Source organism: Phlebotomus papatasi, chromosome 1 (genome assembly GCF_024763615.1).
Source record: "Phlebotomus papatasi isolate M1 chromosome 1, Ppap_2.1, whole genome shotgun sequence".
NCBI lineage: Eukaryota > Metazoa > Arthropoda > Insecta > Diptera > Psychodidae > Phlebotomus > Phlebotomus papatasi.
In genome coordinates this window covers 70,258,514-70,498,336 of record NC_077222.1, presented here as the reverse complement: position 1 = coordinate 70,498,336, position 239,823 = coordinate 70,258,514, and the positions used below count along the sequence as shown (strand labels likewise).

The window sequence follows — 239,823 nt, the reverse complement described above, 5'->3', positions numbered from 1 at the left end:
CATTGTTAATTTGCATATTTATAGGCGTTTTAACCGTTTTAACAAATTTAAATTCGCTTTTCAGGATTTAACGGTGATGTAAGTTTAAATTTCTTAGACACCCCCTCGCTTCTTAGATATACCTTAATTTTATTCAATTAATTTGTCTTTTACTGCTCAAACTTTACAAGAGAAAGCAATTTATGTCATATCCATTGTTGTCCTTTATTTTAAATTTTTTTTATAAAGCCCAAATGGTACGAGATATTGGCTTTCCGTCTTCAATGACCCCCCCCCCCCCCCAAATCCCGCATTAAAATTATAATTATAATATTCTAGAGACGTGACCCTCCTACCCCCAAAACAACTCCTTTTTCATCAAATTATTTTTCTCTATTTATTTGAGAGAAAAAAATATATAAATAACTAGGGTGAAGTGGGGCAGCTTTGAGATTTGAATTTTTCTCTTATTTTTAAATGAAACTCAACCTTATTATTATATAATTTAGCTCTATAAACTAATTACGAAGATAAATTACATTATGATAAGGCCCAATTTCATTTAAAAACATTATCCAAAGATCAAAGCTGACCTAATTTAAAGTGGCCCCACTTCCTCGTTGGGCCGGAAATTTCCCCATTTTATGTAATATGCATCTGTAAAGTGTCGATAATTGATAAAAAATATTCGAAAATTGCTAGTATTATTTATGAGAAAACATTATTAGTAAGTAAAACTAATAAATTTGTTAAGTAAAAAAATCAATTTTGATTAGTAAAAAAATTTAAATGTTTCATAACGTTTAAAATTTCCCTTAACCAATGATATTTCACTACTTTTTAACGGCAAAAAATAAATCGCTCCTTGGAAATTACAAGGTGTCAACTCACTTTTTTGCGATTTTGAAATTTTAATGCACTTAGAAAGACAATTTAATAAATTTTCAGATGATATAAGTCATTAAATTTCTTTATTATGGCTCCGGCACATCTTTTAGATCAGGATAATTTCATGAAGTCGAAAATCGCATCCATTTCATTCTCACATGTTTTGTATATGTCTATCTCATTCTCTCGCACTCTTCTTCTTCTTTTAAACATCACACTAAATTCAATTTAGCTCAATCGAATTTGGAATGCGAAAGAATGAGATAGTCATATGCAAAAAATGTGAGAAAGAAAGGGTTTCTAATTTCGAGTTCATGAAATTTTCCTGATCTAAAAGGTGTGCCCAAGCCATTAGAAACATTTTTCAAAATTTTAATCTTTTTGATTACTTGCATAATTTTGTTTGAAGTAAAAATATATTCATCGTTCACATTTTTGTGAAACAGGGGACTAACTCAAGCAAGTTCATCCCTTGTCATTCTAATTTCAGCACAATTTGCACATCATTTAGAACGACAAGGAGCTAACTCATTAAAAAACATATTTTGAAAGGTAAAAATATAAAAGTTTCGATATTTTAGTGCTCATACAAATAGAAAAGAATTAAATTGTTTTTGTTCAGTCATTAAATTGAGATACTTAATTACACAAAGTTGAATCTTTCATGTCTCCTGAAAAATGGTCGAAAATTAGTTGGCCCCTTGTAATTTCCAAGGAGCAAAATGATCAGTAAAAAGTAAAATTTGGGTGCAAGAAAATCAAAAAATGAGCAGTGAAAAATTAGAAAAAATAATTTTATTAAAAACTGTCAGAAAAAGATTAAGAGTGCAGCAAAAAAATTAAAAATAAGCAATAAAATATTAAAAGGAAACAGTAAAAAATTAAAAATGAGCAAAATAAAATATTAAAAATGAGCTGTAAAAATATTCTAATTTGATCAGAGAAAAATTAAAAAAAGTGGTTAATATTTTCCCAAAACACAGAAAATGAGCAAGTGAAGCTAATAATTTACCAAAATTGAATTTCAATTATTTCATGAATTTTTCCAAAATGTTCAAAATTTCTTCAAATTTTATGAAACATTTAATAAAATTTAAAGTTGATTTTACGTTTACTGATTATTTTTTGGGTAAGATGATATGAAACAGTGAAACAGAAATGCAAAATTTTTATTTTGTTTGACCCACTTTTTAATTTTTTACTTACGAAAATAAATATTTTTAGTGCTCATTTTAATACACTTTTGGAACTACAGCTCTTATGATATTTTACTGCTCTTTTTGAAAATGTTACAGCTGATTTTTAATTGTTTGCTGACCAAATTATACTTTTCGTTGCTCACTTTTAATTTTTTTACTGCATTTGTTCGATGCCTTTTTCAATTTTCATTTTTATTACTATTTTTTTTTTCATTTTTACTGGTCATTTTTACTCAAATATTTATTAATCTGCTTCAGCCATTATTGAAGTAATGAGTGGAAGGTGATCGATTAGCTTTTTTCCTTTTTCCTTAAAGCAAAAATTTTATTCTGATAACTATTGAGGGCATCAGGATGTTTATTTTTGAACAAGGAATGATTAATATTTTAAAGTTTTTCTTATGAATCCAAAAAAACATTTTTCGAAGGCTAAGGCGTGTCTAACTTCATCTAAAAATTTCTGACCCAGAAGACAGACACTAAAAAAAAATATTAACTTCAGACTTTGGTAACACACCTCCCCCTCTTGAATTACGCATTTTTGTGGAGCGGAATGTTTGTAAAAAATATTAATATTGCTAATTTTATAAAAATCATTATTTTTTACATATTGTTATCAATTTATAAAAATTTACTTATTAAATTTATTATAAAAGAGCCCAAGAAGACAATAATCTCTCGAAATCATAAAAAACAAAAGACAATACATTTACAAAGTCTCAAAAAGATTGTAAAGAATGTGAGTTAATTCAAGGTTATCATAATTCACGACTCTGGATAATAAAAATTTTAAAATTTTAAACGTCTAATTTGTTTTAAGAAATTGTATTGAAATGATTTTTAATTCTTTAAATAAACACCTTAATTAAAGGTTAAAAATGTTTATCTTGTCTCAAATTCGTTTGATACTAATTATAGTAACTTTATTATCCTATTGACAATAAATTTTCACGTGTTCCAGAGTAAAGCATTCATAAAAAATTATCCGTTAATCAAAGTGTATTTTTATGGCTTAATAAAATTACTTTGAATTAAAGTAATAACAGTAATCTATAAATAGCACAAATAGCAATAAATTGTGGGAAAATCATTTAAACATTTAAAGAGTGTAATAAATATTAAGAATTGAATTAACAATCTTATTATTATTTTTTTTTTTCAAGAACCACCACTTTATACAAAATGTTAAAATGTCTTATTCAAAATTTATTAATTTCAAGTACTCTACAAAGAATATGCGATTCGCAAAATCAGAATTTGGATTTAGATGGCAGTTTAAAGCACCCATATAAATTTTTAGGACCAATTGAACATTTTTATATATAATAGAAACCAGTGAATAAACTGTGAGGTCACTAAGGAAAGTCCAAGAGTTGTTTGTACAACTTATTTCTTAGATGAGCATAAATCAAAGACTTTATTACAGTGATCAACTAATGGACGCTATCTGGTACTTTAAATGCACCAGAGCAACTCTTATTCTCTCTTGCTCAAAGTGATTAACATTTGAATTAAACTAGTAAAACGCTAATTACTTAATGTTTTTTTTTCTAACACTCAAATACACATTCAAACAATTTCCATGGAACGGGTTTCGATAAATATGTGCGTGTTTTTTTATTGCTCGCTCTCTTCGGCGGAAATTCAAACTATAAATGCAGTAAGGGTTTTTGAAATTCATTGTACTTACTGTTGAGCAGTTAGAACTTTTAATGCAAAATAAAGAGAGTTTTTTATTTTATTTTCCCTGCAACTATCTTTAGCCAATAATTTATTAATTAGATAATTTTTTGCCAAAATTTACTATTCTTCTGAGTAACGTTTTATATTTAACACATTAAATTTGACTTTTTAAGCAGTATTTACATGCGATAAAATATTTATATCCACAAAATATTTAGTCAAATAATATTCTCTGATTGGCTTGAGCTTGGAAGTTTTTGCAACCTTCAAAGCTCTAGCTAATCAGAGACATCTATCTGAGTTTTTTAAGGCTAAATCGCACTTCCGCGATTTAAGTGGCACTTTGAGGATTTTTCGAATATTACAGAATTCGGAATCTGGAAATCTTTGCAGCCTTTTCCAGGAGATTTTCTCCTTATCAGCTGCTAACTGCTGTTGTAACTATTTCTCCGGATACTTAAGGAGCTTTGTAGTTCTTGTTAACATGATTTCACTGCACAAAACCACCAAATTCATTCACAAAATCAACTTGTCCAACATTTTATAAAACTTGTTTTGAAAGCAACGCGAAATTAAATCACTTTTCCATCCTTTTTAAATGTAATATTTCACAAATATTTTTTATTCATCTTTTAAATAGATGTATGTCCTTCGATTTTCACTGCGGACTTAACAATATTTCACAAATTATGCCGAAAAATCAAACAAAACACTTTGATATTTTCCTAGAAACTTCCATAAAAAACAGAGAAAGTGACAACTACTGTGTCAAGGTTATGAATATCACGCATGCAATACATTTTTTAAATTCTTCTTGCAAGTCACTCTTTGATTGTTTTATAACGATTTTTTCATTTTTAACTTCTAAAATAATCATAAAATTAGGTTTAATAATCTTCTTATCGAAAATTGAAATATTTAATTGATTTATTATCAAGTTTTTAGGGAGGTGTCTCACATTCCACACTGCTTTGTCCAACTTTCCAAACTGTCTCGCTTTAGGCAAATGACCCTGAACGAAAGAAAAGAATAAAGAAAAAAAGAAAAAAAATATCCATTTTTTCTCAAAACTTTACAAATTCTTTTTAGTAATGTTTTATAAAGATGTATTGAATAAAATTATTTACATTTATACGATGAAATTTTCTCGTACAAATGTAAATAATTTTGTTAACAACATGGAAAAATCAAAAACAAAAAGTTCAATATATGACATTATTTCTATATCTGTGACTAAAATTAAGTGGTTATAATGTCATTGTAAAAACTGAAAAAATAAATATTTTAAAAGCGTGAGTAGGGGAGGCTGGGGCAAATTTGTCAAAACGAAAATTTCAATATTCACTATTTTCTAAAATAAAAGAGACTGAGGCTTGAAATATTTATTATAAATAGCCTTCATGAACCTTCTTCAACTTACAAAGTTTCAAGGGATTCGAGGAAGGATTATGTAAAATAAAAAACAATGAAAATTGAGCCCTATTTTTGGAATATTTGGCTTACAGAAAATATCAATACTGATTAGTTCAATTTAAGCACATTTATCGTTAAGATAGAGAAAAAATATCTTCGACAAAGTTGTAGAGGAATAAATTTCCTATAAAAATATGTCTATTTGATATTTTTAACGTTTGCGAGAGTAAAACGTCACAAATTATTCGAAGACTGACAAAATTTGCCCCAGCAATTTTGAGAATCTTCACAAAATCGATTTTTAGAAAATGATTTGAAAATCACATTTCTTTCGAGATAGAGGAAAATAGTCTTCTGCAATGTTGTAGAGCAGTAAATTTCCTATAAAAATATGCTCATTATAAAACGTTTAAGTTTTCTCAGAGCTCGTGAAAGAATTAAATATGCGTTTGGACAAGTTTGCCCCAGTCTCTCCTATTTCAAACTTGCTCCAATAGCATTCGTTACTTGTAAAACTTTAATTGAAATATTATTTTTATTAATATATGAAAAACAGTCAGGTGCTAAATGTGTCATTCAAATCGCGGAAGTGCGAATTATTTAATTCTATGTGGATTATATTTGACTGAATACTGTTTTTGTACTGACCAAATTTAAATTTTTATTGATCAAATTTAAGTTTTAATGCCTACTTTATACCTTTTAGATTTAGATCAACAAAATTGATGAAATTAAGAATTAATTCTTTTCTTTCCCAAACGTTTTATATATATCAATCCCACTCTTTGGCACTAAAATTAGATTGAACTAAATTGAATTTGTTGTGATATTCAGAAAAAAAAATAAGAGTGAAAATGGAAGGTGTAAATATACGTAAAAACTTTGTAAAAGAAAAAATATGTGAATTTTGATTTCATGATATTATCGATCTAAAAGACATATCGCAGCCCGCAGCCATTTCTGATCAAATAATTTTTGCTATTTTATTTAGAGTTACGGAACTGTTGAAGCATATGATGAACCAGTCAAAAAATCGTTTGGTTTGTAGATCAAACGGATAGGAATATCTACTTCAAGTTTCCGTAAATGCCATCATCTTCGTCTATTACTCGATATTGCAAGTGATCGAGCACTCAGTGAATTTCATTTTGTCATAATTTTTTTACCGATAGATATTTGGCTTCGTCATGTGGAAATCACTTTTGAAGAGTTTCAACGTTAGTGTTGTTAGTCGTGTTCAATCCATGAAGGTGTAAACTTCTCTTCCTCATCACCTTACTTAGAGACTTTCGTGAGATGATCTCGAGATCAGTGTTTGCTCTCTTTTGTGCTATTTGTATGGTCAGTGGACGAACTTCAGATGAACTGAAAGTAAAATTGAGCCATGAAGGTGTTGTTGTGGGACGTCATTTGGTATCCCACGATGGAAATGGAATTCGGGCTTTTATGGGGATTCCATATGCTGAACCACCTCTAGGAAACCTCAGATTTCGCGTGAGTTGGCAGATGAAAGTGAAGATAAGAATCAGCCCAAAACAGCCTTGGTTTAAACATAATTAAAATACTTTGTGATTAGCGTGATTTTTTGTGCTGTGAAATGCATTAAATGCAATTCGACACCATTTTAGAGACACTCCAAAGTCTCTAATTAATTTTATCGTTTGCATTATTAATGCAAAATCTTAAGTTTTGATTTTTAGCACGTGTAACATGAATGCGAATGAGTCAGAAATCTGTTGCTCTCTAAGTTTTCGAAAAGTAGATTTCTCTTATTTTGCTGAATGGTAGCAGTTTCAGGTTCTTGATGTAGCATTGAAAAGTTTTGGATTAAATTATGTGCTTCTTAATAACGTGACATGAGACTCAAAATTAAGGCTTAGTTCAAGGTAATCATTATCGAGTATAAAATGAATATTTTTTGTAGAAAATCAGATGAATTTATTTTAATATTTTAATTTTTGTCTTATTGATGTTCAGATTTAAAATCACACAAATATAGTTTAATTTTTTTTACTTTTCTTTGATAACAATACATTATGATTAATTTTGAGGTCATTTTAGTATAATTTTGCGAATTTTTATTTTTAAAAGAATTGCGTCTTGAATACTGAACGTAATTCTTCTCCTTGTAGTAGAGTTAAACCAATTTAGACGCAAAAACTGTTAAAAAATGTGTCAACATCATGGTTTTCAATGAATGACTTTATGTTTATTATTATTCTTGAAAATTTTGGGACTAGAAATCTAGATGAACTAAAAGTATTTAATAATTTATAACATAGATAAAATAGATAAATAAATATCCTCAAACGATCATAATGAATATATTAGCGATCTTTAAACTTACATTTTTTAAATTTAAAAGAGTTAGGAACACCGAAATGAACTACATAATGGAATGAAAAAGAGTTCAATAATTTCTAGTTATTTGAAAGATATGTAACTCTTGAAATTAAGTTAATATCAATCAATTGCTGAATTACACCCTCGAAGATATTATAAAAATTTTAAATTTCGGAGCTGATCAAGAATTAACTGAGCTTTTTTCTTGACTTCTCAATACTTCTGCTTATTTATTTGCCGTCGCGTCGTAACGTCTTAGCAATAAGATTAAGAAGAGTGCTAACTGAATTTACATACAATTAAGATCGTGTTTTCACTTTAATTACCGTTTTTAGTAAATAGTGAACCCTGAATGCGAAATTTTCTTTTACAAACTGCTGCTAAAATAACTAAATAAATACGTGCAAGAAGGTATCAGAAAGGTGGATTATTCAGGGGATAATAGGTCTGTCACTTAGGGTTATCTTCACTGAGAAAAAAGAGGGTGCGATTACCTTTTTTTCCTCATAACTTTAACACTTTTTAGGTGTAAAAAAATATCAAAATTTTTAATGTTAATTTTACACCTTTTTAAGGGTAAAATTAACATGAAAAAGGGTAACGTTAACCCCTAATACACCTAAAAAGCATAATATTTACACCGATTTCGGATCAATACTGCAGGGTAAAATAAACACTTCCGGAATTTTATTTTAACTTTCTCGTATTTCTCTCAGTGTTTGGGTGCCAATCAACCTATATTGGAGACTGATTGATCAACGCCGTCAATCCGATCATGGTAGCAGATCGGCCAGATCGATGCTAAATAGTTGATTGATTCACTAATCCCATCTAATCCTATTTTTTCCACACCCTGAGTTTGTTACCAAAACAACAATTATTTAAAAAATAAATAACGGCAAAAAAACAGAAGAGCAATTAAATTTGGTTAGTAATGGCTCCGGCACACCTCTTAGATCAGGAAAATTTCATGAAGTCGAAATTCGAAACCCTTTCTTTCTCAAATGTTTTGCATATGTCTATCTCATTCTTTCGCATACCAAATTCGATTGAGCTAAATTGAATTTGGAGTGATGTTTAAGAGAAGGCGAAGAATGCGAGAGAATGAGATAGACATATGCAAAACATGTGAGAAAGAAATAGATCCGAAATTCGACTTCATGAAATTTTCTTGATCAAAAAGGTGTGCCCGAGCCATAAAATATTCTATTCTGCCTCTACACACTGTGGAAATTTTTTTTAAAAAATGCCTTTTTAAAGAAAATTTCCCCTATCCTTGTAGGCAGAAATGTCAGAATTTTTTATAAAAGGCAATTTTTGACGAAAATTGCTTCTAGTGTGTAGACTGTAGACACCATAAGAATAAACCTAAATTTTACAACAATGAATCTAATTTACATTGTTATGACCCCGACACACCTTTAAGGTCAGGAAAATTTCATGAAAACAAAATTAACATTCTTTTCTTTCTCAAACGATTTGCGTTTGTCTATCCCAGTCCTTTGTGCTCAACCTCTAATTGAACAACAAAAAATTTGGAAGAAATTTGAATTTTGATTTCCTAAAATTTTCTTGATCAAAAAAGTCTACCGAATACATTAATATCTAAAATTGGTGCAGGTAAATTGGAAATAATTTTATTTTTCCTCTTGCACAAAAATTAAAACATTTTAATACCTTTGGCACACCATTTAGATCAGGTAAATTTCATATAATCAAAATTGACATCGCTTTCTTTCTCAAATATTTTATAAATGGCATTCTTTTGCACTCAAAATTCGATTGAATTAACTCTTTCGTCTCTTTTGGGACTCTGAGTACCCAAAGCAGCATATGAATATTCAGTGAAAAACAGTGTTTTTTAATTATTCAGAACTGAGAAAAATTCAATTCTTTTGGATGATTACAAACTATAAGGATGTCCAAATGTAAGATATTTTTTGTAGGACCTCAATTAATTCCTGAGCTTAGATATTTTTAATTAAAAAATTGTGAAATTGGCTTGCAGCATATGCTGCGGTTCGGAAAGAGTTAAATTTAATTTGTTGTGATGTTCAAAAAACAAGAAGATATGCGATAGAGTAGGAAAGACATATGTAAGACACTTCATGAAGAAAAGTTATGTGAATTTTGATTTCATTAAATTTTCTTGGTTTAAGTTGTGCCGGATCTCTTATTGCTTCAAAATCTAAATCTACATTTCTTTCTTTCTCAAACATTTTTCGTATGTCTATCTCACTCTTTTGCAGTCTTCTTCTTTTTATTTTGAATATCACAGCAAATTCAATTTAGTTCAATCTAATTTTGAGTGCCAAAGAATAGAATATTCGCATGCAAAACATTTTGAAAAAGAAAACTTGTTCTAATACTGTTCAAATTTGAATTTTTGCTGACCAAATTTAATTTTTTTACACCTCTTTTGTACAATGCCATAAATAATTTACCATTGAATTTTCACTATTACAGTAGATAATCAAAAGATAAAATAAATAGCATTAAAGAGTAGAAATGAATCGTTTTGTTATGGGTCCACGTCCACACGGTCACGCAATCGTTCATAAAAAGTTAATGGAAAAAGATACATTGTATGAATTTTATGCCATTTTTGCGGAAAATTTAGCTATTCTGACTAACAGTTAAGATAATCACGTTGTTAGAACATTCCGTGAATTTTTCTTCGTCATTATGAATTTTGATTTTCATTAGCAAAAATTGATCTTATCATTTTTGTTTACGAATAATTCATGTTTTAGCATATTTTAAAAAAGAGGCTGTGAGAATAGTACTTAAGTCTTGCCCTACAGGGCACGAAAAGATGTAGGGGAAAGCTCGCTACCTTCGGACGATTTATGCTTCGCACAAATCATTTTTTTTTTTCAATCTGTTATAAATTAATTTAACCCATTATAATATTATTATATTTTAATAGCTGGTCTAATGCCTCAAATTTTCAGAGAAAAGCTTAGGATGAAATCTTTAAGGAACATAGAGAAAAAAAATAATTATCCGAAGCTTGAGTCGTCCGAATGTAGCGTACTTTCCCCTATCATACGTTAGGTATTTTAATTAGGTAATGTCTTTTTAGGCTCCAGTACCTAAAACAGGATGGTCAGGAGAACGTCAGGTAGTGACAGATTCACCTCTGTGCACTCAAAGAGATCCTTATAGACGAGATATGGAAATGTCTGGAAGCGAAGATTGTCTCTATCTCAATGTCTATACTCCTGAAGGACCTCAGAATGAAGTCCTTCCCGTGATGGTGTTCTTCCACGGTGGTGGATGGCAATGTGGCAGTGGCGTGAGTTACTTCTATGGACCAGACTTCCTCATGGACCACAAAGTCATCTATGTCGCAGCCAATTTTCGTCTAGGTCCTTTGGGATTCCTCAGTACAGGAAATCTTGAGTGTCCAGGAAATTTTGGTCTGAAGGATCAGGTTCTGGTGCTTCGCTGGATCCGCGAAAATATCGCAGCTTTTGGCGGGAATCGGGATTCAGTAACAGTGTTCGGAGAGAGCGCTGGTGGAGCTTCTGGGACGTATATGATGATGTCTCCACAGACTAAAGGTCTCTTCCACCGTGTTATCAGTCAATCAGGCACAAATCTCTGTGCTTGGGCTCAGCCAGCTCACAAAGATGTGGCTGAGGAGAGGGCATACCGTCTCGGGAAAATGTTAGGATGCACTGATACTAATGGTCTGATTGAGTGCCTTAGGAAAAAATCTGCAGAGGAAATCACTGCCAAGTTCTATGAATTCTTTGTAAGTTACATCCAATTTACATTACAAAGATTATGAATATTTATCCCATTTACTCCTTCTTTTCCAGGAATGGGATACAGATCCAATGATTCCCTTTGTTCCTGTCGTCGAACCTGACCATCCAGAGGCTTTTATTACAAAACATCCCCGAGAGGAGTTCGATCCACATGGACTCTCCTTGCCATGGCTCTCAGGGGTAACCATGGATGAAGGGGCATTGAAAACTGCATCTCTTATCAATCTTCCAGAACTCACAGAGAGTCTCAATGCAAATTGGGAACGAGCTCTTCCCATTTCCCTCAATTATGACCATCATTCCGTGGATCGTCAGAAAGAAATTACTGCTGCAATCAGCGAGTTTTATTTCGCCAACAGGAAGCTTATTCCTGAAACTAATCAGAATCTCACAAATCTATATTCTGACGCATGGTTTGTGGCAGGATTCGATGAATACCTCCGGATCAGACTGACAAAGAGCAAAGGAAAGCGTGTTGGACCTACTTTTGTCTATCTGTTTGCTCACAAAGGATCAGCGAGTTTCACAGAGATTTTCAAGGGAGGCAGGGAGAATTATTATGGAGTTTGCCATGCTGAAGAACTCCAGTATCTTTTTCCCATCGGGAAAGAACTCTTTATAAGTGCCATTCCTACAGAGAATGACATCAAAATGAGGAAGCTTATGACCAGCCTTTGGGTGAACTTTGCTAGAACTGGGTGAGTTGAAATAGAAATGAATCAGTTTGTAATTCATACTGATCTTTAATTATTTAAAAAGAGCAAATATTTAAACTAAATATTTAAAATTTGTGGATTTTAAATGGGCCCACAAATCAAGCTTATTCAAATTTAAAACTTCTTTAAATTATTTGCAAAAATATGATGAAGTCTAGAAAACAAAATTAATAGAGTTGTTTTTTGGTTTTTAAATTAAATTAAATTTAATGATGAAGCTCAGTAGGGGAAACTGAGGCAAAAAGTCACAAATTGAAAATTTTAAAATTCAATATCTTCAAAGATAAAAGAGATAGCGGCTGAAAATTTTTTCCTTATAGCCTCCATTGACCTTTTTCAATGTCTTAAGTTTCCTAGAATTCGAACAAGGAATTAAGAAAGTAAAAAATATTCAAATTTCTAGCCCTGTTTTTGAAATATTTTCCTTAAAACAGATATCAATTTTTACCTATTTATTTTCCGAAATTTATGCACTGGTGAATAATTCCTAAATGATTTGGATTCTTTGAATACGAAGCCAGTGTTCGTTTTAACATTTTCTAAAGATAGGGTTAAGTACTCTCCCTTCAAACGTTCATGCCTTCGAATAATGTGAGTTTTCTTTTATTTTTCCTAAGAGACTTACACATTTCTATTAAATATTAGTTAGCCTACACAGTAAAAAAATGTGTAAAAGTTTACTACTATAATAGTGCAAAATCGACCATTTTAGTTGTTTAATTTAAAAATGTTTAAAAAATGCACAACATTTTGGTAATTTATTGTCACGTGATTGAAAATTACCACTATTATAGTTGAAAAATTTTCAACAATGTTGTTTAATTTATAAAAGGTGTAAATTTTAACACTATAATGGTGTGAAATTGGATAAATTAATTATTTAATTGCGATCTGTGTAAAATTTCTCACTGTTATAATCATAAAATATATTCAACAATGTTTCGTGATTTAAAACTGTTTGACAAATTCTAAAAATTACCACTATTATAGTATGATTACAGTTTTTCACATTATTATAGTGTGAAAAAATACACAACTTTATGGTATTTTTTGTCACATTCACATGATCAAAAATTAACACTATTATAGTTTGATCATGATTTTTAACACTAATATAGTGTGAAGCCTTGTGTATTGCAAACAAATTTGTTGAATTTTTAAACAAAAGTTGTTGATTTTTTAAACAAAAGTTGTTTAATTTTTAAACAAAAGTTGTTGAATTTTGAGACAAAAGTTGTTGAATTTTGGGACAAAAGTTGTTGAATTTTTAAGCAAAAGTTATGTAAAAAATGTTGAATTTCCAATTAAGACTTATATTTCAGTCGAGATGGCTTTTCATTGGGCAAAAGTCTTATAGAACATCAAATATTTATATGTATAATAAGTATATCGTAAAGATCCGAGTATCAGATGTAATCATTTCGCATTAGGGGGGACCCCAGGTACAGGAAAAAACCAACAAAAATGTCTAAAAAGGCAAAAAATCAAAATCTTCGAAATGAAAAGAAAATTCAACAATAAACAGAATTCAACAATTTTTGAATTTACACATAAAAATTCAACAATTTTTAAATTCAACAACTCCAAATTCAACATCTTGAAATTCAACAACTTAAAATTTTAAATTAAACACTTTTTCCAAATTTAACACTATAATAGTGGTGTGAAAGATTACACACTAAATAGTGTTAATTTTTTACTGTGTATCAACAATTATTGATAATTACAGGATAATTATGTGTAAGTCTCTTAGGAAAATAAGAAAAAATCTGTTTATGCGAAGAAACGAACGTTTGAAAGTAGAGTATTTTTCCCTATTTTTTCCAGAAATCTGTTTATTTAAAATGACCACTTTATTAAAAATGTCATCCCATAATAAAGCGAATCAAAATGTGATAATTTTACGGCATGCCTGATATAGTATTTGCCCCAGCATTTTTTGAGACTGGTCACAAAATTACCTTTTAAATTAAAAAATGGTTCGATGCATGTTTTCCCTTTCAAAATAGAAGAGAATGACTTTCACAAAGCTGTAGAGCGGCAAATTTCCTATAAAACTGCGCTAATTAGAAATTTCTGGAGCGAGCTTATACAAAAAAATAAAATATCCATGAATTGTGACTTTTTACCCCAGTCTCCCCTATATAAAACCCTCGGAAACTTAAATTGGACGCGCATCTCCGATACGTTTAAGTTTAAAAAGCTCTGAGCAAATGTAGGCTAAGAATCCCTACCTCTTTCACGGTAAGAGATCTAGAACTTAAGCTCAGAATTAACTGAAAAAGCCCAGATAAGCTTATGCCGCTTATGCTTGCTGAGATTCTTTACAAGCAACCTCGAAATGCCTCAGGCTCAGGGTGCTTGGAACCCGAAAAATGAATAATGTCTTGGAGATTTGAAATTGAATAATCATGAATGCAGTTTCAAAGAGCATTATTCGTATTCATGAGAGGAGATTTGTAAATTAAATTCCTGGGTTTTTCCGTTTAAGAATTTTCCATTTTCCTGTGTGAAGGAATTGTGATTTTTTGTATTTTAGGGTAAGAAAAAAAAACGAACAAAAAACCACCTCCAGTTACAAAATATCACTCACAATTTCAAAAATTTATTTTTATTAAAATTGCGATTATTTTTTAATAAACATCCGTATTCTTTGTTTAGTTCTCTATCTACTATAAATTTATATAACCCTAGCTAAAATCATTCAAGCAAAGAATAGATATATCATTAAGAACATAAACAATTTTTCGTGTGATATGCTTCAAATGGATTATTCATTGCATTTATTTTTTCTTTCTACAGCAATCCAACACCCAAGGATAGTGGCTTGCCTTTTGAGTGGAAAGAAACTAAAGGGTATCCTATTGATTATCTTCGAATTGGCCGAATGGATGATGAAGATAAGCCACTAGCAACAATGGAACGGGGTCTGTTTGAGGAAAGAATTAATTTCTGGCGCAAACTGGCTGCTCACCATGCTGCTGATTATGACAATTCAATTAGAGACGAATTGTAGGAAATAAAGATAGTTGTGTAATAAATTTTTTTGTTAAATTAATAGAAAAAAAAAAGAAAAAAAGATCCTCCCCGGCGGGGAATCGAACCCCGGTCTCCCGCGTGACAGGCGGGGATACTGACCACTATACTACCGAGGACACATTTATTGCTTTGTCAGAGTTCCCATTTAACAACTTGGATAGTCATTGGAATTTTTCGTCAAACTCGACGAAGTATGGTTCATGTATTCAAACTATTCTCAAACCATGCAACTGGTAAGACAGCAAATACTTGTGTTTTTGATGATAAAAATATTTTGCAATGATATAAAAATTCTTTTAAAATAGAGGGATTATATACGCTTATCAGTGGAAAAGAGATAAAACAAGTTTCTGTGAAAAATAAAATTAAAAAAAAGGAAAAATAAATCCTCCCCGGCGGGGAATCGAACCCCGGTCTCCCGCGTGACAGGCGGGGATACTGACCACTATACTACCGAGGACTTGATAAATCTTTCGCAAAGTTTCTACATTTCTTATCTACTCTATTCAAGACTGCGCAATACACTATTCAATAATTCATTTTATTCTAATTGAGTTCCGATCTATTTGATCAACAAGTTTTTTTTCCTGCATACCAGATCATCATTGGGAAAGAACGCAAAATTTGCCATGTTGATTCAGGAAAATAACCGCAATGAATGAATAAAAAACATGTTAGATGTCTTCAGTTAATTTAATATTTGCTTCAAGTGGTTCCTCTCTCGAAATTAGTTACATTTCTCATAATCATTCTTCATCACTATTTAAATAAAACATTTTCATAAGGGCTCACCCTGGACCACCGCTAAAATTCTCACACAAAATTTTCCTCATTTAATATTGATTCACTTACAGGAAAAAGGCATTTATTAAACTCTAAAATTGATAAAATTTAATAGTGGTAGCGACTTTATAAGAGTTTTCATCATCTTTTCATCATTTCTTATACTCATAGTAATATATTTTCATAATATACATAGTATGAATTTATTTAAGGTTCTTAGAATCAATATTAATAATAAGTATATTAACGGCTAATGATAGTGGTTTTTTCTTTTCATCTCAATCTATTTTTTTTCTTTAATTCAAAATGTTCCATTTTTTTATCTCGTAATTTGTTAAATCTTTTATAACTTCTGTGGCGGGGGAGGTGAATTGAACATTTTCAAAAATAATATTCTACCAATATTATTCTGCTGAATAAAATATTACAATTTTTTTTCATAATATTGCTTTCGTTTATTCTTTCTCTATACAATTCAAAGTGACACGATATAATAAATGGAAATTTAAATTGATAATTCATTGAAGCTTATCCAGAAAAAAAGTCATTTACAATTTCAGTTTAAAATTCCTCATTTTATATTCCCTATTAAATTATTATATTCATTTTTATTCTTTGAAGAGATAAAAAATAAAATTGGAAATAGCAACAACATTCATTTTCTTAACCATTCCTAGCATATTTCTAAAATTGTTGAAGATTTGGAAGACAGTTTGAGGGGGGGAGAGCAATGAGGTCAAAGAAAATACCATTTAAATAACACAACGTAAAAAAAATGAATCAAAATAAAAATACTTCAACAAGAACGAAAAAGGAAGGAAAGAGGTAGTGAAATGACTAAGCATTTTCTGTTCGTTTATACGGTGTTGAGAAAAGAAAACAAAATTGCGGTAAGTTGTGAAAATTTCCTAAATTGATAAGACATTAAACTGCAATGGTTTTGTTTCAAAAGAAAATACCTAGAAGAGAATTTTGACTGGAAATACCTCTTCCATTTCTTGTTCGAATATAAATTTTGTTGTAGGTCTTCATTGTAAAAGAAAATCAAAAAAACATTAAACCCCACTCAAAATATACCATTGTTATCATAAACAAAACCATATTTATTTGAAATTTAAACTTCTTATCTATTTAAGAAATTTTCTTCAGATTTGCTTCATTCTATTTGAGTGATAGATTAATTTAGAATGTGAGGTTATGTTGAATATAACCTAAAAATTATAAAAAGTAACTTTTGATAACAAATTTTACAATACACATTCTCTCAAATTTGGGCATTAGAAACCGAAAAGTAACCTGAATTACAGAGAAATTCGAGTGTCAAACTGTGTAAAATGCAACGATTTCTTGTTCATCCAAATACTCTTGTTATATTTACATAATCATAATTATTGTAAATTCCATGAAAAATTCTAAATAATAAAAATCCCAACATAACTAAGAAAAATCATGGCAAATATGAGCATATTTGTTTCACTCAATACCCAGCAAAAACCAAATGCTATCCTATTTCAATACAGCAGAAAATATTTATATTTTCAGATGAGTTCTGCTAACTTTCACTGAGTGAGAGAAATCCGAAAAAGTTAAAATAACATTACGGAAATGTTAATTTTACCCTGAAGTATTGATCCAAAATCAGTGTAAATATTACCCTTTTTAGGTGTATTGGGGGTTAAAGTTACCCTTTTTCATGTTAATATTACCCTTAAAAAGGTGTAAAATTAACATTAAAAAATGTCGATATATTTTTACACCTAAAAAGTGTTAAAGTTATGAGAAAAAAAAGTTAATCGCATCTTCTTTTTCTTCTCAGTGTTAGACGAAAATTCGTGAATCACATATTTGGTTAGCACTTTTTATTCGGCGACTGCTGATCGGTCAGCACATTTTTCTTGATCAATTCAGCAAAAAATACGCTGAAACCGGTAACTTTTTCAGCTAAGTGTGCTCGCTGGGTAATTACAATTGAACTTGAAAAATATCAACCAACTTTTTTCGAATTTAAACTGCCATCTGAGTTTAAAAATTACTAACCTTACAAGAACAGGATTAGTGAAAGTCTACCGTAATATAAAATTAAAATCCTTTGAGCAGTATATAGTTATTAAAAGTTGATGAATAGACAAATAAGACGATTTGAGATGTTTTTATAACATTGGGATTATTTTCTCACTTCGCTTAAATTTAGTAAGAAAATTTGAGGTTATACTGGACAAAACCTGCGAAAACCTTTCCAAACTTCGAAGAATTGAACAAACTTCATACAATAGCGTCTCTCAAATTCGAACAACGGTTGAATTCAAAATGTTAATTATAAATTATGAGCAAATAAAATCGAAAGGAAGTTCGTCATTACTCTGAAAAAATGTCTTGTTAAACGAACAAATGGATTTTGTTGAAATTTCATTCAAAAGGTTGTTATTTACCAATTTGACAAAACTTTTTCTTGTATTTTATATAGAAAAACACCCTTTTAAGAAACTTTTAACAAGATCCAGTTGGCCGCCGATTTGACAAATTTTTCCATATTCTGTATGAAAGAATATCATTTTTACAAACTTGTCTTGTTAATTTGACAAAACATTTTTTTCAGAGTACGAGCATTTGTGAGAAAGTACAGACATTTGATTCAAAGTACAATTTAATTTCACACAAATTCCGTTAGTTATGAAAATATCGTTCGAATTTGGAAGGTGAGAAATGTCAAAAATATCCTCCAAGGGTTCAAATTTGGAAGACTCTGTAACTCTCTAAATATGGACAATTATTTCAAGAAATTTGCCTATGAGACAAGTAAAATGATAGTAAAAATTACTTTTGGTTATTTTTAGAGGTTAATAACTCTAACCTAACATTAAAATAAATTTGATACGAGATAGATAACCTTAATACCATTAGATAACCATGACAAATCGCATACTTTTCGACGTAGAAACTCTATACAAAAAAATAAGAAAGGGCGCTAATCTAGAAATGATGTATTGCAATTTTGGAATTGAAAAATCATCAAAATATTCCCTTTTTAATTTTCTTCAGATTCTTCGCAATCATGCTGAATTTTAAACTTTCCAACATAACCTGTAAAAGGTGACAGCTTATGCATTTTCAAGCGAGAAAAAATAGTGAAATATCACCATTAAAACACATCCAAATGCCAGGTTTATTTCCAAAACAAGAATTCTAATTTAAATGCATAATGAGTAAATTAAATCTCATTCTTAACCCTTTTTTAACTAATAGGTTAGTTTGAAAAATTTTTGGTTAGTATAACCTAACCTCAAAAATTCAGGACGTCTTTAGTTCTGGGAATTTTGTTAATTTTGAATTAAATAAATTACATTTTACATTGAACTTGACAATTTCCTTTACGACGATCATCGTTTTCGAGTGTTAAATCATAACCACAATTTCTAGAAAAAAAAACTCTTTACTAAAAAGAAGAATAAGGATTGTTTGACAAATTCTTGACCAAAATAGAACAGAAATCCAGTTTCTAAGCAAGACAGAATAGAAGTTTTTAACATGAAATACAGTCTGTAAAGAACAATTTATAAGTAAAAAATAGGTTAAGTTGCAAAAAACAGTTTCTTGTGGAGTCAATGCGAATTAATTGTATTTATTTAGACGGGGAAGGGACCGGCTTATGAACAAAAAAAAAACTGGGGTGGGCTCCAGACTGTCCGCGAGGAGCTATCCCTAAACACGTCTGCAGTACACGACGGTCCGCCAAGAAGAGAAAGTTCTCCCTTTCTTTGCTTGACAGTTGTCTTTACCACCCTCAGAGGTTCTGTTCCTGGGAAGGAGACTATTGTCTAAAAAGAGCGGGAATTTTGTCAAAGTAGAGCCTTTGTTGCTCATATGGTTTTATTTCTTTTACATTTTGTTGTGTTCTTTTTTTAATTGTATAACCTAAAAAATTATCTTTCAAGGAGCACTCTTAAAGTTTTTGTCTGGTAGTTAATTTTAATTCGAATACTACCATTTGGTAAAATCACGTGATTAAAGAAAATTTGAACTCTACATCTACATCAAAACCGCATTTTCATGGTTATGTTATCATGCTCAAAACTTTATTCTCATAACCTCAAAATTGGTGTATTTTATAATATTTAACGGTTATCCTGTTTCAAAGTTCGAGGAGAATTCTGAGAAAAAACGACGAAACCCAGCAAGCACCAAATGCTAACCGTTATCAATTTAGATGAAAATGTATCTTCAGCCAAATTCTGCTAACCTCAAAACGACACCCGTGAGTGTCACTTCCATAAATTTGGTTAGCACTTTTTGTTCAAGAACTGCTGACGCGTCAACATATTTTTGCTGATCGACTTAGTAAAAATATGCTGAAAATGCTGCCTTTTGCAACTAATCGTGTTTACTGGGAAATTACAGTAGACTCTCACTCAATCGACTCTTTTTCAATCGGGCGACAAATTTTGTTGACAATTTTCACGTTTAATTATGAAGCTAATTCGCTCAAATTCGCTGTAGTTCTTCCTGTTTTATCGTGATTCTTTATAATTGAGTGCTTTTTATGGAATTTACAAAGGCTTTGATGATCTATCGAAATCTATCGATAAACCGGATGACATTTTGCCCCATATTCCCGATTGAAAGAGAGTCTACTGTACTTTTTTTTTAATTTAAAACCCACCGTTGAGATATCTTTTTTATTATTTCAATTTCAATGTCATTTTAGGGCTTTTTTTTTGTAAAACACCAAATACCATTTGTCCGAAAAAAATAAAAATTATAAATTTCAGTGAACTTTTTATAGGTTATGTTCAACATAACCTCACATTCTTAAATAACCTCTCACTCAAACGCAAGAATGAAGCTAATTTATGGCACTAAAATACCTCTAATGCCATATAAAAATGTTTCTTTGCATTTTCTTGAAGCAGCTCACATTTGGGATAAAATTTTAAACAAAAAAAATAATAACACATAATTTTAAATATTAAAGCATTTGGCACATTTTGAAGAAATAAAATATCGCGTTGTAAAAATGCCACAATAAAGCAGTTTAGAAAATGGTACGCGTTTTTTTTCTCATCACTACAGGGATTCTCACACAGAGCCTATTCCATTAATTTCTCTTTAACTTAAATGTGGGCAGGAGCTGAGGGAGGAAAAATGTGAAAAACACACACATAACCTCTCATTACTACATTATTGCTTAACAAGTGTGTGAGGAGTGTTTTGGGTATATAATTCCCTATTTTTTGCAGAAGGAAAAGAAATCAAAAAAGGAGAAAGAACTCTACAAATTCATTATCAGTTTTCTTCCATCTCACTCTCAAATCTCTCAATCATTTATCATTGTTTCTTGTGTAACAGGAAAGCGCTAATAGTTTCATTTAGAATTTGGTAACATTGTTTAAAATTTTTTCTCTACTCCACCATTGTTCATTTTCTTCAAAAAAGTGATTCCTCATTTTTTTTTCATCATATTGTATATAATTTCTTAAAAGTAAAAGCACTAGATAAGCAAATTACTTTGGCGTAAATATTTACTACCATTGTTTTCATCATTTAAAATGTGTTGTGTGTTTATTCTTTTTTTTTCTTTTATAATTTATTATCATCAAAAATATGTCGTCTTCAGTTAAATCATTCACGCACTTTTTCTCCATTACCGTTTGTTCTCTTACTAACTCTTTTTTATCCATCACACTAACTTTTAAAACGTTTCTTGTTTCATCTTTTTTTTTTCTACAAATACTTCTAATCTCTTTCACGTTTGTTTTTTTTCTAAGTGTTCTCTTCGTAATAAAATACATTTTCAATCTGTTTTTGTTTTGTTTTACTTTCTTTCCTAAGTGATTGATTGTTGATTCACATTTTGTTAAAAGAGAAGCGTGAATGTATTTTCATTATTTTTTTCTTTCATTCATTATTCAATATTCACCCTAATTTTTTATCAAGTGTAATAATTTTGCTAACATTTAACAAGTTGAATAAAATAATGTTGTGTTAAAATCAACTTAACAGAAACTTCACGTAACTTTCTATACGTATTTTTTTTGTCGCTAATTCTTAAATACTTTAACTTCTCTTTTGCATTCTTGTGTATTTATCCCCAACAATTGCATGTTATGTATAATTTTAAATTTAGGACAGAATCACATCGACCGGCAAATCCTCACCGTCATCGGAAAATACTCTACCCTTATCGTATTACTTTAATTAAGGTTTTTTTTTACAATTCTTATACAAATTTACAATTGCCTATCACATTGCCGGAGATATTTAAAAAATAAAAAAAGAATAGTTCTACCACACTCAGAGAAATCCGAAAAAGTTAAAATAACATTCCGGAAATGTTAATTTTACACTGCATTATTGATTTAAAATCGGTGTAAATATTACCCTTTTTAGGTGTATTGAGGGTAAAAGTTACCCTTTTCCATGATAATTTTATCCTTAAAAAGGTGTAAAATTAACATTAAAAAATGTTGATATATTTATACACCTAAAAAGTGTTAAAGTTATGAGGAAAAAAAGTTAATCGCTCCCTCTTTTTTTCTCAGTGCAGGATCGACCCTTTTCATTTCATAAAAGATTTAAAAATAAATAAAAAAGGGGTGGCAAAGCGTCCCAGACTTTGCAAAGTGCTCGAACTCGTCACTTAGATGCTATGCCTCAAAAATACTTTCGCATCATTTACCGTTTACCGTAATTGATTATCGGACGAAGATTATTTATCGTTTTTTAACAGCTTTATTACCGGTCCACAACCGATTTGAACCGATTTATAAATCATTCAAATATTGGCTAAAATACACCCTAGGCGTAATAAATCTGAATTTCAAATAAAAAGTAGTTATCCAGAGCTGGAATCGGTTCAGTCTTATCAGGATTTCCAAGACCTTTCCAACGAGCTCATATATGATACTATTCCAATGAGAAATACGCTTTCTAGAGCTTTTTTAACCTTTGACCTTGAAAAACCATCATTAGCAATGATTCAACGGTATTTTCGTATAAGGGCGAAATGTCCGCCTGGATAATCTCTAAAACATATCCAAAAGTGAATGAAATTCGACGACGTGTTTTCGAGCAAACCCAAAAATTAATTATTAGTTCGTAAGGGGTTCATTACATGTACCACATTCCTCTCGTTCAGTAATAACCTTCCCGATTTGAGAGCTCTCTCCGGTAGATGTTTTTCTTTTACCGATTCGAAGGTATATCAGAGAGAACTTACCTAAAAACCCGTTGGAAGTTCGAATGTTTAAACCGACGAATTACACAAAAATAAGCAAGTTCGTAAAAAGGACATTTCTTTGAGGGAAAGTCCAATTAAGACGTTCTACCATCTTTAAATTCCACAAAACTACACAAAAATCGCTTTTTGCAGCAAATTTTGCACACTGTTGTTGACATTGTTGACGATTGAAGTTTCAATAATATCGAAATTCGGAATGGCAGAACAATCAGCCCTAAAGCGGCGGGTATATGAACTTCCACTTTAGGCTTCCGGTAGATTTTCGAATAGGTTTGGCTTGGCTTTGGAGTGGCTTTGTCTCTTCGAAAGGTTATTACTGAACGGAGCCAATCAGGAATTGGTCGAAAACCCGAATAGTTAAAATCCTAAGTTAACCTAACTTTCGCATCATTTACCGTTTACCGTAATTCATTTTGAGAAGACGATTTTTCAGTGAGCCCACGAAGAGCTTACTTGAAACCCGTTAGATACCCGAGGAGAAATCCAGGGGAAACCCGAGGAATCCATATATTTTTTCAGGGAAATCATGAGGAATTCACGCGGAACCTGAGAAACCTATACATTTTTTCAAGAAACCCACAGGAAACTCATAAGATACTCATGAGGAACTCACTGCAAAGCCATAACAAACCGGAGGAATCAATATATTTTTTCAGGGAACTTACAATAAATTCGAGAAATAAATGGAGGACCCACAGGAAATCTATGAGAAATCCAAGAAATCCCTGGTGAATCCAAGGAATCCAAACATTTTTTCAGGGAACCACACTGAGAGAAATCCGAAAAAGTCAAAATAACATTCCGGAAATGTTAATTTTACCCTGCAGTATTGATCCGAAAACGGTGTAAATATTACCCTTTTTAGGTGTATTATGGGTTAAAGTTACACTTCTTTCATGTTGATTTTACCCTTAAAAGGTGTAAAATTAACATTAAAAATTGTTAATATATTTTTACACTCTAAAAGTGTTAAAGTTCGCATCCCCGTTTTTTCTCAGTGTACGGTAGGATTTCTCAAAGGCCCAAGGCTTCCATCTCTAACCGTTTGGCTTCTAGCCTTAGCCAAACGGTTAAAGACTTCAAGCTTTCAAAATTCGGGTCTTGGCTTTTTCGTGCTATTTATTCAAGTCCCTTAATCATTCCAATTTTTTTTTCGAGAACTGCGATTAAAAAACGTTAATTAATCGAAAGAAAAAAAACAGCAGAGCCTTTAACGAAAAGTCAGAATTTAACGGTTAATATGATTCAACCCTAATCTTTGTTCACTTTCCATTCACTATGTTTCTTTTTTAAATACCCCATTTGTACTTTCAGACCGAAAATAACACATTGATCGAAAGTTTCAGAATCAATTGTTACATGTTTGCCTAAATGATGAAAGAAAAAGTCCCACCTTTTGTATCTTCACACAACGTTTCGCAAAATAACACCAACTACATCGCTGATATTGCTTTAAAATGTTTATAATAGTTTATTTTCTTTTTTTTTGTTGGGCTCTTGTCTTGTAAACATGTTTATCAATAATTCTAAATATATATATATAGTGAATATATATGTATGGTAATTTAATGCAACTTCCATTTTCCTCTCTCACTCTCTATATTTATCAGTTTAACAAAGCCAACACGGAAAATTGCTTTAGAACACTTCTTTTTTTTTCAGTGAAAATGTCTTCTTGCATTGATCCATTTAAGTTTTCTTTTCTCTCTTTTTTTTATCATTTTGAGAATTTTTTCATCATCATCATCGTAGAGCTGTAAATGGTACACGTTTAGCAACTATGATAATTTATTATGCATCGTTTTTTTTTAGTGTCACTAGAGGTTAAAACAGAGATGATTGATAAAATTAAAAAAAAAACTATAAATCGTACTTCTTAAAAAATAAAAACGAAGATATTATAGAGGAGAAGTTGGAAGAAAAGAAATTAACACATTCTTCCTACTCGATACTACCTAGTAGCTGTTGATGCATCTGATATTACCGCAACCATGCAGCCTTCTTTTTGAGTTTGCTACGAATTGGTCGCTGTTTGGAGCGCTTTGAGGGTGATGGCGACGACAGAGGCGTTTCGGCGTCCGTCGATGATGTATGGTAGTGATATTGATTGTCCACCGAGGAACGTTTCAGCATAATCGGAGCTGTGGGTGGCAGTGAGACACCAGCTAAATTTAACAGAGCATCCACACCTTCAGCCTTACGACGCTGCTCCTCCAAGTCTTCCTGGGCACGTGATGTCATTTGACTAGGAACAAATTCCACCCATTATTTCCCACACAAATCTTTCCCGCGCCCGCCCGCACAAAAAAACACCGCCAAAGCCTCACCTTTCTTCACTACTCTCATAAGCAGCATCAGATGATGTGCCATTGCTGGTATTATCCAAACTGTTGCTATTGGATGAATTGACAGACAAATTGCCAATTCCCGTTGATGTGCCATTATTGTTCCCACCTGCCGAGTATGTGTGATCCTCACTGGGTGAAGATGTAATCACTGGACGCCTGAACAAATATGCAACCTCAATAAAATATTCTTCAACCCAAATATCCCTAAAGGTACTTTTTTGTGTTAAGTTTAAAATTGTTTTAAAACTAGGGTAAATTAAGCTAATTCAAAACCTACTCCAAATGGAAATTTTTCGCTACTCCAAATGGAAACGTCATTGTTTTCACGATAAATACAGTACTAAATTATAATATTTATATATTTTCTATACCACAGTTTCATTATTTAGTTAATTTTGCTCCAAATAAAGCGAAAATCCATTCATATTCACAAATTTTAATTTGTTAATTTCTCAGAAAAATTAAAAGTGTACCTTTTCACCATCGAATTTTTCATCGATCGACCAAGTTTTCCAATGAAAAACACAATGAGCTGACTGTTGTTTATTCGTTTTGTTTAACATTTTTGTCATATTTCTGGCTAGATTTAGTTAAATTAAGTTCTAATCTTTTTTGTTAACGGTATGTGAAGTTTTCAAATGAAATAATTACCTATTTCGTGAACAAAAAGGGTTTTTCTGAAGAGTCTGCAAATGCTTCAATAGGAAACCCCGGAAATATGATTTTTTGGAGAGATTTTCTTATTGTTTTATATGGGAAAGGAGAAAAAACCAGGAATAAGAACAAATCCTGCACTCAAGAGCAACTCAACAAGGTTTTGGAAGCCTTTCGTCGCGGTTTCACTTATACACTGTTTGTCTCCAATTAGAAACTTTCTCTTGTCTCCATTTGGATTAATATGTTTCCAATAGAAGCATTTTATGCTCGCGTATTTTTCTTGTATTTAAGAAGTTTTCAAATTACATCTAAAGAATTTTCACTAAACAGTAACATTCTAGAAGAGTCAAAGAGCAAATTTATGTAATTCTCTTCAGAAAAAAAAATGTGAACTTAATGTGTTGAATCTTCTGTCAAATTTAAAGCGTCTGGATATGGTTTTGAATTAGGACATTTACCCTAGGCCTGGACTTGTCAATCTCATATTTGTAAATTACAGGTCCGAATCCCAGACATATCCCTCATAGAACATGTACCTACTTTATCAATTAACCAATGGAATAAATCTAACGAGAATTTTGTAGATTGAACTGAGAAAAATCCATCTTATGCTTATTATGTCAAATGAGTCTTTTTCAGATTTTGTCCAAAGGATGTTATTTACCAATTTGACAATACTTTTCATGAGACAAACATCTTTTTGAGAAATTTTTCTTATTCATTTGACAAGATTTTTTCAGAGTATGAAAGATGTTTGTAATACTTTTCACTTTTATATGGTAAAATAGCTTAATTCAGAACCTGCTCTAAATGGGGACTTTCCACAGACTACACCATTTTTCCTCAATAAACACATTTACTAAATTTTTATTTATATTATCTACGTAGTGACCTTATTATTTGACTCTTTTTGCGCCAGGTAAATCGAAAATCAATTAATAAAGTTTTAATTTTAAAAAAAGTCCCGTTTGGAGCAGGTTCGGAATTAGGCTATTCTACCTTACTATAATTTCTATTCTCTCAATGAAAACTTTAAAAAAAATTTACGAGACCTTTACAAAATTGCAACTAAAATTATATACAACTTTTCTAACCGTTTGAAACTTGTAAAATTACTCCCGAAAACCGCCTTCAACTAGATTTTATAAAAGTTAAAATATTTTAAAGTTTTTGATGTTTTATGGTAAAACTGGTAAGAGCATTCGGCTCTTGCGCGAAGAGATCTATGTCTAACATTTTTAACGTTTACAACATTGTAAAAAATGAAATTTGTTAACTGTCAAAATGACCCGGTACATCAAAATAAATAAATACTTAATTTTTATTTATAAAAGAAAATTAATGAATGAGTTAGTTAGTTAGCTCTTTTTTTCAGTATTATGGCATACAAAGACCTCGAAAAACACTAGGGGAAAGTACTCTCCCTTCGAACGTTCCTGCCTTCGAATAATGTAAATTTCTTTTATCTTCCCTAAGACATTTATACATAATTATCATGTAATTATCAATAATAATTGACGATAAGCTAAGTAATAATTAAAAAAATGTGTGAGTTTCTTAGGAACAATAATAGAAAACTCACATTATTCGAAGGCATGGACGTTCGAAAGTAGACTACTTTCCCCTATTTTTAATAGACCAGGTAAATTTCCTAGATTTTAACATACTCGTACATTTAATTTTTCAAATTTTATGTTTTCTGGATGTCTTGAAAGTGATTTCATTTCCATTTTTTGAAAAATTTCGCTCGTAGAGGTAAAATATGCATTGAATCAGAATCTTTTGGATTTTCCATAGTCAAATATAAAACGTTTCATTGATTTTGTTTATCGGTTAATTTTTATTGTTGATTTTCGGTCCGTAAAAAGTCTCACGTCGTTAAAGGGTTAAATAAAAAAATGCGATTTTTTTATATACAATTATTGAATTTATATTGCTTTGAGAGCAACCTAGGGGAAAGTACTCTCCCTTCGAACGTTCATGCCTTCGAATAATGTGAATTTTCTTTCAGTTCTCCTAAGAGAATTACACATTTCTATTAAATATTAGTTGGCTTATCATCAATTGTTGATAATTCCATGATAATTTAGTGTAAATCTCTTATGAAAAACAAAAGAAATTCACATTATTCAAAGGCAAGAACGTTCGAAGGGAGAGCACTTTCCCCTACCTAAAACATTCAATTTGAAAATGTTTCCAAAAAAAACCGCCTACGATTAAATAAGCCACGCCCCCAATAATCCCAATAAAACTTTAAAACATTATTTGTGAAAAAATTCTCTTTGTTTCACATTTATAAACAATCTTTCGAGCCAACTATGTCGGTTAAAACATAAAACTTTCAGTGGGACCTAAAAAACGATAATGATTTCCAAGTGGGCGTGGCATAACAAAATTTTTCATATTGTCCCCAAAGTTCGAAAAATTTTAGCGATAAAGACACATTTCCAGATAAAGATATTGCAGAATATTCCTTTGTTAATAAAATTAACCCTCTAACATTTATCATATCACGTATCAGAACTTGTAACAAAAAAGCACATATATTAGGTACAATAGGTTAATTGTGCCCGTCTCCAAAAATCAGGTCACAATGGCTGAATTTTTAAAATTTAGAAATGAAAATTTTAGTATAGTTAAAATGCTGTACCTTTATTCGCTTTTAAGAAACCGAATTAAACTTTTTTTTTTATTGTCTTGAAAATAGATGTAAAGGAAATAGGCTGTTTTTTTTTAGTCTGTATGACCCACGTAACCCATTACACGTTACCTTCGTTACAAACAAGGCTTTACATTTTACAGGCACTCACAAAACATAACTTTCGTGGGTTTTTATGCAGATATTTCTACTGAAATGCACTAATACACCTTTGTAATACCTGATTCAGACCTAAGGCTTAGCTATATAGCTCAATTACTCTAATTTCTTATAAATCACATTTTTTTGAAAAAAAAAATAACTTAAGATTGGATTATTAAAGATAAATGACTTATTAGGCTCTCAAAAAGCAACACACGCGTAGGGAATTTGCTTCAATATGGACATAAATTTCTCTAGTGTGTAGAGGCCATTAGGAGGGACTGAGGAAATTCGTCAAAAGTGGAAATGTAATTTTTTCACGAACTCTAAGAAACTATACTAAGTTGGGATAACTGGATCGTTTTCCGAAAAGTGCTACTTAAACGCTTGTTTTTGGAGTGATGAAATTATTTTTTACTTCTTCTAAATCCATAGAATTAATCACTGTTTCATTCAGAAACATAATATAAAAAAAATATCAAAAATATTAAAGAAAATTTATAAAATAATGATAATACTGAAATACAACCAGCTGTCATTAACGAAAATAACACTGCTAGAAAATTTTTTGTGAAGAACCCAGCTGGCACAAGATTGAAATGAGTCGATTACACTCACTTATTTAATGGATAAAAATATTATTTTTGCTTTTTCTCAAACTTGAATAGTTATATTATGTTACTGTAGTGACTATATTACGGAAATAAAAATAAAAATATTATTTTAAGTGGATTAATCATAAACGTAAAGATAGCGAAGCGCCCGGATTAGCACACTTGACTGTGATTGATTAATGAAATTTATCGCTCTACAGCTCTTTCAAAAACAACTTTTTCTATCTCGAAAGAAAATCTATTTTTCATGCAATTTCCAAAAATCGAATTTGTAGACATTCTCAAAATGTATGGGCAAAATTTTGTCAGAAGTGGGATAATTTGTGACGTTTTTTTTGCTCTTGAAAGTGCAACAAATATTAAATTGACATATTTTTATAGGAAATTTATTCCTCTACAACTTTGTCGAAGATCATATTTCTCTATCTTAATGTGAAATGTGTTATATGGCCTCTACACATTGTATTCCTAATATATTTTGATCCCCAAGGAAGAAAGCGATTTATTGTTTACAAGATTTATTAGTAATTATATACACTTTACACATATCCCAACTTCTTCATTCTCTCTAATAGTTACCTTCCAACTCGAAAAATTCTGATATCATGAAAGAGACTAATGTCTCAAAGGGGTTAAGTTTTGCCAAAGTATTTTTCTTGTAGCAAGATTTAAATATCTCTTACAGAGTCAAAGTTAAAGTTTTCCAAGAATGAGTGAATGGATGTAGACGTTATAAAATACATATTTAAATTTTAAGTACTTAAGTCTGCTTTTTAATTAAAGATAACTTGAAGAAGTTTGATATTTTAATTTTGTAAAGGTTAATGAGAATTTTATTGCATTTCACGGTAAAGTTTAAAGAATTAGAGAATATTAATTCCGGAATATGAATGAACTTTTAAGATCAAAAGTTTAATTATTAGTCTCATAAGAGAGAAGTTAATTTGTGTAACAAATAAAAAATTTGCTCCCTTTTAGTTTCGTTGAGATATTTTAGTAAAGGCTTTTCATAAGAAATAAAAGTAAAATGTCTCAAAATGCACAAATTCACGTTAAATGTTAATAAAAAAAAATAGATAGGAAAAATAACACAAATATGTACATGGATATCGAACGCATAAAAAAGGTGTAATAAAACTTACCCATTTTGAAAGGTCTCGGCAAACACCTTGGGTCCATGTTTGAGAGCCAACATTGCTGTTGCAGCATTGACATCCTCAATACTACTGTCAGCTCCCCAATCTCTTGCAATTTTCTCCGGACTTGCACTATTGCTACTGGTGGCACTACCACCATTTTCACTGCTGTTGACTAGGACATTGAGCATGGCATTCGTCCCATTCTCATAATAACTGTACGACGTCAAGTGACGGTACTCATCCTCAATCGGTGGACTTGCTGGTGGCTCAGGTGGAGTATCGAGTTCAGCCATGAATTTGGACAAGCGAGGTGTGAGAGAGGCATTCAATGGACGTCCACTCGATGACTAGAATCGCACAAGAAAAATGATTTTTTTTTCATTTAAATCAGTAAAATCCTATGTACAAACTTAATGATTTTTTTAGCATTAAAAGCTCATGAAATTATAAATATAAAGCTTGATAATTTCGAAAATTGACCAAATTCTTGACAATCTAATAAGCATCATAAAATTTTCATCTGACAGATAAAAAATAGCCCCGGTAATAGTGCATTGTTAATGAACTTGTTGCTTAAAACTTAAAAGCATCTGCCAATGGCATTACAACTTCATCTGTAGCCCGCATCAGATAAGAAACAATTTCATTGGTGTCTTTGACAATGAACATAATAATGTAGCAAAAACTTAAGACTAGTCTCTCTAACGAAACGACATACCAAAATTATGTAATAGAAAATTACAATATAATTCTGCAAAAAAAACTTGTCGGAAATTCAGTGTCTAAACCTAAACAGGTTTTTATTGAGACATTGTGTTCATTAAAGGGGTTTTTTTGAGAATTTCAATGGCAAATTAAATTGATGATTAGTTTTTCTACATTATTATTTTCATTCAGTAAATTGATCTTAAATATTACCTACACAAAAAGGCAAAATTATTTCGAACTTGTAACCCTATTCGAATTTAAATAAAAGGGAAATCAATTTAGTTTTTGATTTCAATTCAATTAAAGAAATAGATAATATAGGGGAAGTGCTTGTAAAATTGGGACAGCTTGTAATTTTGGACACTTTGAAGGTAAATTTGGACACTACAAATAAATTGAATAAAATTATGGAATTTTCTTCGAATATGTAATAAATGGGGGAAAGTATTTTTCACTCAAACGTTCATCTCTTTGAATTATGCGAATTTCTTTTATTTTTTTTTTTAGAGACTTACACATAATTATCGATAATTGATAGTAAGCTAACTAACATTTAATAGAAATATGTGAGTCTCTAAGGAAAAATAAAAGAAAATTCACATTATTCAATGGCATGAACGTTCGAAGGGAGAGTACTTTCCCCTACTGTACTCTATCCAAATATTTATTCTTTTAGAAGATTTTAACACTGAATTTGTTCAATTTTTAATATTGAACATCGTAAGTTCGGTTCTTGAAATGGAGAACCATGGTCATTCTATTGAGGCGGGTTAGCTGTACAAAATTACCAGTAAAGTGTCCAAAAATACAAGCTGCAGTAGGAATAATAAGTTTCTTACTTATCATAATTTCTAGTGAAAGAGGTTTTAAAATGTTATTGTAAATATTTTTAAAAATTAATTTTTTGATTCCATTACATTCTATGGTTATTACTCTTTCTAATTCCGGGTTTAGAAAAATTAATTTTAATTTTTCGTTAGAATAAAAATTAATTTAACAAAAATAATGCAGCATTTCATCGATGAAAAGTTTCTTAAGGTCTGCACTAATATTTAATATTTGCAGCGTTCTTGCGATATAATTCAGCAATTCGTTCAGGCTTGGAAAGATAAAGCTTTTTAAACTCGACTTGTGTGAAAAGGAGCCAGATCTCAAAAATTATCTGTTTCAAATTCCTCAAACAATGAGGCATCTGGGCGGTGATTTTGAAATTTATCAAAGACCAAAGATTTTCGATGGTTGAAAGTTTTTAGCTTTGGGGTGGCTAGTTCCTAACGTTAACCCTCTAACGATGTTTTCTTTAATATGCGAAAAAAATTCTAAAACAATGTTTTCTGGGATAATTATGATCCAATAAAGTCGAAAAAACCATCCATTCTTCATTATCTCTTTTAGTTTAGGCGCTAGGTGAAAAAAAATAAAATTTTTTTGAAACTCTTTTTGCTTCTAAAATTCACATTTTTAGTGTTTTAAAATTTTTTAAATAAAATATACAAAGTAGAATGACATATCTTTCAGTAAAAAATAAATTTATTTTAGTCAGATAACTTTAAATCGGTATTTTTATGGAAATTGGAAATGAGTTTTTTTGCACAAATATTTTTTGTTGCTCTTTCTCTGATCTGTGACACAAAACTGGGAATAGCAACAAAACAAAGAGTCAAAATGAGTTCAAACTTTCAAGAGATGTTTATAAAACTATTACCGAGGAAAATATAGCACTTTTAAATAAATAAAACCTTTATTGTCGCTGTAAATGTGACTTTTGTGAAGACCGCCTGGAGGCGGTCTTACCCGTTAGAGGGTTAAGAATATACTTCAGTCAAGAAGATTTTCGTATGACAAAGTTCATATGGAATATCAACTAGAAATATGTCTAACAGTGTTTCATGAAGATATGTGCGTGCATCATACGTGATATTTCGCTCGGAATATAGGGGACTTGAGATCAAGAAAATATTAATAAAGAAAATGATAAAATGAAAAAAAAAACATAGAATTGCAAAATTTATCCATTTTTGGGATTTGAAAGAGTTATTTTAACTCTTAAAACGAGTTATTTTCAGTCTTAAAAAGAGTTATTTGTCATGTAAATTTTACGAAAAAAAGGTAAATCAACTCTTCCGAATATTACACCTAAATAGAAGTAAAATCAACTCTAAAATATGCTAAAAAATATTTATTTGATTATAAAATCACAACGAAGAAGAGTCAATTAAACATCGATTCGAGTAAGTTTTACTCGATTATTTTTTTGAGTGTAAACATTGTAAATAACTAAATGAAAAATATATTGAAATTAAATTGAATTAAATTGATGTTAGTCTTCAACATTCAATAAAAACTCTAAATTCCCATTGAAAGCCCCCCCCCCCTTTTACAAATGTTTACCTTCAAGGCATGTACATCGAAGTATTAAGCCCAGAGGTTTAACTTCGAACACTTTCTTTGCAATATCCAAACAATAAAACAACTACTAAATCGTCTTGGGGATTACAACTGAAAGTCCTTTACATAGTTTCAAGTCATTTTGCGAAACTTTCCTTTTAATGTATTCAGGAATACTTATCTCAGTTTGCAACAGTTGCACTCGACTTTTTGTATAATCAATTACTTCTATCGAATAAAAACAAATCCATTTGAAGTTACAAGCGTAACATTTAAATTTTCATTGGGCTAAATTGTAATTTTTTTGTTAATGTTCAAATTTTGTTATGATACAAAAAAAGACATACAGTGGTGGCAAAAATAATAGGACCACCTCTGATAAGCCAACTTTTTTAACTCTTGTAATTTTTTATTCCAATCCGTTGAAATAATTTTGATGTAGAAATGTTCAAATGATATCCATACGTAGAATAAGTGTTGTTTTGGCCATTAGAGATCTCTATTTTGACATGTGAATAGTGATAATCTGTTCGGACAATAAAATAGGACTACTGTAATAAACTTAAATTTATTTCAAGTATTTAAAAAATAACAAAATTTTAGTGTAATGTCAATAATTATTTAGTATCTTGACAATTAATTTTCCAAGTTTGGATAAAGAAAACTATCAGAAATTGGAGCAAATACAGAACTTTCTCGTTAGGGGCTCTATTAGGTTAGCCTCAAATAGCTTGGGCCAATTTTGAGAAAAATCGAAAAAAAGGTTTAGGAGGGGTTAGGGGACGGGGGGTAGGGAGAGGAAAACACATTTAGAGATATTGTTTTTTTATTGGGGGTTATGGAAGACTGGAAGTAGATATCTCTTACCGGTTAAGGTCCGGAACAGTGACAAGTTTAGAGATGGTAAAATTTCAGAAATTTCACAGCAGTCGCCACCTACTTTAGACGGAAATTCATGAAATTTCTTGAAATCTACCAACTCTAGACAAGTTGAAAAAATAGACTATTATAACTGTTCATCTTAAATTTTTCGAAAGTTTAAGTTTAACTGGTCTTGAAATCAGTAATTAATTGGTTGAATATCCGAGGATGACTTATCTTTCTCGTGTTTACATTTTTTGTTTATGCGTCTCATGCCAGAACATTCTAAAATGATCATTTCTTCATTGGATAACAAATTTACGGACAGAAAAGAAGAATTAAGAATATGTAATTGGATTGGAAATTTCAGGATCTTTCCAAAGCATCTAAATTTATCCAAATCGGTTGAAAAATAGACCCTCTAATTAGTAAAAACTTTTTCCTTCAAAAATTCAAGATGGCGATTTTTTTAGGTCATAGGTATGTATGGACGAAATGTGCGCTTGGATCACCTCCAAAACATGTCCAAAAATAAAAGAAATCGTAGGAGCCGTTCTCGATAAAAAAATTAAAAAAAAATTAGAGGCGTTGGAGGAGGGTGGTGGGGAAAGAATATAAAACGTCTGGAGATATCGTTCTTATATTAGGGGTTCGGAACGTGATATCTTTTATCGTTTAAACTCTAGGACGGTAACGGTCGAAATTTAGAATTTTTTGAATAAAATAAGGCATAGAATCGATACATATTGCAAGTGTACCGCAGAGTCCAAAGTGTACTCAGGCAGTAGAGCAACGCGGACCAAATCGTCCAAAAAGCCAGAAAACAGAAAAATTCATTCCTCACTGACTCCTTGAGGAACGAAGAAAATCAAGGTAAGAGACGAGATTGCGAGGTGAGTTGTGAGGATAATGCTCTCTCTCTCTAAAGCTAAAGAGTGAGTGAGCACGCACATATCCATATGATTTCAGGTATCGTTTTACCCCTCCATAAATCCTCATACGGAGCGACATACACTTTCGAAAAATTCGAAAATCTATTTGATGATCCAAAAAAGAGACTTTCTTGCTTCTTGATAATTCCGCAAGGTGGCTGAGGTACATTCTGATCGAATTTCGAAGTGCTCAAGTGTCAAAATGTGACGGTCTTCACATTGTTGTGAGGAAAAAAACAGAACAACGACGTTTACTGCTCTTTCCCCAGTATTTAATCACTCCATAGTCACTGAGTAACTCTTGCCAGTTTTTTAAAGTAATATTTGATAAATTTTCCCCACCTTGTTCGAAAATTTAGTATGAAAATTCGAAATTGAATTTCAATTCTTCGAACATCAACGACTTTTTCTGCAAATAAAGTTCCATTTACCTTTTATCCAAGACACTATTGGAGAATCAAAATCTACTTCTGTTTGGGCTCAGAGACGACCTTTTCCTTCAGCGGACGCCAGCCCACTGACACTTCATTTGCCGATGCAATTCACTTTAATTTGCATTCGGAAATAACGTAAAAAAAGAAGGAGTAAAAAAATGTGCCTGCAGAAAAAGCGATCGCAGCGCCAAAAAGGAAACAATAAAGAAAACTGAGTCTTTACGGGACTATTTAGATCCAAAGACAATGACGATATATAACCTTTGCCGAAAACCGCAAGTCGATATCTTTCTTAGTTTTGATGCTATTAAGCTCCAAAGAGCGGCCGGACGGCCGGGAACGTAACATAGCCACCCATATATTCGTGATCAGGAAGTGCTGAAACACATTTTGGCAAAGTTTGGGGCCGATCGGAGGACATGAAATTTTGTTAGGATAGTAGGTGAGATTATTAAGAATCTCATCTAATTATTTCAACGCACATTGGAGTAAAAAATTACAAAAGGTAAAAAAGTAGGCTAATCAAAGGTGGTCCTATTATTTTTGCCACCACTGTATTATATTTCACATAAAATGGAACTTACCTTAGAGACAGTGGAGGAGTCATTGGACCCTTGCTGAGTCTTGTACACAGTCTTGTCAAAAGTTGAAAATGGATGGAAAGGCGAACGAGTGAGTGCCTGAATTAGATTCTGCCGATATTGCTGCTCAACGCGCCACAGAGATCCCTTTCCCATATTCTGCATGGACAAAGAGGAGAGAAAGAATAGAAAATTACACTCAATTATTTTAAGAGGAAGGTAATTGGAGATAGACCGATGCTTACTGGAGCTTTTTCGACTTTCTGGAAGCATTTGTTGAGTGACAAATTGTGGCGTACACTGTTTTTCCATCCAGTTGGTGCTGTTTTGAAGTAGGGAAAGTGCTTTACTATCCACGCATAGATCTCCTTGACGGGCAGTGCCTTCTCCGATGCATCCTCAATGGCCATAAAGATGAGGGAACTGAAGCTGAATGGTGGCTTATTGGTGGTATGCACCTGAGGATCATATGGTTGATTTGTTGGATGTTTCAGTTTTGACGGGGTTGTATTGAGGGATGACGACTTTTGGCTATGATGACCACTTCCTCCTCCTCCACCGCCTCCACTTCCTCCACGATGCCTCAGGGGGGAAACGGGCTGTGGTGGTGTAACAGCCTGTTGCTGGCTAGCCTCATACTGCTGTCCCACAGTTGTTGGTGAGACAAATCCCGAGTCATTTTGATTTTGTCTCAGTGTCTTCACATGCTCCTCCCGCAGATATTTCTTGTGGAAATGTTGATGGGGTGTTGACGTTGTTGTAGTTGTAGTGGTGATTGTTGAAGTAGATGCACCCCCATTGCTGCTACTTGCCACATTTCCACCGCCTACTACACCATTTTGCTGCTGCTGCTGCTGCTTCCCACTCGAATGGTATTCAATGACAGTCGTCGTACCGCCTGGACTAACCTGAATTGTCGAAGTTCTCGTTGATGTTGACAAGTGATTGCGATTCTTGTTAATGGTATTATTGTTATTATTGGGACTTATATACAGTTTTGGTGATGTTTCCGTACTGTACATCCCAATACTCTGATCCGAATTGGATACAATGGACGATGTGTTATCCTCAGATATACACGAATCCTCCAGGAAATCACTTGTAGGCGATATCGCTCCTGTATTCTGTTTAATCAATGTATCACTACTTGATTGAACTTTTGCACACGATAGATTAATTCCCTTGAGTAAATCTTTATTATGCAACCATGTGAGTGGTGTTAACTCTTCATCAGCACCATTTGCCGACGTTACAATTCCATTGTGATCACCAGGATTCACATCCATTTGCTCTGTCGCCAGCAATACTATATTCCCAACACCATTATTCTCATTAGCTGCAAACGATAATGCACAATCTTATTTAAATTTTTTTTTTAAATTAAAATTTACCATCCCCAAAAAAATTTTTTTAATTAATTCCTTCTATACTCACTTGCAGCAATGTAATTTTCACTGGTCTGCTGTAGCACCAAAAGTTTGGAAGACCCCGTTTGCTCCACGGCAACTGGCCCCTGGCCATTAACATTGCGACTTCCACCGCCACTTCCTGTCGCCACACCATTCCCATTTATCACAATTCCACCACCGCCACCGCCGCCACCATCACCGCCGCCACCTCCTCCTCCTCCTCCTCCAATTCCCTGATTGCTATACTGAATGTGCTGCTGGAGGATCACATGGCTGGATTCAATTGGCATTGATGACATTATTAAACTCGGTGATTCCAACATTGGACCACCATCCTGTGATGGAGGTCGTTCAGGTGACATTCTGCAAGAGTTTCAACAAAATATCCTAATGTTAATGCACAAGTAGAGGCAATAGTTTCCCCGGACACAACACAACTCTATCACACTTTTTCTTTTTCACAACTGAATTGCGGCTGCCGCTGGCTTTATAATAATTTTCCTAAGTAAACAAAAACAATTCATATTTTGCAGTGATAAAAAGAAAGGTCACACCTTTCAGTGCACACTTTGTTTGTTCATCCATCTCTGTGTTAGCATTGATAGAGACCAAACAGTCGGGGATAGCGACTTAGTCTTTCGGGGTACCCCTCCTCGATAACCTGGCCTAAAGCTGTTACTAGCGCACTGCTTTAATTAAAGACATTGTCCATGATCTTTAAGTAAGGGCTTCGTCCAAGTGCGGTTACTCAATGGGTTAAGTGAATCACGGTAAAAAATTTCGGCACATATTTGTTCCAAAATGTAGCTCGTTCACGGACACCGAAAATTTTTGGAACAAATTTGTGCTTTCTAGGAGGAACAAAAAGATACCCAATGTTAGTAACGAATTTGTTCCAAAAAAAATAGTTCGTCTAGTATAAAATCGTATCCCTCCTCTCACACGCAGTCACCCGTCACCGAAGCGAGGATGACGCCAAATCTGTGGCAATTTTCGTGCTACACTGAGAGAAATCCGAAAAAGTTAAAATAACATTCCGGAAATGTTAATTTTACCCTGCATTATTGATCCGAAATCGGTGTAAATATTACCCTTTTTAGGTGTATTAGGGGTTGAATGAACCCATTTTCATGTTAATTTTACCCTTAAAAAGGTGTAAAATTAACATTAAAAAATGTTGATATATTTTTACACCTAAAAAGTGTTAAAGTTACGAGGAAAAAAAGTTAATCGCACCCTCTTTTTTTTCTCAGTGTACATAGTTTCTCATTTTTAATTCGAGATTCCCTTCCCCTCCTGCTGCCAGCACTGGCATATGATTTCGTCATGCACGCGTCTGTATTAAACACTCTTAAGTTGATTCTTATTTGATGTTCCTCATGAACTTTCGTCACCGAAATCCATCTCGACTGAAGTATAGGCCTTAACTCTTTCGTCTCCTTTGGGACTCTGGGTACCCATGGAAACAACAATTTTTTTAGACTATCTAGAATCGATAAAAATTCGTTTCTTCTGGATAATTACAAACTATAAGGATGTCCAAATCTAGGATATTTTTTGCAGGATCCTAATTAACTCCTGAGCTAAGATATTTTTGGTCAAAAATCGTGAATTTTTGATTTTCTGCTTCCTTGCAGATATTGTCACCTTTTTGATATTTCTAGACCAGAATAAGGAGAAACCTCTCGGGGCCAATAGGGGAAACTGGGGCACCACCAAACACGGGGTACCACCAAACACTAATTTTTATTTCTAAACTACTTGGACTATCTCGACCATTCCTTCAGTGGACAAGCATCCCTATAGTGCCTATAAATTCCTATAGGTCTTATACTCTGAAGTCGAATATCCGATTAAAAAATCGCAGTGTTTGGTGGTGCCCCAGTTTCCCCTAAGTATGATAACTAACAATTACAGATTACATAAATTCGAAAAACATTTTTTTCTTAAATTTCCAAAAAAAAACTAGTTCAAACATTATGGGTACTCTCGTCCCCAAAAATCTAGAGATCAAATGTAAAGTTATTCCGCCAATGCCCGCCATTTGCTTTTTGACACCAACCTTGTAAGAAAATTCCAAGCGGGAGCGACATTTTTGCCAATATGGCCGATAATTTTGACATTTGGCAGCGCAGGAGATTGTTTTCAGGGAAGTTTTTCCTATTCTTCCTAATTTTGGTAAATTCTGATTGTCCAGGAAGTGTCTTTTTGCTTTTGAGAAAGCTTAATGTGTCTACAATAACATCGTGTTGAGAGAAATGTGTTTTAAAGTGTTTTTGTGTGAAATATTTTGAGGAACCTGTTGTTAAGCAAGAATTTGGTGTCTTCTTGACCACTTCCTGGGCATCTCACAAGATACTGGTCAATAATTCTTCTTGTTTTAGTGATCAACATTGTAAAGGAGTCATTTGACAAGCAAAAATAATTCACAAAATTGATATTATTGGCTTTTGGAAAATTCAAGTTTGTCTCCTTTTCGTTCTTTTGGGGACGAGAGTATCCATGAGTTTTCCAATTTCCCAGAGGAGGAAAAAATTCTTTCTCTATAAAAGTATCATATTTGACCACTAAGACTTACAATAAAGTGAGTTTTACTGAAATTCGTTCGCTGGATATGTTGTGGTCCGGAAAGAGTTAAGAGAATGTGACTGTTTATAAATATCTATTTTTGTCACAGGAAGTCCTGCTATCGTTTAAATTTCTTAGAATCGACAGTCGATAGTATCGAAAATAAGTTATCATGTCACCCCTGGCTAACAAAAAGTAAACTGTTACTAGTGCAATGCTGTAATTAAAGGCATTGTTCATGATCTGAAGTAAGGGCTTTGTCCAAGTGCATAAAATAAGTTATTATTAAGTACTTAATAAAGGCATTTTTTGAGCCATAAATTAGAATAGAGAATGCGATGTCCACATGTTGATCATGAGATAGAAAAACATGAATAAACATATGTAATGTCAGAAAAATATAACCTCAAAAATCAAATCAACTTAATTTAACCTTCTAACAGTATTTTCTTTAATATGCGAAAAAATTAATTAAATAATTTTGTCTAGAGTATTTAATGGTCCTATAAACTCAAAAAACCCGACCATTCTTCATTATTTCTTTTCGTTTGAGCGCCAGGTAAGAAAAGGTAAAGACCGCCTGGCTGGAAACGATCAAATCTATTTAACGGCCTCTACACACTAAAGAAATTTATGTCCATATTGAAGAGTTTGCCCTACTCAAGCGTAAAGAAATTGCTTCAATGTGGGCATAAATTTTTCTAATGTGTAGAAGCCATAAAGGCATCAAAAGACTGAAATACTTTCATTGAAAAATAATGAACAAATTGTTAAATTAATTTAGAACATTTTTTATGGATGCATTTTCTATGATTATCTAAAAAATGATAATTTTTAGAAAAAAACGTTTAGAATTCTTAAAATTAGCCGTTAATTAAGCTGAAGGTGTATCAATAAGATTGATTTTTAACGAATAATTCTACACAGTTGAAAAGTTTATGTCCATATTGAAGCAAATTCCTTGTGGCCTTTACACACTATATAGAAGTTTATGTCCATATTGAAGAGTCTCTCCTACACACGTGTAGGGAATTTCCTTCAATATGGACCATTGTCTTTGGATCTAAGTAGTCTCGTCAAAAATCAGTTTTCTTTATTGTATCCTTTATGGTGCTGCGATCGCTTTTCTGCAAATTAAAGTGAATTGCTTTGGCAAACGGGAGTGTCAGTGGGCTGGCGTCCGCTGAAGGAAAAGGTTGTTCAATGCTTTGGACATAAATTTCTCTAGTGTGCAGAGGCCATAAGTCACAAGTCACCTATAAAAACGTCACTTTCTTGTATAACTTGAAGGTACTTTGAAATGTATTGCTCATCTTCTGGCCTTATTTCACAATCTGGAGCATTAAAGGTCGAACTATAGGGAATTCATCAAAATATGCTTCTTTATCAATTTCGCTTAATTCGCAGAAATCGACTATTTGACTCAATCTGGGTTCGTGTCATTTCAATTATTTTCTATTATTAATAATGTTGCAAAACAACGGTAACCAAACGAAAGGTCAAAATAAGTTCAACTTCAGAAGAAAGGGACAGATAATCCTAACCGGCTTATGTAGGTGAGATTCTTAACGTGAGCTAACTCGGAGTGCATGCAAATTCGATTTAGAGCTGAAATTGTGAGTCGCCATTCAGTTATCTTGAATCAAATTCGTGAAATTATACAAATTTTGTATTTAAACCAAAATATCAAGGATTTGGATGAACTGACAGAAAAGTGTTATATGGGTGAAATGTAGACCAGAATGTTCTCAATAATTTTGCCGTAGAACTTGAACTCATCGATTACTCAGAAGCCAAGATAAGCGAGGTTTTTTGTTTCTTAACTCGTTTTTTCATCCAGAGTGCCCCAAGTAGTCATTTGTTGAGCTTCAACTATTTCAAAGAATTGTTGTATTTTGTGAGACTCTTCATTTAAAACCCTATTTTAAGTGTCTTGGTGGAGTAGAGGCAGTCAAATTGGCATCTGAGTGATTTCAAAGCGTTATTATGGGAAAAATCAATTTTTTCACACTTAAACGGCAAAATCGGAGTGATAGCGTAGTCTGAGCGGAAAATGATGTATGGACGAAATGTAGAGACAAATGTGCTCTACAATTATGTTGAAGTAATCATCAAAATCGGTTCAGCGACAGTCGAGATAATTGAGGTTATGTGATATTGAAATTGGTTTTTCGACTGTGGCGCCCCTGGTGTTGGTCCCACGAAGTTCAAACATTCTACAAAGTTGTAGCATTTGGTGAGATCTTTCGTTTAAGCCCTCATTCATCAAAATCGGTCACATAGAACCGGAGATATGATTTTTTGAATTTCGTGAACTTTGACCCCTCATATCTCCGGTTCTGTTTTAACCACAGCGCGCATACGCACCATTTTGGAAACGTCCTAGACTGGACTACAACATACTAAAGTTTCATTAACTTGCACAATGCCGTTTTTGAGAAAAGTGACTTTGAATTTCGATGAATTTTGACGCTATCACAGCGCCACCTGTGGTGACTTTTTGAACTTCCATCTGAAAGTGCTCATCGATACGAAACCAAAAAGGTAAAATTTAGGTCGCTATGTTAATTAGAACCGGAGATAGAGGCCGGTCAATGTTCGAACTTTGACCCCTTATAGCTCGGGTCAGGGGTTATGGATCGACTTAAGGTTTTTTTTGTTTGATAGGTATAATCAACGGCTACAACATACTAAATTTTCAGCCCGATGCACAATGGAATTTTTGAGTTATTTAACTTTTAAGATTTAAAAATTTTCTTTTTAAAAAAAGCGCCCCTAGCGGTGGTTTTATGAACTTGCGATGTTAGAAGGAGAAATGGCATTTCACGAGAGCTTTCCAAAAAGCCTTCATTTTTTAAATTCTGACAATTAGAACCGGAGTTATGGCCATTTTAAGAAATTTTTTTTGGACCCTTATAGCTCGGGTCAGGGGGGTCGGGGGACCTTAAGTTTGGTATTGATGGAAAGCTCTAAGGCCCAGCTATAACATACTAAAATTTGAGTCCGCTGAATGCCATAGGGGCGGAGCTATTGAGAAAACAAAAAAAGGGGGGTCTTCAAAATGGCGGAAGGAGGGGTGGGGGGTGGGGGGTCTATGCACCAAGTTGCAATTTTCACCCGATATATAACCTTTGCCGAAAACCGCAAGTCGATATCTTTTTTAGTTTAGGAGCTATTAAGCTCCAAAGAGCGGCCGGCCGGCCGGCCGGCCGGCCGGGAACGTAACTTAGCCACATATATATTCGGAATCAGGAAGTGGCGAAACACATTTTGGCCAAATTTGAGGTCGATCGGACGACATGAAATTTTGTTAGGATTATAGTAGGTGAGATTGTTAAGAATCTCACCTAATATCATTAAGACTACGACTGAGGACATTGCAAGTATTTTAACTTCGAATAAGTAATATTATCGCAGTAAAAGCTATTTATACAATGACTGTCTTGAGACGGTCTTACCTACACAAAAAAATATTTTGTAAAAATGTTTGTAAATGTTGTATTCCTATGTGGGACTAACAAATGCTCGTAAATCGTATAACCCACAAACAAGTTCGTATCTTTTTCACAAAAAAATGTTCGTAATATGGTCACTTGACAAGCATTTTTTGTAGTTTTACAAACATTTATTCGTAAATGTTCGTAAACATACAAAAAAGTTCGTAAAATTTTGTCATTTTTTCGTAAAGTTTTGTTTGCCTGACGAACATTTTATAAACAAGTTTGCAAAAGTACAAAAAATTCTCGTCAAATAATCATGTTACGAACAATGTTTCTGAAAAAAGTATAAACTTTTACAAACTTGTTTGTGGGTTATACGATATACGAGCATTTCGTAAGTCCCCCATAGGAATTCACAAACATTTACGAACATTTTTACAAAATATTTTTTTCTGTGTAATATAGAGGAGTGAGAAACTCTACGGAGCCTATTTTGTTATGGTAAATTCAACTGAAGAGCTTTAACATCTTTAATTCCAGAAATGCATTTTTGACCACACATCCTATTTTTTTCGTGCTCTTATTTTGCTATACGTGAGAGTAAATTGCAAAAAAAGTGGCTAATAATCTGTCCAAACTTCCCTTTATATCGTGATCCGTGAGTGTAAGCTTTCCAAAAGGATTCAAAAGTCCGATAAATACTCTCTCTAGTCTCACAAAAGAATAATCCGAACACTGAGAGAAATCCGAAAAAGTTAAAATAACATTCCGGAAATGTTTATTTTACACTGCAGTATTGATCTGAAATCGGTGTAAATATTATGCTTTTTAGGTGTTAGGAGTTAAAGTTACCCTTTTTCATGTCAATTTTACCCTTGATAAGATGTAAAATTAACATTAAAAAATGTTGATATATTTTTACACCTAAAAAGTGTTAAAGTTATGAGGAAGAAAAGCTAATCGAACCCCGTTGTTTTTCTCAGTGGAAGTGTACAGTGCCCAAAGATTACCAAACTTTGACCGTTCTACTTTTTAGTCCCATAAGCTCACATTTCGGGCTTGTGAGAACAGGATGTTTTATGAGTTTCTAAGGATGTTTTACCTAAAGAAAGGAAATAAGCTGCGCCCCCTTCAAGATGTAAAGGCAAAGTCGGTACTTTTGGACGAACATTGCTAAGTTCTAACAACTTATTTTTTCAATGTTTTTAATTGATTTGACTATTTATAAAATTTTATTTCTATAGCTAGTCCAATGCCTTAAATTTTCTGAAAAGAACCATGGGTAAAAATCATTAAGATAGAAAAAAAACTGAATTGTCCGAAGCTCGTGTCGTCTGAAGGCACCGCTCTTGCCCCTACACCTTGATGGGGGCGTACACTCTTAGAAAAGTTTAGACGTGATTACTAATGAAAATTAGTTGTTCGGGCGATTATTATCAAATCTATTTAAAATGGTTCTTATATTCTTAAAACATTATACTCATAATAAATTCATTAGTAGTGAGATTATAAGACAATATTTACGTGGATAAGTTGCGGCAATTATTTCATAATGCTTTCATACAATTATATTTGCTTGTGTTAATTAAATGAAATCATTATCCCAACTAATATTGGTCACTAATTCCTTTTAGTTCTCACAACCAATGTAAATAGATGGGCCTATATTTTCATAAAGTTATGACTACTTTTCCAATAGTAAAGAGTGGTTTTTATTTTAGTAATGCGTTGAAGCTCTTTCGAATTTTAAGCAACTAATAAGAAATATGCATCACAATGAATGCTATATAGTAACCACAACTAATATGATATAGTTATTACAGCCAATAAGATGGGTATCAACCCCATTTATTTAGTAATTGGAACTAATATGTTATAGTACCCATTACTATTTTGATTTAGTTGTGATAACTAAATGAAAAGGATACTTTAACTAACTGTGGTCAACTATTTCATTTAGTTACCCAAACTAAATATATAGTTGGGTCTATATTTACTATATTTTATAGTTCTAATAACTGCATATGAGCTTGTACGAACTAATTTTTTCTAAGAGTGTAGCTTATTTCCTTTCTTTACGTAAAATATGCTCAGAACACTCAAAATATCCTGTGCTTACAAGATTTCAATAAAACTATAATTAATAATTTTTTTTAGCTTTTACCACCTAGTCTTCGACCCATCTGAAAAATTTTGATGCACCTTGTTATATGAATGAAGCAATTCATTCAATCCAATCTCCCGGACAATTTGTCATTTTTTTTTGCCTTCAATAGCATCGCGGATTAGTTAGAAATGGAAAATCCACTTTTGAATCTCTTCTTCTCCACGTGCCAGTTAATTACAACAGAAAATTGATCAAATGTCTCTCAGCTCACAAGGAAATTAATCGAAAATCACTTCCACTTTCTCTCTCCATACCAAAACCATATCATTCCATATAACATTGCCAATCATTCAAGTTTTGCCTTTTGGAAGTGTGAGAGGCAAAAAAAATCAGGTCACACCAATTTTAATGCATTCACATATACCAAACTCTTTTCCACTTGTTTTCTGGCATAATCTCCATTTCTTTTTGCCTCTCACCCATCCACATCTCTGCCCTTCCTGCCTCCATCACACCTCCTCTCTCTTTCTCCAATTTAATGATACAAGGGGGGAATCCACTGAATATAGAAACTTCCTACCACTTAATTTGAACTCCTATCCGCGTCGACAGTTTTACGGCTTCTACTGGTATCTCCGGTATCTCTCACTTTTTTCAACACACAACTTTTTTTTTCTTATTTATTTCTTTGTACGTTATTATTTTTCTTCAATATATTATTACAATATATCACACTTATACTCTTTCTTTTGGTAAAACTTTTAGTGGATTTTTTTTGTTCTTTTGTAGAAAGAAGAAAGAATTCGACCAGCCCGAGGACAAATTGTCCGGAACAGTGATAGTTTCCAAGTCAACTGTGAGCACCCAGGACGACGTCGATGACGACGACGGGGTGACAATGTGATGAAGAAAGGCGCGCGCTGCATGGAAAATGAGAAGGTCATAATTGATGGAAACAGCTGAAACCATGGTAACGATATTGTCGAGAGTGGTATTTCTCCGCACATCCATATACAACAAAACCACCGTCTTCTTTTGGAGTATGTGCGGGCTTTTTCCTTCCCCAACATCCTACCCCTTTTTCACCTACTCTCCCTTCAATCGACTCACCGACCAGAAATAGCGATTTGGCAGGGATGGCAAAAAAAAGTGCGACTTATAATAAACTTTTCCATATTGACTTCATTTTTTTTTTCAACCCCATTGAACCCCCATCTCACCAACAATTCACCAAATCAATGAAGAAAAATCAATTTCCTCCATCCGTCCTCTCTTCCTTACCCACACCCTCCACACACCCTTAAAAATTCCCTGACATTCTGAATATCTGAATGTCTGTGATGAAAAAATCCCCGGGATTTTATTACATTCTTAATGGGTATACCAACTGAGGAAAATTGCACAACTCACACACTCTCACGTGAAAAATTCACCGAGGGATGTTGTATGAAAAATAAAAATCCTAAAGAGCTTCACTTGTCTCTAGAGATAAGGCTCCCTTTTTTTCATGGTTACCAGTCGAAACCAAAGAAGAAAAAAAAGCTTCATCTGTCGCGTCAAATGAAGTGTTGATTGTATATGAATTTCATATCTTAGCTGTACCATTGAATCATCTTTCGCTTGGTTCAAACTCTTATACAGCCTCCGCAGCGTCCTCGATGACGTCAGAGCGGGGGATAATTCAGTGACGTCATCTAAGATTATGTACCATCTCTCTCTCTCTCTTTTGCTCCATCATACACAAATAGCAATAAGTTGAGAAATTTTCAACTCAACTCACATTTTAAATAGAATTTTCAGAGGCAGCAACTCACATGTGATTTTTCCTCCCATTCTGGGTGGGTGTTTTTCATCTTTCATCCACACAATAACCATTTTGCATCCTATCTATACACTCTGTCTCTATATAGGCCTCAAAATCATTTGATTTGCATATTTTATCCTTGAAAGGAATTATATTACAGTGGCAACCTCAAAAAGTAGTATTTTTGTGACTTTTTTTTTATTACTCTTAGGGTAAGTGTGCCAAACTCCGGCCGGCTTGCAATTCCGGCCACTTTTTTTGTTCCTCGAATTTCGATGAATTTTAGTTTTTGTGTACTCCAGAGATCATACAATGCAAAAACATAACAAAATGTCATTTCGACACACGATATAATGTGAAAAAGATACTGGAAAAATTCTGGGAAGGCAAGGAACTTTAAGAATGAAGGTGGCCGAAATAGGCCACCAAAGCTGTGTCTACATTTTTATTCAATTTAAAATGGAATAAGAATGATTTGAGTGAAAATGAAGATGATAAACTGCGTATAAAAGTCCCAAGCAACACTCCTTAAAAAGAAGGAATAAAAAATCAATTTTTATTAAAAATATTACATTTCAAACTTGAGACTGGCGTTTGCACGCCAATATTTGGCCGAAATTTGGCACAGTTACCCTATAAAAGCATTGGCAGTTCTATTTCATTCCATACTATTCTATTTCAATGACAACAATCCTGAAGGACTATTCTAATATGGGCTTTAGACATAAAGCTGAGCAATATGGATTAATTTCAATAAATTCCTATCAATGAAGATTTTTTTTTGTTGAAAATGTTGACTTAGAATTAGATTCGGATAAATGATCCGGCTAAAAGGAACACCTTTTGACACTTCAAGAACTTCTAATGATATACCTAGATGAATAGAGAATTTGAACATCTTTTCTTTATAGGAAAATGTAGACTATACACAAAAAATGTCATATTACTTACATTTTAGTAGTTAAATTAAATAAATTTCGAAATTTTGAAAGAATTGTCAATAGATCTTCCCTGTCGAACAGGTGTTCCTTCGACCCTATTTGTCATTAGGATTTTGAAACTTTCGGTAATTGGGCTAAGCTAAACCCTTTGTCTGAAGACCGCTTTAATCAAAATAATCGCTTGTGGACTTGTATTTTTTTTCGAAAAAAGCATATCTAATTACTCGGATGACCACGCAACTTACATTTCTTATAGAACTAGATAAGAATAATGAAATATTCTCGCCAATTAAAACAAAATTTCTTTTTTACCCATAAAAGATCAATGGGCCAAAGGTGACCCAAAAATAAAAATCCTTTTCTTGACACAGAAAGTTATTTTGCTCTGTAAATAGTCAGAAAAAATCATTCTTCGACACATTGGACCTTAAAGAGTCGAAAGAAAATTTACTTAGGGGAAAATCTCCATGCTTCGTACGATCTTAAGGGCGTCGACACACTTAAGGATTAGCTGAGAGATGGCTTAGCGTAATTATATTCGAAATAATGATTAAACCACATTTCCATAATTTTTCACTAAGTCATTTTTTGGCTTAAGTCGTAAGTGTGTCTAGGGCATAAGGCCGGCTTTCAGACCTAAGGTTTAGCCCAGTTCCCGATGGTTTAGAAATTCAAAAATAACAAGAAATTTTATTGTTTTTTTTTTAATTTAAAGGATCACTTGCCCATGTTGTCCAATTTTAAGTGATAATTTTCCAAAAAATCATGATTGATAAGAAATTACAGAAGTTAAGCCACATGGCTAAGCTTTATGCCCTAGACACACTTACGATTTAAGCCGAGAGACAACTTAATGGAAAATGATGGAAATGAAGTTTGACCGTCATGTCGAATAAAATTACGCTAAGCCGTCTCTCGGCTGATCCTCAGGTCTGTCAAGGCCCTTAGGTCTGAAGCTCGTATAAGCTTCGTAAAAACGAAGCTTATACGAGCTTATACGAAGCTTATAGCTTTTTTTTTTGACCCAGCTTTATGGTGATTAGCTATTTTAGTTAATAGTTATTGATATTTTTTGTTAATTTTTTTTGTAGTTTTTTTTTTAGTATAAAAAAACACCCACTTTTCCAAACAGCCTTTTGGCTCGGAAGTGGTTTTACTACTCTCTCTTATGTCTGGTCTATTCCCAATGTAATTGTAACAATGACTTTGTAACAAATAACATACAGTCTGTGAAAGGACGTTTCCATCGTTTAGTCCTGGAGACTGGAATCAACGCTAAGACGGCGATGGACGCATGGGAAGGGGGGTAAAAAGACGTAATGAGATGAAAATAAATTGAATTGAATTGAAAAATTGAAAAACGTAAATTTCTGAATAAATTTGACTCCGGAATATATTTTAAAAACCGGGCTCTTTCGTTTACTTTATAATAAAATATGGGTGCTATAAGTAATATTTATAGAGAAACATAGGAAAAATTTAGTTATTACGAAGCTTGGGATGGTACGAAGTATGGGCACTTTCCCTTAGAAAAAATCACTATTCTTTTATCTTTTATTGTTTATAATGATAATCAATACATGGACAACAATGCATGGACCAACTTATTCCTTGTTTTTTTCGGGATTTTTAAATAAATAAATAAATAACGTTATTAAAAAGCATTTTGAGCTTTAGTCTTTTAACCTTTTAAGAACGATTGAATCACCGATGACCCAAAAACGAGTTTTTTCCTATGGCCATCTAAAGTATTATTTTGCTCTGAAAAGTCAGAAAATGTGATTTATTTTCCCCCAATTTTTGACCCTCTCGTTCTTAAAGGGTTAAGGTAAGAAATAATAACCTCAAAATTTATCCCAGTTCAAGATCGTTTCAAAAATCTAAAAAAAACAACTAATTCTTAGTATATTTTGAACAATTGAAAATCTAATCACGTCTTATCTTGGTCATAAGTTTTCCAAAAACCTTCCCTGATAAGAAGTTAGAAAAGTTAAGTGGTCGTCAGACCTCAGGTTTAGCCATAGCCATATGCTTTAATTCCTTTAGTTTCTCCACCAGTGATATATTTGGAAATATTTTGGTATATTAACAGCAATTGATCTAACAAACTTATTTTTCAAATTGGTCATTTTTTAGAAATTTGAGACCTTCAAAAACTAGACTAAACCTCTGCCTCTCTGGTTTGAAGACCGCTTAAGGATTATCTCTAAACCTGGTTTAAATAAGCTTATCTTCTTTTATGATAATAAGTTTATATAGTAATGAAATTTCCCCAGTTCAAAACTATTTTTTTTTCATTGAAAACAATAGAGAAAGTATTTAACAAAATTTAAGGCTCTCTTTTTTAAAAAATACATCAGATAGTCCAATACAAAACATTATTTACAGAAGATCGTCTCGGAATTTATAATAAATTGTCATCAATCTTTCAATTCATTTGAAATGAAAATCACATAAACACACTTTTGGGAAAACGGTACAATAGTCTTAATACTGTGATCACCCTCTCTTACTTTAGGCTAATCCTCTAATCTCCAAATAACTCAAATATATAACCTCTTGAGATTTATATCAGACCACAGTCAAATATGTATAATAACATTTTCTTTAGCGCAAAATCTTCGAATCAGAGAAGTTCTTCTTCAGTCCAATTCAAATAACCGAATAATACTATTACTTCATATTATAATACCCAATATCATTCTCTATTTAAAATGTGTATCAACCAAAGAGAGAGAGACACAATTGAGAGTCTAATTTAGAACCCGGAAAGTGACGATTTTGCTTCACAAAATCCCTGGTGATCTCTTTCACGCAACCTACAAGATATTTGGGTAGTATATGTGTAATTTTTCCTACATCATCATTAGGCACTTGTGAAAAGATATGAACCACAGTGTATGGGATTGGAGATACAACAAAAAAGAAAGAAAAAAATACGTTGGAAATAAAGAAAATGAGGATGAGGTAAATTTTCTCAAAGATGAACACCAAAATGAATGTTGTACAAACAATTTTCTACATTTTCACCCACATTCATTCCTGAAAATACATCTCTTTCACGCAGAGATTGTGAAGATTGTCCTCCACCGTCTCCTCCCAGTCTTGGCTCAATATCATCTCATAGAGGTGTGTTTGTGACATTTTTCCTACAAAAGATGAAAATGCCTCTTGGACACAAAATAGCTCTTTCTCACTCAACGAAAATCTATTCACTTTGCCCATCCATATAGTACAAGTTTTTTTTTTTATTTAAAAACCCAAAGAAGAAGCAAGAAAGGCAGAAATGTATATAGAAGAACTCTCAAGTGCTACTCTCTCAGTATAGAGGCACACCACCACTGATAATGAGGCGTCCAAATGCCGTTACCATGCCAACGACGATGCTTTGGGAGTCTCTCTCGCGACGCTTTTGGAAAGCTCCAACCCAACGACGCCAATATAGCGTGAACTGATTGTTGGACGAAAGAACAACCCAGCTAACCATTGCAAACTTGTACTACCAACTCTGTCTCACCCGATGGAAAATCTTCTGGTTCTATTAGAGAGAAAAGTGTATGACGTGGAAAAAGCGGCGCAGGCGATCACATGATGAATACAATGGGGAAAAATAGCATTTTCACACATTCAGTCACTAAGATACACTTTTGTTCACATAACTAGTCAAGCCCACGAAACTTAGGGGCAAAAAGAAATATTCTCAAACAAATTGTATTAAGGAATTTGCACGAAAATTCTTTCATTCTAGCACTCACTTTCTCCAATCACTTAAGGCACCTTCTTAGCATTTTCTTCTTTTTTTTTTCTCTCTCTTCTTCAATTGCACATTTCATTATAACATCCCATTTTGTGACTGAACTCGTGATAATGAAAACCCATTTTGGTCGATAGATTTTCAAGGTGGAGTTGTATCGTGTCAGTTGAACACCTGACCCAATTCCCCTATACACACAACATATTCTCTTTCTCTCTTTCATACTCTCTCTCTTCCATCGACAGCTCTGTACATATACGCTTAAACCACACATAAACTTGGGAATTGAATAACATAGCAAAAGCTTAACATCAAAGTTTTATCCATGGAAATTTCAATATAATATCTTCTATGCCCACATCAACCCTTCATCATACACATAGTATCATTGATTGTGGTAGATTCACCACTTTACGCCACCCTCTGGAACCACTTTCCGCCACTAACTAAAAACTCAAAAACAAGCGTCTGTTATTATACAAATTCACATTCTCACTGACAAATTTGAGAATAATATTCGTTGATTCAATGATCTTTCGAAATTACAGCAGCACAGATCCGGCTACATCAGTACTTTTGGTTAAATAGTTTTTAGATTTAACGGTAGAGGAGGTTAGGTCAGTTTCACTCAATTGAACTTTTATTCGAAACTCATTTTCTAAACGAATATGAATACTCAGAAAATAAATACAACAATCAATCTGAAACTAACTCTTTTTGTCCTTTTTGTTGTAAAATCTGATTAACTCTTTTATAAAGATACTTCTATTTCAGTCTAGGTGAAACTACACTGAGAGAAATCTGAAAAAGTTAAAATAATATTCCTGAAATGTTAATTTTGCCCTGCAGTATTGATCCAAAATCGGTGTAAATATTACCCTTTTTAGGTGTATTGGGGGTTAGAGTTACCCTTTTTCATGTTAATTTTATCCTTAAGAAGGTGTAAAATTAACATTAAAAAATGTTGATATATTTTTACACCTAAAAAGTGTTAAATTTCTGAGGAAAAAATGTTAATCGCAGCCTCTTTTTTTCTCAGTGTAGGACACCACCGAATGGGGTAGCACCGAACACTGGTTTTTATTCCTAAATTACTTTTAGGATATGACGACCATTTTTTCAAAGAACAAACATTATTTATAAATTCATACAGGTCTCTTCCTCTGAAGTATAATATCTGAATAAAAAATCGCAGTGTTTGGTGCTACCCCATGTTCAGTGGTGTCTCAGTTTGTCCTAACATTAAGAAGAGTTGTTTCAACTCTATTCATTGTAACTCATACTCTCTTTGCTCTAAAATTTACATGAAACTGAGACTTATAATAACACTTTTTCATAAAAATAGGTACTTTTTCAAACTAATCGAAAAATGGATAAATTTTAATATTATTTTGTTTATCTTATACTGTTTCTTTTATTTATTTTTTTTTCCCTTTATCTGAAGAGATCCCCATATTGTGAGATAGTAGCATTGATGCACAATGCACACGTTTTCACGAAATTCTCCTAAGCATATTTTTATTCGATTTTGCTTTATGAAGTTTTCCAAACAAAAATCATCTCGACTGAAGTATATTCTTAAATCAAAAACTTTCAACATTAGGGCAGAATCACATTAACAATAAAATGCTCGCTGTAGCCTCGCCGTATTTCGTTAATTTACGCATTTTCATTGCAATTCTTACGCAAATTTTCCATTACCGTATTACCTTATCTCATACCCGGTGACACTAGGTGAAAATAATATAAGAAAATTGAAGAAATAAAACGAAAATTCGATAAACGGTGAGCAAAAAAGAACTGTAAGAGGAATTATTCGTACAGTTTTTTTTTTGCTCACGGTTTATCGCATTTTCGTTTTATTTCTTTAATTTTCTTATTAATTATTTTCATTTAGGGCCACCGAGTTTGAGATAAGGTAATACGGTAATCGATAATTTGCGTAAGAATTGCAATGAAAATGCGTAAATTATCGAAATACGATGAGCATTTTACTTTCAATGTGATTCTGCCCTTATACTCATAAAAATAAATAAATTCAAAGTTCAATTTTTTTCTGGTAAAAGTGATCGAAAGGTATAAATTCAACTTATCACCAGAGAGAACACTAATCAACCCTATACGACTGTAACCTAATTTTTCACCTAGGGGGAAGTGGGACATCTTTGAATTAGTGTACTTTTGAAATTGGACTTTTTTCTCCTATTTTTAAAAGGAATTTAGTCTTATGATAATATAATTTAACTTCACGGTTAAGTGCAGTTCCATTTAAAAATAGGTGAAAAACGCCCAATTTTAAAGCCGGCCCAATTGAAAGTAGCCCAACTTCCCCCTACATCGTCATCCTGATAGAGTTTCTTAGAGGTATTTAGCAAAAAGATTTCTTATTATTGCTTGACGCCAGAATTCCCACAGCAAAAAAAATGCAGGCACAGTGAAATTCTCTTCTTTCACCCTCACATTCATTCACTCCGGTCTTGTGCTTTTGATATCATGTGGCAAAATCTATGAGATAAAAATAAAACAAGGCTGTTAAGCATCGTGTAATCAGTGAGACTTTATAACGCGATTGAGACAAATTACTTTTAGCTCATTCCTCCCCCTCACACAAATATACATCTCTCACTAGAGCAATTTTCACCTATTGATTTTCAATATATATACACCATCCTGCACCCCTCTCACTCTCACATCTTATAACCAAATCAACTGTTCAAAATTCACAAGGCATTTTCCAAGTGGACACCATCAAATGCATCTACGATGCAAAAATAGCCACAAAACAGTTTAAAAGGATAATTCTGAGAAATTTTGCACTTCAATATTGTAAAAATTTAAGATACTCTGTTCTGCGTCGTCCAATGACCAACTGTTATGGCAACCCAGAGGTATAATCCACACTTTTTCAGCACTTCTCCACCATCCTCATCATATAGGCAACACTCTCTATGCTAGGATCAATAAAATTGAAAACTATGGCAACATACATGAGGAACATACAACATTTTCTTACCATTAATACTATGGAGTCTCACTGTCGTGGAGGAAAATTCTATACTATGACTCTATGTGCATTTAACTTGCTCCAACACCCACCCATGGTCATATTCTCCACCATCGTCCTCTAATCCTCCACCACTTAATGCTACGAGCACACTAAGTATATGTAATGTATACACAAGGGATGAAGGGCGGAAAGGGTTCGAGAGAGAGAGAAAATAGTTTTCAGTTTGTGGAAATTTTACCTTAATTTCGGTGCATAAGAAAATTTCTGAAATATACACTGCTCTCAAAGAAAATTCTGCAGTGTCACATTATTCCATTAATTATCAAAAGGTTAGTAAATTTCCAGATAAAGAACATTATAAATATGAAAAGATTGCTATCTTTAAACATGGCAGAAAAGTCTTATTTCCGCAGAAGACACAATAAAATATCCATGTTTCATTGTTAATTCATAAGAAAATGTTAATTTTAATACTTATCACCACCTTTATATTCATTTTAGCATATTAATATGTGTGAAGTTTATTTGTGGCAATACCCTAGTCACAATTTGACTTTGGTCATATACCAATTTATACAATTTCCTACATAATTCGATAAACATCATTTAAAAGAAAGTATGTAATTTGTTTTATGATTGCTTGATTTTGTAATTACATGGTTGGAGTTCAGGGGAACTAGGAAATTACGGGTAACTGGAGCAGTAGTAAACATGGGGTAGTTGCAAACACTATTTATTTTATATCCATTAACTGAACTTATGTCGATCATTTTTTCAGTAAACAATGATCCCTACACTCTTAGAAAAAATTAGTTCGTACAAGCTTATATGCAGTTATTAGAACTATAAAATATAGTAAATATAGACCCAACTATATATTTAGTTTGGGTAACTAAATGAAATAGTTGACCACAGTTAGTTAAAGTATCCTTTTCATTTAGTTATCACAACTAAATCAAAATAGTAATGGGTACTATAACATATTAGTTCCAATTACTAAATAAATGGGGTTGATACCCATCTTATTGGCTGTAATAACTATATCATATTAGTTGTGGTTACTATATAGCATTCATTGTGATGCATATTTCTTATTAGTTGCTTAAAATTCGAAAGAGCTTCAACGCATTACTAAAATAAAAACCACTCTTTACTATTGGAAAAGTAGTCATAACTTTATGAAAATATAGGCCCATCTATTTACATTGGTTGTGAGAACTAAAAGAAATTAGTGACCAATATTAGTTGGGATAATGATTTCATTTAATTAACATAAGCAAATATAATTGTATGAAAGCATTATGAAATAATTGCCGCAACTTATCCACGTAAATATTGTCTTATATTCTCACTACTAATAAATTTATTATGAGTATAATGTTTTAAGAATATAAGAACTATTTTAAATAGATTTGATAATAATCGCCCGAACAACTAACTTTCATTAGTAATCACGTCTAAACTTTTCTAAGAGTGTACAGTAGGTTAAATTAAGCTAATTCAAAACCTGCTCCAAATGGAAATATTTCACTACTCCAAATGGAAACGTCATTGTTTTCATGATAAATACAGTACTAAATTATTATATTTATATATTTTCTATACCACAGTTTCATTAATTAGTTAATTTTGCTCCAAATAAAGCGAAAATCCATTCATATTCACAAATTTTAATTTGTTAATTTCCCAGAAAAATTAACAGTGTAATTTTTCACCATCGAATTTTTATAATTTTAGATAATTTGTGGATAATTTTAGTTAAATTAAGTGATAATTTATATTGTTAACGGTACGTGAAGTTTTCAAATGAAATAATTACCCATTTCGTGAACAAAAAGGGTTTTTCTAAAGTATCTGCAAATGTTTCAATAAGAAACCCCGGAAATATGATTTTTTGGAGAGATTTTCTTATTGTTTTAGATGGGAAAGGAGAAAAGACCAGAAATAAGAACAAATCCTGCACTCAAGAGCAACTCAAGAAGGTTTTGGAAGCCTTTCGTCGCGGTTTCACTTACGCTGTTTGTCTCCAATTAGAAACTTTCCCTTGTCTCCATTTAGATTAATATGTTTCCAATAGAAGCATTTTACGCTCGCGTATTTTTCTTGTATTTATGAAGTTTTCAAATTATATCTAAAGAATTTTCACTAAACAGTAACATTCTAGAAGAGTCAAGAAGCAAATTTATGTAATTCGCTTCAGACAAATTGAACCTAAAGTGTTGAATCTTCTGTCAAAGTTATAACGTCTGGAAATGGTTTTGAATTAGAATATTTACCCTATCTATGAATTATAAAAATCACTGTGTTCCCAATTACTTCATGTTTACTATTGCCCAGTTTCCCCTACATAATTAATAATTTCACATTTCCTCCCTGAAATATTAGTGAAAAATTACTGAAAAATATTAATTTCTTTCAACCCTAATACATAACAATTTAAAACTTGATGGTGGTAAGAATTAAATTACAGTACAATGTGAAAATTAATTGCTGTGAACATTTCAATTTGTCTCCCATCAAACCAACAAATGTTGCGACAAAAATCTATTGGATAGAGAATAGGTATAAAAAAAATGAGAAGAAAATTGTGTTAAACACGATATTTTGCAGCTCGTTATCATATCACACCATCATATCACAAGTCCACCATTCTACTATACAATCTATCCTCATCTTTCTCACTTCTATTCATATTTAATCATGTGATTCAGTTTTTTCCTCTTTAAGTGTCATTTTCATCATCTTCCTCTTCACATTTCCCAAGTAATATATCTCTTCTGTGAAATTATCAACCTCTTCGCGGATTCCACAGACATCCATCACCATGAATATCTAGATACTTTTAACACCAAACGGTAAAGTGTCTCAATTTACTATTTAATTCATGACGCTAAAGTTATAATTCTTGTTTATCTATCCAACAATATTGTAGTAGAGATATGGGCTTTTTGCCTATGAATTTTAGTTAAATAATATACCACCCAGTTTTGGCTCTTGGTTCCTATCTTTTTCTGCGGTTGAATAACACTACCCAACGACACTCCTGGGGATTTTGTGCAACAGTGGCGTCTGACTTTTGGTGGAGAGTCGCATCATGTACACGAAAACCTCAATTCCACTGCCAAAAAACTCTAAAGGGGAATTGTGCCAAATTTCGGACAGCTTGCTATTTCAGCCACTTCTCTTATTCCTCAAATTTCCATAAATTTTTTGTCCTTTTCTTTTAGGATTGTACATCAATAGTAAGAAACTGAACAATTAAAAAAATCTATCGTTGAGTTGAATTAATTCGATGAATATCGATGTACAAATTACTCACATTTTCGACGTTAAACTTCATGTATACTGAAGAACATATATGCTTGATTAAATGTTTCCGATTTCAGAATATACTAAAATCAGTTCAAATCGGTTGAGAACAGGTACACTCAGTCCCGGGATTAAGCACATTTTTGGGACCAAAAAAAAAAACGCGCGAAATGGCAATACGCATCGAGAAAATTTGCATACCCACAGGGGCTTTCTTATGAATAAATCGACTGTAGAACGAATTTCGCGCGGAGTAAAAATAGTTCAAGCAAAAAGATTCAACTGTTTAATAAAATGCATTAACAAACAGTACTTTTTAGCCAGAATTCTTCAATAAATAGTTGGAATATTTAAAAAAATTACCTTAATAGAAGAAATTAAAGTTTTATTCTGAAAAAGTAGCAAAATGTTTTCAAATTTCCCGCGTCGCAACATAGTATACATTCAGGTGTATTTCAAAAATGATTTCATAAATTGACTCCCAAGGGTAGACAAATTTGCATAATTGTTTGTGCATAATTCCGTCAGGTGCATAATCCCGAAGGACTTAACGCCGGAACTGAGTGTAAACGGTAAGTGATGCGAAAATATATCAAGTTTTTTCTTAATGTGAATTTTACAACATTTTAGTAAGGGTAACTGTGACTAACTGTGAAAGAGTTGCTGTGGTAAAACTTTGGAACAGTCCCGGAATTACCAGAAACTTTGTGTCCGATATTACACACAAAGCAATGTCAATACTTTTGTTCAATACTAAATTTATTAAGAATTATTTTAGAGAAAACTAAAACGTTTAACTACTTTGCAAACAACACTTTGGAAAATATTTTTTGTATGATAAAAAATGAAACATTTTGTATTTAAAACATAATTCTTTAAACTAAGAACATTGGTGCTTGTATGCAACCTGTCCGATATTTGGCACAGTTCCCCTACAGCACTTTTCCTTCATTTCTCTCTACCATCTCACAAGGCGACAATTTGAAATTTACAATTCTTAATATCTCAAATATTCTAAAAAGACCAAGTACAATTCTCACACAATTTATGTAATAATAAACATTATTCCTTGCGCGTTTTCAACTTGACGTGGTGATGATAACATTTTTTTTTTTCATTCGCTTTTCATTATGGTGTATCATCCAAACCAACATTACCAACTTCACTTAACGTATAAACAAAAATTTTATTATATGTGTTTGATCAGCAACGAAATGGAGGCTAACAGCAGTACGTTATTAAATTGTACATTTTGTCGTCAGACAAAAAAAAACAACACCAAACGCAATACACTAAAAAAAATCGAGTTAAACAACATAATAGATTTTGGATTGAAATATGAGACGAGAAAATCCCTCAATTGATGTTGATGTATATAAATGTGTTAATGATGCTGCCGTTTTCAGAAGATTGTTTTTTTTTTTTTAATTCATTCGGAACAGCAAGAAAAAACAGACAATCCTGATGTAAGAGAATTTGAAATGATGGTATAACTACTTTTGAGGACACCCAGCCCAGCACGTCATCTTCACATAACCCGAATCCTGTATTCAAGACTCCATGGGAACCTTGCTCGCCATACACATATTGATGAAGTACATTCGCGCACACAATATATAGTGATGTAATAATCAAATACAACAAAATCGTTTGAGTTGCCAGTTGCCTTGAAGAAAATTATATCTGCCACATGTAAAACCTGGTCAACTTCTAATCATTACATAACGACAAAAATTACATTTGTACTCAAATTTTTCTATCTTTGCTCTTTTTTTTATTACTTGCCCTATATCTCTTTCTCACTCACACTGCACACAAATAGAACACATCATTTATCATACCCCCCTTTCTATATAGCAATACAATATCTCTTATGCTAAAAAGTTAAGCAAATTCACTTACAATCTCATAATTCACCGAAAGTGAAATTGTCTCCAAGAAGTGATTTCAACAAAATCAGTTGATGGAGTATTTTGCAAAGTGTTGAAAATGTTCTTTTCTTGAATTTTCTTTCAGAGAAAATTGTCTTTGAAACTTTCAGGCACTCACACTTAAAAAGTTCACATTATACATATATTTTTTAGTGAGATAGGAAAACCAAAAGTTAATAATGTTGTAAACAGGGGGCTTTTCAGAATTTGTCTGCAAAAACTTTCTCCTGTTTCCTCAATTCAATTTTCGCACTTGTCTCCTTTATAAATATTTTCCTCTTCTTCAGTGTACCGTCTTATTGTGAGTTAACTAAACGATTTATTAATGGTAATATCTCTTTGAGTGATTACACAATGGAAAATTATACACACGTTTTGTGTTAGATGGTAAAAGCATCTAAATCCAACAGTTTATAATGGGTGACCGACTTTTTTTCTCCTCGCTCGCGTCGCGAAATACAACACAATAATGAATATGACGAGTAGAACTTGCTCCCGGTTCTCTCGTAGTATTCTCTGACGATTCTATAAGCACTGCTGGTTGGTAGCTGAAAAAGAGGAAATGACATGGACATGGACGATTTTCATTTGAGTTCGGCGCGACATACACACTCCTCAAAAATTCTCAACTATCTCACTCACTCGCAACTCCCCTACCCAACGAGATAGCACTACGTCTCTACTACGTCTATTTCCCAAAAGTTCTTCGCACGTATTATTGGAATCTCACCCATATTTACACTCTTCTTTCTTTTAATCGGAAAATCGAGTTTCAAACTACCCCAAACCAAATTTTAATAACATCCATATTTCTATTTTTTTTTCTTTTAATTCATCCAAAATTTTTATACTTATTTTCACCAACATCGATTTCACTCACACTCTCGCCCCATCTCACTCGCTAACACTGCGAAAAATTGACTACCCAAAGAGACAACCTACAATCATCAACCAAAGTTACTTCTCTCAGCAAATTTTCTCTACACAATATACCCCTTCTCTCGTTCACTTTCAGTATCTCTTCTTACTCGATTCTGACTCGTGAGATGCCGGGCTAATGGAATTTTCTTTTTACCAGCTTTCTCTCTCTATCATTCACTTTATCAATATAGTCCCGGCCTCAGTCACATTGTATATATTGTGGCATATATAGCACCTTGGGGAATTGAGAAGTAAAAAGAAAAATCCCATACACTACCAAAATGTATGAAATTCAATACATATTCGCGATTGTATTAGGGAATCATCTCATCAACTCACTCTTCAACACTGCGAGATGTGCACATTTTCAGTAATCAAATAAAATACATTTTTATTTGTAACATATTCCGGACGTCTCGTTTACACAACACTGATCATTCAGAGATGTACACATATTGAAGAATTTAACCACATCACCATTCGCCACCAGTAGTACAACCCAAAAACTTGCTGTTCTGGCTGGTTGCCTATACAATACACCACTCTTTGCATCTCTATCTCACACTGAGATTGGCCTCCTCCAAGAAACAGAGCCAAAGCATTCGAGGCACGAGAAACTGAATCTCTTCGAGTAACCACTTCCAAAAGTGGAAGTACAGAAAGTATGGGGATTTTTTTTGCCCAAAAAAAAAACATTTATTTTCCCCTCTGTCACGCAGGCCACAAGTAAACGAATTGTATCTCTTGGCAAAGCACCTTAATTCGCTTCAGATTATTTTAATATTTATATATATATATATATATAAACATATATATATGATGCCCCGTATACCTTTCTGCACAATATGGAGCTATTACACCGAAAACTTAAAAAAAAAATGCCTTCGCCCTAAACCTTTTTTAGCACATGACTGATCTAAACCAACTATCGACAGAAATTTTGATTTTTCACATGAGATACAAAAGTAGAAAAAATTGAAAAACAAGCATAGGGTAGTGGAAACACTTTGTGCTATGGCTCATTTAATGCTACCTTGAAAAAATTGGTAATGTTTTATTTCAATATTGTGGTATATTTGAGAATTGCAAAATCAAAGTATTTGTTCATTTTATTACTGATCGAACGCAAAAAGAGAGCAGTTATATAATCCGTTTTTTTTCAACCTGTCATCGCTCTTCTGGAGCTTAAACGGTAAAAGATATCAACTTCCGGTCTTCAGTGACCCCCAATAAAACATTATCTCCAGACGTTTTTTTTTACTTTTTGCCCTACGATGTTTTTCATTTTTTTAATGATTTTCGGATATGTTTTAGAGGTAGGGTCAAAAAATATCTATGACCGGAAAATTCTTCATTTTGAATTATTAACCGTTTAACGACGAGACATTTTTTACGGACTGAAAATCAACAATAAAAATTAAACTGAGAAACATAATCAATGATAAGTTTTACATCTAACCTTAGAAAGTCCAACAGAGTCTGATTCGGTGTATTTTGTGCTTCTATGAACGATAGGGACAAAAATAGCCCAAAAATTTAAGTCATTTTTCTGACGATACCAATGAATAATATTTTTCGCTTTAATGAAAAATATTACGTATGAGAATTGTGGTTTTTATTGCCAAAAGGGTTTTGGTTAAAAAAAATTGGAAGTATAAAAAATAAATAAAATAAATTATGAATTTGAGAATTTAAAAATTCGCCATTTTTGAGGTTAAATATTTATTACAAAGCAAATAGCTAGAGATTTGCAAAAAATATTCTAGATTTCTTCAACCTTCTACTTTACAATTATGTACAGACGTTAGAAAAAAATAACTTTAGGTAGTCAGGAAAAAATATTTTCTTTATGGGACATCGGTGTTCCAATCGTCCTTGAAGGGTTAAAGAACAAAGGTAAATCCCCTTGGAGAACAAAATTTTGCAATCGATTTGGTTGAATTGGGTTTTTGTGGAAAGATATTGAAATTTCGGACCCGGCTGCATCGGTTATGAATCGGTTACGTACTAGTCCCCGGAGAGTGGCCTTCAAAGTTGAAGCCAATTTCTTACTTTCACATACAAATGCGCATGGGAATTTTTCTGCACTCGTGATCGTTATGCTACATATTTAAAAATTGAGAAGTTTTTCCGTATTATAAGATACTTTTCCGTATGGAGGGATAAATATACTAAATTTTTGTTTAAATATTTTATTTCCTTTGAACACTGTGAGCTGAGTCCGATATCAATTTAGGAATTGGCTCAAATAGCTCCATATAAAAAGGCCAGCTTGCCAGGTGCTTGGTTACGTACCGATAATTGAATCATAAGTTTGTTGCCGATCTAGAGGTCAAACGGTAAGAGATATCGACTTCCCGTCTTCAAAAACCACCCCATAAGTGGACATTATCTCGAACAGTCCAGACCAGACTGGGCTGCCATCTACACATCACTTGGGCAGGATCTACTTCGTTCAGTCTTTGAAAGTCAAAATTTTGGTACACATTTCCCGCAAGAGGATTTGGAGATAGACTCTTTTACTGTATCCACGATCGCGATGAATACAGTGATTTTTAATATACCACAGAGTACCAATGGCTTTTCATAGCCATTTGGACTGGAAAGTTTGGTAAACAGCCGGAGATATAAACGTCGTCTCTTGTATCAAATGCTGTCACAAAAAAATGCAGATACGACAATAGTCGATGCAATCGACAATGAGTTTTAGTACAAGTCAGACGATATGCCAGATATACAAAAAAAAGAAATGACAGACGTTAATTTTTCAAATGCTAGATTTTATTTTTAATGTGCCAGCTCCATAATTCGACTTCTTTGCGCAGAAAGAAAAATAGGTAAAGTCCGCAAGCTCTTGAAATCAACATGCTGTCATTACTTGAATTAAAATGTCATATTTTATCATATTGTGTGCCTCTCATTTTGGTACACACAGAGGAATGTCTGGTATCATTCCACGGGAGAAGAATCAACAAACACACATTACCCAACGACACAATATTTAAATACACAGAAGCATCATCACAAATAATAAAATTGTCGCGACACCAAACCACAATTACACACAGCAAATAAAAAAAAAAGTTAAATAGAGTATATTGTTAGTAGAAAGGTATATATATTATAATATGTATGATAGTGGTTTTGTGTCTCTCTTGGCATATCTTTTACACTTTAATACATATATCAATTATTATCATAAACGGTTGGTATGGTAACGTACTTTGTGCACATTGGCCAGATTATAATTCATTCGCTGTATATGTCTCTCTCTCTTTCACCCATTTTGTATTAAACCTCCTGGCATACCACCAACAACATGACGCAGTTGTAATAATAATGCTAGCTGTACTTTTAACCAAACACCCATACACTGTACTAACTTGGGAAATCCACAGTGTTCCCATATTCTGACAAAACCCATATATTTTTTTCTAAATTTTTATAGCACAATACTCAAGAAGAAAAAAAATTGAAAGTAACTTCTTCAACCAGTCAATAGAAAATAAATATGTACAATACTTAATGTACATAGTCACAGAAATTGGGTAAAAATTTACCAGAAAATTTACAAGGAAAAAAAACTCGCATGCAATGGCATAGAGAACACATTATGCCAATTTGCTAGTAAATTATCACAGTGTTAGCAAAACTAATTCAAGTGGTTTAGGTGAAGGAAGTAGAAACTCCTCAATACCCCCAACACTTGAGGCCATTTAATTTACTAAATATACATTGGAAAAATTTCTTTGTTGCTACCTTCAGAAATCGTGCATGAAAGAATTTTGTTTTAAAATTTTTATGGCGAAAGAAAATAAAAATGGTAGACACAATTTCTCATCTTCCTCGTGTTAAATCATAAACAACAGTCATTAACCAAAAAAAAAAGTGGAAACAAGATCCGATTCAATTTACTCATACGAAATAACCTTTGACACTATTTTGCTCTATTCCATATGATTTTCTATAGATGAGAATGAGAGTGATTATTTAGAAAGACAATTTTTCACACATTTGTAATACACATGCCATAGAATCAATAAACAGATCTGAATAGAGAATCTGACAAAAAAAAACAATCGCAGGAAAATACTAATCAGATTTTCTTAACCCTTCAATATTATTCGAATGATCAAATAGTACATTAAATGAAAACTATTTTACTTTATAATTTTATGGATGTACTATTTAATATTTTATTAGCACAAATGTCTTTTTTTTGTAAACAAAACTTTCGGTATCCCGCTTACGTGAGAAAATGAGATGACAAGAATTCTATTTGGATCTCCATATCATCTGTAACTAAATATGTTTACAATCTTACTCGTGTTTAGCTCATGAGCAAATTGCGGGTTTGTTTTAAAACACTGTTTTCATAACTTAGTAAGTAGTGAGCGAAATTCAAAATATTTCCGATATAAAATTAACCCTATGACATATATATATATATATATTTTTTTGAAAAATATTATATCGCTTGATATTTTGAAGATTAGCAAATGAACAGCAAAAAATTAAATACGATCAGCAAAGACTTGAGTGGTGCTTCTAAGTTCTGAAATTAGATTAAAATAAAAATGACATACAGCTGATTAGATAAGCTTCGCAATTCTGCTTTCTCTTTTTGACTGACCTAGCCCCAATGAAATGTAAAAGATATTGTAAAACTAAAACATACTATCAGAGAAAGGACATTTCCACCGTGAAATCAACGCTGAGAAGATGGTACACTGAGAGAAATCCGAAAAAGTTAAAATAACATTCCGGAAATGTTAATTTTACCCTGCAGTATTGATCCAAAATCAGTGTAAATATTACCCTTTTTAGGTGTATTAGGGGTTAAAGTTACCCTTTCTCAAGTTAATTTTACCCTTAATAAGGTGTAAAATTAACACTAAAAAATGTTGATATATTTTTCCACCTAAAAAGTGTTAAAATTCTGAGGAAAAAAGTTAATCGCACCCTCTTTATTCTCTCAGTGTAGACACATGAGTGGTGGGAAAGTTCAAGAATGAGATGAAATAAATTCAATCAAATTCAATTCAATTCAATTGTAAGGTTAATCAGTATTCAATTTAGTACTTTAAAAGTAGGGGAAAGCGCGTTACCTTTGGACGACTCAAAATTTGAACAATTCATTTTTTTTCAATATGTTTTTAATGAATTTGACTCGTTATTTTAATATATTTTAATGGCTAGGTAACATGCCACAAATTTTCCGAAAAGAACCATAGAATAAATCTATTAAGAACATAGAAAAAAAATGAGTTGTCCGAATCTTGAGTTGTTTAACCCTTTAAGGACGATTGGAACACCGGTGTCCCATAAAGAAAATAATTTTTCCTGACTAACTAATGTTATTTTTTTCTTATGTTTGTACGTAATTGCAAAGTAGAAGGTTGAAGGAATCTAGGATATTTTTTGCAAGTCTCCAGCTATTAACTATATTGTAAATATTTAAACTTAAAAATTACGAATTTTTAGATTCTCATATTGAAAAATTATTTTTTTATACTTCCAATTTTTTCTAAGCAAAACCGTGTTGGTAAAAGAAACTACAAAACTCGAACATAATATTTTTCATTAGAGTGAAAATTATTATTAATCATTGGAGTCGTCAGAAAAATGACTTGAATTTTTGGGCTATTTTTGTTCCTGTCGTTGATGGAGACAATCTGACTTTGTTGGATTTTCTAAGGTTAGATGTAAGACCTTTTACTGATTTTGTTTATCGGTTTCATTTATTGGTTTTCGGTCAGCAAAAACTGTCTCGTCGTTAAAGGGTTAAGGATTAACGCGTTTTCCTCTATTGGATTTTTTCTTGCAAAAGTTTTTCGATAAAACTTTTTGGCTAAGTGCATGAGTAAAAATTAACACCATTGGAATTTACTTTGAAAGATTCATGATTCAGAAGCACCCTTCTTTTCATTAAAATACTTGGTAGAAACTAATACTTCTTTAAAGTTTCGATTTTGAGGACCTGTCATCGGTGACGAAAAACAAAAATTTTTTTTTCTACAACTATTTAGAAGTAACAATAATTTTTTGTCAAAAAAAGTCTCGATGGGTTACCGGTGAGTCACTAGTTTTCAAAAAGTTAAAGTATCATTGTATTTGAAGAAAAGCATACAAAACGTGTAAAACCTTAATATTAACATTTGATGATTCGTCAATTCCATTCTTTTAAAGAGATGAACATTTAAAGCTATACTTCGGGAGACAAAACCATTTAAAATTGACTAAATATAACACTCTGTCAAGAGCGAAATTCAGTTGCGTTCCAGATCTTAACCGGCAAAAATACAACAAAGACCGGACTAGTTTTGGGGTGTAAGGGGAAGTGGGACACCTTTGAAATTGGAATTTTTCACCTATTTTTAATTAAAATTGAGCCTTATAGTGATATAATTTAGCTTCTCTATCTGTTTGTGCAGCTAAATTATATCACAATAAGGCTCAATTTTATTTAAAAATAAGTGAAAAATCCCGATTTCAAAGGTGTCCCACTTCCCCCTACTCTTTGCAACGTTGTAGTATTTTGTCTACCGTAGAGGAAACACCTCAAATTGAGACATTTTAATGGGAGTTCCTCTAAGTGAAGGAGAAGATCCATCTTTCCTATTGTTGTCAGTAGTCAACAAGAACGGATTTGAATCGAAGTTATGAAATTGGTTCTTTTAAAAATTCTAAATATAACAAAAGTATCAAAATTATCAATCAGATCAGAAAATGATCGAAATAAACTTGTCATTAGGAATTGTATTTCGTTCTCTGAAAGGGTTGAGAAAGATTAAAAATTAATCCTTATTTTTACTAGTGTATTTATAGGTTTGATATAGGCTTTTCCGAAAGATAAAATTCAGGAGTTTTCCCGTCTATCAGCTCCATTGATTAATTTGAATTTTTATATTGCATAATTCTGCGGTACCGTTGAAGGGTTAATTATTCGTTATCAGTCAGGGACACGATGATGTGGAAGTTTTCATTCTTTAAGTTACTTGACGAAGGTGCCTGATTATACGTATATTGACTTAGCCAACAAAGTTTTATTATATACACAAATATTTATTTCAAGCCATTTTTAGTCTATTTTTGTATAGTGAATTCTCAAATTGAATTATACTAGGGTAAAGTGATATAATTTGGAATTAGTGTTACAAGTTGGACAATTCGCCGGTACAAGTTGGACATGGCTTTTTTCTTGATAAATACAGTACAAAATTTGTTTTTAAGCACAAGGAACCAAATTATAAAACTAAAGCATTAAAAACATACAAATAAAAATGAAGTACTAAATTTATCAAGACAAAAAGCCCTGTCCAAATTGTACCATTGTCCAACTTGTACCACTGTCCAACTTGTACCACTTTACCCTACTTTGAATTACAATATAGTTGCACTATTTTAAATAATGAAATAATCAAATGTGTAAAAATTAGAAAATGATTTATTTTTGATTTATACATTAAACTGATACAACAAAAAGGTCTTTGCTTTTATTTGTGCTTTTGTTTTCCTCCATATTATTGCTTCATGAAAACTTATCTATAATCCATAAACAAATGAAAAGGGGCGACATAACACTCTGACTAGGTCCATTCTGTGCTTTTGTGTGAATTTGACTTAATTGGATTTCACGGTGGATGCCCTAACATCTACTTAATTCGGAAAATTACCCTCATACTCGATTATCTTCATATATGTACATATATATATCTGCATTCTTCTTTCTCCGCATTGCTCCACATTGAAGAAATTGGACAGTAAATTTATTCTGTCGCATTATCAATTATGCTAACACAGCCCAAAATTATTATTTACTGATTATTGGATAAAATTCCCTGGAATTTCAGAAATTCCATTACATTTTAAAAATCAATTAACATTATAGATCATAAGTTACACTTGCAAAATATCATTAAATATTATGGATAATATATAAATTCTGCATTGAGAAATGGAAAGAAAATGCAGTGATTAGAAGATGAGCAGAGCAGCTTGTGAAAAAAATTTCAGAGATAAATTACACTTTGTTGTGTATATAAATAAGAAAATTGAACCAAATAGCTTTCTTAGACATCGTCTTCTAATTCTAACACAAGAGTGTGATGTTGATTAGATAACATGACGCCTCATAGTTCAACAAAGCTAACATCTCACAGTACATATTTAAAAGATAAAAAGTACTGAGTGAGAGATTGCAAGCCGCAGTTGTATAACCTTTAGCACACATTACCTACATTATATACATATATCTATTCTATCACAATGTATTGCATTTAATTAATTACATCTCACTATATATGCTACAGATTCTGAGGCAATATAGCATATTCAACAAAATGATTTACACTGAAACTCTATTTTCCATTCATTTATATATACATATATATTATTATTAAGCTGTGTGAGGCAAATAATAAATTTTCGAAAGGAAAATCACTCTCAAGATTGAGCGAATGGTGTACAAAAATGGGACAGCAAGGTGTATTTGTGACACAGTTAAGCATCTCACATTAAAATTATTAAGTGAGACAGAAACTTTTGACCGGTTTTATATTCATATTTTATACAAATGCAATATATACTCAAAAAAAAAAATACTGGAAAATTATATGAGAAAGACCTGCACTTCCCCCACCCCATTTGGTTGACTCTAAAATTGATTTTATGCGTGAAAAATTCCATTCAATGACAACCTGCTGAGGTGCAAAATGCTATATAGGAGTTTATTAATTTCTCAAAATGTACAATAACATTTTGTCGTTGTTAATCAACCATCTGCTCTGCAGAAATATGAACACTCTAAATTCTCTTTTTTTTTCCTTCATTTAACACACTCCTCATGTATATACAATGAAACACTTAAATAAAGTAATCATCAGTTAGAGAAAAGTGGATTATAAATTCCACTGGAAGGTTTTGTTGTACCTCCAAAATTTGCTCCACCATCTTCTGCACCTCAGCAAGTACACGCGTTTTATCTTATCAATTATGAAGTCCCCCATATCTTTAGCACCATCTCCTCCTTCTTATTCCTGTCGCACATACAGTAAAGCACCAACATCTCATTAGCAACAGAAATAAGTTATATTTGAATAAAGTGAAGAAATTTTGAGTAGCAAATATTGCATTATATTTATAAAAATATAAATAAAACAATTTGTTTTTTAAAAAAATATAATAATAACTAAATAAAATTACCCCAAAATTGACATTTTCTCACTGAGAAAATTTACATAGGGAACGAAATCTTGACGATATAGCGTAAGAAATGATGATATGCACAATCATTTAAAATACTATTAATACACTCATACACCAAGAAGATGAAATGTGAGCGAGTATTCAGAGGTGGAGTTACTAACAAATAACTTCTTCACTATTTATTCACAATGTGTTATTATTAACATTTCGAAAACGACGAAAGAACCAATTTAGAGACAACACTCTCGAGTCGTGTCGCATTTTGATAAAATTAGCGATTCTCGACTTTCTTGCGTTTGTTTCGTCATCAAAAATTCCGCGTCTCGTGTCTCCCTCCACTCATACCCCCTTTTATATATATATATATACATATAAAACTCTCGTTTAGTGAAGAAAATCAAAAACCACAAAAACTAAATAACTGCCAATTTAATATAAATCCTCTTTTCTCTCATTGCTCTCTATAACCAAAAGCTCATACTATTTAAAAGAGGTTAAAATGTGAATTCCATGCTTCTTTGTCATCACGATCGAAAAGAGACTCTTTGGCACATCGCACGAAGTTGTTTGCAGGGGAAGAAGAAAAAAAGTTAATTATACTTTCACTAACTGAAACATAATAAAATACAACAAGTATTATGGAGCATCCGCATATCGTTGTCAATTTTCTACACAAGACACCAACTATACAAGCTTTTATCCGTACAAATTCCCATTTAAGTAACTATTAATGACATACCAACATCGTCACGATTAGTGTATAAAATTTCATCAGGTGTTGGTATTCTTGCACATGCCGCTTCGAACATTTTTAAATCTGATATTTCTTTTTATTCTTTTATCAATCTCCATTGCCAAATTTAACTGTTTTTATACTTATCCACTTCATGCCACAGAGCAAGAAAAATCATAATACATAAGAATTACAGTATACTTTTTCGCATTCTCTCATTATTACCCATTTTCTCTTTCACACTACCTTTCAGGGGTACTTCATCGCAATAAATACTTCAATATACGACTGATAAAAAAGCAAAGTAATCAGTAATAAAACAATTTTGGGAAGTAAAAAATTCCATTTTGATCCGTAAAAAACTAAAGAGCCATCGCATCGTATAAATTCCTTTAAACTAAATCGAAAAAGCCAAGGTCGTCCGTAAGTTCTCCATTTTCCCGTTTTCCTATTGCTAATGACATTTCACTACTTTTGGATATTTACAATTTATGTTTTCGTTTCGTATGTACTAACCAAATTTCATTTTTACTGACTACTTCTACCAAAATACTGTTCAATTTATTGTATTCCAAATTTAATACCCTTTTTGACAAGTAAGTGTATTAAATTTGACATATAAACAGCGTACTCTAAAAACAAGTCTTGTCAAATTAACAAGAAAAGTTTGTAAAAATGACGTTCCTCCTTTTAAAATATAACAGGATGTTTTTTTTCAAATTAGTAAATAACATTTTTTTTGACAATATTTTGACAAGATTCACTTGTCCGTTTAACAAAACCTTTTCTTAGAATAGTTTTATTCAGAAATTTTCCGCTGTGGCATCACCTTGGATTTAAATACAGTGGAACCTCGATAGAGTCAACTAATTATTTCCAGGCCTGTTGACTCCATTGGATTCGGTGACTCTATCGGAGTCCGAGAAAAAATCAATCAAAATGTGAAATTTTGGTATAAACGTCACAAAAAGAGCAATAAAACCAATTTTTTCTCATTTTCTTCTTGTTCTGAAGAATGGGCGCTAAATGGTTAGAGATATCTACTTGGAGTCTTCAGGTGACCCCATAATCACATCGAACAGACTGGGCTTTTTTACATGGTCATTGCTTTTGTACTTCTTTATTGCTTTTTTACACGTGGAAAAAATATTCAAAAAATTGAGGCATCAAACCAATTTTTGCATCAATTTGATCTTTTTCCGTTCTCTGAGACAATATTCTTTAAAAAGAAAATGATATTTTAGTAAAATTAGCCAAATTTAAATACCTTGAACAAAAATCAAAAAGCAATTGCCCGGTCAATTGCTTTTTCTTGACAGTTTCGTGTCACATAGTCCGTTAACATTCTCTATTTGAATTCACTGTTCGAAATTTCATCGACCACCATCGAAATCACCTGATGCCAGGAAAAATCAAAAGAAAGGAAATTTTACTCATAAAACTCTTGTGAAAACTTTTGAAATGTATTTAAAATGAGTCTAGGCTTAGTGAAATTAAAGTTTAGTATAAAATACATGTAAATAATGCGAATTACATTGTTTTGAACAACTGAAAATATTTCCCGCCTTGGACATTTTACTTACACTGGATGGCGCTGTTCTCAGTGAGTTATCTAATCGAAAACAATGAAGGTGTCATATTCACTTCTCCATTGCTTCTTTGAAAATCGATTAAAAGAACAATGGCCCAGTCTGTTCGATGCTAATAAGTCAACCTGGGGATTATTATCCTCCCTACCCCTCCCCTTTTCAGCGCCAAAATCGTTTTCTTTTTTTGTGATTACAGGAAAACACGTCAATCGGGATCCTAGGGCTTAATCAAAACATCTTAAGACAAGAGAGCAAAGATAAGAGAACTTTCAATCGACCAAAACAAAACGCTTAAAATCACGAAAAAAATTATTTTGTCGAAATTTGATTACACGGTTAATATACGAATTTTATAATAATATTGTTTTTCTTGTGTTATAAACGTTACATTGATACACCAAAACACTGATTTTAATTTTGAAAAAGTAATACAATCAATACAATCAATAATAATGGAAAAGTTGGCTCTATCGGAGTCAATTTGGGTCCAAGTTGACTCTATTGGAGTCCGTAGAGTAAAAAAATAGGTGTTGACTCTATTGGTGATTGACTCTATCGAGGTTCCACTGTATTTTAAAAACTGTATTTCTTATCTAAACTAAATCTTAATTGAAGAAAGGAGAGCATTATTGTTATCCATTGGAGTATTGCACCCCTGAACAATTCAATTACACTCAGCAAAAGGCTATGATACCTATAGTAGACTGCCTGATTAGACAAGGACGTGCGCACAGCTCTACTCAAGACGTCAAACTTCAAGTTAAGTTTATTTTAAGTCGAACCTTACCGTTTTTCATTTGCAGTTTAAAAAGTTTTTATTTTACAGGAGCATGTTATTTATTTTTAAGATAATCTACTTATTAGAAAATTCTTTTAAGTGCAATTAATCACAACAATAACATTAAATAAAAGAATAAGATTAACAATAAATATAAGAAAGTTGAGAGGCAAAAATAAAATAAATGAACAACCCCTTGCATGCCAATTTTATTTTTTTTGCTGTGTGCGCTAAAGAGTCTTTAAAAATTGCCGATGAGACTTTTATATAAAAGAAAGATATGAAAAGAAATTGAGATGATGTTGTAGAAATGTATAACATGGGAGAAGGCCAAGTAATTGATTATCATTTACTGTAAACAGTTAACTTGTTCCGAAGAACTTCTTCTGTGCGTCCATTTTAACACACACACAGCACCATTGAGGAAAACACGTCAAGAGAGAAAATGTTGATTTGTGGACCAAATTGAGTTCAATAATCGTTACTCAAATTGCTTATATTGAATTAAGTGAAACATCATGAAATGTGGTAGCCAGAGAACAGGTAAACCTATCAGGGATTCCACCTTTGTGGTTAGTCCAAAACCATAAATCACATACATTTTATGTCATACCATGTGCAATATATAGAACAATAAATATAGGTATATAATACTGTGAAATCTATACAAGGTGGATATTATGGCTGAGAAGGAGACACTGGCTGCAATGTAGACACTAATCTATCATTGAATAAATCATCATTAAATTGCGATTTTTCCCTTATTTGCTACGTCCAGTGTTAAATGTGTATTGGGGCGTCTTTAATAGTTTATATAGTTGACTTCTATCAAAATTTGCTATATAATATACCACGTAAATGGTGCAGTGAAAATAGCGACGTTGTCATTATTGTCAGCGTCGTCATGGACATTACAAATAAAGTCAATTATTGTTTGTCACTGTCTTTAGGATATTTCTGTGTAGAAGCAAACAAAATGTAACAATATTCCTTTGCAAAAGTCACCTTTTCTTTTGCTGCACAGACGGACACGCCAAAAAATCTTGACTAATTGTATTTTCGTGGAAATTTTAGGAAAAGGAGAAAAAAAAACTATGGTGAAATTTTCATCATCAGCAAATACCGAAAAAATGTGTATCATCTAGAAGACAGAGCAATTTGCCAAATAACAAATATGAGCAGAAGCAGAAAACTACGCAATTTGCTATACAATAGCACCATCATCTTTGTTATAGCTCGACATCCATAGAAAGAAAGCAATATATTGTATATAATCCCTCGATTTTTCGAAACATCGAAAATTCCACCCTCAATGTCTCGGTTAATCATATCTCGAAATATTTTTGCAATTTTCTAAGAAAATATGACAATCTTTGTTTATCCGTCTGTTTATTAACAGAAGCCAAACGGTTAGACATAACAACTTGGGGATTTCGAGGACCCCCACATTATATCTTTCTTCGTGTTATTAAAGTGATTTTAAGTTTTTTATATACACCTAAAATGCAAAAACATTGAATAATCCCCTTTAATAGTTTCTCAAGGTTAAAATTTAACTACCTGTGACAAGTTTGGGTTTGTTTTCGACTCATTTGCAAAATCTTTGTATCTAGAACGCCTTTTTTTAATATTTTTATCGAATATTTAATTGTGCCATTATTACACAACTGCGACCAGGTTTATATTATTAAAGAGGTTTAAATTGGTATTAAACTCATTAACCCTTTAAGGACGAATGGGACATCGGTGTCCCAAAAATAAAATCTAATTTTTCGGACTCTTTAGGGAACAAAATAATCTATAATAAAAAAACAAGTTTTCGTTTTTATCGCGAATTTTGATAATTATGCTAGCCTTAAGACCATGTCACATGTAAGATTAATATTAAGATTAATACTTTCTAAACTGCGAGAATGGCAAAAAAAAGATAGCAATTGTTTTATCTTGCTTCTCTCTGACATTTCCCCTCTGCGTACGAAGTTGGCAGCACTACATAGCTCGAAAACTGACCGAATCACAGTTGGCACGCATGGAAAATTGCTCGTGTGCCTGTAATACCATTCAGAAATCAATTAATACGAACAGTAATATCTTACTCATCGTATTAATCCACTAGAGTGTACTCTTTCTAACACACGTGATATTCCATTTGAAATTGTGCATATATATACCTCTCTCTCCGGCTTTTCTTAATATTAATATTAATCTTATATGTGACACCACGGTTATTATCCAAATTATTAATACACAATCAAATTTGACGGTAGATTCAATGCGTCAAGTGGGAGAGTACTCGCTCTACGATGCAAGTATACCGATACAAATCCCCTTTTGGTGACCAGGAATTTTTTCTAGATGTAAACTACACTTAATTCCCCTAGGACTGGGATTGACATCACCATTCCTGTACGAAAATTAACAATACATGTCCTGCAATCCCGTTTATGGAAAGGTCTGGTTCCTGTAGATGTTACGCCAGCATTATATAAATTTCTATAAGCGGTTTTCTACTTGAGACTTAGCTCAGTTTTCGAAGGTTTCAAAATTTTAGCAAGAAATGTTATTGGTTTTTCAGAATCTAATAGATCATATTTGCCTTTAATAAATCCTATGATAATTTTTTCCATGAAATTTTGATTGGTAAGAAACTAGAGCACTTAAATCATATGGCAAAGCCTTAAGTTTGAAGTCCGTATATTGCTCCATGCACAATAAATTTTATTTTTATAAACATGTTTTCGACATTTAAGTGAGAATGAATGAAATCTAGATCTAGTCATCTCGCTCACTCTCATAGAAATTTTCAAATCATGTTTACATAACAAAAGTTAATGTACGTTGGGCATATGACATCGACCTAATGAATTCGAGCGTTTCGCAAAGTCTTGATCACGTTGCTATTTCTGTTTTTTTTTCATCTACATTTCCTCCTCTTCAACAACTTTTGATCTTGACTCCCCGCATCAACAGCTTTCAATTGATTAGTTTCATGGATGCCAAATCAAAAAATCCCCCAACTCATCACCAATATCAGTGCCTCTGGACAATTCATTTTAGCTAAGATACTCACGTACTACAACTGCACACGAAAGAATTAAATATATTTTTTAAAAAAATTCCATAGCCCCTTGAAAATATATACACATCAATTCTAGGTCAGATTGATGGTGTATACAAAAATAGTGTTACACTGCTTGTTTTAATTCCAGTGTTAAATCCCTCCATTTAAAGTACATATATATGCAATATATACATATATGTATGTATGAAACAAATTCACATAAAATCGATTGCCCTTTCTCATTTGCATTACCTTTTCACTTTTTCCCAAATGAATCGATCTGCAATGCATTGTAAATATTTGGTACACACGGCGACAATCAGTTACAAAATACAACAAACAGTTCTAAATTCATTGATCAATTAATTATTTCACAATATAACTATTGCAATATAACAAGTTTACTATCTACAGTAGAGTCTCTCAAATCTGAATCTCTCAAATTCGAACGCCGTTTGGATTCAAAATGTCAATTGTGAGGTTACGTTACAAAGTTCGTATTCTTGATGAATGAAAATCATATTTATGTGCTTTTTACTGAATGTTTACATACATTATTATCGTATAAAATGAAAAGGAAGTATGTTACCACTAAGACTTGCGAGAAAGTACGAGAATTTGATTCAAAGTACAATTTAATCTCACACAAATTTCGTTAGTTTTGAAAAAAATCGTTCGAATTTGGGAGGTGAGAAATGTCAAAAATACCCCCCGAGCGTTCGAATTTAAGAGACTCTACTGTATAAGACAATTCCAGTCAAAATAATTATACAACACTTTAGTTAATTTCACTGAGCAAAACGCCAAGTTCATCGCTAAAAATGTGAACGTGAAGCTTTTAGTAACATTTGTTGCTATTTTATTGTCTGTGTGGTCAATTCTCATGATTAATCCAGGGACGAACTGTATAATTACTAATTTTATACATTTATATAAAATTTATATAAAAAACTAATAAATTCGAAATTAGGGAATAACTATTGTGATTTGTTGTGAAAATATCCCCACTCTGCAGATAAAATCAGCAACAAATTATATGATTAGTGTTTGTGGTAATGAATATGTCTAAATCTAAATTGTAATTAAATTATACACACCACACTCCCATACCGTCCATTTAGTGTGTAAAATCATCATGAAAGCTAAACCACGTCAAACGTGGTTGGACTCTACTTTAAATTTGCCGTTTTCATATATTCAACAATGGAAAATTATAAAGCTATCACATTCTAGATTATACATCAAGCTTATCACTTAGATTATTCAGTAAATACTTGAAGTTCCTAACCCTTAACTTACGGCTTTGAACATTAATAAAGAAGACAACCGAAATAGAAAAAAAACTGAAAAAGGCGTAGCAAAGCGTACTATGTTTTGCGAAATGCTCGAACTTGTAACTTCTATGCTATAATTTCAAAAGTACTTTCATGCCATTTATCGGATTACCGGTTAACTGGTTCACAACCGATTTTAACTAATTTGTCAATCATTCAAAAAATCGCCCAAAATAGCTTAGACAGAAGTAATGCAATTGATTTTCGATAAAAACTACTTATCGGTTCATAGTTAAATGGAACCGGCTGAGTATTGTTAAAAATTCAAAGACCAATTTTACAAACCCAACCCTGATCCCCTTTGGTCGAAAAATACACTCTCTAGAGCCATTTTTATATTTGACCTTGAAAAACTGTTTAGAAATGATTGAACGCTATTTTCGTATAAGTAAGGACGAAATGTCCGCTTAGGTAAGCTCTAACACATATCGATAAATTTTTAAAAAAAAATCCCACGACATATTTTCAAACAATCTTAAAAAACCTGGTTCTCTAGGAATGAAAAGGAACTACTATTTTCCATCGTTTTTATACCGGAGGTTGGTATCAACACTAAGATGGTGATAGCCGCATATTAAAGAGGTAAAAAGCCAAAATCAGATGAAAAAAAAGAACTAAAATGAGACATAGTGTAGACTTATAGGGGTGGGGGGGGGGGGGCACACTCGAAAGCCCTAAGTCCCTTTTTCTAACCGTTTGGCTTCTAGGTCTGATAACACCCTGACGGACAGTCAGACAAAACAGCGTGACATCATTTCTCAGAAATCGTTTGAACATGAAGATTTCTTGCGAAAAGTGATCTAAGCGTGAAACTTCGAAATTTTGGGAACTAAAAAATCAAGTGATTACATACTGTTCTATCCATGAAGTTCGAACGGTTTAAATTACAAAGAACAATTTTGTAATGATTTTGGAAAGACAACAGTCAAATCTGTCTTTAACTCTTTCCGGACCGCAGCATATACAGCAAGCCAATTTTACCATTTTTTAATCAAGAATATCTAAGCTCAGGAATTAATTGAGGTCCTACAAAAAATATCTTACATTTGGACATCCTTATAGTTTGTAATCATCCACAAGAATAGGATTTTTATCAGTTCTGAATAATTAAAAAACATTGTTTTTTACAGAACATTCATATGCTGCTTTGGGTACTCAGAGTCCCAAAAGAGACGAAAGAGTTAAAAGATCTTTGTGTTATATAGAGTAATTCACAAGGCACAGCACACAATAATTTTTATTTTGTAAACATATTTTCAAAATTATTGTGTGTTATGCGCAACGCACAATAACTTTTGCTTGTAAACATGTGTTCATAATTTCTCATGAGAATGAGCGAGATGACTAGATCTAGATCTCACTCACTCTCATTGAAATGTCAAAAACCTGTTTACAAAACAAAAGTTATTGTGCTTTGGGTATTATGCCCAACGCACAATAATTTTTGTTTTGTAAACATGTTTTTGATTTTTCTATGAGAGTGAATGAAACCTAGATCTAGTCATCTCTCTCAGTCCCACAGGAAATGTGAAAACATATTTACAAACAAAAGTTATTGTGCGCTGGTCATTACTCATACACAAAATAATTGGTATGTCAAATTTGAATAGGAATTGGTTTTGTTCCATTTTAAACGTTTTAAAACTGGGTCCCGGATATTACGCACATTTTCGGGACCGAAAAAAACCGCACAAAATGGTATTATGGTGCTATTCCAATAAAAAATGCACATGTTTTTTTTATCATTTTACTATATTCTCAAGTGCTTCTGCATTATTGATTTTTCTTTGTATTGGTTCATATCTCTACTGTTTCCCCCAGTCTTTGCCGTGTTCTAAACCCCCAAAACAGCCATGACAGAAACCAACACAAAGAAAAGCTAATCTGTAGAAGAACTTGAGAATATTAAAGTACTAAAAATGTTCATTTAGCCCCAATTTTAGGCAAAAATACATAATTGTGTTTGCATAATTCCGTGTCATGTTTTATAATCCCGAAGTGCATAGTCCCTGGACCCCTTGTATCAACCCAGAAATAATATTTTATTCATACTGGAACTATGTAAACTGGCATTGGATCCATTAGACACATTTCTATGCTATCTTACTAAATATTAAATATAAGATATTGGGAAAATCGATGAAGTGAAAAATACTTCACCTACACACACCAAAAAGACGTGATCGAGGAGCGGAAAAAAAGCTTTTAATATACACACCAAACAACATAAAGTCACACACGACAGTAAAGTGTGAGTTTTAATATAAATTTGAGGTTCTCATACATACAAAAATACTAACAATTTATTGCTAATAAAAGAGATCTTGCACTACACATTTTCAGTGAAATACTACCCCAGTTAAATATGTATAGAGAGTGTCCAAACGAAAAATCATTATTACACTGTGATTCGCCTCAATGTTGGACAATAAAGTAAATGTCGTTTTGAAAGAACAAACTGCATTGTCTGTTTAAATAAAAAAAAATGAAAGAAAGAATAGTCTCCTGGCTGGATAAATTAGAGAATAGCACGAATATGTCTTTCATTTCCTCTCTATATACCACTCCCTGGCCCCTTCTCATTTTACTGCAATTTACACTATTATTTACGAATGTTTTTTTTTTGACTTCCTAAAGTTAAAATAAAATAGAAGAAATTATTTAATAAGGTTTCCGAGTCATTCACTATCGCTTCTTATATTCATGTTCAACAAACTCTCTTTTGGTGTACCCAACCATTTAGTGCTATTGACTTATTAAATGACCGGCTTCAACAATGTGAATTGAAATCATTTTAGATGAAAAAATACGGTTAGTTTGGTCCTTTTTTTCGAATTAAAATGAACCTCTAAAGCTAAAGCTTTTTCACTGGATTTTCACTGAATCGTCAGAAGCCACAAATCCCATTACGCAACAAAATATACACTCTGTATGTGTCTCTCGCGCGTCTCTCTTTTTTTCACGAGGAAAATAAAGAGTGAAATAAAAAAGAAAACCAATACAGTAAGAGCCTAAACCGAATGGGTGTACGAGGAGACTTGAGCTATAATTGCATATTCTCGTCTACCTGCGCGACTTTGAATATTAATTTTGTGGTAAATTGCTGAACAGTTCAATGCTGTTTGTTTACACACAATTACAACCTTTCTCTTACACAATGTAGAATTTTTTTTTTCAGAACAAAATCGCAAAACTTATTAATTTTTTTTAAAATGGTTGAGGGTGATTTTCTATTTAAGCAAATCATCCGATTGGAATTTTGCGTTTTATCTTTTGCCATGTTTGCTGATTTAGCTGAATTTCAAGAAAAAGTCTTCTCGTTAACGCTCTTATTTATTACCCTGTTTTGTATCTAATGCACATGGTTTCAGAATAACTTTATCCGTAAACTCATTTAAAATTGATTTTTTTTTTGGATGAAGAAGCAATAAAGAGTGATAATATAATTAATAATTTAGTGAGAATATACCTTGAACAAACTTTTTATCAAATTTAATACACACGTTTGAGCAGAAAACGAAAAAGGTGTATCAAATTTGACACGACGTGAATACAATGACAATTTATATAATTTTATAATTTTTTGGATATATAAATGTTTTAATAGTGTAAAATTGTTGCTTCCTCGACAAAGTTTTCCAGGTGTTAACCCTCTAACAGTATTTTCTTGAATATGCGAAAAAAAGTTGTAAGAAAATGTATTCTAACAAGGGAAGTACTCGAATCATCAAATTCAGAAAAATCTGGGGCTTTGCTCAACTATGCAGAAAGGCATTAAATTAAACGTGGTAATATTCAAAAAGTGCGAAATCTGGTTAATTTTTTTTTTAAATTCCCCAAAGTTGAAAATGACACCAATTTACGCAGCATATAATAAAGAAAAAGAAAGGCTCAGCGGTATAGCGCAGGACATTCAACGGGAGTGCCGCGGGTTCGATTCGATCCCTGGCTCCGCGTCTGTTTTTTTTTTCCTTTTAATATCTTTTTTTCCAATAAGAAATTCTATTCTTTATTAAGTAGTATTATTGTAGTGTAAATTGCTTATAGTGCCGAATGAAAATCCTCAACAAATTTTTAAAAGCGATGAAAGTGCATCGCATAATTTATCGAATTATCAATTTGCTAGAAGAATTAAAAAAAAAAACTGTATGTACTTACAATCAGCTATCTGAGGATCGTTGTAAATATTATTTATAGTTTTATTGAAATTTTATAAAAGATTAGAAAGGTCGAAGACCCAAACCAATTTTTTTTAGAAAAATTCATTGGGAAACCTGCACTCAAACTGATTGTGAAAGTATATCTTTCATTCGACGTACGCATTGTGATTGCACTCTCTGTTTTAATCATTTCTTTACTGAAATCCATATTCACTAATTTAGTTTAAAAAAAAAACTAATTCGTGTATTATGGATTTCGATAATGATTAAAACAGAAAGTTCAATCACAACGAGAGTATATGGATTGAAAGTCCGACTTAAACATTTATTTGAGCACAGGTAGACTAAAACTTAAACTGTACCTATTCCTCTCAGGTGTCAACCGATGAATGCACGTTTTTGATTGAATAGTGAATCACTTATTATCGATGGGAATGAATTAAGTTATGTCTTGTCGGGTACTTACAATATCTTTCCAATCAGTTAAATGTTGGCCAATATTAGTTTAAAAAGCTTTTTTCGGAGAAAAATGATATATTTGACCTTGAAAAGCCGTTAAAAGAATTCGGGCTATTGGCATTTATCCATGATGTAATCTGGACGTGAGACAATTTTAAGTTAGCCTAAAAAGCATAATGCTAGACACACTTACGACTTAAGCCACCTTAAGTCACTTACGGCGTTATCACACTTGCACATTAAAATTTTAATGTGATTCACATTAATTGTCGCTTGTGGTAGAGCCCTGCATACCCGACCCGACCCGATCCGACCCGCGGGTACCCGCATGATTTTTTGCGGGTCGGGCGGGTTTTATTTTATTTTCTGCGGGTCGGGCGGGTCACGAATACAACCCTTCAAATTTTCGGGTATTACTTAAACATTTATCCGACCCGATTTCTAGGATTTTTTAAAAATATATATATTTTTTTAATTGATTAAGCTTTGGCGAAGTTTACAGAAACATAGAAAAATGATATGATAAATCAAAGAACAATTTATGTGATCGGAAGAGTATATGAATTTGAAGAAGTAATAAAGTGATCCCACAAAGACAAATAATATTTTTACTACATTTTGTGAAACCATTGTTGAATTACACATTAACATATACTGTTTTATGAAGCGCGAAATTGAAGAACACCATGCTTATTTAAAAAAAAAACTTAAATTTCCTTAATAGAGGTAAAATGTTTGAATATTCTGACAATTTCTTGAAGAACTCCGTGTAAAAACCAAAAAGTCCTTTTTTTTATAAATTTTAGACTTTTTAGACTTAATCAAACGCAATCACCTCTAGGTGCATAATGTCATTTCCCTAAATTTTTTCGGGCGCGAAAATACGCTTATTCTCGGGATAAAGATAGCAAGATAATTTTTCGAATTTCTTTTTAAGCACGATAAGATTTCTACCAAAACTATATTTTCTGAAATTAAATAAAGCGACAATATAATTTTGTATTATGAATTCTTAGACTTGTTCAGGAGTATAATTCATTAAATATATTCTTGAAACATTTTCTCATAAAAATAATCTTAAATTTACTCTTGTCTAAAAATATCTTCTAAATTATTAGAAACACTGATTTTTATTTAATTAAAAATTTTATTCACTGATAAATATATGAAAGTAGACCAGCTATTGTATAGTCCACTAATATCTGGCTATATAAATTGACCAATACTCATATTTTTGATCAAATTCAGCATGTTATGCCATTAAAATTAAATTAATTTCGTTAAAATTCTGGTCAAAATATGCACAGATGAAGTATAAAACGGTTAGGATTGCGCTGAAAACACGCACAGTTCAATCATAAAACGGTGAATGCGCTTAAAATCACGCACAGCTCCATCACAAAACGGTAAATGCGCTTAAAATAACGCACAGCTCAATTTTAAAATGGTTTCGGGACGTCATCTACGGCATTTCTTGTTTCGGGTTAGATTCTTTTCGATATCTTACTTTTTTTCCAAATAATATTAAATTCAAAAACACTTGGAAATATTAAGTTTAGGAGAAAGTACTTATGCTTTTTACGATCCCAAGCTTTATAATGAATATTTTTTTCTGTGATTCCGCATGAATCACTTTCATCCCGCTAAACAAAAATGTTTTTAAACTTGTTTTTTAAGTAAGTTGCTTAAAGTAAGCTATAATTATTCATCTATCTTACTGAATTTTGTTTAAGCTTGAAAAATAAAATATATTATTGAAAAAAATAATTTCGAGATGAAAAATTGCAAATTTACCGTTTTAAAATTACTGTATGTTTGCTACTGTGATTAAAAAACAAACTTGGCGAATCAACCGCCGAAAAAACGAAAGTTATGTTCAAGAAGTTATCACACTACGAAACTTGTAATTAAATTATTAATAGTTCTTGAATTACTTATATTGATCACTTTAATTCATTTATAGGGTGGAATCACCAGTTCTCGCCAGTGCCCCACTTCTCGCCACTTACATTGAAATCGCTATTTTTCGCAATTTATGAAATAAATGAGTCGCAATTTTTTTGTATTGTTTCTGCTTCTACGCATAGAATCGAAAAATAATAATTAATCCTTTTGGATTCACGATTTTGATCACTTTTTAGAGCAATATTTTAAGCAAGTGCATCGAATCCAACATCTCTTACCAAATGTACTAAGTGTCGTCAAATTTTCATCAGGCCAAAAATACCTATTTGGGTAAATAATTGGTCTATTGAATATATAATTGCACTTGTAGAATACATAAAATTTGTATTTAGTCACTTAATATTTCATTTTATATTATTTTTGTATAAAAATGAGGCATGGCGAGAAGTGGTAATATTCTGGAATTCGCCAATTCTGGAATTGAAGTTAGCGTCGCCATATCTTTTCAATAGGCGACGCTAACTTCACTTCGTACATTCTCAGTTGTCAAATCTGCATTGTTTACTTTCTGCAAAAGCCCCATAATTTGATTTCTCAAGTAAAAGTGAAGAAAAATCATTTAAAGAGAGTAATAATAAAGTGATCACAAGGAAAGAGAAATGGTGAATGTATTCTTTTCATAGCATTGCCTAAAATAACCGAGTGTGGTTCTTTTCAAGTGGGTGGCGAGAAGTGGTTACAAATTTTACAAAACTGGCGAAAAGTGGTAAAAAGTGGCGACGAAATGGTTATTTTTGCATTATTAATAAAAATCAGTTTTTTAAGTAGTCCAGCGTTATGTTCTAGGATTATTGTTTTCACGTATCTAGAGCCAATACATCTAAGTAACTTTGTGTCAAATTTGACTTATCTTGTAACAAGGATTCAAAAGTTAAATTCAATTCCTTGATTCAAATAGCGTGCGACGATTTTGATTGGGTTAAAAATTTTCGGGTTACTATTGTTCGAGACGGATAAATTTATACAGTTCTTGCAGGTCGGGTCGGGTCGGGTATTAATTTTTTTTGCGGGTCGGGCCGGGCAGCACCAAGATGTTTCAAGTATAAGGTGGGCCAGATCGAACCGCCAGTGACGTAGATACTTTTACCCGACTGGTATACAGTGTCGACAACTCAGATTTGTCAAACATTTGTAATAGAAAAATAAGAATCGAATAATGTTGCAAAGATTAATTAATTTTCTTTATAAGTGAAAATATATTTATTGTTCCTCGGCTAATGAACTTCAAATAAGTATAATATTATACATTTTGATTTAAAAAAAAATATCTTTTTACTAATATGACCACATTGGGTATGATATTAAAATTGCCTAGGATAAAATATCGTCCACATATGCCATTAAACTCAATCATTTCCTTAAATCGATTTTCCATTGTTAAATTTTAAAATTTAATCTTATTTTGCAGTTAATATGTTTAAAAATTGCATTCATTGTACACTTCTTAGTCAATTTTCAATTTTATTAAGTTTTTTGAAAAATTATAGACTACACAGAAAAAAAAACACAGCATTCTAGGCATGCTAGCCTTACCGGCCAATTCAATGTATGGGGTCGTGGAGCACCACATTTCTCTTTTTACATCGGATTTTATAGTTTCCATATCGATAAAATGGTTTTTCCAACAATTTTATTACCAAAGAAAAAGTAACACTTCAGAAAAATTAAATTTTTTTTTGATAGTTTGTTTCACTAAAATGATAGTTCCAATTAGTGTATTAGGCCCAGGCTTGTAAATAATACCTCGTTTAATGTTTCGACAGCAATATTTTCAGAAACTGTTCGAGATTCAGAGGCATGTACCTTCACATTCGAATGTAAAAATTGTACCATATGCCTTGGAACAAATCGATATTGCTTTTTTATTTGTCTTGTAACAAAAAATTAAGAACTTTAAATACTAAATGAGGTAAGCAATGGATCTTAATGAATTACAGATTCTTTTTGTGTAGCAAAAATTAAGATTAATTCTCGATTTTTGTGGAAAAAGATGGTAAAGTCTGAACTGCAGAGAGCATTTTCCCTAGCGTAACTTTCTCTTTGTGAAAAAATTATTTGATAATATTTTTATGATTTAAATTTTAAAAAATAGACCAAGAATCAGGATATTGGGAGATAATTCCAAAGTGCGGTAAAGTGCCAAATCTTTTATAAAGAGTACAACATCATACATGAATAAACAATTGAATGGGTTTTACCACAATGAAGACTACAATGATCAAAAAAGGTCACGTTTTAATCCAGAATAGAAATTATGCGAATAACGCAATTAATTCTTAAAAATTCCGAATATCGTAAATATTTATCTCTCAAGTATTTCAATATTCAAAAAGAAAAAACTCGCTAAAGGCGAGAAAATGCCAATTTTGCCTTAGTGAATTCCCTCGTTGGCAAAATTTCATCAGGTGATGACATTTTATAGGTTTCGGGGCATGAAAATTGATTAAAAAACACAAAATACTTGTAAATGTAAAAATAATGGATAAAAATTAAGTCATATAAGATCCAAAATAGTCGTAAAATTGTACTGAAAGAACCATAAGTTGAGAATTCAAATGCCACCTTAAATTTCTTTTCTGAATTGCTCTTGACAGTTCTGAAAAAAACTCATTCCTGATACATACGTAACGATGTCAATTTTAGAGGAAAATTTTAGAAAGTGTTGGAAAAAGAATAACTTAATAAAATAGCGTTTTGTTAATAAAATCAATGAAAACTAATTTTAAGATTTTTCTTGTTTTTTTTTCTTAGTTTAACACAAAAAATGGGGAAATGGATTTATGAGTCCTTAGAACCGTTGTAGAAGTCTTACGAAATTATAGAAAATTTAATTTGCTTTTTGTTTAGAATATCTGAACTCGACATTTTATATCAATTTGGTATTCTACGTGATTTATAGAATTCTGTATCATTTTGCTTATTCTAAGTTTTTTCCAAAGAAAATACATTAGTATTGAAAGTTCTGACACATTTGTGATTTGCTCATGCAATGTATGGTCTGCCGGGTTTCGTGGAAATAATTTTTGCCCAGTGGAATTTTGTGGCAAAAAAGTATGAGAAAAACAGAAACAACATCAAATATTAGTTTAATTGATAATAATAGTCATTTCTGTTAACAATTAAACTAATAATTTTGATATATTCCCAACATTTTATAGAAAAGTATTCGCATGAGATTTTGGCGCGAGTCACGAACAGATGATTTTTGACATAACCTCCAAAAAGTATCTACGTCATCACCAGCCCGATCTGGCCCACCTTATTACTTTGTTATTTGTTTTTATTCATCTTGGGGCAGCACTAAATTTCAACGGGTCGGGTCGGGTACGGGTCAAATCCACTGCGGATGCGGGTTGGAAAAAAAACCCATAAACCCGACTCGTGCAGGGCTCTATGTGCAACTATGCTGAAATTTGGCACACTTACCCTATGGTCTTTCAATTCTTCAGCGATGTACAAGAATCTATGATGTAACTTTGAGAGTCTCACCGAAAAAAATTTGCAAATATTGCTAGTGAGAAAGCTACCAAGGAGATGGAAGTAATATTGACTCTTGAAAGATGATGAATCATTTTTCACAGGGGGTTGCTTTCCATTATCTCTTGAGAGTTTTGTGTCTTCACCCGGAAATCTTGTTAATGATGCATTTAAACATGGTTTGAACTGATCGATAAGCCCCACAATCTCTGTCTTCTACCCCAAGATTTAGGCCAAAGTAAACAACCAAAAATGGAGTTTTTTTCCGGATAATTCCTGGATTAAAATGAGAGATTTCTCAAACTCCACCAAAAATCAAACATGTTTCTCTCACTCTCTCTATCTCTCCCTCTCCCATTAGTGAGCCACCAGCAGCACTACACCAAGAGACTTTTGGGCAGAGATCGGTGTGTGTATGGTAGCACAGAAATATACGACTATGTATTTCACGAGCTTCAAGTTTTTCGGCTGAAGCAGAAACTAAAGAAAAAGACGGACGGAATCGAACGCATCGGAATATTATTAGCAATTGACGTGGACAATTTATATGGAATCATGCACTTCGCCCAGATGACCCTTTCCCCCCTTTGAACAGCCCCTTCCGACGACCCAGATATCAGGAGGAAAAATCTTTATGTCACCAAAAGTGCGTCGTGGCCTATTTGACGCCGCAAACTCTTCCTGGCTGATTTACCAAGGGGGGACAATGAGCCTTTGTCCGGATGCCCCTCAAAGTTCCTGACCACCATTATGTGGCATTTGTCGAGTCTCCCCATTCGAGAGATCAAAGATTTGTGTGACGCAATATTCAGGACAGGGAATTTTTCATGACGGAAACCATTGATTGGGACAAAATATGAATGATTTTGTGCACAATAGTTTATAGTGGTAAAATTTACAAAAATTCTATGAATTGCCTTCAAAAACACAACAAAAATGGGTCAGGCTTTTTTTGCTGCTGGTGCTTCTGCAACTCACACAGACGCACATTTTCACCCAAGACGACTTTTACGCAACAATTTTCCACCCATTTCCCCATCAATCCACCCAATTTCCATGGAATCTTGAATGTATAAACCCTCAGGGACTTTTTGTGATAAAATTTAGCCACATACCTGGGATATTTCTCAAGATATTCACACTTTTTCACGGATCAGCGTCGCTCTTCCACTTTTTCGCTAGCAAAGAAAACTTTTTTCAATGTGTCAAAAACTCAAACAGATTGACAATGAAGTTGGCCGCTGAGCGATTTTACAAAATCACGACAATTTTCTAATTTTCACAGTTATCCTCTGGTTGGTGTCCTTTGAGGTGATCATTGAGGAATTTCCTTTGGTAAATTGGTCATTTATGCACATTTACAGCTGAAATTCAATGGTGAAAATTTTGATTTCACAGGAAATAAACAAATATATACGCAGCCAACTAAACAATTTTCCTTTCATGGAAAAATCTACTTTGTTAATTTTAAGATTTTTCCATTGAAAAGTATACCGAAGGGGAGGTATTTGGAGAAAATAGTTATTTTATATGGAATTTCTAATTTTATCATTGCATTTCAGCTGTTATTTGCATTTTTCATCAGCTGTTTACGTCGTTCAATATTTGTTACGCAGCCTAAAATTTTGACATTTTGACACGTGAATTTGACGTTAGCGCGATTCTGCGGATTTTTGCATTGATTTCTGCAACGGTCGATTTTCGAGGATTGATGGCATTCAGGACACTCCAGAAACATATCCGGGTTGGGGCAGGTTTTAATACACTGCTGAAGTCATCTAGTGTTGTGCCCTTTTCGCCACAGAATCAATCAAATAGATGTAGGTTAGGTGGAACATGGAGATTCAGCCGGTGTTTCAGTGATTCCTTGGACAATTTCCATGAGAATCTGGAGAAAATTCGTCAGGACGCAGTGACAAATCACAGGATTGGGATAAGTACCTTCCAGGATGTTGTCACTGGACTGTCGGACCACCAGACAAGCCGGGAGAATGTGCTGTTCCTCTTAAAATGCTGTGGACCGTTCTTTCCGGACTTGAATCACCAGGAACGTGCTGAGTTTGTCAACAAGATTTGGGAATTCATGAACCAGTCAACGACACCTTCCCCTGATGACTATATTACTCTCCTGCAAGTGATGAGAAGGAATAGACAGTGTATCCTGAATTATAAGGCTTTCCTCAAGGAACTGAGGATTCCAGCCACGGCAGAAATTTACGAGGAACTCCTCTACCTGGCAGCTGAATGCAATCTAATAGAACAAGTATTCCGGATACTGGCAGAGATGAAGGAAAAAGAATTTCCTGCCACAGAGAATGTGTTTAATGCCCTGATATTGGCTCATTCCCGGAACAGGGATCTGAAGAATGTTGAATTGGTTCTTGAAACAATGGCAGCTGCTAATGTGGAGCAGAGTCCATCTACAATCACTGAACTCATCAAGGCGTATGTGGAAAATGGGACCCTGGACAGAGCGGCAGGAGTTCTGGCGAAAGATGGGATATTCTTGAGCCCTGACCAGGTTATGGTCATTGTGAGAGCAGCCCTAAATAACAATGTGGATCAGTCGCTCGTGGCTGCAATTCTAAAATACCTCCCTGAGGATATTTTTCAGAAGAGAGGCATCCACTCAATCCTCCGGAATCTGCTCACGGAGCTCGTATTTGAGGGAAAGTGGAACAAAGCTCTGGAAGTTCTGAATTCCCTGCCGAAGCCTATCTTCCATTCGCATGAGGATCTCGATGGATATGCTACTTTCCTCATAAATGACATGATCAAGAAGGATTGCTCTGCTGAGGATATCATTGCTGTCTGCGCGGATCTGAAGGAATCCGAAAGGAATATCCGATCACTCCATGTGGCCATTGAAATTGCCCACAGAAGAGCATCTCCAGTGGCACTGCAGTTACTCGAGGAATTGTCTCACAGTGAAGAGCTCAAGCCTCATTTCTTCTGGCCACTGATCATCAGGGGCTTTGAGAATGGAGGAGAGCAGGGAATTCTCAATGTTCTCTCTCAAATGTCCAAATTGGGAGTGAATCCAGACTCTGACACTCTCAATTTGTACATTCTCCCTCGGCTGACAATCATCCTCAAAAGCCCCGGGAAAGCGGTAAAAATCCTCGAGGATTGTGGCGTAAAAATGTCCCAACTTCTCACTCCGCTTGCTTCCCATCTTCTGATCCAGAAGAGATTCGAAGAGACCTTTGACATTGTCAAAACATACCAGGCAAAGATCAATTGTGAAGCCCTCGTGTCCCCTCTTGTTACAACTCATGCCCATTGCACCAGAACTTCCTTATTAGGGAAGATTGTGGCTCTTTTCAGCTCCCGGAGTGATGCCCCTTTTGACATTGGAGGAAAATTCCTCATGGAACTCGTGACAAATCGCTCAAATCAATCATCGTACGAGAATCTAGGCAAACTCATCAAGGAGTTCTTCCTGTGTGGTGTAAAAATATCACAAATGGCCAGAGATGTCGTGGAACAGGCAGTGGAAAAGTGTCTGGACAAGGAACTTGCCGGAACAATCAAAAAAGACCTCCGGAGGATTGTGGATAGGGAAATGGATAGTTCCACGAGAGAAAATATTGGTCAGCATATCAGTCATCCTCGTGATATGACCCTGGAGGAATTGGAGTGTCATCTGGTGGAGCTGGAGGCGAAAAAACTCAATACACGCGGAGTTCTGCGACGTTTGCTGCAGCTCAATGTTCAGCGGAATAAATTGGATCGGGCAATTGAGGTTAAGAAGCTCTGTGATAAGAAGAAAGTTGATCTGAGCCCAGGAATGTTGGCCAGTATCTTTGATTTGCACGTGAAGACCAAGAATGTCAAAGAAGCAGAGTGGACGTGGCTGGAACTGAAGAAACGATACCCCGGATTTGCCGTGGATGAGCACAAAGTGATCGATTTTGCCAGTCTTCTCGTTGAAAAAGGACTCCTAAATGAGGCCAAGAAAGTCCTAACAATGCGTGCCACAACGAAAATCCGAGGAGGCAGCAATAGCCTAAAAAATGCCTGGAATCTCTTGAGCAAAGTTGCACAGCACTCAGCAGAAGCTGGAACCCCAGAAGGAGAGACAAGAGGATTCCTACGATTTCTGGTAGATCTAAAATACTGTGACTACCACAATACCCTCCTTGGACCCGTTGTCCGGGAATTTATCTGCCGGAAAGATCTCCCGAAAGCCATTGAAGAGTTCAAGGAGATTGCCAATCGATTCCGGAAGACGCCACTGAAATTAGAACTAATGACACTCATCCTGGAAGTCAGCAATGCCAAGCATGATCCCGCCGGATTTGGCACGACTCAAGATGATCTTCCGCGAATGATGGAGGACGTGATGGCAGCTGTAGCCAAAGTCCATGGTTCACCCAATGCCCAGATGACGCTAATCTTTGCCCTGGCTGAAGGGGGTACTGACAGTCAACTGCGAAAACTCCTAATTGACCCGCAAATTCGAATCAATCAGGAACTATTCCAGAAGCAATGTGACTACCTCAGCAATGCCCAGAAAGTTGAACCTCTTGTCCGGTTAGCCAGGTGCACCAGGGGCTTGGGATACCTAATTAAAGAGCAGGATATGTACATCATGCTACTAAACTCTTTTGTGCGAGACAACAACCACGAAGCCGCTCTTGTACTTTTTGACAGAATCTGCGAGGACGATGAACTGAAACTAGGCCGAGAATTTGTAGAGACACTCACGGATTTGCTGGCCAGAAACAACATTGAAATCCCCACGCGACTGGCTATCCACGCCAAAGTCCGCAACTAGTCACAGCCCAATCCTCCCTCTTAGAGTATTTCATGTAGAATAAACATTTATTAAAAAGTCAACGACACTTTTTATTTCATCTTGCGCAAATATCAATAAATTCATCTACAATCACTATAATCTTGGGAATACAAACATTTTTAAAACTAAATCATTAGAAAAAGGGAATTAAATATGGAATGCCGTAACTTTCGTATCTTAACATATTTTTTCTATCTAGATATTGCTGAGTAAGCTCCACCCAGAAAAAAATAGGCCACGCCCATGACTAAATAAAAATTAATTTTTCGTGAACAAATTATAAAGACAGGATAAAAAGGGCAGTATAGTAGCTTTCAGAGCTGGCATAAATAAAAAAATGTTTAAAAGTTTTAGATAAAAATATTTGATTTTATGTCACTTGTGGCCAAGGATGATTACAGAATATATTTTGCTAATTTCTCGAGTTAAATGAGAATCCCAGAAAAATATTTGTAAACCCCAAGATAGGAATCCCAAGAAAGTACTCATGAATCCCGAAATAAATTGCAAAAATATTCGACAATCCCAAAAATTCGTAAAATCAAGAATCCCAAGTATTCGTGAATCCCAATTATTCGCAAAATCCAAGAAAGTATTCGGTAAATCCGAGAATTCTCCAAGGGCATTCGTGAATCCCAGAATCGCAAAAATTCGCTAAATTCAAGAATTCCGAGTAAGTATTCGTTGAATTCGAGAATCCAAAAAGCATTTGCGAATTTGAGAATACTTCAAAGATATACGAGAATCCCAAAAACGAATCTAAGAATCCCAAAGATTCGCAAAATGCAAGAATCTTAAGTATCTGTGAAATCCAAGAATCCCAAGAAAGGTAATCGCAAATCCAAGAGAATATTCGCAAATTCGACAATAGTTCAAACGTATTTGCAAAATCCAGGAATCCTATGAAAGTATTCGTGAGATCCAAGAATCCCAAGAAAAGTATTCGCGAATACTAATTATTCACAAAATTCAAGAAAGTATTCGTTATATCCGAGAATACTCGAAGGGCATTCGTAAATCCGAGAATCCCAAAAATTCGCTAAATTCAAGAAAGGTATTCGCGAATATTAATTATTCGCAAAATCCAGGAATCCGAAGAAAGTATTCATAAAATTCGTTAAACCTAGAAAAGTATTTGCAAATTTGAAAATGCCTCAAAGGTGTTCACGAATCCGAGAATCCCAAAAATTCTCTAAGTCCAAGAATCCCAAGGACGTACTCGTGAAATCGAATTATCCAGGAATCCCAAGAAAGTATTCATAAAATCCAAGAATCCCAAAAACACTATTTGCAAATTCGAGAATACTCCAAAGGTGTTTCCGAATCCAAGAAACCTAAAATTCGCTGAATTCAAGATTCCCAAGAAAGTATTCGTAAAATCAAAGAATTCCAAGAAAGGTATGAGCGAATCCTAATTATTCGCAAAATCAAGAATCCCAAGAAAGTATTCGTTAAATCCAAGAATACTGCAGGTGCATTCGTGAATCCCAGAATCCCAAAAAAATCGCTAAATTCAAGAATCCGAAGAAAGTATTCGTAAAATTCAAGAATACCAAGAATAGAATTCGCGAATATTAATTATTCGCAAAATCCAAGAATCCCAAGAAAGTATTTATAAAATCCGAGAATCCCAAAAATAAAGTATTTGCAAATTCGAGAATACCCCAAAGGTGTTCACGAATCCGAAAATCCCAAAAATTTACTAAATCCAAGAATCCCAAGAAAGTATTCGTAAAATCGAAGAATTCCAAGAAAGGTATTAGCAAATCCTAATTATTATTGTATCAAAGGCGTTCGCGAATCTGAGAATCTTAAAGAAGTACACGTGAAATCGAAGAATCCCAAGAAAAGTATTCGCGAATTCTAATTATTCGTAGAATCCAAGAATCTCAAAAAAATATTCGTAGAATCCAAAAATCCCAAGTATTCGGGAATCATATTGATTCGCAAAATTCAAGAATTCCCAAGAAGTATTCGTAGAATACGACAATCCCAAAAGAAGTATTCGAAGGTATTCGTGAATCTGAGAATCGCAAAGATTCACAAAATCCAAGAATCCAAAAAATAGCGAATTCGAGAATACTCCAAAAGCGTTCGCCAATCCGAGAATCTCAAAAATTCGCTAAGTCCAAGAATCTCGAGGAAGTACACGTGAAATCGAAGAATCCCAAGAAAAGTATTCGGGAATCATATTGATTTGCAAAATTCTAGAATTCCCAAGAAGTATTCGTAGAATACGACAATCCCAAAAGAAATATTTACGAATTCGAGAATACTTCAAAGTTGTATTCGTGAATCTAAGAATCCCAAAGATTCGCGAAATGCAAGAATCCTTATCTGTGAAATCCAAGAATCCCAAGAAAAGTAGTCGCAAATCCGAGAATCCTATTTATTCGTAAAATCCAATAATTCCAAGAGAATATTCACAAATTCGAGAATAGTTGAAACGTATTTGCAAAATCCAGGAATCCCAAGAAAACATTCGTGAATTCAAGAACCATAAATATTCCCGAAATCCGAAAATCTAAAGAAAATTGTACAAATTATAAGGTATTCAAAAATAACGCGAATACTAAATACACCAAAAGTACTTGAGAAATAGACAAATATAAAAAAAAGTATTCTTGAGTCCGAGAATCCTGAATCCCTAATTAGTCAAATATATGAATGAATCAGCGTAATCTGCCATTACCGGTGACAACATCGATTTAATTGAAAAAATTGACCCAAAATCGGTGTAAATATTACCATTTTTAGGTGTATTGGGGGTTAAATTTACCCTTTTTCATGTTAATTTAACCCTTAAAAAGGTTTAAAATTAACATTAAAAAATGTTGATATATTTTTACACCTAAAATGTGTTAAAGTTATGAGGAAAAAAAGTTAATCGCACCCTCTTTTTTTCTCAGTGTTATAATGGAGTCGGAAAAAGGCCAGAAAAAATAGGCCACGCCCTCAATAAAAGATGCGTATAAAGGATGAAAATTTTAGCAATATTACACGATATATTTCAGGAATTATTCATTTGTTCAGCATTTTGAGCATTTTTATTCTGGTGGGAAAATTCGAAAGTGGGAGGGTAGAACTACAAGAGGGCGTGGCATAAATACTTTTCTTTTAAACGTAATTTCGAGTTTTTTTCAATTTAGTGAACTATTGCGACTACACTAAGCACGTGGCAATTTTTTCTTTGAGAAATTTTACAAGCGTGGATTCCTATGAGTGAGAATTTTGATAGGCGGGGCTACCTGGCCACTCCCAAAATCGTGAGGGGTTGGGGTTTATTTTTCTTTCATTACTTTTTTACCTTTTTGCTAAATTGTGAAAAGTTCGATATATCATTCTCATTTGTCAATCACTCCTAAAAAAAGGGCGTGTCCTAAATTTTTGATCAAGGTCCTAAAAAATAAAATAGATTAAAAACCGAAAAGATACGACATTCCATAAAAATTCCAAAAAAGTATATAAGATGTTCAACAATCGAAATAAAACCTTTCATATGCCTGGAATGAAAATAAAACGGTCACGAAAAAGCATATTGAGTCTCTCGAGAATCCCATAATCAGCATTCAATAGAACCATACGATTTCTATCACAAGCCACAGAGGAGTATAGATATACAGCAAATAGAGGCGGCATCTGCTTCAGTCTGGCAAATTGATGCACTTGTCGCATACTCTAACATCCGTTGTCCAGCCATGATTTGGCACCGGACGTCGTCCTCTGGAACAATTGTTGCACACTCCACGGCCACAATTGCGACAATGATGCCGCCGCCGATCACGATCGAGCGCAGCGGCTCCTCTTCCCGGACTCCCCGATGCTCTGGGACTACTGCCACCTGATCTACTGCCATTAGCTCCGGAAGGGGACGACAGTTTTTCCATGGAACCAAAGGGCATGTCACATATTGCACAATTCTTGGCTACGGCATCTGACTCCCAATAAGCCGGACGAACGGAATCCTTGATAAAATCTAGAACGTAGGAATAAATACATCTTCACCATTTTCCATCTGACCCACAAAATTCCCAAGAATTTCTCAATCAAACCTTTTGGATATTCCAGGACAGATGCAACGGAAGTCAGAGTACTGATAACAGCTTCACCCACTCTCCTGGCACGTATATTTGAATCGTCAACAGGTCCGCAAAATCCTCCGCCTACAATTGGTGAAGATTCTCTGTGGTTAGTTTCTACATCGGTCGAGAGAAAATTGTTGCCGAGAGATACCATGCAAGAAGTTAGTATACCAAAATCTACAATAGTCACACTTGTTTTACCTGCCACCTCCGCCTTCAGCAATTCATCCCGACAGGAGTTACAAACGCGAACTGGCTCAGTCCAGCCACGTTCAGGCACGGGCATCTCGTTGTTCGAGCATGAGCTGCAGAAGCCCCTTCCACAGCGACGACAGTGATGCTTTGGCAATTTCGACATCTCAAAGTTCTCACTGCAACTGTGGCAGTTCTGGAAATTAGCAGCATTGTCAGAACAAATTGTAAGTAGGTTCCACTTAATTTTGGGGCATATTCTCTTGGCGAGTAATTTTTAACAACAGTGATTGCGCATTTGTGAGAGAAATAGTCAGAAAAAATTTCAGTTTGTGTCAAACGGTGTGAGATTTCAACATTCGGTCTGCGGTGACCCCCCTACATAAATGTACATACATTATCTTCAGATCTTCTGTATCTGGATTCTGACAGAAATTTTGTGTTCATCTCAACTCTTTTGGTGCTCGTCAGAAAATTATTCCTCTTTCAAGATGAAAGATTTTCCAAAGGTCGAAAGCCTTGTTAGTAAAATTTGAATCTTTTCTTTTAAAAAAGGAATAATTTTCTGATCAACATCGGAAGAGTTGAGGAGAGCATTATCAGTCTCTTCTCTTTTCTCCTCCCCCTTTTGTACCACTTCTTCTCAAAACAATGCTTTTTTGATTTATTTATAAAATTCAAAATAAGAAAAGCAAATGGGCAAAAAAATATCAAAGGACATTGAGCAAAAATGTATGGGAGTTGGTCTATGTGGCGACCACAGATGGGACTTGGCGCATTTTATAGATAATAGTGTAGGATGGAAAACTACCGTGACCTAGGACGATATTAGCCGGGAGTCCTTGTAAAAACGCATTTATCCTTTCGATAAAATACTATTTTGACATCGAATTGCTCAACATCTGCTAAAGGGATCTTCATGAAATCCGGTATGGAGTCAATGTATGACTTCAGCTATTTATCCATGGATCCTACTCCCTCCCCCCACCCCTCCTTCCACTAGCCCCCATACAAAATGTGGACTTTTTTCATTTTAACTTTCCTCTGAGAAGAAGTAGCAAACTGAAACTTGGTATGAGATCAAGGGCTATGAAAGGTTCCTTAACCATGTATATAGGCTCCTCCCCCATCCACTCCTTCTTTTAGCCCCCATACAAAATAATGATTTTTTCCACTATAACTCCTCTGTGAAAAGAAGTAGAAATCAGTAACTTGGCATATGATCAAAGGTACTGGAAGGCTCTTTAACCGTGTATATATACGTTTCCCTCTGCCACTCCTTTCAGCAGTCCCCATACAAAATGATATAAGGTTTCAGATATAAGGTTTTAAAGTTTTGACTTTGAGCCCTTATGTTTCAATGTTACAACGCCAGTTTTGCATTGTAAAGAGATACGCGTTTATGCCCATTTCGAGAATATGCAATCATTTAATATATTTTATGTTACAATTTATTCTTTACCTTAAAAAAAGGCAGTATAAGTGCGTATAGGTACAATTCATGTAAGAAATTATTTTTCTTCTAAGAAAATAGTTTTTTTTTTTGCTCTAGAACTTTTCCCCCATGGTTTAAAACTTTGGTCCCGTTACAAAAGTTGTTACCTATACCATGGCCTATTCAATAATATAGGTCTTATTGGTGGTCACACCATAGACCACTTTTGCCCATTGTCCTTTGTTCAGTAATGGTTCCGGCGGTTCCGGCACATCTTTCAGATCAGGAGAATTTCATAAATGAAAATTTATATCCCTTTCTTTCCTTTTTAAAGTTTTGTATATGTCTATCCTACTCTTTCACACTCTTTTTCTTCTTTTGAACATCACACTAAGTTAAATTTAGTTCCGTCCAATTTTGAGTTCCAAAGAGTGGGATAGACTTAAGCAAATGTCTTGAAAAAGACGCAAATTTTGATTTCTTGAAATTTTACCGATTTAAAAGGTATGCCGGAGGTATTAGGTATTAAATTTTGGTCAGTAAAAACCTCAATATTAATTTTGAATGATAGAAATAAACGAAAATTTGCTTATTTAATCTTTAAAAGACAAATACATGAAAATATCACTGTTTTTAAAAATTTAAATTGACTAAATTTGATTTTTTGCTGATCAAATTAAATGTTTGTGCCTTCAGTACACCTTTTAGATCAGGAAAATTTCATGAAATCAAAATTCACATTCCATTATTGTCAAAATTTTTGTATATATTTCTATCTATCCCATATTTTCGCACTGAAAATTGTTTTGATCGAAATTTAATTTCTTCTGATGTTCAAAAGAAGAAGAAGAGTACGAAAGAGTAAAGTAACCATCCAAAATATATTAAAGAAATAGACGTGAATTTTCAATTTTGATTTCATGAAATTTTCCTGATTTAAAAGATAATCCGGAACCATTATTGCTCATTTGAACAGTGATTTTCGAAAATGGTTTTAGCCATTTCTTTAATTTTTTCAAATAATATTTTTTTGGGATAAATTTATCCTTAGATATTTATGGCCAGAAAATTCCTCATTTTGAATTATTCAAAGTCAAAGTTAAACACTGAGAGAAATCCGAAAAAGTTAAAATAACATTCTGGAAATGTTAATTTTACCTTGCATAATTGATCCGAAATATTAGTGTAAATATTATGCTTTTCATGTGTATTATGGGTTAAAGTTACCCTTTTTCATGTTAATTTTACACTTAAAAAGGTGTAAAATTAACATTAAAAAATGTTGATATATTTTTACACCTAAAATGTGTTAAAGTTACGAGGAAAAAAGGTTAATCGCACTCCCTTTTTTCTCTCAGTGAACCAATTTAGATAATGCATTTGTCGATCGATTTTATCAAGTTTGGATTCAATTGAAAGGTCTTGAAATTTCCATTTCAGCAGCATCGATCTCTAAGGATAATGAATCGATAAACCTTGGTAATTGATTTATGTTATTCGAATGTTTCTAATTTTCGTAGAGTAAGATGGGGAGATTTGGAATGATGCCTATTTTTGAACTGTGAGATTTCTTAACAGTTTTAGATGGCTAAAGGAAAAAAACAATGAAGAAGTACTCTGGACTGGAATGTAAAGTATTGTACTTCTTAGTGGTTTTCTTTTAAATTAATTAAAAAAAAAATCATTGGTAAGAAAAAAGTTTGCAGTGTTTTCGAACTCGTCAATTCGAGTATTCTGCAAAGCTGGCATGCTTTGTCATTAGTTCTTTTTTAATTAGGATTAGATTCTCTTTATTATCCAATTGCGAAATTTTTAGACTTTTATGATTTAATTAATTGCACGTCTTTATTTGTGGGAGGAGCCTTAATATCGCTGTCATTAAAAATAAATCACGCCCTTTTAGTAATTTATAATTGGTTATACTTTATCATAGAAACAGGATTAAAAAAGACCGTTAAACCTCTGGGGAATTGAAATGAAACTTTTTTTTTAGTTAAAAATTTGATAATTAGAGGTAATAGAGATAATTTGTTTAGAGGAACTGTGACAAATTTCGGACAGCTTTCAATATCGGACATTTTTTATATTTTTTAGTCTTTTATTTTCCAGATTTTGTAATTGTCAAAAACATCAAAAATAATAAAAGGCGTCGCTTCTAAGAACGAGATTCTGTAGAAAAAAAATAATCTCGGGAAGGCGTGCAACTGCAAGAGACTTGGTGTCCGATATAACACACAAGACTATGTATCTGTATTTTTTATACGATTTTAAAAGCGTTAAAAATAATTTTAGGGAATATAAATATAATAAACTACTTAAGATTTCAAATAAAGCACCTAAAAGAGAAGTAAAGAAGACCGGAGTAGAATTAGCCAGCAAGTAATGAAGTTTTTGATTACATATAATTTGCAAAAATATGTTTGTACCAGACCGATAAGTATTTTAATGTATAGGAAGGGAGGTGTATAATTTGAATAAATACTATTGCTTTTCTCAAGGAAATCTATAACATACTACTGTCTAATCTGCCGAGAAGTTCCCTAAATAAAAAATTTCAATTGTTTTTAAAATGTTACATAACAAGGATTTTGAGCATTTTGCCCAACGCACAATAACTGTTGTTTGTAAATATGTTTTTAAAATTTCCCATGAGAATGAGAGAGATGACTAGACCTAGGTCTCATTCACTCTCACTGAAATGTCAAAAACATGTTTACAAAACAAAATTTATTGTGCGCTAAGCATTTTATGCAACATGTCCGAAATTAGGAACAGTTTCTCTATAAACGAGAAATAAAGAATTCTATTGATCCTTAATTTGATTTGATTCAATATTAAATTATTAAAGAAAAATATATAAAAAATAAAATGAATTTTAAATGATGCGTTAGCATTAATTTCTTTAAATAATTTTTAAAAAATCTAACATTTTATTTAAAAAAATAGAATTTGTTTTTTTATATTTAAATAATAAATAATATATTAATAATAATATTTGAAGGACTTACGATAATTTGAGAATTGGGAACCCAATAATCCGGAGCAATCTTGTCAGTGGCCCAGTCTGTGATGGCTTTCGATGGCTGTGCGCTGAGATTGGACACAGTCTCCGCAAGGTAGGAGACCCCGTCCAGCAGCATTTGTGCTGAATACATCTGACTCTTAACACTTCTGTCACTTCCTCGCCACACATGCACAATCTCTGACTTTACGGCGTAATCTTCTGGAGATTTGTTACCATACCAGTACTGCCTCGAGCGGTAGATCTCTCCACAATTCAAGCACTCGATCACTGAACCGCTCCAGGCAAATTTCGCCAAACCCAACCACGAAGACTCACTCTGTGACTGCGTCGTCACGTTAACAATAACCTGACGAATAAATACGAGACAGCGTGAATTTTCCTGCGCACTTTTTCTCTCTCACAATAATTTTATCTGCCGTCAGAGCTGGGTTAATTCTAGATTGGAGATCACAGTAAAAAAGTCATTATGTCAATTCGGTATTTAGGTGATTTAAGTACTTTGCTTTCTTTGCGCGCATTAAAGCTCGTGTCGGTTAACAATGACCTAGATAGCTTTCTTGCATAATTGTTATAAGCTATAGAAAATTGAAGGTCAATTATTTGACACAAAAGTTGTGGATGAACGCTTTGGATTGTTTCAAATTTTGCTAAATTCGTTTTGAATCATCCAAATATGCGTTTGATGTTAGTGAATTTAACAATGAATCTACAAATTATGCAACAATTATTTGATTGTTCCAATTCAAAAAGAAAACCGAGAAAGCAATATTAATTCATAAGATTTACTTAACACAAAGGAAAATTTGTGTTATCTTGCTTTCTTCTTAAATCTCCTGATAATTTTGCAAGGGTTGGTTCTAATATCAAAATATTTTGTTGCAGTTTTTTGGCCACTTACTGCAGTGGCATTTCTATTCACTTTTTTGAAACTTAATTGAAATCACCTCTCATCTGAAAAACAGACTAAAATGAGAAACAAAGCGTTCCAGCTTTGCGGAATGCTCGAACTCGTGACTCACATGCCACAGTGCAAAAGTACTTTTGCATTATTTATCGTTTACTGGTTCACAACCGATTTGTTAAACAGAATGAATCACTCAAAAGATCGCTTAAAATAGCTTAGGAGTATAATTGAATCGGTTATGAACCGGTTCATTACCGGTTCAAAACCAATTGGGTGGTACCAGTTCAGTTTTATTGGAAATTCCAAGACCTTTCCAACGAGCCCAAACTTGACACCATTCGGTCCAGAAATACACTTTCTAGAGCCCTTTTAACTTTTGACCTTGAAAATCCATTATTATGGCTCCGGCACACCTTTTAGATCAGGAAAATTTCATGAAGTCGAAATTCGAAACCCTTTCTTTCTCACATGTTTTACATATGACTATCTCATTCTTTCGCATACCAACTTTGATTGAGCTAAATTGAATTTGGAGTGATGTTTAAGAGAAAAAGAAGAGTGCGAGAAAATGAGATAGACATTATGCAAAACATATGAGAAAGAAAGGGATCAGAAATTCGACTTCATGAAATTTGCCTGATCTAAAAGGTGTGCCGGAGCCATTAGGAATGATTCAAAGGGATTTTCATATCAGGAATCAGGATGAAATGTCCGCCTGGATAATCTCTAAAATAAGCATGTTAATAGTCCGAGGGTCAATTAATGGGGGGTCCTCCGAAAGTCCCAAGTCGCTATCGCTTACCGTCTGACCTATAGAACTGACGACATTCGGACCAACAAACGGACAAACAACTTAATGTCAAAAAATTCGAAATCAAAATCGAAATCATGAAATCAAAATTCATATCCTTTTCTATCTCAAACGTTTTGCTTACTTTACTATTCCATTCTTTCGAACTTAAAATTAGATCTAAATAAAATGAATTTGCAGTGATGTTCAAAAGAAGAAGAGTTCGTAAAAGTGTGATAGATATAAACGACACGTTTGAGAAAGAAAGGCATGGGACTTATGATTATATGATATTTTCCTGATCTAAATGCTCTGTAATAGATATTACTGACTTGGTATTGTCAGTTTAATATCCAGGAATATCTGATCACGCTTTAGATTTTCCCTAACCAAAATGGAATTTTAGTTGATCAAAATTTAAATTTTTACTGACCATTTTGAATTATTTATGTACTGATCAATTTGATTTTTTTTTACTAATCTCTCTGCAAGTTTACTGACCAAATTTTTTTTTTTTTAATTCAAAATCATTTGTACTATTGGCACTGGAACATTTTTTAGATTAGAAAAATTTCATGAAATCAAAATTCTCATTTCTTTTTTTTTCTAAAATGTTTTGACAATGATTATCTCATTCTTTCGCACTCCAAAGTGAACTGAATTGAGTTTGTTGTGATGTTTAAAAAAGGAGAAGAGTAAAATAATAAAAAAAATATTTATATAATTTACAATCATAAAATTTTCCTGATCTAAAATGTGCGCCGGAGCCATATTCAATAAAATCGCGAAAATTTAACTTTCTTTAATTAATAAATTTTCTCCATTGATCAATACCAAGATTAATGCACCTTTAAAATTTAATAAGGATAGAGAGATATTTTTGGTTTTTTTTTGCCTAAGAAAATGGAAAAAAGAAAACTGTTTTTCCAATAACAAAATAATCTTTCAAAATCTTTCAAAAAAAAATCTTTCAATAATTTTGATTTTATTATTAAAAAATTATAATATTTAAGAACTTATGAAATTATTAAGTAATAATTTCATTTTTCAAAAATATCAGAAAACTAACAAAGAAAGAAATAAAAAGAAGATGGAAAAGAGTCCCAGCTTTGCGGATTGCTCGATCTCACGATAAAGAAAGTTCTTTGTGAATTATCTTTTCGCATTGATTTGGGAGTGTAACCGGTTTTACTAGCGATTAAATCGTTTTATAAATAAGCAAACTGTTTCGAAATAAAAAATTGCTTCAAAAAGCACTTTTTAGAATGTTTTGGGATAAGAAACAATCATGCAAACCAGTAAAAACCTGACTTTCAGAAAAGTTTACGGATACTCTATGGATTCATTACCGATTAATTCCGATAATGTCGAGTTGGAACTTTCAAGATCTTTCAACAAAATGCAATTAAAGACAAATCAGTTGAGAAATAGGCCATCTAAAGTGATATTTGATCTTCGAAATATTCATTTTGACTATCTTTTAAAATATATTTGAAAAAAAAAAATATCCAGAAGCAGTTTTCGAAATAAACTGAAAAAACATAGTTTCGGAGGAGGAGTGGGATGTGGGGAAAATAAAAAAGACTGTCCTAATGTTGACTTATGGAGGGTCATCGAAAGACCGGAAGTAGATACCTCATACCGTTTGTGCTCCAGACCGGAGAAAAGTTGGAAAAACAGTATTTATAACTGCTCTCTTTTTGAATTAAGTTCAAATATTAATAAAAAATTGTTTTTGGGAATCTAATGACCAGCGAACAATAATGCTTAGCGCACAATAACTTTCGTTTGTAAATATGTTTTCAAAATTTCCTATGAGAGTGAGCGAGATGACTAGATTTACATCTCACTCGTTCTCATTGAAAATGTCAAAAACATGTTTACAAAACAAAAGTTATTGTGCGTTGGGCATAACTTTTGTTTGTAAACATGTTTTTAAAATTTCTGTGAGAGTGAGCGAGATAACTAGATCTAGATCTCACTCACTCCTCATTGAAATGTCAAAAACATGTTTACAAAACAAAAGTTATTGTGCGTTGGGCATAAAGATTGAACAAATTAATGATTCAAAAAATATTTTCTAGAAAAGCAGATTAAAAAAAACTTTAAAAAAAAATGTATAATTTAATAGAAATTTATCTGAGAGATTACACAATATGATTTATCTCTTTTAATTCCTTTTAGAAAATAAAAAAAAGATTCAAAATTGTATCTAGGTCTAGAATAATGAAATTTTATAAATTTTAACAGAATAATAAGAATAAGCATTATCATTTCGCAGTTTTAAAAACAATTGGGAATTCTTTGGTCAATAAATAATTCTAAACTTAAATCATTTTGATCAAACTTTAAATTGAAAGAAACGATTATTTGTTGCCCTGGGCTGGGTCCTGCCTGAGATAACTGAATTTATTTATTTTATATTTTGTTTTTTTTTATATTTTATTTTATTTATTTATTTTTATTATTTTTATTTATTTATTGAAATTTTTAAATTTTGTTTTTTTTTATTATTTGCTTTTCCAGACCTAGAACGAGCCCGAGCTTCTCTTCCGTAGTTTTTTTTTTTTCAAGACAACCCGTTCTCCATACGAACGCTCTCCCCTCGATCCCTGTCCCTGACTCGCGAATTTCAAATTATAACTGTTACAATTTTATAGGACTGACTTTAACTCTTTCCGGACCGCAACATATGCTGCAAGCCAATTTTACCACTTTTTACTGCTCGAACTCCACGGAGAGAGCAGTATATAATAATCCCTCGATTTTTTCACCCTCCCAAAATTTCCACCTTCCACTCCCCGGAGACCACTTTTATTAACAAATCATCACGTTTCAGACGATATCTGAGAAATGTCGTCACGCTGTTTGTCCGTCTGTCCGTCCGACTGTCGCTAGCTCTAGAGGCCAAACGGTAAGAGATTGCGACTTGGGACCTTCGGGGACCCCCCCCCATAAGTCGACCCAAGGATCGTTAACATGTCCCTCATTTTTCCCCCACCCCTCTCCTTCCCCTAAAAAACCATGTTTTTTTGGAATTGCTCGAAAACGCGTCGTCCGATTTTTTTTCATTTTTGGATATGTGTTAGAGATGACCCAGGCGGACATTTCGTCCTTATACGAAAATACCGTTGAATCATTCCTGATAACGGGTTTTCAAGGTCAAAGGTTAAAAAGTCCCTATAGAGCGCATTTATCAAGCAAATGGGGTCATGTTTGGGCACGTTGGAAATGTATTGGAATTTCCGACAAAACTGAATCATTCCAATCGGTTTTGAACCGGTAATGAACCGGTTCATAACCGATGACTAATTTTTATACGAAATTCAATCAAATTACTCCAGGGGGGAATTCTGTAACCCTGTGAAGTGATCACCTGTCAAAATTGGTGAACGCTTCACTAAAGTGATCACAAAAGAGATTCTGTAACTTGCGATACCTTCACGTGAAAAGATCACTTTGAGGTTATGTCTTTCACTTGTCAATTTTTCGGTGAAGATGATGTTATCACTCGGTGAAGCCAGTAAAAACTTTTTCCATACTCAGCTTGAAAAACAAGACCATATCATTTCTAATACTCAATTCTAGTGTTTTCCATAGTTATTTTGTTCAAATTTTGATGAAAATCTTAAATTTAATGAAAATTTCAACACACTTCCCCTCTCTGCTTCACGCAAAGGTACAGAATAACTTTTCTAGCAGTCGTGAAGAGAAGCTCGTGAACCTTTCACTAGTGAATCGTTCACTAGTGAAGCGTTCATCGAGTTACAGAATTCCCTCCCAGAGGTGTATTTTGGGAAATATTTTGAGTGATTAATGAACCGGTTCAAATCGGTTATGAACCGATAAGTAATTTTTGTTCGAATATAATTTTTATTACTCTTTAAACTATTTTGTGGAATCTATTGAGTGATTTATGAATCGATTTAAATCGGTTGAGTATACCAGTAAACGGTAAATGATACGAAAGTACTTTAGCGGTATAGCATCTAAGGCGGTCTTCTGACTACTGGTTTAGTCCAGTTCCCAAAAGTCTCAAAATCCTGAATAGAGAGCAATTTTATTGCTTTTTGAGAACATTATGTCACTACTCCTCAATAATCCAATCCTAAGTTAATTTTTTTTCAAAAAAATCGTGATTGATAAAAAATTAGAACAGTTAAGACATATGGCTAAGTCTTAGGTCTGAAGCCCGTATAAGTCACGCGTTCAAGCATTCCGCAAAGCCTGGGACACTTTGCCACCCCTTTTAATCAAAAATATCTAAGCTCTGGAATTAATTGAGGTCCTACAAAAAATATCTTACATTTGGACATCCTTATAGTTTGTAATCATCCACAAGAATAGGATTTTTTTCAGTTCTGAATAACTAAAAAAAACATTGTTTTTCACAGAATATTCATATGCTGCTTTGGGTACTCAGAGTCCCAAAAGAGACGAAAGAATTTATTTCTCAACTTTCTCTTTGTTAAAAAAAAATCCCAAATTTTTAGTTATTAAAATTTTATGATTTCTCTATTAAATTATTCGTTTGTTAAGTAAGATATACTAACAATTTTTACCATAAATACTCGTAAAAGTTCTGAAACGTCTGCAACCAAAGTAAAATTCGCAAAAGTGCTTATAAAACCATAAAAATAACATTTTCTGAGGATTCGGATTAGGTTCCAGTTCCGTTCCAGGTAGACGAAATTTTACATTTTCCAGGATTAAATTTGACCTTTTCTGTGTGAAATATTTTTTGTCTTTGAAAAAATCGAATAAATCTATAAGAATTTTCTCCAAACGGTCCCCAACTCTGAGTCAAGCAAAGGATAAAATTAGACATGCTTCATCATGACATAGTGCACTCACCTCCCGGCCATTCCGGAGACACACTTGACAGAGAAAAACTTTATTGCCGTACTGATGTTGGTATCGGCAGCGTTTGGACGTCTTGTGATCACTTCCGTGGCCCATGGATCTCTCACAGCGCATCTCGCAGGATGCACACTGGGCCGTGCATGCGAAATACTGCTCCGGGAAGGGATTGATTGGCTGCTCATTGATCGTGCCTGAGAATTTAGCATTGAGGGCATGAAGTGCCTGGAAGACCACGCTGGGATGTCGGGATGATCGCACTTTGGTATTGTCCACCTCGGAAATAACTGCTGCCCTGAGAGCATTGTAGGCAGTTGGGGGCTTTATCGTCTGGACACCCACGTACTTGAGCGAACTGAAGGCATCGTGAGTCATGTTGAGTTCTTTGAAAGTCTTTCTCAGCTCATCCTCGGGGCAGGAATCGAGTTTAGCCCTCAGTGGGATTGTATTGCAGGTCTCGTGGAATATAATGACAGCTGGCCCTAGAGACTGAGGTGGTCCGGGCAAATTGAGTGCCTGCAGGGCTTCGGAGAAGTGACGCGTAAAGGCGAGCGATGCATTGCCCAGGAACTTGTACATGTCATTGTGGAGACGCTCAGAACGTGTCCGGTAGATCACAATGTCCGATATGGCTAGAACTTTTAGTAGCATCCTTGTGCGCTGATGCTCTTCCAATTTGATACCCAACATTCCCTCTGTGTCCAAACACAGTACACCCATTTCGGCCTGAAGGGCTGCCCATACGCCCAGCGTGCAGGATGTCTGCTCGGGAGAGGTTTTGAAGACATTCTCTCCGGCAAAGAAAGTGTGATTCATCGTGTGGGATTTCCCATCACCTGTATTGCCGAAGATTGATACGACTTTGATGTTTGTGTTTGGGAGGCACTTCAGGTGCTTGGCAAAGGCCTCGGCTGAGGGAACACTGAGACGCTCCTGATCGTCCAGCAGAAGGAAACTCTGATGTTTCTTTGTGCCCTCATGCACATCAACATCAGCATTCATGGAAATTGAGCAGGGTTCATCATGCTTCAGCTCAGATTCCATCGCATCCTTGAGGTCACACTGGAAAGGGATGGGAGGAAGTGGAAAAAAATGTCCTTGGGAGAAAAAAAAATCCTCCCCGGCGGGGAATCGAACCCCGGTCTCCCGCGTGACAGGCGGGGATACTGACCACTATACTACCGAGGACACATGTATATCGCTTGTTCAAATCTCCTACCAAGCTTTCGAGCTGCACTATAGAAAATTCTATCTTATCTCTCCCATATTCCCCCAAATTCCCCGTCAAATTTCCTGCCTTAGTCAACAATCTACCACTACGTATACTTACAATTTCCACTGGCGAGGAGGACGACGTAAATTCGATGGGTTCCATTATCGCTGATAAAGTATCCATGTTGACACTCATTGTGCTGTTTGTGCGAAGATCTCTTCCCATTTCTCACTTTACACACCCTTGGTCATTGTCCAAAAGATCTCAATTGAGAAAAAAAAACCTTCAACGTGTTTTCTTTTAGCTGATAAACACGAGAAACACGAGAAATGCAAATTTTTCTTGCACAAAGAGAATGGCTTTGGTGGGGCAAAAATGTCGCTCAGTAAACAACTACACACTTTTCACCAATTCGCTAAATTTCACTCGACAATAACGAACAAATTCCCCTCAGTCAACCTTTTGTTTGCACATCACACTAAACAATAAGATTAGCTATCTCCCGATGGGTTTTTGCACAATTTTTTATAAATATTTCACCTTATTGAACGTCATAATAATTTTTTGTGCGCTCCGCCAATGATTGTCAAGAACACTGAAATATACGCAGCCTAAATTTTGCGCTCTTTTCCCTTTCGTCAAACTTGACGAAGAGTTCTTGAGCGGAGAGGGAACAAATGTGCGATTGATGTGGAAAATCTTTGGGGAAAATGCAATAATTCTAAAGAAGATAGTGTAATATGAATTTTAAAGGGAAAAATAACAAAAAAAATATATGCTCCTTTGGTTTGAAGAAAAAAAAAAGAAATCCTCCCCGGCGGGGAATCGAACCCCGGTCTCCCGCGTGACAGGCGGGGATACTGACCACTATACTACCGAGGACTTGAATTCCACTTGCAAAAGTATCTTCACATTCTTGTGGAGGGGAAAAAGCTCCATGCCGCACAGGTGAAGGCAGCGTATATCTTTCGTAGATGATCGTGCTGCAGTCTCAAGAAAACATTGGTGCGAGAAGGACGTGTTTTCTCGATCTCATGCAAAGCCTCCTCTATAAATCCTAAAAATTCGTTTAAACAAAAAATTTACAAATCATTTAAACAATTTTCAATTAAAACCCAGCACACCTTGTGAAATGACAAAATATTTTCTTGGATCTTGAGTGAAAAAATGCGTTTTTCCTTGCGGTGAGAAAGGTGCTAAATTCCACACAAAAGTGACCGGTTTTCTGTTGACACAAGAGATTATCTGTGAATAATAAAATTAAAAGTGGCTATTTATACTATTTCTGCACAATTCTCTGCGATTTTCTCTGCCAGAAATCGATTGAAATAAATTGAATAAGCTAGTTTTTGTGTGTGCATCGGTTCCCCCCTGAAGACGTCAAAAAGGGAATTTGGGAAAGAAAAAGAAGCAAAACATTTCGACCATTTTCTTCATCTTCGCATCTTGGTGTTTGTGGAGGTGAATCAATCTTCTCAAAAGATCATCAATTACTCCAGCTAATCACCTTTTCATGTAAGTTTCATTGGCAAATTTTGCAATTTTACCCAAAATTTGGTGTTCTGTGGCGGTAGTTGGCAATTTTGGCGGGTAATTCTTATCAAAAATGCAAATTCCTACAATAAGTTCCACACACTGCACACATGCGCAATGTGTGGAAGCTGCCATGTATTTGTGTTGGTGGAGAGGGAAATGTTTCTCGTGGTCGTTGCAACTTGATGGCCGATTTGACCATAAAATGCATTGGATGGACTTTTTTTGCTGTCCAAGAAGTACATTTCGATGGTATTTTCTTGCAAAGGCAAAGTGCTCTACAACACTTGATTGCTCTGGCGACGGATGGAGCAGGTTCATGTTGTGCAAACAGTCTAGTAGATTTATTTTCTGAGCTCTGCAATCAACACCTCTTTCCCTTATCACTGAACTGATAGTAGCGTAAATCACCGATAAATCGATTGATATTAGTTTCACTTCAATTTTTGCTCCTCTGTTGCGTTACATGGGACAGACTTCAAAGATAGAAAATATATTTATTTTTAATATTAAATTACCTTTATTTTTTTTATAAAAAATATCCTTTCTTAATCAATTTATTCCATTAACACTTATAAAGTAAGCTTAAAGGACATCCTACACAGTAAAAAATAAGTACCACTATAATAGTAGGTAATTTTTGACATCTCTATTATAGTGGTAATTTTGGGAAAAGTGTAATTTTTAAAACGTGTAATCTTCAGCGTGTAATATTTTTTTGCGTGTAATTTCCAGCGTGTAATGTTTTTAGCGTGTAATTTGCAGAATGTAATTTTAAAAATGTGTAAAAAGGAGCGTGTAAAATTAAAACAACCTGTAATTTCTAGCGTGTAATTTTATTTTTCTTGAAAATTTCTTTTCATAATTTCTCCTTCGTCGTTTTTTAGGTTCCAGCATCAAATTTCCTCGGTTATTTGGCATGATTTCTCTATTCAGGATGAGATTATAATGATCTGTAAATTAGAAAAAAACAATCAGTTTTCAAATACGGAAAATAGAAATTTATGATTTGTAGTTCCAGGAGCGACATAGACGCTATTGTGAAAAGATTAAAATGATAATAATAATATCTCTTAGGGATTTGAGACTCACTAAGAGCACAAAAGGGCCTCACGGGGTAGAAACACTGGGGGAAATCGTCTATTCCGGGAATTGAACGTGGAATTATGACAAGTTGTAACATGTTCAATACCCGTTGAAATATATGCAGAATTTCACACTGTAGTTCTTAAAGATTGGACTGAAGGACTGATGATCACAAGAGGTGGTTATTGTGGGGGCCACCAATGGCAGAAAACTGCCCTTTGGACAAGATTCCGAGGCAAAATTTGCGCAGATAGAATACAACTCAAAGTGACACCACGTAAATCACAATACTGGATTTTTTCACAATCACTCATATAAAACATTAAAAAAAATACACACTATCAGTAGTATTCCACTTTTTTCTTGAGGGATTTGGTCTTTTTCACAAAATTAGAGGCTATAAAACTGAAAAAACTAAAGAAAATACTCACCGAGGTGGGCTTCCAGCAGCTGTCAAACTATAATGGCGATTTTACACGTTTTTGAGTACATGCACCAAATTTTACACGTTGTTGAATATTTACCACTTTTTAAGTGACACTGTTCCACTTGAATAGTGGTAAAAATTACATGTTTGAATTACACGCTGAAAATTTTTACACAAATTATTTTTTACACAAAGTTTACCATTTTAATAGTGGTAAAAATCAAAATTTACAATTTTTTTAGTGGTAATTTGGAAATTACATGTTATTTTTTTTACACGATTTTTTACTGTGTAGATTAGAAGCCTTAAAATAATTCAGCATGATTTCTTTTCTAGTGCCTTAAGTTTAAATCTATTCATGTATCTTTTTTAAACACTTTAATATCTTGAATTGTAATATTACAAATATTTCTATTACTGCAGAAATTATAGTAGAGTAGGGGAAAGTGACCATGCTTGATATGATCCAAGCTTAATAATAACTATTTATTTTCTATGTTAATCAATAGTTATGACTTATCGCAATATATTTCAATAGCTAGTGCTAAGCCTCACATTTCCTAAAAAAATTAGGATCCTAGCTCTTTTTTCCTAGTTTCAGGAAGCAAAATTCAAAAATAGGTCCGAAACTGTAATTTTGATACATGCTATTTTATAAGTATTTCTTAATTAATGTCACTGTTCAGGAAAACTACTATCAGAGGCACATAGAGGGTTCATCAGTATTAATATTTATGTAAAAATATTTTTACTTGGGGACACTGTTTTTGTGGGTGGTGACAAATTCATAAATTCTACCTGTGTCCATCCTATATTTTAAGAAGGGTCCATGAATGATAATTTTAATGTGGCAACTCTATCATTAGATGTGATTCTTTCATAATTACATCTATCGTAATCCGCCAATTTTATCAACAATTGACATAGTCTTCAACCCTGTTGCCTGAATTTTAAGGTTGCAGAGTGACATTTTCATGGGCTCAGAGTGAAAAAATGGTTTTCGCTATAGTGCCCTAATGTCATAAAAACATGGCTTAGAAAAATTACATAAAAGTGATTTTAAAACTAATAACCAGTCGTACAAACGATTTAAGCAGATAGATTAGAGTTCCGTCTAAATATTGATGTGCAATTTTTTGTATCCGGTGAAATTTTTGCAGTGAAAATAGGCCTCCGATTTGTCGAATCAATTATTATACAGGAAGGCCCCGGACCCGACTTGTATAAAAGTCGCCACTGAATTTCCATTTTCTTCTTGAGGAAAATCTAAGGATTTCCAGGAACTATGTGAGGTAGGACTATGAACCTAATAAGTGAGACATTTTTTTGTCATAGTGGAAGAATCGCTTCGATTTGTGTGTTAATCAGAAAAAAATCACAAACCTTGGACATCATTTTACAGTATCAAGCATGGTCACTTTCCCCTAAAGCGTGCTACCTTAGGACGATTTAAGCTTCGAACAATTCGTTTTTTTCAATGTATTATAAATGAATTTACACAGTAAAAAAATGTGTAAAATTTTACTACTATAATAGTGCAAAATCGACCATTTTAGTTGTTTAATTTAAAAATGTTTAAAAAATGCACAATAATTTGGTTGAACGTGGTTAAAAATTACCACTATTATGGCTGAAAAATTTTCAACAACGTTGTTTAATTTGAAAATGTGTAAAATTTTAACACTATAATAGTGTGAAATCGGAAAAATTAATTATTTAATTGCGATCTGCTTGTAAAATTTCTCGCTATTATAGTCATAAAAAATTTTCAACAATGTTTTGTAATTTAAAACTGTTCAAAAATTCAAAAAATTACCACTATTATAATATGATTACAGTTTTTCACATTATTATAGTGTGAAAAAATACACAATTTCATGGTATTTTTTGTCACATGATCAATAATTAACACAATTATAGTGTGAAGCCTTGTGTATTTCAACCAAAGTTGTTGAATTTTTAAACAAAAATTGTGTAAAAATTGTTGGATTTTTATTTAAGACATATACTTCAGTCGAGATGTTTTTCATTGTGCAAAAGTCATATAGAACATCAAATATTTATATGCATAATAAGTATATCGTGAAGATCCGAGCATCAGATGTAATTATCTCGCATTAGGGAGGATCCCGAGTACAGGAGAAAACATTACAAATGTCCAAAAAGACAAAAAAAAACTAAAATAAATGAAATGAAATGAAAATTCAACAATTTTTGAGTTTACACACAAAAATTCAACAACTCCAAATTCAACAACTTGAAATTCAACAACTTTAAATTAAACAATTTTAAATTAAACATTTTTTCCAAATTTAACACTGTAATAGTGGTGTGAAAGATTACACACTATAATAGTGTTAATGTTTATTACTGTGTAGTACAAGGGTCAGGGGCATATCAAGCCTAATAAAAAGAGAAGCTATTTTTCACTTGTCCATGTAAAAATTTTGCAGATATTGCACCGCGACTTCAACAAATTTGCTCGTAGTTCTTGTATTATTTCGGCGAACATTATGAAATATGTATTTTTAGATACAGTAGACTCTCTCAAATTCGGGCATATGGGACCGAAATGTCAGCCGAATTAGACAGAAATTCGGGCGACATGTGCATATAGATATTGAGTTTACACACTGATATATATCGTAAATTGCATGAAAATCCCTCAATAATGCAAAATCACATCAAAACTAAAACAAACCATGCTATATTTGAGCATATTTGATTCATTTGATAATCATAATCAAACTTGAAAAATGACAACAAACTTTTTTCAAATGTAACCGCTGCCCGAATTAAAAAGTAGCCCGATCTTAAAAGAGCCGAATTTGCGAGAGTCTACTGTAGCTTTTAATGCACGATTTCGAAATATATCAGACGAATAAATCAATTCTCGTTAAGAAAAAACTTGCCAATAGTCTTCAGTGCCTTTATGCAAAAATGTATGGAAAAATGAAATGTTGAGAGGCCCCTGACAAGGATTCATATTTCCAAAAAAAGGGCTATGAGTGAATTCCATAAGGAACATAGAAAAAAATAGCGCGTATCCCTTATCATTTTTCTCTTGCGATTAAGGGAGTACGTAAATCAAAAACTCTTATTTAGAAACAGCATATTTTCTGTATTTTTTTTACTACTCGAAATCCAAGAAAAAGCAGTTTCGTTCCCACATTTTTTTTTAAATTTTTCACCATTCTGGTATCTAAACTATGAGAGATATCGACTTTTGATCTTCGGTGACCCCTTCAAGTCAATATTCCCTAGAGATCCTACTTACCTAAATCACCCTCATGTTTTTGGAGGGAATGAAAGTCATTCCCTCCAAAAACATGTTTCTTTGACTTATCTCAAAATTGGGCCTGGCGATTTCGTTTGTTTCTGGATATGTTTTAGACGTTTTGGAGGTAGTTCAGCTGAACATTTTGTCCTTAGACACCTTTCACCGGAAAAATCGCTATCTTGAATTATTCTAGGTCTAATGGCCTAATTTTCACCCGATTTGGTTTAATAATTAATTTAAATGTTAGTGATTTTTTAAAGCAACCCTCTTCTTGAACAATTTTGACCATGTCACATATCAGATTATAAGATTAATACTTTCTGAACTGCGAGACTGCCAAAAAAAGATAGCAAGTGTTTTATCTTCCTTCTCTCTCGTGTTTCGCTCGAAAACTGACCGAATCACGTTTGGAACTCATGAAAAATTGCTCGAATTGTTTGTAATACGATTCAGAAAGCAATTAATACGATTCGGAAAACAATTAATACGAACAGTAATATCTTACTCATCGTATTACTCCACTAGAGTGTACCCTTTCCTGCACACGTGATTTTCCATTTGAAATTTTGCATACTATACACCTCTCTTTCCGTTTTTTTTTTTACTCTTAAGTATTAATATGTGACACCACGGTCAATTTCAAGATTAGTTTTATGATGATTTATAAGTAAATTTAAATCTTCAATAATATTATATGTACCCGAAAAATGTTCGAAAGAGAAGATAAGGCAGAGATTTTCGGAAATTTGAACAGATTGCAAAGCCTTGGACGTTTTGTCGCCCCTTTTTCAACACAATAAAAAGTTTAGTTAATTCAAGCTCTAAAGAATATTAATGTACGACATTTAAACTATATTTTCTGAAATTTTTATTTAAATATCTTCAAAATTCATCCCTTGACACCTGGGGTGGGATGATAACTTTTCGATAATCGAATCGAGAGTATCGATAAAGCTATATCTGTTAATTTAAGTAAATGTCGACTTAAGTTACAAGAAGTGCACCTATCGTTTAAATTATTCAGAATCGACAGTCAGTCGATAGTATCGAAAGTAAGTTACTATGTCACCTCTTATTATCGAAAACCTTATTAAAAAACTTACTTTGCGGTTTTAAATTAAATTTTCAGAAATATAGTTAAGTATGTTGTACTTTTATATTCTTAAGAACTTGAATTAAATATATTTAAATTATGTTGGAAAAAATGTAAATAAAATGTACTATTATTTTAGTCTTGATGGACTTACGTAACTCCTTAAATGCCTTTAGACATTAGGAGCAATTTTTGTCAAAAACTGCTTTTTTGAAGGAAGATGTTCGCGCTGCTATAGGTGGAAACGTCAAAATTCTGTCAAAAATGTATTTTTGACGAAAATTTCTCCCAATAATGTGTAGACACCTTAAGCTGAAACTACTTGAAGGACGAGTTTTCACAAAAAAAATTCAAATAAATAATTCTCTTCTATATGAACTTATTTTAACTTAAAGCTAAATTTTTTATAATTTACATGGAAAATTAAAGAAAAAGAACTAATAAGGGTTCAAAAAATTTATCTTACTAGTAGAATTATGTAAAAAAAAACATTTCTTAATTTTTTTTTTAATTTGTTATAAAAAAGAATTTAATAATCATTCTTTTTTTTTGAACTTCAAAAAGTAACTTCGGTTCTTCAGATCTATAATTACGATAATAAGTCATATGCCCCTCAAATACGAGATTAATCTTCAAGCGTTAAATCTTTAAATCGATCTTTTAAAAGGCTGATTCCTATTCTCCGACACAGATCTTTAATTTTAAAGTGTTAAATTTCTTTAGGGTCCTAAAGCTATAATGTCAGAAATTTCACAATAATTATTAAACCCAATATTCAAATATCAAATTTCTTTAAGTTTTCTTGAATGTTAGAACTAGTCGGTAGCATTTTTTAAATCTTAAATTATAGAAAATTTTAAGATTAAATTGTAATAGATCAAGCATCATTAGCTTCTGACTCAAAATTTGGAACTCTGAGATTTCCTAAAACAGAATTAGGTGGCAAAAAGTAAAAACAACGGAGAAGTACTCTAGTCTTGAATGTAAAAAGTCTTGTACTTCTTCTTGGTTTCCTTTTTCTTTTTGACCATCTGAAATAGTAAGAAAAGTTCAAAATTCCAAAATAAACATGATTCCGAATTACCTAATTTTATCCTACCGTTGAAAATCAGTTAGGGTAAGACGGGGTAATTCGAAATCTTGTCTATTTTGGAATTTTGAATTTTTCTTACTCTTTCAGATGGTAAAGGGGAAAAATAAAACAATGAAAAAGTACAAGATTTTTCATTCCTGAGTAATTTTCGTTGTTTTTTTTTCCTTTTGCCATCTAAAACTGTTAGGAAATCTCCAAATTAGAAATTATTCCAAATTACCCCATCTTACGGGCAGCTCAAAGCGATTTTTTTAGTAAAAGTATTTTCATTGGAAAATATCCAAATAATAATTTTATGTATCGAGATGCGAATCCATTAAATTTCGTGAAGGTGAAAACGATGAAAACTATAATCTTTTAAATATTTTCTGTTCATATTAAACACATCAATTTGCGAATATAATGATAATTCCGAAGTGGGTATTTATGTCTTAAATAACGATTTTTATTGAGTTATAAAATATTGAATTATTTGACACAATAAAAATTTATCTTTTATGAACAACGTTCAAAGGTATTGACATCAACTAATTTTGTGCAATAAGGCAAGATGTAATTTTATTCAATGATTTTTATAAATTCAAAGAGGACAAAAAATTATTTGTGGTGAAATATTAAAAGTATAATAAGTATTGAAAATTCAAAAGACTTAAGGTGCTAAAATGATGCTTTTGAATACTCGGGCACTTTCTGTCTTCTTCTAAAGTGAAAATAGAAGCAGTATATTTACGAGAAGTTCTTCCAAAAGTGTTTGGAGCACTATATAGAGAAATTTCTGGTCACTAGACATATGCGTTCTTTCATGAATGCAAGGAAGAAGAGGGAAAAGTAGAAAAAAAACGACCACGTGAAGAGTTAAAAAACAGAACTATAAAATGAGAGTCTTCGACATTCCAAAAAGAACTTGAATTTTCACTGCATCTTGACTTCGAAAATCTCGTGTGTGAATAAATAATAGACAGACTTTTAGTGGAGTAATAAGGGAATGGTGATAGATAGAGAGATGAGGGGACCTTGTAATAAAAATAAACACTACACATGACTGGAAAGACAAAAAAAAATATATTTAAATTTTTATAGGAAATTCTTCAATAAAATGTCGTGTGTTCTGAAGCTGAAAGAGCAGCCGGTTAGGACTTACAGGTGTTTCTTTCCTATTCATTCATTATTGTTGATGAGTTTGATAAAGGGGAGAAGATGTACTTCCAAGTGTCTGAAGATGCATGAAGGGATGTTGTATATGAACCTTGTGTCTTATTTCTAGGAAAAAAAAATTATATTTTTACTTTTGGGTTTTGGAGGGAGGAGTTTGAAATAAAAGAATCCCTTTACATGTGTCTATTAGCACTTCAAGGGGCAAATTTGTTTGACGAGACAAGCAGAAGAATCCAACAAAAAAAACTAAGGTCAGAATTTTGTTTTCCTTTTGATATTTATCTGGTGAGACTGGATTTAGACTTGGAGAAAAAAAATTGGATATTATCAATTTCTGTGATAATATTTACATGAGAGTTTATTTAGACTTTGGGAACATTTTCGTGTGTCTCTCTAAACAAGTCTGTCTCGAGAGTTGAAGGAATAACTTTATATTTTATTTTAGTCACTCGGAAAAAAAAGTAAGATTGGTGGAAGAAGGTGATTATATAAGTCTTTTTTCCACTTCACTTATTTACTGACACTTTGATAAACATCCGCAATTTTGTCTCGAGCATTCACTATGGTATACAAAGTTTAAAAAATTATGAAGATAAATAACTCTTCTAATGTTTCTCATTTAACATCTGATTCATATCAATTTTGTCTGAGCATCCCAATATGCTTTCTTTTATAATACTCTCAGTTCTTTTCCACTGAAATATCTGTCTCTTTGGGCCATTTGGTCGGTTTTCTTTCAAACATGCGTGCGATTTGATGTAGAACAGGATAAATCGCACGCGACTCCAAATTTTTTGGGTGGTGGAAGAAGAAACAAAAAAAGTTAAAAGAAAAATCTGGGAAGTGATTCTCATCACCTTTTCACTAAGATTGTGATGTTTGTCACCAAAGGAGGATTCATTATAGGAAATTGGGTCGATATTTATGTGTTTGCAACTGTCGAGCTAGAAACATGAATAATTTTCATGGTATATTTTCTGTCAGGTTTTCAATTTTAATTATAGACATTCTCTAAATACTACTTCCTGTCACAATTTTTTTTTAATATTACATTTCTTCTCCCTTTCTATTGTATCTCCCTATTATAATTTTGTTATAGTTTTTTTTTCTATCTTGGATTACACTTTTTGTGTCTTCTTTGGGCAAAAGTTGCAGAATTATTCATTTAGACTATGTTTGTAAATTTATTTATAAACTCAGCCCAATTAGACAGTCATCTAGAGAGTGGAGGACGAAAAAGTGAGCAAACAGTTGAATTACTGTTAAGTAATTAGTGTAAATTTCCGTAGAAATTGTTCCCCTGTTATTTTCTTATATTTTTGCCTTTCGTCTCTTCTCCTACAGATTTTATAAGAAATTGGGATACGGCTATGTTTGTAGCATTCCATGCTAATTGCCTTAATGTGCAGGAAATAAGGAAAAATGACGAGAATTATACAATTAATTTTCATAACAGTAAAATGCAAAATTTTGTCTTGGTGGTGCCCTACAATTAGATCGTTGTAATTTCCATACTTTTTGGGCCATATTGATTTAGTTGTGGTCTTTTACAATGTCTTTCCATTTGGAAGTACTTGCTAGTAATTCGATAGTAATTATGCTGGTATAAGCCACGTCTGTATACGTTTCGAAAGGGGTGTGGCTTATCTTTAAGAGGGGCGGGGTATTTTGAATATTAGTTCAAAATACTGCTTAAATTTGATTATATTCGTTAACCAACTTCACTTTTAATCCTTATTCGAACAGTGTCAATTTTAATAAAGATAAAGAGTGTCCACGATAAAATTAGTCCCATGGAAAACGTTTTAAAAACAAAAACTACATAATATAAAAAAAGAAAAATATTTTTGAAACTTTACTTCATTATACAGTAGGGGAGACTGGGGCAAAAAGTCACAAAACAGATATTTTATTTATTTACAAGCTAATCAATCGCTTCAAAAATTTCCAATTAGCGCAGTTTTATAGGAAATTTACCGATCTACAACTTTGTGAAAGTAATATTCCTCTATTTTGTAAGGAAATACGTTTATTGAGCCAGTTTCTAAAAGGTAATTTTGTGACCATTCTCAAAAATGCTGGGGCAAATAGTACCAGACATTGCTAAATTCCTTGTTCGAATTCTAAGAAACTTACGACATCGAAGAAGGTCTATGGATGCTATCTAGAAAAATATTTGAGCCGCTATCTTTTTTACCTTGGAAGATATTGAATTTTGAATTTTTCGATTTGTGACTTTTTGCCCCAGTCTCCTCTACTTAGATACACAGGACTTTTATTCAAATTTTTCATTAGCAAAATTTCGCTGTTTTTTTTCTTTTTTGATTCCTCCCATCAAAAAGGTCTTCACAAGATCATCAAAGCAGTACTTGACCATTTTATTCCACTTTTTTTTTTAATGTTCTCGATAATCTGGACGGGTATGGCCTTCTTCTTCTTCAGGTCCTTTTCGATAAAGCCCAATATTTGATGAGTTCATCTCCTTGATTAGGTAACGGACATCTTTTTCCTTTTAGCATTTTTTGGTAGTCTTTCAGTAATAATGCTAGGATGGCAAATCTGGCCAAAAGATTGGGAGTATGTCATGGCTTCTGTACATAGGCAACAGGTATTTTTGAAGGTACTCCGTGATGTAAACGGACGAGCTCATTGGTGCCCTACACGAAAAACGCCTTGCTCTGACATTCAGAATTCAGATGTGCAGATCGTCATTCAAATCATGAATATTTTAGGAAACTTGTTATAGTTTTTGAATCTGTACTTTTTATCTCATCCTCTGCGAAACTTTGCGGTGCAATATTGCAGTCTTGGTAATTATTTGATCGTTATCATCTTTATTAATTTTGTCAACAAGATAAGGAGAACACTTCATTTTGTTAGCCAAATCCCTCATTGATGTCGTAGGATTGGCCATGTAGTTCTTCATCAGATTTTTCTCCAAACTGGTTTCTGTGCAGTAGTATAGTTTTAATGTTGAAGAATCGAAGAATCACCCTCCGGACGGTCTGCCGGGTAGTATTCATGATTTTTCCAAGGTTTGCATGATGAATTCAAGGATTTTGGAAGTACATGTTAACGATGAGTTTCCTTTTCCATTTATTGTCTCATATCTCAGTGGAAGTTGATGGGGATTTTACCAAAAGGAAGCTATAAGCATGTCTTTTCTCGTGTATACACTATTCCTATATTTTCATTACTCGAAATTTCCCAAGTTTTTGAAATAATTTTGATAGATTTTTTTTCTATTTTTTATCTTTTGTTTTAGTTTATGTTTCTCTTATATCAAGAGTTCCTGATCTATGTGTTTCTCTGATAGTTTTTACAAACTCAGCTTCTGTCGATCAAAGTGAAATTTGACCTTGCCCCTCTGTCAGTTATTTTTCTCGTTTCTGAAGAGAGAAAGGACAGTAAGAGATATCAACTTGAGGTTTCGCAAAAGCTGAATTCTGAAATATCGTTTAGTGAAGTCGTATCGAATTTTCCACTTTCACGTATTCTGAAATTGCCTGTAATGAATCTCAAAAATACCATATAGAGGAATTGGGATAATCCCTTTTTAAAATTTTACTTAAATTTATTATTGTAACTTTTCAATTCATGCATGAAATGAATAATTAATTATTTACTTTCTTATAGAAGTTTCTAATTATATGTTTCAAAGAAACGTGCAATTTTCCTTTATAGCCTTAGCTAATGTCGAAGCAACTTTACAAAGAAGACGAATTAAGAAGAAAACAGAAAACGTTTATTCTGCATAATGAGAAATATTCATGTTAAACTATTTTAGCACCTTCATTCATAACTTTTTTTTCTTCTCTTTATTCACAAATCGTGCTCCATGAAAATGGGAAGTTTTATTAATAAAACTGTAACGCAAAGAAGTTGAAGAAAAAGAAAGATTTGATGATGCTGTGTATAGCAGAGAATTTTGTCATTTGAACCATTTCCATGTAAAATGTTGAAAGGAAGAAAAAAAAATTGTTCCGTTTGACTCTAATGAAAAAATATTTATTAATCGGTAAGATACTCATAAACGTGATCGTCAAATTTTGAGTAGAAACGAGAAAGCAATAAGAGGAATTTCCGTCAGCACGATATGAAGATTTGGGGCTGAATTTTGTTTTAACATTACCTACTCGTTGGTAATAAAATAAATGTGTGAGTCTATAAATATAAATCAATCATACTGTGGTTTCTCACTTTTGAAGATAATTGAATTTAATTTACTTGTTTACACGATAAGAATTTCCCACGAATTTCCACATTAATTTAATTTGAAAAAGGCCGACATAGGAAAGCCGAAGCCAAAAGTCAAATGGATATTAGGTGAGATTCTTAACAATCTCACCTACTATAATCCTAACAAAATTTCATGTCCTCCGATCGCGCTCAAACTTGGCCAAAATGTGTTTCAGCACTTCCTGATCACGAATATATGGGGGGCTAAGTTACGTTCCCGGCCGGCCGGCCGGCCGTCCGGCCGCTCTTTGGAGCTTAATAGCTCCTAAACTAAAAAAGATATCGACTTTCGGTTTTCGGCAAAGGTTAAATATCGTATGAAAATTGCAACATGGTGCATTGACCCCCCACCCCCCACCCCTCCTTCCGCCATTTTGAAGACCCCCCTTTTTTTGTTTTCTCAATAGCTCCGCCCCTATGGCATCGAGCGGGCTCAAATTTTAGTATGTTATAGCTGGGCCTTAGAGATTTCCATCAATACCAAACTTAAGGTCCCCCGACCCCCCTGACCCGAGCTATAAGGGTCCAAAAAAAATTTCTTAAAATGGCCATAACTCCGGTTCTAATTGTCAGAATTTAAAAAGTGAGGGCTTTTTGGAAAGCTCTCGTGAAATGCCACTTCCTCTTCTAACATCGCAAGTTCATAAAACCACCGCTAGGGGTGCTATTATTAAAAAGAAAATTTTTAAATCTTAAAAGTTAAATAACTCAAAAATTCCTTATGCAATCGGGCTGAAATTTTAATATGTTGTAGCCGTTGATTATACCTATCAAACAAAAAAAACCTTAAGTCGATCCATAACCCCTGACCCGAGCTATAAGGGGTCAAAGTTCGAACATTGACCGGCCTCTATCTCCAGTTCTAATTAACATATCGACATAAATTTTACCTTTTTGGTTTCGTCTCGATGAGCACTTTCAGATGGAAGTTCAAAAAGTCACCACAGGTGGCGCTGTGATAGCGTCAAAATTCATCGAAATTCAAAGACATTTTTCTCAAAAACGGCATTGTGCAAGTTAATGAAATTTTAGTATGTTGTAATCCAGTCTAGGACGTTTCCAAAATGGTGCAAATGTGCGCTGTGGTTAAAACAGAACCGGAGATATGAGGGGTCAAAGTTCACGAAATTCAAAAAATCATATCTCCGGTTCTATCTGACCGATTTTGATGAATGAGGGCTTAAACGAAAGATCTCACCAAATGCTACAACTTTCTAGAATATTTGAACTTCGTGGGACCAACACCAGGGGCGCCACAGTCGAAAAACCAATTTCAATATCACATAACCTCAATTATCTCGACTGTCGCTGAACCGATTTTGATGATTACTTCGACATAATTGTAGAGGACATTTGTCTCTACATTTCGTTCATACATCATTTTCCACTCAGACTACGCTATCACTCCGATTTTGCCGTTTAAGTGTGAAAAAATTGATTTTTCCCATAATAACGCTTTGAAATCACTCAGATGCCAATTTGACTGCCTCTACTCCACCAAGACACTTAAAATAGGGTTTTAAATGGAAAGTCCCACAAAATACAACAATTCTTTGATATAGTTGAAGTTCAACAAATGACTACTTGGGGCACTCTGGATGAAAAAACGAGTTAAGAAACAAAAAACCTCGCTTATCTTGGCTTCTGAGTAATCGATGAGATCATTTTCTATGGAAAAATTATAGAGAACATTCTGGTCTACATTTCACCCATATAACACTTTTCTGTCAGTTCATCCAAATCCTTGATATTTTGGTTTAAATACAAAATTTGTATAATTTCACGAATTTGATTCAAGATAACTGAATGGCGTCTCCCAACTTCAGCTCTAAATCGAATGTGCATGCACTCCGAGTTAGCTCACGTTAAGAATCTCACCTACATAAGCCGGTTAGGATTATCTGTCCCTCTTAACAATCTCACCTACTATAATCCTAACAAAATTTCATGTCGTCCGATCGACCTCAAATTTGGCCAAAATGTGTTTCAGCACTTCCTGATCACGAATATATATGTGGCTAATTTACGTTCCCGGCCGGCCGGCCGGCCGGCCGGCCGCTCTTTGGAGCTTAATAGCTCCTAAACTAAAAAAGATATCGACTTGCGGTTTTCGGCAAAGGTTATATATCGGGTGAAAATTGCAACTTGGTGCATAGACCCCCCACCCCCCACCCCTCCTTCCGCCATTTTGAAGACCCCCCTTTTTTTGTTTTCTCAATAGCTCCGCCCCTATGGCATTCACCGGACTCAAATTTTAGTATGTTATAGCTGGGCCTTAGAGCTTTCCATCAATATCAAACTTAAGGTCCCCCGACCCCCCTGACCCGAGCTATAAGGGTCCAAAAAAAATTTCTTAAAATGGCCATAACTCCGGTTCTAATTGTCAGAATTTAAAAAGTGAGGGCTTTTTGGAAAGCTCTCGTGAAATGCCACTTCTCCTTCTAACATCGCAAGTTCATAAAACCACCGCTAGGGGCGCTTTTTTTAAAAAGAAAATTTTTAAATCTTAAAAGTTAAATAACTCAAAAATTCCATTGTGCATCGGGCTGAAAATTTAGTATGTTGTAGCCGTTGATTATACCTATCAAACAAAAAAAACCTTAAGTCGATCCATAACCCCTGACCCGAGCTATAAGGGGTCAAAGTTCGAACATTGACCGGCCTCTATCTCCGGTTCTAACTAACATAGCGACCTAAATTTTACCTTTTTGGTTTCGTCTCGATGAGCACTTTCAGATGGAAGTTCAAAAAGTCACCACAGGTGGCGCTGTGATAGCGTCAAAATTCATCGAAATTCAAAGTCACTTTTCTCAAAAACGGCATTGTGCAAGTTAATGAAATTTTAGTATGTTGTAGTCCAGTCTAGGACGTTTCCAAAATGGTGCGTATGTGCGCTGTGGTTTCAATAGAACCGGAGATATGAGGGGTCAAATTTCACGAAATTCAAAAAATCATATCTCCGGTTCTATGTGACCGATTTTGATGAATGAGGGCTTAAACGAAAGATCTCACCAAATGCTACAACTTTCTAGAATGTTTGAACTTCGTGGGACCAACACCAGGGGCGCCACAGTCGAAAAACCAATTTCAATATCACATAACCTCAATTATCTCGACTGTCGCTGAACCGATTTTGATGATTACTTCAACATAATTGTAGAGGACATTTGTCTCTACATTTCGCCCATACATCATTTTCCGCTCAGACTACGCTATCACTCAGATTTTGCCGTATAAGTGTGAAAAAATTGATTTTTCCCATAATAACGCTTTGAAATCACTCAGATGCCAATTTGACTGCCTCTACTCCACCAAGACACTTAAAATAGGGGTTTAAATGGAAAGTCCCGCAAAATACAACAATTCTTTGATTTAGTTGAAGTTCAACAAATGAACACTTGGGGAACTCTGGATGAAAAAACGAGTTAAGAAACAAAAAACCTCGCTTATCTTGGCTTCTGAGTAATCGATGAGTTCAAGTTCTACGGCAAAATTATAGAGAACATTCTGGTCTACATTTCACCCATATATCACTTTTGTGCCAGTTCATCCAAATCCTTGATATTTTGGTTCAAATACAAAACTTGTATAATTTCACGAATTTGATTCAAGATAACTGAATGGCGTCTCCCTACCTCAGCATCAAATCGAATTTGCATGCACTCCGAGTTAGCTCACGTTAAGAATCTCACCTACATAAGCCGGTTAGGATTATCTGTCCCTTTTTGAGGCAAGAGAATAATTTTTCTTTTCAATTATGGTGAAAAAAAAGAGATGGGGTCTCTTACTCTTCCCCATCAATTCTTTTTCATGCTCTTTTTTTTTAATTTGAAAAAAAAAAAATGTGGGACTGAACGCGAGTTATCATAAGAAATTGGGATTATCATAAGACTCAGAAGTCTTTCACCTGAATTCTCTTTTTTTTTTTAAGTGATCATCAGGAGTTTTGGAATTTTCAACGCATTTCTGAATTTACACATCTATCGAGATGAAATCTTATAAAATATTTCAGTCAATTTATTAAACAGAAAATTTTCACTCTTGCTTCTCTCATTTACCTCGTTTCTCTTTTTTTCCTTAATATCTCCTGACGCGTCGAGGAGTGAAGAATAAAAAGGTAAATCTTTGGCACAAAGTGGCAGATAAAATTGAAATAAAAAAAGGAGAAGCCACTTAGACGGTTATTTTCGTTGTTCTTCTGGTGGAAAAATATGTGTTTTGACTTTTGTGGAGCATCACTGTGGCTCATCGAGAAGAAAATAAAAGTCATTGGGTGATGGAGGGTAAAGGAGAAAACATAGCCCCATTAAAATTTAAAAGTTAAAACCGACAGGGAGTAAAAGAAAAAAATCAAAGAAGAGACGAAAATTCTCTAAAGAGATGTGAAAGAAGGTTCCAAAGACATTTATCACGTCTCAACTATCGCCTCTATCCATATTCTTGTTTTTGAGATAATTTGCATTAAATTATGCTTCGGTTTTATGCTGAGTAGTGATCCTACTTCTTCGCCTTCGTACGAAATATCCGTCCTTCTTCACCTCCTGCACGGTGAGTCTTTGATTGGATAATGGGAACTCTCCTCTTGAAGATGCATAAGGTACACTCTTTTTCTTTTGATATACTGAAAAATGGGATGGAGTGTTTTGGATGGTGGCATGTGTGTGTGTTGTTATAATGTTTGGTGGAACAAGTGAGAATTGAATGTCGGTCTTGTTTTGTTAGATCTTCTGCGTGTTGTGTTGTTACTGCTGCGATATTTGTGGAGAGTTGCCCGAAATCATGGACGAGGCATCAGCTTTTCAGACACTTCTCTGCATGAGAAGAAATGGTGAAGAAAAGACTCTCTTGGATTTGAATTGAACAGTATGTTATATTTTTTCTCATTCACTCCTGCATCAGGAGCAATATAAGATCTTTTCCATTTTTACGTTATTTTATTGTTGTTGTTCCAAACTCTCTTTGCTGGACCCTTCTTCGTTTGCTCTGTTCCATCAAACCTCTTCGACATCCTGTGGTGAGTGTAAAAGTGAGCCCAGTGGTGGCGAGAATTTATTGTAAAGTTTTCTGCTTTTTTTTTTCTTCCTCTCTTCTTCATTAATTATATCTAACATTCCTCTGAAATTTTTGTATGAGCTTCTGCCCAAATGTTCTGCACACTTCACTGACTTCCTCCGATTGGGATGGTTCCTCTCTGTCGCACTGTCGTATAAACAACACTTATAAGAAGACACTAAGTAATAATAAACTGAGAAACAAGCTATGATAATGTGCAGTTTGTATGTCGCACAACAGACAACAATAAGTCGACATGAAACAGCCAAAAAGGGCCCTACCTTATGTCTTTTCACTCCTCTTCTCACGTTGTTTTTTTCCCGTCTCAAGGAATCCACAGTTATTGTAATTGATTTGTATTACTATGAGTGGGGCAGTTCATTCATTTTCAACCGCTTATCCCTATTGGAGTCGCGGGCCCATGACATCCAAATTAGCAGCTCACGCTTGTCGTCCAGGAAGATGTTCGGGTTCGATCCCAAGGCGTTCCAAGGCAAGATTCTGAATTTGATTCAGCCACCTTGTGCTAGGTCTGCCTCGAGGTCGACGCCTTCTCACAATGGCTTGTATAGCTTTTCTGGGGAACCTTTTTGAGTGGGGCAGTTTGAAACATAAATTTTATAAAATTTGAGGAATTTTATATTTGATTGGGATACGCAATTTGTCAAGTGATAAAACGTCTGCATCGCAATGCAAGTATCCCGAGTTCGAATTTTTTTCAAGTCACTATAAGTTCTTTGGTATGTATCTGTAAAGGGCATTAGACTAACAATTCCAACCCCGAACAAGAAAGAAAAACAATAAAGAATTAAAAAATTTAAATTTTGTCTGTAATAAATCTAAATTGAAGGTAAAATGGGGTAATTTGGAATCAATTCTAATTCGGAACTTTGAAGTTTCCTCACTGATTTAGATAGCCAAAGAGAAAAGGGTGTAAAAAGTTCTACGATATGTGTAGTTGAGTCACATTTGCAGTATTATTCATCTGAGGTATTTTTCGTAGAAGATTGTTCATGATAAGGGGGTGCAGAAAAATTAATAAATCATTTAAACTAAACCGTCCGGAAGAAGGTCTTGAAATAACAGGGCCTCACTTCTACCAGGTGGCTTCCCTCTCTCTCTTCAGGTACACATCAGCGATTTTGAAATAGATAAGGTACCGGACCAATATGATACCCCATGCGTCAAAGGTAATATGTGAGATTTGCGTTATTTCAACAAATAGTATCACTATTATAAAGAAATAGCGTACCATTTGGACCATCAGTACCTTTTACTAGGGGATGTAGGTATGGTTCGTATGGGTAAAGTTTTAAACGTTGCAAATTTTATCGTTATTCGCAAGGAACTGATTTATCATTTCTAAGCTATAAAATGAATTATCATAAACCTCGTGAGGCATGATGTATGATTACCAAACTTTTGACTTAGAAATGACGAAACAGACCTTTGCAAAAAAAAATAGAAAATGCGTATCGTTCGAAGACTCACACACGTGCTAACCATGCTTACATTACCCTACAGCCTACACCAAATATAAAAAGAACCCTTGGAATTTTTCTTTAATTGAACCTAGGTGGATATAAAAACCGAACCTCAGTACAAACTCTTTTATTGCATTTCTTATCTGCATTATCTATGATACGATTGGTTGTTATTATTAATTAATAGTTAGAAAAGGAATATACTAAAAGTTCCGTTATTGAGCATAATTAAATGACTAGGTTTTGGGGACGAATACAAAATCAGTAAAAATTCCTCGTATTTATTGCAACGCGTCTCAATCTACTTCTTAATAGAACCCTTCAAGCTAGAAGTGTTGCTATCATGTAACATATTACGGCCTAATTTACTTATTTACTTAGGTGGATGCAACGTCCCTCTAAGGGACCGGGTCTCTCGCACTAACCTCCACGACTGGAGTCTTGGCGACTCTCCGTCAGCTCACTCCAGAAACATAGCATAGATCGTTGTCGAAATGTCCGTCCTATCGGAGGCTCCTTGCGAGTTTTCGTAACTCGGGGTGGGAGTGGGATTGCTTGCCCCTCGCTTAACCCTCTCCAGAACGAACCATTACGGTCTGCTTTAGATATTGTAATGCCTCCGCTAGAGCTCATTGCGCCTTAAGAAGAATATATCACACCTAAATTTTTGCTTCACGACTGATATTTAACTTCGGATGTATTATAATATTCATCTTAGTTTGACATCTTAGACATTTCTTTAAAAATATTACGTAATGAAGAGAGATTCAACATACGACAAGAAATATATAGATATTGCTCTCTATTTTAGGTTCGACCACTTGAAAAATATATCTAGATGATATGAAGGAAGATTTGTTTAAATTTTTAGTCGGGGAGATCTTGTCTAAACAAATGTCACAATTTATTTGATTTGAACATTGCTTTAATTTAACCAAATGACGAAAATCGTAAAAAAAATCAGATACATCTATATAGTTCAAAATATGGCTGTTCGAGATTTCGGTTGTTCAAGTTACTTTGTCATATATGACAAAATGTGTGCCTTGTTTGATCTCTCGCTTGACTAAGATACTAGAAGAACTAGAACCCCTGTCAAGGCCTTTCTAGAATAGATGTTAATGATTGATTCACCATTGGACCACTGCGTGTATTAGTTAAGGCTCAATGGTTCTTCATTCATTGCATGTTTCATATGACATCAACTTTTATGCTTAATGTCAAAATGATTATTTTTTGTTGGATAAAAAATGAATCACATATCCATATATCGTGTGGTGGTTTAATGTGTTGCTGCACTTTATGTGTGCATCTCCGGGGAGTGTTGTTGGCTTTTCATCTCATGTGGAGAAAAATAAAATAAAACACTGACATGGGTGACAAGGTGGAGAGAAGATTCAAAAAGATGGAAAAATTCTCAAAAAATTCCTGTGTGATTATAATTTTTTCAGTGATTATAGCTCCAGTGATTATAAAACAACCAATATGGGCAATTTCCACCTACACTTCTTGTCTTAAGGCTTGATCATTAATTTTCCTGTTTCTCAGCATCTCGCTCATTTTCTGGTACCCATACAGAATGTGTCTCTTTTTCTATTCTCGTGTTGAAGGAATTCGGAAACACTGAAGAAAAGAATTTCATATTTATGTGGGAGAGAAAGTTTTTCTTCAACAATTTTTCATGTTGATTTCTTCAGCGATTTTTCATTCAAACTCTTTTCTCACCCAAGAGCTATTTGTTACATTAAACTAAAAATATTTCTAAGTGGTTACAATCAATTGTTGAGAAACAATAACACTGTGCAACAATTTCAAACTTTTTTTTTGTCGCCGGGTTCTCATGCTACTTTTTCTATTGCTAGGGTCAAATGATTTACGAAAATACTTATCATTTTGATTTTATTTGGATTTTGCGACTGGTATTTACGAAAAACGGTTTTTTCCGTTTTTTGATACTTGGGTGCCTATATCTCCGAATCTACTGAACCGATTTATTTCTCACTAAGGAATAATTTGTTTTCCTTTAGATGCCCGATAAATCCTCTGAACAGATGAAGTTCGTACAACCGACACCAGGGGCGCTGTAGTCCCATAAATGTCAGAAAACATGTAAAAATCGAAATTTGTAGCAACTTTGATCAAGAATATCTCGAAAACTAAAACTGTTCTTAACAATCTTATTTATGGGTTTGATAGAGAATTTTATTAGCTACATTTTTGTTCATATACAACTTTTTGCTCAGATTATTTTTTAGCCTCGAAATAGAGGTTCAAACGAAAAATGAGCACCCAGCCAACTAGAGAAAACCCTCATTATTTCACACATTTTGCCTTTTTCTTTTCAAGTTGAGGTAAATCCAGGATATTTTCATACTTTTTCTAAATTGCATAAGTTTAATAAATATATACATATTTTTTCTTTTACATCGGAAATTTTCTTAGCCCAAGATACACAGTCTCAAAGATGGCGTGACGCGCTTCATATTTCACTTGTGATTTTTGACAAAAATTTTAAAGTGCTCTATTTCGGGAAGAGGCCAAGATATTTTTTGCTATTTTTTTTTTAAATCTGACATGTAATTTTATTCTCTTTAAAGGCGTTTCCAAACTTTCCCCTATCATTGTAGGAAGCAACGTCAAAATAAAAAAAAGGCAATTTGTTTATGAAAATTGATTCTAGTGTATAGACACCATAAATCGACATACTTTTGATTTTTTTTAAATTAAAAAGTATATTATTAACATAAAAAACTACATTCCCTCAAAGAAAGAGGGTCCACTTTTTTGTTGAACTACTTAATTTTTTTTTTTTGGAAATTCCCCAAAACAATTGAGTAGTTAAACTCAAAAATGGATAGACTTCTTTTCAGGGAGTATAGCACCACAATAGTATTTACCAAAAGGAAAAATATTGAAACTTTTGGATTTGGTATTTAAAAAAAAGAGTCCAAAAAATTTTTTTTTGTCAAAAACAAAACTTTAACATATATTTGGCACATATACTCTATTTTGAAAATGTTTTAGACTTTTATTGCGAAATATATAAATAAAAAGTCCAGTACGACTCTGATAGTATTAATTCCTAAAAATTTCAAACACAGTGAAAAATATGTAAAAATATGTAAAATTTCAAATTTAATGTCAAACTTTTAAACTACTTTTGTCGAGTAACAATCTGAGTCAATTTTGAATGAGTGAAATAGTAACTTCAACAAGAAAAATAACTTAGAATATTGCAGACATGACATGTGTTGACTCTATTGGAGTCGTACTGTATTTTTTTCGAAAAGTAAAGTGATCAAAGTCTAAAACATTTTAAAAAAAAATAGCGTATATGTACTAAAAATGTGAAAAACTTTTGTTTTTACCAAAAAAAAAATTTGAACTTTTTTTTCTTTTAAATACCAAATCCAAAAGTTTCAATATTTTTCCTTTTGGTAAATACTATTGTGGTGCTATACTCCCTGAAAAGAAGTCTATCCATTTTTGAGTTTAACTACTCAATTGTTTTGGGGAATTTCCAAAAAAAAAAATTAAGTAGTTCAACAAAAAAGTGGACCCTCTTTCTTTGAGGGAATGTAGTTTTTTATGTTAATAATATACTTTTTAATTAAAAAAAAATCAAAAGTATGTCGATTTATGGTGTCTATACACTAGAATCAATTTTCATAAACAAATTGCCTTTTTTTTATTTTGACGTTGCTTCCTACAATGATAGGGGAAAGTTTGGAGACGCCTTTAAAGAGAATAAAATTACATGTCAGATTTAAAAAAAAATAGCAAAAAATATCTTGGCCTCTTCCCGAAATAGAGCACTTTAAAATTTTTGTCAAAAATCACAAGTGAAATATGAAGCGCGTCACGCCATCTTTGAGACTGTGTATCTTGGGCTAAGAAATTTTCCGATGTAAAAGAAAAAATATGTATATATTTATTAAACTTATGCAATTTAGAAAAAGTATGAAAATATCCTGGATTTACCTCAACTTGAAAAGAAAAAGGCAAAATGTGTGAAATAATGAGGGTTTTCTCTAGTTGGCTGGGTGCTCATTTTTCGTTTGAACCTCTATTTCGAGGCTAAAAAATAATCTGAGCAAAAAGTTGTATATGAACAAAAATGTAGCTAATAAAATTCTCTATCAAACCCATAAATAAGATTGTTAAGAACAGTTTTAGTTTTCGAGATATTCTTGATCAAAGTTGCTACAAATTTCGATTTTTACATGTTTTCTGACATTTATGGGACTACAGCGCCCCTGGTGTCGGTTGTACGAACTTCATCTGTTCACAGGATTTATCGGGCATCTAAAGGAGAACAAATTATTCCTTAGTGAGAAATAAATCGGTTCAGTAGATTCGGAGATATAGGCACCCAAGTATCAAAAAACGGAAAAAACCGTTTTTCGTAAATACCAGTCGCAAAATCCAAATGAAATCAAAATGATAAGTATTTTCGTAAATCATTTGACCCTAGCAATAGAAAAAGTAGCATGAGAACCCGGCGACAAAATCATCGTTGCACAGTGTAATGTAAGGAGCTGAAAAAAATGTGAATTCATGCTCTGCGCAGGTTCTGGTGTAATATTTTGACGGATTTAATGGCTTTGGTTTTTGGGAAGACGGTGGCGTTGAATATAGTGCTTTGGCTAAAGAGAAAAAAAAAATGATTTTTACCTTGAGACTCTTGAGATGAAGTCAATGACTGCGGCATTTGGCCAGATACTTCATTCACTTAATTGGTACAATCAAGCACTCTTTTAATCACTTGTAAGATAAATAGGTAAATGCAAGTGACAGTAGAGGATTGAACAGAATGACTGATGGTGATAATTTTTGGGAAAGTGTCAACCGGAAATCTTCGTTAACAGAGATAATTTACACTATAGATGTGATATTTTTTTCTTGTCAAAATGGGTGTAAAGAAAGATGGATAATTAGAAGATTCTTTGTAGAAAGAATTCTTTTTTTACAGGTTTTTAACTCTGCTTAACATCCTATAAGGGTATATATATATATATCAGTTGGGTAGAGGGCGATTTCTTTGAAGCATTCACCGGAAAAAGGTGATTTTGGGATGGCAATTTGGTGCATCATCACGTTTATATAGGTGTATGGGACTTAAGATTCGTATAGATGAAATGATGAAGAGGGGGTGAGGTAAAACACAAAATTCTTGTGTGTTTTCTCACGCCATTGACTACTTTATACATATGTTGCCAAAAGAGCAATAAAAGTCATTTCTTTGAGTCATCAAAAGAGCACCAGACATTCCACTTCTTGTTGATGTTGTTGGGTTTCTTCGTTGTGTCTCATCTTAAACTGAATTTCTCATGATGGGTGTGTGTTATTTCTTTAGTGTAAGTTGTGCTTGATCTGGTTCCACTCTTATTCACCTTCATCGTCTTCGGCTCTCCCAAAGAATGATCTCGTGGCGGAGCAACATTTGGCTGTGGCGTGCCTTCGCTCAAGTCCCGATAAGATCAGCTTCACTGATGGATGCCCGCTGAGGATCGCGCAAAAGAATTAGAGACGTGATTTGATTAAATGAATGTCGAAGCCACGGGAGGTGAGGCAGGGGGTGCGATAAGGTGGATGTGAAGGACAAGGTGGGCGGGGGACTTTAAGGTGTCGTATGCTTGGGAAAAAGGTGAAGTAGTAATGTTTATGTGAGATAGAGGATCATAGAGCCGAAAGGTTAGAGAAAAGAAAAGAAAGATGTCGAAGACATAAACATGAACAAGTGCCACGTCTTCAGCATAATTGTTTAATATTTTAAAACTTTGTCCATTTAGGAATCTGCTCGGAATACATCAATTTTGTTTTTTGAAGAATTTCATGAATGGTGTACTGAATTGAAAGATTATATCCTTTTGAGCTTACTCAGCAATTAGATTTAAATCGTTTTGTTGGTAGAGAGGAATTCATCGCGCTAATCCATCAGGGAGGGTCTCTTCTTAGCTATGCTTGACAACCGCTTTGCTGATCACATGTCACTTCTTCTGGCATCAACAGCATAAATCGCGTCATCGAGTCTTTTAGTTTTAACTTTTTTTTTCGCTCAACATGACAAAATCTAAAGGTATATCGTCATTTATTTTCGTATACCAACCATTTTTGTTTAGTTCTTCATGTTTGTTTTTTTTTTGGTCATTTTTGAACATAAGTCCTCTCAATGTTGTTTAACATTTATTTCTGATATAATCACATAACACGTTGGTATTCTTCCCTCTTTTTTGCATAGCATAATTAAATGTTTTGGGGTTCCTTCATTTTCGCTCAAAAGGGGGTCCAATCTCATACATTAGTCACTTATTTAAAGTTTTACGAGTTACTGATCGTAAAAGAGACACTATGTCTTGTGAATAAATAAAAGCAAAAGTATTCTAACGAAAGAAGATTAAAAGTCCTTTTATCCTCCAAATGTTTTTTACTTTGTTTTTTTCAAAGTGTTCTTCACAGTTTTGTCAGATAAAGTGTTGGTTTTTTCTCTCTAGAGGTTCCACCTTTTCTTGACAGATTATAAATTAATTTTAACGAGTCGCACAAGAATAAACTGGTTCGAAATTTTTATTTTAATACCACGAATTAAAATATACAGTGTGGGTCTGTGATGTGGATGTGAAGTAGACGATAAATGGCGCAGAAAGGTGAAGATTTTTTTTTGACTGGAAACACTTGATTTTGGAGTCAATTTAGAAGTGATTTGCCTCCACCAAATGGGATGATTCAGCTTCAACGATGCTGAATACACTGATGCTCACACTAATCCTAAATTCGCAATAAATTATGAAGATTATTTGTCTGCAGAAATGGAGAGAAAAATACAGATTAGTTTTGGTTGTCTCTTCATTTTTTTTATAGTCATCTCTAAATTAGTGATTCTCTCAATTTTAGAGATAAAAAAAAAATTCTTTTAGCGACCCGGTGAAGGTCAATATTTCGATTCTCGATGATGAAAATCATCAAGAATTCTGTAGACAAAAATTGTTTACTCTTCATTCTCAGGTTAGAGCTATATGCCTATAACTTGACTCTATTCATTGTTTCGTGTATTTCTGACGTGTCTAAACGATAGAGAATTTTTGAGTCCATATTTCTCCCTCAATTTTCAGAGCCTCTTCTATACAGGCAGGTGAGCAAAGAGGCATAAAAAATGTTAAAACTAAAAATAAACAAATAAGAAAAAAAGCAGAAACCGAAAGACGAGGAAGAAGATCTGCTCGATGTTAATTGGTAAACGCTTCTGAATCTGTGATGAAAATAAATAACGAAGCGATATCCATTTAACAATAGCATCTTGACGATTGGGTGCAAGATTTATCTTTTTTTTTCTCTCTATCTCAAGAAATCCCTCTTCACGTTTTAGCTGAAATAGGCAAAAGTTGATAAGGCCCGACCCAAGGAGAAGAAGAGCGCTTTCTGGGTTCTTTAAGCTCTTACGTGACCAAAGAAGAATGCCTTTTGGAGCAATAAAACCACAAAAAAAAACAGTTTATTTGAAGTTTGTCTCGTCTCGACGGAACAAATATAAATATTTAATATTCGAGCAATTCGCATTCCGTCAAAAAAGCCCGCTTCAAATGATAAAATAAATATTTCTCCGGGAGTACATGGAACTCTTCATGGGCTAAAATGTGAAGAAATTCCTGTTTTAAAGTTTTTATTTTTTTTATTTTCTGACTAATGTATACTATGCAACTGGGAGGATAAAAGGTAGGGAATTGCACATGAAAAATTGTATTTAATAGTTGTGCAAATGATGCAATATCTCATGCATTGGCACGTAACAAGAGTAATTTTTCGCTTATTCGACTGGACACATTTTTATGTAAATTGTCTCGAAGAGAAGTCTTATGTTGTGTGTGGAGTGATTGTGGGATGCTGGAGGGTAACAGACGACATCTCACCCAAACACAGGTAAATGCCATTACTTAAGTTCCTCTTCTGTATGGTATTTCTCTTTGGTGCATTGTCTTTGTTGGCGCCGCCACGACAAAATGTTTTGAGATAGAGAATTGGTTGGTTATAGGGGTGAAGAGAACTTCCTTTCAAACCATTTAGGGGGACGTGGGGCTACTTTGAGCTGTGGGGCTAGATTGTTATACGACTTTTTCGCCTATTTCTAAATGAAGATGGTTCTTACAATTATTTTATTTAGATTCACAATTACTTTGTCTATCCAAATTACAGCATGTTTAAGACCAGTTTCCAGTAATAATATGCGAAAAAATCGTATAACAATGTAGCCCCACAGCTCAAAGTAGCCCCACTTCCCCCTATAGAGATTTTTTGCACGCGCTCAAGTTCGTGGTAATGTCGCTCGCGCAGATTATATTGTATTATTCTGCTCAGGTTGAGGACAAGTTCATGGTACTTTGTGCTGTTATACGAGGCTATTTGCTGCTGTTTCGTTCTCTTCTGTTTTCCTGCCAATGCATTCATTGTATTATAGGATGAAGTCATGGCTTTTGGTCATGAAGGCAGATTTCTCAGGACGCAGTACGAAATCTCTAAATATTCACTTTTTTCTGATAATGCCAAATTCATAAGTTATGGCTTCTTGGGCCTTATTACACTTATATAGAGGGCAAGCAATATGTATTCTTAAATCTATGATACTAAGGAGGTGACCTGCTTATGCAATCGACTGGTGTGGGCTCCAGACTGTCGCGAGTTCTCCGCAATATCGTCGATTGCGTCTACCTCTGTCATATCTGCATATGTTTTGTATCTGCATTCGGTGAAAGCTACAATACAGACGTCCTCTCTTGTGTGAAATGCTGTTACAAAAGAAATGCAGATACGACAGAGGTAGTCGCAACCGACGATATGTCCTATCAATTGTACGATTCAAGACGAACTCACGTCCGTACTCACTGAGATCGTACGATCGACCAAACTAATACAGTCGTCTCCACCATCACCTGAGGCGCTGGCCTAGAAAGGAGACATTCTTTCCGTACAGAAGTAGATCTTGAAAAATTCGAAAATCTATTTGAAGATCCATAAAAGAGACTTTCTTACTTTTTGATAATTCCGCAAGGTGGCTGAGGTACATCCTGTTCGAATTTCGAAGTGCTGAAGTGTCAAAATGTGACGGTCTTCACATTGTTGTGAGGAAAAAAACAGAACAATGAATCTTACTGTTCTTGTTCCATTATTTAATCACTCAGTAACTCTTTTGCCAGCTTTTTAGTGTGATATTTTATAAATTTTCCCCACCTTGTTCGAAAATTTAGTATGAAAATTCGAAAATGAATTTGAATTCTTCGAACTTCAACGATTTTTTGTGCAAATAGAGCTCCATTCACCTTTTATCCAAGACACTATTGGAGAATCAAAATCTACTTCTGTTTGGGCTCATTGCGTCTCGAATATTTAGGGTTGCCTCAGCAGAGCATTTATTGCTATAAGGCGGGAAATTTAAGCTCTACACTTATGATCTTTTTCAAATTCTATAACTAAAAAAACACTAATTTAGTCAATTTCCTTTGCCTTGGTCAATAAATTTTTGGAATCGTGAACAAATTTCTTAAGGATTTGATGAATTCGGTGTGCTTATATCCGGAGTTTGATTCTCAAAAAGTGTCTAGACTGAAAAATATATATTTATCTAAAATATCGTTGAGGATAGAAGATTACAAATAGAATTTCGAATTTTCATACTAAAAATTCGTCCAAGATTATAGAAATTTCTAATATGAGAAGTTGTCAAACGAGTTACTAAATGATTATGACGAGATTTCTTTTAATGGAATAGGAATATTATGAGCTTTATTGTTTGGATTTTTTTGACAACAAAGTAAATGACACATTTCGAAATTCGAACAGAAAATGCCTTAGTCACAACGCGAACGAAATGGAAAGTAAAAATGTTTACAGTAAAGTCTTGCTATAGTTCATATTTGGTTCCAGATTTGACACTTGGGTCGCATTATAGTCCATGTAATTTTTTTAAATTTTCAACTACTTTTAGTATTGAAATTGCTCAACGGCTTCCACTTTCTTTGCGATTGTGGTACTTGTCCTCGCTCTCTTCATTATGGAACACAATTATCACAACTACTCAATAAAATTTGCCAAAAATATTAAAATAATCATGACAACATTTCATGTCGCGTACTAAAAAACATAACCTAACTTAAAATCAGTGTTTTGAAATCAACGGTCGATAAATTGTGAACTATAGAGCGATGGCCTATAGTGGGACTCTACTGTATTTTTTTGGATTTCCAAAGCGATCTTCTAATTCATTTATTATTAAAAATAAAATTAGGATTTCTATGTGAAAGAAGGGAATTGGACAAAATCTTTGCCATTACCCTATTCCTTCATCTCGAAAAATTTTAAACTTGTCTGACTTTCATTCTAAGCCTAAATCTAAACATAATTCTAATTGTGTAGCTTATAGAGAATTATGAGACAAAGAAGGATACAAAAAAAAATCTATTTTCCAAAGCTCTACATTAGCATAATGAAGTAAAATGGACACAGGAATTGTGAATTTGCATTAGATGGCTTTTATGTTTCTTCTTCTTGTGTATGGTGTTCCCTTTTCAGGAATTTATGCTTTTCTTATTTTTAAATCCATTGCAACCATTGCAACCGAAGTTCCCAATAAGCTTGAATATCCTCTTTCTTATCTTTTGGTCGAAATCTTAATCTCTCTGGATCTCTTGAGAAAAGTGCTGACTGTTCTGGAGTAAATCTTTCTGGGAAGAGGGTGTGTATGGTGGTAGTGACGTCATCCAGGGAGGAATGTTGATCATGTTTCAAATTTGATCATCGTCAGCGCAGCAGCCACTATGTGGCGCACAGTGGAGAGCGTCTGAGAGAATCTTCCATGAAACACCTCATTAATAGAAGACTCACGAATTTAATATGAAAACAGAATATCCAACAAAAGTCACACTAACGAGCTGCGGAGAGGCTCTTTTTTTATAGTCTTCGTCAAGGTTCCACCGATCAACGGTGAGGCTAAAAGGAAAGAATCAGATTTTTCTGCTGTTATAGATTGACTGAGGGGGTGTGGAGGGATAATGCAGAAGTTGTCTTCTTTCAGGTAGACTATGTGCTCCTCTTGGTTCTCCACAATGTGGAGGAGAAAAGAAGAAGCACGAGACAAGAAATCAGCAAAAATCCATTGAGATATTTTTTTTTGTATAATGCTCGCCTAAACCCTATTCTTTTGCCGTGTTTGTCCGCAAGAGTGTTTAGCTGTTTCTACTTCCATCCCCAACTCTATTATTATGATTATTATTGTTTTCTCTGGGCTGCCGATATCTTTTATGATTTTCTGATTTAGAGTGAAGAGAAGAGGATGGATGAGGGAGTTAAGAAAAAGGAGTCCCAAATATGTCTTCCTGTCAACTTGTTTTAGTTTCTTCTTCAGTATTTTATGTCTCAATCAACGCCAAGTTTTTGGATATATGCTGCTGCTGCACCCGGGGAAAGGTGAGACGTGCAACTGAGAAGAATACCAGAGGAAGGCAACAGGCAAAAGATTCAGAGGTTGGAATTTTTGGTCCGAGTTTTGTCCTCTCATTTGAAAATGTGTTGAATATAAATTGATGTTCCAGCGCCCAGATAGAGGTGCCTGATTTTTGTTCACCTCAATGCTCTCCTCTATATCCCAGGCATTGTTGTTGTGGGTAGGCAGAAAATGATTTTTTTTTTTCAATGTTCGAATTTGATCGATTGGGAGGACGGCTTCTTTAGATGATTGATAAGGCAACACAGAAAAATCAAATTTTATGTCAGATTCTACCATGCCTTTCAACTCGTTCACTTGTACACTATACTAACTAAAATAATTAATTAACAATTTATATATATCCAATAAGGCATTTTATCTATAGGGGGAACTGGGGCAGTAGTAATCTGGGGTAGTTGTAAACACTGTGATTTTTTTCATTAATTTTAAGACTCCAGAGGATAAAACCCATAAGCATTCATAGATACCATGGGGATGTATGTCCACAGATAAATTGGTCAATAAAATCCTAATACTTTAATAATAAAAATCATTTTCCTGAAAATGTTGATATTTCGATTATTTTGATCATTTGGATTTCCACCTGGAAATTAAAAATTGTGAAAAATAATCGAAATGTAGCAATACCAGTTCTTTCCTACATCTTTTAGGATTATATTAATGCATTTACTAGAGAAATTGAGATTCTCATTATTTCAAAAGAATTAATAATTGGTCAGAAAACAGCATTTGGGGTAGATGTAAACAGGCAATTTGAATTTCACAAAATGAGTAGGTAAAAGAGCGGGAAAATGACCTTCATGCGAAATATTTATAACTCATAGATTACGAAAAAAATTGGTGGCGCTGTGTTCAATAAAAAGTCACATGATGTCAAAATATGGGGAAAATCCATTGAAAAATGTCTTTAATTTGCATGCTCTTAGTTTTTTTGCTATTTTAATTATTTTTTGTAAAAAGTGTCGTGATTTTTTGAAAAATATACAGTCTTTATATATCTCTTAAGTAATTAAAATAATCGAAAGTGGTGCAAAGTTAATTTCAAGGGTGGAAAAAAGGGTGTTTACATCCTCCCCAGAAAGTGTTTACTTCTACCCCAGGTATTTTGTGAAAAGAGAAAAATGCACAGGGACACAAATTTTATTTTTATGGAAAACTCAATTGTTTTCCAGCATCCGCATTACCCTCGACGAATTGCCTATACCCAAGGGTAAAACATGAGCTAAAAAGTATTTTCCAAAAAATCACGGTGTCCTTGGAAAATCACCTCAAATTCGCATCTATCGAAAATGGTTACATGTGCCCCAGTCTCCCCTAGTTATTTATCTGGAAAGAATAGTTTTATACTTCGAGTTGTATAAAAATGTTCATTCTTAAAACACGAAAACTTTTGTGAGTTGCTGAGAACGTTAAAATTATGGTAATTTATTTTATAAGCTCAATTCCATCCATTTATAGATATCACACTTAACCCAGGATGAAGAAGTAGAAAAAAAGGAGGATGTTGAACAATAAAAATTTGTATTATTCAAAATGTTTTGAATGGAATATTGAAAAAAAGAAGTTGGATGTTATTACCAACTTTATAAAGATTTTATATAATATAAAAAATATCCCTGAAATAATGAATGCACTCTGTTTCTTAAGTCTTAAGTTCTTGAGAATCATAAATACAAGAAAATGTACATATGAATATTGAGAAATAGTTTAGATACTATTCATCTGTAGAAATGCAATGTGTGGGAACATACTATAAAATAAATTTTTAGAAAAAAAATAATATGAAGGAGAGAAAGAGTAAAAAGTGAAATATAAAACAAGTATGAATACATTAAAAAAGGTCATATAAAGAAGTGTGGAGAAGTTTGATTCTTCATCAGTCGCGCACTAAACCGTATGTTTTTTTTATATTATTTCTCTATATTCACAAAATATACCTTCATCATCCTTTATATAATGTGAAACAGGACGTAGATCGAAAGATTTTCTGCCTACGTGCATCAGGGTACAATCACAAAATGCACAATGAACACATTGTGCAGAAAGGTTATACAAAAAAAGGCTTTTGATTGAATTGCAAGAAGAATTGTATATTAAGAAGACTGATGTTAAATTAATGAAAACCGGAATTTAATGAAAATGTCACATGAAAATTGCATGAAAAATTCTTAATTTTTTACTTGCCTGAATTCTTTAAATTCTGATGAACACAATATTGTATTATTGTGGTGTCCACTGAGGAGGAAGATGTCCAGGTTTTTTTTTTTGAAATACTCGTTAGGAAAATAAAAAAAAAAGTTGTTGAATGGAGAGAATTAATTAAGAAAACTTGTTGAAATTGTGCGTATACACTGAGAGAAAAAAAAGATTAAAATTTAATCTTTTCTTCATAATTTCAAGTCTTTTTAGGGCTTAAAAAATATTAAGATTTTTTTATTCTTAATATTAGTCCTATAAAGAATAAAATCAAGTCGGAACTAAAAATAAGATTTTTTCGAATAACTTTAAATCTTTTTTTTAGAAGCTAGCAGATTAAATTTAAGACTGCAGCAGATTAATTTCAAGATTAATTTCGACTAATTCCAAGAATAAACAGAATAGAAATAAGTCATTAAGCAGAATGAAATTTAGCTTTATTTTTCATAATTTTAAGATTATTTTAATATTATGCTATTTTTTTTTAATCTTGTTACCACTCTTACGGTATGGGAGAATCAAAGTATTCAGCAAGACAAGCAGGATACAATCTCTTGAGTCTGAAACAACCACAGAAATTGAATTTTAGGATAAAACAATATAAAAAATGATCTGATCATTGTATTACCTTCTGTTGTAAGATCATTTCTTCAGTAGCCGCTTATTGGGTTTATCTTTAATATCAATCACTATGATGTACAGGAGCTTAGTGACAATCCGAGCAAAATTGCTTGCAAATGATGCACCATCACCGATGTTTGGGTTTTCAGAGTTAAAATCCATCATCATCTGAAAGATTTCAAACATCGTTAAAAATATTCAATAAGTGAGTTTTAGTATTAAAAACATAATTTGTGAGAAATTATAAATAAAATTTTTTTCCTAATCTAAGCAGAAATATGCCAAATATAGTTAGGGTAGAATAAATACTAATAAAATAAGCGGAATTTTCAAAAAAGATAATCTTTATAAATATATAAAGATATCGATTATTCTATTACATGGAAAAGTCTTATAACCTGTGCCTGTATCTCTGCACCTCCTAGTGCATCTTGCATACATATACACAAACTAATAGTTAAGGTTATTCTTTCACCAACTATTATCAATCTGCCATTAGATACATACGTCAAAAATACAAAACATATACTGAAATATAAGATTTCTAGACTGTACAAAGACTGTAAGATACCAATGGCCGTAGCGGCTCCTTGATGCCTCTCCTCCTTCAGCTACTAATGGACACTATGGTCCATGCTCTACCTTAAAATAAGGTAACAAGCTTTATATTTATCTTGCTCCGCGAAGCTTAAACCCTCCAAATACATTCACTAAAGGCTCAGGTTATTAAATATCACCCAACTTGCACCCGGAAACGCATAGAAGTCCAACTACATCGTCAATGGCTTAAGATATTCATTGAAAGTTCACAAATCTTTCATCCGGGAACACAAAAACTCCTATAATATTAAAGCTCAAGATTCGCAATCATAAAGTATTCAACTTGCACCCGGGAATTTTAACTAAACCAAAGGCCCAGATTATTAATTAAAAATTACATAACTTGTATCTGGAAACTGAAAAAATTCCAGCTAAAAAGACAATTCACAACAATTTCCACTAAAAACTAACTTGTCTTAATTAAGACACGGAACAAATCTAAGTCGACGCTCCGGACGCCCCCACGGGGAAGTTAGGTTAGGACGGTTATTCCATTTGTATTGCACTTACCGCATTCTCTTTCATCCACTTCGTGAGATGATGTTGGAGGACGATTACGTCTCCAATGAACTGGTCGTGTTAACACTTGGAAGTTGGAGAGGGCTGCAGCTTCTAGAATCTCCAAATGTTTTTTTCCTGATAATGCCGCATTCTGCCAGATGCTTTTTACACCTTCCTCACTTAGTCCCCCTTCAGTCTCGCACAAACCTAAAATCCCATTGAATTCTCAACTTGACAGATATCTTCATGTTCGCAGTTGCTATTTGCTATCCATCTACCTAAAAAATCATCGCAAATTAGTAAAATAAAATAAAGAAAAAAATTATTTACCTCTGGTGCTAACAGCTTGGCGTTCACTGCCAAAATGGCTGCCCATTTCACGTCAGACGCACAATTCTTTTTCTCACTCTCTCACATAGCACGGACACTTTGCCTTGCACTATATTCGTTTCTTTCTCTCAGGGAGAGTGAAAACTAAAAACAAGTCTCCGAAAAAGATTGGAATTTAAGACTAAAACTACTAAAAATTAATCTGAGATATGAATGAAAAAATTAAAATTTATTCTTTTAGAATAAAATTTATTCTTTTTTGGTAGAATAAAATTAAGTCGTCAAAAAATATAAGTTTAAGATTCACTTTTTCTCTCAGTGCACTGAGAGAAAAAAAAGATTAAAATTTATTCTTTTCTTCATAATTTCTAGTCTTTTTAGGGCTTAAAAAATATTAAGATTTTTTTATTCTTAATATTAGTCCTATAAAGAATAAAATCAAGTCGGAACTGAAAATAAGATTTTTTTCGAATAACTTTAAATCTTTTTTTAAGAAGCTAGCAGATTAAATTTAAGACTGCAGAAGATTAATTTCAAGAATAAAGAAGAATAGAAATAAGTCATTATGCAGAATGAAATTAAGTTTTATTTTTCATAATTTTAAGAGTATAACCAGTAACCGCGTCTTGAATTATTGATATCTTATTACCACTCTCACGGTCTCGGAGAATCAAAGCCTTCAGCAAGAGAAACAGGATACAATCATGTGAGCCTGAAATAAACAAAAAAAAAGAAATTAAATTTTAGGATAAAACTATATAAAGAGTAATCTGATCATTATTACCTTTTGTTGTAAGGGGATCATACATTTTCTTCAATAGCCGCTTATTGGCCTTATCTTTGAACTATGATGTACAAGAGCTTAGTGACAAGACAATCCGAGCAAAATTGTTTGTAAAAGATGCACTATCACCGACGACGTTTGATTTTTCAGAGTTAAAGTCCATCATCATCTGAAAGATTTGAAACATCATTAAAAATATCCAATAAATGAGTTTAGTATAAAAAAGCCAATTTGTGAGAAATTATAAATATAATTTTTACAATTTAGGGTAGAATAAATACTAATTAAAATAAGCGATATTTTAATTAAAAAAAATCTTTCTAAATATATGTAAATATCGGTTATTCTATTCCATGAGAAAGTCGTATAATCTGCACGTAACCCTGGACTTCCTTGAGCATCTTGCCTACATATTCACAAATTAAAAATTAACTCTTTAAGGACGAAACGGTCAAAAATTGGGTGTCTGAAAAAAAAATCACTTTTTCTGCCTTTTTAAACCAAACTTTAGAAGGGTGTTGGAAAAATTTTCTTTTTTGGGACACCTGTGACCCAATCGTCCTTAAATGGTTAACTATATCAATCTACTATTAGATTCGTCAAAAATACAAAACATATACCGAAATATAAGATCCCTAGACTGTACAAAAATTATAAGAAACCAAGAGCCGTAGCTGCCCTTTGATACCTCTCCTCCTTTGGCTACTAATGGACACTACGGTCCATGCTCTACCTTAAAATAAGGTAACAAGCCTTATAGTCAACTTGCTCAACGAAATTCAAACCCTCCAAATACATTTACTAAAGACCCAGGTTATTGAATATTACCTAACTTCCACCCGGAAACACATAGAAGTCCAACTACACCTTCAATGGATAAGGATATTAATTGAAATTTTACTAATCTTTCATCCGGGAACTCAAAAACTCCTATAATACCAACTAAAGCTTAAGACTCGCAATCACAAAGCATTTAACTTACATAAAAATTACATAACTTGTATCCAGAAACTGAAAAATCTATCTTAAAATATAATTCACAAAGATTTCCACTAAAAACTAGCTTGTCTTGCATTAACACACAAATCTATGTCGACGCCCCGGACGCACTGGACGCCCCCACAGGGAAGATAGGCTAGGACGGTTTGGACATTTGTATTGCACTTACCGCATTCTCTTCCGTCCACTTCGTCAGATGATGTTTGAGGAGGATAACGTCTCCAATGAACTGGTCATAATTAAACACTTGGAGAGGGCTCCAGCATCTGGAATTTCCAAATGTTTTTTCCTGAAAATGCCGCATTCTTCCACACGCTTTTTTCTTCTTCCTCACTTGGTCCCCCCTGAATCTCGCACAAACCTAAGATCCCATTGAATTCTCAAGTTGACAGATATCTTCATGGTCTTCACAGTTGCTATTTTCTATGCATCTTCCTGAAACAATCATCGCAAATTAGTAAAAGAAAATAAAGAAGAAAATTATTTACCTCTGGTGCTGCTAACAGCTTGGCGTTCACTGCCAAAATGGCCGACTATCTCACGTCAGACGCACAATTCCTTTTCTCACTCTCTCACATAGCACGGCACATTGCTGTGCACTATATCCGTTTCTTTCTCTCACAGAGAGAGTGAAGAATAAAAACAAGTCTCCGAAAAAGAATTGAATTTAAGACTAAAACTACTAAAAATTAATCTGAGATATGAATAAAAATACTGAAATTCATTCTTTTAGAATAAAATTTAATCTTTTTTGGCAGAATAAAATTAAGTCGTCAAAAAATATAATTTTAAGATTCACTTTTTTTCTCAGTGAAGAAGAAGAGTCGACATTCTTGGTATTAATCATATTATTGGGTTTCTTTTTCATCTCAGCTTGTTGGTCACATTAATTGTTCCAGGAGGGGGATTAAATAAGCGCGCGTGAGTGCTGTAATTTTTGGATTTTTGCCTTGTGCTAAGTGCGGTTTGATGCTAAAGGTTCGATGAGGATGCCAGTGGCATTTCATGACTCATCGCAAGTGGTTTAAATCTTGTTGCTACTGGTTGATTGGAAGACAAAATTGAGGTTGGTACTCAGAAGCAATTTGTTCATTAAGTTTTTCGCACCAATGAACACTTTGAGTCTTTAAAAGGAATGAGAAGATTTTACAAAAAAAAACACCCAACTCTTGTGTTCAAACCGTTTAAGCCATTTGAAGATAAATCCAAAGATTATTGAATAGTTGAGTAAAGCAAAATATTTCCGGAGGTTTTTGAAGATTAAAAAAAAATCATTTGCTACTTTCCATTAGCCATACAAGTTTTTAGCCATCAGTAAAAGAGGAATTATGTTGAGGCGACTTTAACATTCAGTGCGTGTATTTCAGATGCCATTGCATTGAGGAATTCCGAGGATGCAAAGTGCTGTATCCAATGGAAAATATGTGCACATGATGGAGGTGCACAGTTGAGAATCCGGCTACGATAACGAAAATATGCATGTACAACATCTCCTGAGTGTGCTTGTCTGCTTTATGGTCTGGATTTTTGCTGGCTGAGTGGTTTCGAATGTCGCCAGAGTCTCGATTCTTTCCCTTCTTGCCACCACCATGGAGTAAATATTCTCTATTTCGCTGCAATTTATTATTCATTAGGAGATGTTTGTGTTCTTCTACTCCTGCCGCGCTTTCAATAATTCCCAATTGAATAGAAGGAATATTGGATAAGAACAATGCATTCTCCCCTTTAAATCTTTCTCAGTCAACTCATTCAATCCTTTGAGATTAAAATGTTGGGATATTCAGGAAATTTGAGAAGTTGTCTATATTCAGTCACGTAGAATTCTCATAATATTTCACTCACATTTGTGCTCCCTGGTGACGGGATAAATTCATTGAGAACAACACCAAATTATGACATTTATCACGATCTTAAGATGAGGGGTACAAAAAATCGTAATTTGATATTTTTCCCTTGTGCGGTTTTCCACATCCTCGCGGTGCATTGAGACATTATGGGCTGTTTTTGCTTGTTTCAAGTCCTCCTGCTTGAATCTCAAACACTGATTCAAATGGAATTCTTTTTATTTATTTTTTTTTGCTCTTTTGCCCCCCTTCATCCAATTCTCAATGTCGATGCACGTTGTTGGTGCACCAGCCAAATGCTGAGCGTTAGTTCTATTTTTAATTTATATTATGTTGAATTAAATAATTATGTTGTAAAAGGCCTCTGTCAGTTTGAATTTAAATCGTGAGGCAAGGGAGCTGAAGAAGTTGTTTTGATGGTGTGGAAGTGTTGCACATTTAAATTCTTTTGCTTTTCATGTGGCATTCTTGGAACGTTATGATGGAGAATTTCGCGTGAGTGTATACCACTTCGATTTTGTTTGGCCATTGACTACAAAATAAAGATTAGAACTACAGAAGTTTAGGGCCTTAAAAAGCCTGGGGATAAATACAATAATATTTTAAGTGTTCTAACATTTTGCTTAGATATTTTACTAATAAAACCAGTAATCCTAATGCTATATGTTAGATTCTCTTCGTAAGCCTACTAAATGCTTGAAAATTCAAGTTGGAATTGAAGCTGTTGAAACTGACTAAAAATAAAAATTCTTTCTTTTTTACTTTAAAAATACAAAATTTGATTAAGCAAAATCAACAAACGAAGTGCGGGCCTGATAACCCTTCAGGATCTTTCAAAAGAATGCATTGAAATTGGTTCAACAGGATTATGTGTAATAAAATACAGTTTTAATTACCATCCCTTCAGTTCGTTTAAAGTAATAAAAATATTTTAATGTGAGAATTTTGCGAACTTTTTTTTCTGTTCAATTTCAATTGTATTAATGTATACATGAGAATCGTAAAGAGAATTTTAGAATGCCATAATGTTTTGTGAGTTTTTTCAATTTACCCTTTTGATCATAAAATTGGCTGGACACGCCTGGAGATATTGCGTTTTGGTATCCCTGATCTTATTAACCTGGTTAGGAACTCAAGAGTATTGTGAAATTATCTGGTCGTTCTACAGTTTTGGTCAAAAGTTTTTATGGTCAAATGCAATATACAAAAAATCAGAAAATTTTAAACCATTATTGGCCTCAATTCTGAGACCGAGATCAAGATCAAAATTTCAAGCTGTCAAATATTTCCAAGATCAAGATTTCATATTCTGACGCGAAACATTAATGGAACTTAAAATGTCTTAGCTAAGAACCAAGATTTCAAGATTTTCCACACTTAACGACACGTCACTTCTGACAAATATCTTCATTTCTTTGCTGAATTTGTTGAAATTTCGTAGTAGTATTTCGTGGTAGTATTTTGGTAGAATTTTGGAAATGTGAAATTTCGAATGTTTTGACGTCACGTTGTTTTTCTGTATCCGTCTGTCTGACCATTACTAGACCTACAAGTCAAACGGTTGGAAATAGTGACTTGGGACCTTCGGAGACCCCCCCCCCATAAGTCTACCCAAGGACTACTAACATGTCTCTAATTTTCCCCTGCTCGTCCCTTCCCCTACAAAATTACGATGCTTTGCGAACTCTTTTTAAAATTTTGAGAATACTGCACTGTTTCACTTTTCTTTTATCTACTTTTAAGAGACCGTCATGTGCCATTTTAGCAGTCAATGGTTTTCTGATCCTTCCAAAAAGAAAAGGCATAGACATTTTCGCACACAGCGAATGGTATAGAATGAATTGAGATATATCAGACAGACAGATATAGATTTCACTGAATTAAGTGGAAATTGGGGCTCTAATAATTGCGTGTGCCTGTATGCCTCTTTTTCTGCCTTCTTTGGATCGTTCAAAGAGACAGCAAAGATATAAATTCAGAGTTAGTTATTCAGACTTCCCCTAATTATACACCAGCAGAGTGTTAACTTGTCAATAAATTTTTGCATACAGAAGAGTATACCTATAACGTGAAAAAGAAATATAGTTATTGTAGCGTTGGGTTAGATTGGCAAAGTGTGTAATTTATTGAATACTAAATTACAGATTGTAACATCTATCAGCCAATTGGGTGGGCTTTTAATTACAAAATACCAATATGACATGGAAATGCAAAAACACCATTTGTGAGAATTTAATCTATTTCAGCGGACATAAATAATGGACATGGCGAGAGATATATGGTGTTTTCTTTTATAATTCACAAAATCTACTCAAATTCAACCGACCACCCGCTACCACAAAAAAAAATCTATGGGACAATCTCTCTTTCTACCAAGCACCTGAATTTGAACTATTTTAGTTTCACGTGCTGTGTCTGCAAATATGATTTTCTCTCAAAGCCATTCTCAACAATTTATTATATTATAAATGAAAATTCACTCCTCATGCTTCCCAAGTTATGTGAATTATGTCCCATATGATCTAAAGCAATTGGCTATTGTGCGTGATGTTTTCACACAAATCTGTAGGTGGTTTGAGTAAAACTGCTAAACTACTTGTCTTTTGTGGAGGTTTATTCTAGGTCTTTCTGCTGATTATTATACTTCAATTGGGATTTTTTTTTTGGTATGAAAAAGCAACCAATTGAGTGTTACGTCAAATTATTTATTTTTCGCCTCGTTGCAACAACCTAATCAAGAGATCATTGGGCCATATTGTGAAGAATACACGGTAAATTAACCGAAACAATATATGAAAGAGACTTAGACAATATTTAAGTGGCGGAAAAGTGAGTTTGAAGTTGTGGAGGAGAAACACTTTGTCCACCTACGATTGCAGTATCTGTCTATCAGACGTAGATGAACAATTGTGATCTGTATCTAGTGTTTATTTAGTTTTTCAAAGAAAATAATCAATAGTATTTGAGGTTATTCACAGAAGGTAACTGGTGTGTCTGCTATATCTTATATCGGCACTCTCTTATAGTATTAAGAGAATGCCGATATGTACAAAACTTCGTGGAATACTCGAAATCAAGAGTTAGATTATGATCTGAAATTTGACTTTTAATTTTTTTTCTTTAACTAGTTAGTATCCTTTTGTGGAACAATATAATGACACATTGCATTGAAAACTTACTTATATTACAGTTTGTCATATTTTATTTCTATTCGTTCGTTAAAGTCTTGCACGATTTTTTAAGAGCCTGGAAATAAAAGAAAAAACAAATACAGATAGATATTTTGGTAAAAGTAAAACTTGCATTTCACAACGCCTTGAACTGGATAATTCCTTTATAGAGTTTGAAGACCTTTTAAAAAAGTCAAATTTCGATCAGAGTCTTCACTTTATAAAATCACTGATTTTTATAATGGAATAATCCAATTTTACTGGCAGCCCAAACGGGTCAAGACACTGCACCCTTAATAGATACTACTTATTACTGCTCGAACTCCACAGAGAGAGCAGTATAATCCCTCGATTTTGAGTTATATCTACATTTCGACACCTTACCTTTCAAGAGGTCATATTATGGTAGAATTTTGGAAAATTGAAGTTTCGAGTTTTTTGACGTCACGCTGTTTGTCCGGCGGTCAACAGAACTATAGGCCAAACGGTTAGAGATAAAAACTTGGGACCTTCGGAGGACCCTCCATAAGTCGATCGTGGGACCATTAACATGTCCCTCATTTTCCGCTTCCCCCTCACCTTCCCTTCCAAATCCATGTTTTTGGGATTGTTTTTTCGTTCTTGGATATGTTTTAGAGATTATACTGGCTTTCAAACCTAAGGCTTAGCCATATGGCTTACTTACTTTCTTACTTATCCGGCGTTACAACCAATTACTGGTCTTGGCCTGACTCAGGACCCGTCGCCACTCGAGCCTGTTACGCGTTACTGTTCTCCAATTCCGCACCCCTAATGAGCTGGCGTCCTGGTCCACGCTGTCGGTTCATCTGAGGCTGCGTCGACCTCGTCTCCTCGTAGCATAGAGTCCGCCCCTAAAGACTTTCCAGGCTGTGTCGTCCTCATCCTTGCGAACCAGATGACCAGCCCACCGGAGCCTATTGAGGTGTATTTGCTTGACGACAGTTACCTCTCGGTAGCGCTCATAACCTCATGGTTGTATAGGCTCCGGAATCGTCCCTCCTCACATATGGGGCCAAAAATCCGTCGTAGGATCCTCCTTTCAAACGCGGCTAAGAGTTCGCAATTCTGTTTGCTGAGGACCCACGTCTTAGACGAATACGTGAGGAGTGGCAGGATCATAGTCCTATACAGCAGTAGCTTAGTCAGCCATATGGCTTAACTGCAGTAGGGGAAAGTCGTCTGCCTTCAAACGAAAAATGGAGTTCCAAATTTAAGATTTTTTTCTGAAGAATCCACAAAATGGATTTTATTTTCTACTACACCAAAAAATTCTCTTGTTCATTCGGCGTATATGATTACCTCATTTAGCACTTGCAAGTCCTCAGTTTTTCCTTCTGAGGAAATTAAAAAAGTGATGTCGATTTGTATGAAGGCAGCTGGCATAGTCTGCCTTCAAACGCGAGGCAGCTGCCTTTAAATGTTCTTTTTTCACTGAGAATATTGAATCAATAAAACTAAATGGGCTATAAATGATTAGATTGAAGCCTAACGCACTCACTAAAATCATCACTGCAGTCAAAAGACATTACACAATAACTTTTCTTCACATTTTTCTGAAGCACTGTTTTGCACTTGAAAATTTGGAAGAAAAAGCCATTGAAGTTGAAAATTGTCAACTTGAAACATCCCGGCCGGAGCAAGATAGCAGGTTATAAGTATTTGTATGTCGTTCGTCAGAGAAAAGTAGGAGTTCGATTTCACATGTTTTGATGTACGGAAAGATAGGATTTAAAGGCACACGACATTAGCATTTAAAGGCTGCTGCAGGGTCATATTTTCAAATTTTTGCCACCCACAAAAATTGTGTCATCTGAACCAAAATGTATTAACAGAAATATTAAGCCTGATTAACCTTCTATGTGTCACAATGGAAGATTTATTTGTAAAATGATTTTTACTATGAAAAATTACATGATTTGTGGAGCATCAAAATTACAGTTTAGAGCTCATTTTCATTTTTTTTTATCTAGCATCTAGGAAATAGGAGCTAGGCTCCCCATTTTTTGATGATTTGTGAGGATGATGGATATCTACCTAATAGTTAATAGAATATAATTTATGCTTTTGAGAACAACGAAAAAATCGCAACATTTGAAGGCTGCTGCATTTAAAGGCAGACGACTTTCCCCTAATTCCTTAACAATCACGATTTTTTTTGGAAAAGTTTAACTTTGGATTATTAAAGATAAATTAACTATGAGGCTCTCAAAAAACAATAAAATTGTATGCTATAGGATTTGGAGGCCTTGGGGAACTGGGTTAAACCTCTAGTATTAAGACCGCTTTACCAAGGCGGACATTTCGTTTATATATGAAAATAACGTTGCATCATTCCTAATAATGGTTTTTCATGGTCAAAGGTTAAAAAAGCTCTATATAGCGTATTTCTCATCTGAATGGTATCACATCTGGGCTTGTTGTACAGATCTTCGAATTCAGAAACGATTTTAACCAATTCCAATCGTTTCTGAATCAATTTATCATTGGTAACTAATTTTTGTACTAAAATCAATGGACGTGAGAATGGGAATTACGATCATTGCAATTATATCTAGGTAAGTGAAATGAAAAACCTAAGTTCATATCACTTACCGTTTGGCATCTTAATCATTTAATACGGTTAGCTAAATAAAATATGCCTCATAGTAATTCAGCAAAACTTTAGATCTGTAATATGTATTTAAACAAAATATCCTGGAAGTGAATGAGATACAGAGGATAGGACATGTATGTAACGAAAAAGCAAGCGATTATATACATAAATCATTCTTTTTGAGTTAGAGCAATAGACAATATATAACATACATTTCACAGTCAATACCCTGCATTTCTCTTATATTTACTGAAATATTGTGATAGAAATTGAATGAGAAATTATGTGAACCAAACACACCTATTTAAGGTATAACAATTCTCCTATACAGTTCTGTTTCTGTATCGAACTGGCTATATACATAATATTGTTATAAGAATACAAGATGATGATTGTTGCTGAGGAAAAGGAATATTTTTCTAAAACTATTTCAATACGTCAATTTGACTGTCTGTCCGCGTTCATTGCGAGACATTCTGAAATGTTACAATAAATGCTTCTTATAACATTTTATTCCGCATCTTTTCCACTGTTCAACACAAAGTGACACACGTCAACATGACGATAAATTATGTATTATCCAATATATTCTTGAATGACTTGAGAATAGAATCAAACGAGATGATTGGTGATGAGAGGATGAACTCTTGAGCATCAAGGAATGTACAATACACTGAGAGAAAAAAAAGATTAAAATTTAATCTTTTCTTCATAATTTCAAGTCTTTTTAGGGCTTAAAAAATATTAAGATTTTTTTATTCTTAATATTAGTCCTATAAAGAATAAAATCAAGTCGGAACTAAAAATAAGATTTTTTCGAATAACTTTAAATCTTTTTTTTAGAAGCTAGCAGATTAAATTTAAGACTGCAGCAGATTAATTTCAAGATTAATTTCGACTAATTCCAAGAATAAACAGAATAGAAATAAGTCATTAAGCAGAATGAAATTTAGCTTTATTTTTCATAATTTTAAGATTATTTTAATATTATGCTATTTTTTTTTAATCTTGTTACCACTCTTACGGTATGGGAGAATCAAAGTATTCAGCAAGACAAGCAGGATACAATCTCTTGAGTCTGAAACAACCACAGAAATTGAATTTTAGGATAAAACAATATAAAAAATGATCTGATCATTGTATTACCTTCTGTTGTAAGATCATTTCTTCAGTAGCCGCTTATTGGGTTTATCTTTAATATCAATCACTATGATGTACAGGAGCTTAGTGACAATCCGAGCAAAATTGCTTGCAAATGATGCACCATCACCGATGTTTGGGTTTTCAGAGTTAAAATCCATCATCATCTGAAAGATTTCAAACATCGTTAAAAATATTCAATAAGTGAGTTTTAGTATTAAAAACATAATTTGTGAGAAATTATAAATAAAATTTTTTTCCTAATCTAAGCAGAAATATGCCAAATATAGTTAGGGTAGAATAAATACTAATAAAATAAGCGGAATTTTCAAAAAAGATAATCTTTATAAATATATAAAGATATCGATTATTCTAATACATGGAAAAGTCTTATAACCTGTGCCTGTATCTCTGCACCTCCTAGTGCATCTTGCATACATATACACAAACTAATAGTTAAGGTTATTCTTTCACCAACTATTATCAATCTGCCATTAGATACATACGTCAAAAATACAAAACATATACTGAAATATAAGATTTCTAGACTGTACAAAGACTGTAAGATACCAATGGCCGTAGCGGCTCCTTGATGCCTCTCCTCCTTCAGCTACTAATGGACACTATGGTCCATGCTCTACCTTAAAATAAGGTAACAAGCTTTATATTTATCTTGCTCCGCGAAGCTTAAACCCTCCAAATACATTCACTAAAGGCTCAGGTTATTAAATATCACCCAACTTGCACCCGGAAACGCATAGAAGTCCAACTACATCGTCAATGGCTTAAGATATTCATTGAAAGTTCACAAATCTTTCATCCGGGAACACAAAAACTCCTATAATATTAAAGCTCAAGATTCGCAATCATAAAGTATTCAACTTGCACCCGGGAATTTTAACTAAACCAAAGGCCCAGATTATTAATTAAAAATTACATAACTTGTATCTGGAAACTGAAAAAATTCCAGCTAAAAAGACAATTCACAACAATTTCCACTAAAAACTAACTTGTCTTAATTAAGACACGGAACAAATCTAAGTCGACGCTCCGGACGCCCCCACGGGGAAGTTAGGTTAGGACGGTTATTCCATTTGTATTGCACTTACCGCATTCTCTTTCATCCACTTCGTGAGATGATGTTGGAGGACGATTACGTCTCCAATGAACTGGTCGTGTTAACACTTGGAAGTTGGAGAGGGCTGCAGCTTCTAGAATCTCCAAATGTTTTTTTCCTGATAATGCCGCATTCTGCCAGATGCTTTTTACACCTTCCTCACTTAGTCCCCCTTCAGTCTCGCACAAACCTAAAATCCCATTGAATTCTCAACTTGACAGATATCTTCATGTTCGCAGTTGCTATTTGCTATCCATCTACCTAAAAAATCATCGCAAATTAGTAAAATAAAATAAAGAAAAAAATTATTTACCTCTGGTGCTAACAGCTTGGCGTTCACTGCCAAAATGGCTGCCCATTTCACGTCAGACGCACAATTCTTTTTCTCACTCTCTCACATAGCACGGACACTTTGCCTTGCACTATATTCGTTTCTTTCTCTCAGGGAGAGTGAAAACTAAAAACAAGTCTCCGAAAAAGATTGGAATTTAAGACTAAAACTACTAAAAATTAATCTGAGATATGAATGAAAAAATTAAAATTTATTCTTTTAGAATAAAATTTATTCTTTTTTGGTAGAATAAAATTAAGTCGTCAAAAAATATAAGTTTAAGATTCACTTTTTCTCTCAGTGTAGACTAAAGGCTAAAAGATTTTTTTTTTGAATAACAAGAAAAAGAAAGAGAAATGGTTTTAATGCAGGAAAAACATCAATAATTTCTTGGGAAGTGACAAATATACAGGCGCCGGAAATAAGAGTCATTAATATAATTAGGACACATGAGAGATTTTTAGGAACCAGAGTATAGTATCATGGTTGTTTCCCAACACTACAAGATCATTTTACTAACTGGTGGAAAGATATGTTGTGACAAAAATAAATTGAAATTGACTCAAGCTTTTTTCCACGCATCACCTTTCGAGAGATCACACAAATGGGTAGTGCGCATGTTGATTTCAAACATTAGAATGGGACCTGTTAAAAAAAAATATGAGACATATAGAAATATTAAAAAGCGGTTCCCCCATCTGAGAGCAATCACGCAAACAAGAAAGTATAATATAAGCTATTCTGCGGAAATGTTGAACATTACTGTCTTGTTGCAATTTCTCCATAAAATTTCTGGCAGAAGTATTACTCATAATTCTGGTGAAAATCCCCATCTCAAAAGGCACGACACAATTTTACCATGCAAGAAAATTTTACACGATAAAATAGAAGTTTGGTCGACTTGGCTTTCAGTCAAAAATTGAAAATAGTTCGACGCCGTACCAACATCAATGTCTTCACTCCTCTTAATTATGTGCGTGGATTTTGTGGTGAGCAAATTGCAACTTATGCAGGCCTTTATAGTGAGAGAATGTCACTGTGGTGATCTGATGATGAAGTAATGATGACTGATTTTAGAAAGTGGAGGGTGGTGTCTTTTTCACCTCTATTTTTAGTAACTAACGTGTCAATCTATCATTCATATGCCAACACTTGGTTCCGGCTGAATTTTCACGTATTATACATATTATTGGTCACAATCATTCATCCAGGCATGTCTCTAAATTGAGCGATTAATTAAAATTGCACAACTTCTTGTGTACATATTGTATTTCTTGTATTTGTTTGGTGCAATGCATCTCAATTGCCGCCACGCATCCTATATTCCTCCCATTTATGGAGTTTTTTGTGTAATTCAAATCAATCTAACCGAGAGGCAATAACATTGTTCGCATTTGAAATGCACCACAATCTAGGGCTATGCTGTGCTTTGAATACTATATACCATTGAAATCTTGATACTTTATTGTCAATGATCATCGCAAATTATCTAGCCATCTCACTCCGCATTTTACTTCCCTATATGCTGTCAACATTGTGAATACGCAATAATTTGTCGCTTTGTATGCCAAAATGCACCACATTGAGCATAAATTGTGCAATAATGTATGTGCTTTAGAAAAAAAAAGCATTGAAAAGAATATGTGGCAAAGACTTACCACATCGTCGTTCGTGTCATTTTAGATTTTTATTCATCTATATTTATCTAATTTGCTACATTTAATAAAAAAAAGAAAATTGCGAACAAAAGAAAATATGTTCTAAAAACAAATTACCGTAGATGTGGGTGACTTTGGCCTCGGAAGATGCTGCCCTGTGCTATTCGTAAGCTTTTCTTTAATTCTAGCATTTGAGAATAGTCTTTATCGATCGGATATGTCAGATCCGATCGGGAAAGACTACTCTTAAGTTGTAAAAATTAAAGAAAAGCTTACGAACAACAAGCCACCCGTATCTAAGGCTAGTTATATTACAGAACTAGGGGAGACTGGGGCACATGTAAACATTTTCGATAGATGCGAAATTGAGGTGATTTTCCAAGCACACAGTTATTTTTTGGAAAATCTTTCTTAGCTCATGCTTTACCCTTGGGTATAGGCAATACATTGAAGGTAATACGAATGCTGAAAAACAATTGAGTTTTCCATAAAAATAAAATTTGTGTCACTATGCATTTTTCTCTTTTCACAAAATACCTGGGGTAGAAGTAAACACTTTCTGGGGAGGATGTAAACACTTTCTTTCCACCCTTGAAATTAACTTTCCACCACTTTCAATTATTTTAATTACTTAAGAGATATATAAAGACTGTATATTATTCAAAAAATCACTACACTTTTTACAAAGAATAATTAAAATAGCAAAAAAACTAAAAGCATGCAAATCAAAGAAATTTTTCAATGGATTTTCTCCATATTTTGATATCATGTGACTTCTTATTGAACACAGCCAACGAAAAATTTCCCACCATGAGATACAATACCAAGAAAAATATTTTGCCATTCATTCTACACTCGCGACATCTACAATTACGGGGAAATTTCCTGTTTACATCTACCCCAAATGCTGTTTTCTGACCAATTATTAATCCTTTTAAAATAATGAAAATCTCAATTTCTCTAGTAAATGCATTAATATAATCCTAAAAGATGTAGGAAAGAACTGATATTGTTACATTTCGATTATTTTACACAGTTTTTAATTTCCAGGTGGAAATCCAAATGACCAAAATAATCGAAATATCAACATTTTCGGGAAAAATGATTTTTATTTTTAAAGTATTAGGATTTTATTGACCAATTCATCTGTGGACATATATCCTCATGGTATCTATGAATGCTTATGGGTTTTATCCTCTGGAGTCTTAAAATTAATGAAAAAATTCACAGTGTTTACAACTACCCCTGTTTACTACTACCCCAAGTCCCCCTAAAATTTTTAAAAAGAATTTTAAATCGACCTAAAAAAAACTCATTATCTGACATTTTAATCTGAGTTTTCGTGAAGATCTGCGAGATCCTTATTAGTGCTTCCTTTTAATTATTGAAGTCATTTAGTCCTACAAGAATGATTTAGAAATATAGGGAAAACTGGGGCACCACCAAACACTGCGATTTTTTAATCAGCTATTCGACTTCTAAGGACAAGACCTAATAGGAATTTATAGGCACTTATAGGGATGCTTACTGACAAAATGGTTGAGATAGTCCAAGTAGTTAAGAAATAAAAATTAGTGTTTGGTGCTACCCCGTGTTTGGTGGTGCCCCAGTTTTCCCTACATAGTCAGTCCTGAAAGAGGCTTTATTTTGTTAAGGCTATATTTTGGAAAAAATGTTGACTTAAAATTGAATATTAAAGGCTAATGGTCCATCGGGTTTAAATTTAATCTTGAAAAAAAAAATAAAATTGTTTGTTTTTAAATTTTTCGAGTACTTCGAGAGCTGGGCTAAACTTTCAATCTGTAACTCAATAAAGCCCTATTAAAAGGGAAAATGACATTTTCTCTCTACATTTTTAATGGCTAAAATGGTTCAAATACTCACTGCACCCTGCATTCTAAAAATAAGTGATCTTGTGACTTGTTAAAATGTTTTTTTTAATTGAGAAAAATTGATAGATAAGTATTTATTAGAATGTTGAAACTGTTACATAAGTTACTACAAAATAGTTGGTGGTGAATTACACCAATTATCGATATGAGTAACGTTTTGTACCATGGGTTAATGATCCTTGTTAGATTTCTGGTGATCTATTGTCATGTTTAAATGGCAGAGTAAGTCCATTTGTGGCTGAATTTTATCATCGGGTTATAAATCAAAGAGTTAATTTTCGGCTCTTTTGTTGATGATTCACATTTCGATTTTCAATATCGACCTAACCGCAAGATTTTTATATGATCAACCGTGTTGAAAGATGGATATGATTTTCTTTTGAATGCGATCCGAAATGTAAGAAGAGACGGTGGTGATGGAACAAACAGAAAAAAATGATTTCCTTTCAACACTTTTTAATTCACGTCTATGGTGATCATTTTCAAAACCAAAAAAAAAAAAAAATTGGTATACGTCAAGCAATGGGTGAATCATTCAGCAACTTGATGCCTCTTGATGAGGAGAAAACTGAATTGAAGGCATATAAAAAGAGTCACATATTGGATATTCCTTTTGAGAACATGATCTTCAATGGTAATCAGGTGGAACAAGACAAGATGCACCGCTTCAAAGTATCAGACATAAAACCACTCTTGTGAAAGATGCTGAGATATCACAATTGTGATTTGGTCCCGTTATTGATCAGGTAGAAGGAGAAGAAGTTGATCAGTGAAGAATTGATTGTTGGAGCTTCAACAAAGAACCATTGGTATACTTTGTGAAATGATGGCTGCAGGTCTTTTTCTGAATTTATATATTGCCAAGTAGAATGAAGAAATTCAATTTTTGATTAATGCGTAACGCAATACACTATACAAGTGTCAATAATCTCTTATCAATATTCACTATCGCACAGAACTGATATATTAGTTTTTTTTTTGTAAGTCGATATTTACTCAAATATATTAAACATTTATTCTCTGTCTGTGTCTTTTTTTAGGTGTGTTCTCCCTGGGAATTGAAAAGAGGCGAGCCCATGGTGAAAAATATGGAAAGAGTTGCACAGAAATTCCTTCTAAGCTGAAAATAAAAGGTATGTTATATGCTCCTTATAACATTTTCACCTGCTTTCATTGTGCATTGTGGGTAAGATTAAATTAAAAAAAAAAATGATTGGTGACACTTTTGACCTCTTCATATGACCTCTTTTTGCGCCATCGTTTCATAAATTGCAAATACATATTATTTACTGGCAAGATGAAAGGAGGGTATACTCTAACAGTGCAATTGAAAGCACTATGATCTTATGTTGGCTTATAGAGACTACTGCGAATACTAAAAATATTTATTACTATGGGGTCTTCTTTAAAATGCATTTGATGCAATTTTCATGATGTTTGTTTAATGAGGAAGACGCCATATATGAGTAAATTGCTCGTGCTCAAGAAGCACTGATATAGGGTGTTTTCCAAATAATAAAAACAGCGAGGAAAAAGAGTGACTTTAATTGATAGTAAATTTTATTGGCGGTAGTTGTGCGATCATGCGACTGTGATATGGGAACACCAACCGCTTTCGTATAGTATATACCGCGTACAACCGTATAACATAATAAAGAACAAAAATTACAAGAGTGCATCTCCAACATGCCACTATAATTGCACAATTTAATTCCAGAAATGATAGAGATCTTGTATTTATGAGTCACATTTTTTTTCCTCTCCATCTCTCACATCATTCATTTTCTCTTATAGTGATTTAGCATCATACAATTTTGTTAAAATGTGAATATATTTAACAAAATTGAGTATGTTGAGATGGTATAATAAAATGCAAGATCACTGTGAAAAGGGGATATTGATGGTGAGAAACATATTATAAATGAAAATTCTCCCCAAATGGATTCTTCGATGGTGAATTGCAACGTGTGTTTCCATTGTAATTGAAAAAATGCCTGTGATGAATTTGTGAAAAGTACAATGTATTCAATGTTGAATGTTCTTTTTTTTTTTTTTTTGAACAATTGAGACAAGTGATTAATGATATGCGTAAAGAATTTGCTGACCGCTCTAAACTCCTTCACATCATCATCGCCACTTGTTAGTTTTCGATGAATTGATTGATAAAAAGTGTAATAATCCACTTATGGGAGAGGGAAGATGTGAAGTGGGAAATTAATTGGTTTTTCCTATTGTGTGTTCAATTGGAAAAGTACCTTTGAAGCCATTATTTAGATAGTTAATTCACGATGCCATTAAACTTAACGCCCGTACCAAGATGCTTTGTATAAATCTTTGTTAATTTTTTTTCGGTTCTTTTCAAAAGAGATATATATCTTGTGCGGAATTGTTATGGGTCTTTGACCGAAATCATGCGATTCAATCGATTTTTTTCGTTTATATTACTTTTCTATTACTTGTAAATTCAATCTCCAATTTAATTTTATTTGTTCAGTTTTTTTTATATATATTATTTTCTTTTTTTGTTATTTAGTATATGGGAGTATAGGGTAAGTGTGCCAAATATCTGCATAGTTACATGCAAGCGCCAAAGTCTCAAGTTTGAAATGTAATATCTTTAATAAAAAATGATTTTTTTTCATTCCTTCTACTTTAGGAGTGTTGCTTAGAACCTTGTAGACAATTTATCGTTTTTATTTACTTTAAAATCGTTCTTAAAACATTTTAAAATAAATAAAAATGTAGACATAGCTTTGGTGCCCTAATGCGGCCTTCCGGAATTCTTCCAATGTCTTTTTCACGTCATCTCGTTTGTCAAAGCTACATTTTTTGTTATTCTTTTACATTGAATAATCTCTAGAGTATGTAAAAACTAAGAAATCATGGAAATTCGAGGAACAAAAAAGGTGGCCGAAATTGCAAGCTGGCCGGAATTTAGTACACTTACCCTATGTTATTTGTCCACTAACTACCAGATGACTTGAGAAACTTCAGCACATTAGTCTAGAAAACTTACCGGTCTAGAAATTTGACAAACAGTTTTTCTCTATTTGAAAGTAAAATACAAGCTATTTTCTAAAAGTTGACTTGTAGGACTATTAAAAAAATGGGACAAATATTGACAGGAATCAGTTAATTTGTGACATTCATTATTATTACAGGCTGTCTTAGCTGATAAAAATATTCACTCGACATTTTTTACATCTCTTCTGTTTTGTTAAAGATCATTTTTCCCTAAACCAGAAATACGATATTCAATTTATTCTTTAAAAGCAGTTTTGAATATTTTTTGAAGGGTTAGTGTAGGCTAACTGAAGACAAATCGTAACCTAAATTTTAAATTGACGTATAAAATGTGTATTTCTGTTGATAGGATTTGCGAAGAGAATCTGGTGTACATGTCATTTAGTACAGATTTTTTACCTCATACTTTCTGATACATTTCACTCTTAATCCAGGAGATAAATGGGTCTGCCATTTACAGTTCATTTATGGTTCCGATCGGCCGATCATGGAGACTAATCGGCGCGATTGGCCGGTATTCGAGATTAATCGGAGCGATCAGCAGGTATTGGAGACTGATCGGCGCGATTAACGTTATCATGGAGACTGATTGATGCGAAGATAACGATTATGGAGAATAATTAGCGCGATCAGCACAATAATTAAGACCTATAATGTTTAATTAATCAGTTTGATTAAGTTTGTCAAAACTTAAGCTTCCTGTAAAGAAAGCTTTTAAAAGAAGCTCAAAATTTATATTTTTTTATTTTAAAAATTCTTTTGTAATATCCTTTAAAAACTTTTGTTATTTAAGGAAGTTCATAAAATTTTTCTATTGTAAAAATTTAATGTCTTGGATATCTCTGAGATATCAAATTTGACAATTTTCGGTTTGACAGTTTTTGTCTCAGGAACCTATATGTATGAAGTGAAAAACATGCCTCAGTAAAACCTTAGATAAGATCAAAGCGATTTCCAATTTCTGAATTCAAGTTCTGCAACACTACAGAAATAACGTTTATAGATAGAAGTTCAAGTGACTAATTACCAAGCTATGTTATGTAGTTAGCAGCCCCTAACATTAGTTGGTTATATTGAGTATCTTCTTGAAACATATAAATATTATTTGTATGGACAGTGGGAACAAGAAGGTAAGAATGTGCATTGAATACACGGCGTGCAGAAATTTCTTGGGATGTTGTATGGTGGAAAAAGTTCGCGCATCGAGAGCGCGAAGAAAAAGACAAAATGAAAAATTGCAATGGAATCCTTTGTGTTCTCGATCACTTTGAGATCTTATAATTATATCCCTCTCTGTTATATTGGTGGTGTGTGCACTCTTAACTTGATTCTTCAGCTCTAAAATGCATTTTATATAGCCGTGTGCTGTTTAGGTTCTCTCCCTTCATCTTTTTCTACCCATCCACTTAATACACTTTGGGGTCCGCTAACCGCGATCGTCGAACCATTGAAGAGACGTGTACCTTGCAACAACTCCACTCTGCAATTTTGCACACCCAGAGTCTCTCACAAGTCTTCCTCGGTCATCTAACTGCTCAACTCTCGCCTGGGATGCTGGTGGATGTCTGTGCAATCAGCAAGAAATTCCTTTTAGCAACAGTGTTGTATCAAGTGATTTTACCAAATTTTACACTATCCAACCAATTGCACCAAAAGGTGTATTCCGAATATTATACTTGATATATTCAGATTAGCAATTTTTGGTTAATACCCAAAAAATTCAATTTACAGAATTAAAAAAAAATCAATTGCTAATGAACTTCTGAGTTCACCTCTGAAGTGCAAATTGAACTCTTTTATTGGGGGAAAAGAATTAACCTGAACTTTTGGCTCTTCTTCATTCGTTTTCTCTTGACTGTTCTTTTTATTTCCCTTCTCAATATCACGATGAGCTTGAACTTTTTGTTATATCACTCAACCATTTTGAAATTTGTACATACTTTTTTTTTACTTTGCACAAAATTGTGAAATGGTGTAGTAAATGTATCATAAATTGACAAACAGGTGCCTCATCGTTCAAATTATTAGTACTAGACAATGATAAATTGATACCAATAATGGACATTTTCTACGGTTTGCGGCAGTTATTTGGATTTTTTTTACTAAGAGACCATAAAATGTATAAGCTGCTTGTTATCATAGGCGGTTTGGTGGCAAACACATTACGATTATTATGCTTTAATTGATTAATATTATTATCAAATAAAAAATACAGTGAATTTTACAACTGAGACAAGAATTTGAACAACAACAGAGTCGTAAATCCAATGAACGTTATTGCTTAAATTAAAAAAAAAGTCAGTATAATAATTATTTCAAGATTTTGCGATACCTACCTATGTCTACTATAATCTTTTATCGCTAGAATATAATAAATTGGTCTTCGACTACTTCTATCTTTAGAAGTTGAACGATATGAAATAATAACATTAGTTTTGAAAGGAATCCCTAAAATAATCGTTCATCATACCTTCCCTTGAGATCGAATTCTCTGGTTATCATTTTCAAACTACTTAATTATTTCGATTGAGAAATTAATGCAAGGAAGAGTTGTATCTCCTATTTTCAATGCCAAAGTGGAAGGTAGGTCACTTTAATGCACGCATGATTTTAGAAAATATACTCTATCGTTATTCTGTTATCTTTCGTATAGGCGATACTTAAAAGGAGCTACAGATATAATTAGGGTAGGTTTACCAAATTTCGACAGCTGCAAATAAGCACCAAAGTCCTAAGTTTGAAATGTGATATTTTACATATCGAAATACATATTGAAATTTCTTGTTACTTCTCTTTCAGATGTGTTCTTTGAAACACTGTAAAGTAGTTTGTTATCTTTTTTGTCTTTAAAACGATTCCTCAAATATAAAAAAAAATGAATAAAAGTATAGACAATGCTTTGAGTAATATTCCGGCCACTGTGAGTGGAATTTCGGCCACTTTGTGATCACCTTGTGTGAAACAACGGAGAGAAAAATTAAAAACATCATACAGCACTAGTTTACTATTTAGTTAAAAACATTTATATGGCCCACAAGCCGTATAATTTATCCTGAAGACCTGAAGAGTTGACCTTGGAACCCTAAATATCCGCGAAGATTCCTGTAGCGACTTGGCCTTCCTTAACCCTTTCAAGGTTTTTTCCATATCATCTTTTTCATGGAGGCAATGTTTTTTTTTATTTCTTTGAGAATTTTATAACCATAAATTGAAAAAAAAACTAAAATAAATAAGAATTTTAAGGAAGCAAGAAAAGTGGCCGAAATAGTAAACATGTCCTCACTATTGGAAGGAATAGTTTAAAGAATTGTTCATTTTAATGAACACAAATCAATTTTAATGAGAAACATCGAAATTCTCTGCACTTCATCACAAGGCTACTAACAAGATAGGCGATCTGTCACATTTTTTGTAAGACCCTTTCCACATCGAAGTTTCTAATACACAATTTTAATTCAAATGAGGTCCAAATGTATGTATGTATTTATTGAGTCATTGCCATTTACAAATACTCATATTGAACTCAACATATATTGCGGCCATCGCCGTCTTAGCGTTGGTGACCACCCTCCAGGTGAAAACGATGGAAAACCCCTTCACAGGTTGTATATTGTCAGGTTTACACTTTTACAATTTTTAAGATTTTCAATCGTGAGTTTGTCCACGAGTGTTGAAATGGCAAGAATTACAGCTAAGCTATAATAGCTGTTTTAATTTTAACGATTTTGCGTTAATTCATTCTAATAAGAATGAATATTTAAAAGAAAATAAAATTTTATTGACTATTCGAAGATTAAATCCATGATTTTAATTAATTTACTTGTTTGGCCGAAGTTACTCAAAGTGGCCAAAATTTGGCATACTTATCCTAATCATTTACAAATCATTTAACAATATAGAGTTTTGAGTTTTGATGAGAGTTGCGTTAAACTGCCTCATCCTTCGCTACTCAAATTTGTCCCATATTTCATCGATACTTAAAATTGGTGTTACTTTTTTTTGCAAAGTTCTGTAATACTCTATTAATTGGATTAACATTCTCAAGAACTTAATCCAAATCTCTTAAAATGCTTTTTCTAATCAATCTTTGAGTATTATAAATTGTCGCAGTCATATCTCAACATTCCATTTAGAAATCTATTAGGTTAAAGTCCACAAAAATATTTATTTAGAAAGTATTTATCTAATCTATAATAGTTCATGACAGATTTTGAAGTGTAATACTTTACGCACGGATGTGTAGTTATAAAGCACATTTACCACATAAAGGCAGATATAGAGGAATGATTTACTGTGGGATCGAATTGATACAGCTATGTAGTACTGCAATGTAAAATGATATAATGGGACACTTGCACAGTTTAGCGGGTGTTTAAATGCTATAAATTACATAACAGCAAGATATAGCTTTTCCATCCATATAGTTTTCCTCTCTCATGGTCTCTTTTGTTAAAGCAATTCCTCACTAAATATAGTTCAGATGCTAAATGATAGATATGTTGTATATGCAATCGAAATACTATGAGAAAGTGTTTTAAACATTAAATTATTAATCAAGTTTCATCCTCAACTTAAGTCTTCTGCAATAAATATGCGAAAGACAGCAGTAATGGTGCAGAGATTGAAAATGAAAACGTCGGTAAATAATTTTTTTTACTCCCATATAAAAGATGATTGCTGAAAAGGGATGGGAGATAAAGAGGAAGAGATGGGTAAGAGATGGAAAAGGAGTCATTTATTATAAGACATGGAGTGAACGTCTCAACTTGATCTATTAATTGAATTCCGCGTCATTAGCATCACCCGGCAATTCTCTTCGAGATCTCTTTGCTGGTGGAAATTTCAAAGCTCATCTTTATAAATTGCTGAATGCTTGTGTACTTATATACATTAATTGCATTCCCTGGAGATGATTGAGTACTCAGATGCATGTCTTCTTTCGTATCATATTTTAATTACAATATAGCACATTGATGCTTTTTGCATGATAGTAAATTGCGCTTACATAAGCACTTAGGGGTGTTCCAAAGACTACACGGTTAAACTTTTACTTTTCTTTTATGTTTGAAGTGACACTTGATGACTTGTAAATGACCATATATCGATGGTGAGGATGTCAAATATTAGCACAGTGCCTAACCCATTGCAAATTTGTTGTTCACACCATAATGGAAAATCAATTATTAGGTTCAATCGTAAGGTGAATGATCGCAAAATTGACCATACCAAATTTTATATGTTGTATTGGGGAGTATCACAGGAAATATTAAGCCTCTTCTTTTGAGCATATCCGTATTAGACACGAGTCATTAAGGACCATCTTCTTCGTGTGTTGAATATGAATATTTTTCATCTTTTCTATACACCTTTTTTTTCTTCAATCCCTCTTGCTCTTTTTCAAACAGTCTTTGGCAAGACACACGTATTTAATACCTTACACGAGACTCAAGTACGAAAGTAATCAATCTTGATCGGTTTGATATTAATTGGAGTTAGTGCCCCGAGACATTTGGTGTCTTCTCTCTTCGATGGGGAATACTTTATTCTTGCATAAACTACAATTTCAATAGCGACATTCAATTCCATCTGAAATTATTTGATTTCAATTAAAAGGTTTTAAAATTTGCATTATTTTGGTTTCTTTCCTACTGCAGGCTACATGGTATAGGGTAACCCATAAATGTGAGAATAAAATAGGGACTTTTTTTATACGGAGTGAGAATGCGATACTTAAACATCCGTCTTATATCCTTACATATCAGGGCGATTAAATTTCGCATAAGGGAAAAAATGGTGGGAATGTGAATCATTAAATCTTCTTTTTGCCCACACACGAGAATTTTTCAATCTTCCTGAAGTGAAATGCTAAATGTTATATTTTAGTGTTTAATTATTTAATTACAAATCTTTAAATCATAAAATACTTTTATTTAAAGGAAATATTTCTTCAAAACCGTTATCGTGGTATTACGATATCTGCGTTTTTTTTTGTAATAAACTCATCAGGTGAATAATGGATTGGAGTGTGTAATGTTATTCGTAACTTTATTTGAAGGCTTTTCGGACTTATAATTATGATTGAGGATATTTTTCAATAGGGCGCTGATAAAATGATAGACATATGATTATGCTTTGGACAAATACTGGGAAGGAATAGATGTAGGTTATTTCACTTTTTTACTATTTTTAACAGCCTACGCAACTGACAAGCTCTTAAATACTAGGTTTAGAGCTATCCGAATTTATGGAATACTATCCGAACTTATAGAACGCTATCCGAAATTCTTAACGCCCGCTTAACTTACTAAAAAAAATATATAAACATATACGAATCAGTAGACTGAGAATTTTGACACAAGGCAGGAGAAATGATAGGAAAATTGCACATAATTATCATCACGCAACGTTTGTATTTTTTTTTTTCTTACTTCATAGCAGAAGATCAAAACAAAACGAGAAAGAAGAATAATTTAGTGAATTGTGAAGCTGTATAAATGCTATTATACTTTTTCAGCAAAAATGGTTCGTTGATGAGATGATGTCTCTGCAATGAAGAATGTGTAAATGATTCAATTATTCTATTAAAGAAATTTCCAAAATTGCTCCACTAAATAACGATCCATTAATAATGGTAGTATGTAATTTAACCATTAAGTTTTACTCAATTTTCCCAACTTCCAATATTAATTTTCTTCGATTCATTGCTTCTGGGAGATGGATCGTATTAATAAGATATTGTGCAGTTTTCTTTTATATGACAATGTTCTTTTAGCTAATAACAGAAATGATGATTTATGTGTGATGTCAACCGCATAAAATTAGCTGATGACATTATTCTTTTTTTTTTTCTTTTGAACTTACTCAAGAAGATTAGTTTTTATCTTGGGACTAAAAGCGAAAAGTTCAACATGCAAAATTACTCAATAATTTATGGATTTTCATTAAATAATAATAGTCCTGTTGTGCATAAATTTCATTTTTGTAATACAAAATGATCGTGAGATGAATCACTTCTTGTCGTTTTAAATCTACAAGCAATCTTCTTGGTCTTCCACTGGCAAGTTTATCTTCCGCGTACATGTACAAGCTGTATTAAAATTGAATTCTTATGCTCATCTCTAGGACATTATGGCTATGTTAGCAAATAGTGCGATGAACATTCCTGGAGCATTAGAAATATTTGTGCACCCAGTGAAAAATGGTCAAGATCCATGAGGAAGAGCAACAGGGTTACACAGAAAATTTACCAGGAATAACTTCTCTCCGAGTGATATATAACACCATATTAAGCCCTCAGTTCTAACTGGTTTTAAAATGGTTTTTATTTTAGTAACATCGTGTTTGTCTTTAACTTTTGAAGTTTTCGAGGCAAACAACTTTCTACTCTGAAAAAATGTTTTGTTAAACGAACAAATGGATTTTGTTGAAATTTTGTCAAAAGGATGTTATTTACCAATTTGACAAAACTTTTTCTTATATTTTAAGGCCTCTACACATTGGGAGCAATTTTTGTCAAAAATTGCATTTTTTACAGAATTTTGACGTTTCTTCCTACAGCACTGCAGACAATTTTCTTTCAAAAGAGCAATTTTTGACGAAAACTGTGCTCAATGTGTAGACACCTTTATACGGAAAAACGCCCTTTTGACAAACTTTTAACAAGATCCAGTTGGTCGCCGATTTTACAAAACTTTTCCATATTCTGTATGGAAGGACATCCTTTTTACAAACTTGTCTTGTTAATTTGACAAAACATTTTTTTCAGAGTAGGGTTCCATAAAATGATTATTTTGAGATGTATTAAAGTAGAATAATAATTTTTTGCACACAAAACTTTTCCATGGACCTACCAGAAACTACCCCATAAGTACTTATTCATCTTAAAGTAAAATTATCGGACTGGAAAACTACTGCATTATGTTACTTCGTTTGATCCATTGTCATATAGGGGATTTTATGTCAGCAAGTCCATTTGCGTGCCCCGCTTTTGAGCAAGACAAGCTTAATTTTAGCCCTTATTCGTTAGATAACTTTAATAGTTTTGAAATTGAACAAAATCAAAAATCCTGAACAGTTTCGTTTTTTATAGGGTTTCATAAAATTAGTATGTGACTTATAGGTATTAGTTTGAATTTAAAAACATAAAGATTTTTGCCCAACCCTCTCAAAGAGGTATAAAAAATCGCGTAAGATGAAACTGTTCCACCCTCGCCATGCAAAATTTATTTATAAATGCTTTCAGAAGATCAATTTCTAATACTGTATTAGAATTGATTTCAATTTTGCTATATAGAATAGTCTAATAGTTCTAATATTTCTCATTACGTTTCCTCCTGTTGTCCTGAACCCGTGCAACAACTATCACAAACTTATAAAATGTAAACGATATAAAATATTGTAAACATACCTAGGGTAAAGGCTTATAATTTTGTCCAGTCTGCTTATAAGCATTGATGTTCCATATTTGAAGTGCTATAGTTTCAATACTAATTGACTTTTTTTTGTTAGGGGAAAGTGGTCTGCCTTTGAACGAAAAATGATGTTCAAAATTTGAGATTTTTTTCAGAGTAAACTACAACATGAGTTTTACTTTTCACTACACCAAAATATTCTCTTGTTCATTAAGCTTCTATGCTTACCCCATTCAGGACTCGCAAGTCCTCAGGTTTTCCTGGTGAGGAACTTGAAAATGTGATGTCGATATATTCAAATGCAGCCTGCATGGTCTGCCTTTGAATGTGGTTGGGCAGCCTTTGAATCTTAATTTTTCACTGAGAATATTAGGGCTGTAACATTAAACGGCCCATAATTGATTAGCATGAACCCAAATGCACTCAATAAAACCACCACTGTAGTCAAAAGTCATTATACAACAACATTTTTTACATTTTTCTGAAGCACTGTTTTTCACTTGAAAATTTGTAATAAAACGCCATTGAAATTGACAATTGTCAGTTTGAAACATCTCGGCCGAAGCAAGATAGCATTTTATAAGTATTTGTATGACATTCGTCAGACCAAAGTAGGAGTTCTATTCTGCTCCCGGACAGGAAGCTGTCAGATGTTTCAATGCATGGAAAGAGAGGATTCAAAGGCACACAACATTAAGATTCAAAGGCTGCCGCAGAGCAATATTTGCAAACTTTTATCACTCACCAAATTTGTCTCATCTGAATCAAAATGTATTTGGAGAAATACCATTCAAGAATAACCTTCTATGACTCACAATAGAAGATTTGTTCGAAAAATTATTTTAATTATGAAAAAACACATGAATTGTGGAACATCAAAATTACAGTTTAGAGCTCAGATTCGTTTTTTTGCCCTAGCACCTAGAAAATAAGAGCTAGGGTCTGCATTTTTTTATGACTTGTGAGGATTATGAATAGCTATCTAATAGTTAATAGAAAAGAATTTATGCTTTAAAGAAAAATGAAAAAATTACAATATTCAAAGGCTGCCGCATTCAAAGGCAGACCACTTTCCCCTACTCTCTTTTCAGAAGGGTTGTTTAGAAACTTGGCAAGGGTTTATTGTCTTTGTTTTTACTAAAATTAGTCTTAATATGTTTAAAAATGAATAGATATGTAGAGGTGAATTTGACTCGAATTTTGGACAACTTGGTTATTAATTTGAACAACTTGGCTGTAAATTTGAACAGCTAATCCGCCTCAACAGGATGCTCATTGTTCTTCATTTCTTAAACCAATCTTACCAAGTCCTCTTCCTGTTCATGTAAGGGAAACGTAGAATGTCACAAGAAGCCCGGAAACTTTCCATATCATTCATTAAAGTGAGTTGACTTCGGTACTCCAAGTACGTGCGGATTCGCTCATTCCCTGGCCTTTCCGGAAGCCTTTCAAGGCTTTTCTCGCTACATCTCTTTCGTAGAAATGATGCTCCTTTGTTTCTCCAGGCATTTGTACAACCTAGTCATCACAAAAGCTAAAACTTCACGAAATTTCCAGAGAAAAACACCTGTCCAAAATAAGGAGTATCACTTCACTGATGAATGCCTTAGAAAATTTCCCATTTTTCACGTGAAAAATCTAATTCACAAGGCAAATTTCACTTCAGGTCAAATGTACAAATCATCATTAACGTGAATCAACACAATATTCAATGAATATTCAATAATATCATTCAAAAAAGCGAAGAAACATTGTTAGTACTTCACCAGAGCTAAATAAGACTGAAGTAAACACAAAGTTCTGTCATATTTCTCGTAAGCAATTGCTCACACTTAATTTTCAACAAAGCAATTTCATCTCTAATTATATTCAAAATTTAATGTGTTTAGTGTTAAAATCTTCCAAAAAGAACAAATATTTGGATAGAATTCATTAGTCATCAAATATTGGATTAAAAATCCATAATTGTAATCAATTTATTTTTAATGTCCAATTTTATCCTCAAAGTGTCCAAAATAAGAAACTGGACAAAATTATAAGCCTTTACCCTATTTGGCATTACGATCAGCTATTCAGTTGTTTCTGCCGTTTACATAACGAGATCGGTAGTGAAGTCGGTCGGTAGCCGCAACCAAGTATATTTGAGAAGAAATACATTGAATTGAATATTTAGAAGCTTCTCAAGTAACTCAACGGTACACATATCAATATTTCGTCACTTGCATCGACAGTAGTCGTATCTGCATTTTTCCTATTTTCTAATTAAATTTGTATTTTAATTTATAAAATTTGTTCTCTGTATCTGGTTAAAAAAACGAAGTAATTTTTGCAAATTCATAAACCAAACTCATGTTTTTTTTTAATTCAGCTAAATAGAGCATATTTATAAAATAAAAAAATGATTGGAAAGTTTGATTGATTTTTAAGTAATTTCGGGAAATTTTTTGAGATTCTAATATTTGGTTCCAAATGTACTGAATTATATTAATTATTTTTCATCTTTGCAAGTTTTGTGATATATCCCGTGACTTTGAATAAAAGAGATGAATAAGAGAAGGAATCTCGTTTAAAATATTGAAATGTTCTCAGTGTGTATAGTGTAGCACGTTAAGCATGGAGTGTCTTGAAATTGGAATTTATATGCAAGGTGTTGTATGTGGTTTTCTTCTTATTTTCTTATTTCTCTTCAATACAATAATATTCAATGTTGGGGTGAGCACATAATAATTTTCATCTTGTTCTTCCCTCGATCAATTCAATTCCCCCTGTGCTTATGTTGTTCTCTTGGGCACTACACACCAACAATCTTCAATAAATGTGCTTTATTTCATGTTTTCTAGCCATTCTCAATTGCCTTCTTTTTTGCCAATCTCCTCCTCTCACCCAAGATATTATATTTTATGTGGATGATGGTTTTCTGATCGAAACCGCGAATAATCTCACAATTTGATCTTTGGAGGTGGAAGAGTGGCAAATGCAGACAAAAGTGCAGTGTTTGAGAACTTTGTTGGCCAGGGAAAAAAGGAGACACAAAAGTACCTTTCTCTCGTACCTATTTCGACTCTGGCTTCAACATCAAGTAGTAATCATTCATAATTACGTGCTGGAATTGCTTCAAGGAGGTGCCTCATCTTTTTACATTCGTCTCGCTTTTTTAATACCAACTCTTCTCCCCCTGCTCCATGAATGCCTTGTCCGGGCAATTGGTGGAAAAGATGTGAGAAGAGAAACGGTTACAAGGAATGATTGGGTGATGAGGAGAGATGAGGAGCAATGGTTATATATATATAAATATAAATGTACAAAATGCTGAATCGGCAAAAGTATAATATTTCTCTGTTATACCAACTCGAAAAAATGTAAAGTACATTGGAGATATTCCCTCTTGAGATAACCATTGTTATGAGTTAAATAAAAAAAAATCTCAGCCTTTTTGTGGTACATCAGCAAAGTGTCTAACATGTTAAAATGATTTTAATAAATGAAATAAAGTAATAAATAATCGGATTCATTATTGTAATCCCCCATCTTCACATGAGGAATTTATACTCTATCTCTCACACACTCCAACTGTAACATTGAATGAATTTTTAAGCATAATTTTGTCTGGTGAAGATTGAAAGAAGATGATGTTTGAGGTGATGAAACGATAAAAATTGTGTCTTGTATCCAATCAAAAACTCTTTTTTCGATTAACCATCGTGGTTAAAGGTGGAATGAAAAAAGGGGGTAGAGAAGATGGAGAACACTGAAGGAGGATGTAACATGAAAAATGATTTTTTTTTCATCTTCTCTCCTTATTCCATCTTACCAATCTCTTTGTGTATCGCGAGTCACATACCGGTTGAGTATTTTGTTGTGTTATCAGATATTTGGTTAATGGGTTTTGCTGCCCGAAATTTGTGGTGGACGATAAAAAAAACGGACGAAAAGGAAAAGAATGGAAACTGAATCGATTGAGAGGCTATTTAGTAGTTGAGAGTATATGGGACAAAAAAAATAGAGGGTATTCTATTACTAACAATCATCATCATTCACCCAGCAGCCAATTATAGTCAATAAATCTTTAGAATCACTGTGGAAGATGTAAAAATTCCCACTTCTATGAAACTTTTAATTGAATAAATTTGAGAATTTTGTCTGACTATAATTAAACAAAGTTATTTTTTTTCTCTTCCAATTATAGGTGTAAAATAATTAGGCAGACAATTATCACATGCAATGGGCTACCATTCCAGGAAGGTTTAGAAACGACGCGGTGTCCTACGAATCTCGCTGTGTAAGTTAACTTATATATCTTCTTTATGTTTAATTTTATTGCTTGAATTCCGAAAAGAAATAGCAATTATAGATTCACTGAAAGAAATGCGAAAAAGTTAAAATAACATTCCAGAAATGTCTATTTTACCCTGCAGTATTGATCCGAAATCGATGTAAATATTATGCTTTTTAGATGTATTAGGGGTTAAAGTTACACTTTTTCATGTTAATTTTACCCTTAAAATGTTGATTAAATGTTAATTAAAAAATGTTGATATATTTTTACCCCTAAAAAATGTAAAAGTTATGAAGAAAAAAAGTTAATCGCACCCCTGTTTTTTCTCTGTGTTGTGTAATGGTAATGTATATATCATAGTAATGTTTCAATAGAAAGGAATAATAGAAGAAGACTTTCAGGCTTTGCACACACCTTGGCTCTGAACATCCCTTATATTTTTCCCTTTAATGAATATGATCTATTTTTCCAAAAAATGTATTCGTTAGGACTGGTTGTTAAAATATATTACCATACTTAGTTCAGATTCATTAAAGAAATATAAAAAAATATAAAATGTTTAAAACCAGGACCAGTGTGCAAAGCCTGAAAGCCTTCTCCTACAATATTTCATTTCTGAATTTTGAAAAAATATCCTTTAGTTAACAAGGGCTCCCATTTTATATTTGATCAAATAAAGAGCAAACTGTAGCAGATATTTAACTGGGGTTTCGAAATAACCCCACCCCAGCTAAATTCTACGTATAATATAAACCTGTTCAAAGTTTTATTGTTCTCTCTGGCAAGCACTATATGCGATGGTTTCCAATACCCTGTGTAATAAATTTATTTTATTGTTTTTTTTTCTCATTTTATATATTTTGAATTATCGTCATTTTCTTCGTCTTTTCTTTTATGTGTTTAGATAATTATTTCAAGAACTTTTATATACTATTTCTTTCAAAGCAAAAAGAAAACAACAGATTTAAAAAAATATACATAAATAAAATTAGCGAAAATAACAAAAACTTGAATTGAAAATGTTAATTCTCATAAAACGTGTTTTTAGTTATTTTATTATTCAAATTCAGAAAGAGAACGTTATATAAAATTAATTGATTATGATTTACGTATATTTTATGATTCACTTCTCATGAGATATTTTTTTATAAATATTAGATGAGTTCATATATTCTGTCAGTAGAAGAGGTCGAAAGTTTGGAGTGGTATATCTCAGCTCCTGATGAACATAATTGGATGGGTGAACTATTGTTGGAAAGCTTGGCTCATTAGCTTTTAGAATCTGGTATACTTAATCTGCTATGAGTAAACCATGGTCATCCAGAGCCATTTATGTCGAGGAAGACACATTTTGCAACGTCTTTTTTGGCCATCTACTGCTGGGACCAGGAGTAACCCACAATTCTCGCACTTGGACTTTTTGTTAGAGGAACTCAAAGGGTATAATTTGTGGAAGAAACTTTTTTTTTGGACATCTTACTTTTTTTTATTCATCGACTTTTGCAAGAATTTTAACATTTTACACGCATAGAAAAAAATGACAGAAATCCTTCTATCTCATTTTCTGGACAAACTAATGAAGCTATCGACTTGGAATGTTCTAAGTACTCCCCCATAAGTTGATCCAAGGAATCCAAATGTCACTTCAATTTCACCCCAACGTCTATCCTTCTCCTCCAGAAACCACTCTTTTAGGATTTCTGTATTTTTTTCCTTGCGTTTAACACTTCAAAATTCTTGCAAAAGTCGATGAATAAAAAAAAGTAAGATGTCCAAAAAAAAAGTTTCTTCCACAAATTATACCCTTTGAGTTCCTCTAACAAAAAGTCCAAGTGCGAGAATTGTGGGTCACTCCTGGTCCCAGCAGTAGATGGCCAAAAAGACGTTGCAAAATGTGTCTTCCTCGACATAAATGGTTCTGGATGACCATGATTTACCCATAGCCAATTACATATACCAGATTCTGAAAGCTAATGAGCCAAGCTTTCCAACAATAGTTCACCCATTCAATTATGTTCATCAGGAGCTGAGATATACCACTCCAAACTTTTTACCTCTTCTACTGACAGAATATATGAACTCATCCAATATAAAAAAAATATTGCTACAGGTTTTTAAATTTCTAGAAAAATATTGTTTTTACAAATTCTTCTAAACCCATAACTTCTCCCTTTTGAAAGCTGCCAAAATTCTTATACGACAATAAGTGATGCAAGCTACTTTGTGATTTTGGGAAAATGGCTTAAAAACTCATTATTTTTTACCATATATGTAGGATAAAAAATGACTAAAAATAGTTTGAGATCTTCATTGACCGTATGTAATACGAACTTTAAGCACTTTAAGTCTTTTAGATATCCCTTATCTTCTTTACCTTTTTTCCTTTTTAAACTATTTGGGTTTTCAGAATATTCAAACCTATACACAGAATTAAGGTATGTTCTAAAATAATTAGTAAATGTTTATAAATGTTCTGAAGGGGATTTATGGAGATTTCGTAATTCGTACGGTCTACTAAAAATCTCGTAAAAATATCGTGCACTTTTTAGGAATATTTGTTCGTAAATCTTCGTACATAAATAGGAAATATCGTACTATTTGTTCGTAATTTTTGTTTGCCTGGCAAAGTTTTACGAATAAAAAATGGAATATTTTTTTAATAAACTTTATTTGAAAGAAAACAGAAATATTCGTCACGTAACCATCTTACGAACAATATTTGTGAAAAACTAAAAACTTTTACTCTGGCATCACACTTCATCATTAAAAGTTTAAAATGATTTCGTATTAATTGTCGCTAATGAGCATACAGACGTGTAAATTTTGTCTCTAATTGCCTCTACATATTGGAAGCAATTTTCGTCAAAAATTGCTTTTCAAAAAATTTTTTTGACGTTTTTGCACAATACGATAAGGGAAATTTTCTAAAAACAACATTTTTTTACAAAAATTATTTTTTTTGTTTCCCCACCTGACCAAGGCCTTATGCCTTGAGGTCGCTTTTGACTAATAAAAAAATTACTTCCAGTGTGTAAAGACTTTAAATCACTAATTATTCAGAATATGATCTAGCTTTTGATGAAAAGGTAGACCTAGCCCACAAAAACAAGTTTGAATTGACATAATTCATAAATATTTTTCACATTAAGAAATTAATAAGAATTTTATAAATTTAAACCAATTTTGCTTGCAAAGTCAACCTTTTCAGATTGCACTTTTAGAAGCTTGTTAGCGACAATTAATGCGATTTGCATTGAAATTTTAATAAGCAAATGTGACAATACCGTTACATATTTTAAGTATTTTTTTGTATGAAAAAAGTTTAACTTTAAAGCTATCTATAGTCTACTGTTAATCTTATGGCGTAAACACATTTACGACTTAAGCCAAGAGACGACTTAGTGGACAATGATGGAAATGTAGTATGACCGGGACCGGGTCCCGGTCAAAATCCCAAAAGCCAAAATCCCGAACGCCAAAATCCCGAAAGTCAAAATCCCGAAAGCCGAAATCCTGAATTCTTAAAAGTGTCATAGCTACTCCCACGATTGCACCCGCGCTTGCTGGAGGCACAGGGAAATCTTCTGTGTATTGGGAAATTATTCTAAACATTTTCCTCCACATAATTTCATCCCTTTCAGGATTTTGAACATTCGGGATTTTGGCTTTCGGGATTTTGGGTGCCACCAAGTTTGACCATTATTTCTAATTTAATTACGCCAAGCCGTCTCTCGGCTAATCCTCATGTCTGTCAAGGCCCTTACATAGTTGTTAGCTTAAGTATGCAGCAGTAATCTTTGTTGGCGTCTGGATTACAGTGAATTTGATTGGTCCATTATAATTCTTTTCCATTTCCCAGACACCCATTTTAATCCCTTTCATCTCCTATCTTTTCATATGAATTTAAAATTCCTGTGAAACTCCATCAGCATTTTCCACGATAATGGTGAGAAGAGAAACAAGTTGAGGTGTTGATGGGTTCACATCAACTTGTTACGATGTTATTTGCTTCACTGGCTACTAATGAAAGAAGTATATGTGGCCCAAAAATGTCATTCTCACACCTCAATACAAAAAAAAAGTAAATAAATAAATAAAATAGGAAAATATTGTATCAAAAAGTGGTTTGATAGCATCATACTAGTTTTTGTAGGGATCCAAAAAGATCTTCAACCATTAATGAGGTGTACAGTGACACTGGAAACTAATTAAGGCTGTATTCTAATTATGTAGATTGAAGCTTCTATATCACAGATTTATTTACCCACCCTTCCCATCATTTTCCAGAGAGACTCAGATGAGCGTGAAGCTCGACAGTCGCCCACTTTGTAAATTCCATCTCATGAGCACATAGCAGAGATGTTCCATATAAAGAAGGGAATGGATTCAATGGACAGAGTGTGAGAATTAAAAGAAAGTCTCATTGGGGATTGCATTGTATGAATGCGATCATTGGACTTTTTTTTGTTTTTACTTCCACCTTGGGTGAAAATATTTGAGATTATGGAGAAAAAGGACTTTAATGAATATATATGGGAGTTCATTTAACTCTACCAATCTTCCTCTTTCTGTCTCTTTTTTCAATCTGCAAGAACGTGTGGTTTAATTTATTTTAGGGGCAACTCTGAGGCTCGCCTGAAACGCTATCGGCACTTGCGATCAATTAATACTTTTTCGAATATCAGTTTCGAGACGTTCGCGATCTGTGTTTGTGGCGTTGTCGTGGTGCAAAATTTATTTGCACCGCCTTGATCACCCATTTCGTATGTAAATTCCATAATTTTTAATGTGCCCTGTGTATCATAAGATCATTTTATACATTGCATTTTTTTTTCTTCTTCTCACAGAATGAGTGTGAGAGAAGACTAAAAGTTAAATTAATATTTGTGTAATTTATATTTCACAAAACTGCCCTTCATCTCATCCCATCTCGCTTTCTCTCACCCATATCCCGATGGGAGAATCGTGAAGATTTAAAGTTAAAAGAACTGGTATAATGGAATAAGACGGGGAAAACATTAAGTATATATAATAAATAAAATGGGCCGCGTGGATAATATTTATTAACTTGTTGGTGGCTTGTTGTGTATGTTGGCAAAGTTGGAGGGGAAAAAAAAGGAGCAGTAAGACGAGACATTGGAGGACACAGGAACGATTTCGATGCATGATAAAAGACAACAACACCAAAGTGCTTGTTGAGTGCGTGAGAGATGAGATTTTCGTGACAAAAATAATGTGCAAAATCAATAAAGTTATAATAATCCACCATATAGGGGCATCATTCTATGGTTAATTTTATTTTATACTTTTATTGAATTTATTGGTGATTTCTGCTCTTTTGTAAGACATTGGAGTTTGACGCAAAAAAAAACAGAAAAAAAAAACAGTGAGATGGTCTTCGGTCCATGAGAAAATACTCTCTGGCCAGAAAACGAAGAGAAATTAAGAGGAATGAAGAAACAAGTCACTGGCTGCCGTAAATCGAGACTGGGATTTGTAATAAATGTGACAAGATAAGAATGGAATTTGCTGAAGAGAAGACTGTAAGGGCGAAGAACCTCTTTTTAGCAGACTCCAACTTTTAAGCACACTCACTAAAGTGATTAAATCAAACGAGTTCTTAAACTTTATTGAACTTACACGAAGATAGCAATATAATAATCAATTATATTACCAACAACTAATCCAAAAGTGGTTGTAGTTCTGCAATTAGTATCCACAATAAAATTATTACGTTGATCTCACAACAGGTACTTGCTTTCTGTATACCTTGAAGCCCTCAATACGAGTGCTAAGTTTGCAAATAATGGGTAGCTTATCCCTATTTCTGGAGGCTGCCTTCAGGATTTACAGTGGGTACCAAGAAAGTAAGAGACGATAGTAAAAAAAAGCTTGGTTCAGTAATCGGATCTCTTTTATTTTATATATCGAAAATTAAAATACCTACAATTTGCGATCAATTTATTGTTATAAATTCTCTTTGATCTGAGAGAAAAATGAGAAAAAAAATCCAATCTTTTTTATTCACTCCATATAACTTTTTTGAGAGAGTTTTTGTTTTAATCGTTAAACCAACGCAAATTCAATACCAAACTTAGGTTCATTGATACAATGGCTATTGAGAGAAAAGGTGAAGGAGATTTCGAAGAACGCTCGAAATCTTGCTAGATCGGGCATCCAAATATTAAAGATAAACGGTGATATATGTAGACGAAATACCCGATATAGGATAATTCCTTAACTCTTTCCGGATCGTAACATTTAGGAGAAAATGGGGGTACCCTTGAATTGGGGTGCCTTTGCATTAGGCCTTTTTTCCTGTTGGTAAATTAGAGAAAAAAGCCCTACTTCTAAGGTATCCCAATTCAAAGGTGCCCTACTGCCCCTTACAGCGAGCTAATTTCCCGATTTTTTGTGAAAACATTCGAATTTTAGGGTAGCTAAAATTTATTTAAAATATCTACAAGTTGAATTGCAGTATCTCGATTCCCACAAACTTCCAGATTGATAAAGCATGAAAAGACAAGTTTTAACAATAAGGTAGGCTATCAGTTGGAGCTGAACGTTTTTGGAAAAAATCATAATTTTCCCCAAGCTTATGGTCACTTATTTTCCCGACGCTCACCGGTTTCCCATTGATATTATCCATCGGAAAATATTATGTTTAATAATTTTTTTTGTTACGCATGAAAACAAAAATAAACAAAATTTTGCATGCACAAAAACAATAAAGGAAACACACTGAATTCAGCGAACACACGAAACCAAAGGCGATATTAACAAAGTCTTAAAAATTTAATAATAATAATGACAACAACAATTTTTTGATAAAAAAAATCCAATTCAAAAAATATACTAAAGGACATGGGCAAAATGGTCCAACCTTTCGCCACGAATGAAACCCATACCATCGAATAGGTATTGGCAAACGTAACAAATTTTGTTCCGAGACCAACCTCAAATATATGTAGGAAGAGCCCTAGAGCAGAAAAGAAATTCTTAAGAAATGTGACGATTTTTTTCTCACAAAACTCCTTTTATACAATAACGGTTTATCTGATGTCGGTCGTTTCAGAGAACAATTTGTAAAGGAAGGCTCAAGGAAGAGTTTTCTGGAACAAGCCTTATCTTTATCTTTTCATTTTCACTGCAATTTTCCAGATTTACCTAATAAATCCTTGAATATTCTTCAAATTCTTAAAAATGATTGTATGTAGGGAAATATCTCCTATGCACAAATATTCCTCTTGGGAAAGGGTTCAATGCTTCTGAAGATTGCAAGGCCTTAAAAGATACCGTTATCCAAAACTTTGAATAATAAGTTTAGAGTAAAAATGTTTTATAATAAAGCCATTATACTCTGAAACTTTTGTTAAATTCCGATGGTAACGATACTTTTCAACTCTATGATCTACAAGAACTCTAGCTCATGTTTTAAGGGGAATATTTCTATAAGGAATAATGTCATAATACTTTTAATGGAATTAAAGATATTTGAGGAAAATCTGGATAATTACAAAGAAAATTTAAAGATAGGGATATGGTTTCTTCTAAGAAAATGTTCGTTGAGTTCTCCTTTAGAAATCGTTCTTCGACACCAACAACTTACAGTAAGTATATCGTTATCGAGCAAAAAAAAACAAAGTTTTCTAATAATAATTTTACACATTTCTTAAGAACTCTTGCTTTAAGATATCTCAGAAACTTGACATAGTAGACTATAAGTTTCTTCGGGAGTTATGTTTAGGTTTAGGGCACATCAAGGACTTCGAAAATACTAATGATTTTCCATCACACGAAAAAAGTTTTCGTTCAGTTGTCTTGTAATGTGCGATATCTTTAAAACATGACTAGTTTGTATGGCAGCTACCAGAAGAAGCAATCAGAAGGAAAATCTAAAAATATTTATTTAAAACCTAGGTTACACATCGACTTTGAGCCGAATTTTATTAAGATCGGTAAAGCCGTTTTCGAGAAATAAAATGTCAAAGTTGTGAATCTTCAGTAGGATATCGTTAATTTCCTAAAGACTGACAGTCCTTTTCGACTGGGATCTTAGAAATTATTAAGTCATACACCAATACCTACAAAATGGGCCTAGTCCCATCTCTGGCGAAGGGTTGGACCACCTCCCATACATTTCTGTCCATTGTTCTTTGGAAACTATATTTTATAAATATGCACAAGAATTGGATAGTCCAAAAACGTATTTTTTCCAGAGTGTCTATTTTTCTGTTGAGTTTTCTGTCATAAAGCGCGCAAAAGAGTTAACACACTAGACACACTTACGACTTAAACCGAGAGACGGCTTAACGTAAGTATAATCAAAATAATGATTTAACTGAGTTCTCATCAGTTTCCCAATAAGTAAGCTGTTTCTTGGTTTAAACCAAGAAACGGCTTAGTCAGAAACTGATGATCATTATTTTTATAATAAATATGTTAATCCTTTTCTCGACTTAAGTCGTAAGTGTGTCATAGGACATAAGTAAAACAAGAATTTTTACTGTTTTATCTCGAGCATCTTTAACTGATAATAATGTCTACTCATTTATACTGTCTAAAATCGCATTAATCGGTTTTGAGCCTGCCAAAAGTATTATAAGGGCGGATCTACTCACATAACATCGAGCAGACTGCATACTTAGAGGACAATGTATGAAGTTCAGACTGTTCATGCCTCAGTTAAATAGGAAGAGAAGGAAATACAATTTAGATAATAACTGCTTTAACCCATGTCTTACTCATACGCAAATTGAGTGATTTCAGATGATTTATTTAGGTGTAAAAATATATCAGCATTTTTTAATGTTAATTTTACACTTTATTAAGGGTAAAATTAACATGAAAAGGGGTACCTGTAACCCCTAATACACTTAAAAAGGGTAATATTTACACCGATTTCGGATCAATACTGCAGGGTAATATTAATATTTCCGTTTTTCGGATTTCTCTCAGTGTTGGTTCCTATCACGTCTATTTGGTGGTTTTAGAACACTGCCAGGACTGAAGGAAAACAGTCCAGACAGAAATCAACACAAAGAAAAGTCGATAATGCAGAAATACTTGTGAACAATAAATTGCTAAAAAAAACATATTCATTTTTCATTCGAATAGCACCATTAAGATGTAATCTCAGTTTTCATTGATTCACATTGCCGTGTCTTTGGAGTTCGAGCAATGAAATTTCTCTTGCTTACAGACTGTAATTGATCACTCCTCCTGAGAGATTTAATTAGATGATTGTGTACATTCTTGGCAAAATGCTTTTATTTATCCATCCACTGCTGGGTATCTTTTGCAGATAATGTCATGATGTCTCCACAACGGATATCTCTTATGGCGTTCCTGCGGTGGCGGATTCCGTTTCTGGTGGTGCTCAATTTGGCCCTGGTGGCCACAACGACAACGGCACCATCGTCAAAGTTGCGCCTATACATGGTGCGATCGCCAGAGACTACGGTTGCACCTCTTGGTGATGAGGTGCTCTTTGAATGTGCACTGAATGTGGAACCGGAGCGACTTGAGTGGCGCTTCCGGCCACAAGGTGGCAAAAATGAATTGATGTACCTGAATGAAACAGCCGGCTACAACATTACATTTAAGGATGGTGTGAGCAAATTGAGGATCTACGTGAGCCCCAAGACAATTGGGGAGTATCAATGTATTGCATGGTATGGTGCATTAGCTTTGGCATCTGTCTCAGCTAAACTCACACTAGCCACAATTTCCCTTGGCAATGATAACAGTAAGGGCTTTTCTTTGAGAGAGAGAGAGAGAGAATTTAAATATTTGATAGCAAATTAATTAAATATTTTCAGATATTTTTGAACAAGATGGATTTGGTGTAAATATTCTTGATGGATCATCCAAGAGGAGGAATCCACCGCCTCAAATAATTCATTGGCAAGTGTCTCCGGGGAATAGTATTATCATAAAGTGTGGTGATATAGTTTCAAATCCTCCTCCTGTTTGGAGATATTACAAGTGAGATATGAAAGAATATTGTTCTGTTTTCTGGGAAATTTTTCTAATAATAATTTGTCAAAATTCTAGGGATAATACGCAAATTCAATCGTCAGTCCTTCAATTGTCTTCCGGAGCTCTTATTCTGACATCACTGACGCCTAAGGACTCAGGATCTTACTGGTGTTCAGCTATGAATAGCATTACAAATACTGATATCAAAATACCCAGGAGAACGGATCTCAATGTGACTGAAACGCCAAGAACAGCTCCAACTTTCCTCTCGCAACCACCGTCGGTGATTACAGTGAAACCGGGAGCAACGGCAATACTTGAGTGTCCGGGAATTGGAAATCCTGTGCCAAAGGCTGTCTGGAGTCGTCCGGATATGTCAATTTTCAACAATAGAACTCTCTTTGTGCCATATGGACTGCAAATAACAAAGGTTGTGCCAGAAGATCGAGGGAATTATGTGTGTCGTCTGGACAATGGAATCTCACCGGCATTGGCTCATACAATACGCCTTGATGTCCTAGAAGCACCGACAATCATTGAGGGACCACGAGCAACTCTCACAAATGAGAGTGATATGCTTCATCTTGATTGTCATGCTAGAGGATACCCAGAGCCAATGATCACGTGGATGATCAATGGTATTGATGTTCAACGGGATCCTCTGATTCACTCAAATGGATCGAGTCTCTTCATTAAGTCCGTGCAGAAGAAACATGCTGGAATTGTGCAATGTTTTGCCAAGAATGCTGCAGGAGAAGTGAGCTAATTGCCTACCAGTTTACACAATTTTTCAAGTCAATTATCTACTAACTTTTTTTTCTTATTCATTAATCAGGTCAACGAAGGAAATTTGCTGCAAGTCAATCCTAAGCAAATTCCAGGAGAAATTGAAGTGTCACCTTTAGGATCAGTTCCTGAATCAACAAAATCTAGCATAGATCATCCGGGAAAGCAAAAAGGCGGAGGCAGGAAGAAGCACAAGCATCGTAAGTTTTTCAGAAGTGAGGAAATTACATGCTCTTGTATATATCATTTTTCCTTTTATATTAAAATTCAATTAACTAACTAATGTAGGAAGTAATCCTTTAAGGATTATTGCGTTACTGAATTGCTTAATGAAGTAATTTGCGTTTATGCGGTGGCAATAAAAGCTCGAAAAGCCCAAAATTCCGAATAGGTCAAATCCCAATTTCCAAAAGTTCGAAAAGCCAAAATTCCAAAGCGACAAAATTCCGAATAGGTCGAAATTCCGAGTAGTCAAAATCCTGAATCAGTCGGAACCTTATAAGCCAAAATCCGGGATGCAAAAATTACAAAAAACCAAAATTCTAAAGGAATGAAATCCCGAATATGTTGAAATTCCTAATAGTCAAAATCCCGAATATGTCGAAATCCCATAAGCCAAAACTCCGAATGACAAAAGTTCAAAAAGCCAAAATTCCAAAGAGACAAAATCCCGAATAGGTCGAAATCTCAAATGGTCAAAATCCTAAATCAGTCGGAACCCTATAAGCCAAAATCCAGAATGCAAAAATTACAAAAAAAACCAAAATTCTAAAGGAATGAAATCCCGAATATGTTGAAATTCCTAATAGTCAAAATACCGAATGTGTCAAAATCCCATAAACCAAAATCCCGAATGTCAATAGTTCGAAAAGCCAAAATTCCAAAGGAACAAAATCCCGAATAGGTTGAAATCTCATATGGACAAAATCCTGAATTAGTCGAAATCTCGTAAACGAAAATCCCGAATGGCAAAAGCTCGAGAAGCCAAAATTTCAAAGAGACAAAATCCTGAATATGTCGAAATCTCAAATGGTCAAAATCCTGAATCAGTCGAAATTCCGAATAGTCAAAATCACGAATCCAGTTAAACCCAAAATCCTAATGCCAAAGCACAATCAGCTAAAATTAAAAAAAGACGAATTCCTGAGTTTTATTAAAATCCTGAATCGGTCGAATTCGAATGGTCCAAAATCTCGATTCCAAGGTTTTAAAATCCCATTCGAAATCCTAAGGATAATTTCAAACAATTCGGAATTTTGACTCATTCGGGGTCTTGGAGTCCGGGATATTGGCTTTTGAGATTTTTACCGGGACCCCTTAAAAGAGTTAGAGTGCTAAGTTTTCGAAATTTATACATTAAATTTTCCTTTTTTTTTTTAAAAAAGAAGATTTTTTTAGGTTCCCACATTTGCAAGATATTCTCTCTTTTTTTCTTTTTTTTTTTTGATATTCTGAACGCTCAAAACCGGAATTTCTTCAAGAGAAAAAATATTCGAAGACTGTTTTCGAATGCCAAAGAAAAGGCATTTTTATCCTTTAGCCAAGACATTATTGTTGTATCAAATCCCATCTGTCGACACACTGATTTTGTACGCTTAACTCACAGCTGGTGTTCGATTTTTCAAAAGTGTCTCCGTTAAAAGATGGATTGTTTTCTATTTCCACAAAGTGTTACAGATGTTCGAAGAATTTTAAATGGAATTTCGAATTTTTACACTTTAAATTTTCGCGAAAGGTTTTTTTTATTAAAGATATACCACAATAAGACACTGTTAAAAGAATTAGTACGTGAAGAAACATAGAGTAGATTGACACATGTTGCCACGCAAAACACGTTGAATTTCGAACAGGGAACACTTCAGCTAGCCCGCGGATGGTACAAGATGTAAAAATGTTTTGTCTCTGGCTTTTGAAATTGAAACAGATCTTTGAAATAAAATGTTTATTGTATAATATCTCTGTTCGAGATATTTAAAAAAATTTGTTTTGTTTTTAGTTAACTGCAATTCTGTCAAAATAACTTTAAAAAAAATATTTAAAAAAGGGTAAAAAAAACCATAGTAGATATTTCCTTCTAATTTGTGGCAAGATATCAACAATTTTTTTCACTGAGACGGATTTCGTTAATAACGTTAACGCTAACGATAATTACCTATTCATTTTTTTCTATAAAATTTTATTATAGGAAATTAGGAAATGGCCTGCTTTTGAATGAGCCAGCTTTTGAATATTTCTATATTTCTCTTATTCCTTAAAATTGAAATTCTACTTTACTCATCGAAAATAATAGAAAATTTTCTTGTTTATCAAGTAGAATTTTTGATTCGGAAAATAAGTGAAAAATTAAAATATTCAAAGGCTGGTGCATTCAAAGGCAGGGTAATTTTCGCTACCAAACATATTAAATTTTTATATCATTTTTTTTTAATATTGTAATTCCTTTTAAAGAAATTCTTCCCACTTGTGAAATAAATTATTTTAGCCGAGGTACATTTGGGAGACTTATAACAGATGAGAGGGAGATTTTATCTCAGACACGAACCACGGGGGTAAATTTTCTAAGGCACATTGGTGCATTTCGAAATGCCAATGTCTAATCGGGCCCTTAAAAACTAGATTAGATACAATATAAATATTTATTCAAATGTTGGAAATAAAATTAAAATGTCCTTGTTTAATTCAAAAGTGATAAAACTTGCTAGAATCACATTTTATTTCGAAGTTGTCTGTACAATGGCAGAAGAAATAAATTGGTAATAAAGAAAGATGTATCCACAGGGCATAGTATGTTTAATTACTGAACATCAACATTTTCCAACATAGCGTTTAAAATCATAATTCAAATTGCTTCCAGAAAACAGGCTTTTATACACATAAAATTTTTACAACTTGAAGGAATTGAGTAATTGCCAATAACATTTCACCAACTAATTTTATATTACACTAGAAATTCTTTTCATTCCTTTTCTGCGATAAAATTCATATTTTTCCACTAATTTAAGTCATTCATTGTTCTAGCTGTTATGATTCCACCATCAAGACCGAGTGTAACTAGACTCTCGGATGAATCTGTGATGGTTCGATGGACAGTTCCATCGGAGGAGGGTTTGCCTATTCAGTTTTTCAAAGTTCAGTACAGAATGTTGGGAGATCCTGCGAGGAAAATTTCCAGATCGCAGTGGATGACATGTGGTGAGGATATTCCTCCCCATGTGCGATCGTATGAAGTGCAGAGTCTCAAGCCAGATCAACTCTATCGGTTTCGAATAGCAGCTGTTTATTCGAATAATGACAACAAATTGGGCAATACTTCGGGAAAGTTCCATTTGCAGAAGGCATCACAGTTGAGTGTGGCCAAGAGTCATCTGGCGGCGCCAAATTTGCAAAAAGTTGAAGGTGTAACAGAAAATGCTATTATGCTCTCGTGGGCCTTCCCATCGAATCCACCTACACCCATTGATGGCTTCTACATCCATTTCCGCCCAGCATCGACAGCCGGAGAATATTCAAAGGCCACAGTGGATGGGATGACTGTACGGCACTTCCTTATGGATTATCTGGAACCAGGTACAGCCTATGAGTTCAAACTGCAGAGTTTTACATCATCAGCAGCATCGGAATTCAGTTCAATTCTTACGGGAAAGACACTGAAACCACCCACAAAAGCAACGACAATTACACCTTCTGTTGTAGCTGCTTCGGAATCTTCCCAAAGTTCCTCGTCGAATTTACCATTGATTGCAGGTGGAGCTGGTGGAGGTGGTTTGTTGCTCCTCCTGATCATTCTCACATGCGTTTGCATCAAGAAACGCAAAAAGTCCCAAACAGATGGTGAGTTTTTTTAAATTTTAATTTCCATTTTAAGCCATAAAAATGCCAGCAATTTAGAAAAAAAATCCCCCAGAAACAAATTTTGCCCAGAACTAGATAAACTTCACTTCCTCAAGAATTACGGACAAACAATTTGTAAACCCTTATCCAGAACTAATAACTTAAAATGTGATTTTTTTTCCTATTGGGGAGTAGGGTAAATTAAGCTAATTCAAAACCTGTTCTAAATGGAGATTTTTCGCTACTCCAAATGGAAACGTCATTGTTTTCATGATAAATACAGTACTAAATTATTATATTTATATATTTTCTATACCACAGTTTCATTATTTAATTAATTTTGCTCCAAATAAAGCGAAAATCCATTCATATTCACAAATTTTAATTTGTTAATTTCTCAGAAAAATTAAAAGTGTACCTTTTCACCATTGAATTTTTCATCGATCGACCATGTTTTCCAATGAAAAATACAATGAGGTGACTGTTGTTTATTCGTTTTGTTTAACATTTATTAAGTTCTAATCTTTATTGTTTAACGGTACGTGAAGTTTTCAAATGAAATAATTACCAATTTCATGAACAAAAAGGATTTTTCTGAAGCGTCTGCAAATGCTTCAATAGGAAACCCCGGAAATATGATTTTTTGGAGAGATTTTCATAATGTTTTAGATGGAAAAGGAGAAAAGACCAGGAATAAGAACAAATCCTGCACTCAAGAGCAACTCAACAAGGTTTTGAAAGCCTTTCGTCGCGGTTTCACTTACACTGTTTGTCACCAATTAGAAACTTTCCCTTGTCTCCATTTGGATTAATTTGTTTCCAATAGATGCATTTTACGCTCGCGTATTTTTTTTTGTACTTAAGAAGTTTTCAAATAATATCTAAAGAATTTTCACTAAACAGTAACATTCTAGAAGAGTCAAGGAGCAAATTTATCTTCAGAAAAAAATGAACTTAATGTGTTGAATCTTCTGTGAAAGTTAAAGGGTCTGGAAATGGTTTTGAATTAGGACATTTACCCTAATTCTTTTCAGAATGTTTATTTTTGAAGCAAAAATTTTATTCTTTTTTAACCAGAAGTGTTTCCTATTACCTCTTTCGTATAATTTTGGAACTCTTGAATACTTGAGGGAAAATATTGGGTATTATAGGAAAAACAATTTTTTGACTATTTAAAATCAATAAAAATCCGGTTCTTGTGAATGATTGCAAACTACAAGAGTGTCCAAGTCTAGGATATTTTAAACAGGAGTTTAATATTATTGCCTGAGCTAAGATTTTTTATCAAAAAATCGTGCAATTGGCTCATTGTATATCTAACTTTGTATGCACAAGAAGCTTATTCTTAGTTTGAGGAAATATGTAGGAAGAAATCACGCTTAATTACGCAACAAAATTTTAACTTCAGGAAAATAGTGTTTTCGCAAAAAAAGGTGTGAAAAAGCATCCCAAGCTTTACGAAGTGCTCGAACTCTAATTTTAGATGCTATATACCTCAAAAGTATTTTCGCAAGATTTACGGTTTACCGGTCCTCAATCGATATGAACCGATTCATGAATCATTCAAAAAATCCCCCAAAATAGTTTTAAGACTAATAGAACTGATTTTCAGACAAAAATTACTTAGCGGTTTATTATCGGTGCATTACCGGTTCACAACCTATTTGAACAGATTTATAAATGACTCAAAATATATCCCAAAATACATCCTAAAAATTGTTCTAATAAAAATTGGTTATCGGTTATGAACCGGTTCATAACCGGTTCAGAACTGATTGAACCGGTTCACTATATTTCAAATTTATACATGCTTAAGCATGATAGCATTCGGATGAGATATACGCTATCTAGAGCCTTTTTTAACCTTTGACTTTGAGAAACCATTGTTACATGGTAAAAACTTTTGGATACTAACCAAAATATTGGAACAAGTTTTCCTTGGAACAAATTTTTTTGGAATCAATTTGTACCTAGAGAAATATTTGTTTGTTTCAAAAAGTTTTCTTTACAGTTTTGTCACGAAATATAGTTATAATTTTGTTAGTTTTCTTTTGGAACCGTTTTGATAAGGTGGAATGTCTAAAAATTTGAGTTGATTCCATTTTATACAAATTTGTGCCTGAAAGTTGGAATAGAATTTATTGCACTTGGCTCTTTTGTTCCCATAATTTGGGACAGCTCTCAAATTTGGATATTTTAAGGGTAAAATTGGACACTAAAAGTAAACTGAATATAATTATGGAATTTTCTGCGAACATTTGATAAATAATGTATTCTATCTAAATTCGTTCAATTTTGAATGTGATTTGAATTAAAATTTTTTTGTCGAAACTTCAGCGTGAGCAGTTGCTTGCGACAAATATAACAGAATTTCAGTCTTATTTAGCTGTGGTGAAGAATTAACAATTTTTCCTCAATATTTTTATCTTAATGAGGCGGATTAACTGTCTAAAAGTACAAGCAAAGTGTCCAATATTACAAGCAAGCTGTCCAAAATTACAGTCAAATTCATCTCTACATATTTACTCATTTTTAAACGCATTGGGAGTAAATTTATAGAAAAAGCAAAGAAGATAAACAGATTAACAAGGTTCTAAAAACCACTACTGATAAGGGAGGAATAAAAAACTTCAATTTTTATTGAAAAAAAAAAAATACAAGCAGTTCCTCTAAGTATTTTTTGTCCGAAAATTAATTGTATTACTCCTCAGTTATTTTGGGCGATTATTTGAGTGGTTTATTTTATGATTCGAATGTATGAACAGCGACTAAAAGTGTTCCGTGTCCAAACTGTTCATGGTAAACTTGAAGGCAGTCGTTGGACGGCATGGCAGATTGCTCACTTTTCAATCGGTCACTGTCTGAATAAATATCTGGACAGACTGAAGAAAGGGTACTTTTTTGCGTACGACTGTCCCAGCTGTGCAACATTAGACGACTATTTCTGGATTAAGCAGTCTTGCCTGATGGAGACTTATCAAAACTAAAGCTGTTGTGATTAATGGCGTTTGTTCGAAGAACGACCTGGTTTGAACCATCTTGCCTTTAACCCTCTAACGGGTAAGACCGCCTCCAGGCGGTCTTCACAAAAATCACATTTACAGCGACAATAAAGGTTTTATTTATTTAAAAGTGCTATAGTGTCCTCGGTAATAGTCTTCTAAACATCTCTTGAAAGTTTGAACTCATTTTGACTCTTCGTTTTGTTGCTATTCCCAGTTTTGTGTGACAGGTCAGAGAAAAAGCAACAAAAAATATTTGTGCAAAAAAACTCATTTCCAATTTCCATAAAAAGAACCGATTTAAAGTTATCTGACTAAAATAAATTTACTTTTTTAGTGAAAGATATGTCATTCTACTTTGTATATTTTATTTAAAAAATTTGAAAAAAAACTAAAAATGTAAATTTTAGAAGCAACAAGAGTTTCAAAAAATTTTTATATTTTCTCACCTAGCGCCTAAACTAAAAAAGAAAATGAAGAATGGATGGTTGTTTCGACTTTATTTGATCACAATTATCCTAGAAAACATTGTTTTAGAACTTTTCTTCGCATATTAAAGAAAACACCGTTAGAGGTTTAACAAGGATTGTTTTATTTAGGAATGCACAATTGACCCTGAGTTCTAGCATTTTCTTAAAGGACAGTGCCGTAGATGCGTGTCACTTTGCACTCCGAAAGCTCCGAAAGTGATTATGCACCGATCTGTAAAGAACATCCTTAAGTGTCAGAATCGATGAAAAGCTTACGAAAAGCAGTTGTACAAAATCACCCGCATCTACGAGTAGTAGGGCATAGCCTTTCATCCTATCGTGAATGTCCTGAATTCCTTATACGTGCTTCAGATCTAAGGCTTAGCCATATGGCTTAACTTCTCTAATATCTTATTAGTCAAGATTTTTTTTTGAAAATTTTGACTTAGGATTGGATTATTAAGAGCAAATTAAATTGCTGTATAAGGTTTTGAGACCCTCGGTCTTAGTGACTGAAGACGGTCTTAGTGAATAACTTATGCTTTTGGTACTCTTGCAGACGGAGTCACTGAGAGTAAAGCCCATCCGGATCACATTCAAGCTGAACCAAATGGTTTTCCTGTAGGAGGTGGAAGGGTTTTAGGTTCACCAATTCACAAAAGCAGTCGACTGAATGGTGTGGTACCTCGTATGAATATAACAGCTAATCCTCTGGCCCAGGAGGGTGACAAGGTAAGCGGAAAATTTTGTTTTATTCTCACAAAAAAAAAATTGAGAGGCATCCTAAAGTGGCAACAGCCTCTCAAAATTGTGGGGATAAAATAAATTTTCATATTTAACAAAAAAAAAGATCAATCAAATATAAAATATCGGGAAAAAATTTAGTTGAAAGGCGCAATTAACATTGTCAAATCTCTCTTTCCATTAACACTGTTTGGCTATTAGTATTTTTTTCTGCATTAGCTTTTGTGTGAGAAGTAAGAAGAAAAAAAAAAGAAAACAAAAAAAACTCCTGCCCCCAAACTATCCCTTACGATCCTACCTTGAAAAAAAGTTAGTTTGATCTATCAATATCCTCATTCACACCATGAGCCTGTTAGTTAAAGCCAGTTTAGAGCGACAACGAAGAATTTCTTCTAGTTTAGAAATCAGCGTGAATGTTCTAGAATCGCAATGTGATGGAGATGCGCTTCCTGCCAAATTCGATGCCAACCCCCGTGGCTGCAAATCCTGCCCATTTGGTGCAGCAACAGCAGCAACAGCAGCAGCAGCAGAATAACAATTGTCCACCGCAGACGCTGCTTGTGGAGCGCCGGGGAAATGTGCGTCAGTACAACAATGGGGACGTTAAGGTGCCACTCAATCAGACAGATAGTTCATCCATGAGGCGCACGAGGAAGCACACTTCGGGCATCCCGGTGCCAAGTAGTCCACGGATGATGCATCATAATCGTTCACCCATGCCAATTCGGGCACAGACAGGTGCCAAGAGGCCACAGACGGCACGCTTAGGTGCTCATACGGAAAATATCTCATCCGGCAGTCTAAACAGTATTGAAGTGTGAGGGGGATTGTGAGATTGGGACAATATATCCTGGGCACAAAATGTTACATCTCACATAAACAATTTCTGACTATACAATCTTCATAAAAATAATTCAAGTAAAGAAAAAAAAGTGTGATACTCCCAATTAAATTGTACAGAGAGAAAGAGATGATTTACGATTTTAGTGAGAATGATGCGCAAGGTAGAAACTTTCAAAAGACACTGAATAGATTTTTTTATTCTAATTTTTATATTCTATTTAGATATTTGAATTTTATTGCTAGTTGTGTAAATTGTAACTAGTGGAGAGAGTTGCTAACAGAGACTTCCCCCCCAAAATTCTAGTGGATTTAAAATGTTTATATTTAAAAAAAAAAACAAAAAGAAATTTTTGCAAAAATTAACTTTCTGATGAACTAAATGATACAAATATGTGTGCCACAAATTCGTAAGTCCGTCCGAATTTTAGGGATTCTATGATGGAGCCTTATTCTATTTAGAACTAAAAGGTTATTTTGGAATGTGAGGTTATACCTTAAAGAAGGAATCTTCGCCTGACCTATTTGGGATAAGACTGCAGTTGTTTGAGCAGTATTTTGCTAAAATACTGCAGAATTTTATTTTGCAGAAAACACAAAAATTGGCAATTGAAAAATTAAACAAAAAGGGCAATTTTAATCTTGTACTTTTTTGATCTTTTTTTATTTTTTAACAAAATGGATTTTCTTTATTGGCCAAAATTGATTTTCTATAGACAATTTTTAATTATGTCCTAATTGATTATTTTGTTTATTTACCGAATTTGCTAATTAACTGACCAAAAATAATTTTCCTATAACAAATACGTTATGAAAGGAAAACATGACCTATAAACAACGTTTTATAATTCTCCAAAATCATAAAATGGGTTGCAAATTTTACAAAGTCGCCTATAAAATCGTATTAAGTATATAATGTTATACTTAGCAAAACCTGAATTTGGTTATTAACAAAACCAGATTTAGAAAAATAATGGTTAGAAAGATCTTCGCCTTTTGTAACCTTTTGTGCTAGGATGATTAACTAACGGATGGAGCATTTTAATTCAAAAATGGTATATTTTTCTTAAATTCTTTATAATTTTTAAGTCTTATGACCAACGCACAATAACTTTTGTTTGTAAACATGTTTTCAAAGTTTACCATGAGAGCGAGCGAGATGACTAGATCTAGATTTCGTTCGCTCTCACTGAAATGTCAAAAACATATTTACAAAACAAAAGTCATTGTGCTTTGGGCATTAGATCCCACAAAAATAAATATGACACGAAATGGTAGGCAGAGAATATATTTTTATTGAATTTAAAATGTTAGGGTGAAATCACCACTTCTCGCCAGTACTACAGTTTTCGCCACTTATATTGAAATCAATATTTTTCGTGATTTATGAAATAATTGAGCCGCAAAGTTACTTGTATTTTTACTGCTGCTATGTATAGTGTCGAAAAATAGTAATTATTCGTTTTGAATTTACGATTTTGAGCATTTTTTATAGCAATATTTTAAGCAAGTGCATCGAATCTAATATTTCTTACCCAATATACTAAGTGTCATCAAATTTTCATCAAGCAAAATGTACCTTTTTGGATAAATAATTTGCCTATTGCATATTTAATTACACTTGTGGTATAGATAAAATTTGTATTTAGTTAATTAATATTTCATTTTATATTATTTTTGTATAAAAATGAGGCATGGCGAGAAGTGGTAATATTCTGGAATTGATTTTACCACCTCTCGCCATCTCTTTTTAATAAGCGACGCTAACTTCACTTCGTAGATTTTCAGTTGTCAAATCTGCACTTTTAACTTTCTGCATTAATCCAATAGTTTGATTTCACAAATAAAAGCAAATTAAAAATTTTTTAAAGTGAGTAATGATAGGGTGATCATGAGGAAAGAGAAATACTGATGGTATTCTTTTCATAATATTGCCCAAAATGATAGAGTTTGAACCTTTCCAAAGGGGTGCGAGAAGTGGTTACAGAACTGACGAAAAGTAGTAAAAAGTGGCGACGAAGTGGTTATTTTTGCATTGTTAATAAAAATCAGTTTTTTTAAGTAGTCCATGGTTAAATTGGAGGACTTAAAATTTAAGTAAATTTGTGTCAAATTTGACTTATCTTGTAATAAGGGTTCAAAAGTCATAATAAAACTAATTCCCGTTTTTCCTAAACATGGCGATAAGTAGTTACTCCACCCTACTGGTGTTACAAATAGAAAATTTGTCAGAAAAATTTTTAAAAAATGCGAATTTTACGTCTTTTTCAAATAGGTTTTAGGAACTGTTATCCTCGTGCAATCATTATAAATTTTGAGCCAATAACATAATATTAGATACTCTTTCATTTGGTAAAAGTTTTAAAATGATTGCATTTGGTTTTATACCAAAACTAAAAAACCCACTTATGAAAAAATATACCACATTTTTGTACGGAAAATGTGTGATAATGCTCCGCCCTGCTTTTGAGTAGAAAGACTTAGAAATTGCACTGACTGAAAGCAATTTTTGAAATTAATTCCAGATTTTCTTGACTTGTTTGCAGTTTATTCTGGTTTCACACATTTTTATTAAAAATTTGCCAAATTCACGCCCTAAAAATTTATTTTTGAGGTTAGAATTTTTTTTAGGTGTTCAAAGTTGAATAATTATTACATAAAAGTTCTTGGACTTGTCTATTACAAGCAAAAGGCAAATATTTTATTAAAAATTTACCAAATTCATATTCTTAAAATATGTTTTTGAGGTTAGAATTTGTTAGGCATTCAAAATTGAATTATTATTATTATAATAATTAAAAGTTCTTGGACTTCTTGATGTCAATTATAAGCAAAAACTATTAATATTAAAATAAGTGTTAAAATTTGTTTTTGGAAATATAAAGCTATTTTCCAGGTTATGTCATACATAACCTCACATTGAAAAATAACCTCTTAGGTGAGCAATTGAATAAGAATAAAGTTCAAGTCGAGAAGAAAAAATTCTCGCAATTCTTTATGCAGGAAAACATTTTAAGATAATTACATATTAAGATGAATAATTCACAGTAACTTGACAATCATTGCCTAGAGAGAAGATGAAATAGTAAGATTAAATGAATATCTAAGTGAGAGACTGGTCAAAATAACGTATTAAGTAATTTGCCTTAAAATAAGTTTAAAGTCTAAATAAGTAATTTATTTTGCAAGGATTGAAATAGCACGGAAGACATTACTCTTGAAATCATACACTAATGATAGACAGGATCTTCGAGTAAGTTCTGTAGTGAAGGATTTATGTAGGTTTGCAATTATCACGTGAAACTAAATATAAATTTATGATCAGTTGCATGCGATTCAGTTCGAATTTTTGATTTTTATGTGATAAATATGTAACCTATGGATATATACTTCCACAAATTTACTCGATAGACATTAATTTTACAAGCATAAAATCCATTTACGACAGTGGCACTAATTTTAATTGGAATAAGATCACGAAAACGATAAAATGAAGCTATCAGAGAGGAAAAAAGTCCTTGTAGATAAATCAATGATTTGCTGATTTATTTCTAGCTCTTCACTTGATAGCTTCACTGAATGATCACTGTAGAACAAGAATAAGTTAACAAAATGCGCTATAAGTTAGAGAATGAAATCACTTCAAATTATGTTTTGTATATACAGCAAGAATGATATATAAAAAAAATCATGACTAAAAGAAAAGTCTTTATTTCGCTTCAAATGCCATTCTGGAAGATTTTTATTCTGGAAAATCGTCACACAACTCCGCATAAGATTTTATTTTCGCTTATATAAAAAAAATATAATCCTATTATTTATTCCAAATCACTAATTACAATCTTAATAGTTATGCTATACAAGAGAGGTAATATTTTTAAATAATTGTCTCGGAGGTGGAAAGAGAGGAGGAGGATCAAGGAAGCTCATTTCCCCAAATTGTTCAAGCACCAAAAGTCCCATGAAATTTACATTAAAGACAAAATTCGGATGCAGACATGAGGATTACGGCACTGTGATTGGAAGGAAACGACTTGGGTCACCAGCTTGGGGCTGGAATCGTATTTCGACCTTTTCCTTGTCACCTTCCACTTCCAGGAAAGAGTTCCAGTCGGTGAGGAAGTAGAAGCCCGTTCTTCGAGGTGGTGGCAGAGGTTTCTCTGTTACGGGATCGAGTCCTGGGAAGGATTCTGCTAGAAGGAGGGGTGGTAGGAATGTGCTTGTTGTTGTTGTTGTTGATGAAGATGTATCACTGGAACTTGAAAGATCTGGTAATTTTGCTGTAGTATCCGAAGCTTCATCTGGGGTTGAATCGCCAGAGTCTGTAAGATTTAGGGAGAATCTCACTGGTTCAGGACTCGTGGTCACAGCATCATCAGTTTGTCGTTTCTGTTCTTCTTTTTGGCGCTTTACTTCATTCTTTGCAAGTTCCAACTCAACATGAGACACAGGATCAGGACCAATTCCCAGCAGAGTCTTGGCGTCGTATTTCACTTTGGATTGTGAGGTGTTTCCAGCAATTGAGGCATTGAGTTTGTCCAATTTCTGGATAGTGTCCAGCAAATAGTGAAGATGATCCAGATCTTCCTGGGTCACTTCAATGGCCTTCTGTTTGGAATTCCTCGTGGGAATTGTTATTTTCTTGGGCACTTGCATATCCTTTTCAGGCAAGGAAAATACTCTGGCACGGGAGGATACTCTAACTGGCCTGTGATTTCTTGGTGTAATGGTCGTTGTACTGGGTTTTGAGGTAGTTGTTGTTGTTCTTGAAGCTCTCGATGTCCTTGTTGTCGTTGTCGTTGTTGTTGTTGAGGATGTTGTAGTGGAAGAAACAGGTAGAATTGTTGTAGATTCTTCCTGTTTCTGCGTTGTCGTGGGTTTTCGGACAATTCCGACTTTGTCCAGTGCTTGAAGCATATTATTTGGCAGTGGAAGATCTGCATCAATCTCTGGCATTTTTATCATCCTCGGTTCCTTACTCGTAGGTTTATCCGTTGAAATTTCTTCTGGTTCATGTGGTTCAGCAATGAGTCCGAGGGCTCGGAAAAATTCTCGGTTGTCATCATTGAGGGCTTTGGCAGTGTCCTTTGGGATTGGCTTAAATGCCACAAAATCATCTGACTGAATTGGTGCTGAAAGAATTTGTCTGTAATCTTGCTTTGCCAGAGAATCTGGGAGGGGTTTGAATGGCTGAGATGCAAAGCTGGCTGATCGTGTTTCCTCCTGAGCTATCTGCCCATCATTTTCCACCTCCTTCTGTCCCTGATTCTGCAAGAATCCAAATGACTTGAGCAACTCTTCGAGTTCAGGCGTGAGTTTGGGTTGTTTTGTGGTTGTGGGCGTGGGAGTTGTGGTCGTCGTTGGTGAATTATCTGGAGTAAGTCCGATGGCAGCCAGTAAATCAACTACATTTTCTCTCATCGGCGGTTTCGATTTCTCCTCAAAATTGGCAACTTCGGCACTATAGTGACTACTGTATTTTGACTTTTGCTCCACGGTGGTTGCCTTTGTGGGCACTGTGGGATCAGCCGTGAACGCAGGAACTGTCTTTGGGTGAAATGTCGTCACAACAACATCAGGTTTTTGTGTCTTTCGCTGCTTAGTCTTTGGATGGTAAGTTGTTGCTGCGTATTCATCAATTTTGGACACAATTTCCGGATGTCGAGTTGGTTTCTTCTGCACCACCGGGGGCTTCGCTTCCGAAGGGATGACTTTGGTGACTGGTGGACGGGTATACAAGTCTTCGAGATTTTCCGAGGGAAGATTCTTGGTGTTATAGGGTAAGACCAGCATCAAGGCTCTCATGTGCTTAGCCCTATTCATATCACCAACTCGAACGCTCTTAATGTATTCTTCCTTTGTAACAGTTTCAAACAGATCAGCTATTTCACCCCTGAAAAAAAAAACAATAATATCTTTTATTTTAGTCTTTAACCCTTTAAGGACGATTGGAACACCGGTGTCCCATAAAGAAAATATTTTTTCCCGACTACCTAAAGTTATTTTTTCGTTATTTTGGTACGTAATTGCAAAGAAGAAGGTTGAAGGTATCTAGGATATTTTTTGCAAGCCTCCAGCTATTTGCTATTATAGTAAATTTTTAAGCTAAAAATGACGAATTTTTATATTCTCATAATGAAAATTAATTTTAATTATTTTTTGTACTCTCAATTATTTTTAAACAAAACCGTTTTGGAAAATGAAACTACAATACTCAAACATAATATTTTTCCTTAGAGTGAAAATTATCATTCATTGGTATTGTCAGGAAAATTACTTAAATTTTTTTGGCTATTTTTGTCCCTATCGCTCATGGAGGTAAAAAATACACCGAATTAGATTCTGATGGATTTTCTAAGGTTAGATGTAAGACTTTTTACTAATTTTGCTTATCGATTTCATTTTCAAACTTTCTCGTCGTTAAAGGGTTAAGGTAATTTCGAGGATTGACTCTTTATTATAGGCCACTTTAAAGGTACTTAATAAATGAAGTGTTGTGTTGAGCAGTAAGGCGATAAATCTAAGACTTCATCTTAAATACACCTATTAATACGTCTTTCAAAAAAGGTACGTAACAAAGGGCTTTTATATTCGAATCTATCATAAGGACAGGATATTAAAATCTGATATGGGACTGTAAATTTTAATAGCTGGCTTACTAATTTAATATCTGGATAGTAAATCATTATTATTTTAAAATAAAACTAAAGGTTGTCTGATTTTAAATATTCTAAAAACTGGTCCCCGGCGAGTGGCCTTCAAAGTTGAAGCCAATTTCTTACTTTCACATACAAATTCGTATGGGAATTTTTCTGCACTCGTGATCGTTATGCTACATATTTAAAAATTGAGAAGTTTTTCCGTATTATAAGATACCGTTCCATATGGAGGGATAAATATACTAAATTTTTGTTTAAATAAATTTTTTCCTTGGAGCACTGTGAGCTTAGTCCGAGATCAATTTAGGAATTGGCTTCAAATAGCTCCATATAAAAAAAATTATGTATTCACATGGTGAATAATAAAATATGTTATCAATTTGTAGAAAATTCCATCCAAATTTTTCTCTGTGGAGAAATTTCCAATAATTATAGCAAAAACCAGCATAAGAAAGCGCGCTTCCTTCGGACGACTCCAGCTTCGAACACCTCTTTTTTTCAATATATTTAATTAATTTGGCCCATTATCAGGGTTGGGCGAATTTTTTACATTTTACATCAGTTTTTACATAGTAAAAAAGCCTTTAACATGTGCTATATTTTTAATATGTAAAGTTAAAATGTAAAAAATGTGAAAATTGATTGATACCCATCAAATAACAAGTTCAATTTTTTTTACTCAAAGATTTCGCTGTAATCAGGTAAAATATTTTGCAGCTTTTTGCTGTAAAGCTTGTTGTCTAAAATGCATGATGAAATTTACTGACAATCCCAATTCAAATTTTCTACTACCCGGTTAAACTAATATAATAGTAACCGTCTAAACGATTAATAAATTTTTGAACTTCTATGTCTCTCTTCATAACGATACTTTTTTTGGGGGATTTTGCTATATACCTTGTCCAAGACATCACATTCCAGAAAAAAATTTTCATGAAGAGAACCAGTATCTCCTTGCTAACGCTGATTCTGTGGTAATGAATGTTTCTGTGGTAATATTCTAAAAACCATCGCGCTTTATTACTAAAATGAAACTAACGTATTAAACAAAAATTCACACAGAAATTATGATATTATATCGATTTTTAGTCAAATCTGCACAGAATCCGAGTAATAACGATGTAAATTGCTAAACGTTTCGTTCGAAAGCTGTGAGGATTTTATATTCAATTTTAACCATTTTGTGCTGAAACTGTGCGCTCTTTATTTGCAATTTTAACATTTTCGTGTTGAAGCTATGAGTGTATTACATATACTAAGAGAAATCCGAAAAAGTTAAAATAACATTCCGGACATGTTAATTTTAGCCTGCATTATTGATCCGAAATCGGTGTAAATATTACTCTTTTTAGGTGTATTATAGGGGTTAAAGGTACCCTTTTTCACGGTTATTTTACACTTAAAAAGGTGCAAAATTAACATTAAAAAATGTTGATATATTTTTACACCTAAAAAGTGTTAAAGTTACGAGGAAAAAAAGTTAATCGCACCCCCTTTTTTTCTCAGTGTACAAGTGAAATCATTTTAAGCGTAAGTTGTAGTAATTTTGTTAATGGCTTTCCCAAGAATGTTTTATTGATATTCCTCGAAAGCAATATCAATATTGATATTGCTTACAGGAAATGTTTAAAAGATTCAAAAATTCTTAATTTCCCTTTTTTACATTTTTACATATTTTTTACATGTAAAATGTAAAACATATTTTTTACTATGTAAAGGCACAACCCTGCCCATTATAATACAATACTGCTAGTCCAATGTCTTAAATTTCCTAAAAATATTTATGGGTCAAATCCAATAAAAAAAATTGAAAAAAGAAATTCAGTTGTCCGAAGCTTGAAACATCCGAAGGTAGTGCGCGTTCCTCACTGTATTTGGGCTGAAGGCAATTTTCAGACATGACTTTTCATTAAAATATTTAATTATGATTTTTTTCATTGATTTTTCAAATAGTGAAAAGTTCAAAATGCTATAAAACTCAAATATCCTTTGAGGACAACAAGAAATCTAGTTAGAATTTTACTAATGAAAACGTCTTTGTTTAAAAAAAAATAGATTATTCAAATTAACAATTTGACTAATCTGTGATTTAAGAAAAGTTCCGATTTTTAATTGATAAAAATATCTATAACCCTTGATAGGGTAGGGAAGATTGGGGTAAAAAGTAACAAAAAGGATATTTTATTTTTTTAAAAGCTACTCGAGCGCCCCAGAAATTTCTAATTAGCGCAGTTTTATAGGAAATTTACCGCTCTACAACTTTGTGAAAGTAATGTTCCTCTATTTTGTAAGAAAATATATTTATCGAGCTGTTTTCTAAAAGGTAATTTTGTGACCATTCTCAAAAATTCTGGGGCAAATAGTATCAGGCATGGGATATTATCACAATTTGATTTGCTTTATAACGGGCTTCCGTAAATTTAAAAAATATACCTATATAGGGGAAAGTGACCATGCTTGATACTGTAAAATAATGTCCAAGGTTTGTGATTATTTTCTGATTAACACACAAACCTAAGCGATTCTTCCACTATGACAAAAAAATGTCTCACTTATTAGGTTCATAATCCAACCTCAAATAGTTCCTGGAAATCCTTAGATTTTCCTCAAGAAGAAAATAGAAATTCAGTGGCGATTTTTATACAAGTTGGGTCCGGGGCCTTCCTGTATAATAATTTATTCGACAATTCGGAGGCCCATTTTCACTATAAAAATTTCACCGGATACAAAAAATTGCACATCAATATTTAGACGGAACTCTAATCTATCTGCTTAAATCGTTTGTACGACTGGTTATTAGTTTTAAAATCACTTTTATGTAATTTTTCTGAGCCATGTTTTTATGACATTAGGGCGCTAGCGAAAACCATTTTTTCACTTTGAGTCCATGAAAATGTCACTTTGCAACCTTAAAATTCAGGCAACAGGGTTGAAGATTATGTGAATTGTCGGTAAAATTGGCGGATTGCAATATGTGTAATTATGAAAGAATCACATCTAATGATATAGTTGCCACATTAAAATTATCATTCATGGACCCTTCTTAAAATATAGGATGGACACAAGTAGAATTTATGAATTTGTTACCACCCACAAAAACAGTGTCCACCAAGTAAAAATATTTTTACATAAATATTAATACTGATGACCCCTCTATGTGCCTATGATAGTAGTTTTCGTGAACAGCGACATTAATTAAGAAATGCTTATGAAATATCATGTATCGAAATTACAGTTTTGGGCCTATTTTTGATTTTTGCTTCCTGAAACTAGGAAAAAAAGAGCTAGGATCCTAATTTTTTTAGGAAATGTGAGGCTTAGCACCAGCTATTGAAATATATTGCGATGAGTCATAACTATTGATTAACATACGAAAAAACTAGTTATTATCAAGCTTGGATCGTATCAAGCATGGTCACTTTCCCCTAACATATTTTCATAGGAAATTTATTCATCTACACCTTTGTAAAACAGCGTTTTCTCTATCTGAACGAGAAAAGCTCTTTTTAAGCTAATTTTAGAAAAAAAAACACACAAAAGACTGCAAATCGTTTGACCAATGCAAACAACAAGCGGCGACACATGGTAATAACGTTTCTTTTCGCCGTGAGACATCAGAAATTGCTTCGGTTTTTCTTATTTTTTGCTCCATACGTTTTGTTACTTTTTACCCCAAGTGATAATTTTTAATAAAAGGAATTTCTGAAGATAAGAATCTTTGTAAAATTCTAAAATAGATAGCGGCTTCGTATTCAAAGAATCCAAATCATTTAGGAAATATTCACCAGTGCATCAATTTTGAAAATAAAATAAAAGGGTTAAAAATTTAAATATTTTTTATTTTTTAAATTTCTTGTTCGAATTCTAAGAAAATTACGACATTGAAGAAGGTCAATGGAGGCTATATGTGGAAAAAAATTTAAGTTGTTATCTTTTTTATCTTTGATGATATTGAATTTTGAAATTTACGATTTGTGACTTTTTGCCCCAGTCTCTCCTATAGTTTAAGAATTTAATATGTTTCAGTCTTTCTTCTGAGAAAATTCCTTTTAATAAAGTTTGTCTTAAAGCATTATCCGTATAATTAAATATTTAAATTCAGAAAACATTTAGAAACCAATCAGAGAACGTTCATCGCATTCTCTTATTTGTTAAAACTTAAAAGTACAGGTAAAACATTAAAAGTTCTAACCAACTTTGAAAGGATAAAATGGTTAGTTACATGCAGATAATGTTTAACTCTTTCCGGACCGTAATACCGGCTTCAGACCTAGGCTTAACCATATGGCTTAACTACTGTAATTTCTTAACAATCACGATTTTTTTTGGAAAAATTTAACTTAGAATTTAAGATTAAAGATGAAAGACCAGACCTATTAGGTTTTCAAAATGCAATAAAATTGTTCGATATTTAAGATTTCGAGACCTTCGGGAACTGGGTTAAACCTCTAGTCTGAGAACCGCTTAATCCAGCAAACCAATTTCATTAAACCATACATTTTCCAAAGCTAAGGGAAAGTGCCCATGCTTTCAACGGTTTCAAGCTCTTTAATGACTAAATTTTTCCTATGTTTTTCAATAAATATGTCTCATTGTACCAATATTTTAAAAACTAGGGAAAAGTGTTCTGTTTTAAAATATATTGCGGAGTCACATTTATTAAGAAAGATAGGAAAAATTTAGGCATAATGAAGCTGGGGGAGACCGTGCAAAGCATGGGCTGGGCACTTTCTCCTATAGGACTTAAATAAGAAATTCATCGCGAGAAAGAATTTTTCTGAACCAGAAGATCTTAGTAATTTATCTTTCAAAAATTTTGCAGTGTTTCGGAAAAAAATTAGAATGTTCTAAGATTCAAGTTAACAAGTTAACCGTAAATATATAACAAGATTCTAATTAAAAATTCAAATAACTCGTTTGTTTAAAAAAATATCAACAATATGGACAAAAATGATTGCGATGTTTAAGCTAGTGGAGTTATTAGGCGATTCGATGTGACAAATTGATTTTTTATGGAAATTTTTCAAAGTGCTAAACAGTTTTTTTTGTATCTTTGCTGATTTGCTTCACTTTCTGCGAAGTTCGTTTTCTGATTTTACTTGAGAATTAACTATAGTCATCAAAATCTAACAGTTATTCTAAACGGAGCTAGGTTTTTTTTCTCAAAAAAAAAATAAATAAAAAAAGATAACTTTCATTTAGCATTTAATAAAATATCACCTTGTGAGTCGTGGAAGGGAGGGATCAGCAGCCAAGAGCTTTTGAACTTCGGAAATTGTGGTGACGACATCCTTCTGTGCTTTTTGCATTGTCTCGGCGGTCAAGTCATTGATCTCTCGCGGTGTTGCAAGTGACTGAAGATTTTGATTGTAGGCGAGTGGGTACTCAATGGGTACGGGAAGTGGTGTGGCCAGACACGAGGGGACCAGAATGAGAGTCATCAGAGTGGACCAAAGTGTTGGCATTTTGAAATACTCTCGCAAACTGCAACAAAAAGAAAGCGTGTTATGCAAATGACCTCTCCAGATCATGAGTATATCTTCTTCATCATTTTACATAATCACATCTTATTCGTGTCTCATAGTAAATTCAAATGACAAACACTGACCCCGACAAACAAGCGGAGACGCATCAATGAGAACACTAGAGGCAATCTCGGCAAAAGACAAGAAAAATTTCAATATATTGTACCATATTTGATCCACATGCCATACCGAATCGAAAGAGAAATGTTTTTGAGGAAAATTGAGTTATAATTGATGGGCTTGCGTGACACGAATTGATTCTTCCCATGTCGCGATTTGTTTCAGCGGCTATTTGGGTGATTTATGTAATGAACATTTAGAATTGCTATATATCAGCAAATGCATTTCTTAACCTGCTTTTCATCTCGTCAACGACAATTTTGTACGTGTTTAATGATTTTTTCTTACATTGGACTCAACATTAACCATCATGATGGAAAATGACTGTTAAATAAGCGGATATGCTATTTAGTATCTTGTGAGAAAAGTCGCTTTGATAAAATCTATGAAATTTTAATGTTACTCAAATACAATGCGGTTGTAAAGAATTTCCTCTGGTCTAAGTTCAAAAATTGATATTAAATTTAGCGTGAAAGGTCTATGCACGCATTTCCTTTCGCAATTCTTTGAAAAATCGTGATTTCTGCTATTGTGAAAAATCCAATTGATTAACAATAATATACAAAATTAAATTAGCCACGCGATATCTGTATTTAATGCTAATCTATTCATTGACAAATGACGACGGATTTTTTTTCTAAAAAAAAAATGAAAAAATGAATGGTTGAGGATCAATATAACCCAACTTAGAAGTAATTGGTAAATTTATCATCCTAATTTAAAGTAGTAAGTTAATTGTAAGTAAACTGTATGAGAAAGATTTCAGACTTCGCACACACTCTGGATCTGGATTCGAACACTTCATATTTTTCAATATTCCTTTGATAAACCTAACCTATGGCAATATATTTTAAAAGCCAGTCTTTAGTCATACATTTCCTGAAAAAATTGGTCATATTCATTAAAGGATTAACCCATTCCTTACCATGGTATTATACATCATTCGCAAATTGAGTGATTTTAGATGATTTAGTCCTGGGAAACTGATACTTAAACTGCTGTCGGGAATGAATTTCTAGTTACTCTGGTCCTTCAATTTCTTGGGAAAAATAGCCCGACAGAGATGGAAATACATTTTTCTGTTATTGTTTTCGTTCTTTGCGGAAGGTCATGCAAAATTTTTGCTTAAAATAGCGGATGGAAAATTCGACATCCCGTCGAATTTGTTAATATTGGCCTTCATCCTCTTTCCTGATTTGAATTCTGATTGCCAATTTGTTTTCTGGGATAGTTGCTCTATCTAAATCAATTGAGTTTTTACTGGAATTAATGTAAAGAATTAAAATTTGGTTACCGTTAGGACGCGTGTTTGAGAGCGGGTCCCCGCGACCCATTACAGATAAAAAAAATATTTCTGGTACATTGACTGAATGGGTTAAAGGAATATGGGAAAAATCTGAAGTGTTCGAAGCAGGAGAGCGTGCGAAGCCTGAAAGCCTTCCCTTAACTGTTATAGATTTGATGTTGTTAGGATATTCGTTTGTTTAGGGAGAGATACAGCAATTTCATAGCAAGAGAGGTTTAATATTTTTCGCATTTTCCATTATCAAAACAACAATCAAACTAGATAGATATTTAGCTACAATACATTGAATCAGATTATACAGATTAGTTAAGATTACATATAGATAGACAGATAGGTAGATATGTATGCGTATTTCGTAAATTTTGCTAATCATTTTATATTTGTACAAAAAAAAACACAACCTCATAAAATAAAATTTTACAAGATTTTCGATTTTTATCAATTTATCAAATTAATATAAATTAGAAATAACTAGGTCATAGTTTGACAAATCAAAAAATTCAAATAATAATTTTTTTCCAAGATAAGAGAGAAAGATAAAAGAGAAGAATACCTACTCGGGACTTACGAAAGGCTTGTAAATCTTATAATCCACAAACAAGTGCCTAAAAGCTTGTACTTTTTTCACAAACATTGTTCACTTGACGAGTATTTTTTGTTCTTTTATAAACCTTTGTTCGTAAAAGTTCGTTAAAAACTTAAAAAAGTTCGTAAAGTTTTGTAATTTGTTTGTAAATTTTTCCTAGGCAAACAAAAATATCAGAACAAATATTTGTTAAAGAACAAAAAAATACTCGTCAAGTGATGACGTTATGAAAAACGTTTGTGAAAAACTACAAACGTTTACAAACTTTTTAGTCGATTATATGATTCACGAGTATTTCGTACTTCACCGATAGGAGTTTACAAACATTTACGAACAATTTTACGGAATATTTTTTCTTTGAGAGAGTTCAAATCCTACCATTGATTTCCTTCATAAACCGTTTTAAATGTACAATAATTTAAAGGATTCGAGTAAGGGATATGGAGTATAAAAAATTGATTTTTTTGATAATTCCTTATTCAAGATAATAATAAAATGAGGCATACAGTCATTTATCAATTTATCTATTTAAAAAAACTTAGAATTAATATTATAAGTACAGATACTTCGTGCAAAATAGATAATTAAATTTTTTAAAGCGCTTTCAGTATTTATAAAATAGGTGTGATTATAAAGGAATCACACCTAATATAAATTTAAACACTATAATTAAATTTTGTAAAGATTTACGCACTATAATCTATATATTCCTTATCATAACTATAAAAATTCTATGTATAGAAAAGCTAGTGCGATCCTTTCATACTAAAAAGATAAATTTGGAATGGTATGGAATTTTATATAACAAATTTCCAAACCATTAAACATTAAAGGATCAAATTTTTAAGATTTCCACATTTATTTGAAAAAAGAATTGTCTTGTATAAATAAAATCCTTGGTATATTTTAGTCTTTGGAGAAATTAAGGATACTTTATCATTTTATCATTTAAACCCCTTATCTCGAATTTTATTAAATTAAATTGTCTTATTTTGTGCGGAATGAAACATATTTGGTTAGTATATGAGCAAATTGGGACTGTAAGACCGTATTCAGACTAGAGGTTTAGCCTAGTTTTCAAAGGTCTCAAAATCCTAAATAGCAACCAATTTAATTTGTTCCTTTGATCCAAAATACATTACTTTCCCTTAATATTCCATTTCTAAGTCAAAATTTTCTAAATATTTTCGAATAATAAGAAATTAGAGAAGTTAAGCCTTAGGTCTGAAGTCCGTATAAAAAAAACAAAATGACCAGTAAAAATTTAATTATTGTAAGTAAAAAATACATTTTCCCAGTGAAAATTTTTGAAAAATGATCAATTCCTTCAAATTAAATCCGCAATTATAAAATGGATCCTGGCGCTTAATAATTTAATGCGAAAAATGCCATGACGATCTAGGGTTGTGGTATTACTTATGGACTATTTATACTTATGGGCTCCTCGCGTATCTTCAATGTTTTGTCATAAAATAATTTCAAAGAACCACAAAATTCAGAATATTTGTTGCATTGGTAGCTTATCGCGATTTTATGGTTTTTTGAAATCATTTTGTGACAAAAATTTTGATGACGCCATAAGTATAAACACAGGCCATAAATAATGCCGTAACCCTAAGTAATTGTAAGTCATTACACAATGATAGATTGTTAAATATTACTGCTCACATTAATTATCGCCAATTGGATTTTCTTAAATAAATGCAATAATAATAACTGATAATTTCGAATGTAAAATGTTTTGTTTTTAACGAAAAGAAATTACGTGGACGAATCCTACAAAAAACTTTATAATTACTTATGCAAGAATGTTTGTGAGCTTACATCTAAGAATATACGTTTGTTAATTATTAAAAGAAAACATTAAATAACGGCTTAATTAAATTAACATATAGGGGTACTCACTGTTACGATTTGGAATTGTTGCTTAACTCTTAAAAATTTTACCACACAATAACCGGAAAAGAGAAGAGAATGATTTTATTGGACAAACTCAAGATTTGTGCCCTAATTCTCTGATTTATGTTTATGATATGACCTTTCATGCTCTAAGATTTTAAACATAAAACTATTTTTCTCTCACAAGATTATTATGCTTTATAAAATTAATCACGTCATCATACTTTTTATGATTAATTCCTGGTAAAGTTTAAGTCGATTATTATTTAATTTTTAGAGACTTATAAGAGGATTTCTAATTAAAATTTGTAGTTTTTACCACAATGATCATTAAATTTTGCCCTTATCTGAAAATCACTGAGAAGAAATCGTTGCGAAATAATAATATAATAAATTTTGCAGGAAGAACTCTGTGAAATCTCTGACACAAGAAGTAATCACGTAATTGAATGCACCCATTTGCCTCATCTCGTGCAGATTGACTGAGATTAATATATACATCATTAAGGGATTTTTTTTTCTTCAAATATGAAATATTTCTTATGCAGTGTGCATATTTCCTCAGCAGTAACTCCAAAGTAAAGCAATCAATTTCTGCATTTCCACGACAATTGAGTGTGTGTTTTGGAAAAGTGAAATTTATGTGTGAGTAAATGAAACATAGGACAAATCTATTGTTTTGTTGATGTTGAAAATAACAACAACAGAAGACTTGGTGCGAATTTTAATCGATTATACACTTTTCTCGTAAGTATACCAGTATATCCACTTGTTGCACTTAATTTGGTGTCTCACATGCATTAGAGGCGCGAAGAACTTTTACTAGCTAACGTGGATTACATAAAAAATACAATGTGGTATATTCATCAATTGCATGCACCAATTTTCATCGTAAATTTCGTATTCGCATCTGCAGAAACAATCTTTCTGAAACACCGTTTTTGTGTTACAATTAATACACGAGTGATCTCACGGTAATGCAATTATTATACACCTTAGTATCAACTCACACTGCAGTTTCAATGAATGTCTGCAAATTGAAAATAAGCCAATGATAAGCTCGTTTAAGCCTATGAGATCCGTGATTCTTTTACGTATTTAGCTTTAATTAATAAATGAACTTTAACAAATAAAATAAAATGAAAAGAGTTAGCCTCAAATAAAAGTGCAAAATAATAAATCGTTTAAAACAGGTATTTAAAACAGGCAATCACATAAAATTCCTTTGAAAATCTTGGAGGAGATACTACGGAAAGGGCAAGTGGTGCATTTTCCCAAGGAGCTAATTAAGCTATTCCAAAAATCAGCTGAAATCGAATTTATTTAATAATGTGTTCTTGTTAACTGTTGCTTTAAATTCGTGGGAAAGCAACTAGCACTTCGGATAACCACACTGAGAAAAAAAGGAGATTCGATTAACTTTTTTTCTTCATAACTTTAACACTTTTTAGGTGTAAAAATATATCAACATTTTTTAATGTTAATTTTACACCTTTTGAAGGGTAAAATTAACATGAAAAAAAGGTAACTTTAACCCCTAATACACCTAAAAAGCATAATATTTACACCGATTTAGGATCTATACTGCAGGGTAAAATTAAAATTTCTGGAATGTTATTTTAACTTTTTCGGATTTCTCTCAGTGCAGAAAGAGCTTTTGGATTAATAAACTGATGTAGGCCTTTGTGCAGAAGAAAAGTACTAGTTCGTACAAAAGTAATATTGAATTCTGCGTTCTAAAAAACTAATGCCACTTAATTAGTTTAAATACAACTCATATTTTTTAGAAAATGAGTCTTGAATAAAAGCTTAACTTGTAGAAACACTAAATTCCGCTATACACGGTATAAACTTTTGGACACTGACCAAAATATTGGAAGAAGTTTTCCTTGGAACAATTTTTTTTTGAAGCAATTTGTATCTAGAAAAGATATTTGTTTGTTCCAAAAACATTTCCTTACAATTTTGTTACGAAATATAGTTACAATTCTGTTAGAGTTTTCTTTTTGAACCGTTTTGATACGGTGGAATGTCTACAAATTTGAGATAATTTCGTGTTATACAAATTTGTTTCTGAAAGTTGGAATAGAATTTGTTGCACTCGGATGTTTTGTTCCCACTGTCAGGATCAAATTGGTACATTTTTTTATAACAATATTATTCCTACATCTGTAACATATTTGTTCCAAAAATTTTCGGTGTTCGTGGACGAGGTAATTTTTGTAACGAAATTGTTACTCGTATGGGGAATCTTTTTGTTCCCATTGTCGGGAACAAATTCGTGTAAAAGATTTCGTCTTACAGTTAAGGCCTATACTTCAGTCGAGATGGATTTCGGTGACGAAAGTTCATAAGGAACATCAAATAAGAATCAACTGAAGAGTGTTTTATACAGATGCGTGTATGACGAAATCATATGCGAGTGCTGGCAGCAGGAGGGGAAGGGAATATTGAATTAAAAAAGTGAAAACATTTAGCACGAAAATTGCCACAGATTTGGTGTCCTCCTCACTTCGTTGGTGACGGGTGACTGAGTGTGAGAGGAGGGATACAAATTTATACTAGACGATCTATTTTTTGGAACAAATTCGTTACTAATATTGATTATCTTTTTGAGTCCCGTAAAATGAACAAGATTGTGCCAAAAATTATGGTGTCAGTGGACGAGCTAATTTTTGGAACAAATATGTACCGAAATTCTTCACCATGTAGAGTATAGAACAGCCTAATTTAAAACTTACTCCAAATGGGATTTATTTTTACAGTATACAGAACTATTCCCTAAACACACTACAAAATTTTTATTTATGTATAACTTATCGCAATCTTATTTAATTCTTTACGTTCTTAAATAAAAGAAACCTATTTGAAGCAGGTTCTGAATTAGGCTGTTCTACCCTATGTACTTGATTCCACGGGACATGGCATTGACAACCCTATCCCTGTAAAAGAAAAACCAGTGATAAGCCTAGATAGGCTTATGGTAGCTGAGATTCTCTACAGGTGACTTCGAATTCGTGCAACTCGGGGTACATTAGACTCTCGCTTATCCGTACACTGAGAGAAATCCGAAAAAGTTAAAATAACATTCCGGAAATGTTAATTTTACCCTGCAGTATTAATCCAAAACCGGTGTAAATATTACCCTTTTTAGGTGTATTAGGGGTTCAAGTTACCCTTTTTCATGTTAATTTTACCCTTAAAAGGTGTAAAATTAACATTAAAAAAGTTGATATATTTTTACACCTAAAAAATGTTAAAGTTATGAGGAAAAAATGTTAATCGCACCCTCTTTTTCTCAGTGTGGACTCTTTTTCCGGGTGACATAAAAAATCCGTGAGGCACTTGAATTTTCAAAATTTTGTTAACATATTGTTCCCGTTTTGGGTTTTTTTTGTTAAAGCAAATATGTTTTCACGGATAAGCGAGAGTCTATACTGTATTTGCAATCCGGAGTGAAAGAAAATTCGATTATCAGTTGCATTTTTGGATCAATTAATCACGTCGAATAAACTGTTCTTGTCGCTCGAAATGGATAAAATTACCGGTTGCACCGGAAAAACCGGTTTGTATTAAGTTCGTTGCATATTTTTAACCATTTTTATTTACTTTTTCAAATGAGGAAACAAACTTTTGGCGTATACAAAATGATAATCTTTAAAAAAAATAATTATTTTTTATATGAAATAAAATTATTTAATTCTTTGGAAATATAAATAAGATCTATACAGATAACAGGGAATTCATTTTTAAAGAGAAAAATTTGAAAAGGTAATTTTTTCTATCAATTTTTTCACTTGGTTTCTAAAATATACATTCGGCAACAAACTATTATCATCCACTGTATCCTTCAAGATCAAGATATATGTTTCAAACTGGATGTAACACAATTTACCCAGTCGCAAAAAAAAATTTCAATACCTTTAATCATATAGTCTATATCTATGTTTTTAAGTTTAATCAAAAAGAAAATTACCCTCCTTTGGGATTACATTTCAACGATAACATAGGTACGTATTAGATCACCTTAAACAAGACAAATGGTACGCTAATAAATAATGTCACCAAGAAAGAATTTGAATATAAATATCTGCTTAAACTAAAGTTAGAGTTAGTACGTCCGGCCGGCCGGTATCGATCTTGGCGACTGTCATTTTCGAATTTAGGGTAGTTCAAGACAACTACTTTATGGATTAGTGCTTGATTGGAGATAACCAACTAAACTGCAGAATTGCAGGAGCTGTGATTATAAAAGAATCAAAGCAAAAAATACATATGGTACACACAGCATAGTGATCATGCTACAGAGATGAATTTTTCAATCAATAGACAATGGTAATGAACTCACACAAAAAAGAGCACTGCATAATTGAATCACAAATTAAAGAAATATTAAATGGTAATTTCTCTATTCTTGTGATATGACGAGATAGACGAGTATAGCCTCATTTTCATCTTTCTGTGCCGGAAAAAGCACTATACTAATAAAGATGTGGAGAAAAAGAAGTATATGAGAGATGCCACAAACTGGGCAGAAATTATCAAATTATCATGAAGATGCGAAAAAAGAAAATTCATCGCAACACGTAAAGGTTTGAGGGGTTATTTTTTTTCGAGTTGAACTACCTTGGGTCTATTTTCCAAGGCGGTATTTTGAGGTATTTCTTGGCAAATGCTGGAAGTTTCTTTTAGCTATATATGCTTTCTTTGTGGCAGAAAATGCATATAATGGCAAGTGGATGAGGAATATGTAATGCCGAGAAAAGTAAAAAGTCGCAGAACTTGACCCAACAAAATCGAAATCTCGTCTTTCAAGTTGTGTTGCACATGCTGCAAAGTATATAAAAGTGATCACGATCGTCCGGGACGATGCTGAGGTATAAAATTATGCTGGAAAACCACTTTCAACACTATTTGCCAATAATTGCACTCAACGGAGTTATTCTATACCTACCAATTTCATGAAAAAACACTGAACCTCCTCGAAGATCAATTTTATCCTTAGCACGATCGCACTGATGATCACTGGGTAGACTTATCCATTCATTGGGTGCACTTGAAATGTTTTACTTTTAAAATTATTTATTTTTTTATTGGAGTATTTTGACCATGAATTAATGTATGTGGTGTGTGACTTTCTCTGCAGTGTGGATCAAATGGAGATGAATCAACCAATTTCACGATCGCGATCTCACTTGGAAAATTGTCTTGAGCGCCTTTATCTCGCGTCACCGCCAAAATGTCACAACACGAAGAGATTAAAAGTGTTTTGCAGGATCCTGAGGTAGTGAAATCTTCGATTGAGAGTTGATTTCACAAATGAAATATCCAAAACCGCAGCAGTGGAAAGTTTCTTTTGCGCGTCTGATCGCTGTGAAGGTGAGACGTTGACTGACGATGGAATGGCGATCGTGGTGGGATTTCCATTCAATTGAATTTCTGCGCGTAAACTGAAAGCACTATAGAGGTAAGCTAATGAAGACGGTGAGACACTAACACATCTTATGTATATAGCATGATTACGGTTCTTCTTCTTCTTTCTCGCTTTCTTCAAGACACATTTAATATATCTTCAATACAGTAGCAATATCGTCTCCCACAAAACAAAAATATATTTAGTCAATGAATCAGGGTCAAAAGTTACTTATTCTTTTACTATGCCAAAAACTTACCTTTTTGCGCTATTTGTTTCGCCAATTTGTTGAATACTTAACTTTTTTTGCGAGATATAAATAGCACCAAGTGTTACAGAGAAAGAGGTATAAAAGAAGTATTTCAATGGAGAGGATTTCTCACTAAAAGAAAGAATCAAGAAACTTTTATAATTGTCGGGGCAATTCAATGGGGAAATGGAAGTAGAGATAATTTCCACTAAAACGAAAAAAAAATTATTGTCCCTGCTTTTATTCCCGCAATTAACGCGTGCTTGTGGCCTTTGTCGCTGAAAGTATTCAAGATACGACATAATTTGCAGTGAAAGTCCATTTCAAAATAATGTTCTTCTTCGCAAAACATATTTTGACACCTGAACCCCCGTGAAATGGTGTAATTTCATTGGGTTATTCACAAAAGTAACAGAAAGACAAACGCCGGCGCCGACAAGTAATTTTTCACTGAGCTTCAGCAATTTCAAAATTTGACCAAAAATTGATCATAAATAACTTAAAATTGATGTATTACAAACATTGTCACCTTTTTGACTTCGAGCAATAATAAAAATTTGTAAGAAAAGGGCACAAGTAATAAGAAATTACGTGGACAATAGATGGATTATTCAATAGATTTCAATGCGACCACAGACGAGGCAGCAAAGTCAAGACCCTCAAAAGCTCAAGAAAAGAGATGAAACGCAATGAACTTTCGCTTTCTTTTGATTCTCTCTATCGTCATCACACCAAGATGTGACTTCATTGATGTCGAATGTCACACATTTTATTCACATTTTCCCATCTGAGCTTTTGTATTTGCTTCACACTTGGCTGGATGATCAACGTGCTGACGAAAGGTGCCCACGTGAAGATCTTTACATAGTGAAATACAAGAAGCTCCCAGACAGAAGCAATTTCTCATTGTGGTACAATCTATTAATCACATAAACGCTAAGAGAGCGATCATTTCCGATGGATAAATCTGTTGTGGTCTCACCAGAAGATTGCAATTAGTCGGCAATCTAACAAGACATGACTTTCCATCAACTAATGCGATCTCAATCAATTAAATTGCCATCGGTTTATTATAATATTTCTGCTATGGACTCTGTGGAATTTTTTTTTGTTATTAGTAAAAGTTGGTTTTAATTTAGGTGACTTTTTGCCTGCTCATTTGCCTCTTAAAGGTCACTATTGCAGCGTTCTCCTTTCGAAAAAAAAGTGATTGAGAAATACTATGCAGAAATGTCTTTCTTCCTTTCAATCAACAAGGTGTACAAGTTTCATAGTGAAATTTACCCACATGTAAAATCAATAAAATTTCCAAGTATTTGGTTGGCAAATACATTTTTTACTTAATCTTACAAATTCAATAAAATGTCTATAAAATTAGACAGTTAGGTAAATTCTGGTGTGCCTAATCTTTTACAGAGGACACTGAATTTAATACATAATATCATTAATTTGTATATTTTTAAATGAATTTTACTGTCATACTTCTTTTTCACACTTCTTAAGTGTCTTTTCATCGTCTTAGTCATCTTAGTCTCGTATCGCACTTTGCACAAATTAATACAACTATATTTTTATTGGATCGACGTTTTATTAGTGAAAGTTTAGGAACGTCTATAAGGCATGATGTCCATGCGACCTTCTGCAAAAATAGAGAAGACCTGGGCAAATTAACTAGCATATAAAGTTTTTTTCCATACGCATATAATTTATGAAAGTGTGATAAAATCAATATATTGTACACAGTATAATTTAGAGTTGCATGATAAGACTGTCTAAAACTGCCCCGAGTGCTTTTTTAGCGTTTGTCATTCTGCATTTGAAAAGATTATGATTATCATATAGATATCTCATAAATCAAACATACCAAACAGATGAATAATGTCTCAGAATATTTTTACTGCTCGAACTCCACAGAGAGAGCAGTATATAATATAATCCTCCGATTTCTTCACCTTCCACCCCCGGAGACCACTTTTCTTTAAAAAATCTTCGCGTACCAGACGATTTCTGAGAAATGTCGTCACGCTGTTTGTTCGTCTGTCCGTCAGGTTGTCGCCAGTTCTAGAGGCCAAACTGTTAGAGATAGCGACTTGGGATCTAAGGGGAGCCCCATATAAGTCGACCTAATGATCATTTATATGCCCCTTATTTTCGCCCCACCCCTCCCCTTCCCTGTCAAAGCCATGTTTTTTGAGATTGCTCGAAAACGCGTCGTGCGATTTTTTCATTTTTGGATAAATTTCAGAGATTATCCAGATGGATATTTGACCATATATGAAAATACCCTTGAATATTTCCTAATAATGGTTTTTCAAGGTCAAAGGTTAAAAAAAGGCTCTAGAGACCGCATTTATCAAGCGAATGGGGTCATATTTGGGCTCGTTGGAAAGGTCTTGAAATTTCCGACAAAACTAATCAATTACCACTCGGTTTTGAACCGGTTCATAACCTACAACTAATTTTTATTCGAAATTCAATTATATTAGTCATAAGTTATTTTGGGCAATGTGATTTATTTTATTTATAAAACAGTTCAAAGTGGTTGTGAATCGGTAATGAACCAGTTATGAACCGATAAGTAATTTTAGTCCGAAGATCAATTTTATTACTCTTTAAATTATTTTGTGAGATCTTTCGAGTGATTTACAAATTGGTTTAAATCGTTGGAGAATCCTTAAACGATAAAAGATGTGAAAGTATTTTTGAGGGACAGCATCTAAGTCACGAGTTCGAGCACTTCGCAAAGCCTGTCACCCCTTTTGCAATCTAAATAACAATTGAGTCCCTCAATTCTAAGACAAATCTGTAACCTAACAATTAAATTTTTCAAATCATCCTTTGATTGGTATTCCTTAAATCTTTAATATTAAATACAAATGCCAAACATCTTTGAAGTTCTTTTAAATTTTTAAATTGATTGGAAGAAATTTTTAAATCTTGAAATATAGAAATTTTCAGGGAAAATTGGAACATACTATGCACTATTATGGCGTCTTACACATTTAGAAGCAAATTTAGTGGAAAATTACCTAAAAAAATGACGTTTGTGCCCACAATGATAGTGGATTTTATACAGCATTTTTTTTTAGATTGCTCCAAGTGTGAAAAGACCTTTAGCCTATTAACTTAAATCTTAAAAAAAAATTAATATAAAAAAAAATGTTTCGGAATAGAATATTTAGAAATTTTTTTTTAGTGTTTCCTAAATTAATAATTTATTAATTTGAACTTTTAACTAGTAAGGAGCAAACTTAAATAAAATACATACAGTATTGGAAAAAGTTTCTTTACAAAGTTAAATTCGAGAAATCAAGTGAAAAAGGGAAAAAACTTTAATTTTTTCTTTTCGCAAACGAGTTGCCTGTAATCATATTATTTATGTATTTCAAAAAATTAGCTTATTATTAACTGACATCAAAAATAATTATCATTGATCATATTTTATCGGCTAAAAGTTTCTTGACACATTTGTAAAAGTTACTCCGTCGTCTTTCAGATGGACTTAGTGCAATGTGACACTAAAATATTTTTCATTTCTTAATACAATTTAGATAAAAATGATAAGTAACAAAAAGTTGAAAAAAGGAAAATCGTCCAGAGATACAACAGGATATACATAAAATCGTAATTATTTGTAGAGATAAGACACGGGTGCATCTGAGAAACGCTACTGGCAGACCAGGGTTTCGACTCAAAGGGTTGATAACTGCATTGTATGGATTACAGGCAACAAATTTGCAAAAAGAAAAAAGTAATTTTTTATACAAATTTTCCACTTATTTCTTGAATATAACTTTGTCAAGAAACTTTTGACGGATACTGTATAATACAATTTTTGCTTTTACAATATTTATTTTTGGGGAAATAGTCTTTTATATGGTATACCAAAATTTCGACCAGTTTGCAATTTCGGCCACTTTTTTATACCTTAAATTTCCATGAATTTTTAGTTTTTGTATACTCTCTAGAGATTATACAATGCAAAATATAACAAGAAATGTAGGTTCGACAATCGAGATAATGTGAGAAAGACATTATTCGAAGAATTCCGGAAGGGCAAGGAACTATGAGAATGAAAGTGGCCGAAATAGGCCACCAAAGCTATGTCTACATTTTTATTCGTTTAAAAATGTATTAGGAATGATATTAGTGGAAATAAAGACGATAAACTGTCTACAAAGTTCCAAGCAACTTAAAAGAAATAACAAGAAAAATATTGCATTTCAAACTTGAGAATTTGGCGCTTGCATGCAACTATGCCGAAATTTGGCACACTTACCCTAACTTAAATATATTACTAATAAGTGGGTACATTTTGAGAATTGATTTAACTCTTTCTGGACCGCAGCATATGCTGCAAGCTAATTTCACAATTTTTAATCAAAAATATCTAAGCTCAGGAATTAATTGAGGTCCTACAAAAAATATCTCACATTTGGACATCCTTATAGTTTGTAATCATCCACAAGAATCGGATTTATATCAGATCTGAATAATTAAAACCATTGTTTTTCATAGAATATTCATATTCTTCTTTGGGTACTAGAGTCCCAAAAGAGACGATAGAGTTAAGAGCATTTTGGATTCGGAAATAATACATAAAATTTCTCACATCAGAGAACTGTTATAAATTTAATGATTGGATCTAAAATAGCCCTGTCGTCTTTTTAAAAAAGAGCCTGACATATAAAATATATCGTCGGTTGCGTCTACCTCTGTCGTATCTGCAATTGTTTTGTATCTGCATTCGATGTAAGCTACAATACAGACGTCCCCTCTTGCGTCAAATGCTGATACAAAAGACATGCAGATACGATAGAGGTAGACGCAACCGACGATATTGAAAACATTCGTCTAGTCTAAGAAAAAATAATTCTAAATCATGGAATGTCTAAAACTGTGCCACTCCGCCCTATAAATTCTCTTGCTTTTCATATATTTAATTTTATTTTTTTACTAGAAAAATGTGAGAAATCTGGAAGTAGAAATAATCGGCTTTGAACTTCCTTTTGATAGAGATTTTAAAAAATTTTAAGAATTGTAGTTACTATAAATGTCTTAGTATTCGAGATTGATATCAATTTGCTTAATCGACCTTATACAATATTCTACTTCCGTTCCGTTTATTAATAAATAAAGTGCTAAAAGGATGTGGTAAATGTTTTCCTCATGAGAAAAATATTTTTTTAGTAACAATTTTACCCATCTTTTAACTTTAACCAATTTTAAAAGGAAATTAATCTGTAAAAGTGGTATGACGTGAAATTTCTCTATAGTTTCAAATGCAAAATTTTATGCCATATTTTATACAGTGGGTGTTCAGCTCATCTTATTATATTTGCATTTCTGATCTTCCATGTTAATTGAATGTAATTAAATCGTTTTAATTGCGGAATAATCTAATTTAGAACAGTGCAATTATTCGAGAGGTCTATTAATCATTAGTGTCTTGATGCATACTTTGCATCTTTGATTTTAAATCACCAACAACGATCTCATCATTAGTTTTTCCTCAGCATTTTCATTCATCCATCCTCTTCCGTTGACGGACTAAATTGCTTGTGAAAATAAACATGTTACTTTTATGACATGTCATTAATTGTGATCCCTGGGTGAATCCCACTCTCAGAAAGTTATCTTTCTCTATTTTTGGAACTCTCACTTTGTTCAATTTCTCACCAATTTTTCTACTGATGATCTAACAGGAAAATATTCGAAAAAAACTTGTTTGGCTGATTCCCATGAGACAGAGAATGATAAGACATTGCGGTAACATTGGGGATCATTTTCGCACCATCCTCACAGTTTCATCGTTTATCCACCAAATTGGCAGGCATTAAGATTATCTGGTGAAGTAATTGCAGTAATTTTGTGTTTGAGAACATTAGTGGAAATTTAAATGTGATTAATTGTTGTGTGCTTTGTGAGAAGAAAAAGCAATGAGGATTCTTTTTATTGCAATCATCGGTTTCATGTGGCTGGTTCCACGTGTTGCACTCATTCAGGTGAATTATTCTGCATGGCATGCAAAATGACCATTTTATTCAAGATCCGGATGATCTCATTTGCAGACTGATCAAGAGGCCGATGGATTGTCTGAGGATAAGATCAGGGAAATCCAAAATCTTAGGCAGGAACTCAATCTTGAGGCAAAAGAACAACCACGTGTCTCGCAGAAAACCCTCGCGGAAGTTGATGCAATTCGCGAAGAGATCATGAGTGCGGTGCAAAACAAGCAATATGTTCACGGAAGTGATCCCACAAATCAACTTCTCAATGCTGCCCATCTTTGGGGAACTTTGGGAAATCTTTTCAAGCGTCGTCGAATTGCCTCTCAACAGGAAGATAATGTTGAACATGTGGCAGAAGACTCTGATTTTCACATTCAATTCCCTCATTTAACACAGATATATCGGGAAGTCCTTCAATTGGACTCTGTGGAGGAGGATATGAGCTTTGATTTGGGCGACAATGTTGTCTATTGGAAAACTCTGCATCAGCGAAAACTGGGAAAACACTCTCTTATCGGTATCACTAATTCCAGTGTGGTGTTGCTGAATGAGACAGATGGGCACTATGAATTCTTGAAGGAGCTGGAACTCCCTTCGAAGCCCACAAATCTCGAGGGATTCGTTCAGTGGGATGTGAATGATAGAGCAGCTGAGGGAATTGTGTTAGTTAGTATTGCCAATGAACTACTTTGGATTGATTTGGGAACAGATTTCGATGAACTTACAATAACCTGGCGATGGAATCTCCATAAGAATATCACGGAAGTGGATTTTTTCTCATTAATGGATGAACCAATGGTAATCTTAATTAGTGAAGCATCTTTAGCAGATGGAAGAACATCTGCAGATATCTATCGATTTGACTATGGAAAGAAGGATTTCTGGCTGGTTCAGACAATCACTCTTACAACTCCCGCCAATTCTGTGGCTGTTCTCGAGAATGGACCCGATCTGATCATTGCCATTCCCCAGGAAAATGTTACAGAACTGTACAAGTACATCAAAGATTCCAATTTCAATCGTCATTTTGTCCACTTCCTGAACTTTGATTCCCCTCTTGTGGCTCATGTTGCGAGTTTTCGCATCGGAGGGCATTCCCACTTGGCCATTGGGGGTATTAATCCACAGATTTGGCGCCTTGAGGATGATACTTTTGAATCTGTGGAGATTCGTCACAATTACTTTGGCATGGTGGATTTTTGGCTACCAATCGTGGCAACAACATATCGAGATGATCTTATCATCCTTGTGCAGCACCGTATCCAGCTGGAGACTCATATTATGACCAAATTGGAGGTTCTTGTGTGGAATGGAGAATTTTTCAGTATTCTCCCGAATGTACCTTGTATACTCTCAGATATTCAGTCTAAGTTTGGAATTAGTTGCATGCTGGACTTTGATAGAGATCGAGGACTTGAGGGGGCAACTATCATTCGGCATGGGAAAAATATTTCCATTTTAGTGCCACGAGATGATGCAGATTCTGGACTCTTTGTGCTCAACATGGAAATGAAAGCTGCCTATCATCCGGAACAGGAGCATTTGGAGGAATTTAAGATGATGTACGATTACTTCAGCACTCTCAGTGATTACAAAGACAGAGTTCTTGAAGATTCCATTGATACCATAAAAAATGCCTTGAAAATTAATGAGTTCAATGCCATTTCGGCTGAATGGACGGTGAAATCCCTGGAAACAAGTTTATTTGAGGATGTATCAGGCATGGTGAAATTCGGAGGGGATCATAAAATTGCCATAGGAGAGAAAATCTGGACTTTGGAGGATTCCAAACTGGATATTCCTACAATCTCAGACACATTGAATATCATGGAAGATGGTCTCAATAATGTAATGTTTGAGGCTGTAGAAAAAGTTCAGAATCGGGTCAACAGTGCTAGGGACTCTCCTGTATTTTCTCTGGGAAGTATCCTGAACAATGGAAGATTGTCGACAGAAGGGATGTATATCCTTAGTCAAGGCACCGATTCATCTGACCAGCAGAATCCAGAGAGCAATTCCCGTGAAAAACGACAGATAAACTCCACGGAAGATGCTTCAATTGGAGAAGTAATAGTGAAATATCTCGAAGTAGACTCTATCAATGGAATCCCAGTCAGTGATCTTGTTTTCAGTGGGAGTAATAAAATTGCCATAGAAAGTGATTTGATAATTGATGGTCCGTTGGAGATTGAAGATGTGTTACTGAGTGGAAAAGTAAATGGCAAGTTTCTGCAAGAGGAAGTAATTGAGACGGAAAGTGAGACATACTACAGAGATATTTTGGAATTTGGCTCACTAGACATTAAAGATGATCTTGTGGTGCATGAGAGTGTCAATGGGATGGATCTTGATCGATTCTTCGAGGCATTCATCTCACCAGTCTTTCATGATGATGTGATTGCAGATGAGAATATTACAATTTCCGGAGATCTTACCTTTACCACAATCAACGGAGTCAATTGGGAACAATTCATCCAGAAGATTGTCATGACGAATCTCCCAATCAGGCTCGGGGAAATGCGAGTTAAAGGGGTAAGGAATTGTAAATTGCAAGGGGGAGATATTTGGGTGAAAATGTGTACACCACTTCCACAATTTGTATAGAAGATGCCTTCACACTTCCAAAATTCGCATTACACTCGAAAATGTTGCAATACTTCCAGCACTTCTTGCACTCCCATGCACTTCTCATACTTACACACTGAGAGAAATCCGAAAAAGTCAAAATAACATTCCGGAAATGTTAATTTTACTCTGCAGTATTGATCCGAAATCGGTGTAAATATTATGCTTTTTAGGTGTATTATGGGTTAAAGTTACCCTTTTTTCATGTTGATTTTATCCTCAAAAGGTGTAAAATTAACATTAAAAAATGTTGATATATTTTTACACCTAAAAAGTGTTAAATTTCTGATGAAAAATGTTAATCGCACCCCCTTTTTTTGTCAGTGTAGGAACCAATGATTTGTTTAATATGATGAAAAATCTAATTAGTAAATCTTTTAAAAAATTTAACGAAACTTATTTTTACACATAGATATTTTTAGCATTTTCCTTTGAATTTCTAGCACCAGATATTCTTGCTTTTTTAATATTATCTGAGTTTTACGAAGGGGTATCAACATATGTAAGGGAATGTAGGCAGCCTTCGCACGTTTTTTCGTGCTTCATATTCAGGATTTTTTTCTGACTAAACTATAAAATGGGCAGTGAATTGCACTAAACCAAAAAGTTCTCTGATCTTCTAGGTTTCTATGCATGCCTAGTCCACTATCACAGAATTGTTGGTTTTTCCTGGACAGGAAAATGAAAAAAATATGACGATTTGTGCGATTCTTGCCCCCGGGGCCAGCGTTCACACGATGGGGGGTTTGGGTTCGTCATTGCTTTTTTTCTCGAAATCAATTTTATCCACAATTAAGAATTATTTTCCTACGGTTATACTGTACCCCCGTGAACCCGCGGAAACTATCACTGCACTAAAAGAAGATCTTTAAAACACTTTTTTCCACATTTTCTGGAGCACTGTTTTTTCTTCCAAATAAATATCGAAAATCGACTAAACTGTCAAAATTAATCATCTGGTCAGCTGGAATCGCCGGAGCATTGTAGAGGTTATGTTAATATTGTTTTGTTTTCCTAAAGGTTGCATAAATTATATTAAGAAAGGTGATAAGCTTCTGTGTTTTTCAGAGTGTTCGAGTAACACTCGCTTTGTGAGTAAAATGTTTGGTTTTCCTAATTCTTATTGCAAATGTTTAAAGTGGCTCATAATTTTTTCGATATCCTTTAGCATGGTAGCAGTTTAGTTAGTGACATTGAGTCCCAGGCTAATGGTGAGCATGTTCACACGGTTCACACTGTGAATAAACGTCGTCTCATGGAGATGGGCAGGAAACTACACGCCTGTCGAAGAGGAAATGTCCAGGATTGTCTCCCTGTGGCTTATGAGGCTTTAGTGAAGTTATGGTTTTCAATCTGAAGTTGCATATGCGAATGCTCACACATTCAGTGTTTAAAACCACACACAGTGTAGTACTTGCGAATTTTCCGGCACCGTGAAAATAATTTCCTTACGATGCAAAAAGTTATTACGTAAATATCATATCTAGTATACTCTTCATCCACTGTGTAAGTGATTTTTTTTAGAAATGAGTTTAAATATGAGAAATCAAATGAAATATGTGCCATTAAAATTACCCATTTTGGGCCAATTTTCTATTTGTGATCCTAGCACCTAGGAAAGAAGGGCTTGGCTGCCTATTTTTACAATGAAGATAAGGTTCATAATTACTTAACTTATGGCTAAGAAATTCGGAACCAACTCTTTGGAAATAAAGAGAAAATTCACATCGTTTGAAAGCACACACGTGCGAAGCCTGCCTACATTCCCCTATTTGGATTGTCCTAAGACTAGTGAAGCTACTTTTGTAAAATAGAGTATCTAAAAAAAATGTATTGTCAATTTGTAATTATTGAAAATGTGCTGGAAAGTCTACAAGAATTCAAAAGTACGAGTGCAACAACTAATTCAGCACTTCATAGATATCTTAACTTTTTATTAAGTTCCCCTTATTCCTTTCAGTGAAAGAATGTTGCTCCCATATATCGAGCTTTTAAACATATTCAGGTTTTCTAACATTTTAACAATCTCTTTCATTATTATCTACAAATTTTCTTTCACTAGGATACTCATAATATTGCCATCAATATCAGAGTCTGTTTAAAATGGAATTGATATTTCGAAGGATAGATCGACATAGATCTTAGAGCAAGCACACGATTTAAATAGACCCCCAAAATGTTTTTTTTCATGAAAGTCCATCAGATAGATCTTTCTAAAATTAGTCTAAAATTAAATATTACAAATGCACTTTTCGTTCCTTATTTTGTAAAAGCCCTCAAAATCACAAATCGACTTTTTTGACGAATACTTTTGGCATCGAAGAGATGTAAAACACTAAAACCTTTTCAGTAGGGTAAATTAAGCTAATTCAAAACCTGCTCCAAATGGAAATTTTTCGCTACTCCAAATGGAAACGTCATTGTTTTCACGATAAATACAGTACTAAATTATTATATTTATATATTTTCTATACCACAGAGTCATTATTTAATTAATTTTGCTCCAAATACATCGAAAATCCATTCATATTCACAAAATTTAATTTGTTAATTTCTCAGAAAAATTAATAGTGTACCTTTTCACCATTGAATTTTTCATCGATCGATGTTTTCCAATGAAAAACACAATGAGGTGACTGTAGTTTATTCGTTTTGTTTAACATTTAGGGTAAAGTGATATAATTTGGAATTAGTGTTAAAAGTTGGACAATTCGCCGGTACAAATTGTACATGGCTTTTTTCTTGATAAATACAGTACTAAATTTGTTTTTAAGCACAAGGAACCAAATTATAAAACTAAAGTATTAAAAATATACAAATAAGAATGAAGTACTAAATTTATCAAGACAAAAAACCCTGTCAAAATTGTACCATTGTCCAACTTGTACCACTTTACCCTATGTCATATTTCTGGCTAATTTTACTTAAATTAAGTGCTAATCTTTATCGGTAACGGTACGTGAAGTTTTCAAATGAAATAATTACCAATTTCGTGAACAAAAAGGGTTTTTCTGAAGTGTCTGCAAATGCTTCAATAGAAAACCCTGGAAATGTGATTTTTTTTGGAGAGATTTTCCTATTGTTTTAGATGGGAAAGGAGAAAAGACCAGGAATAAGAACAAATCCTGCACTCAAGAGCAACTCAACAAGGTTTTGGAAGCCTTTCGTCGCAATTTCACTTACACTGTTTGTCTCCAATTAGAAACTTTCCTTTGTCTCCATTTGGATTAGTTTGTTTCCAATAGAAGCATTTTACACTCGCGTATTTTTCTTGTATTTAAGAAGTTTTCAAATTATATCTAAAGAATTTTCACTAAACAGTAACATTCTAGAAGAGTCAAGGAGCAAATTTATGTAATTTTCTTCAGAAAAAATATGAACTTAATGTGTTGAATCTTCTGTCAAAGTTAAAGCGTCTGGAAATGGTTTTGAATTAGGACATTTACCCTAGTTTGCAATTTTTCAATTAGCACGAGTTTTACGTAAAATTCTAACCAGAATATCAGGTTTACAAAACTAGTGCTTCACATATTTTTGATAGTGTATGCGATATTTGTAGCAGTTCCGAGAGTAGTCCTTACACGATAATAACCTTGATTAATTCTCTCTAAAGAATTTTCAAAGCCAAATTTAAATAAATTTGGATTCGCTGAAAATGTCTTTGAATTCCTGCTAATCACTTAAACGGTTTAGATCGGTTATATAATCAATAAAATCAGTATTTGCTTGTATTTGATTTGTATTAATTCTACGCTACTTTGGCTAAATTTTAGATGATCTGTAAATTGGATCAAACCGTTTCTTTGGAAGTAAGGGGCTATTTCAAGTTTAACGTCCTCGAACATTTTCTAAAATTGTTTTTTCAATGTCAAAAGATGAAAAAAGATCCTAAATAGCATAGTTCACAAATTTCTTGTCTAATTGCAATAAATACTTTGTTAATCTGTTAACTCAATCTACAAAAAAATGGAGATATTACAATATGCGTATTTTTACATATTCTCCTCGCATAGGACCACGCTATCATACATCGTTTGAACGGTTACAGAATTTAAATTATTTACAATAAAACATTTCAAACTCAAACGCCGTTTGTTTATATACTGTAACTATCTAAATATAGAATTTTTCATCCAGAATTGAAATCAAGAAAGACAATGAAGAAAAATATCATCAAAATCGGCGCGATGTCTGACTTTTCATGCGTCACTTCAATCAAAAGAGAAGACTTTATTTTTTGGGCACTCCCACTTCAAAAGACTTCCAAACACTTCATTTTCAGCTGTACACCATTTCCGACCCTAATATCTCCCCCTTGGTAAATTGTTAAAATGTTCTTGTAAATGATAATTCGGAAATGATTATTTTTTGCAGGAAGTGTCCTTTATGGATGCCTCAAGAATTGATATGCTCAACAAAAATATTTTCCCAGATTCATTTTTATGGGCATCCAATGGTACTTCTGATAGACCCTCCTCGGTAGTTATTACCGGTCAGAAGAAATTCAAGACACTCGGTGAGTATCTGTGCTCAGGAAATTCTCCCAAATGCTGGCAAAATCCACACGATCACTCTTTCAAATAAAATTTCAGTTGCTTCTTTCGTGGATGCGGAGGGAACGATAAATGGAGTGGCAGTAGACAATGTGATCACTATTAATTCTGACCAACACATCCCGGGAAATACGACTTTCAGTGATCTGCAAGTTGTGGGGAATTTGGAAATTGATGGGAAAGTCCATGGGAAGCATTTGGATAAGTTTCTGGAGAATCCAACATTACTGGAGACCAAATTTGTGAGATCAGCTTGTGTGTTTCGCGATTTGAGAGTTGAGGGTAACATCATAGTCAATAAGTCTGTCAATGAAATTGATCTTGAGAAACTTTTGAGTGATGCTATTTATACAACAGACAGCACTATCAATGTGACCTCTTTTAAGTCATTTGATAATGTGATCTTCAACTCTGGGATTACACTGACGTCGAATATTTTGAATGGTGTTTCCCTCAATGACTATGTCACCAAAGACACAGAACAGGAACTCTCTATCAAGGAGATAAACGGTGATATCTATTTCCATTCACTGGATCTCGATGGTTTGTTCAATTCTGTGAATATCACAGAATTGGATTACAACACAATCAAATTATCCGGTCAACAGCATACGGAGGCGGAGATTATATTTGAGAATGACGATCTGGGAGACTTTGTAGATGTTGTGGCCGGAAATCTAGAAATCACTGATACAATCAATGGTTTTAAAAAGCACGATTTAATTGATATCAGTGATGATTTTGTTCTCAATGCTGAAGTGGAATTCGAGAAGCTCAGTGTTGATCATATGGAGATGCATGGCAATTTAACTGGAGAATTTCTGGTCAATGACATCAATTTGGATGATTTCTATCGACGACGATTGAGTTTGTCCGGAGAACAGACCATTGATGCACCTTTTTACATTGAACATGCACAAATTGATTCACTCAATGTCAGCAGAATCAATAATTTCTCAATTGATCACATTGAAAGTCTCCTGACGATTGCTGAGAATCTCGAAGAAGTCATTAAGTCCGGAGTGGTGCCCATTGATTTTCTCACAGTTCATGGAAATGTAAATTTAGAGATGGTTAATGGGCAGAATTTCAGTGATCTTGCAGCAAATGCCATTTGGCTCAATGAAACAAATGTCTTCAGTAGCGAAGTGAACTTCCTGGACAAGGTCATATTTCACAGGGATTTGTTCTTAGAGGGGAAACTCAATGAGAAAGATATTGAGTATTTTATTGAGAACATTGTGCAGAAATCAAATGATTCCATTATTCTTTCTGGTCACAAGACCTTCAAAAAGGGTCTATATTCCATTGGGGATGTTAATGTGGACACTATAAATAGCCTCAATGTATCCAGCATGCTGACCCAGAACAAAAACAATGTAATTCACGGTGATCTTGTTATCAGTGGAAATTTAACAGTTAAAAAGTTGATATTCAATGGAAAGATAAATGGATATCCAGTATCCAATCTCATGAACATCTACTCGTACGATCCTATTGAAAATTTCCATCATATTTATGAAGATATTCACTTCGCGGATCATCCCTATGTTCACAATTTAGTGGTTGATGGATGTCTCAATAATTTAGAGAATGTAACAGAATTTATGCAAGGCATACAGATGAAGAATCAAAAATCCTACAATATAACAGGAAGAAAAATCTTCCTGAAGGATGTCATCATTGAAAATTCTCTCCATGTAAACCTTGTCAATGGCATTGACTTTCAGGATTTCGTGGACAATGTCGTGCTCATTGATGATCCGCAAAGTACTGCGGAAATTCATGGCAATGTGACCTACCTCAGTGAAATTATTGAGAGTCCAGAGGTTTTTGTTAGGGGAAACCTCACAGCAGACACCATTATGGGATGCAGTCCTGATCATTTCATCAGTGAAGCTGTTTGGAAGGACAAAGATATGGAGCTGCCCAGTAAGTGACCATTTCAATCAACTTTAATTGAGATGGTGCATTTATATATTGTCTCTTTTTCAGTGAATATTACTTTTGACCGAGGAGCCCTCAATGTAGAATCAATTGAGAGTGATTTCCTAAATGGAATTCCCATGTCCAAATTCATTACTCTTCACACTGAGCAGGAGATTGAAGACATTCTCGTGATGCCTAACATGGTGGTTAATCAACCAATTAGAGTCGATGGGTTTGTCAATGGAAAGAAATTGCCGGAAGAGCATGAGAATACCCTTATGGTGAGTAGGTTCAACTTTTATTTTAGTATCATGTCCAATATTGTTACCCTTTAAGTGAGATTCTTAATAATGACCTATTATAACCAATCCAAAACGATGGCAAAGCATGTAATTTTGCAGAATGCTCGAAATAATAACTTGTTACATCAAAGAATAGTTTAACTCTAGGGGGAAGCGGGGTACCTTTGAAATGGGGAACCTTTAAAATAGGATATTTTTCTTTATTTAAGAAATGGACCTTATTGTGATGTAATTTAGTTCCATAAACCAATTCTGAAGCTTCAATTCAAAGCTTTTCAATTCGTTTTAAAAATAGAGGAAAAAAGTCCAATTTCAGAGAGCATGTAGGGGAAAGTACTCTCCCTTCGAACGTTCATGCCTTCGAATAATGTGAATTTCTTTTGGTTTTTCTAAAAAACTTACACATTTCTATCAAATATTAGTTATCTTATTATCAATTACGCGGCTCCTCCAAAAATAGAGGGCCTAGTGATTTGTTTTTATGCTTTTATAAGAAAAATTGAAAATGGACGCAAAGCTTCATTTTAATATTGAATTTTACATGTGTTTTTTTTTTCAATTTAAAATGATTTTTGAAAAAACGTGACTAGTGTGAATGATAAAGGGGATAAAGGGTTAATTAAGGTTGATTATCGTCAACATAGTTTTTCTCGAGAACGATACCATTTTTGTGGGTGGTGGATAACTTGCAAAATCACCCATACCTTACTTTCGAATTTAAGAATTTCATGCCTTCGCATGCTTATCTACACTGCTGGCAATAATCATAGCTCCACTTTTTCATACTGGAAAAACTTTGAAAAAAATTTTTTTTGGAAAAAAATTAAAAAAAAAATCATTTGAAGGTATTTTCAAACCGATATGAAAAATTGCCATTTGAATTTCATACCGTTAGAACTGTGAGTACTGTGGTAGAACTTTTATCAAAATGGCGATTCTTGGGTGGCAATAATTATTTATAGCTCCACTCAATAAATTTGGCTCCAGGGCATTTATTTTCAATCAGTGAAAGTAAGTATCTTTTAGTAATTTAATTATTAACTTTATTAAGCTAATTACAATCATTTTTATAAAGTTTTTCATGAATTTTGCTGAAATTTTGTAAGGAAAATGTTTAATGAACAAAAATAAGGGATTAATTAAGGTCTTGAAAGGGATGGAAATTGACAACCAAAAAATTTCCATAAAAATGACAAAATGTTGATTTTGTCGCAAACCAGAATCCCAAGTGACTAAGGTGGTCTTTAGAATACTGAAATAAAAAAAAAATATCAAAAAGAAGCTTATTGCAGTTTGTTGAATAGAAGGTGTCTTACGTAATTTAAGTATTAGTTTAAAATTATTTTTCATACAGAAAACAAGTTAAGAAACGACCTATCAATTTTATTATTCGAAGACCATAGGGGTACCCTTCATGGTCTCAGATGTTTCTGAAATTTACATATGTTAAAATACACGATCAAATAATATACCCCTATTTTTTTTTCGCCCAAAAAAAATTTCTGGCCGGAGATACATGGCGTCAAAGATGGCATCTCGCGCTTCATTCGTCAATTGAGGTTTTTGGCAAATATTTCAAAATGCTCTACCTCGCGAACGGGTTAAGATTTCTTCTTACTCTTTTTTTTTTATTTGAAAGATAATTTTATACTCTTTAAAACGATATACGAGTTTTTGCATTATCTGCTGAAGTTTTTTTGTAACGGTTTTTTGATTTTTTTTTTGAAAAAAATTAAAAATTAATTTTTCTCAAAAACCCCATTCTAAAAAATTTTCATTTTTTACTGTTGATCAGTAACATTGAGTACTACTTTCCCTGAAAAGGCGAGCTTCCACTTTTGCGCTTATTTTTAAAAAAAAAATAATCAAATTTTAACAACATTTTCAAAAAAGGAAAAATACCAATTAAACTCAAAACTTTGAGTTCTATTTTTCAGGAAATACAGTACTCCACAATACTTATAAACAGTTAAAAATATCAAAAATTTTCGATCTCCCGTTTTTGAAAAAATTATTTTTTTTTTATTTTCAAATAAAAATGCCTTTTATTGACAAAAATAAAGTTTTAAATCATATTTAATAAATGTACTAATTATGTTTTTTTGTTTTCTTTAAGTTTCTAAAAAATTTTTTTTAAATTTTTGGATTTTTTTTGAAAAATTAAATTTTTTTTTAGTTCTAGGTTAAAAAAATTCAACATTTTAACACGTGTGTTAAATGTATCTTAAAGTTGTAAATTTGTCAATAAAAGACATTTTTATTTGAAAATAAAAATTTTTTTTTTAAAAAACGGGAAATCGAAAAATTTTGATTTTTCAACTGTTTATATGTATTGTGGATGTGGAGTACTGTATTTCCTGAAAAGTTGAACTCAAAATTTTGAGTTTAACTGGTATTTTTCCTTTTTTGAAAATGTTGTTAAAATTTAAATATTTTTTTAAAAAAATAAGCGCAAAAGTGGAAGCTCGCCTTTTCAGGGAATGTAGTACTCAATGTTACTGATCAACAGTAAAAAAATGAAAATTTTTTAGAATGGGGTTTTTGAGAAAAATTAATTTTTAAATTTTTTCAAAAACAATTTTAAAGACGGTTACAAAAAAACTTGAGCAGATAATACGAAAACTAGTATATCGTTTTAAAGAGTATAAAATTATATTTCAAATTAAAAAAAAAGAGTAAGAAGAAATCTTAACCCGTTCGCGAGGTAGAGCATTTTGAAATATTTGCCAAAAATCTTAATTGACGAATGAAGCGCGAGATGCCATCTTTGACGCCATGTGTCTCCGGCCAGGAATTTTTTTAGGCGAAAAAGAAATAGGGGTATATTATTTGATCGTGTATTTTAACATATGTAAAATTCAGAAACATCTTAGACCATGAACCCGCGATTTGCGATTTTTTCGGTCGTCTTGAGATGGATTGGCCCTTTAACCCATTCCTTACCATTGTATTATACATCATACGCAAATTGAGTGATTTTTGATGATTTATTTCTGGACAATTTTTATCTGAATTGCTGTCGGGAATGGATTTTTAGTAACGTTAGTTATTCAGTTACTTGACAAAAATAGTCCGACAGAGATGAAAATACATTTTGTTATTATTTTCTTGCTTCGTGGAAGGTCATGCAAAATTTTTGCTCAAAATGTCGGACGGAAAATACGACATCCCGTCGAATTTGTTAAAATTGTCCTCTTTCCTCTTTCCTGATTTGAATCCTAGTTGCCAATTTGTGTTCTTGGGTAGTTACTCTATCTGAAGCAATAGAGTTTGTAATGAATTAATGCACAGAATTTAAATTCAGTGACCGTTAAGACGTGTGTTTAAAAAAAACGTGATAAAAATTTTTCTTTTCAAAAAATTCATCTACTAATCTGTAGGAAACTAATCCCAAAATATGAACATTCTATCTCAAGTATTTCCGGTACATTGACTGAATGGGTTAATATATATCACCCTTACTTTAAATTACTTTAAATTTTTACGGCATTGTATAAATGAGCAGTGAAAAGTTAAAATTGAGCCGTAACAAAAAAAGATTGAAACAGTGATATTATCGTCCAAATTTTGGCAAAGGCTTTTCATTCTATCTGCAACAATTTTAGATGCTAAATATTTATATAAATTAGACCCTTCTTTGTAAAGATTTAGGATTTTTACTGACCATAATTAAATATTTTACTGCTCATTTTTATTTTTTTACTGGCCATTTTGAATATTTTATTACTCGTTTGTTTTTTTGCCAATTTTTACTTATTTAAATTTGGATTGCAATAAGAATCTCATTTACTAAAAAGTTGTACTGGGCTTATCATTAGTTTTCACTATTTTCCTTTCTCTAGATATATGGTGATCAAATAGTGGAGACTTCAGTAAGTTTCCACCAGGCTCGTGTGCTCAATTCTCTGACCACAACTGGCTTGGTGAACAATCAGAACATAAGAAATGTTGCTTTTCTCAATTCTGACCTTATGATCACAACTCCTGTGTCTTTTAATCATCTGAAAGTGAAGAATGTCTTTACTGATCACATCATTTCGGGAATTAATTTCACTGAATGGTATGAAGGTGTTCTGTGGAGGAAGAGAAATTTCAATCAGACTGTAAGTGGGCGGTGGGTGTTCAAAAACTTCCACATTGAGGAATCTCTCGAAGGGGATGGATCAATAGATAAAATTGATTTTGTCCACATGATGGCCCACTTTAGTGAAAATCGACATAAATTGGCAGAGAAGGTGGAGCATACGGAAAAGTTATATTATGAATTTTGCCACAAATTTAATGATCTCTTGCACAAGAGTCACCACGATATTTGCTTCTTCCGGTATTTTGAGCAAGACTTTACTATCAGGGAGCATGGTGAAAAAATCAATTCACACTTGTTCTATGAGAACAATGGGCAGAATTTCTTTATCCACTCAGTTGGATGTCGCAGTAAACTCCATCAGTGGAGCTCTACTGATAAACGTTTCAATCTTCTGGTTACAATTAACACGGGGCAAATTGATGAGTGGATTCATGTGGAGGATTCACTGGGACATGCTCATTTAGTGGCAAATGGTCCGGTAAATCCAAAGTGCAATGAAACTGGTAGTTCTGTGTGGAAATGGACTGGGTCAAATCTGTTCAGAGTGACCCAAATGGATCAGCATTTCAATACCATCTTGCGAAGTGCTCTCCATCCTGGCCATTTTTATGCCATTGATGGCAAAAATGTGGTCACTGAGTATGATATCAAGGGAAAAGCTGGGGAAAAATGGGAGACATTCCTGGGTTCTACACTGAGATTTATTCCACCGGAAGTTACTTCTGGTCTGGCAGTCACTGATGGAAAACGCATTAAAGTTATTCAGGATAGGTATGCTAGAAGAAGAAAAAGAGTTACTCGATCTACGGATACTACAGTCAGTGACTACATGACACTGGGAGAAGATTCCGGGGATTCTTTTGTAAATTTACTGATGAAGTACAGTGACATGATCAAGAGTAACAAAACTTTGAATACCAGTGAATCATTTGATCAGAACATCTTCGAAAATGAGATTGTCGGAGACAAATTATTTGACAGATTTCAGGATTTAATGAAACAGGGATCAAAGACATTCGTTGATACGTCTTTCAAGATCATGGAAATTCTCAATAGGTATGAAAAAAAGGATGAGGAAGAAAATAAGGGATACAATGAATATGTTGGTGATGCAGCTGAAAATTCAACAAATCCTGGAGATTTTATAACGAAGGAGGAGTTTCTCAACACTCTTAGATATGTTTTGCTGAAAAAGAAATTCCTCATTGATGTTGCCATGGGTGCTCTATCAGAAGTTGATCCTCCGGCTGATGAGAACTCCACTCTGAGCGTGATTAAGGTCAATGCAACTGATCTAAGGAGTGCAGAATTGGAAGAAATGGCTGAAGATGCTATTGATTTCTGGTTGATGGAACTTTTGATGAATGATAAAATCAATGAGATCGATGGGGAAGAAGTGAAGGAACCTCTTGAGGAAGTTCACTTGATTCAGAGTTTGCAGAAATTGAATAAAACAGGAAATGATGCATCCGAGAACTTCTTCAGTAACTCGACTCCACTTCATGTAAATTTCCCAGAAGAACAAAATCTAACTGCTTCAATTGTATCCTCAGACCCAATGATCATCTACTCAGAGGGTGATCCGTCATTTGAGGAGCTTACAGGAGAATTTGTCGCTCTAACCGTTGGACATCCACTTTACCGGAGGAAACTCATTGCTGCTGCCTCGAGAAGGAAAAGCACCATTCG

General features: G+C 33.3%; 7 protein-coding genes, 1 long non-coding RNA gene and 4 other non-coding genes across 32 annotated transcripts in view; 4 read left to right on the top strand and 8 right to left on the bottom strand.

Annotated features, from left to right (window-relative positions):
- The first annotated feature begins 6,297 nt into the window (after positions 1-6,297).
- LOC129799862 (juvenile hormone esterase) lies at positions 6,298-15,038 on the top strand. Its single transcript, XM_055844119.1, has 4 exons — positions 6,298-6,656; positions 10,591-11,265; positions 11,333-11,979; positions 14,800-15,038. The coding sequence occupies exons 1-4, from the start codon at positions 6,459-6,461 to the stop codon at positions 15,011-15,013; spliced, it is 1,734 nt and encodes a 577-aa protein (XP_055700094.1). The 5' UTR covers positions 6,298-6,458; the 3' UTR covers positions 15,014-15,038.
- A 42-nt stretch (positions 15,039-15,080) lies between these two features.
- Positions 15,081-15,152, bottom strand: Trnad-guc (transfer RNA aspartic acid (anticodon GUC)). The gene has a single exon. It is a non-coding gene; the product is annotated as a tRNA-Asp (tRNA).
- Positions 15,153-15,424: 272 nt separating this feature from the next.
- Trnad-guc (transfer RNA aspartic acid (anticodon GUC)) lies at positions 15,425-15,496 on the bottom strand. The gene has a single exon. It is a non-coding gene; the product is annotated as a tRNA-Asp (tRNA).
- A 214-nt stretch (positions 15,497-15,710) lies between these two features.
- Positions 15,711-89,759, bottom strand: LOC129799821 (uncharacterized protein DDB_G0280205). Of its 7 annotated transcripts, XM_055844073.1 has the most exons (8): positions 61,516-61,771; positions 60,757-61,333; positions 37,950-38,287; positions 36,761-37,872; positions 36,519-36,674; positions 30,615-30,958; positions 25,381-25,557; positions 15,711-25,298 (listed from the first exon to the last, which is right to left on the bottom strand). In XM_055844073.1, exons 2-8 carry the CDS (start codon positions 60,762-60,764, stop codon positions 25,034-25,036), a joined length of 2,400 nt encoding a protein of 799 aa, XP_055700048.1. In that variant the 5' UTR covers positions 60,765-61,333; positions 61,516-61,771; the 3' UTR covers positions 15,711-25,033. The 7 variants fall into 7 exon arrangements, with proteins under 7 accessions (XP_055700048.1, XP_055700064.1, XP_055700031.1 ...); XM_055844089.1 differs by lacking the exons at positions 60,757-61,333; positions 61,516-61,771 and adding an exon at positions 89,585-89,759; XM_055844056.1 differs by lacking the exons at positions 60,757-61,333; positions 61,516-61,771 and adding an exon at positions 62,046-62,267.
- Positions 89,760-90,098: 339 nt separating this feature from the next.
- LOC129799788 (leucine-rich PPR motif-containing protein, mitochondrial) lies at positions 90,099-93,311 on the top strand. Its single transcript, XM_055844009.1, has one exon. It carries the CDS (start codon positions 90,181-90,183, stop codon positions 93,247-93,249), a length of 3,069 nt encoding a protein of 1,022 aa, XP_055699984.1. The 5' UTR covers positions 90,099-90,180; the 3' UTR covers positions 93,250-93,311.
- LOC129799796 (zinc finger FYVE domain-containing protein 1-like) lies at positions 93,296-110,376 on the bottom strand. Of its 6 annotated transcripts, none has more exons than XR_008751553.1 (7): positions 109,889-110,376; positions 108,553-109,620; positions 101,988-102,350; positions 97,554-97,740; positions 97,323-97,466; positions 96,763-97,246; positions 93,296-93,370 (listed from the first exon to the last, which is right to left on the bottom strand). XR_008751553.1 is itself a non-coding variant. In XM_055844033.1 (6 exons), exons 1-6 carry the CDS (start codon positions 109,994-109,996, stop codon positions 96,915-96,917), a joined length of 2,202 nt encoding a protein of 733 aa, XP_055700008.1. In that variant the 5' UTR covers positions 109,997-110,376; the 3' UTR covers positions 93,296-96,914. The 6 variants fall into 6 exon arrangements, 3 of the variants coding, with proteins under 3 accessions (XP_055700008.1, XP_055700018.1, XP_055699994.1); XR_008751554.1 differs by having other exon boundaries at positions 97,323-97,433; XR_008751551.1 differs by having other exon boundaries at positions 97,323-97,740.
- Trnad-guc (transfer RNA aspartic acid (anticodon GUC)) lies at positions 109,675-109,746 on the bottom strand. Its single transcript has one exon. It is a non-coding gene; the product is annotated as a tRNA-Asp (tRNA).
- Positions 110,377-110,581: 205 nt separating the features above from the next.
- On the bottom strand, positions 110,582-110,653 carry Trnad-guc (transfer RNA aspartic acid (anticodon GUC)). The gene has a single exon. It is a non-coding gene; the product is annotated as a tRNA-Asp (tRNA).
- A 103-nt stretch (positions 110,654-110,756) lies between these two features.
- On the top strand, positions 110,757-218,445 carry LOC129799715 (interference hedgehog). Of its 9 annotated transcripts, none has more exons than XM_055843888.1 (10): positions 110,757-111,286; positions 162,545-162,637; positions 177,126-177,218; positions 186,520-186,963; positions 187,037-187,202; positions 187,272-187,953; positions 188,032-188,182; positions 191,001-191,813; positions 195,845-196,017; positions 196,452-200,574. In XM_055843888.1, exons 4-10 carry the CDS (start codon positions 186,528-186,530, stop codon positions 196,848-196,850), a joined length of 2,820 nt encoding a protein of 939 aa, XP_055699863.1. In that variant the 5' UTR covers positions 110,757-111,286; positions 162,545-162,637; positions 177,126-177,218; positions 186,520-186,527; the 3' UTR covers positions 196,851-200,574. The 9 variants fall into 9 exon arrangements, with proteins under 9 accessions (XP_055699863.1, XP_055699922.1, XP_055699896.1 ...); XM_055843947.1 differs by having other exon boundaries at positions 196,431-197,076; XM_055843921.1 differs by having other exon boundaries at positions 196,426-197,076.
- On the bottom strand, positions 146,524-148,551 carry LOC129799783 (uncharacterized). The gene is made up of 3 exons (XR_008751549.1): positions 147,908-148,551; positions 146,740-146,908; positions 146,524-146,667 (listed from the first exon to the last, which is right to left on the bottom strand). It is a non-coding gene; the product is annotated as an uncharacterized LOC129799783 (long non-coding RNA).
- On the bottom strand, positions 200,576-218,411 carry LOC129799757 (mucin-2). Of its 2 annotated transcripts, XM_055843962.1 has the most exons (3): positions 217,919-218,411; positions 208,749-209,012; positions 200,576-202,762 (listed from the first exon to the last, which is right to left on the bottom strand). In XM_055843962.1, the coding sequence occupies exons 2-3, from the start codon at positions 208,991-208,993 to the stop codon at positions 200,875-200,877; spliced, it is 2,133 nt and encodes a 710-aa protein (XP_055699937.1). In that variant the 5' UTR covers positions 208,994-209,012; positions 217,919-218,411; the 3' UTR covers positions 200,576-200,874. The 2 variants fall into 2 exon arrangements, with proteins under 2 accessions (XP_055699937.1, XP_055699944.1); XM_055843969.1 differs by lacking the exon at positions 217,919-218,411 and having other exon boundaries at positions 208,749-209,021.
- A 5,930-nt stretch (positions 218,446-224,375) lies between the features above and the next one.
- LOC129799692 (uncharacterized) overlaps positions 224,376-239,823 on the top strand; it is a 16,025-nt gene continuing 577 nt past the window's right edge. The window contains exons 1-6 of the mRNA XM_055843838.1: positions 224,376-224,632; positions 224,699-227,170; positions 231,638-231,779; positions 231,856-233,748; positions 233,812-234,026; positions 237,890-239,823. The exon at positions 237,890-239,823 is cut by the window's right edge and continues 577 nt beyond it. Of these exons, the coding sequence (XP_055699813.1) occupies positions 224,567-224,632; positions 224,699-227,170; positions 231,638-231,779; positions 231,856-233,748; positions 233,812-234,026; positions 237,890-239,823 (6,722 nt within the window). The 5' untranslated portion in view covers positions 224,376-224,566. The remainder of the gene's footprint in view (positions 224,633-224,698; positions 227,171-231,637; positions 231,780-231,855; positions 233,749-233,811; positions 234,027-237,889) is intronic.

Bases quoted from the DNA above. Each gene is read 5' to 3' on its own strand.
- LOC129799862 (XM_055844119.1), top strand. From the start codon at position 6,459: ATGATCTCGAGATCAGTGTTTGCTCTCTTTTGTGCTATTTGTATGGTC. The intron at 6,657-10,590 runs GTGAGTTGGCAG...ATGTCTTTTTAG, and splicing joins TAGGAAACCTCAGATTTCGC to GCTCCAGTACCTAAAACAGG. The intron at 11,266-11,332 runs GTAAGTTACATC...CTTCTTTTCCAG, and splicing joins CCAAGTTCTATGAATTCTTT to GAATGGGATACAGATCCAAT.
- LOC129799821 (XM_055844056.1), bottom strand. From the start codon at position 62,071: ATGTGCACATCTCGCAGTGTTGAAGA. The intron at 37,873-37,949 runs GTGAGTATAGAA...AATTTAAATAAG, and splicing joins TGAAAATTACATTGCTGCAA to ATTGTGCATTATCGTTTGCA. The intron at 30,959-36,518 runs GTAAGTTCCATT...GTGCGATTCTAG, and splicing joins ACTCCTCCACTGTCTCTAAG to TCATCGAGTGGACGTCCATT.
- LOC129799788 (XM_055844009.1), top strand. From the start codon at position 90,181: ATGGCATTCAGGACACTCCAGAAACATATCCGGGTTGGGGCAGGTTTT.
- LOC129799796 (XM_055844019.1), bottom strand. From the start codon at position 109,996: ATGGGAAGAGATCTTCGCACAAACAGCACAATGAGTGTCAACATGGAT. The intron at 102,351-108,552 runs GTGAGTGCACTA...TTTATTCGTCAG, and splicing joins GTCTCCGGAATGGCCGGGAG to GTTATTGTTAACGTGACGAC. The intron at 97,741-101,987 runs GTAAGTCCTTCA...GCTAATTTCCAG, and splicing joins TTCCCAATTCTCAAATTATC to AACTGCCACAGTTGCAGTGA.
- LOC129799715 (XM_055843880.1), top strand. From the start codon at position 186,528: ATGATGTCTCCACAACGGATATCTCTTATGGCGTTCCTGCGGTGGCGG. The intron at 187,954-188,031 runs GTGAGCTAATTG...TTCATTAATCAG, and splicing joins CCAAGAATGCTGCAGGAGAA to GTCAACGAAGGAAATTTGCT. The intron at 196,018-196,451 runs GTAAGCGGAAAA...TGAATGTTCTAG, and splicing joins TGGCCCAGGAGGGTGACAAG to AATCGCAATGTGATGGAGAT.
- LOC129799757 (XM_055843962.1), bottom strand. From the start codon at position 208,993: ATGCCAACACTTTGGTCCACTCTGATGACTCTCATTCTGGTCCCCTCG. The intron at 202,763-208,748 runs GTGATATTTTAT...TTTTTTTTTCAG, and splicing joins TCCCTTCCACGACTCACAAG to GGGTGAAATAGCTGATCTGT.